At 58.4% G+C, this 251,685-nt stretch overlaps 20 protein-coding genes and 2 non-coding genes across 71 annotated transcripts; 8 read left to right on the top strand and 14 right to left on the bottom strand.

Moving 5' to 3' along the window:
* The first annotated feature begins 20,796 nt into the window (after positions 1-20,796).
* On the top strand, positions 20,797-23,094 carry POLR2H (RNA polymerase II, I and III subunit H). 2 transcript variants are annotated; one of them, XM_065073731.1, is made up of 5 exons: positions 20,798-20,956; positions 21,350-21,433; positions 22,148-22,241; positions 22,353-22,436; positions 22,560-23,094. In XM_065073731.1, exons 1-5 carry the CDS (start codon positions 20,884-20,886, stop codon positions 22,675-22,677), a joined length of 453 nt encoding a protein of 150 aa, XP_064929803.1. In that variant the 5' UTR covers positions 20,798-20,883; the 3' UTR covers positions 22,678-23,094. The 2 variants fall into 2 exon arrangements, with proteins under 2 accessions (XP_064929804.1, XP_064929803.1); XM_065073732.1 differs by lacking the exons at positions 22,148-22,241; positions 22,353-22,436 and having other exon boundaries at positions 20,797-20,956.
* Positions 23,095-23,437: 343 nt separating this feature from the next.
* THPO (thrombopoietin) lies at positions 23,438-32,947 on the bottom strand. 5 transcript variants are annotated; one of them, XM_065073726.1, is made up of 6 exons: positions 29,437-32,947; positions 25,431-28,898; positions 24,502-24,629; positions 24,336-24,422; positions 23,966-24,130; positions 23,438-23,860 (listed from the first exon to the last, which is right to left on the bottom strand). In XM_065073726.1, exons 2-6 carry the CDS (start codon positions 25,468-25,470, stop codon positions 23,663-23,665), a joined length of 618 nt encoding a protein of 205 aa, XP_064929798.1. In that variant the 5' UTR covers positions 25,471-28,898; positions 29,437-32,947; the 3' UTR covers positions 23,438-23,662. The 5 variants fall into 5 exon arrangements, with proteins under 5 accessions (XP_064929798.1, XP_064929800.1, XP_064929797.1 ...); XM_065073728.1 differs by having other exon boundaries at positions 25,431-27,194; XM_065073725.1 differs by lacking the exon at positions 29,437-32,947 and having other exon boundaries at positions 25,431-25,867; positions 27,047-29,369.
* A 106-nt stretch (positions 32,948-33,053) lies between these two features.
* CHRD (chordin) lies at positions 33,054-41,025 on the top strand. Of its 2 annotated transcripts, none has more exons than XM_065073711.1 (23): positions 33,054-33,310; positions 33,690-33,793; positions 34,310-34,436; positions 34,847-34,993; positions 35,075-35,192; positions 35,977-36,073; positions 36,165-36,306; positions 36,381-36,521; positions 37,001-37,083; positions 37,172-37,319; positions 37,417-37,523; positions 37,607-37,723; positions 37,809-37,965; positions 38,052-38,293; positions 38,377-38,490; positions 38,741-38,953; positions 39,044-39,137; positions 39,280-39,336; positions 39,441-39,544; positions 39,724-39,826; positions 39,953-40,107; positions 40,280-40,373; positions 40,536-41,025. In XM_065073711.1, the coding sequence occupies exons 1-23, from the start codon at positions 33,193-33,195 to the stop codon at positions 40,601-40,603; spliced, it is 2,850 nt and encodes a 949-aa protein (XP_064929783.1). In that variant the 5' UTR covers positions 33,054-33,192; the 3' UTR covers positions 40,604-41,025. The 2 variants fall into 2 exon arrangements, with proteins under 2 accessions (XP_064929783.1, XP_064929782.1); XM_065073710.1 differs by having other exon boundaries at positions 36,968-37,083.
* Positions 41,026-43,167: 2,142 nt separating this feature from the next.
* Positions 43,168-55,653, top strand: CLCN2 (chloride voltage-gated channel 2). Of its 4 annotated transcripts, XM_065073712.1 has the most exons (24): positions 43,169-43,326; positions 47,834-47,990; positions 48,472-48,603; positions 48,718-48,846; positions 49,183-49,316; positions 49,404-49,481; positions 49,591-49,669; positions 50,233-50,358; positions 50,429-50,513; positions 50,640-50,741; positions 50,825-50,909; positions 50,988-51,143; positions 51,583-51,652; positions 51,835-51,945; positions 52,178-52,391; positions 52,484-52,617; positions 52,731-52,882; positions 52,973-53,078; positions 53,146-53,207; positions 53,814-53,864; positions 54,389-54,427; positions 54,630-54,734; positions 54,805-54,891; positions 54,977-55,653. In XM_065073712.1, exons 1-24 carry the CDS (start codon positions 43,276-43,278, stop codon positions 55,259-55,261), a joined length of 2,730 nt encoding a protein of 909 aa, XP_064929784.1. In that variant the 5' UTR covers positions 43,169-43,275; the 3' UTR covers positions 55,262-55,653. The 4 variants fall into 4 exon arrangements, with proteins under 4 accessions (XP_064929786.1, XP_064929784.1, XP_064929785.1 ...); XM_065073713.1 differs by lacking the exon at positions 53,814-53,864; XM_065073714.1 differs by lacking the exons at positions 54,805-54,891; positions 54,977-55,653 and having other exon boundaries at positions 43,168-43,326; positions 54,389-54,497.
* On the bottom strand, positions 55,630-57,346 carry LOC102089686 (heat shock protein beta-7). The gene is made up of 3 exons (XM_005506603.3): positions 57,161-57,346; positions 56,385-56,536; positions 55,630-55,964 (listed from the first exon to the last, which is right to left on the bottom strand). Exons 1-3 carry the CDS (start codon positions 57,285-57,287, stop codon positions 55,776-55,778), a joined length of 468 nt encoding a protein of 155 aa, XP_005506660.2. The 5' UTR covers positions 57,288-57,346; the 3' UTR covers positions 55,630-55,775.
* Positions 57,347-57,537: 191 nt separating this feature from the next.
* FAM131A (family with sequence similarity 131 member A) lies at positions 57,538-64,194 on the bottom strand. 2 transcript variants are annotated; one of them, XM_065073720.1, is made up of 6 exons: positions 63,693-64,194; positions 61,843-61,967; positions 60,712-60,805; positions 60,256-60,438; positions 59,953-60,081; positions 57,538-59,534 (listed from the first exon to the last, which is right to left on the bottom strand). In XM_065073720.1, exons 1-6 carry the CDS (start codon positions 63,721-63,723, stop codon positions 59,089-59,091), a joined length of 1,008 nt encoding a protein of 335 aa, XP_064929792.1. In that variant the 5' UTR covers positions 63,724-64,194; the 3' UTR covers positions 57,538-59,088. The 2 variants fall into 2 exon arrangements, with proteins under 2 accessions (XP_064929792.1, XP_064929791.1); XM_065073719.1 differs by having other exon boundaries at positions 57,538-59,408; positions 63,693-63,725.
* A 1,267-nt stretch (positions 64,195-65,461) lies between these two features.
* On the bottom strand, positions 65,462-84,458 carry EIF4G1 (eukaryotic translation initiation factor 4 gamma 1). Of its 13 annotated transcripts, none has more exons than XM_065073686.1 (35): positions 84,342-84,441; positions 83,228-83,288; positions 81,856-81,964; positions 81,672-81,758; positions 81,345-81,377; positions 80,729-80,749; positions 79,910-80,083; positions 79,458-79,557; positions 77,577-77,689; positions 76,438-76,530; positions 76,292-76,358; positions 75,035-75,931; positions 73,742-73,830; positions 73,352-73,538; positions 72,849-72,982; positions 72,452-72,589; positions 72,087-72,260; positions 71,811-72,008; positions 71,173-71,319; positions 70,844-71,080; positions 70,653-70,757; positions 70,116-70,269; positions 69,908-70,008; positions 69,705-69,807; positions 69,502-69,604; positions 68,588-68,841; positions 68,383-68,498; positions 68,049-68,221; positions 67,787-67,912; positions 67,623-67,704; positions 67,328-67,426; positions 67,078-67,212; positions 66,907-66,988; positions 66,690-66,830; positions 65,462-66,577 (listed from the first exon to the last, which is right to left on the bottom strand). In XM_065073686.1, the coding sequence occupies exons 3-35, from the start codon at positions 81,928-81,930 to the stop codon at positions 66,396-66,398; spliced, it is 4,920 nt and encodes a 1,639-aa protein (XP_064929758.1). In that variant the 5' UTR covers positions 81,931-81,964; positions 83,228-83,288; positions 84,342-84,441; the 3' UTR covers positions 65,462-66,395. The 13 variants fall into 13 exon arrangements, with proteins under 13 accessions (XP_064929758.1, XP_064929762.1, XP_064929763.1 ...); XM_065073690.1 differs by having other exon boundaries at positions 69,502-69,592; XM_065073691.1 differs by having other exon boundaries at positions 72,452-72,571.
* LOC135580362 (small nucleolar RNA SNORD66) lies at positions 72,335-72,407 on the bottom strand. The gene has a single exon (XR_010474881.1). It is a non-coding gene; the product is annotated as a small nucleolar RNA SNORD66 (small nucleolar RNA).
* Positions 73,620-73,696, bottom strand: LOC135580361 (small nucleolar RNA SNORD66). The gene has a single exon (XR_010474880.1). It is a non-coding gene; the product is annotated as a small nucleolar RNA SNORD66 (small nucleolar RNA).
* A 784-nt stretch (positions 84,459-85,242) lies between the features above and the next one.
* On the bottom strand, positions 85,243-92,400 carry PSMD2 (proteasome 26S subunit ubiquitin receptor, non-ATPase 2). The gene is made up of 21 exons (XM_065073716.1): positions 92,211-92,400; positions 91,426-91,482; positions 90,962-91,126; positions 90,612-90,733; positions 90,078-90,302; positions 89,810-89,968; positions 89,383-89,527; positions 89,146-89,206; positions 88,713-88,859; positions 88,423-88,529; positions 87,897-88,024; positions 87,729-87,816; positions 87,331-87,493; positions 87,134-87,235; positions 86,903-87,048; positions 86,600-86,683; positions 86,301-86,469; positions 86,106-86,200; positions 85,817-85,943; positions 85,616-85,734; positions 85,243-85,534 (listed from the first exon to the last, which is right to left on the bottom strand). The coding sequence occupies exons 1-21, from the start codon at positions 92,343-92,345 to the stop codon at positions 85,352-85,354; spliced, it is 2,727 nt and encodes a 908-aa protein (XP_064929788.1). The 5' UTR covers positions 92,346-92,400; the 3' UTR covers positions 85,243-85,351.
* Positions 92,401-93,195: 795 nt separating this feature from the next.
* ECE2 (endothelin converting enzyme 2) lies at positions 93,196-102,492 on the top strand. 11 transcript variants are annotated; one of them, XR_010474633.1, is made up of 19 exons: positions 93,215-94,107; positions 95,804-95,890; positions 96,276-96,420; positions 96,610-96,825; positions 96,922-97,046; positions 97,188-97,337; positions 97,415-97,480; positions 97,680-97,868; positions 98,268-98,410; positions 98,550-98,664; positions 98,906-99,016; positions 99,211-99,309; positions 99,402-99,479; positions 99,679-99,782; positions 100,100-100,210; positions 100,528-100,595; positions 100,822-100,840; positions 101,250-101,440; positions 101,522-101,617. XR_010474633.1 is itself a non-coding variant. In XM_065073704.1 (19 exons), exons 1-19 carry the CDS (start codon positions 93,445-93,447, stop codon positions 101,908-101,910), a joined length of 2,856 nt encoding a protein of 951 aa, XP_064929776.1. In that variant the 5' UTR covers positions 93,251-93,444; the 3' UTR covers positions 101,911-102,492. The 11 variants fall into 11 exon arrangements, 9 of the variants coding, with proteins under 9 accessions (XP_064929780.1, XP_064929779.1, XP_064929776.1 ...); XM_065073704.1 differs by lacking the exon at positions 100,822-100,840 and adding an exon at positions 101,734-102,492 and having other exon boundaries at positions 93,251-94,107; positions 96,329-96,420; positions 96,947-97,046; XM_065073705.1 differs by lacking the exon at positions 100,822-100,840 and adding an exon at positions 101,734-102,492 and having other exon boundaries at positions 93,258-94,107; positions 96,329-96,420; positions 96,947-97,046; positions 97,191-97,337.
* A 40-nt stretch (positions 102,493-102,532) lies between these two features.
* Positions 102,533-105,981, top strand: LOC102094308 (mitochondrial ubiquitin ligase activator of nfkb 1-A). 3 transcript variants are annotated; one of them, XM_065073721.1, is made up of 5 exons: positions 102,533-102,653; positions 103,716-103,855; positions 104,106-104,193; positions 104,275-104,395; positions 104,575-105,981. In XM_065073721.1, the coding sequence occupies exons 1-5, from the start codon at positions 102,587-102,589 to the stop codon at positions 105,263-105,265; spliced, it is 1,107 nt and encodes a 368-aa protein (XP_064929793.1). In that variant the 5' UTR covers positions 102,533-102,586; the 3' UTR covers positions 105,266-105,981. The 3 variants fall into 3 exon arrangements, with proteins under 3 accessions (XP_064929793.1, XP_064929795.1, XP_064929794.1); XM_065073723.1 differs by lacking the exon at positions 102,533-102,653 and adding an exon at positions 103,169-103,325; XM_065073722.1 differs by lacking the exon at positions 102,533-102,653 and adding an exon at positions 103,170-103,325 and having other exon boundaries at positions 103,696-103,855.
* A 5,117-nt stretch (positions 105,982-111,098) lies between these two features.
* Positions 111,099-114,926, top strand: CAMK2N2 (calcium/calmodulin dependent protein kinase II inhibitor 2). The gene is made up of 2 exons (XM_065073733.1): positions 111,099-111,363; positions 113,614-114,926. The coding sequence occupies exons 1-2, from the start codon at positions 111,195-111,197 to the stop codon at positions 113,682-113,684; spliced, it is 240 nt and encodes a 79-aa protein (XP_064929805.1). The 5' UTR covers positions 111,099-111,194; the 3' UTR covers positions 113,685-114,926.
* On the bottom strand, positions 114,597-119,980 carry EEF1AKMT4 (EEF1A lysine methyltransferase 4). Its single transcript, XM_065073724.1, has 3 exons — positions 119,758-119,980; positions 118,663-118,946; positions 114,597-116,252 (listed from the first exon to the last, which is right to left on the bottom strand). Exons 1-3 carry the CDS (start codon positions 119,927-119,929, stop codon positions 115,950-115,952), a joined length of 759 nt encoding a protein of 252 aa, XP_064929796.1. The 5' UTR covers positions 119,930-119,980; the 3' UTR covers positions 114,597-115,949.
* A 36-nt stretch (positions 119,981-120,016) lies between these two features.
* On the top strand, positions 120,017-122,910 carry ALG3 (ALG3 alpha-1,3- mannosyltransferase). Its single transcript, XM_065073717.1, has 9 exons — positions 120,017-120,195; positions 120,417-120,516; positions 120,589-120,736; positions 120,896-121,056; positions 121,198-121,318; positions 121,608-121,813; positions 122,007-122,084; positions 122,279-122,422; positions 122,524-122,910. Exons 1-9 carry the CDS (start codon positions 120,045-120,047, stop codon positions 122,711-122,713), a joined length of 1,299 nt encoding a protein of 432 aa, XP_064929789.1. The 5' UTR covers positions 120,017-120,044; the 3' UTR covers positions 122,714-122,910.
* Positions 122,911-123,047: 137 nt separating this feature from the next.
* On the bottom strand, positions 123,048-135,443 carry VWA5B2 (von Willebrand factor A domain containing 5B2). 3 transcript variants are annotated; one of them, XM_065073699.1, is made up of 22 exons: positions 135,143-135,438; positions 131,561-131,716; positions 131,015-131,176; positions 130,426-130,651; positions 130,168-130,322; positions 129,598-129,729; positions 129,351-129,475; positions 129,036-129,212; positions 128,833-128,943; positions 128,508-128,710; positions 128,122-128,236; positions 127,853-128,038; positions 127,591-127,750; positions 127,227-127,516; positions 125,886-126,111; positions 125,454-125,798; positions 125,238-125,375; positions 125,047-125,166; positions 124,730-124,807; positions 124,486-124,555; positions 124,165-124,273; positions 123,048-123,864 (listed from the first exon to the last, which is right to left on the bottom strand). In XM_065073699.1, exons 2-22 carry the CDS (start codon positions 131,697-131,699, stop codon positions 123,256-123,258), a joined length of 3,876 nt encoding a protein of 1,291 aa, XP_064929771.1. In that variant the 5' UTR covers positions 131,700-131,716; positions 135,143-135,438; the 3' UTR covers positions 123,048-123,255. The 3 variants fall into 3 exon arrangements, with proteins under 3 accessions (XP_064929771.1, XP_064929772.1, XP_064929773.1); XM_065073700.1 differs by having other exon boundaries at positions 130,438-130,651; positions 135,143-135,437; XM_065073701.1 differs by lacking the exon at positions 131,015-131,176 and having other exon boundaries at positions 135,143-135,443.
* A 2,500-nt stretch (positions 135,444-137,943) lies between these two features.
* LOC102090400 (nucleolar and coiled-body phosphoprotein 1) lies at positions 137,944-141,368 on the top strand. Its single transcript, XM_005506607.3, has 2 exons — positions 137,944-138,313; positions 139,385-141,368. Exon 2 carries the CDS (start codon positions 139,409-139,411, stop codon positions 140,618-140,620), a length of 1,212 nt encoding a protein of 403 aa, XP_005506664.2. The 5' UTR covers positions 137,944-138,313; positions 139,385-139,408; the 3' UTR covers positions 140,621-141,368.
* A 438-nt stretch (positions 141,369-141,806) lies between these two features.
* On the bottom strand, positions 141,807-146,902 carry LOC102095035 (PHD finger protein 13-like). The gene is given in 6 exon segments (XM_065073677.1): positions 141,807-143,758; positions 143,868-143,906; positions 144,235-144,850; positions 144,983-145,075; positions 146,547-146,695; positions 146,698-146,902. Coding segments are annotated over 6 exon segments (1,314 nt in total). The 5' UTR covers positions 146,888-146,902; the 3' UTR covers positions 141,807-143,531.
* Positions 146,903-147,336: 434 nt separating this feature from the next.
* Positions 147,337-158,702, bottom strand: ABCF3 (ATP binding cassette subfamily F member 3). Of its 2 annotated transcripts, none has more exons than XM_065073668.1 (21): positions 158,470-158,702; positions 158,118-158,265; positions 157,804-157,883; positions 157,424-157,479; positions 155,539-155,636; positions 155,300-155,422; positions 154,761-155,027; positions 154,474-154,554; positions 153,898-153,957; positions 153,529-153,585; positions 153,307-153,329; positions 152,615-152,670; positions 152,266-152,466; positions 152,020-152,096; positions 151,750-151,794; positions 151,285-151,417; positions 150,582-150,670; positions 150,308-150,399; positions 149,573-149,705; positions 149,113-149,200; positions 147,337-148,254 (listed from the first exon to the last, which is right to left on the bottom strand). In XM_065073668.1, exons 1-21 carry the CDS (start codon positions 158,540-158,542, stop codon positions 148,096-148,098), a joined length of 2,139 nt encoding a protein of 712 aa, XP_064929740.1. In that variant the 5' UTR covers positions 158,543-158,702; the 3' UTR covers positions 147,337-148,095. The 2 variants fall into 2 exon arrangements, with proteins under 2 accessions (XP_064929740.1, XP_064929741.1); XM_065073669.1 differs by having other exon boundaries at positions 157,424-157,476; positions 158,470-158,643.
* A 774-nt stretch (positions 158,703-159,476) lies between these two features.
* Positions 159,477-188,390, bottom strand: AP2M1 (adaptor related protein complex 2 subunit mu 1). 8 transcript variants are annotated; one of them, XM_065073683.1, is made up of 12 exons: positions 188,218-188,300; positions 179,626-179,729; positions 177,284-177,396; positions 171,616-171,881; positions 169,442-169,524; positions 165,133-165,268; positions 164,896-165,037; positions 162,678-162,797; positions 162,034-162,169; positions 161,199-161,296; positions 160,941-161,052; positions 159,477-160,602 (listed from the first exon to the last, which is right to left on the bottom strand). In XM_065073683.1, the coding sequence occupies exons 3-12, from the start codon at positions 177,355-177,357 to the stop codon at positions 160,468-160,470; spliced, it is 1,302 nt and encodes a 433-aa protein (XP_064929755.1). In that variant the 5' UTR covers positions 177,358-177,396; positions 179,626-179,729; positions 188,218-188,300; the 3' UTR covers positions 159,477-160,467. The 8 variants fall into 8 exon arrangements, with proteins under 8 accessions (XP_064929755.1, XP_064929752.1, XP_064929754.1 ...); XM_065073680.1 differs by having other exon boundaries at positions 188,223-188,294; XM_065073682.1 differs by lacking the exon at positions 179,626-179,729 and adding an exon at positions 187,406-187,542 and having other exon boundaries at positions 188,223-188,293.
* A 575-nt stretch (positions 188,391-188,965) lies between these two features.
* Positions 188,966-221,364, bottom strand: DVL3 (dishevelled segment polarity protein 3). Of its 6 annotated transcripts, none has more exons than XM_065073674.1 (16): positions 221,003-221,364; positions 201,742-201,811; positions 197,909-198,030; positions 197,398-197,504; positions 196,674-196,809; positions 196,326-196,419; positions 195,861-195,930; positions 195,496-195,635; positions 195,223-195,299; positions 194,766-194,833; positions 194,355-194,405; positions 194,083-194,232; positions 193,162-193,293; positions 192,741-192,908; positions 191,944-192,156; positions 188,966-191,294 (listed from the first exon to the last, which is right to left on the bottom strand). In XM_065073674.1, the coding sequence occupies exons 1-16, from the start codon at positions 221,167-221,169 to the stop codon at positions 190,870-190,872; spliced, it is 2,190 nt and encodes a 729-aa protein (XP_064929746.1). In that variant the 5' UTR covers positions 221,170-221,364; the 3' UTR covers positions 188,966-190,869. The 6 variants fall into 6 exon arrangements, with proteins under 6 accessions (XP_064929746.1, XP_064929743.1, XP_064929744.1 ...); XM_065073671.1 differs by having other exon boundaries at positions 194,155-194,232; positions 221,003-221,302; XM_065073672.1 differs by lacking the exon at positions 221,003-221,364 and adding an exon at positions 202,874-203,047.
* A 3,543-nt stretch (positions 221,365-224,907) lies between these two features.
* Positions 224,908-244,645, bottom strand: EIF2B5 (eukaryotic translation initiation factor 2B subunit epsilon). The gene is made up of 16 exons (XM_065073676.1): positions 244,445-244,645; positions 242,767-242,891; positions 241,900-242,085; positions 241,625-241,802; positions 240,466-240,546; positions 239,647-239,724; positions 239,254-239,566; positions 238,505-238,650; positions 238,093-238,231; positions 237,377-237,478; positions 236,656-236,763; positions 235,655-235,745; positions 234,764-234,887; positions 229,343-229,468; positions 227,748-227,858; positions 224,908-226,680 (listed from the first exon to the last, which is right to left on the bottom strand). The coding sequence occupies exons 1-16, from the start codon at positions 244,595-244,597 to the stop codon at positions 226,615-226,617; spliced, it is 2,127 nt and encodes a 708-aa protein (XP_064929748.1). The 5' UTR covers positions 244,598-244,645; the 3' UTR covers positions 224,908-226,614.
* Positions 244,646-251,685: the final 7,040 nt, after the last annotated feature.

Raw genomic sequence — 251,685 nt, 5'->3', positions numbered from 1 at the left:
GCTTTGCTTTGGGAGGGTTTCTACATGTTTTAAACAGCAAAGCCCCAGCAAACCCCTTCTCCATGCTGTCTCTGCTCCCACATGGCACAATGCAGCACTCCTGCAGCCAGCCACGGTTCTCCCCCCAGCTTTGGTCCCCCACACTTTGCGCCCAGGGGCTCCTCATGTGCTGTACCCACCACCTCCCTTTTTATACAGATCTGTACAGGGGCAAAGCTGTGTTCAATGGTGAAAGAAAAGCAACAGCGAAAAACAGCAGCAAGGGAAATTAATGCGAGCGTGCATTTGTAAAAATATTTTTTAACAGAAAGACTTTTTTTCAATTAAATTATTTAAGGAATTTTATGGAGGTCTGTGGTGCCTGCGTGGTTCTTGGGGGGGGCTCTGGGTGGTGGGGAGCCATGCACTGGGTGGACGTGGGTGTGTTTGGACATGTGTGTGTGCATGTGTGTAAAAGCTGATCCATGGCAGTGAGCAGGAGGCACTTGGCTCTGTGTGGGTGCAAACCCAGCCCAAGCCTCCCCAAAGATGCTCCCCAGCACCTCTGAGGGCAGTGGTGGGCGAGGACCTTTGTGGGGCTGCGAGGAACAGGTGGTGCTCCCTGAGCCAACAGCCCTTGGGTGCTGCTGGGTGGACATACTGGGGCAGTAGGGATGGGGACAGCATGGGGTGGCCCTTGGGGAGCATGGTGGCCATGCTGGGGGTGAAGGCAAGCCCTGCCTGCCTGCTGCCTGCTCTCTGCCTGCACCCTGCTCTTCCCCCCTCCCAGCCTGTGCAAAAGAGCCTTTTGTGCTGCTGGGCTTTTTTCCCCCCTTTTAATTCCTAACCAGGAGATTAAGAGAAGACAAAGGCTACAATTGTTCCCGCTCTGCAGAGAGCTGGAAAGTTCGGGGAGGGGGGACTGTCCCTTTCCAGACAGACCCAGAGGAGGGGGATGCACACCCCAGGTGGAGGGGCCGGATCGGGGCGGGGGGACACCCTGGGAGCAGTCGTGGGGGGTCCCAGGGGCACGGCTGAGGTGAAGGCACAGCGGGTGCTAGAGGGGACCCCACTGGGGTGGGCTGGGGGCTCAGGGCTCCAGCAGCAGGGGGGAGGCTCTCCTCAGCAGAGGAGGAGGAGGATGAAGGCTGGGGATGATGGCTTGGCCGGCTCGGCTCGCCGTCTGCTTGGCGTTTTCCCTGCTAACTCTTGGCTGACACCTCGGCGACTTGGCAGGGAGACGATCCCGCATCCCCGTCAGCCGCCTGGGGCCGGCACAGCTGGAAGGGATCACGGCGCAGCTCTGTGCAGCTCGGCACAGCTCGGCCGCGACCCGGCAGCCCAGCCTGGGGCACAGGGCAGCAGGGACACGGGCAACCCCCACGTCTCCCATTATGCCTTGTCCCCACCGTCACCACCCTGTGCCCAGGGGAATTGCCAGAGCAGCAGTGCCAGGGGACACATGCTGCAGCCGTGCTCAGCCAAGGACGGACAGACGCCGGCCAGGCGGGTCATTGCCTCGTGGCTGGAGCTGGGGACATGCCATGGCCCGGGAAGGGGCTGTCCCTGCAGCACGAGGGACAGGACCCAGCACATTTTCCCATGCTCGCAGGGAGCCATGAGACACCCACGAACACCCCAGTTCTGCTCCTTCTGTTTCCCGTTAAGATTATTTATTGGTAATTTTTAAGACCACTTACAGACTCTGTTCACGTGCCAGGACCCTACGCAGCTTTTTCCCAGGGCTTTTTTTTTAATCATTAAAAAAAAAAATAAATTGTTTTAATCATTTTCTTCCCACTCCTTCCTTCCAGTCTCCTTTGGTAGCTAGCAGGGGGCTTGCATATGGTGTAGCGCCTGTCCTCCCTGCCCACCACAGCCAGGGCTGTGTCTGCCCCCATGAACAGGACGGAGTGTCACCACAGGAGGACCATGAGGGACAGGACCCCCCTGAGCAGTGCCCAGCACCCCTGCAACAGGAGTTGCCAGCCAGCCCGGGATGCTCCTGAAAAGGGGAGCTAGGGGCTGCTGGGGGAGCAGGAGGCAGTTCTCCCCCAGATGCTTGGGAGCTGACATCGTGTTTGGCAGCCTGCACCCAGCAAGTGAACGCGACTGCATTAATCACCCGTCGCCCGCCTGCCTTATTTGAGGAGCAGAATATGACCCGATGATGAAGCGGGAGGCGAAAAGCAACTTAGGGTTATTAAGCAGGACCAGGACAATGCTTCAATCCAAGGCAAGGGAAAGGCTGGATCTGCAGGAGGAAATCAGAAGGAAAGCTAGAACAGCCTTGCTTTGTCGCCCCACTCACCGGGCACCCTGGCTGGAAGCATTTGCTCCTTTGGAAACAGGGCAAGCAAAGGGCAAGGAGTGAGGGTAGAGACACTCCGGTCCCTGCCAGCTTGCCTCGCCTGCGTTTCGCTGGCTGTCACCCTTGCCCATCCCTGGGTCGCTGGTGGGTGCAGACCTTCCTGCAGTGGGTATTGCTGCCCACGGCACCATCACCCACATGTCCCACATCACCATCTGCCCAGCCCCTCCTGCCCGCTGAATCGGGCTTCTCCTGCAGCAGCACTTGGGGGAAATGGGGAGACCCCTTCCCCCACACCTCGCTCCCCTCCACAGCCTCAACCCAACCGGCTGCCGGGCCCTCCCCCGCATTGTCCTCCCATTGTCCCCCCGTTGCCCCCGCTCCCACTTTGATCTCCTGCGAAGCCGGGGCCGGTATCGCCGCCGGGGCCGGGGGCCGCCCCGGGTGTCAGACAGGTTCAGCCACACATTTCTGGCTAATGAGAAATTTCCTCTCCCCGCAGCTCGGCCGGGTTTTTTTTAGCTCTGGTATCGCTACCCCACCTCTGCCTCCGCCGGGCCAGGCTGAGTCACGGGGGCGGGCGGGCGGGTCACCTCCCGGGCCACCTCACGGGCCACCTCCCGCCACGCTCACTCGCCCGCTGGCCCGGTGCTTGCCGGGCCCTGGCAGCAGCCCCTCCCCACCCCTTCCCCGGGGGGTGGCGTGACCGGGAGCCCGGCAAAACCAAAACTCCGATGACCCATCGTGGTGCAAGAGGCAGACGCTCCAGAGCGATGCCCCGAAGCCGGGTGCTGCGGGGTGGATGGGCTGCGCCTAGGGAGGGGGCAGCGCAGCGGTGGGTGGGGGATTATGGATGCTGCAGCCCCCTGCATCCCACCGCCCCAGCTCCCCCGGTCCGTGCTCGGGAGAACCGCAGCTCCAGGCGGCCTAGGGAGGGGGCAGCGCAGCGGTGGGTGGGGGATTATGGATGCTGCAGCCCCCTGCATCCCACCGCCCCAGCTCCCCCGGTCCGTGCTCGGGAGAACCGCAGCTCCAGGCGGCTGAGGAAGTTCAAAGGGAAGCGAAAAAGCAGCAGCCCCCGCCCTGTGTGAGGGTTTGGGCTCGGGTCCCCGCAGCCTGCAGTCATTTCGTGCCGTTAACGGGTTTCCTCGCTCTGAATTCGCTAATGAGCCAGCGTGGGAAGCGGCAGGGGCTGAGGGCCCCCAAACTGGGGAAGCAGAGCGGGGCGAGCAGCTCCTCCTAGCATAACACATGGTGAGGAGAAGAGCCCACCACCCGCCCTGGTCCCTTATGGGGTCCCGCCTGCTCTTGGGGCTCCCCACCCTCAGTACACACCCACCACCCCAGCAGCCCCATGCTGGTGCCCTGAGAGAAGGGTGCCCTGTGCACCTTCTGGGTTGAGTCATCCTCCACCATCCCCCACTGTGCAGGTTTCCCCCATCCTGCTGCCCCCATTGTCACCCAGGCGGGGAGTCTGGGCTGCACCCCGGGAGGACAAAACTGAAACTGTGACCCATCCCTGGTGCCGTGAGTCAGGCTGTGCTGGGTGGCTTGCGATGGAAAGCGCTTTCCAGAACTGTCCCCAGCCCTGTCCCCAAACCCATCCCCATGCCGCAATGTCATGGGACAGAGGGACCCAACAGGAGCCACTGACAGAGAGGAAGCAGGTGAAAATCTCCAGGGAGGGGGAAGGTGTTTCTGTCCACAGCCGAACCTGACAGAACAGGGAGCGAGAGGATGAGCCCAGCCCGTGGCAGGAGATGTTTGAGCTGGCGCCATCGGCCCTGGGCAAACAAACCTGTGGGACTACACGGGGTTGGGGCAGAGCTGGGCAGAGGGATGGGCAGAGCCCGTCACACACCAGCCCCAACTCTGGGGTGACGGACCCACAGGCACAGCATATCTGGGGGCTAGTATGGAGCAGCGGCTGTCCCCAACAGCATGATGGTGGCCATGCTGTGGTCCCAGGCAGCAGGCAGGGGATGGGGTACACCAGCCCCAGGCGGGGACCCTGTTCACACACTCCCATCAAGCAGGCAGTGGATGATGGACAAGGCTTGTCCCAGCCTCGGCACCAAGATAATCCCATTCCCTCCAGCACTGCTGGCCCATGGCCGGCATTTATCTCCCACCAGGGCTGACGTCACCCCCCAAGACCCGTCCAAGGTGGCCTCACTGCTCCTCCTGGCTTTTCCCGAGGATGAGGGGCTTTGGGCCCCCGGCTCCAGGTTGCGCGCAGGTGGATTTATGATCATAGCCGTGCTCTGGCATCCAGGGGACAGGAGAGGCAACGGGGCCTTTATGGCTTTAATACACCTTTTTGACAGTGAAGTTTAAATGGCCTCATAAACCCCCCCGTCACCCACCCCCAGCAGAAGGCAGTGGTTTATTAGGGCTGTAATTCTTCTCCTGGCATTTCATCAGTGTCCTTTTAATCTGCACTTGGTTTGGGTTTTTTTTTTTTTTTTTTTAATTTCTGCTCAATACTGGCAGCTGCAAATGCTGTTCAGGCTGGTCTTGTGCAGGGACCCTCCAGAGGGCTATTGGCCACTGGGGCATGGATGGGATGGGATGGGATGGGATGGGATGGGATGGGATGGGATGGGATGGGATGGGATGGGAAGGGAGGGGATGGGGTGGGATGGGGTGGGATGGGGTGGGAGGGGATGGGGTGGGAGGGGGTGGGATAGAGTGGGATGGAGTGGGGGAAGCTAGCAGCTGGTACAGCCAGGTCCCCACAGAGGGGTCATATTGGTGAAGGAGAGCCAAATTTTTCCACTCCAAGCACATCCCTCCTCTGCCAAGCAGGCCCAGGCAGTATGGGGCTGCAAAGCAAGTAAAGGCTTCCCAGGAAACCTTGGGATTTCGGCAGCAGAGCTGCCAGGGAGCTAATCCTTTGTGCCAGGCTTTCCACTTTCATCTCATTAACTCCCGCTCTCTGTGCCGCTGCCCTCTCGGTTTTTCTGGCGGGGAGATAAGTCTCCGTGCTCGGTGCGGCGAATCCTCTGCGCCTGCTCGCCCGATGCTCCGGGTTGCGCTGATGCTGGCAGGCAGCTTCCATCCAATTACAGCAGGGTGAAGCTCATTTTAATTGCATAGAGCAACTGGGATTACGCAGACTTTATCTCCTAATTCCCTCTTTATCTCTTAACTTCACACTTGCTGCTTGCATTGAAGGCAGGACAGCTTGTGCCGGCGTTTGCAATTTCTGAAGTAGCCTTTCCCCCACACGATGCCCCCTTGTCCAGATGAGGTTGGCTGGGACGAGCTGCTGGTTGCAGCCCCCCGGAGGTCCCCACAGCACCAGGGGTGAAGCTCACCCATCAGGGGATGGCACCCATCGTACCAGATGCTTTGGGAGGAGAGGGCTTGCCGTCACTGTGGTGTCCCCAGCAAAGGCCACGTGTCACCTGGAGGCAAAGGCTCTCCAGGAGTGGCTGGGATGGGCACAGCGCTGGGATGGGGCTTTTCTCCATAACACCCAGGCAGCACAATGGGTGCTCAGCAACGCTGCTGGGGCTGCTGCAGGGCCAGGGAGTTCCTGTGAGGGAGGGACAAGGTGTTTTTGCTCCCCGAAATGCATTCTGGAGACAGCGAATGTCTCAGCCAGCTCCTCGGGGACTCTCAAGAACCCTTTATCTGTCCTGTGCACTTAACTGGGATGAATGCTGCTGCTGGGCTCTGGGAGCTTGTCAGTGAAGTCAAAGGCATTTGTAATCTCTCCAGGTATGAATAGCACCCATGGGTGCCTGTCTCCCCCTATGAGGGGCTGCCCCATCGTCCCCCCCCCACAGTGAGAGCAGCACAGAGCCACGGTGCTCTGTCTTTCCCACCCTTATTTATTCAAACCCTCCAGACATCCCTCATTGCCCAGGGCAGGGTGGTTTGGGCATCCAGCAACACCCACTTCTGTGTGCGGACATGTCCACCCTGACCCAGAACAAGCTCTTGAGATAACGAGATAGCTGGAAGCTGCCCTGGCCAGCCCCGGTAACAAGCCAACAGCCGGTCCCCTCTCCCCATAGTGACATTTCCCTGTTTGATGTCCCCTGGCATGACAGAGAGCCAGGTGCTGGGCTTGCCAGTGCTGCAGGTGGGTAAACTGAGGCAGCAGGGCAGGGGGCAGGCACCCGGCTTAGTAAGCTCTGCATCAGCGCAGCCAAGTGCTAATTAGCTACCATTAGCACATACTAATTAATCTAATTCCGATGACCCACAATTCCGCAGCGTGAGAGTTGCTCCTCGCCCTCTGCCCACGCCATGGCTAGTCGCAGCAGGGAGGGGACAGACCAGGGAGCCACTGATGCCACTGCCGGTGCCACCCAGCAGACGTGTCCTCCCCGGGCTCAGCCCTGCAGGATGGCAGGTCCCGCTCTCCCCTCCCTGGGCACCACTGACACAAGCCAGACCTGGCGGATCAGGCATTTCGGGTGCCTGGAGAGCCGCACTTAACCTGGCAACTTTTACTGCAGGAGTGCCCCAAGAAACCATCCCCTTGGCATCCCACCGGCTGCTCCCCACAAGCATCATGCACAGCGGGCTGGGTGTGCTTGGGGGGGCCGGGTGCTTTGGTGCGGGGGCTATGGCAGCGAAAGGGTGTCTGTTAATCCAGCGGCAGCTGCGGGGCCCGGGCTTGCTTGTTCAAGGGATATGGCAGCTCGGTCAACAATCCCCCGGCCTGTTTCGGGGGGGATTAGCAGCCCCCCGGGGAGGTAAGAGGCCCACATGAATATTGGGCGGGTGGGAACACAGCTCTGCCGAAACAAAGCCAGCTGGAGAGGTGGCAGGGAGCGGGGACCGACTGTCCCAGGGCATCCCTGAAGCAGGGGATGGAGTTTGGGGACCGTCCCTGTCCCCGTGCTGCTCTCACACCCCACAGTGCCGACAGGAGGGAGCTCTGGTTATCATCTGCGCCACCCTGGTGTGATAACCCCTGCCAGGGCGGGTGGCAGCCCCCCACCGCTCCCTTGGCCCCCCTGTCCATCCCCACGTCCCACTGTCCCAAGCCCCAGAGGGAGCTGGCGTGGGAAGCACCCAAACATTAACACCTGGTAGCTCCTAGCAAATAAAGTCAAGTGTGTAATTAATCCTCATTTGCCGTGGGGTGGCCAGCTGGGGTGAAATCCAGGCTGAAGGAGGTTGTGGGGCTACAAGGTCAGCACTGTCAGGAGGGGAACTGGGTTGCATGAGGATGCTCGTCAGGGGCTGTGGGAGCTTCCCCTGCCATTCTATGCAGGTGCCTCCTTGGTCCCCTAAAACACCCCTGGGTTCAAACTGGGAGGCTTCAGCTTCTGTCTAAGCAGCAGGTAGGAGTTGGTGGGAGAGGCAATTTGGGAGAGGATTTGCCTTGGTGTTATTGCATCCCACATTTCCCACATGCTCAGCACCTCTCTATCCCCTCTGCACCCTGCTATGCCCTATGCTGGTACATGGCATGGGACCCCTTCAGCCTCCTTTTGCCCAATATTTGGGGTTACCAGTGTGTAAGGACTTGGTGAGCAGCCCCACAGCTCTTGGTGTTTGCTGAGCAGCATAGAGCTGAGGCCCAGGGCTTTGTCTGCTCCCAGGCTTATCTTCTTGGGGAGCAGAGACCCTCCCTGGGGGGCTGTGAAGGGCCCCTGGGGTGCATGAGCATTCCTTGAGGCCATGAAGGCAGGAGAGACCAGGGTATGTACCCAGGGAGGGGTCCCCAGTGGTGCTGGGGCTCAGGGAATGAGTGCCCACCTGGAGGGCTGTGTGTTGGGTGCATGTGTGGGTACGTATGTGCAGACGTGTAGCTGGGTGCTCCTGCAGGCACCCCGATCCCCGTAGGTGCTGAGTGGGGTCCACTTTTCTGCTCCGTTAGCCACGGCTGTGCCGGCACATAATGACATGGTAATTGGGAGCGGGGGCCCGGCCACACGCACTGCCTGGCTCACCGGTCAGCCCTCAACACACCTGGATTTGCTGCTGCCCAGGGGGATCCCACCATCTGCTCCCCTTGCCCACCCGGCGGAGCCCGGCATCCAGCCCCATCCGAACTCTGCCCTGGTGGCAATGTGGAGGGGAAGCCTCCCGGCACGCTGCGGTCACCTCCTCGCCTGGGAGCTGGGAAACCTGTCCTTCCCCGTGGTGTTTACATGGGTAAGAGGGGTTCCTCTGCCGCTGCACATCGCATTTTCTGCTTGGTCACTTCCATCTGTGTCCCCGCATAATGATTTTTTCTGCTACATTAATTTAACACACTGCAGCGAGCCGAGGCGCTGGGACCCTGGGCTGCTTAATTGTGTCAAAGGAAAGGATCCCCGCTCCCGCTTTCATCGGCGGCTGGGGCTGCTACAGGGTGGGTGTCCCGGTGGGGGGGTGGGAAGGGGTCTTGGGGTGGTCGTGGGATCTGGAGGGAGGTGGTGGTGGAAAGATGTGGGGTGTTGCAGGGCCTGTTGTGAGTCCCGCCCCCAGTCCTGGAGCAGGCAGCGGGTCCTGGCTCGGAGCATGCATCAGGGGCTGTGGGGGGTCCTGGGGACCCTAAAACAGAGCTTCTGGCACCATGGGGAATCCCACCTCATCCCTGTGGGTGCTGCAGCGGGATGGTGGTGGCACGTCTCGGTGCCTGATGCGTTGCCTGGAGCCAGCCAGCCCTGCATCCCAGGACGGTGGGAGCCAGAGGGTTAAGTGCTGTGTTTGTGTTGGCTGAATGAGGTGGGAGCCGAACAAGGCCCCCACAAATGGAGGTGAAGGGCTGCCCAGACGGGATGTGACAGCCTGATTTCAGGGCTGTCAGCCCCAGCATGGTGGGCATTGAGCAGGGACATTCCTTCCCAATGCTCCCCGCTCCCCTGGCTCCCGCACAGGGGCCGCTGACAAAGGTGATGGGCAGCCCCTGCCCCACCATCTGGGGTGCCATGGGGCATCTATGGGGCACTGCCAGGGCTGGGCTCCATGCCCGGCTCTGTCCCCCAGGCACAGCGAGCTGCTCGGGGAGCCCCGGCTGGAGGGGGATGCCGGGAGCCCCCCTCGCTCTCCTTGCCAGCAGCCCCACCATAAGTGGCCTCCGGTATTTGCAAACATTGTGGTGAAGGGCTGGGAAGGTCTTGGCCCACCCCAGCGGGTGCCTTTGTGCTGTGCGGACCCCCAGGGGCTCATTTCCATGCCGCCCGGGCGCTTGCCCCGCTCCTTTCAGTGCCTCCCAGCCTCGCTCCCCGCTCCGCCGGCATGCTGGAGCACGGCAGAAGCGGTGCCAAGCACGCAGCTGTGCCCCATCCCGGCACCGTTCCCGTCCCCAGGGTCACACCTGCATCACCAGGATGCCGTAATATTGTGTGAGGCTGCTGCTCTGTGGGGCGGTTGCTGATCTATTCTGGCTCCTCCAAAGCCCAATGAGGGTCCGTGGGTCTGTGCATGCTTGCACAGGCGTGTGTGCATGCTCGTGCATGGGCTGCCATGCTCACATGTGGGTGCAGCCGAGCACACACACCCTGTATGCGCAGCCGCACGGATGCACCCACTCATGTGCGCCCACCCACCCATGGCTGACTCCAGCCATGTATGCGCACTCTGCCCCTGCAGTACCCCATTTTGCACCCCCATGCACACTGCCTGTCTTCAGGCTCCCCTGGCTCCTCCAGCTCCCCTCACCCCAGCTGAGCAAGGTGCCCTGGGCTGGTACTTGGCTCTGCCCAGCCCGCACAGCCGGTCCCCAGAGCACGGGGGGCTCTGGGCTCCCCACGTTTCCCTTCCTGTGTACCCAGGTGTGGGGTCACCTCATCCCCTCTGATGCATTTTGTGGGGCCACTGCAGCCACATCTCCCACTAAATCACAGGGACCCTTGGTGTGGCACAGCCAGCGCTCGGGCAGCACCTGCCAGCTAGCACTGGTGTTTTATGACCCTGCTCAATGCCTGCTAATCAATGCCAAGCCCAGTTTTATTTGCTTTTGGAGTTATAAAGGTGAATTAACCAAACTGTACCGTTGCAACCGCTCTCTCCTGCTGCCAGGTGCGGGGTGGAGGGGACAACAGGACACAGTGCCTATCCCTCACTGTGCCGGGAAGAGCCTGAGGGAGCTGGGGTTGCTCTTTTCTCGCACTTTTTGTGGCCGGTAAATCTCCTCGGGGGCCCCCGGTGGTGACCTCTTCCTGGGCGCAGCCGCTAAGCCCTTTGTAATAGGATTTTGTGGCAGAACCGGCAAATTAGGGGTGAAGTGAATGTGTTAAGCTGCTGGTTTCTTTCTGGCGGGTCCCCCCTCCCCGACCCACGCCAGCCAGAGCCCAAACAAAGGCAATGAGTTCCACTTTTATCTCTGGCCCTTAGGAGCAGGCACTGTACAGGGCTGTGTGTTGTGTCCCCTTCCAAAACAGGCTGGCTGGGACAGCGATGAGCAGAGAGCCTGGGGCTATGGGAAAGAAGCATGGGAGGAACTGGCTGTGAGCTGTGCTGATATATTGGCTGTAGGGGTAAATCTGAGGAAGTGGGACAAAAGGGCTCATCTCCAGGCTGGAGAGATGTGGCACCAAGGGGTACCCCTGGCATGGGACCCCACTGAGCTGCTTGGTACCCAGCCTGGTATGTGGCACTGGGAGGGCAGCTAGGATGGGGCAATGGCTGGGGCTGGCCATGGGGACAGTCCATGGGTGATGCCAGGGGGACATGGTGGGAGGACGCACCTCTGCTCCAGAGTTAATATTGTTCCAGTATAAGAACCTCATTAACATCAGCAAATATGAGCCACAAATACTCATTAATTCCCTGCATCACCGATGGCCTTGGGAGCCAGTGCACTCCCCTGACCAGCCGGGCACCCTTCACCAGCCTTGTCCCAGTGAGGGTAGTTGGGTGCTGGGTGTCCTTTGGTGGAGAACAGTGGGCAACCCCCAGCCTGGGACGTTTCCTGGGCACAGCTGTTTTCCCCTGGGAGGTCTCCTTTCAGGGGTGCCCCGCGTCAGGGTGACGGCTGATTCCCCGGCATCTCAGTGCCTGGAGGCAGGAGAGGGACACTCTGGGGCTGGAGAGGGTGGGTGCCACTTTAGCACCCCGAAACCCCCCTAAACACAGGCAGGGAGCAGGCAGGGGACAGCGTGCTGCCCCCGGGGCCCCCGTAAAGGCCTGATTTATTGCCGTCTCCTGAAGGATGCCATTAAGGGAGCGGCCGGAGCTGGGAGCGCAGCTGCTGGAGCAGATCAGCCCCTGATTAATGTTGGGCAACTTGTTATATTGTCAGATAATTATCCCCAAACTGTATGACTTTTCTACTAAGTGGCAGAGCTTAATTGCGTTTTTAATTACACTGCCATCGCTGCACCCCTCCATGCAGGAGGCAGGGATGCCAAGACCCCAGCAGGAGATGGGTAGGGGGCCTGGGACATGCAAAGGGCATGGTGAGGGCATCCCACCCTGGCAGAGCCACCCCAGTGTGGGGCACCCAGGTGCAGCATCCCCAAGCTGTGGGTGCTGTGGGCAGTAAAGTTTTGGCGTGACCCTTGTCGGTGCTCCCTGAGTGGGCAGGCACAGCGGGTGCAGGAAAAGGGGGGTGGGGCAGGGTTTTCCCCCTGATCGCTGTGGGTTTTGAGGGCTCATCATTCCCTGTGGCCCCCCCCGGCTCCATTCAGCTGGGGCAGCCCGCGGTCTGGCTTCCCCTTGCAGGCAGGGCTGGGGTCAGGGGTCAATGCATTTAAAATTCCTCCTCACTCTTAAACACCAGAGAGCAGCCGGGGGGGCAGCGGCTGTGTGGGGAGCACCCGCCGGCACCCCGGGCAGGCAGCACACGTGTGCGGGCGGGAGTGGGTGTCTGTGTCCCTGTGTGTGTGTCCATGTGCATTCATGTGTGTACACTCACCAGGTGCGTGTATGTGAACGAGGGACTGCACGTGTGTGTGTGTATGAGTGTGCAGCATTCACATAAGTGTGCATGCCTAGAGATTCATGTGTGTGCACTTGCAGGGGCTGCTTGTGTGCAAGTGCACGAGTGTCTACACGTGCATGCTTACGTGTCTGCTGATGTGTATGTCTGCATGTGTTTGTGCACATGTATGCATATGTGCACGTGTGCAAACATAGAGGAATGTGCACATGTGTGGGCCTCTGTGTGTGCGTCTGAGCACAGGGAGGAGTGCGTGTGTTTGTGCAGGAGGGAATGTCAGTGCTGAGTGGAGGGGTGTGTGTGTGAGTGTCTGCGTGTGCAAAAGTGCGTGCATGGCTTCACACCTCTGTGGGGTGCAGGGATGTCCCTGTGCACCCACCCAGCCAGCCCTGGCACCTGGGGTGGCTGCGGTGGGTCCTGGCTCTGCCCTCCCACCCCCCGTCCATTCTGGACCTCCCAGGGAGCCTCCTCCAGATGACTCCTGCATACGGGGGTGGCAGTGGGGACAGGACCCTCCAGGGCTTCAGGTGCAGAAGGCACCTGTGGGTCACAGCAGCCCCCCTCCCTCATCCTCCCACCCCAGGACAGTGATGCTCCTGGCGCTGTGAGAGAGACACAGCCCAGGACCCCTGGCTCTGCTGGAGCACCAGACCCCCATGGGGCTCAGCTCTCTGCCCCCAGGATCGTGGAGCAGCCCGGGCTGCTCCTGCTGGAGTCGGGGTGCTGCACCAGGCAGCCCCCATGCCCCAGCCCTCCCCACCGACTGGACACTGGGCAGCACCAGGGGAAATCCAGGCGTCATCGGGCGGCCGGCTGCAGCCCCTGCCTCCGCCACGGCCCCTGGCCTGAAATTTCCTGGCGTAGCCAGCACAGCAACCTTACCCTGGGCTTTCTCTTCTTCACCAAGGAGTGGGGCAAGCTGGCAGGAGGTGCAGCTTCCCCCTGACCAGGGGCAGGGAAATAGGCTGGATCAGGGACCCCAGGTCTGCATTGTGCCAGTGAAGAGGAAGAAACAAGGGTTTTGGTGGCAAAGGAGCCAGCCCCATGCCCTGCCTTGGTGCTCATGGGGTGCATGGACCATGGGAAGCATCAGGGTGAGCATCAGGGCTCAGGGGGGAATAAGGCCCCTGAAACACATCCTGAATCCCCCCAACAGCCCCCTCACCAGGCCCTCTTATCTTTGTGGCAGCCGGATGTGTTCTCACCAGACAGAGGCTGAAATTTCAAGGAAAAAATGTAAATAAAGGTCCCTGTCCCGCCTGTCCCCCTTATCTCAGGAATCCGGAGCGCGCCAGCTCCTTCTCTGAGCTGTTTCATCCCAGCCATCACTGCTGGCCGTGGACCAAACCAGTGATGAGGGGGATGGAGGGAGGCTGCACCTCAGACCCCACTGGGGACCCTGAGATTGGGGGAACTATGGCATGTTATGGGGGGCCAGCTCCCTGCCCCAGCGTGATGCATGTCATTAGTATGGACGGGGGAGCTCGGTGACCTCGACTTCACCATATACTACCCAGCCACAGAGACAGCAGAACATGGACCCTTTTGGGTCCCCATCACCCACTTGGTGTCCCTGAGCAGTGGGGTGGGGGCTCAGCCACTTCCCCTCCCTGCTCTGAGATCAGCTGCTAATGATGTCTCTCAACCTGCTTGCAAAGAGCTTAAATTATTCAGCTCCTCATCAAGGCAATTAAATTAACTCGTCATTGTGGGCCATGAATATTTCAGGGGGGCAGGGGCCTGGGGGCTGTGGGGGTGCAGCAGGGCTGGGGCTGAGCCCTGTCCCAGGAGGTGCAGTGAGCATGTCTGTTCTCAGCCTGCAGGGGCTGGAGGGGGCAGAAGGGGTTGGGGGTCTCTGGGCAGGGGGTTTGCAGATGGGTGTCCTGTGCCCAGCGCTGCTGTCACCCTGTCTGTCCAGGTTGTTTCCACCGGCTGCTGACAGAGACCAGGTGCCAGGCAGACCCTGTGCAGCCCCCTCCCGGCCCTGCTCCCTGAGCACCTTCTGCACCCTGCACCACCCTCCTTTTTATTTTGTGGGGGGACCTGGGGGTTGGTGGCACTGCAAGGAGCTGTGTCCACCCCAGGGACCCCACATCCCCCCTGCCCTCCCCTTGCCCCAGGCTGCGCCAGCCCCTGCCTGCCGCCCTCCCCGGGGCCTGCAGGGTGTCTGTCAGGATTTCTCTTTCCTTTCTTCCTCGTGCTGAACAATTAATAATTTATCCCATAATAAAAGAGGAAACGGTTAATGAGATGAAAACAAGCCAGAAACATCTGCTGGGGCTGCTTTCATCGCCTCCCCAGGCTGACTGCGCAGGAAGCGGTGGTGGGAGGGGACCGGGGGTGCCGGGGGGGCCACAGCAGCAGGAGGCTGTCCCTCACACCCAGCTTTCCTCACTACAGCCCGGTCCTTCTCAGGGACCCGCTGGCTACCCCAGCTGGCTACCCCAGCACCCTTTCCCCATTGCACCACCTCTGAGACCTGCCAGGCTCATGAATGGTGGTGATGGTCCTAACATGGGGATGTCACCCTGAAACTAGCAGCAAAGTCTGTTGGCCTGGTGCTGCCCGGTATCCCTAGAGATGTGTTTGGCTGCTGGAAGTGGACAGGGCTGTCCCCTCTGTCCTTTCCATCCCCAGCCCCCATACCCAGCTGTTTCTCATTACTGGCGATCTGATCTTTAGCAAGCGGGGTTGCCCCAGGGGTCCAATGCTACCGAGGTGGCAACATGACCCCAAACCCTCCTGAGGTGCTGAGAGGGGGGACACAGGGACCAGCCACGGCACCCTGACAGCAAAGGGGGCTGCAGGATTGTCCTTCTGGCTTGGTGCTTTGCCGAGATTTATGGGTTTATTTCCGTGGTGGCTTTGCAGCCCCTGTGGCATGCAAGCTGAGGTGTGAGGGGATGCGGGTGGGATGCAGGTGGGGATGCAGGGTGCTGGGAATGGGGAGGGCAGGGAGAGGGGGCACAGGGAGTGGGAAAGGGATGGGCAGTGAAAGGGAAGGGGAAGGCAGCAACACCCGGAGGCTACTGACGTGTGGCCAAGACCCAGGCTGGAGGGAAGAACCTGCCCAGCCCAGCCCCGCCACTGGCTTGGCCACGAGAAGGGACCAGAGGGACCCCAACAAGGCATCCTGGGCTGGCAGGGCGGGGACAGGCTGGGGTGCTGCAGGGGCGGGAGTGAAGAGGGGGTTTGGGCAGAGGGGAGCAGGGTCTGGCAGGATGCTGCCGCCCAGCTCTGCTTCCAATTTAGCTGATCCTTGCCCCAATCCCTGCAGCTCCCTAATCTGTTTGTCTTCCAGAGCCGTTAAATTAATTTGGAGCCCAGCAAAATCTCCCAGCTCTAATCTCAGCCCGCCCTGTGGCTCGGATGGGTTCAGCTCCACGGGTTTGGCTGGGACACGGCAGGCAGCTGCTGGACACTGCCAGTCCCCACATGGAGCCCTCTGCCGCCTCAGAGGAGCGAGGGCCTGCTCCTGCAGGCTTCCAGCCCCATCTCCAGCAGCCCCCAGGATCCCTCACAGGGGCGGGTGCCGCTGAGGGCCATCATGGGGACAGGAGGGTGTGATGACAGACAGGGAGATGGCCTGTTCTTCCACCAGCCCGGCTGGGCACCCAGTCCTGCTCCTGAGAGGTGTCGCAGAAAAACCAACGTCAGCATCAGCCCAGAAGAATTTGGCTGCCCTGGCCCATCCCAGCTAGGGACAGGGACAGGGGCCTCTGCCGTGCACTGCCACAGCCTTGAGCAGGGCAGCTGTGGGGGCTACAAGCCCCATTCCTTGTTGTACCCCTTCCCAGGGCTGGGAGCAGCCCCAGGGCACAGCCGCAGCCTCTGGTCCCTGCAGGCATGTGCCTCTTCATTCCCCAAGTGCAGAGAACAGGCAGCTCACAACACTGGTGTCACCACATGTGCCAGGCAGGAGCAGCCATCAAGATTATTTCCCCAGGAGCTCATTTTTTCCTCCAGGGCACCAGCATTGGGGGAAGAAGCTAGTTCCCTCCCAGGGACCCTGGGTTTCCTGGCATGGCTGTGGGCCCACCATCCCTTGGCCCCCTCTTGTCCCTCACCCCACAGGATGTGTCTGGTTGTCCCTGGGGACACAAGTGGCAGGCAGTGACAGGGAAGCTGTTGAGACATGGTGACACGCTCCCAGTCACCCCCGTGCTGGGGACCCTGGCATCCTGCTCCCCTTCCCCCGCCACACCACCCTCCATCATCTCCTCGTTCCCAGCCCGGGTAATTGGTGGCCTGGTGACAGACGGGCTCATTAACAGCTTAATTTCGTCTTCATCTCTTCCTGTCCAACCCCCAGCCCAGGTGGGGACCAACCCAGCAGGGCTCAGGGATGAACGCCCTGAGGCCACCATGCCCCATTGCTGTACCCCATGGGGGCACCCATGGAACCGTCTGGACAGCACATGTGCACACACAAGCAGGCAGCACCACCCTGGCAACCCCACGTGGCCTCGGCTCCTCAAAACTGGGATGTATGGGGGGACCCTCCATCCTTGGGCGTGGGGATGATGCCACCCTGCCCCTCTCCCCCCTGCCTGCAGTGATGCCACCTTGGCACACTGTGATGCCACCTTGGCACACTGTGCCCACAGTTGCCAGCAGGTGCGCACCCTCCCAGCCTCACCCTGCCCGTGTTTGCTCCCATAACGGTGGCGGTGTTTCGGCTCCTTTGTGCCAGCAGATAACAGGGGCTGCCGCCGCCTCTGAAGCACCGGCAGCCCAGGCACCACTGCCACCTCACAGCCGGAACCAGGCAGCGGGCAGGGGTGCAGGCCGGGTGTGAGCAAGGGGTGCAGGCAGGGAGGCAGGCCCAGGCGTGGGTGCAAGTGAGGGGTATGGGTTGGAAAGCAGGCAGGATGCGTGGTGGTGGTACAGGCAGGGTGGCAAGCACAGGGTGCAGGCAGGGGTGCAGGTAGGATTCCCAGCCCCACTGCTCCTCTGATTTGCAATGGAAGAGCCCATCCCCAGCACGCCCTTGCCCGGGCAGTACCCCAAATCACATCCCCAGACCCCCTCCTCTGCAAAGGCAGCCGGAGGCAGCCCACAAACGGCTGCTGTCGGTCCCCCAAAGGCCGCGCCGCCGGATGGAGGCCTGGCCGCCATTCAAAGGCGCGCTTGTGTTGTATAATTTATCGGCAGGAGATAACAACCAAGTGGCTAACGAGGCAGGAGGGCTGCACCCCCACTCTGGGGAGCCAGGCGCCATGGGAACAGGGGCTGCCAGGATCTGCCACGCTGGGGCCATGGGCACCTCCCCGGCCATGGCACGACTGGGGAATGCCCCAGTTCATCCCATTTTGCACCGGGATGTTTTGGGGGTGCCCCAAGGCAGGGGCAGAGATGGTGCCAACCTGCCCCAGCCATCCCAATGCACAGAGACCCTGAGGGCTGTGACACAACCTGGGTTCAGGTTTTGGGGGGCTCTCACCCCCAGGGACTCATGGCTTGAGTGCCCCCCCAGCCCAGCATGGATGGGAGCAGTGGGCACAGGAGCTCTGGGGTAGGGAAAGGCTGGCGCCGAATCTGGTGAGCGTTTGTTTAATTCCAGATAACGAGGCGACGCCAGGCACCTGGCTGGCAAATGGTTGCTCCCCAGACAACGGAACCCGCCGGCACGCACTGTGGCACCGACTGCTTGCCCTCCAGCAGCACAGGGCTGGCATCAGCTGGGCACATGGGTCCCTCTGGCCACCCACACTCCTGTGGCATGGAACGGCACATCATGGTATGGATGGCAGAGCATGGCACAGGGTCAGCGAGGCAGCAGGCACATGGGCAGAGCCAGGGCAGATGGGGATGCAGTGCATGGAAAAGCAGGGTGCTCCATCCTTTGTCAATACTGGAAGGATTTACACTAGGGCCAGCTCCCCCCAGCCAAATCCACCCACCCAGGCTGCCTTGGAGTGAGGCCAAGGAGGGGGCTTGGCATTGTGGCCGTGCCACGCAGCCAGCCCCCAAGGGACTTGGGGCCATGCCAGGCTCCCGCTGCCACCCCGGCCCTGTGGCATCTGGGGGCACTTGGAAACCTGCCCCCCTGCCCTCCACCAGCTGGCCCCACAGGTGGCTGTGTGCCCATGACCCCCACGTGGGGACATGCCCGCCTGTGCTCAGGGCTGGGGCCCAGATGTGCCCCGGTCCCGCAAGGGCAGGGAGACAGACGGTGGGGACGGCTGTCATGGACCTCGGGCAGCAGCATCTCTGGGGGGTGGCCTTGCCAGCTGGTGAGCATGGCCCTGCCTGCCTGCTGGGCTGCACCAAGCATGCCAGGTCTCAGCAGGGACAGCCAGGTGGGATAAACCCAGGGTGAGCCCTTTGTGTCACCCCACAGTGAACATGAGGGTGCCCAAGCTAGGGGCACAGCTGTGCCAGGGCCCCCAGCCTGAATCACACTGAGCTCCTGGCGGGTACCCCTAATCACAGTCGGGGCTGGCACATGGGCCCCTCTCCAAAATACAGCCCTTGGCTCTGAGCTGCCCTGCCCTGGCAGGGTGGCCCCCACCCTGATGGGTCACATCCCTCCTTGATGGCACCCTGGGCATCCTGAAATGGGCAACTGGTCAGACTGGTGAGCCTGGCGGGGGTTTGGGGATCTTCTCCAGCACACTCCGAGGGTGCTCGGCCATGCTCGGTGTGTTGCTGCCACCCCCTGGCAATGTGCACAGTCTCAGGTGCCTCCCAGAGCCCCCCACGCATGGCTGACCAGGCCTACCACGACCCAGCCTCACACCACCCCACAGCAGGTAGGGGCACCCCTGGGATGCAGAATGCCAGGGAGGGCACAGGAACCTCGTGGGGGGGTCCACACCCCACATCTTGCACCATGTGGGGGGCCTGGGCATGACCCCACAGTCTGGCAGGGAGGTTTGTGTCCCCCTGCTAGCCGGGGTGGGCAGAGCAGGGAGGGACTGCAGGGCTGAGAGGGGGTCACCCACCCAGACAATGGTTAGAAGGAGACAAGGTTATGTCCCAGCGCATTAAGGCTGTCCCTGCTGAGTGCCACCACTGCAGGGTGACCTCACCGTGAACTGCCCGTGCAGCCACCCCCATGGGCCATCAGCATCCCCTGTGACACCAGCGTCCCCTCTGCATGTCAGCATGCTGCTCATCCCACTGCCTGAGCCGTTGGGATGCACTGGCACCGTCTCACGGAGGGGACACACCGCAGAGAGGTCACACACGGTGAGTCTGGGTACCACAGGCATCTTGTGATGGACATCCCAGCACAGATGCTGGGGGCACCTTGGCTCCAGGTCTCATCCCAAGCCACATCCCAGAGATGGCCGGCTCATGGGCTATGTCCCCACACAGCCACCTCACTGCAGGCACCGGGGCCATGCAGGGGGACCTGAATCCCATAGATGACCCCACTCATGGCCTTGGAGTCCTCAGCGAGCTACTGGCATGTGCCGCACCCACGGTGCTGTGCCACCCGCCTTCCCTGGTCCCTGTCACACCAGGGCACCTGCCCGCGCCACCCACTGTTGTGCCAGCCACTTAATGCCACATCTGGGTGGGGATCCCATGCCCAAATGGGGGGCAGGGTCTCCACTGCTGCGTCTCGCCTGAGACAGGGAAAAATCAGTTCAGGGAGGCTGGCGGTGGCATTTGGGGGCTGGGGGGGGACGGGGCTGAACTCCTGACCCCGCACCAGCAGCTCCCTCGCAGATGCCAGGCGTGCAGGCACCCTGCGGCGCCCAACGCGTGAGCCGCCCCTGGCCCTGACGGACCCCCCCGCTCCCCTCACGGTTCATCGGCAGGCCACGGGTGACGGCTGTCATCCGTCCCACGTGGCTGGCGTGGGAGGGGGAAGGAGGCGGCGGGGACTGCAGCCCCTCGACCCCATCGCCGGCTGAGTCTGCACAGCTCATGGCACGGGTGCCCCGTCCCTCTGTCCCATGATTCGAGCTGGGGGACGGGGCTGCGAGGCCTCGGTGGGGCAGCTCAGACCTCCCCACCGGGGGCCGCTGGCAGAGGCGGCTCCGGGCCGGGGCCTGCCCGTGGCCGTGGGTGTCGCCGTGGCGTGAGCGGCTCCGCGCGGTGCCATCCGCGGCCTCGCAGCTCCCCCTGCTGTCATCCGGCCGGGACAAGGCCAGACCGACCCTCGGCACAGGCATCCCCGGAGTGGTCCAAGCACATGAGGTCCCCCCGGTAACCGGCTCTGTGGCACCCCCTGGGGCCAGCCCACCGCAGCGCGGCCACGGCAGGGACGGTGGCAGCCCCCATTGCAGGGCACCCCCCACTGCTATGCATCCCTATTGCATACCACCCCCTACTGCAATGCACCCCCATTGCAATGCACCCCCACCGCAATACTCCCCCGCTGCAATGGGGACACCCCCCATTGCAATACAGCCCCCATTGTAATGCCCCTCTACTGCAATGCGCCCCGACCTCACTGCAATGGCCCCCCATCTCACTGCCTCCCTTTACAATGGCCTCACCGCGATCGCCGCGCCCCCCAGCCGCAGTGCCCCCGCAAATCCCGGCTCCGGGGGTGCCCGCCCATTGACCCCGCCGGGAACCCGCCGCCGCCGGGATCCTCGGCACTGCACAGAGCGGCGCCGCGGTGCAAAACGGGACCGGCGGGCACTAGGGCCGCGCACACACCCGCCGGTCGCAATGCGCAAGCGCCCTGCCCATCCTGAGGCTATTTCCGCCCGCCTGCGGGTAGGGCACTCTGCCCGGAGTCGTGCGGCGGAAGTGAGGGCGTGTTCATCGTCGCGCGGGCCGCGAAGGCGCCGCCATGGCCGGGATCCTGTTCGAGGACATCTTCGACGTGAAGGACATCGACCCCGAGGGGAAGAAGTTCGACCGCGGTGAGTGGGGCCGCCGCCCCGCCCCGAGCCTGCGCCGCCGCCGGCCGGGGCTGCTCGGCGCTGCCGGCCCGCGGGTCCTGTGCCCTCCCACCGCCCGGCGTGAGCCCCCGTCCGCCCGCGTCCTCGCTCCGCCCTTCCCGCTGGCGGGGCCCCTCTGCTCCGTCCCCTCGCCGCCGTCTGGCACCGACTCCCGTGGTGCGCACTGCTCCCCCAGCCCGGGCGTGTGCCCACGGCCCCGGTGCGCCCCGTCTGCCCCCGCCGTGTCCCCTCCCTCCCCACACACAGCCCGGTCTGCTCCCGGGCTCTGGCAGCCGCTCCCGAGCCCTGTGCACCCCTTCCCTGGGACCCTGCTCCCCCCAGCTCTGCTTTTCCTGACTCTGGTGCTCTCCCCAGTGTCCCGCCTGCACTGTGAGAGCGAGTCCTTCAAGATGGACCTCATCCTGGATGTGAACATCCAGATCTACCCCGTGGACCTCGGTAAGACACGGGTCTCCTAGGCCAAAATGGGCCGGGATGGGGCGAGGTTAGAGAGGCACGTGCTGGTGCTCAAAGGAGACCAAATTTGCTGCAAACAAGCAATATGCTTTCTCAGACTTTCTTGAGGCCCCTCTGCTGTCCCCAAGTCACAGGGGGTGTGTGGTGCTGCATGTTCTTGCTGCTCTGGGTCTGAGCTGGGTTCTGTTTTGCCTTACTGTGAGATTTGTTTGGGGTTGTCTCTGGCCCATTCCCCAGAGTTGCTGGCTGATGAAACTGCCTCAGCTGGTGGCAAATGAGCCTTAAGGAGACCTTTTGAACTGAGCTTCTGTGGCCAAATATACTAAATGGGTGGAAAATAGAGTCGTATCACAAACAAAGTGCAGGAGGACTGGAACTAGTGTTACAGTGGCTCATGTACCTGCCCAGGGCCCTCTGGGACTCTCCCCATGAATCTCTTACTATGTTCTATGGTAGTGTGGCGGATCTCATCTCCTCTATGGTGGTGACCAATGCGTGTGGGAAGCAGGGAGACAGAGGATCCAGTGTGATCTTTTCCTTGTTCCCCACAATTCTGTTAGAGGACTGAAGGCAAGGGTGGGGCTTTGTGCTAAACCCACCAGGGTGGCTCCTTGCCACCACCCCAAGATCTGCTGTGGCTCCTGCTGCTCTGTGTGTGCCCCTCACCTTCTCACCCATCCTCTGACCTCTACTCAGGGGACAAATTCCGCCTGGTCATTGCGAGCACCTTGTACGAAGATGGCACCCTGGATGATGGCGAGTATAACCCCACAGACGACCGGCCCTCCAGGTATGGGGCTCCAGCCCGGGGCCCCCGTGGGGGTGGATGAGGGAAAGGGTGAAGTGCTGAGGGGCACACTCTGGTTTGACTCTTCTCTGAGCTCCCACCGTCCCATCGCAGGGCAGACCAGTTCGAGTATGTGATGTACGGGAAGGTGTACAGGATCGAAGGGGATGAGACCTCTACGGAGGCAGCCACGCGCCTGTGAGTGCCTGTTGGCAGGAGGGGGACACAGTGCCCTGGGGTGGTGTGGGGGAGGCACCAGCGTCCCAGCCTGGGTCTCCCATGGAATTCCCCCCTCTTACTGCTTCTCTCCTCCCACCCCAGCTCTGCCTATGTGTCCTATGGGGGGCTGCTCATGCGGCTGCAGGGAGATGCGAACAACCTGCATGGATTTGAAGTGGACTCTCGAGTTTACCTGCTGATGAAGAAGCTGGCCTTCTAGGAGACCTCCTGCCTCTGTGGGCTGCCCCAGAGATGTTCTGCTGGCGAGCAGACAGGAGCCCTCTGACCCCAAATCCTGCCCCAGCACCTGTGCTGCCTGGCCCCTTTGGAGCTGGGGGAGGAAGGGATGCTCCCCATCATCATCCCATCCTGGCCTCTTCTCACTCCTGCTGGGATCCACAGCTCCCTCCTGCATGGAGAGAGGTACCTGATGGCCAAGTGGACACTGCTGAGCGCTTTGTACTCCTGCCTTCTGGGTGTCTCTTCCCACCTCCGCCTTCCTGTGCTTCAAAGTAGGCTCAGCCCTGGCACTGGACTGGGACAGCTGCCTGTCTGCCTCGGGACTGGGGACTGCTTCCTAAGGAGCTGCCTGGGGCAAGCCAGGCTTGTTTTTTATTAAACTAGGATGTATTTTCTAGATCTGGCTCTGCTGGCTGAGAGGTGAGGCTGGCAGGGAGCGGGCACGCCTGTGTGGGAGCGAAAGGGGGGCCCACACCACTTTCCCAAAGGACTGGCAGTCCAAACCTGCCCGAGACTCTTCTCTGCCAACCCACCGAGCACAGTGCAGACGCAAGGGGTGGTAGCTCACATCCCAAGTGGGGTCCAGTGGCAGAACTTGGTGGCCCTGCAGAGCTGGCAGCCACCGCTGGAGGGAGCTGGGTACTGGGGAGAGACACAGAGCCAGTTCCTGAGTGGCTGCCTCTTGCTGAGGCACCTGGGGCCATACAGTCCCAGGGACAGAAAGGAGACCATGAACAACCTTTTAGAAAAATATCTCTTTAATTGTAAAGCATTCACAGTAGAGGTGCCTGCCTGGGTGTGAGCAGGGCCTGTACCCACCGGCACACAGGTGTGCTGCTGTCTGCCTCTGTGGGCCATGTGGTTGATGAAGGTTTGAGGAGCAGGAACCAATCCTTTCCCTGTGGACTCCTTCCTAAATGCCCAGAGTACAGCTCGTTGTCCAGCAGGATTGCTCTGACCTGGGATCAGGGTTGTGAGCCCTGTGTGCAGCCTTGCTGAGGGTCTCTGACACCCTCCTGCCCTTGCTGGCACAAGTCCTTGGCCAGGTCATGGAAGAAGAAGCGTAGTTTGCCCTGCACCAGCTGCCGGTAGGTGAGGAAGATGCTGGTGATATGGGTCTGCTCCATGGAGCGCGGGGAGCAGCTTGACTCCCAGGGTCCTGCCTAGGGGTGAGAGTGGGGCAAGAGAGGTGACAAGTGCTGTCGTAGCCAGTCCATTGGAGCTGGCACCTGTGCCAGGGTGGTCTGGCTCATGTGGGGAGGTCTCACCTCCCAGCTGAAGGTCTGCAGGAGCAGGAGGAAGGAGTTGGCATGTTGGTAAAGCTGTCCCAGCTGCCTGGCCCCACACTCCTGGGTCACCTGGCCCTGGGCCCCTGCCACGGCCCCCACCAGCAGTGCCAGGTCACACAGGATCTCCCGCCGCTTGGTCTCGTTCTGGTGGAACAGGCAGTGAGCAGGGTAGCCCCTGGCTCAACTCATTCCTCTGCCCACCCTGGATGGGGTTCCTCCACCCTCCCTGTGCCACCACGTGTACACACAGGCATCGTTTGGCATTTCTAGTGCCTGTGCCAACCCAGGGGTTCATTCTCCAGCCCAATGGGCGTCCCACTGCTAGCACTGTCCTCCCAGCACCTCTCACCGATTTGGATTTCCACTGCTGGAGGCTGAAGTCCACCAAGGGCAGCACCACGGGGCAGGTGAGTGTGTGCAGCACCTGGCACTGACCCTGCCGGGGGAAGAGATGCTGAGATGAGATACCAGGAGCTGTTCCCAGCCTTGTGTTTTGGGGGGGAGTGCATCCTCACCGCTCTCTTCTCCATGTCCTTGGCCTCCCCGATGTACTTCTGGATGAGCCTGTTGTCGCAGACCAGCCGCGTTGGGCTGGCATGGCCATCTTCCATGTGCAGGAGGAAGGATGTGAGGAGGAGCAGCCCTGGGGAGACAGGGTTACCTTGGGCACCCCTCTCTGGGCAGCTTCAGCCCAGGGCTCTGACAACCCCTCACTCCCGCTCGATGGTGGCCCTGTGGTGGAGGTGCAGGGGGAGGTTTAGGGGGGGCCGAGGAGGGCCTGGCGCTGCCCTCAGGTCAGTCAGTGCAGGGGCCTGGTGCTTCCTGGGGAGACACAGGGCTTCCCTGCTGGTGTGTGCCGAGGGGATGCACATCTGTGTCGGTGCAAGGTTTTTTGGCTCTGCTGCGGGCGGGGAGCAGAGCTGGGGACAACCCTCCCCGTCAGTGCCAGGAACAGCGCTGGGTGTCACGTGCGCTTTGGGGAATCCTGCCTGCAGCATCCCACAGCGGATGTCAGCTCCTCACCGCGGCTCCGGCCAAGGGCTCGCCTGCTGGCACTGCCTTCCCCAGCGCTGCCAGCACACTGCTGACCCGGGCACCTCTTAGCTGCTGTGCCTGATGCCTGCCCCTCCTGGCAGCAGGCATCTCTTCTCTAAAGGCCCTCTGTGCTTCCACCTGCCTCGCTGCCCACCTTGGCACTACACCTGTCCCCAAAAGCCCTTGGTGCAACCTGTTTCCCTATGATAGGCATGGAGGGATGCTCAAGCGCCACTAGTGGCCAGGTCAAACCAAATTAGAACCACCCTTAGTGTTTGCTGCCCACCTGTGGGGCTCATTTTTGGGATGCCCAGGCTGGGGATGCTCTGGCTGTGCAGGCACGCCATTTGCTGCCAACGCAGTGCCTTGTCCTGCTCGCTCCCGTCCCCCCTTTTAGCCACACACTCACTGTTCAGCTCCATGCTCAGCTGGGGGCTTCGGCCCTGCATCTTCCACCCTGGGGCCAGCGGCTGCTCCCCAGCCCCCTTTCCCCTTCCATGGGGGGTGGCGGTGGTGCGGGCTCCCCGCCAGCCGCCCAGCCGGGACGGAGGGCCAGGAGTGCCCCTGGGGCGGCACGGCGCAGCTCACCGGCTCCAGCCCGGCCGCCCAGCGAGGCCGCGCGATTTCCTGTTGTGTCGCTACTGACCTTCGAGCAAAATCGCAGCGGGGGCCCCGTGCCCGGGGGACGGCTTCCTGCCTCCGGCCGCTTCCTCCCTTGGCTCGGGGCGCGGGAAGGGCGTCCCTGGGCGCCTCACCTGCCCCTGGCCTGAGCGCTTGGCTGCGGGGCCTCAGTAGTTAGCACCTCAGCTGTGCCTGTTTGCGGGGTGAAGGTGGCCCTGGTACCTGCTGGAGAGATGGCATCAGTGACCCTGCGCTAGACAGCCCTGGGGCCACCAGCCCTGATGGGATCCTGCTCCTGTTTTCAGCAGCCAGGCATGAAGGCCACCAAAAACCCTCACACAGGGGTGGGTTGCAACCCTAGTGACCTTCACCCAGAGGTGGACCCCAAACCCTGGTGAGCCTCACTCAGAGGTGGGCTTCAACCCTGGTGACCCTCATGCAGAAATGCACCCAATCTTTCATCACCTTCATCCAGAGATGGACCCTATCCCATTGACCTTCACCCAGAGGTGGACCCCAAACCCTGTTGATGCACACACAGAGGTGGGCTTCAGCCCTGGTGACCTTCATCCAGAGGTAGACCACATCCCTGGTCACCTTCACCGAGAAGTGGATCTTATATCCTTGACCTTCACCCAGAAATGGACCCAGAACTCTGGTGACCATCACCCAGAGTGTGACCCTATCCCTGACGAACCTTGCTCAGAGGTAAGCCCCAACCCCAGTGATCCTTGCCCAGAGGTGGGCTCCAACCCCTGTCTCTGCCACCCAGCAGTGACTCGGGGGAGTGGAGATCCCTGACAGGGCTGTGGTGCATGGGGACCTCTCTGAGCTGGTGATGGAGCATGGGGATCTGGCTGGCATGTGGTCCCCTGGGGCCGTTTCACCAGAGGTATTGGTTGGGGGGACAGGTGAAGCACCCATGGACACCCCTCCCTTGGCTGGAGAAGCACCAGGGATCTTCCCAGTGCCAGACTTTGGCACAGCCATGACTCCCCCCCACCCAGGGCACTCTGACCTGTGTATGTGCACATGTGTGTTTGTGTGGCACACGTGTACACCCATCCCATGTGCACCCTCAGACCTACGTGTGTACACATGCACGCTTCCCTCAGCACGTCAGGCTCCCCGCACAGATAGCCCCCGTGGCCAAGCACCCACACACATGCTTCCTTTTGAGGGGGATTCCCCCTTTTGAGGGGGATCCCCCCATCCCACATCCTCTTGCTCCCGCTCTCCCCACAGCCCGCGCTTCCTTCTCACACCCCTGCGCTTGCCTGCTCCCACCCCTGTTCCTGCGGCTGGCAGTTCCCGGCAGCGCCTGGCCGGGTGACAACAGGCAGAGTAAACACCTCAGTCCCGCTCTGCCTGCCCCATGCCTCGCTCAGACCCCCCGTAGCCCACCTTGCAGGTCGCGGGGTTGCCTGGACAGGGGGTCCGGTGGGTGCTGCGGCTCCAGAGACGAGGCTGGGAACTCGGCTTGCAGCAGCTGGAGCCCTGAGTACTGGGGTCAAACACCGCCGGGCTTCCCACACACGGCCATGCCCCTTCTCTGCGGACGTGACAAGCTGCAAACGCGGCCGTCAGCACCCTCAGCCCCTCAGCCAGCGCTGGCCCTGCTCCTACTGGCCGCACATCAGTACCCAATGTCCCTCCACCGTGCTTGGGTCCTTGTCCCTCCCTGGGTGCTAAACCCTTCAAGATGCCAGGCTGGAAAGCTGCAGTCCCCTGTGCTCCCTGCTTGTCTTTGTAACTAGGCAAATGAACTCATCAGGGGAAAGCAGAGGGCAGCTGGAAACTGGAGGTCTGCTGGATCCCAGTGGGTACCAGGGCACCCGAGGTGCCCACAATAGTCCCTTTGCCCCAAAATGCTCCTTTCCATCCATGCCGGAGGCTGGTGGACAGTGGGAGACCCCTGCCCGTAGGCAGGCTAGGATTCTGCTGGGGAGGGCAATGCTGGCATTTGCTGCCCATGCCAGGGGGGCAGAGGGGGATGTGAGGGGCAGCCCCTGCTGCTGGCCCACCGTGTTTCCCCCAGCCCAAATCCAGTGGTGCTGCGTGCTCTGGATGGAGGGGGAGTGGGGCAGTGGGTGGGGCTCAGGGACTCCAGAGGGGCCTGGGGGCTCCGGCTGAGACAGGCAGGGCTCTGGCAGGGGGCAGGAAGCCGGGGGGGGACTGCAGGGCTGCACAGCTGGACGGACCCTGGTGCCAAGATTCCCACCTCTCCTTACAGGGTGCAAAGTGCCGGGAATCCCTCTGCGGGGGGGAAGCCGTTCGCACCCACTTCCCCAAGGTGCTGAGGGCAGCCAGAGGTGCCAGGCAGCAGGGGGGGAATAGGGGGAGACCAGGGACGTGTGGCACAGCTGTTGTCCCCGCAGGCCACCCAGATGTGCTCAATGGGCATCCCCAGGATGTCAGTGCAAGGCAGGGGGGTGTATAGGAAGCAAACCTGGGCTTCCAGGGGCAGGGAGGGGGGTCCCAGCCCTCTTTGAAGCCCCCATAAAAGGATATGGCATAAAGGGAAGAGAAAGTCAAAGGAACAAAGAGAGCAGCTAATCCCGGCATGAGCAAACAGCCCCGTTTGCTCAGGGCCCAGCTGGCCCCGGGGCCAGGGAAAGGAGCCCAGCGGGGCTCTGGGGGTGCCAGGCAGCGGGGGACCCTCCACCTGGGCTGGCCGCCTCCCTGAGTGCAGACAGCCCCTGTGAGCTGGGTGTCCCCTGCCCCCTCTGGGCCTTTTTTTACATTTGCAAATTGTCAGTAAACATCCATGGGCAAATCCTGCTCCCCGGTGCCACCGCACCCTGCACTGCTCCCCGGCAACCCATCCTGGGATGGCACCACAATGCTGCTGGGTGAGGGGCCATGCAAGGGGCACTGCAGCTGGGGTCCAGCAGCTCAGGGGATGAAGGCTGGCAGGGGTTTCCCCACTCTTCCCAATTCTTGGCAGGCCACGCACTGCCCAGCACAAAGCCTTGGGGGATGCCCTGAGGATGCCCAGGGACAAACCTCCAGCCACTGCCTGGCACCAGAGCACTTTCTGTCAGGGGCCCTGCTGGCATCTGGGGCGATCCCACCGTGTTCCCTTTCCCCATCCTGCTCCTCGGTCCAGCTCCACACCCCAACAGAGGGCACCTCATCCATCTGCCTCCATCCCGTGGGGCGGCGAAGGGGTTAATGCCAGGCAGCTGAGCCGCAGGTGGGCGCAAGAATGAAATTCCTTCTCGCAGTCCTGTGAAGTCTGGGCACAAATATTTGCCTGCATGTCCGGTGGGGAGGGGGGGAGACCACCATCACTCTGGGAGCTCACTAATCCCCATGCCAAACACAGCCCCCCCATGCCTCGCATGCCCCCTGCCTTCTTCCCACCAGGGTTGCCCCACAAGGCCTTTGGGGAGGGGACATTTGGGGACAGGAGCACCTGTGGGTGCTCCTATAAGCAGGGAGCTCCATGGAGTTGACAGGGTGCTGGGAGCGGGCATGGTGCCCCGGGGCATGGCCAGGGTCTGTTTGGTGTGGCAGATGAGGATGTTTGGGGTCTCCATCCTGCTCTCCAAGCCCTGTTTGCCGCAGCGGGCCAGGATGAGGGCGAGAGTCCCAGCCATCCCCGCCATGCCAGAAACACACCCTCCATAATAAACTCCATGTGTTCGCAGAAGGAAAACAGCCACTTACCCCCCGCTCTATCAGCCCCCCAAGCTGCATCCCCCTCCCTGTACCTGCCACCCCCAAAACCCCCTCCTCTCCCAGACCCCCCGGCCTTCATCTGGGGCGGCCCAGCCCTGCAAACCGCCTACCAGTTGTGCAAATATTGCCGGAACGGCTGTAATCCCCGTGTCCAACGTGAATTATGAGATATTTCCACCCATTACGACAGGCCCCCCCCACCCTGCCGCGTGTGTGCGAGGCCGGGGGGGATTAGTCACGGGGCAAGCCGCAGTCGGCACAAAGCTTTGGGGAGGCCAACAGCTCTGCGCACCCCGTGCCAGGACGGGTCAGTTGATGGGGGCTCTTTTTGGAGAGAGGAGGTACCCCCCGTGCCACCCAAGCTCTGGGCTCATGCCTGGCACGGGGGTGAGGAGGAGGTGTCAGGGTGCCACGGAGGCAGTGGGAGGCTGTGGGAAGGGGGAGCCGGGGCGTGTGGTTTCGCCTCGACCCCATCCCCGGGGAGCAGAGGCTCCTTCCTGCCGCCCCGAGCCCAGCTCATGTTCAAAGCCGCGAGCAGGCAGCAGCTAATGAGACCAGACAATAGAGAGCTGCGTGGGGCAGGAGCGCTGGCGAGGCCCCGCCACGACACCCCCACGCCAGCCACGGCACGGCCCCAGCACCGCGACCCCCTGTGGACCCTCTGCAGGACCCTCACTGCTGGCAGAGCACATGCCCATGAAGCCCCAGCGGTGATGTGGGCTGTTTTGGAGGGCACCGTAGGGGCATCCCACCCGTGCTGTGTCAGAATGGCACCCCATGGGGCCACCGCCTCCCCACCCCGGGAGTCAGCCGGGCACCCACTCAGGGTAGAGGTGCCGGAGGGCTGTGGGTGCCTGACGGTGTGGCTGGGGCTGCCCATGGCCGGCCAGTTCCATCCCGGTGCGGCTCCAGCTGCCCACAGCCGGTGGCCCCATTGGGGCTGTGCCGGCGCCAGGCCCAGCGCCGGAGCGGCTCAGAGCTGCCTTTGTGCTGGGCGCTGCCAGCACACATGTGCAGGCACTGGGAAGCAGCTGGTGGGACTGGGACCCTTTCCCAGCGCCACCCCTGGCTGGCGCCGCCCCCTCCCCACCAGCACAGGGACCCCGAGGCTCTGGCTAGCCATCTTCTGCCCCTCGCCTGGGGGCACCCCTTGGCATTTCCAGAAGCCACCAGGGCCGTGGTGAGGGATGCCGAGGCACAGCTGGGGCATCCGTGTTCTCACTGCCCATGTGTCCCCACTGCAGCAGAAATGCCCCCTCCCTAGGCAGGGATGCCCAGCACTCACCCACCCTGCCAGGCCCCGTGCCAGTGTACCATCCACATCCCAGCCTGGTTGTGTTGGGCACCCTCGCAGCCACCCCACTTCATGCTGCCATCCCATGCCTCAGTTTCCCCATGGCGAGGGCCACAGCCAGGCGAGTTCCCCATCTCTCTTTCCTTTTGCTGGGAAAGGGGAAGGAACTTCCCTCAGTGCTTCCCCACGTCCCACAGCCGAGCCAGGAGACTGTGATGATCTCCGGGTGCGCGGAGTCAGCGTCGGATTTCTGGCACCGGCGGCCAGGAGCCATCGCCTGCCTCCTCCCTGCTCGGCCCTGCTCACGTCCCGCCGTCCCCCAGGGCCGCCACCGCAGTGGGCACCGCGCGGCAACCCTGGCACTGCCGCACAGACCCCAGCCCTCCCACACTGCTGGAACCCAGATCAGCAGGAGCGCTGGCAAAGAGAGGGGACAGGATGGTGGTGCCACTGGGGATAGTGGGGAGGTCATGGAGCTGGGGGTGCCATGCTGCTGGGCATAGTCCATGCTTGCAAGCAGCAGGGCGTCAGGCACAGCCCACGCCCAGGGGATGCCCAGTACCCTGGCGGTGTCCCAGCCCCGGTGATGCCAGCGAGTCCTCTCACTGGGGGAAGCCCGGCTGCTCCTCACTGCTTCACGCCAGCCTCTGCCACTGGGCAGGTCCTCAGCATGGCCAAGCCCCCCACACCCCGCGGCCCTCCCCAAGAGACGTGCCTACAGCACTGGGACACATGCCAGGGAATGTGATGGGGCAGCTGTGGGAGAGCCAACAGTGGGTAACCCCTACAGGCTGGCACTGGGGGCATGGGGCGGTAGGCTGCAGCCCCCCCAGGTGCTTGCCGGGCAGGGAGGCCCAGGAGGAGCCTTCTGGGGGGGCAGGGGCCTGTTGTGCTCCAGCTGTGCCGTGTTTCCCTAGCTACACCGTGCAGCTGGCCGGGTGTTTGTACCGCCTGGAGTTGATTTTGGCAGCCCTGTGCTTCCCCCTCCTCCCCTCCCCACCCGCCTTCCCTGCCCGCCATGCACCCACCACCCGACACCCCTTCCTTCCGCCCTCGGCGGGGGTGGTAAGGCAGGGACACGGGTGTCACATGCTGGACCCCCTCCCCACCAGTGCCCCTCCCCATGCTGTATGCCTCAGTTTCCCCAGCTGGATGATGCTCTGCCCAGGCTTTTCCATGGTGTCAGCTCACTGGCCACTGCTGCTGCCCTCACCAGTCCAGGCACATGTGGGCAAACAGCAGGACCGGTGCTGGGTGCTGCTCTCTCAGCCTCCTCCATGGCTGCCCCCTCCCCTCCCTGGACAAGGGAATACAGGTGTTCGGGCTCCTGTCCCCCTGCTGCCTCTGCCACCAATGGGCAGGAGTCCAGGGTTCCGTTCTGGAGCCTTCCTCTGCTCAGAGTGGGCATCAGCCAGAGGGATTTGGGGATGTCAAGGGAAAAAGTTGTGGGTTATGTATGACTTTGCAGGGTTCAGGGTGGATTGGGGAGGGGGCTATGCTTTGGGGGCCCATGCTCAGGGTTGCTGAGTGGATGGTAGATCTGTATGTCCTGGGGAGGGACTGGATGAAGGCAGAGAGGTCTGCAGGGAGTCCATGCGTCACTGAAGACTGTGCGGATGGATGATATCCTGCAGTGTCCCATGTCCTGAGGGTGCCAAGTGGCCTGGGAGGGGGCTGAGTGGATGAAGGAGTCCCAAGGATGTCACATTCCTGGGGTGTCCAGTGAGCCCTGGGGGGATCATGCCTGAAAGTGGGCTGTGTGGATGGGGAGCCCCCAGGATGGCCTATGCCCAGAAAACACTTTGTGCCATGGGAGAGTATATTGATGGACAGGGGGAATTTGAATTGGGGTGCTCCACAAATGCCTTATTCCCGAGGGGGCTATGTGGATGGGTGTTCCCAGGGGGCTCAGGTCCTTGTGAGAGCATGTGGACGGAGACATACCCTGGATGACCAGTGCCCAGGAGTGCCCCCAGTTTTGTGGAAGGGGTGTGGATGGTGACAGTGGTGTCTTCACAGTGCCCTGCATCCTGGTGGGTGTTGTGTGGATTGGCTGGGGGAGCTGTCCCCAAGATGTCCAGCCCCTGGGGGTGCCCCAAGGGAGGGTATGTTGATGAAGTCATCCCTCAGGTACCCCATGCCTAAAGGTATCCCATGCCCTGGGATTGGAATACAAGTGAGGATGCTATATATCCGGGGGTACTCCATGCCCAGGGGTGGAGGGCAATGGCTGGGGGGCTCCCCAAGAAAACCAGAGTCCCGGGGTACCCCATGCCCGGCTGGGCACCTGCCTGCCCCAGAGTGCCACAGGACGGCCCGTGCCCTGCGGGGACGACGGGGCCTGGGGGGGCTCAGAGCGCGACGGGGACGCGTCTCCCCCCAGCCGGCCGCTGCCTGCGCCTCATTAGCAGGGCCTTTGTTTGCACAGGGCTCGCAGCTCCCGCTTGCCCATGCCGCCGCCTATAAAGCGGAGCCGGGGCCGGCGGCCGGGCAGAGGCGGCGGCAGCGACAAGCAGCGGCCGGCCCCCCCTCCCCGCCCCCGGCCGCCTGCCTGTCCCGGCCGGCCGGCACCATGCGCGCCGCCCTGCTCCTGCTGCTCGCCCTGCTCCTGCCCGGCCGCGCCGCCCGCCCCAAGCTCGCCCTGCCCATCCGGCCCGACACGGACCCGCTGCCCCCCGGGGGGGCGGCAGGTAGGAGTCCCCCCGCTTCCTTCCCCCGCACTCCCCCGCTCCGGGTACCCCCATCCTATACAAGCGGCTGCCGCGCCCCCACTTCGTGCATCGCGCTTCGCGCACCCCCCCCTCCCTGCCACTCGCACCCCTGTCTTTGCACCGCAAGCCTGCACCCTTCCTTTTCTTGCACTTCGCATCCCGCTCCGGGCCTCCCGGCTGGCCAGGACCGGGACCGGGAGCGGGACCGGGAGCTGGACCGGGAGCGGGAGCGGCCGCCGTGCCCAGCAGGCGACGGGGCGGTGCCGGCTGCTGTCCGGGGCTGCGGCAGGGGGGTGCCCGCGGCCCGGAGGTGACCGGGGGCGGTGGTGGTGATGGGTGTGTGGGGGGGTCTCCGCAGGCTGTGCCTTCGGGGGGCACTTCTACGCCCTGGACGAGACGTGGCACCCGGACCTGGGGGAGCCCTTTGGTGTCATGCGCTGCGTTATCTGCCACTGCGAGCCGGTGAGTGCCCCCTCACCCCTTCTGCCCCTGGAACCCCCTTCCCTAGGAGATCTCTCAGGATCCGGCCCTGGTGGGGAGGGGGCTGGCGGCGGGGAAGTCAACCTCCTCATCCAATACACCATGGAAAAGGGGATCGGGGATCCCGCCACTGAGCCGAACACCTGGATGTCCCCCCGCTCGCAGCCGCGGCAGTGGGCTGGAGAAGGGGGGTTTAAAGGATCAAGCTTCATTCCTCCTCCCCTCCCTTGGGGGTGGCCCCCGGCCCCCTCCTTCCCTTCGAGCAGCCCCCCGAGGCCAGGCCGGGACTGGCGGAGCTGCACACAGCTGGGCAGGGGGCTGGGGGCGGTGGGGGGGCACCCGGACTTGGCTGCCGTACAGGCAGCTGGGGGCTGCACAAGGTGTCTGGGCCGCCCGCGGGTCTCCAGCTGGGCCGGGGTGGGGGGAGCCGGTCTGTGCCGGGGGACACACCTTGGCACGGCTTGGCACAGCTCTCCCTGGCTCTTCCACCCTCCGCAGCAGAGGAACCGCCGGGGGAAGCCAATGGGGAAGGTGAACTGCAAGAACATGAAGCAGGACTGCCCTGTGCCCACCTGCCCTCGAGCCACATTGCTGCCTGGCCACTGCTGCCACACCTGCCCCAAAGGTGAGGCCAGCAGATACCTCCCTGTGGGGATCCTCTGCATCCAAAGGGTTCCCCAGGGACACAGGAAGGGGGGGCACTGCACACATCCCCCCGAAAGGGGCTGCTTGTTTAGTTATGGGGCTTGCCAGTGCCCCCGGGGTGCACATGAGGTGCTAGGCAGGGGGAAGCCCTGATGGGCACACCTGTCCCCAAACAGCCACGGGAGGGGTGCAGAGAGGGTGCACAGGGCCAAGCAACCTGCCTGTCCATCTGCCTGCACTCACCATGTCCCTTGTCACCCCAGCCCAGAATCCCACAGTGATTTGCAGGGCACATCTTCTACCTTGGGAGGGGAGAGTTATTATTGTGTTGAGCTCTTGAACACAAGCAGCCTGATGCAGTGGTCATCCCTTGTGTCTGCCCCATGCCAGCCTTGCCAGGCCCCCCAGAGAAGAGCCCTGCACTCCCCTTCGACACCTTCGAGTACTTCCAGGACAAGGAGGACGACCTGGACAAGCCCTACAATGACCGCTCCTACCTCAGCTCCGAGGGTCTGGCCCGTGATGATGCCCGCACAGGTGAGCCACCCACCCAGGTGGGCAGCAGGGGTGCAAGACACCCTTCTGGGCCCCCTGCCATCATCAGCATCCCTTCCCCAGAGTTTGTGGCCTTGCTGACAAGTGGTCCGGAGCCGTGGCGTCCCACATCCAGTGCGGTGGCCAAGGCTCGCTTCACCCTGCTGCGTTCCTACCTGCTCTTCTCCATCAGCTATGAGCGGTGAGTCCTGTCCTCTGCCCAGGCAGGCACAGTGGGTACCCCCCTGGTAAAGGGGGGGATGCAATGATGCTTGTGCCTCAGTTTCCTTTTTGATACTCTTCCATGGTGCCATAGCCTTGCATTGGCAGGGCAAGAGATTTGAGGAGGGGGGTGATGTGCTGGGGTTCAGGGCCGGGTGGCCAGCCAGGATTTCATCACAGCCATGGCACCGCTCTGGCCTCACCCTTCTCCTCCAGGTCTGGAGTGGGAATGGCCCCAGGGCTCTGCAGAGGGGTGCAGCATGGCAGAGGCTCCTTGCTGCCCCACGGGCCCTGCTGGCAGGCACTGCTGGGACACTGCCACTAGGGTCCCCCATCCTCGCCGTACCTTCCCCAGATGCCCGCTGGCAGCTGAGCCTCTCCTCTCCTCTCCCTCCCTCCCTCCCTCCCTCCCTCCTTCCCGCTCCAGTTTCTTCTGCTCTTCCTCGCTTCCAGGCCCCTTTGCATAGTAAAGTGGTGACTAATTTCCAGCTCCAACCGGGGGAGCCAAGCAGAGCTGAAAATACTCCTAATTTACAGCCAGGCCCGAGCACTCAGCTCCCGGCGGGTCCTGCCCTGGTGCCTTTCCAAGCAGGGACCCCCCTCCTGCTCAGTGCCAGCCTGGCACCACTCCAGGGCAGGGCAGCCCAGAGGACCTCTGCAAGCTGGCACCTGGTGAAACAGCACATTTGGGCCAGCCTGGAGGGTGGTGCCAGGGTAGGGGGTGCTGGGTATGGGGTCCTTGCTCACCCCCTGGGTGCCTGCAGGCTGGGACGGCCGAGCCGGGTGCGTTTCAGTGACCCTGAGGGCAACGTGCTGTTCGAACACCCCGTGCAGAAGAGCGCTGCCCCCGAGGATGGCATGGTGAGAGGGGCTTGGAGGGCGGGGGGCATGGTGCCCCTTCCTCCCCCTGCCCGGCTTTCCGGACCCTGCCCAACCCTGCCCTCGCCCACAGCTCTGCGGCATGTGGAGGACCGTGTCCAAGGCCAACATCCAGCTGCTGCGCGGGGAGCAGCTCCGCGTGTCCCTCATCACCCGGGCACAGCCCTCTGGAGAGGTCCACGGGCACATCCTCAAGCACCGGGCGCTCTTCGCAGGTAAGGCTGGCTCCTGCATGCCCATCCTGTTGGTCCCCATTGGGATGGCCCTGATGCCCCCTCTCCTCACTCAGAGACATTTGGTGCCATCCTGACCTCCGTGGACCCAACACACCTGGGCGCTGGGGGCATGGCCATGCTGACGCTCAGCGACACTGAGAACAACCTGCACTTCATCCTCATGACTCGGGGGCTGCTGGAGCCTGGCGCTGGGGGTGAGGGTGGGCACGGGCACCCTGCGGGGCCTGGCACTGCCCAGGGCGTGCGTAGAGCTGGTGGGGGACACATGGCATGTGTGTGGCTTGGGAGGTCTGGGTCAGGGTGGGTGCAGAGGCTGTGCATGGTGGTAGGGGGGTTGAGGTGTGATTTGGGGTGTGCATGGGTGAGGGGTGTCTACCTATGGGCAGTGTGGGGCTGGGTGGTGCTGGAGGACACCTGGGGTGTGGGAGTTGGTGTACAGAAGGATAGGGCTGGGGAATGGGTTGTATGAGGATGTGGGGAATGCAGGGGGAACAGTGGGGATCACAGTGCAGAGCTTGGGGTGTGCAGGACAGGGCAGGGAGATGGCAGGAAAGTGGGGGTCAGATTCAGCAATTTGGGGGGGCTGCTGTCACAGAGAGTGGCTTTGGGGGCCAGAGGGACAGTGATGGCATGTCCCCAGTCCAGTGCGTCCAACCCCCTCTGCCATGCCCAGAATCCCCATGGGTCCCACTGCGGGTCCGCATCCTGCACCAGGGCCAAACACTGCGACAGGTCCATGCCAACATCACCGTGGAGGTAAAGCCGTCTGTTCCCCCACGTGCCCTGGCAGCCCCAGTGCCCACAACGCCAAGGTTGAGTCATGGCACTGTGTCCCCCCCGGCAGGACCCCAACTTTGCAGAGGTGTTGAGCGAGCTCTCTGCCCATGAGCTGCAGTGGCTGGTGCAAGGGCAGCTCCGCATTGTGGCCGAGACAGAGGGCCAGCATGCATGCCAGCTGGCCGGAACCATCATCACCCGCCGCAGCTGTGACAGTGAGCATGGGTTGGGCACCCTAAGGTTCGGTGGGTGGCCATGCTCCCCCCACACCAGCCTCACCCTCCCTTTCGTGCCTCTCTCCCTGGGCTGAAGCCATCCAAAGTGTGCTGTGCGGAGCGGACGCCTTGCTGCCAACCAAGACGGGGGCCGTGGGCTCAGCCAAGCTGGCGCTGCATGAGAATGGCACCCTGGAGTACCAGGTAAGTGGGGGGCACGCGCCTCATGGGGGGGTCCCAGCGACATGTCTCCACCCTGCTGCTGCCCTTCAGCACTCTGCCTGCAGGTGCAGGTGGTGGGCACAGCCAGTGAAGTAGTGGGCATCACACTGGAGACTAAACCCCGGCGGAAGAGCAAGAGGAACATCCTGTTCGACATGACGCCAAGCTACAAGGATGGGCTGGTGAGCACTGGATAGCACTGGGGGGTATGACAAAGGGACCTTGGGTGAGTCCCCATCCCAACCCACGTGGTCCCACTGGTGGCAGGCCCAGGGCACCTGGCAGAGCCCCAGCGCCCGCGATGCCCACATGCTGCTGCAGAACGAGCTCTTCCTCAACGTGGCCACCAAGGACTGGGTGGAGGGCGAGCTGCGGGGCCAGATCATCTCCCTGCCCTACAGCGGACTGCTCTCTCGCTACACAGGTACCTGGGGGGCACCAAGAGTGGTAACGGGGGGTGGTGGGGCATCTCCCCACCTGCAACCTCCCATGGCCCCTGTCTATGCACAGAGATGCCTGTGGCACTGGCGGGGCAGCTGGTGTCCCCCCCGGTGAGCAGCGGGGCGGGGGGCCACGCCTGGCTCTCACTGGATGAACACTGCCACCTGCACTACGAGATCTCCGTGGCGGGGCTGGGCCGCCCGGCTGATGGCACTGTCAGTGCCCACCTCCATGGGGTGGCCGAGCTGGGCGAGATGGGTGCCCGCCCTCACCAGCACAAGCGCCTGCTCAAGGGTTTCTACAGCACTGAGGTGAGGTGGGCACCTGGTGGGGCTCCCCATGATGGGGGCCAGGCCAGCCCTTATGTGCCCCCCGTGCCCCTCTCCCCTGGCAGGCTCAGGGGGTGGTGAAGGACCTGGACGCCGACCTGCTACAGCACCTGGCGCAGGGCACCGCTTTCCTGCAAGTCAGCACCAAAGCCCACCCTCACGGGGAGATGCGGGGACGGGTAGGTTCCCACCCAGCCAGGGCACCCCTATCCCTCCCCACCATTGCAGGGTCTCCAACCAGGTGACACTGCCCAGAGCAGGGTAAGAAGGGGACAGGCTGGGGTCGCGCCATCCCGGCAGCCTGGCATGGTGTGTGCTGTGGTTGCAGGTGCTTCCTCCACCAACCCTGACCATGGAGGGCAGCCACGTATCGGCATGGGAAAGGGGGTCCCTCAGCAGTGCCAACCTCCTGTCCTTTTCACTGACCAGGTGTACATCCCCAACCGGTGCCACGCAGGAGGGACCCGCCTGGCCCCGGGGGAGCCCCTCGGGGAGGCTGAGATCTCTGAGGGCACCAAGACCAGGGACCTGGAACAGGTGAAGAAGGACCCCAACTCCTGCTTCTTTGAGGGACAGCACCGGGCACATGGCACCCGCTGGGCACCTGAGTATGACAAGAAGTGCTCCATCTGCAGCTGTCAGGTACAGGACAGGGTGGGGGGCATGCTGGAGGGGGGTAAGCACCCATCAGGAGTGCCCTCCTGTAACAAGCTCCATACCTACTGCCCCCAGAAGCGCACGGTGATCTGTGACCCCATTCTGTGTCAGCCCCTCAACTGTACCCGCCAGGTGCACCCCGAGGAGCTGTGCTGCCCCATCTGTGAAGGTACCTGGAGGCTGAGGGGACCCCAGGCAGGGGTCTGGGGGAGCAGGGGTGTTCCCCGTGGGAACAAGGTGGGGGAGTCCCTCTCTGAGCCTCTGCTGCTGGCACTGTGTGCATGCCCTCATAACCTCCCTCTTCCTTGCAGAGAAAAAGACGGGGCAGGAGGAGCTGAGGCTGGAGCGGGCACGGGACAGTAGTGAGGGTGAGTCCCAGCGGGCATGGGCTGAGGAGGCAGCTCTGCCCCTTTGGCCTCCCTAGCACCCCCACAGGGGCTGTGCCCACCTCTTCATCCCCTTCCTCTCCTAGGCTGCTACTTTGATGGGGACAAGACATGGCGAGGCTCTGGCACCCGCTGGCACCCCGTGGTGCCTCCCTTCGGCCTCATCAAATGTGCCATTTGCACCTGCAAGGTGAGTGCAGGTCCCAGTCCCCCCTCAGTCCCCCGATCTAGTCTGGTGGAAGGGCTGCCCCAGCACCCATGGGTGCCCTCAGCTGCTGGGCACTGCAGCAGGGGTTCAAACCAGGCAGAAGTGCATGAGCCTTGTAGCAATTGCCCTGTGTCCCCCATGAGTCCCTGCACTCCCCGCAGGGCACCACGGGTGAAGTGCACTGCGAGAAGGTGCAATGCCCACGGCTCACCTGTGCCAACCCTGTGCGCGTCAGCCCCTCCGACTGCTGCAAGCAGTGCCCAGGTACCTGCACCCCCTCTTGCCTTCTGCTCTCCTGGCAAAACCCACATGCTGCCCCATGCTACCATCAGCAATGCCATGAGGTGCCCCCACTGTGGGCTGGCAGCCTTTCAGTGTCCTTTCCTGCAGCCCCTGAGAAGAGTGTCCCAGAGCTGGCTGACACCATGCAGGCAGATGGGCCACGGGCGTGCCGCTTCGGGCGCCGCTGGTACCTCAACAACGAGAGCTGGCACCCCTCTGTGCCCCCCTTCGGAGAGATGAAGTGTATTCTGTGCTGGTGTGTGGTGAGTGTGCCAGGCCTTGGGCAGCACCGGGGGAAGGAGGTTTGCCCCATGTTCATCCCCAGTGCTTTGGGGACGGACAAGAGAGCAGCCTAGGTTGGCACCTGAGGACCTCCCGCACCCTGAGGAGCCACCAGCCTCACCCCCGTGCTCAGCCCTTCTTTCTGCCCTGCAGTCGGGGGAGACGCACTGCCAGCGCCAGGAGTGCCCACCGGCTGCCTGCACCAGCCCCGCCAGGAGGGACAACCCCTGCTGCGCCAAGTGCCGCAGTGAGTGACAGTGCTTGCATGTGGGAATTGCTCCCCAAACACCCTACGGTGGCCTATGCGCCACCCCCCGTCCCCCTCGGGGTCCAAGCCACAGCAAGGACCAACCCAAGCACCTCCTGGCACGCACTGTGCCCATCTCTCAGCCCCGCTTCTCCGCCACAGCCCCAGACACCCCCCTGGATGCGCGAGAGAAGGTCCACGGTGCCAGGGCAGAGGTGTGGAGCCGCTGAGCAGTGACCACTGCCTGGAGCGGGGCGAACACACAGCGAGGCCGGGTGGCCAAAGGGGATCCCCGCCGCCCATCACCCCCGCACAGGGTGGGGGCACAGAGGAGCATGGTGGGGTGAACATGGCCAGGTGCCCAGCCTGGGCACCCCATCTCGGCGCAGCCATGATGCCAGGGCTGCCCTGCCCGCTTGTGCCAGTGGGCAGCTGCTGAGCTGGCGGGGGCTGGGGCTCCCGCTGCCCCCCCTCTCTATGCCTCCCTGGCCAGTGGGTGCAGCAAGCATCGTGCCCGCCTTGTACATAGTGTAAAATCCCTCCGGCCCCTGTCTTACTGCACTCACCCCGGCTCATCTGGGCTCATCACGTAATTTATGGTGCCTGTGGATGGGGGTCTCCCGATGTATTTATTAAAACCAGAGCTATTGCCTACCCGGTTCACGGCCTCTTCCTAACAGCAGCAGGCACAGGGCTGCACCCCTGCGTCCTGTGCTAGATGCCAGTGGGATTTGCAGGCCCTGGGCTTGCTGGGTTTGGGGATGCATATGCTTGGGGGGGTGTATTTGGGGGACACAGGGCCAGGGAGTCAGTGCCAAGCTGGGGGCACCCCCAGTGGGCTGTGGGATGATGCTCGTATGGTGCCACTGGACAGGACCAGTGATAGCAACCCTGCCTGTGCCTAAGACGTAAGCTGCAGATGCAGTGCTTGGTGATAGTGCCCACTGGCACAGGGACAGCAGAGGTCTGTCCCCCACACCTCTATGGTGGCACAAAGAGACCATCCCGGGGCTCCAGACCAGCTGCCACCCAGGGAGGCTCCTGCCTGTAGCACCCACAGCCAGCTGGGTGCCCAGGGGTGGCTGTGTCGCACAGCCACCCATATTGGTGCCAGGGCAGACCGTGGTGCATGTTCTGGGGCAGCACTCCCTCTGCCACCCCGGTACAACTGCACTGGACTAAAGCTTCATGGAACCTGCCCACTTTGGTCCCCAGTATGGGGGAGTGGGGTACTTCTGGGGACAGCACTGTGTTGTGCTGGGATACACTGGGATGACTGGGACAGCACCAGAGCTATACTGGGCTATACTGGCTCAGTGCCAGAGTTGTAGGGAAAGTAACACTCAGTGCTATTGGGACAGCAGTGAGGTGTACTGGCACACCACCACCACCATAGTGGGACAGTGTCAGCCTGTACTGGGACTGCATCACAGGCAACACTGGACTAGACTGGAGTAGTGGCAGGGCAATAGGAGGATGGTGCTGGGGCATATCGGACTGGCACAGAGCCCTGGGTGCTGAGCGGGGTGTCCTGTCCCATGCATACCCGTGGCCACGCTGATGCCTGTGCCAGCAGGGTGACAGCACCTGTGGTGGCCTTGCAGTGTGCCAGTGGCCCATGGCTGGGCGCACTGGTGACAGTGGGCAGAGCGTGTGTCTTGGCACGGGGCTGCCCCTCCGGATGAGTGTCCCAGTTGCTGTGGGGTAGTGCCAGAAGCTGACAAGCGAGGAGGGAGCTCTGCGCCCAGGGACACAATGAACGGGCAGCCCATTTTCTTGCCTCCCTGCTACAAACCAGTTTGTGTCCAGCAGTGAACCCTCCCAAGCTGCTGAAGGGCACATCCCAGCCCCCAGCCCTGCCGTCATCACCCACCCTTGGGGGTGCCAACGTCAAACCGGAGGGTGGCACCCGGGCGGTGAGAACTAGTCTAGGCAGCAAGAACTAACCTATTCCCAGTCCTGCAGCACCAGCCTGGCAGTGCCACGGCTCCGTCTTTCCCTGCAGCTGGTCCTTGCCACAGAGGTGCCATGCAGTGCCCTGGGGAAGGTTGGCCCTGCCAGCTGCCCTGGCTGCCCCTGAGCCTGTGGCGGTGGTGAGACAGAGGTCCCGGCAGCCAGCTTGCCATGCTGGAGCACCTTGTCCAAGGATTGCTGGTGCCAAGCTCTGCCCGTGTGCCCCTCCGGAGAGGGCCGAGCCGCTGCTGCCTGGTGGGTTCGGCAGCGAAGAGTGGAGCGCACCTTCTTTCCCAAGGGCTGGCAGCCCCAAGGCGCTGAGCAGCACCACGGTAAGGACGAGTTCCCTGCCAGCTTTTGGGGTACATCTGGTGAAGGTGCTGTGGTCCTCTGTCACCCGTGGGAATTTATGGGTCCCCATGTGCCCTCACTGCCAAGACCTCAGGCATGCTGCACCCCAAATCTGACCTCCAGCCAGGCAGGGCCATGAGCTTGGGGAGTGGTTGCCTCCAGTGCACCCAGCATGGCACTCCCTACCCTGCTGTCCGCATCCAGCCGGGGAGGAACCCCGGAGAGGCAGGGACGGGTGGCAGTGCCAGCCCCACACCAGCCTCTTGTGCCGTGGGAAGAGGGAGCAACTTGTCCCACAGGGAGCTGTACCCACCCTCGCCCCACGCCAGCCTTTACTCCGTACCTCCACTCACCTGCTGCCCGCGGGCACCACCCTCAGCTGGGAAACCTGTGGGCAAAGCCCAGGGGTGGAACGGACGCGGCTTCAGGGCAGAGCCCCCCGGCCGGGGTCCCCCTGCTCGGTGCCGGGCGCTGCCGGCGGAGGCGGAGCGCGGCCGGTCCCTCCCCCGGGTAGCGCCCCGGACCCGCCCCGTACGGCCCTGGAGGAGCCGCCGCCGCCGCGGGCACCGGCACCGGCACGGCGAGGAGCGGCGGCACCATGGCTTCCGAGAGCGAGGGGCAGCGGGCGCTGGAGTACGAGCAGACTCTGGTGAGTGCCGCCGGCCCCGGGCACCGCGGGGCTCCCGGGGACAGCGGGTACCGGGGGTGCGCGGCAGCACGCCGGGAGAAGATAGGCGCTTTGGGGCTGCTGCCCCGCTCGGGGTGGCAGTGCCGGTGAGCTCTGCGGTGCCCAGTTTGGGGTACTGTCTCGGGGTTGTGGCTGGGCAAGGCACCGTGGCAGGGGGGCCACCTCACAGCTCCCCTGACGGCAGAGGAGCCCACCTGAGCCCCATACACAGGGCAGGTCTTTCTCACACACATTACCCCCTTTCCCCAAAACGCCTCATTACTCTGGGGGTGATGCCCACCCTGTGGGGACTCCCATAGGCACCTCCCGGGCACCCTTTACCCCCTGCACTGTGCCTGGCCCCAGCCCTCTGCTCTCAAGATAGCGTATCTCCCCCACCTGCAACCTTAGCCCCATGTTTACGACTCCATCCCCTCTGAGGCCTCCCTGCTGGCACCCGAGTGCCTGGCTGTCCTGGGGGCATCCTCCCTCCCTGCCGTGCACACAGCTCCTCTGCTGCCCACAGCCCTCGGACAACCTGGGCAAAGGTGCTTCTCTCTGGCCCCAGCTTGGGAAGGTGCCGGGAGCAGCTCAGCAAACGGGTACTTTGCCCTGGCAAGGGCCTTCAGCCAGGCAGGTGGAGAGGTGGGCAGGGAAGAGGGGGCCTGAGCTGCCACCAGGCACCCCTGCCCATGGCTGCCTGAGTTTGCTGAGAGCCCGAGTGGGTTTCTGCGAGTGGGCCCAGCCACCCTGAGGCTTGCCCACCCAGAACGTGGGCATGGGGCAGTATTGGGGAGCTACTGCACCAGGCACCTTCTGCATCGGCTTTCCAAGCACCCAAAGCCCTTGTGTGGGGATCCCTCTCAGTGCGTACCCCAAGCCACCCCATCCCTGTCAGGTGCGGAGCATTGACTGGCCATGGGAGCCCTGGCTCTGCCCAGCTTCTCTGTGATCTTATCAGCCCCATGGTGCCTCCCCAGCAAGGTTGAGCCAGGGAGCAGCCAAGAACATGAACAGGAGCGCGTGGCGCCGTCCAGTGTGAGATGTGGGGGACCCTCTTTCCCCTCTATCACCAGTTTCTCCCCCTCGGTGCTGTGTTTGCAGTGGGTGGGCAGAGACGCCATCCCAGCCGGGCACTGCAGGGCGGAGAAGCCTGTGGGCGCGCAAGAGTGGAGAGGCGCGCCGGGCTGGCATCGGGGCAGCCTTGCACGGTGCCAGCAGACTTTGCCCTCCCTTCCTCCGGGCGGAGTAGCACCCATGCCCTGGGTGCCCCAGGGTGCCCATCCCCATGGCCTCCCCATGGCCTCTGCACTGCAGTGAGGCTTGGGAAACTGCCTGGCACTCGTGGGTGAGGCTGGGTGCAGTGTCATGCCTGGCTTTTGGGAGCCACCTGGGCACATGCCGGGCAGGAGGGGTGCCCAGCCTTCCCCAGCACATTTGAGCCACCACTAGCTCATGCCAGCACCTGCCAGGAGGGTCAGGATCCAGCCAGAGCCTGGCACAGGCTGGTCTGAGCCTGATGGCCCTGGGGACAACTCTCACTGCCCCTGCCCGCAACCAGGACATCATAGCTGGGCTGCAGGGCTGTGTTCAGTCTTCCCCACCCCACAACCTTACCCCCCCAGATTTCAGCAGGCGTGGGCTGCCACAGCCACGGTGCCACGGGGGGCTGGCACAGCCCCAGCCTTAAAGGTCTCCGCAGGCCATAGTGTCCCTCTCTGGGGACCTCATGCTGGATGGGTGCCTGTGAGAACCCCTGGCTGTACCGAGGATGCTGGTGTGTGTGCCCGCCCCAGTGCCCCCCACATGCCATGCTGGTGTGACGGGGAGCAAAGGGCCCCCAGTGGGGAGATTAGTCTGACAAACTGCCCTTGTTTGCTGCAGAGCTGCTCAGAGCGATTAGAGCCCAGCTAAGACAGGCAGCGTGATCCCCCCCCCCAGCCTCTGCCTGCACACTGGCAGCCTGGGGAACCCCCTACCCCTCCTGTCTTGAAATAAACCCCCAGATCGTGGTTTTGGGGTCTCCAGCTGTGTGGAGGTGGGCACCACTGTCAGGCAACTCAGTGCTATGGGACAGGGTGGCACGGGGACACGGCAGCACCAGATGCCAGTGCCACAGGCACAGCATCGCCCAGGCGCAGCGGGCACCTCGGGCTGACAGTGACCAGGGGGCTGAGGCACAGCCAATGCCCACAGCACAACAGCCTAGGACCAACATAGCAGCCTTGGCCCGTGCCCATGTCCCCGGGTGCCCCCCCCAGCCCCCCCCAGTGCCCGTTCCCTGCCTGCCCGGCACTGTGATTGTTCAGCTGCTTCGCGGCGGAGGCTGGAGTCCCGGGGATGTTTGTGTTTCAAAAGGCCTTTGTGGAAAAATAACCCGAGCGGGAGGAGGAAGAGGAGGAGGAGGAAGGAGAGAGCCCACCGCTGTCTTTCTCCGAGGCCCCACAGCCACACCAGAGCTGGGGGCACAGCGGCTGTGCCTGCCCAGCATGGGATACCCCAGGGGTCCCACGTCCTGCCTGCGGGGCCACGGCGTGGGGCAGAGGAGTGGCATAGGGTGACAGGTGGCAGCCTTTTGCTTGCATCTCTGCTGTTGCAAGTGGGGTTGACTGCAAACCGGGGGCATAGGAGGAGAAAAATTTCCACCCGCTGGACTAGGCTGGACCCCTTGGGGTTGGGTGTCCCACCAGGTGCCCCAGCACCGGGCAGGCAGCATGTTGGTCCCTGTCATGGCCCCAGGAGGTGGGCACCAAGCCGATTCAGGGGTCACTCAGCCTGGGGGTGCAGTGGTCCCAGCCAGCGCTGGCTGTGGGGCGGCAGCAGGGCCAGGGGAGGTGGACACTTGGCAGAGGGACAGTACTCCTTGGGGTGCCGTCCCGTTTTGTCTTCCAGAGGAAACAAGCTTTGTTCGAAGGGAGCCTTTGAAAGCCAGGACCCGTGCGGGGCCAGGGTCCTCCTCTGGCAGCTGCTGCTGGATCTGCCCCCCGTGAGGTGGTGGTGCTGTCATCTCTGCCTGGCTCGTGCCTTCCCCCCCAGCAAATTTCCCCCCAGGAGCCGCTGAGCAGGAGCATTGGGGGGAAATCCATGATAGGAGAGGGTCAGCTACGGAAATGAATGTGTCCCCCCGCCTTCCCCACCTTCCTCCCCACCCTCCGTCCCACTGTTGAGCACAACCTGGGTATTAGGCAGCAGAGAATCCACCCGGCGCCGCTCTGGCTGCTTTCTGCTCCCTGCCAAAGGGACCTGGGCAGGAGCGATGCCCTGTGAGAAATGCACCTTCACGCTGTCCCCACAGGGAGCTGGCACATGCCGGCAGGCCAGAGGTTGTGAACAGGACCCAGGTGTCCGGGACGGTCACTGCTGCCGGCAGCTGAGGCTGGGCTGCCCACGTGCCAAGCGTGATGCCCACCCATGGTGTCACCCCTCTAACGAACACCGGCACGGGCCATACTGGGGAGGGAGGAGGAGGGTGGCTGTGCCCCGGCTGGGCGGCCACGTGCTGGGCTGACACAGCACGGCGGGTGGGCATGCCATCGGCATGGGGCTCACGTCGCCCCGATGTGGGAGCCTGGCAGGGTCCCCATGGGCCTGAAGCCTCCCTTTGTGCCGGCCAACCTCTGGCACTTGGCATTCAGGTCATGCCAGGGGGAGCGAGGCGGAAACCAAGCAACCAAGTCCTTGGCAGTGCCCACAAGCACAGGACAAATGCCCCCGTCTCAGCAGGGAGGATGGGCACAAAGAGCTCTTGGCCAGTATGGGGGTCACTGCCAGGACCAGCCCCGGCCAGGGCCAGGCCACGTGCCACAGCCATGCAGGAGGCACCTGAGGAGAAGGGAGTGCCCCCTACATAAGCACGGAGCCCCTTGCACCCCTTTGCTCCCCAAAGCCCCTCCTCACAGCCTAGGGACCACCCCATGCCCCATGCTGTGCCCCGCTCTCTGTGGGGCTGGGGTCCTGCCCCCCCACTGCCCTCCTGCCTCCATGCTGCCAGCTGAGACCAGTTAACTCGTGTCACATGTGCCATGCCAAGGCTGCCTCCCAGGGGACATCCAGCCCTGCTTTTCGTGATGCCAGCACAACCCCAGTACAAGCCCTCAGAGAGTCTCCTGGCCAGGCTGGCCATGTTCCCATCACCAGAGGCCCTTCCCCACCCTCCACCAGCCCAGCCCAGTGCTCGGGGCACCTGGGCAGGGCCGGGGACTGGCACTGGCGGTGCCGACTGCCTGTGCTGGGTACGTGGGCGAAACAATCGTCATCAGTCCCAAAGCACCTTATCTGCCTGGCCCCTTCCCACACCCCTGTGGGTGTCCAGGCACCACCACCCCTTCCCCTAAGGGTGCCGTGGCCACCTGTCACCTCGCCTGGCACCCCCTGGTGCTGGGAAGCCACATCACTGTGCCTGCTGCTTCTCTGCCTCAGTTTCCCCACTTGAGTGTGGGAGCCAGGCTGCCAGCACCCCGTTATACCCTTGTCCCTTCCTTCTCCCCAGATGTATGGGCGCTACACACAGGACTTGGGCACCTTTGCCAAGGACGAGGCCGCCCGGTTGCGGCTGCAGCAGGGACAGGGGGAGGGGGACACCCTCCGGCCCCGCCGCCCATCTGAGCTGCTGGAGTACACCAAGGGCCGCTGTGCCCCTTGCCGTGGTAAGGGCCACTGGGGAAGGGGACGTGGCGGGGACACTGGTGAGCACAGCCCCACGGCAGCATGTGGTCTGGGCACAGCTGCCCACCCTGCCACGGTGACAGTGGGTAGAGTTTCTCTGGCTGTCACAGGACACCGGCGCCGAGGACAATGCCACCTGCCCGCCGGGCAGTGTGGACACAATGACCCAAAATAGCCAGGCACACTGCAGGGACCGGGATGCCCCTGGCCTCTCTGCCTGGGGCCATGCTGGGGGGACCATGCTGGCAGGAGGTGTGTGCCCAGCGACACCGTGTGCTGCTGTGTACAGCTGGAGCCCGCTGATGGCTGCAGAGTGGCTGTGATGGCTCGGCACAGTGTTGCCGGCAGCGTGGGGTTGGTGCCTCTGGTTTTGAGCACTCGTGTCCCTGCCAGTGTGGCCCTGCCACCCCAGTGTGCCCATCCCCAGGGCACTCAACCCTAAGCCTGCCCTTGTGCCCGCAGTCTGCGCCTTGCAGTGCCAGCGGTTCCTCATCTCCAAGGTTGGCGAAGACTGGATCTTCCTCATCCTCCTGGGGCTGGTCATGGCACTGGTCAGCTGGGCCATGGACTTCGCCATCGCCACCTGCCTCCAAGGTGACTGGGCACGAGGGGGGTCCCGGGGCCATGGTAGGGCATGGGGTAGCAACGTCACAGGGCCATGCCATGCCCCTTGCCACCCATGACCCACCTGGCTGGCTGTGCCCACAGCTCAGAAGTGGATGTATGGGGGTCTGGACACCAACGTGCTGCTGCAGTACCTGGCCTGGGTCACCTACCCAACTGTGCTCATCACCTTCTCGGCTGGCTTCACGCAGATCCTCGCCCCCCAGGCCGTGGGTAGGGCACCGGGGGGGCTGCCTGCACCCTAACAGGGTGTCCCCTCCTTGGGGCTGTGGGTGTCCTCTTGGGCTATGGAGTTGGGGTTCTGAAATTCTTTCAAGGACTATGGGCTGTTCTTTAGAGAGTCTTCTGCAAGCTATGATGTGGATGACCCCTCTGGGCTATAAGGTTGGGGGTCCTGGGGATCTACCTAGGGCTATAGCCTAGTCTTCAGAGGGTCTCCTGGGGTCTATGGAGTGGATGTTGTCTTGGGATATGGGGCTAGGGGTCTCAGAATTCTTCCCAGTGTCCCCCCTACACAGCCATGGGTCAGGGCTGTCCTTGTGGTGCCAGGCTCGGGGATCCCTGAGATGAAGACCATCCTGCGGGGTGTCGTGCTGAAGGAGTACCTCACCTTCAAGACCTTTGTGGCCAAGGTGATTGGGCTGACATGTGCCCTGGGCAGCGGCATGCCCCTGGGCAAGGAGGTGAGGACCATGCCTGAGACAGGACAGGCAAGGGGCTGGCAGGAGAGGGGGATGGCACCATCCTCGGTCCGTCCGCTGTCCCCGCAGGGTCCCTTCGTCCACATCGCCAGCATGTGCGCAGCCCTGCTCAGCCGCTTTCTCTCCCTCTTCGGGGGCATCTACGAGGTGAGCAGGGTGGGCTGGCCCAGGGTGGCTGTGCCTGTGCCCCCCAGCAGGGTTGACAGCAGTTGGGGCAGGGGCGTCCAACGTTCATTCACCCCTGGCTCGCCTGCAGAACGAGGCGAGGAAGATTGAAATGCTGGCGGCTGCCTGCGCTGTCGGTGTCGGCTGCTGCTTTGCCGCCCCCATCGGAGGTAGGGTCACCCCGAGCCCCCGTACCCCCACTCACCAGGGTCTGCCCGGCGAGGGGAGCAGGACCCCAGGATGGCTGAACGGGACTGGGCACAGGGAGGAGGGAGGGGGGGAATGAACAGGCACCATCCTCCCCGAGGTGTAACATCCTCTCTGCTCTGTCCTCTCCCCTGCCGCCCTGCGCTCCAGGGAGCTTCCTGCTCCGGCCCCGCTGACCCTGCCCGTAGGTTGGTGATGTGTCTAACCTTTTCCTTGCCCTCTGCCTGCTGCGCTGCCCCATCTGTCTGCACATCTATCTGTGTATGCCCCCCATCCCAGTGCCACCCGCCACAGCTCTGCTTGTGTCCTTATGCTACCCTCTTGCTCGCGCTGGCTGCTCTTCCAGCCGGGGACCAGCCATACGCTTTGCCAGGGAAGCCCTTGAACCACCCCACAGCGTGTCTGTGGGGCTGGCCAGACGCCCGTGGGCTGTGCACAAGTGTGGGCTCGGGGTGGGAAGCATGCCAGGCACCGCAGGCCTGCCTGGGTTTCGCCGCCTCCCTCGTGCGCTTCCCCTCGGTGCCAGGTGTCCTCTTCAGCATCGAGGTCACCTCCACCTTCTTCGCCGTCCGCAACTACTGGCGCGGCTTCTTCGCTGCCACCTTCAGCGCCTTCATCTTCCGTGTCCTGGCCGTCTGGAACAAGGATGAAGGTACCTCCAATAGGGTGGGGGGCACGGGGGTCCTCCTGCACAGCCCTGCTAACCCCTGCCACCCCCCCAGAGACAATCACAGCACTGTTCAAGACCCGTTTCCGCCTTGACTTCCCCTTCGACCTGCAGGAGCTGCCCGCCTTCGCTGTCATCGGGTGAGTGCAGCCGCCCTGGCGCCCGTCTTGTGGCCCTGGAATGGCAGTGGTAGTGCTGGTGGTGCTGGTGGTGGCGGTGGCGGTGGCAGTGGCAGTGCTGGGTGCTCACTCCTTGCCTCTGCCCAGGATCGCCAGTGGCTTTGGGGGTGCGCTCTTCGTCTACCTCAACCGCAAGATTGTGCAGTTCATGCGCCGCCAGAAAACCATCAACCGCTTCCTCATGAAGAAGTAGGTGCCTGCCGGTCCCTGGCACTGGGGTGGTGTAGCTGGGACTGCACTGACGTCACCTCCTGCCCATGCCACCCTGCTAGGCGTCTGCTCTTCCCTGCCCTGGTGACGGTGCTCATCTCCACACTGACCTTCCCGCCCGGCTTTGGACAGTTTATGGCTGGCCAGGTACCTGCCGTGGGGTGGTACACCAGTTCCCCACCCTGGGGCCTCCACCAGCCCTGGCTGAACCCTGTCCCTCACCAGCTCACCCAGAAGGACACCCTGGTGACACTCTTTGACAACCAGACGTGGGCCAAGCAGGAGCTCAGTGACGAGTTTGAATACTTGGGCATCTTGGAGGCCTGGTGCCACCCCCGCTCCAACGTCTTTGTCACCCTTGTCATCTTCATCATCATGAAGGTGGGTGCCTCCAGCCCTGACATGCCACCAGGACGCTCTGAGGAGTGGCTCTGGGTTGCCACCAGGGTGGTTGCCAGCAAGATGGCACTGAAAGGCACTGGGTGGCTGCTCTCAGAGACCACCAAGGTGTTGGCTGGGCGCTGCTGACATGCTGTGAATGGGATCTTGGTCGGGAGCCACCAAGGTGCCAGCAGGAGGTGCTGGCCAGGTGCCACCAGAGAGGTTCTGGCTGGGTGCTCCCAAGTGCCAGCAGGGTGGTGCTGGGAAGGTGCCACCAGGGAGGTGCTGGCAGAGTGCTCCTGGGTGGATAGGGGCTGCCCCATCGCACAGCACAGTGCCCATGTGCTGTCCCATGGCAGCCAGCTGTCAGGCACAGCTGGGGCAGGAGCAGAGCTGGGCCGGGGGGGGAGACTAGCAGCTGCCTGTGTCCCCTGTGCAGTTCTGGATGTCAGCACTGGCCACCACCATCCCAGTGCCCTGTGGAGCCTTCATGCCTGTCTTTGTCATCGGTAAGAGCCCCCACCCCACATGGTCATGGCAGGAGGAGAGACCTGCCTGCCAACCCAAGCAGGGGCACCCTTCAGTGTCCCCAGGTGTCCCCTTAACTGGCAGGGAAAGGGCAGAGGAGGGGGTGCATGACTGGGTGCCAGAAGAGCCCCCGTGCCCGCTCCCAGCCTCTCTTTGCGGGCAGGCGCAGCCTTTGGACGGCTGGTGGGGGAGAGCATGGCAGCCTGGTTCCCCGATGGCATCCACACCGACAGCAACACCTACCGCATCGTGCCGGGGGGCTATGCCGTGGTGGGTAAGTACCAGGCCGGCACGGGGACACCATGGTGGCATCACTTGCAGATGTTCCAAAGGAGTGGGTGGGTTCCTCAGGGCTGAGGTGTTATCCCCAGGGACTGGGCATGATCTCACCATTGAGGATGTCCCCAGGAGGTCCCAAAGGCTCAGAGTGTGGCGGATGGGTTGAGGACCCAGCCCCACAAGCAGCACCTGACAGCAGCCCCTGTGTCTCCTGGGGACGGGCACAGGGGCAGCCGCGCTGTCAGGCGCTGTCACCCACACCGTGTCCACGGCCGTCATCGTCTTTGAGCTGACGGGGCAGATCTCGCACATCCTGCCTGTCATGATTGCCGTCATTCTGGCCAACACGGTGGCCCAGAGCCTCCAACCCTCCCTCTACGACAGCATCATCCGCATCAAGAAGCTGCCTTATCTCCCTGAGCTGGGCTGGGGTCACCACGAGTGAGTGTGTGTCCCCTGCCCTGTCCCCAAGCCCTTCAGCAGGCACAAGGGGCCAGCATCACCCTGAGCCCACCATTACCCACCCTGGGCAGCAAATACAATGTGCGGGTGGAGGACATCATGGTGCGGGACATTCGCTACATCTCCCTCAACTGCAAGTACCGGGACCTGCAGCACGTCCTGCAAAGCACCAAGATGAAGAACCTGCCGCTGGTGGAGTCAGCTGGTGAGATGCGGGCAGGCGGTTGTGCCGGTGCCTGCCCAGGCGGTGGGAGCGCTGGGATGGGGATGGAGAAGGGGCTGTCGGGAACCAACACGGCCCCTCACTGCTGCTGGCAGAGTCCATGATCCTGCTGGGCTCCATTGAGCGGGCGCAGGTGGGGGCCCTGCTCAGCCAACAGCTCAGCCCCCAGCGCCGGCTCCAGGCCCTGCGGCAGAAGGCGCTGGCCGAGGACGAGCACCGGCTCTCTGATGCCAGCATCCGCTTCCAGGTGAGGGGGCAGCCCCCCTGGGGGAAGGGAAGGGGTGCCCAGCCAGAGTGCCCCCCACCCCCATATCCCTATCACCCCGTCCCCCCACAGATCAGCACGGAGGCCTCCTCGGGTACCCCTACCCGCATCGCCCCTCGCAAGCCCCTAAAGCCAGCACTGAAGCGGGTGCCCAGCAGTCTGGTCGAGCCACCCCCGGGTGAGTCTGTGCCTGGCCCCCCTCCTCCGCCTGCATTCCCGCGCTGACACCCCCTCCCTGCCCACAGCTGACACCGGCATCGCCCTCAGGAGCCTCTTCTGTGCCAACACCGCTGCAGAGCCCACCGAGGTGAGTGCCCACCCCTGCCAATCGCTGGCTGGACCTTTCAACCCCCCTGTCATCCTTTCCCATCACTCCCATCCCTTTTCATCTCTTCCCAAACCTGCCCACCCTTTCTCATTCCTGCCCATCGTTTTCCATCCCTACCTATCCCTTCCTACCTCTTCCTACTCCTGCCCACCTCTGCCCATTCTCACCCCATCCCTTTCCATCTCTGCCCACCCCTACTTCTCCCTTTCCTTCCCTGCCCCTTCCTGCCCACCCCTACTCATCCCTGCCTTTCCCTGTTCATCCCTGCCCACCCCTACTCATCACCACCCATCACTTTCCATCCCTTCTCATCCCTGCCCACCTCTTTCTAGTCCTGCCCATTCCCACCCCATTCCCACCCCATTCCCACCCCATCCCACCCCATCCCACCCCATCCCACCCCATCCCATCCCATCCCACCCCATCCCACCCCATCCCACCCCATCCCATCCCAACCCATCCCATCCCATCCCATCCCATCCCATCCCATCCCAACATGTCCCTTCCCTGCCTGTCCCTGCCCGTCCCCGCCTGTGGCACCACCCACCACGCCCTAACGCCGCTGTCTCTCCCGCCCGGTGCCAGGCGCAGGGCACAGCCTATCGCAAGGCCAAACACGTCCGTATTTCCATCACGGTAAGCTGCAGCCAGTCACAGGCTTGGCACAGCTTCTCTCAACCAATCGGAGCACAGCATGGATTCTCTGAACCAATCAGGGGCCTGGCAAGATTCTGCTTGGCCAATCATGTTTGGTGCGTGTCTGTGCAGCCAATCTCAGACCGTCCAAATTCTGCCAATCACAGTGTGCGTCTTCCCAATCCCAAACCTTTGTGGCCAATCATAGTGTGACCCAGAGCCTCTCAGCCAGTCACAGCCATGAGATTTGCCTCACTTTGCTCAGCCAATCAAGGCACAGTCTGCATTCTCTCCACCAATCACAAGCCTGGCGTGTCCTACCTTGACCAATCATGGTGTGACCTATGTCCTCTTAACCAATCCCCACAACCTACCCACGGTGCTGCCTGCACCCTGCCTGCATGTGCTGCCCACACCCTACCCAGTCTCTGCTGCCTGCACCCTGCCGGCAGCCTGCCTGCAGATGGCATGCAGGTGTGCTGCCTGCTGCCCTGTCGGACCACTCACACTGACCTCTTTTGCAGGAGGACATGTTTCTGGGTGACAAGATGACCCCAGAGGAGGTGAGAGGGTGGGCAGTGGCAGACAGGACCCCCCTGCCCAGGACATCCCAAGGGGGTGCTGAGGCATGAGGTGGGCAGGGAATGGAGGGATGATGCCGATGTCCCCATAACACTGGGTGCAGGGAGGGCAGGGGTGGCCTTGGCGGACACCCTGGGGGCTGTGCCCCCTCACCCTGTCCCATGGTGTGTGTTCACCCTCCAGATCCTGGAGTGGGAGGAGCAGCAGCTGGACCAGCCGGTGGACTTCAGCAGCGCCAAGATTGACCCTGCACCATTCCAGCTGGTGGAGCACACCTCATTGCACAAGGTGCACCCACACCCCTCCAGACCCTCCCCAGATCCCCCAGACCTCCAACTCAGCCCCCCTCTTCCTGCAGACCCACACCGTCTTCTCGCTGCTGGGCCTGGACCACGCGTACGTCACCAGCATCGGGCGCCTGGTGGGCATGGTGTCCCTCAAGGAGGTGAGCAGGGCTGACAGTGGAGTTGGAGGGACACAGGGTGGAGGGCACCCAGAACCACCTGCTCACAGGTTTGGGGTGCCTGCAGCTGCGCAAGGCCATCGAGGGCTCGCTGACAGCCAAGGGGGTGAAGGTCCGCCCACCGCTCGCCAGCTTCCGCGACAGCATCGCCAGCATCAGCGAGCCCGACACCACTGCCCTACGTCAGCTCTGGAACCGCCACCAGCACCACCCCATGCCCCGCGAGGCCGGACCCGGGGGTGACGGTGAGGAAGATGCCCCCAAGGACCAGGAAGACAGGGTACCCCCCGTGTCCCCAGGTGTCACAGGGGCTCCCAGCAGGTGTTGGGGGATGCCTCCAAGCTTGGCATAGGGGTGGGCACCCTCAATCCAGTGCCGCTGCCCCTACCCTTTGCTGGGGGCTGGCAAGGTGCCCCCCCAGCCTGCCCATGCCCCCCGCCTCCCTGCCCGCTCTTGGGGCTTCCCAGTTCGCTACCTCTGCCCCGGAAGCCCTGTTGCCCCCCTGGCCTGGCCACTGCTCTCACCCTCCCCCCAACAGGCACCCAAATGTCCCTGCTTGGGGTCGCACTTGGGGCAGAGGGTCATTGGGTCAGGGCGCCCATGGGGACACAGGTCAGTACTGTTCCCCTCCCAATCGCCTCATGGCTGGGAAGTAGGGTGCTGCTGCCTCTCCACTGTGTGCCCCACCCCTGTGTAAATACAGAGATTTTTATATTAATTTAATAAAATGACTTTATAAACAGAGCCAGGGCGCTGAGGGGCTGCAGGTGGGGAGGGGACACAGCCAGCAGGCAGCGGCTGAGCCTCGCCATGGCAGCAGAGTTGGCATTGCTTGGGGCAAGAAGCCCTTTTTACCCGGAGCCAGCTCACAGCGTGGCTTCACTGCGGTACCGCGGCTGCGGGGGCTCGCCAGGGCGGGTCCCGGTGCGGCGGCGGGCGGTGATGATCAGCGTCCCAGCGTCGGTGAGGGCACAGCTCACCGACAGCGGGTCCGTGTCCTCGGGCAGCTGGCACTTGTGGGTGAAGGTGTCGCAGATGGTGCCATCCTCAGCCACCTGCAGGGGGGCAGCAGCAGTGTGGTGGGGCACAACTACACACAGCACAGTCCCAATTACCCCAGTGCTAGTGATGGGCCAGCTCCCAGTCCCCCTGGCTCCAGCAAGGAGCTCAACAGGGCAATTCCCAGTTACCCAGAACTGCAGGGGAAATTCCCAGTTACTGCATTGCCAGCAGAGAGCAGCTCTTACTTGTCTCTGTCCTGGGCACGCGGAAATTTCCAGTTACCCCAGTGCCAGTGGAAACTATTCCTGATTGCCCCCACCAGCAGAGAATGCAATGGGGCAGGAATTTGCAGTTACCCTATTGCCAGCAGGGACCATTCCCAGTTATTGCCCTGCAGGAGAGGGTTCTGTGGGGCAGGATCCCTATTGCTCCATGGCTGGGGTGGGGGTATGCTGTCCCTAGGCATGCCTCACCTTCTCAGCCTGGATGGCGACATGGCAGTTGGAGGTGGTCACCACGATGTCGGGGGGCTCGAACTGGCTGACATCAGCCACCACCTGGTAGGTGTCACCCTGGGCACGCACCCAGGTGCCCAGGCTGCAGGAGCATATGGCACCCGGGGAACCTGTGGGCATTGGAGGTTTGCTGGGCACAGGGACGGGGGGCACAGTGCCCAGGGGCTGGGGCACTGGGGTGTGTGAGAGAGGCTGGTGACACTGAGGAGGGCAGGGGGTTAGCAGGTGGCATTGAGGGGGGTCTGGAGACAGCAGAGGAATGGTGCAGGAGGCTGGGGCACAGGGAAGGGCCAGGAAAGTCTGTGGGGAGTCGGTTATTGTGGGAGGGCTGGGATTACTGAGGGTATACAAGAAAGTGGCGGGGGGTAACAGGGGACACTGAGGGGTCAGGGGGTACAGGGCAGATGAGGACGTAAAGACTGGCAGGAAGGTCTGGTAGGGGGGCAGGAGGGATATGGAGGGTCCTGGGGGCACCAGGAAGCTCAGAAGGGTCCGAGGGGGGGGCAGCTGGGGGCACAGAGGGCCTGGGGACAGCAGGGAGAGTGAGGTTACGGGGAATGGTGAGGGGCTGGGAGGCGCGGATGCAGGACAGTCCAGAGAGCCATGGGGCAACCAGGGCCCCCCAGCCTCCCCACTCTGTTCTGGGTGGGTACCATGGTGTTCCCAGGCACAGGGCAGCTGGAGAGCCCTTCCTGGGGCAGCAGTGACCCCCCCCCACCCCACATCCCCGGTACCTGGGTACCCGAAGGCATCGTGTGCCCGTGCGCCGAAGGGGCTGTGCCGCCGATCACCCTCGAAGCGGGGCTCCCCGTGCCCCTGGCCGTAGGTGTGGAATGCAGAGGCTGAGCCCAGTGAGGCCATGGCGCCCACCACCTGCACCCCTCACAAAGCCCGGGCCACGGGGAAGGGGCCGGCCGCCTGCCACCACCACCACAGCCAGATGCCCATAATTAGGCACCCTGGCCCCAGGAATGTGAGATAAGGGCTGTCACTGTCACCCTGTGGGGCCGCAGGGAGGGGAGGCATGGTGCTGCCACCACGGGGCCTGACAGCCCCCCGGCCCCTCAGAGACATGGTGCCCCCCCATCTGCAAGAAGAGGTGCCCAGCACAGCGCTCGCACGATGGACTTTATTGGAGACCTGGCGGGATGGAGGGGGGGGTGCCAAGGTGCGGGTACCCCACGGGTACCACTGCAGCGGGGTGGGGGGCTCAGGCAGCTCCCACGAGTGTGCACACACACACACACACACAGGTGTGCACACACAGACGCATGCAGAGCAAAGCCCCCCCACCCCCCCCAGCCCTCTGCAGGCACCCCGTTCCCCCCCCCAATGCTGTGGGGAGCATCCACTGTCCCTGGAAAGCAGTGGGGAGTGGCAGGGGGTGGCAGGGGGACCTTTCGGTTGGTGTCAGGCCTGCTGGCCCCCGCACCCCCTCACAGCTTGGCCATGCAGGAAGCGGGGGGGCAGGCCCAGGCCGGGCACCTCACGGCACGGTGGTGGAAGGGGTGCTGTGCCTGGCAGAGGGTGCTGGGGGTGCTGGGAGGTGCAGGTGTGCAGGGGCACAGCGGGTGCTCGGCGCACCCTGGGGTGCAAGGCTGGAGCAGCATGCAGTGGGCAAGCGGCCCCACAAGAACACATGCCATGCAGGAAAGGGGTGGGGAGGGGGGGGTGCAAGCGTTGGCAAAAACTGGCATTTCTCCCCCAAACAGCGTGCCTGGACCCCCAACATGGCCCTGGGGGATCCCCGAGTTGGGGTGCCACCCCCGGCCAGGACGGGGTGGCAGGTTGCCCTTCATGTAGGCACTTGGTTCCCTGCTAGGAGTGAGTGACTCAGGGACATCGGTCCTGGGACCTGCTGCCTTCCCCCTCTCTCCACCCCGTGTTGCCCCATGACAGACTTGGGGGGCCCTAGCTGGGCTGAGCCCCCTGTTGCAGGGCTGGCTTGGGGGTGCTGTCACTGGTGGCCCAAAGCCCCCAGCCTGGTGGCCCTTGCCCACCTGACCTCCCCCCACAACCTTCCCATACTGGTCCCACACACAGACAAAATTATAGAAAGCCCTGGCAACGCAGCCTATCCGTGACCCGCACCCCCGCCCCCCGGCACCCCACAGCACCCTCCACTGGCCCCATCCCCGAGGCAGCAGTTCACAGTATAAAACTCGGTCCGATAAAAGCCGCCTGGGGAGAGAAAAGAAAAGGCGCCTTGCTCCCAATTCCCTGCCCCCACTGTCCTGAGCCGAGGGTGCTGGGCACGGCCGGATGCTCAAGAGGTTTTAGCCATGCCAAGGGCAAAGCCCGTGCCCAAAAAGGGACTCCGGGATGGTCTGGGGGGGAACATGCGAACAACCAGCCCCACTGATTCAGTCCCGTCAGTTTTGGGGGGCACAGGTGGGCATTGGGGCAGGGTTGTAATCCCCGAAGCCCTTTCCCCCTCTCATGCAAAATATCCAGGAGGGTAACGATATGGCCAAGCGGGGCCGGGGCGTAGCGGGGCACACTGGCCGGGGGGCTGCAGTGGACCCCCAGCCCTCCCCTGTGCCCAGCTGGCAAGGGGGGGCGGCGGCAGGGCCCATCCCTTGCCCAGCACGGGGTCCGGCCAGGGGGCGGTGGCAGGGGGAGCTGGACCCCCGCCGGAGAGGCAGGGCACCCCAGGGGGGCATCAGGGCTCTTCGGCTTCCTCCTCCTCCTCCAGCGATGCCACCCCGGAGGAGGCGACGTCGGAGACTTTCCGGCGGAGCGGGAAGTCCTTGCTCAGCACCACCTCATCCTCAGCGGGCGAGAGGCAGGCTTCGGCGTAGGACACGGCGTAGAGGGAGTCCTGGCACCGGAGCCGTGCCAAGCCCCGCAAGGCACTTTGGCTGGCTGGGGGGGGCAGCTTGGGCAGCAGCAGGTCCTCACCCCCCAGGGAGCCCAGCAGTTTGGCAGTGAGTTCGGAGGGGGACACCATCTCCAGGCTGCAGAGGCTGGAGCAGAGGGTTTCTGGGGAGAGGGTGTGCGAGGAGTCGCTCTCGGGCTCGCAGGAGCTGTGCCGCACACCCAGCTGGCACAGGTGGCCCTGCAGCAGGTCCCGCAGCAGCGCGCTGGTGGGCACCGCGCTGGGCAGATCTGTGGGGAGCCGGGATGCCTGGGGTCAGGCTGGGCCTGATGGCACCAGGGCTGCCAGCCGCCCCCCACCCTGTGCCCCGTAGGGTGAGAGCAGTGGGATGGGAGGAGCCCCTTTGCCCACAAATCGCTGTGTGCGTGGCATTGGTGACCACCAAAGGAAAAGCAAAATAAGCCGTGGCACCAGGGATGGTGCTGCATTGCAGGGCTTCTCCATCCCCCACGTGGGCACTGCTTGCCATGGTGCCAGACAGGGCCACTGGCCTGTAAGGGGGTGGCCAGGCTTGGGGAATGCGGCTGGGCATGGGGCATCCTGCTCTTTCAATGCGTGGCACTGGCAGTGGGACACTGACACGGGCAGCAGGACGCCAACACCAGGACTTTACCTGCCCAGAGGGCGCCCGCTCCCCCTGGCACTTACCAGTGGGCTGGGAGCTCTCTGTGGAGGGCATGAAGTCCTCGTCATAGGACTCGTCATTGGAATCGTCCCCATCCACTGAGGACCAGGCTCGCAGCTTGGCCTCGGCGATGGCAAACTGCTCAGCCACACCTGGTACGGGACAGGCAAGGGTCACACACACACCAGGAGGTTCCCCCACATTCCCCCTGCCCCAGCGCCTCTGTGCCCACAGTGCTGTGGCACCAATGGATGGATGGATGGCTGAATAGATGGATGGCGGATGGGCACAACCTGCCCCACCAGCCCTGCCCATGCGGTGCCCACCGGCAGCGAAGCGTGCCTCCTGCTCGCCCTCGCTCAGGTGGCAGTAGGAGTTGAAGGCGCTCTCCAGGGCGGTGGGCGGCTCCACCGGCTTGCACCAGCCCTTCCACTCAATGAGGTGGGCGACGCGGCCCTGCGCCATGGCCGTTGGCTTCGTCACATGCTCCTTCACCACCTGCGAGATGCCTGCGAGATGTGCCCCTGTGTCAGCAACCCCTGGGCACCCCGAGTCCCCTCCACAAAGCCTGTGACCCTGGGACCCAGCACCTCCTGCCTCCAGCCCTTGGGGACTGGCACCCCCATGCCCTCCTCTCGGGTGCCACCAAGGACACCTTGAGCCCCCCAAACTCCAATGGGTTACCCCAATGCCCTCCCCAAGAATCCCAGCCCCTGCACCCATAGGACACCCCTCCTTCTCCAGATGACCCCCAGGCCCTCCCGCACCCAGCAAGCGGTTACCGTGCAGCGAGGAACGGGCCAGGGCTGTGATCTCCTGGATGGTCAGCGCGCGCCGCGATTTGGGCAGCATCTCGACAGTGTCCTCAACATTGACCTGCCAGAGCGGGCAGGGGTGTCACAGCCTCCGGCTACCCTGCCCATCCCCTGTCTGCTGCCTGCCACTGCTGCCCCCAGGAAGTCCCATGCCCTGGGAGTCCCACTCGGTGCCCACCCCACAGGGCCAGGGTGGGGTCTGTGCACACGTGTCGCAAGCACACGCATGCAGAGGGATGGTCACAGCTGCGACACGCAGGGCAGTGGGTACACGCACACCCATGCATGTGTGTGCACTCCCATGGTGTTATTACACTCATACACTGCTACTGCGTGGACACGCACTGCGCACTCTCATACCTGCACTCACACGCGTCCACACTTGTGCACACAGAAACGTGTGCAGTGCATACGCCCTGCACATGCCCGCTCATGTAACCAAGTGTAAACACAGACATGCACACACTGACCAAAAACACACACACACACTCACTGCAGCTGGGGCCATCCCCACCGTGCACACATGTGCACCCACTGTGTACACGTGTGCTCACTGTGCAAACTCCAAAAGTGCATGTACTGGATACACACATGCACATGTGTGTGCATGCCCTGTGCTTGTTGATGCCACTGAGCATCCTCTCCAGCCTGTGCACTCACACACACGCACACACACACACTTGCATGTGCAAGGTCACCACGGCCAGGCTCCTCAGCACGCACTCCGTCGAAGCACCCGCCCTGCACAACATCCCACTGCACGTCCCCGTTGCCCGTCCCAGCCACACCAGCCCCGGAGCCCGTGGCCACGGGGGAAGCGATGCAGGATTTGGAGGCACGCAACAAATTGCATTGCCATGGCAACGAGGCACCGTGGACTGATTTCTCCCAGGATACAGCCCGGCTCGCGGCTGACGTCAGAGCAGCCCTGGAGCTGGCTGCGAGCTGGCAGGGACAGACGGACAGCAGGGACAGACGGACAGCAGGGACAGAGGGGCAGCGGAGCCCATCGCGCTCCCTGCCGTGGCCAGGGTGGGTGCCCTGCTGCGCGGTACCTGCACAGGCACCCTGGCCGGGCAGGGCCAGGCTCGGCGGTACCTGGAGGAAATCCTGGCTGTCGAAGGAGGCCTGGCGCAGCAGGCGGGGCAGCGGGCGGGCGGCGCTCAGCGGTGACAGCGCTTTCACCTCCTTCCACTCCACGCACAGCGTCGTGTCCACGGCCACTGCGGGAAGAGCCAAGGGGCATCAGCAACTTTGCCCCACCAGCAGCCCCCTGAGCCCCCCACCCCAGGGTAGCAGCTTGTTGCCTGGGCTGAGACCAGACACAACTCATTGCAGGGCCGCTCTGGAGCAGCCATGTGCTGCAGCACGGGTGACTCACACCTGGGCAACTCTTCCGCCTGTGTCAGCGGTAACGTGCGGCCCCAGCCTGGCACTGGGGACCGGGCACCCGTCCTGGCTTGGCGGCTGTTTCGGGAGGGGTGGGGGCAGCTGGACAAGGCTGGGGGGGGAACAGACTGGGCCAGGTGCTGAGTGCATGGAGGGAGGCGGCACTGGGCCATGCTGCAGGGGGCTGGTGCTCCTCCACCGTCTCCAACACCCTCCTCCTCAGTTCCCCATCTCTGGGGCAGGAGAGAAAGGAGAAAAGAAGTGTGGGGGGGATAAAAGCACCTACATGCATACTCCACTCCAACAGTCTGACCTCCTGGTACCAGCACCCCAAATGGAGAGGTCCCTGCCCCCTCGGGCAATGACTCTCAAGCACCAGGGCCAGGGAGGGTCCCCTGCCACTGTGGCCGCCAGGTCAGGCCAGCCCCCAAGGGGCCAGGTCAGGACTTCCCGAGGACCCTCATCCCCCCTGCACCAAGCTGGACCTGGCTGACATAAACCAGTCATGAGATGGAATATGGGGGGGCAAACAGTGCTCCCCCATCTGCGGGTAGCCCCTGGCTCCTGGAGAAGCTGCTGACAGCATTGCCCCCATCTTCAGCTGTGGGCAGAGGAGCCCTGTGGTGAGGCCCTGGCATTGGCACCCCTGGCCTGCTAGCAACAGCACTCCCAGGAACCCCCCCGCATGTCTGCAACACCCCCAGCTCTGTCCCAGCCCCCACCAGCCCCTAGTACACCCTCAGATCATGGTCACAGCTGCCATTGCCCCCCTCCCTCCTGCAGCTCCCCCAGGACATCTGCAGCACCCACACAACACCCTGTGGCACCCCACACCCTGCAGCACCCCATCCCAGCCCCCATAGCCACTCCCATAGCCCTCAGACACCTCTATCCCTCTACCTAGCACCCCCATATCCTCCCAGGCCTCCAGCCAGCACCCTAGGACCACATTCCCTTCCCAGCCCCCTCCACATCGCACACCACCCCCCAGCTCCCCCAAAGCTGCACTCCACCCCCTCCAATCCTCCTGCTCCCTATACATCCTCACCCCCTTATATCTCCTTGCACCCTGTGGGTCACCCAGGTGCCCCAGAGCAGCATCCACAGGCCCCAAAACCCCTGTCCCCCCATAGACCCCATCCCCCTATATGTACCCGCATCCCCCAGAGGCCTCGAGGTCCCTGTATTCCCCTCACCTCTACCCTTAGGCATCCCAACCTTCTGTTCCCCCCTCCCCACTTCCATACTGCCCTGTATCCCCAAGCCCACCTCTTAGCCTCCCAACCCCCACAAAACACCTCATACACAGCCACCCCATCCCCTAAACCCTCAGCTCCCCCATAGCAGCCCCCCACCCTCCCGTATCAGCCAGCCCAGTAGCCAGCACCTCCATCGCATCACCCTCGTCCACCCCTTAGCAGCCTCCCTACAGCCCCCACACCCCCCTAATCTCTGCATCCCCAAGCACATGGGCTATAGGGGGATACCCTCCATACCCTAAGACCCCCGCCATGGGCCCCAAATTCCACCCCCATCCCAGCCCGGAGCCGCTCACCCACCGATGGTGGTTTTGGAGCCGATGCAGCCCATGCTCCCGGGGGGGCCCCGGTGCGGACACTACCGCCGGCTCCGCGCCGCCCGCATCGCCCCCCGGCCGCATGGGCGGCCCCGGGCAGCGCCCGCGCCCCGCCGGTAGGTGCTGCCGGGCCGCACCGGGTCGGGCCCGCGGTACCGGAGCCCTGAGCGGTGCCTGTGCCGGGCCGGGGAGCAGCACGTCCAGAGACGTCACTGCTGGGGGAGGAAGAGGAGGGAAAGGGGGAGGTGGGAGGAGGGAGGGAGATGGGGAGGAAGAGGAGGAGGATGGGGAGACGGAAGGAGGAGGAAGGGCGGGAGGAAGGCTGGGGAAGAGAAGGACGAGGGGGATGAAGGATGAGGGAGAGGAAAGGTGGGGAAAAGGGAGGCTGGGAGGAAGAGGAGATGAGGAGAGAAAGGAGAAGGGGGATGAAGGCAGCCGGGAAGGATGGAGGAAGAGGGGAGTTGAAGGAAGAGGAAGAGAGGGATGGAGGAAGAGGAGGGGGGCGCGGGTGGGAGGAGGAGGATGGACGAAGGAAGAGGAGGGGGTTGACGAAGAGGAGGAGGGGGAGGAAGGCCGGGCACCGCGGAGAGCGCCGTGCCAGCACCGCGGACAGCGCCGCCCCGCCCGGCCCCGGGGCCCCTGGTGCCCCCGACCCCGCTTCCCCCCCAGCAGGAACACGGCCCCTGGGCCCGCGTGAGCCCTGGGGGACAAGAGGCAGGGACAAGGACCCTCCAGCAACACGGTCCCCCCACCCCAGGCATGCCCACAAAAGCCCTGCTGGGCAGGGGTTGGTGGTGCTGGAGGAGCCTGGGGGTCCCACCTTGCTGGTTTGGGGCAGGTGGGCGCAGGCTTTAGGACATCACGTCTGAAAGCACCACATCAACCTGCCCTGCAGGCGATCCAGGCCAAGGCCGATGGATTTAACACGTAGCAAAAAACTTCTGTTCATTCTGAAACCTAATGATGGCAATTAATGCAGCTGCACCTTTTCCGTCCCGGAAGGGTAGTGTCAGGGTGCCACCCTGCCCCTTGGCAAGCAGGGTACTGGAGCAGCCCGAGGGCCTCCCTCTTTACTTACTCACTCCCGGGCAGGGGGAAGCTCCTGGCCCATTCCCCCTGCATAGGCCCTGCTGGCCTTTCCCTGCCAACCGCTTCCCAGCATTGGCACTGCCAGGGATCAGCCTCTAATCTGGGGAACAGCCTCCGGTTAATTATTCTGTACCCTCTGGGCCACGGCCAGGGTGACTCAGCAAGAGAAGCCCAACAGGGCAAAGACCAGCCCAGCCCCAAGGGGGGCCAGCCCCTCCTCACCTCTGTTCTCAGCAGAGACACCCCCCACAAGGGCCCACAGCAGCTCAGCCTCCCCCTTACCTACCAACACAAGGCAGGAGGATGCCAAGAGACAATCCCCCCAAAAGAGAAGGTGTGGGGTGCCTCCCCCCGAGGCAGAGCCCAAGCAGACCACCCAGGCCCCACCACTTGCGTACACACAGGAAAAGGGACACAGCCAGGGTGCCAGCAGGGCTGGCTGCTCCACAATGTGAGGCAGAGCTGGCAAAGGGGGTGCCAAGGCGCCTAGTCCCAGGCACACCCCACCCCCTTGCCACACTTCCAGCCCCAGGTGGGGGTACCTACCGTCTGCCTTGGGGTGCCGGGGGGGCTGCCCCTGCCTGGGCTCCAGGCTGGCACCCCCACACCAGCCCAGGCGCAAGGGACATGGGACGGAGGGCGGCAACAGCGGCACACGGGGCATTATTTAGCAATGTTCTTTTATTTCCAGTTTTAAGGTGAAAAGATGCCTTTAAATCTTCAATTAAATACTCCATAAAGAAAAAAAAAAAAAAAAAAGGCAAAAAAAATATTTACAAATTCACGTGACCAGTAATTGAATCCTTGTTTTAATAATTACACGTGCGGCTCGTCACATCCGGCGCTCTATAAATACAGGGGACGCGGATGGGGGGGCCGCCCCGTTGCTTGCCCAATTGTGGCCTTAAACGTTTGGGAGGAGGATGGGAGGCTTTGAGGGGAAGGGGGGGACTCAGCCTGGCCCAGAGAGAAGGGGTCACCCCCCCACCCCCCTCCCCAGCACCCTTCCCAGGTGGTCAGAGCAGGAGCTGGGGGGGGACATGACAATTTATATTTAAAATAAAAAACCATGGGGGGGCCCAGGCAGTGATGGAGAAATAGAGAGAGGACAGGGGAGAGGGAGAAATCACGCTCCTGTCCCCAAACCAAATTTAATAAGTTTATATATATATAATCTCTCTATATTTCAGCAAGAAGTGGGGAGGAGGAAGGGGAGGGAGGAGAGGAGGAATACATCCTCATCCTGTCCCCCCTCCCCATGACATGAGTCCAGGGGTTCTTACACCCCCTCCTGGAGACCCAGGGTGCCTGCACTGGGAGGGGGTAGAGGAGGAGCCCCAAAGGGATCCACCGCAACAGCCGCATCTGTTTATTATTGTGGTGACAAACTAGTACAGGCCTCACGAACAGAACCGGGATGGAGGGCGGAGGGAGAGGAGAACTGGAAAGAGAGAGGGGGACTGCGGGGGGCAAAGCAAGTCCCTCAGACCCGGCATCACCAAGTCCAGGGGAGCCAGAGGTGGGAGGGGATGGAGTTGCTCCCCAGAGTGCCCCTCTCTCTCTCCCCCCACCTCCTCCTCCTCCTCATCACGGCTGCTCAGTTGTTGTCCGACTCGTCCTCGGCTTCCCGGAGCCAGGTAAAAAAGGCAGTCACCGATTTGAGAGCCACCCCTTTGCCCTGCTGCTCCGCCGGGTCCTTGCTGGACTCCCACTTGTAGAAAGCCTCCTCCTTGATGACATCCTCATCGTAGAGGGCGTCAAAGAACATCCGCAGCAGGTCTGGGGGGTGACAAAGAGGGTCCCCTGCCATTCCCCAGCCACCAGCCACTCTCTGGGGTTGGGGTCATGCCAGCCACCCCACTCCTCAGCCCGCCTGCCCCGCAACACTCACTGGGAGGCTGGTCCAACTTCACCACCAAGGCTTGCAGTGCGTAGAGTGCCTGGAGCTCCTTCTGCTCATCCCGCAGGTACTTCTGCAGCAGCTTGGCTTGGTTGCGGATAACCAGGGCATCCACACGGTATGGGTTCTCAACTGTGGGGAGATGAGGCGTGAGAGGGGGGTCGCCTGCACAGAATGACGCCCCCCCCCACCTCACCCTGGTACTCACAGATGATGGCCGAGTGGCACACAGAGGTCATCAGGGCCCTGATAAACGTGTTGGAGGAGACCTGCTGCTCGCTCAGGTTGGCCTGGAGGAGGGAAGAGAGAGGGGCTGTGAGGTAGGGAGGGAGCCAGGAGGGAGTCCCCAGACCCACGGGTGCTGCGCCCGCTCCCTCACCTCGATCCAGTCGTATATTCTTTGGTTGTTGGGGTTCTCCTTCAGCAGCTCGTCCATCTGCTTGTACAGCTCCTCCGAGGTCAGCTCCTTCCGGCTCGGTGTGTCCGAGCTGTCCCCCAGCGTGTACTCCAATTTCTGGGGGAAGGGCAGAGATAAGCTGTTAAAGGTAGCACAGGGGAACAGCACGCTCCCAGCAGCAGGACCCTCCCCAGGGCGCCTCCCCCACAGCCCATCTCTGCAGGGCTCCCACCTGCTCTGTGACAAATTTGTTGACATCCTGATCCTCAGGCAGGAATTCCTTCCAGCTCAGGCCCCCGTCCCGCCACAGCTTGCCTGCAGTCTTCTGACTCTGCAGGACAGACAGACAGTTGGCATCAGCACTCCACACCCTCCGTATCTCCAGGGAGAGAGGTAGCGCAGCTTGGACATGACACCACTAAAACCCAGACAAGGCAAGGCATGGCCCCTGCCATCCCCTCTGATGGCAGAGGGGTTCAATCCTCACATGCCAACCTGCCAGCAGTTACTCAAGCCCTGTGACTTACCATGCCCTTGCACAACAAGCCCAGCACCTCAACGAGTAGCGTGGTGGCCTTCCCAATGGGCACCAGGGGCTTCGTTATCTCCCTGTGGGGCACAAAAGACTCAGCTGAGCTACTTGTCCTCAGAAGCCCCTCTGGTGGCCCCCTGACAGGCCCACAGCCCTCACCTGAACAGCTCCTCCATGGGGATGCCATCCTCCTGCAGGATGGGGGTGATGAGCTCAGCCAGGTACAGCCAGATGTGTGGGATGTCAATCTCCATGTCTTCTGCCATCTCCAGGATCTCACGCAGCCTGCAGGGCAGAGGGGGGGCCGTTGGGATCCATCAGCCCCTGTGTCCTCAGAGAGGAGGGACCTCAGGAGGTCTCAGTGATGAGCCCTGCTCAAGGCAGAGCCAAAATTCAAAGCCAGGCTGCCCCAGCCCCTCACCCTTTGTAATACTGCTCCTTGGAGAGTGTGCCCGCCTTCACTAGCTGGCACAGGAGGACCCCCATGTGCTCACGGGAGATAGTGCTCCTCTCCAGCGTGGACTCAATGCCGTTCTGCACGAAGATGTAGAGCAAGGAGGGGCTGCCCAGCTCCTGCACACACTGCAGGGCCTCCTGCAGGAAAAAGCGGGGGTCAGTTCTGCCCCACAGCCAGCCCCAGCTCCCCTCTTCCCTATCCAGGCACCACCATCACCTTGCCCAGCAGTGCTACTGCCCAGGGAAGCAGACAGCATGTTATGGGCGCCATATGGTGCTCTGCCAGCCCCTCCTCTCACCTTCATGTCATTGATGTGCAGGTATTCCTCTATGATCGCCTTGGATTTCTTCTCCAGCTCCTCTTCCGACAGCGCAGGCTTGGTGGATGCTGCAGGAGGTGCTGGCTCTTGCTTAACTGTGAGGAGAGAGCAAGAATGATGCACCATCTGGAACAAGCACAGCCCCAGCCTGCGGCCAGATGCCCACCACTCCTCCCCAGCTCACTGTTCTCTCGGCTCCTGTCCCGTTCCTCCGTCATGCTGGCAACCTTGCGCACGGCCTCAGGGCCACCCTGCTTCTCCCGTTCTCGGCTCCTGTCCTCTGTCTCTTTGCTGAAGCTCCTCTTGGTGAGGGCAGACCTGTTCCTGTCTGCCCGCTCCCCCCGGTCGGGACGCTCCAGGCGGTCGCTGCCCTTCTCCGAACGTGACTCTCGGTCTCTGTCCCCAGCCTTCTCTGACCTGTCACGGCTGGAGCTGCTCCTGGGTGGGAGGAGGATGGATGCAGTGTGAAGACCCCGCCTCCACCATCCCTGACCCCAGACTGCAGAGCTCTGCAAAGCAAGACTGTCCCACTCCAATCCCAGCCCCTTCCAGGGCCTCTTCTAGCACTTGACCACCCTCAGGAGACAACACTTTTCCCTGTTTCTCCCCTATTCCAACTCAAGCCCTTTGCCTTTCACACTGTCCCGTGCCATGGCTGAGCAGAGTCTGGCTGCATCCTGCCCACACCTTTCCCATGCTGCAGAAGGGGTGACGTCAGGGCTGTTTTCCATTTCTCCTGAACAAACCCCATTTCAACTCTCCTTGGGGAACCTCATGCTCCAGCCTCTACAGAACTCCCTCCAGCCCACCAATGCCCATCTGGTCCCAGGACCCCCAGAATGGACCCAGCACCCAGGTGTGGTCCGCCAAGTGACAAACAGCAGGGAAGAAGCTAAGGGTGGGGTCAGCCACCTTCGTTGCAAGGACTCACCACCAACTCCAAGCCCCACCAAGGCCCCATCCTTCCACAGGGGATTATCCTGGCCCAGATGCCAGGCTATTTGCAAATAGGTCAACCAACCATTGCCCGATTTCGGGGGTTCCTCCCTGGACTGCAGACCAACACCCCCGCACACCAAGGCAGGGCTGGCCCCTCACCTCTGCACCACGCGGCGGGACTCCAGGCTCTCGGCCGGGGTCGACTGCTGGAGCGCTGAGAAGCGGTTCAAGGTGCTCGTGGCCGGTCGCCCTGAATCAGATGCTGGGCGTGAAAAGAGGGGAATCTCAGAGTTCAGCACCTCCCCAGTAGAGGAACCACCTGTGGAAGGGACCCTGCTTGCACCCAGCCCCATGCTGCCCACCTGAATCTGCAGGCTTCGCGCCAGAGCCTCCACTGCTGCCTTTGCCCCAGCTCAGCCGCCCGCCCGGCGCAAAGAGCTGGTTGTTGGAGTCAATGGATCCAGGCTGCAGGCGGAGAGACAAGAGTCAGCTCTGAACTCCACGGCAAGGCAGGATCCCAGCCAGGCAGCTGGCTCAGCTGCCCACGCTACACCGCCAGCCTTACCTTGGTGATCTTCGTTAGTCGACTGGTGTCGATGGGCCGGTTGCCCTTGCTGATGGGCACAGTGTTCCAGCCATCATCTGCCACCAGGCTCCCGCGCCCACCTGGGCACAAGGGGGACAGACATAAGGCACAGTCCAACCTCGAGCCGTGCCCAGCAGGAACAACCCACCCCTGGGAACCCTGGGTGTCCCCTAGCCTGGGCACTCACTGCTGGAGGATGGCCCGGGGGGTCCTCTCCTCTTGTCCTTGGACATGAGCTGCTGCACTTTGATGTGTTCCCGATGCTCCTCCATCTCCGCTTCCTTGTGGATCTGGTCAATGGTTTTGGGGCCCTGGTCTCCTCGCCGTGGCACCCAGCTATTCTGCAGAGGGCAAGGGAGAAGGGGACACTGAGCTGGCTGGAAGATGGAGGCAGAGGCATTCCCCCTTCCCAGTCGTTGCACCCTCAGAGGTTCAGGCCAGACTCCCACCTCGGCCAGTAGAGCTTCCTGAATGCTGTTGCAGCTTTTGGCACAAAAGGGCTCAGTTTCATGAGCCCCCCTGCATTAAACAGCCGCTGGTTACTGTGTGCCCACTATCACTACCACACTAACCAAGGGCTGAGGGCTAGCATGGTGTCTCTAGGGCTGGTCACAGCTTACAGAGCCACCTCTCCCCTCTCAGGGACACAGGGACCGCTGGCACTCAGAGGACCAAGCAGGGGACAGAGAACAGTCCCCGTGCAACAGCAGGCCACACGCCTTACCCGTCTGAGGTCAATCACATCTTGCAGCATGAAACGGATTCGGGATGATGTCTTCTTCTCTTTGATAATCTTCTCCATTTGATTGAAGTACTGGTCCATCCTGGGCTACAGAGGGACAGAGTCACGGTTACATGCCTCCCAAAGGCAAAGGCAGGGCAAGGCAGGGCAGGGCAAGGCAGGGCAGGGGGTACCTTGGCCTTCTCAAAGTCCAGGTCCTTGCCAATGGTGGTCAGCAGGCGGCAAAGGCACTCGAGAGATTCCTCATCATGGTTTTTGAGCAGCTTCACCACACAGTCATGCATGATGGCTTCTGTCAACATCTTCAGCTTGAAGAGCTCTCCAATGAACTTGATGTTACCCAGGGATCGCCGGCGAGCCTTGTCTCGCGCCTCCTCCAGCTCGTCCTTCATGCGTGCCTTCTCCTCGGGCTGCAGGGAGGGCACAGCAGGGCAGCTCAGAGCCTGATCTGCCCCAAGGACACCCACACCAGCCCTCAGCTGCAGCTCCCACCCCAACTCACAGCACTGGCATCGTCCATCTCCTTCTGCCGCTTCTCAAAGATCTCGTCATCGTCCTTGTCCTTCTCAAACTCCTTCTGGCAGCGGTTGAGCAGCAACTTGCGGAAGTTCACAGTCACCGTGGGCTTGTCTGTTGTGGGCACTTTGAGCTGCAGGGAGAGATACAACCCAGGCGAGAAGCGTGAGTCATGTCTCCCACAAAAGCTGGCCAGCTAAGGCCCAGACACTGCTCAAACCAGGGAAAAGCCACCCTACACCCTCATGACCCTCATTCAGGCTAGACACGAGGAAGAAGTTTTTTACAATGAAGGTGGTAAAACACTGGCACAGGTTGCTCAGGGAGGTGGTAGATGCTCCAACCCTGGAAGCATTCAAGGCCAGGCTGGACAGGGCTCTGAGCAACCTCAACTAGTTGAAGATGTCCTTGCTCATTGCAGGGGGTTGGACTAATGACCTTTGAAGGTCCCTTCCAACCCAAACTTTTCTATGGTAACCTGCTAAGGCTCTGGACTTGGCCTTCCAGCCACATGCCCCAGTTTCCCCACCCCACAGGGAAAGACCAGCACATTGCTGAGCTCAACCAAGGCCCCCAAACAAACCCCTGCAAGATCAACTGGAGCCCAACCGAGTTCCTGCTCACCCCCATAAGGCAACGGCACATGTTGGCATAGGCAACAGAGAAGTTTGGCTCCGAGATGGCCTTCTCGAAGACGAGGTCGATGACACCCTTGAGCCGCTCCTCTGTGTCGATGGACAATTCCATCACCTGCTTCATCAGCTGCTGGAACATCTGAGGTGTCAACTTGTTGAGGATGCTGCGGACGCGGCGGAGCAGTTCCTGTGAAGACAGCGGGGTCAGCGAGAGCTGGGCACGCCACCCCCTTCCCTCCCGGCACCCGTCTGCCCCAGCTCCCACCTGCGTCTTGATGTTCTCAGGATCCTCCTCCTCGGAGGCACGCTTGCTGCTGGGTTTCCAGGCCTTCTCAGCTTTGTTCAGCTTGACGTCCTCGTTGAGGGACACAGTGGCAATGATTTTGCGAGGTTCCTTCCTCTGGCTCTGCTGGGAGCGGCGAGGACCCAACCCTGAGGGCTGACACATGGAGAAGAAACTCAGCTCTTTGCTCTGGGACCAGCCAGGCTGTTTCCTGGGGTGTCCCCATCTGCCTGCTCAGATCCTCAGCTCCATCACGGACATCAGTGGCCCAGACACAGCGGCTCGAAGGCTTGATCATCACAGAGAGGCGGAGGGGGACGGCGTGGGTGAAGTGAAGAGATACTCACCAGGCCCCGGTTGCCCATGACGGGCCGGCCGAGGTTAGCGAAGGAGGGGGTAAAGTCGGGGCTGCAGTTCATGCCGCTGAGGCGGATGGGGTCAAGCGCCCGCAGTGGGGTCTTGTTGGCCTGCGAAGGTACACAGGGCTGAGGATGCCCGGGGGGCAGAGGAGCGGGATGGATCCATCCCCCAGCCTCAGCGCCGGGACAAAGAAATGGAAAAACGGCCCCAGATGTGCCCCCACGCACCATCCCCGCAGCTCAAGGCTCATTGCAGAGGCTGCAACACGACCCCAAGCACAGCAGGAAAAGGCCCAGCTCTGCCTTGACAAGGAGCAGAGCAGCAGAGCCAGACCCCCCACCCATGTACCACCCACCCTACCCCACCTTCCAGGGCCGCACCAACCTTGTCCAGCACCACGTCTGTGATCTGGGGCAGTCCCTCGGGTTTCTGCATGCTGGCAAAGATGAACTGGAAGCCCAGCAGGAACTCCCGGTCATATCGCTTCTTCTCCTCAGGGTTCAGTGGCTTCCATTGCTCTGCAGCAGGGGCAGAGGGAGACCTTGACATGGCCTGTTCCCATATCCTCTACCTCAAGCTATGGCAGGTCCAGGCCCACCCAGGGACTAGCGAGGTGGGATGCAGACAACCACAGAGCTGCCCCAGCCTGGTGCACCATGAACATGAAGCTGCTTGCTTAGATAGAAAGCCTGATGCCACCAGCTCCCTGTCTCCTGCCAGGCTCCTCGCACTGGGTTCTCTGTCCCCAAGCCTGGCACAGGGTGCGGGACAAGATGGGAGGAGAGTGTGAGGTTTAGGACAGCTGGACCATGCCACCCCCACCCTCCCCACTGCTGGGTCCAGAGATGGTGGGTCCCAGCAGAGGTCTGGGCCAAGGCACAGCTCACCTTCCTTGTAGCGGTACTTCTGGTCAGCAGCCTGGCCCTTCTCCGGCGCCAGCTTGTCCTCCTTCTCCTCCCATGTCTCCTCTGACTCCTCCTGTGGACGGGCAGGGGCCACGTCCTCCACTTCACGGACAGGGGCGGATGTGGGGGGCTTGTTCTCTGCCTCTGAGGCACTGTCGCTGATCTGAGACTGTGTCAGGAGGGACAGAGACAGCAGTCACCCCTGAAGCCTGGTACTGCCCCCTCTGCCCCGCAACCCAGGCGTCTGCCCCCCCTCAGATCCTCATTACCATCACAGAACATCAGTGGCCCAGACACGATGGCACAAAGCAGAGTTCATCACAGGAGGAGATGGGACATGGGGTGACCCCTGGACACCCTGGGGATACTCACCTCTTTAAAGGCATCCAACAAATCGCCTACTGCCTCCTTCTTGTTCAGCTCCTTCATCCTCCGCTTTTTCTTTGGCACCGACACGGCGACTAAGAGGAGAGGCGAGGAGGTGAGGGACAGGAACCTTCACAGTCCCCCACTTATCCTCACGCTAGCACTCAGGTCACCAGCAAGGCACTGGTAACACTGGGCCAGCTTCAGGATGGGGACACAAGAATATGATCTTGCCACCCCAGCACAGCCCCTTCCCCAAACATTCCATGTACCCACCTGGGCACCTGTGGACCTCACACACAGCCCACCAAGGCACCCTGCTCCCTGAGCACACACCCCAGAACACACCGCACACAGGCACACCTCACACCTCTCCCTACCTGGCCACTGCACCCCAATTTACCCTGCACCTCTCTAAAGCACACATCCACGCCTCTTTCCCATCCTGCTCAGGGGACCCCCACAGACACCCATGTCCTGGTACAGGGCAACCCTTACAGGGACACCCCCACGCACACCTCTGCCCCCACGTATCCTCCCTCCCTGGTACCCCCAGACACTCCACACAGAGGTGCTCCCCAGAAGCACACCTGCCCCAAGGTCACCCTTCCATAGTCCCCCTGTACCCCTGCACAGAGTGCTCTGTGTGAACACATCCTGTGTACATATCTCCCTCGTCCTCCCCCAGCATCCCTGCAGAACCCCCACGCTCCTATGCAGGGTGCTAAAAAAAGAAACAAAACAACAAACCAACACATAGCTTCAACCCACTTTCCCCAGGCACCCTGATGTACTTGCACACCCCTACACAGGGTGACCCACACAGCTACAGCCCCAGCCAAGGGAATGGAAGGAAGATTTGCCAGGGGAAGTTTAGGTTGGACATGAGGAAAAAGTTCTTCACCCAGAGGGTGCTGGACACTGGAACAGGCTCCCCAGGGAGGTGTCACAGCCCCAAGCCTGACAGTGTTCAACAGGCATTTGGACAACGCCCTCAGACTCATGGTAGGAACTTTGGGGTTGACCTGTGCAGGGACATGAGCTGGATTTGATGATCCTTGTGGGTCCCTTCCAACTCAGGACATTCTGTGATTTTATGATCTCTCCTGCCACCCCTCCACCTCCCCATGTTCCCCAGGACAGCTGGAGACAGCCCTCAGATACAGCCCCAACACACCCACACTGCAACCCTGCATTAGGCACCTGCATATACCCACCGTACCCCACCAAGGTGACCCCTCCACACCACCCAAGGCCCACCCTGGGGCATCCCACACACCCCAGCCCAGCATTCCCAACCTTGTGCGGTCGCCTCCAAGGTCTGTGAAGGGGCAGGGGCCGGGCTGGAGCTCCGCTCCTGGGCCTCGCTGGAGGCTTCGCTCTCCTCCTCCTCCTCCTCCGCCGGGGGGGACGCAGGGGTGCCAGGTTGTGCTGGCTCCTCGGGCTCTGAAATGGGGCTGACGTCCGACTCAGGCTGCTCCTCGCTCAGCTCTGCTTTGCCGGTGCCCTCCACCCCGTTGGGCAGGGGCAGCTCCTCGGGCTGGGCGATGGGGGAGTCCAGAGTGGGCGCCGACACTGGGGTGGGCACCGGCACCAGCGCGGGCGTCAGCTGGCACACGGGCATCTCAGAGACCGGCTCAGGCGCCTCCTCCAAGACCCCGTTGGCCTCAGCAGGGGGCTCGACAGCGGGCTCGGAGCAGGGCTCTTCCTGGGCTGGCGTGGGGCTGGGGGAGGCAGGTTTGGCGGGTGCTTCAGGGGCCTGCGGTACAACGGGCGGCGGCGACGGCACGGCCGGCACCGGGGCCACGGCTGGCATCGAGGGAACAACAGGCACCGACGGCACCTCGGGGGGTGCAGGCGCCTGTGGGGCAGGCTCTGGGAGGGGAATGGTGACCTCCTCCTCCTCCATGGCCACCGTGTCCATGTCGGGCGCAGGCACGAGGGGCAGCTCCACGGCCCCTGGCACTGTAGTGATGGCGCTAAACGTCTTGTGCGGGTCGGGCGGCGCCTCGCCCAGCTCCACTTTAGTGTCCGCGTCCATGGGGGGCTCCATTGGCACCAGCGTCATGGCTGAGAGCACCACGGGCTCCACCTCGGGGATGAGGGGAGGGGGAGGAGACGGAGACGGGGACGCTGACTTGCTGGGCTCCAGGGAGATGGGCTTGCTCACCACCAGCGCGGGCTTCGGGCGGTCATCTGCAAGGGGGGTGGTGTTAATGGAGGACTCTCTCATCCCCAGCTGACCCTGCTTCCCCCCCTAGACCCCTCCAAGAGCAGCAGGGACAGATGTGCCAACCCATATAAAAAATGGGCAGCGGGGACAACAAGTGCAGTGCCCAGGGGACAGCTGGGGTGAGCAGACAGCCCCCACAAACTCTCCTGGACCCAACACAGGGACACTGGCCCTCACATCTGTATGGAACACATTTGACCCCACAGTCCACAGGTGAACTGGGGAAACGGTGGGACTGGCACCTCTGCCCCCACAGTGCCCAGGACAGGAAGCCTGGCAGCAGCCGTGCCGGCTGGCACACCCACCCTGGCACAGGTGCTTACCTGGCCGGACAATAACTGCTACATGGGGGGTTTCTCCGTTGGCGTGGGGCTCCAAACCGCTTCCAGCCTGAGGATGCAAAGAGGGGGTTCAGCAGGGCCCCATGTACCTCTGCTGCCCCAGTGGCAGAGTCAGGGGGTGCCCTTACCTGTGGAGGGGTGGGGGTGGATGAGGTCCTTGCTCCAGACATGATTTCTTCAGTGATGTCTTTGCCACCTTGGTTGGGGTCTCGTATCCGGATCTGTCCGTGGGCCAGGGCAGAGTGGGAGAAGATAGCAGCAGGGTGGGTGGACACAGAACACGGACCAACCCCCTTCCCCGGGCCTGACACCCCTGGGACACCCCCTTCTCCAAGGGGAGAGCTGAGCAGCTCATTTGTCTCTGTCTCTGTCCCAGCCATGCGCAGAATGGGGACGGGTGGGTGCCACCTCCCCTCAGGACACAGTGCACCACTGACACCAGGCTGTCCCGATGCCCAGTGGGCAGGGATGGCACAGGACAGGGCAAGTCTGGCAAGCCATCCTGCCAGGCAGTGACAGCCAGCACCACATCCCCAGGTCAGTGCCCACTTCCAGGAGTTGGAGGACCCCAAGACCACATCACCATGCTGGCACAGGAGATACAGGACTGCCCTGCCTCAGGGACAGCACAAGACCAGCCTCAGCACATAAACATGGAAGCAAGCCCTGTGGCACCCCAGGTACAGCCCAGACACACAGTAGCAGGAGCCATGGGACACACTGCTGGGGGGGGACAAGCAGGTCTGGGACTCTGGTGGGGGGCAAAGCGCAGCCATGGGTCTTGTTCTCCCCATCCCCAACCAACCTCCTCCCAGGGCAGCGAGAACAGAGCCCGAGGGGCACTGAGGCCCCCCCCGATGATAAAATTCCAACATCCCCCTCCCCAGCCCGGCAGCAGTCCATGCCCCCTCAACATGGGGCCATGCCGGCAGCTGCTTGGCCCCCCCCCCCCCCCGCTATAAATAGGCCCCACGCGAGGCCTCTGAGCACCGGCATCTCCGGGAGCAGACAGCAGTTGGCAGCCGCGGCACCCCCACCCCCCGGGAGCTGTGACTCAGCACAACGCTGCCCGTCGGGACAGCCAAGGTCGCCAGCACCCATCCCCACAAACTCCAGTTCCCCCACTGAGCCCCCCAGCCTGGGGGGGAATGGCCTCACACCATCCCCCTTCCCCGGCATGCTGCACCTCACCCCAGCCCAACCTGGGGCTGGCACTGCCCCCCGCCGCGTGCAAACCCCCCCACGCCCGGAGGCAACAGCTCCTTACCGTCTTGCGCTCTCGTTTTGGGGGAATCGGTGGCTGTTGGCTCACTATAACCTGGGCGGTGGGAACCCCCGCCGGGAACTGCTGTACCCCCTGCGCTGGGTAATAAGCACCCGCTGGAGGAGAGGAGAGAGCATCAGAGGGACCGGCCAACCCAGATACCTCCGAGCCCGTCCTGGGGATCCAAAAATCCCCCAAACGCAGGGGTCTGCCGGGAGCCTGGAGAGCCCGTGCCACTCTGCAGCAAACCCCCATTCCATCCAACCTGGATCGTCCCAACCAGCCCGACAGGCCCGACCGAATTCCTTCCCCGTGAAGCAGAGCGTCCCCGCGCCACCCCCACGCCCAGCCGGGCCCCGCCGTGCCCACCGGCTCCACGCCACCGCCAGCCCTGCCACGGCACTCGGCCATGCCGGCTGCTGGCGTCCCAGCTCCACGGGCATTTGGTCGCCTTCCTGCCAGTGCTCTTATCTCCCCGGGGCCGGCACCAGGCTGAGGGCGGCACCAGGCAGCCCTGTCCGCGCCCTCCATTCACACCCAGGCCAAGGGGCTCCCCATGCAACCCCAGCCCCCAGCGAGCCCAGCCCAGAGAAGGGAGCTGTGCCGGGGGCCAGAGGCTAAGCTGGACCCTGTCCAGGGCTGGCACAGCCCCCAAGAGACACTCCGCTTCTCCCAGGGATTTGTGAGCATCACCCCCAGAGCAGTGCCACGAGGATGGGGGTGTCAGGAGGGACAGGCACAGCTGGGCTCCGGCTCCAGATTCTTCCCAGCTGTGCTAAGACTCAACTCATCTAATGTGCTCTGGTGACTGCCATGTCCCTGAGCCAGGGACCCTTCTCTCTGCTCAAGGGGGACACAGGGACACTGGACAGGCATAGGAGAAAGGAAGGAGTGAGACCCCAAGCTGCCCAGCCCTGGGGACCAGGAGGGCTGGCCTGCCTCACCCACCAATGAGTGTGCCATGCTGTGCCAGGCCACCCACCCAGCCCTGTGGGCAAGTAGCACACTGCTGCCAGCTCCCAGGGGAGCAGCCACAGCCCCAAAACAGAGGTAGGGGGCAAACCCACCCCAGGAGCCCACAGAGACATCCAGGGGAAGCCCCAGCACCAGGCATGAAGAAGCAGCCATGCCCTGGCCCAAGTGCAGGAGCCGGCTGCTGCCAGGGCCACCTCCGTCCTCTGAGGGGCTGGCTGGGCCCGAGGACAAGAGGGAGGGAGGACGGGCACATACCTGGCTCAGGAGAAGCCCATCGCTGCCCTGGTTATGCCTTTCTGCCATGCCGGGGCTGGGCCGGAGGCCTCAGCTCACATTTCTGTGTCTGCTGGGCCTCTCAGGACCGACCAAGCCTAAATATAGTCACAGCCCGGGTGGCCACACGCGAGCAGGGGGAGGAAGGGGGGGCTGCTCACACCGCTGCTTCCCAGCGCCGGAAGAGGGCAGGCACAGCACGGCACCGGCACCCCCGGCTCAGCTCCTTGAGGAGCAGGGAGCTGAGGGGAGATGTCACCAAGCACAAAACTGCTCGACCTCTTGACAGCAAGTGAGGGGGAACAGGGGATAAAGTCTGCCCTGACCTTCCACCACGAGGGTTAAACATTAAACAACCCCGATTTGGAAAAGGGTGGGGGTGGATGAACGGGTGGGACATGATGCACAACCCTCAGTGCTGCTGGGAGACAGGAAACACCCCTTGCCCCCCAAAAGAGCCTGTAATGGAGTCACAGAGATAACTTCAGGGAGCTGGCAAAGGCAGAGGGGTCTGTGCTCAGCTCCTGAGTGCAGGGAGCCGCAGGGAGGCCAGTGGCAGGGCAGCAAAAAAAAAAAAAGAGGGAGTGCTGGGTCTGGAAGAGCACCGTGGTGCAAAGCAACCCTCCCAGTATGTACCGTAAGTCCCAAACTCTGGGGGGTTTGTTCCAGGGTAAAAACTAGGGGCGCCAGCCTGGACCGGATACTGCTGGGTCGGGACGACGTACGTGGAGCGACCCTGCAACAGTGAAGAAAGGTCAGTTACTTCCTGCACGGGGTACAGACCTACCCTCAAACAACAGACATACCCCAAAACCTTCTTGCAAGGTGGCTGGATGCCAGGGCAGGGAGCAGGAACCAGGCAAAGTGGGAAACAAGCACCTTGGAGCACTGCCGGGGAGGGGGGCCAGCGCTGCCTCTCTACAGAGCTGGACAACACCCTGCTCAAATTGGTGGGTACTTGGAGAACTGGGGGAATCCCCTCCACCCCCCCAAAACGGGCCTGTGCTCCAAACCCAGGCAATAGCCCCTCCTCACCAGTGCCCACCCCAGCCCCCTCCCACAGAGCCCGGGGCATGGATGGCCCTCACCTGTCCAGGGATGTAATAGGCTCCTTGGGAGGGTGTGTAGGAGATCTGGGAGGGTATCATCATCACCTGGGAAGCGGCTGGATACACATGGGCAGGGGGGCCGGGCCGGGCCGTCGTGTTACTCGGTACGCGGGACGCGCTGGCGGGAGGCTGCGCCCTGTTCTGGTAGAAATGCTTGGGGAGAGATGGAGCATGGCGTCAGGTGGGGTGCCAGCACCCCAACGCTGCACCCACACACCCGAGCTGGGAACCCCCTCCCACCCCACACTATGGGGAGCAGCCTGGCAGTGCACATCGCCCCAGAACATCAGCCTGGGGAGGGGGGAGCAGCTCCAGGGGAGATAGGGAAAGGGGGAACCCCCACCCCGGCCCCACTGGGATGTAACACCCCAACCTCCCTGGAGCTGACCCCCAGCCCAGCACCATCCGTCCTCACACACCTGTGGGGCCATGTGGGTCCACCCGCCCCAGCTCATGCCCGGTGCAGCCCCGTCCCAGCCCCGGCAGGGCCGGCAGCTCCAGCACCCAGAGCCAGCCACAGCCGCACACAGCTCGGCGGCGGCAGGTCCCAGCGTGCTCCGCACCGGTTCCCGGTGCTCGCCTGGAATGCTGGGATCTGTAGTCCCGCTGTGCCCAGCCACGCCGGAGCCGGACAGCCGGGGCACACGGAGCCGGCTGTTCACCCTCCAGCCCGTGCTGTGCAACCCGACTCGGCTTCTTTGCCGGGCAGGAGCATCCCCTGGAGCAGCGGCTCAAGCCTCACAGTGAACGGGCAAGAAAGGGTCCGCGCACGCACCCGGAGCAAGGAGAAAGCATTACCTGAAGAGACCTGAATCCTCCCTTTAAGCAAGCGCACGCATACAGAGGGAAAAGGGGAAAGAGAGACAGGAGTTACCTGCATTAGGACAGGGTTTGGACACAGGTGGCTGGCAGAGGAGAGAACAGGAAGCTGGGGAGCCCTTTTCCCAGTGCCCACATCCCAAATCCACCAGGGTGTCCCTTGTAGGGATCCCCACAAGGGGCAGGGAAGGGTTTGAGGGGCTCCCAGCCAGCACAGCTGATCTGTCCCCAGCAGCTTCCCCCACACAGAGGTCTGATGGAGGTCCAGAGCCTTACAGACACCACAGGGCTTTGGAGACCCCCACAAAGTGGGGAGGAAGAGGAAGAAGGGCACAGGCAAAGAGGCAGCCTGGGCCAGGGTTAGCACAGGCACAGCCACAGGCTTCATGCAAGGACGAAATTCGGGTGACACTGCAAGGAAACCCACCCCACTGCCAAAGTCAAGCAGGTGTCCCCCCACCTTCCCCAGATCAGCCTGTCCACCAGCTTGGGGGTCCCTGTGTTCTCCCCAGCCCCTTCATGCCCAGGGTGGGTGTTTCTGTGCAGTGTCAGGGCCAGGTGCTGGGCATGCAGGGTGGGGGAAGTGGGTTAGTACCTGCTGGTGAATAGCCCGAGGCCCTGCTGGAAACTGAGAGGAGGAGAGGGAGGTTTGGGGCAGGGGAGGAAGGAGAGAAGAGCAGTCACTCAGTGGCCACCCCCAGCCAGAGGCATCTGCCCACCACCCCACAGCCAGGAGGTCCCCAGGCAGCAGTTGTGGTCCAGATCACGGGCACACTCCCTCTTGCAGACACACGCTGGTCCTGGGAGGCACCCAGTGCTCCACACACCCCAAGCACCATGGCAGTGGGAGCTACTCAGCCAGGAGGCAGAAAGCTGCTGGATACCCCCCATCACCCCCTCCAAGTTGGGGCAAAGCCCTTACCTGGCGCGGCTGAGAAGGCGTATTCATTTGTGAGGTCGGTGCCGGGTTAAAAACCACAGGTGCCGTCTGACCGGGTGGGAACGTCGGCTGGAGGGAGGCAGGGAGGGAAGGACATGGCACCTCTGTCCCCAGCACGAGCCAGGGAGGCAAAGCTGGGTCCCCCCACCCTGAAGGGGCTGGTTACCTGCGGCAATCCGGGAGAAGGGGCAGGGTGCGGGGCTGTCGGGGCTCCTCCTGTGGGCTGTGGAGCTTTGTTCATTTCATGGGGTTGTACATAAGGATCCCCTCGCTATCTGTGAGGACAGGGACAGAGGGTACAAGCTGGAGGTGGGCAGCTGCCCAGGCATCTATCTCCTGTCCATGTCAGCCCCAAAAATTGGGCACCTCTACCCCTTGGCACAAAGTCAGGCACCAGCCATGCCCCACAGACACCACATCACTAGGGCACAGACTCCCAGCCACCTCCTCCTCCTCTAATGGGCACAGGGAGAGGGTGGGCACCACCAGGCCCCACCAACCTGTGGAGCAAAGCCCCCTGTTGTGCCCCAAACCCAACTGTGCCCACTGGCAGGATTGACCCCCGCAGAGCCTGGCCGAACACCCCACACAAGCAGGTACCAGTGGCTGTGACCGCTGCCAGCACCCAGGCCACTACCAGCTCCAGGGCCTGGGTGGGCCGGCGGCACCCCGGCGTCAGCCGTGCCCGGCTCCACCCCGGCTGACCTACTAAGCATTTCCCCTGGCTGGCCAAACCTGTTCCTCCTGGAGGTGCCGGGTCCCCAGCACACACCGCAAATGCCTACCGCTGAAGGCAGGGAGCAGCTCCGGCATCCCCCCCGCGCTGCCAGCGCTCCTGCCCGGGGGAGCCCACAGACCCCTGCCACCACCAGCACCCAGGTGCCCAGGCACGGCTGTCCCAGGAGGGACCTGACAGCCGCTGCCGCCCTCCCCGCCCCAGTGCAAAGGCCACTGGGGCAGGAAGAAGAGGCGGCGCCCCCCACCATGCCCGGGAGCACCCCATGGCACCCGGCAAGTCCACTGATGGCTAGGGCACCCGCAGGAGCAGCCGACAGTGCCTTCTGTAACCTGATGCCCGGCTGCGTCAGCACTGCCGGCCCCCCGGCCCCACCGCGGGGCATTGCCAAGCACGTCCCGCCGACACCAGGTCCTGCCGGCACCCCTGGGCCAGGGGGTGCCCTGTCCCCCCAGCACTGTACGCTGATGTGAGGGGGTGTCAGCCCATCACAGGGGTCCACACAGCCACAAGCCAAATGGCAATGGGTCCTGCTGATGCTTTGGAAGGTTGTGGGGTCTGGGGTGCAAACCCCAGTACTCCTCGCAGCCCCCAACTCACCAGGACAGCAATGGCCCGATACGCCTGTGCTGCCCAGCCCTGGGACATGGTGGGCTGGGCCACCTTAACTCGGCCTTGGCGCCGGTCACCCCAAAAAAGAGAGGGAGGGGGTCACACGGGAGAGGACACGCGGGGACAGCCCCAGCGAGGGCAGACCCGGCCTCCCACCACCACAACAACCAGGAGCGAGCGGGATACTCACCCCCCCGCGGGAAAAACCTGGGCCGGCTGAGCGGGCCTGCAGAGACCGTTCATCCGACTGACTTGGAGAGAGGAGGGAGGGGGAGAGAGAGATCAGCTCGGGCCCGCACCGCCGCCTCCCCGGCCGGCCCGGCAGCGCCCGGGGTGAGGCAGGTCCCGTCCCGGGGGAGGGAAGAGGAACCGCCAGGGGCTTTTGTAACAGGAGGAGCCGCCGTGGCCGTTGCCTCCCCCGCGCCGGGAGAGGCCGGGGCCTGCGCTGGGCCCGCAGCCGGGGCGGGGGGTGCCTGCCCGAGCCCGGGCCCTGGGGGGGCCGGGGCAACCAGGCCCCGTGCGATCGGGGCACCGGAGGGGGAAGGCAGCGCTCCGCGGCAGCGGGGGCTGAGGCGCTGGGTGCCCAGGGAGGACGAGGCGGGGATCCCCGGCGGCGAGGCCGCGCTAGGCCGCGGAGCAGCCGGCCCCGCCAGGCCCGAGCCCGGCCCGGCCCCCAGGCCGCGGCTGCGCTGCCGGCTCCGTCCCGGGGCGGCGGGCGGGCCTGGGGCGCCGGCACCATCTTGGCGGCAGAAGGAGGAGGCGGGAGAGGCCGCGGCAGGGCCGGAGCGGCGGGCGCGGCGCGGGGCCCGGTGCGGCATCCGGCGGCCCCGCTCCCCCCCGCGGCGGCGGCGGCCTCTGCCAAGGACACGTGTCACTGCCGGGCTCCGCCATGGCCGGCGGCTCCGCCGGCACCGGCGGCGGCGCGGGCGGGCGCGGCGGAGCGGGGGCGACGGGGCACGCACCACGTGCGGCGGCGGGCCTAGGCAGGCGCGGCGGCGGCTGCACGTGCGCGGCGGCGGGACGCACCGGCCGGCACGTGGGCGCGGAGCGGCGCCGCGCGAGACTACCGGGGCGGCGAGACCGGGCCGGGCCCGGCGGGGAGCGGAGCGGGACGGGGCCGGGCACGGGAGGGGGCCGGCGGCGGCGGGGCGGCGCCCACGTGGTGGCGGCGGCGGTGGCGGCGCGGCGGGGCCCGGCGGCGCGAGGCCCGGCCCGGCGGCGCGCGGCCCGGTACCGGTACCCCCCTCCCCCCCACGTCCGCCCACCCCCCCGCGGCGCGCGCCCGCCCCGCCCCCGCCCGTTACCTTCAGTCTCCTTCAGCGCGCGCGGCCCGACGCAGCCGCAGCGCAGCGCAGCACGACCATTTCCGGAGCCGCGCCGCGCGCAGGGGCGGGGCCGGGCGCCGCCGCGGGGGGAGGGGCGCGGGGGCGGGGCGCGCCGGCCACCGCCTGAAGCCGCTCCGGGCTCCGCCCCGCGGCACGTGACGCCGTGCCGCTGCCGCCGCTGTCACGTGACGGGGCGGGGAGGGGAGCGCCCCCTCCGCACCTCCGGGCTGGACACGCCTACCGCGCCGGCCCGCCCCCGCACAGCCCGTGCGGGAGCACGTGGCGCGACGCCGCACCCGGCACCGGAACCGGCGCCACCCGGCACCCACCCGGGACTCGCACCTTCCAGCGCCCCCCCGGCACCCACGGGGAACGTGGCCCCACGCTGCACCCCACCGGACACGGCACCCTGCCCCTGCCCTGTACCACCCCACACCCCGTGGCGCCCACCCGCGCCCATCCCAGCCTCCATCCAGCACCCGGGCACAGCCCCTGCCCCCCCAGCCGGGCAAGGCGCAGACACTGCCGGGTTGGAAACAGGACAGGGTTTTCTTGTCTTTTCTAAAATTGGTTCCCCCGCGGCCTCCACCTCCCCCGAGACCGATTTTAACCCGGCTCCCGAGCAGCATGAACCCCAGCAGAGCCCGGGGAGTCCCCACCCAGGGAGCAGTCCCAGCTAGGGACGGCACGGGTGCCAGCACGGCGCGGAGGGGCGTCACACAGTGCTGTGCCAGGCGGGGGAGCACCCTTGGCTCCCCACAGCCCTGTTCACCCCCCGCTTCTCAGGGTCTGCCCTGTGCCCGGCCCCCACTGGCAGCAGGGACCCTCGAGGGGTCAGAGCCCAGTCTGCACCGCCGGCACGAGGAGGGCACAGCAGCACTGGACTCTCCGCACCGTTTATTTCCTTGACTCTCAGTAACAAAAACAAACAATTTTTTTCCCCCCTCCACCCAAACCACCTACCCACCCCCCATCCCCCTCCCCTCAGCTCAAACATCGTAGTTGGGGTTCTTGCGTAGAATAACAAATCCCTCCAGGATGGGCGTCACAGGCACGTGCTCCTCCGTGGCCAGCTCTGCCCGCTCCCCGTGCGCCAGCAGCACCGGTGTTGTGTGTGTCTGGAAACCAGTGATGGTTTTGGGCTTGCCCGCCTGGCCCACCACGTCCACAGCCTGCAAGAGAAGAGCGAGGTAAATGCAGAGGGCAGATAGGGACACCAGAGTACCCCAGCCTCAGCTCTGGCTGCCCCTTACCTGTCCCACCCGAACCGACACAGGCAGAGGTCGCAGCTCCTCGTCGAAGGTGACCAGCATGCGGGGCTGCATGGCAGCAACGAGGCCGTAGAGAACATAGTGGGACTTGCCCAGGATAACTGGAGGGGAGACAGAAGGGGCTGAGCAATGTCCACCCCACAAGACAGAGGGGTGCTGGGGCGGCAAGCCCCTAATACTCACTGTTGCGCACATCCAGGAAGGACACGAGGACGGTCAGCAGCCCAGCCACAGCCACCTGGCTCATGAGCTGACGATCGCTGTGGTACGGGCACAGGGTGAGTGTCCCTTTGCCCAGGTGGGTCAGGCCCTGGGGCAGCAGAGAAAACAGATGAGAGTGTGGTGGGGTAACACCTGGGATCCCCAGCCCTGCCCAGCAAGATGGTGACACCCCCAGGCCACCACTGCCCACTCCCACGCAGGGCTAGGACTCCAACCTGCCCCTTCCCCACCACGAGCGCAGGATCAGCACCTGGGCTAACCGCACCATGAAGAGGTTGTTGGGGTCCTTGGCATGGTACTGGGCAAGCTGCCGCAGCATCGCTGCCAGCCGGGCATTGTTGGTACCTGGGGAAGAGGGGGTACAGACAAAGAGTGGGGTACATGGCTCAAGTCTTTCACTTTCACCCCAGCATGAGTCCCAAACCGGGCTGTCCCCCAGGCTCACCGCTGCCCACCATGCCCATGGCAAAGATGGAGTTGTAGGAGACCTCAGGGTCAGCATCGTGGGAGAACTTGCTGAGGGTGTCAAGGATGTTGAGCCGGGGGTTGGAGACAGAGATCAGAGCCAGGGCCAGGGGCACGGCGCGGCGGAGGGTGGGCTCCCCGTACCGCAGCTGCACAGAGGGGAGGTGGGTGTTAGACTCAGCTTAAGGGCAATGAGGTCTACAGAGATGTGAGGCAAGACCCAGCCTCTATTCCTGGGTCTTTTCCCAGCTCTGTGCTGTCCCCCACACTATCACTCACCAGGTGTCCAAATGTGCGCAGGGCCATCTCAGCACCAATCTCCTCACCCATGGCAATGAGTGCAATCCCCAGCACTGCTACGCCCTGCAGGGACACAGGCACTGAGTGTCAGGCAGGGAGCACCCAGCCTAAAACCCAAGTCCGCATGGCCCCTGCACCCACCCTGAGCCCAGGGGGACAGGGGGAGCAAAGGATGCTGCTGGGGGCCATTCTCCTCCAGCTCTGATCCTGCAAGTGGCTTAGGGACCACACCAAAGCCAGGTTATGCACCTGGGACACGGGTCCCAGCCTGAATTTCCCTACCTGGTGAGCCCCCATGTCAGCTGAGCTCTCTTTCTTCTCCTTCTCCTTCTTGTCCTTTTTGTCCTTATCCTCCTCTTTCTCCTTGGAGTCAAAGTGCTCACTGCAGATGTGCAGGAGCTGTTGCACCTTCAGGACATTCCCTGAACCTGGGGGGAGAGCAGAGGGCCAGGCTCAGCAGAAGAAAGGCCCAGGACCTGCTCCTGCCTCTCCTGCCTTATCAGCCCAACTCACCCGCATAGGCGCAGATGTCCACCAGTGTGTTGGCAAAGCTGCGGAACGGCTCTGACACCACCTCCAGCGCTGCCAAGATGGCCTCAATCGCCTCTCCCTTCCCTGCCAGGGAACGTGCCATGGTTAGAGCACAGCAGCAGAGGGATACCCTCACCCCATCTCCCAACCCATGAGGTGCTGGCACTGCCCAGCCTTACCCAGGTGGTTCAAGCCCAGGCCGAGCGGCAGCCACCGGGCGTACGTGTCCTTCAACTCTGTCTCCGATTTCTCCATGATAGTCTGGAGGATGGTTGAAGTGACATCCCCATTGCAGGAGCCCACCGATATCATCCCGCAGGCCAGGGCGGTCACACCAGCCACCTGGTGAAGGAGAGAAGGAGACGCGCTGCATGTGGGGACAGCGCACAACGCACTGTCCCACAGCTGGCCCCCAAACAGGGTTGTGTTCTTCTGGCACAGCACAACGTTCGGCAGGGACATGCAGCCCTGCTCCCACAGACCAAAACAGCTGCAGGACAGCCCCTGCATCCCCAGGAGCTGTTGGGGTATAGGTGGGGAAGCAGGAACCCCAGGCAAACCCTGCCTTGCTCCCTACCTCCATGCTGGACTTGGGTTCTCCCATCACAGGTAGCAGCAAAGTCAGGACATCCTCACGGTTGGAGCCCGCGTATGCCAGCCCCAGCCTGCGGAAAGTCCAGGAGACCGTGATGGGGGAGCTGAACCACACTGCACAGCCCAGGAAAGGCTGGGGTTAGGCCCTTACCCAAAAATGGCTCCAATCCTCATGGTGTTGCTGTTGTGGAGGACATAGTCGGACAAGAGGGCCAGGGCAGGGTCACACTCATTCCTCACCCCTGAGTTGACGATGCCACAGGCCAGGAGGGCTCCCGACTGCAAGGCAGAGGCACTGTCACGCACCAGCCACCAACACACAAGGCTCTCTGCCAGCCAGTGACTAACGTCACCCCACGTATTGCACCTACTCCCCAGAATGGGCAAGGTGGTACCAAGTGAGCAACATCACACTAGATCCAGCCAAGCTGTCCAAAGCTCGTAGCTCTGTGACAAGGGGACCCCAAAGGTGCCTCAGAAGTCCCCAAGAGCTCCCCACCTTGTTCTGAGCTGCTCAAAAACCTGGGACATGGGGCATCCAACCCCTCTCTGGGCAGGAACTGAGCCGCACAGCAGACCAAGGCAAAGACAACTACCCTCGAGCCAGCCACGCACCCATCAGGAGGAGGGCTGCACCAGGCAGCTGCAGAGCCCATGCGGGGATCAGTGCCACCAACCTTGATGTAATCTTCCGAGGAGTACAGGTACTTGTCGATCTGTGTGAGTCCCCCGTCCACGTCCCACAGCAGTATCGTGCCCAGCGAGGCTGCAGCACTCAGCATCCCTGCGGTTTCAGGGATGAAGAGCCCATGTCAGCCCCAAATCAAAGTGCCCTGCCTGGGGCAGGTGGTGGCCAGGGACACAGGGCAGCCCAGCAGCAGGCATGCCCTGCAGCCCCCGAAAAGGGACAGGGAAGTGACCCCAGGCCTAGGAACACCTTCAGCCCCTGCCCAGCCAGCTCCCTCACCATGGTCCTTGTTCTTGTACAACCATTTGTTGCCATCATCTGTCAGCAGCTTGTCCTGTCCAAACGCAGCATTCACAAAGCCATTCACAAAGGAGGAAGCCAAATTCATCCGGGCTGAGTCCACTTGGGAACCACTCCCCCCGAACCCTGGGGAACGATGTTGGGGTGAGCCAGGTAGCCCAAGCAGCCCTGCCAGCCCTCCAGCACACAGCTGTCCCTTGCCACGGGGACATGAGGACCTGTCCCACTACCAGCAGCAAGAAGGCCAAATCCATGTCAGGTATCTGGGTCTGCTCCACACCAGGTCAGAGACCACAGGCAGGTTGTCTGCCCACCCCAGGATACACAGCTGACTGCGCTAGCCCTACGGTGCATTGCAGCCCCAGGAGCTCCCCTCAGAAGGAATGACAGAGACAGCAAGATGAGCCCTTACGGTTATTTTCCAGGTGGGTTTTGTAAATATCATCTGGCACTTTGGGCTCCATGATGTCCAGCTGTAGAGACAAGAGAGTTCTCTCTCAGGCAGCACACCCCAGGGCAGCTGCCCTACCAGGGCAACCTCTCCAGGTAGCACCTGGCCAAGCTCGTAGGGACAAAGTATCCCTTCCCAAATCTTACCAGGCCACAGCCAGAGGCAGCCCAGGGCTCTTTTCCCAGCTGGGACACTCACCTCTCTGGCCAAGGCCAGGAAGTTGCTGTTGAGCTGGACATTGGACATGATCTCAGTCAGGTCCTCATACTCCTCCACATCCTCATTCAGCTCCAGGAAGACCCCATGGCGACCCAGCATAAAGGCCATCTGCTTCTGGACAACTCTGCGCAGAGCAGAGAGGTTTCACAAGTGCCTAGACCCCAGCCAGCCCCAGCACAAACACGTTCACCAAACAGTGAGCCACCTGCCCTACTCTAGAGGCACACAAGAGCAGCCCAGAGATGACCTGCTCTTGCCCATCTCAATTTCAGGTACAAGAGTCTCAGTCCAAACACCCAGACACCTCTGTGGCAGCAGAATCCAACACAACTCTGCCCAGACAGGGAGCCAGGCCCCACCACAATGGGCAAACGCTCCAGAGGGTGAGGAACAAATCTCCACTTACACATCTTTGCAGGATGTGAAGATGTCCTCCACCAGCTCCATGTCATTGAGCATCAGAGCCAGGCGCAAAGCTTCAGGGTAGCGGCTGAACTTGCGGAAGATGCCCAGGGCGCAGCGCAGGAGAGCCGAGTTCTCGGGTTCTGGGACATAGCTTACACAGCTTTGAGGAGGAGACAGACACGAGGGTGACAACCACATCATGCAACCTCAGCCTACCAAGGACCAGACCCCTCACCCTGGAAGTGCCTCACCCTGCCAAGGTCCCTCACCTGGTCAGGTAGAGGCAAACTTTGGAGTAGGCGTTGTCATCAATGTACTTCTCCAGCATGTCCATCTGCTCAATCTCCATGAGCAGGTCACAGGCTTCATGCTCTGCATTGTGGGCCATGTTGTAGGGGACAATCTCCTTGACCAGGGTGAGGAGCGTGTCCCTCTGAGCCTTGTCAGCCTCATCAATCTCCTGCCACTCCTTGGCAACCTCCCCTGCCAGGTGCCTGTGGGGACAAAGGGTCATCACCACTACACAAACCCACTTCACCCAGCCCCAAGGATGGGGAGCAGCTGCTGCCAGGGCCTAGAAGAGGGTTAAGAGCAGAGATTACAGCGGCCATGGCAGCAAGATCTCTGTAGCTAGCAAACCACTGTGGAGAGAGAATGAGGTGATACCTGCAGACATGACAAGGGCAGTTGAGCACAAGCCCAGCAAGTCAGGACACCTCCCAGGTGGGCTAGAGCTGAACCGCTCTGGGGAACTCCCCCCAAGCCCTTGTCCTTGCCCAAGCCCTGCCCTTGCTCAGGCTTACCTGACGTATTCATGCCCCCAAGACGCCAGCTCCTCCTGGGAGCCCACCAGCCGGTACTTCAGGCACTCGCGCTCCCCGCTCATGGTCATGGCCAGAACAGAAATTATGTCTGCCGCAAAGCGCTGGGAAAAGAGTGCGGAGGTCCAGACACACGTCGGGCACGGGGCAGCACGAGCAGCCAGGGACGCAACGCCCTCCCTGTGCCCACAAGCTGTCACAGGCCCTGGCAAGTTACAATCCACCAGAGCAAGTCACAGAGGCGGATGTTGGACCATGGGGTCCAGAGGGTCTGTGATCACCTGCCTACCATCCCCCCAGCCATATGGGATGGTGGGGCCAAGAGCTGTTACCTTGTTCTCTCCTGGAGCCATGTTCTCATAGATCTCCTTCAGCTTTCCGTAATGGGGCCGTAGGAACTTGAGGGGTTTGGGAACAGAGGTCATGGAGGTGGTGGAAGAGCGGATCTGCCTCCGCAGCTCCTCCAAGGCCGGGCGATATAGAGACGTGTCTTTCTCCTGCAATGGGAAGTTGCCTGTCAGGGAGCAGGGGGCTGGTTCCCGTGCCACCACGCCACCAGCCCTCCTCAAACACAGCCATGGCTCTGAGCAGAGCAGCCTGGGCTGCCTCTTTCAGCCCCAGCACTGGGTGCAAAGAAACAGCAGAAAGCCACCCACATGAGAGGGAAGCAGCAGTCAGACAAGCAGCAGGGCTCGAGGACAGACAACAGAGGACAACGAGGGGCCCCGTTCAACATGAGACACACCACCTCCACTGCGCAAGGAACAACCGTAAGCTGGGTACAGCACAGACTTACCCCCAGGCGCTCCACCAGCATCTCCAGCTCATCCTGCAGCTGCTTGTCTTCCTCTGACTGCCAAAACACACAGGAGGAAGCATAGCTGATGGCACCCAGCACAGGCATCCCCAGTGTGACAGGGATGGAGATATCACCCCAAGCTGCGGGGGGGCCAGAACACAATGACCGCCCTTCTCTCTGGGGCACCATCCTGCCCCAGTGCTGCCGGGGGTTAGGGCCCCTAGGACTGGGGGCCAGCCCCTGAACAAACTGCGCCTTCCCACAGGGTAAGAAGTGCCTCCCCCACCACATACAGAAACACCTCCACAGAGAGGGGCATGGCGGGGACAGCAGCCCACTGGCCCAAGGCCAATCCCCACAGCCCATGAGGAGCCACGGCCACCCCTGTGCCAACAGAAGGGACCCCTCCATGGTCCCCGTCACACGCATGCCCTGCTCCCCCCGGCTCCCCCCACGCAGTGACAACACACCCCGGAGCCCCCGCCCCACCGCTCCCCGCCAGGGCAGGGAGCCTCCTGCTGCGTCATGTGGGCAGCCCGTGACGTCACAGCCCACCTCCGCAGGGATACCCTCGTCTGGGTGACGTCACAGCCCCCTCCACAGAGAGCCCCCTCGCGCTGGTGACGTCACGCGCCTCCAACGGAGGGAGCCCCGGCGACGTCACAGGCTCCCCCAGAGGGGTGCCGGCTGCCCCCGTGACGTGGGATGACGTCCCGCCCCACCGGTGACGCGGGCCCGGCCGGGCCGTGACTCAGCTGCTGCCCCGGAGCGGCGGCGCTCACCAGCTCCTGCTCCTTCTCGGGCCCCGCAGGCGGCTCCCGGCGGTCCCGGCCCCATGGCGGCGTGGGCTTCTCCTCGCCGCCCGACCCTGGGCCACCCTGCACCCGGCTCTGCCCGCCGCCGCCGCCCGCGTCCATGGCTGCTCCGCCGCGCACCCGCCGCTCTGCGCCTGCGCACCGCCGCACCCACCGCCAATCACCGCCCGGCGCCGCCGTGACGACACCACTGCGCGCCGGGGGCGTGGCGATGGGCGGGGCCGGAGGCGGGGCGGGGCGGGGCGGTCCCACGTGCGGCCGCGCCATGCAGCACCGAGCGGAGGGAGCGGGAGCGCACGGCCCGGCGCTCCGGCACTGCTGGGGACCGGAGCTCCCGCACTGCCGGGCACCGGTGCTCCGGCGCTGCCGGGGACCTGAGCTCCGGCGCTGCCGGGGACACGGCGCTCCGGCGCTGCTGGGGACCCGGCGCTCCGGCACTGCTGGGGACCCGGAGCTCTGCCACGGGGCACCGGTGAGGAGCGGGCAAGTGACGCGGCTTTGCCTGGGGCAGACGGGCTCGGTGGGGAGCCGACGCACCACGGGCACCCGTGGGCACCCCAGTGCCCCTTCACCCGTGTGCACACACACCACACACACACAAATACCCCCTCGCACATACGTGCCAGGCTGTACCCCGAGCCCCGCGTTTTGGGCAGGTGGTACCCTGGGCCTCGCCCAGCCCGACCGGGCACCCTGGGGGGCACCTCCCCTCTCCTCCCCGGGCAGCACCCCGGGCTGTGCGTGCTGGGGAACCCCCGGGCAGCGGGTGCAGTCCGAGGCATCAACCCACCGACATTTCTTCAAGGTGTGACTGCTGCACACACCCGGGCAGCCACACAGCCACCCTGTGCCTTGCACCCTGGAGGGTAGCGGGGACCCTACCTGAATACCTGCACCCAGACACCCCCACAAGCCACTGTTCTCCCCTGGCACCACCCGGGGCACCGGGCGAGTGAAATGTGGTGACACTACATCCTGGGCAGGCAGTCACAGAGAACTGGGAGGTGTCAGGGCTGGGTGTGAGGCTGTGGATACAGCCAGGGCCTCCACCTCACTCACCACTGCAGTGACCTCGGCTGTGCACACCTGTGTGTGTGTGACTGTGTCACCCGAGTGCAGTGGCACAGGTCTGTGGGTGACCTCGGGATGCCTCGGTGTATCTGGGAGAGGTGTCAGTGAATGTGTGTGCATCTGCTTGGGCATGTGCCTGGTCAGGGGCGGGCTGGGCTGCTGTAGCTGTGCCCCATTACCACTCCGCTGCCAGTGCCGGTACCCGGTGCTATGCTGGTGTGCCTCCCCGGGTGCTGAAGCCCAGTGCCGGTACATGTCAGCGTGCCGGTGCCCGTGGCGAGTGTTCGGCTGTAAGCCCGGTGCTGCTGCCCATACCGGTGTCTGTCCGAGTGCTGGTGCCGGTGCACCTCCCTCACTGGCGACGGTGCAGGTGCCTGTGCTGCTCCCGTGTGTTGCCGGTGCGGGGCTCCTCCCGCGCACACGGCGGTCACCTTGGCGGCGGGGTCGGGTGGAGCGGAGCGGAGCCGTACGACCGGGCTGGGCACTGGTGTCCCCGCTCCAGCCACCCCCCGAGGCGCCGGCCCCAGCCGCGCCCGCCCGGTGCCCGCGGGCCGCGCCCAGCCGGTACCAGCCGCCGCTGCTCCATCCCTCCGGTGAGGCCCCATCCCTGCCCAGTCCCGGTCCCGGTCCCGGCGGCGGCGCGGCGCCCGGTGCGGACCATGGCGGCGGCGGAGGCAGGCGGCGCTGCGGCGGCGGCGGGGGCCCGGCGCGGCCCGGGCAAGGAGCGGAGCTAAGCGGGAGGCGGCCCGGGATGGCCAGGATGAACGTGGCCCTCCAGGAGCTCGGACACGCTGTGAGTGTCCGGGGCAGTGGCTCGAGGCGGGGGGACCAGGCAGGGTCAACGGGTGGGGAGTGGGGCAGGAGGAGGGGGAGACGTGGGTACCGGCTCGGGGGACAGAGAAGAACCTGGGGGCTGGAGGGCTCAAGGAGCTGGAAGGAGCCTGCGGGAGGAAGGGGGCTGGGGCAGTCCGGGGGGCGAGTGCCTGGGGGATGCAGGGGGCTGCGTGGGGCCAGGCCTGGGGGAACTGCGTGGCTGGAGGGTCCCCGTCCCCCACGGAACAGGGAGAAGGTGGAGGAAGAGCCCCCCCCAAACCCCTGCCTGGGGTCGGGCAGAGGGAGGTGGGGCAGCTTGGGGATGACCCCACAGAACCTGCTCTGCTGCAGCATGGAGCCCACCTGGGATACAGTGATGCTGCTCATAGGGTGTCCCCCAAGGCAGCACCCCTGGAGGGAGCAGGGGCCCCAGTCCCTACGGGTCTCACCCCCACAGAGGGTGCAGGAGGAGCCTCGGGACCAGGTCCTGTTTTGGGGAGCCAGGAGGTGCCAGGGAAGGTGTGCTGCTGGCTGGTGCCCAGGAGGACAAGGACCACCCTGGAGAGGACGGGAGTGTGGTGGGGGAGCCGAGACGGTGGGGGGCCTGCCAGGCTGAGCTCCCACAGGATGCTGAGCTGTTCCTCCCAATATCAGTGGTTCCCAGGAACCCGCCCCAGTTGGGGGCTCCAGCCAGCTGTCAATCCCAGCTCCATGCCCTCCTGCCATGGCAGCTCTTGGCAAAGCTCCCCCTGCCCCAGAGGGATGGCAGTGGGCAGAGCCAAGCATGGGGCACTTGCTCTGCTTCACCCCCTGCTCATCCTCCTTCATGCCCCGGCTCCTTCCTGGCCCCCAACACCAGCCCCGCAGGCAGCTCCGGGGCATCCACCTTAGTCAGCAGCATGGACAGGAGGGTGAGCTGCAACCCACCCAGGCATTAACTCTGAAGCCTAATGATGACTTGCAATCAGCAGCATTGCTGATTCTCTTCCACCAAAGCCTCCAGCTTTTTCCTCCAGCTCATCCCCCTCTCCAAAGCTGCTGGCTCAGCTCCACCACTTCCCTCCTGGCTGAGTCCTCAGCAGCTCTCATAGCCGGGTTGATGCAAGTAGCCCTTCCCAGGCTGCCCTGCAAGGCTGGGAGCGAGGGGGTTCTGTCCTGCCAGCCAGCATCTCCCATAGTGCCCTCTCTGCCTGCACGTGGTCTGCCTGCACAGGCTCAGCTCTGCATCCTGGGCACCCCTGGGACCAGGGTGGGGTGGGAGATGCTTCCAGATGTTTCAGACCGGTGCACATCTGCATGGAAAGTTCCAGGCAGGGGAGGAGGGGTGAGGCAGCAGCACTAGGCAATGGTTGCCAGGCAACGAGGACCACGTCTCCGTGGCGATGTGGCACCTGTCAGCAGGGCTGATGCCATGGCTGCCATGGTGACGTAGAGGGATGCTCCGGCGTGAACCCCCAAGGCCCCCACCAGCAGCTCTCCCCGTGCTTCCTGGGGCCACCCAGTGCTGGGGACAGCCCCTGGGGGAGGCCCACGCACAGTGAGGGGAGTCAGGGGCTGCCCCAGCCCCCCGTGCACCCATCAAGTGGGCACCTGCCCTTGCTGTAAGAGCTGGAGGGGGTGGCGGGTCAGGGGGCACTCCCCGCACCCCCATTCCAGCCCGCTTCCTCCCTCGGCAGATGCCTGACTACAAGCGTGCCACGCTGCAGGACGATGAGGGGCTGGAGCCAGCGGTGGATGGAAGTGCCTCTCCTGACAGTGTGGAGGTGAGGTCTGCGCCGGCCCTTCCATCTTCCTCCTTGCATCATCCCTGGCCCCCCTCCTCACCCACAGCCAGAGCCTGCCCGCAGCTGGGTGGGCAGCAGGAGCAGGGCTGGGAGCCAAGCCAGCCCTGGCTGTCCCCAGGGACATGCTGGGAGGCAGCCAAAATGCAGCAGAGATTGTGCCTGGGCCATTCTCCCTCCTTGTGGCTTGGGGGTTGCCAGCACCCACCACAGGCTTGCTGGGGCTGGTGCCCTGGGCACCTCCCGGGGGATGCTCCAGTCCCACCTCATCACACAGCTGAACCGGGCACCAGGGAGCAGTGGGGTAGGGGGAGCAGTGAGGTTCAGTCCCCCGCGCGGTGCGATGGCAGGTCCTGCTCCTGCCCAGGTGGGGTTTCGGAAGGGGCCGGGGCCGCTGCTGAGCCGCCTGGCCTCGCGCAGCCAGCTGGAGCTGGTGCTCTGTGCCATCGCCGTCTCCCTGGCCCTGCTGCTCGGCATCGCCGTCGTCGCCCTGGCCATCCAGTACCACAGAGGTAGGGAGGGGCCACATGGCCCTGCTGGGTGGCTGTGGTGTCCCCAAACCCAGGGGGGAAAGGGCAGGATGGGGAGGGACAGGTCAGCGTGGGGCTCCTGCTGCGGGTGCTCTGCCCTGCCCAGGGCTTGGCCGTGCCTCAGTTTCCCCCAGTACACACACAAAGCCTTGGGTGTGCCTTCCGTACCAGACCCCTCGCACAGCATGTGCCTGACGGACGCCTGCATCCGGGTGGCCAGCAAGATCCTGGAGGCCCTGGATGTGGAGACAGACCCGTGCCAGGACTTCTACCAGTATTCATGTGGGGGCTGGATCAAGAGGAACCCCCTGCCCAACGGGCGCTCCAAGTGGAGCACCTTCAACAGCATCTGGGACCAGAACCAGGCCATCATGAAGCATCTCCTAGGTGTGCACCGGGGGGGTCAGGGCCACTGGGGGTGACCTCCAGGTGCAGGCAGGCAGAGCCCCTGTGTCCCTGGGGCTGACCTGCAGCCTCCTGCAGAGAATGCCACCTTCAACTCCAGCAGCGAGGCGGAGCGGAAGACACAGCGGTACTACCTGTCCTGCCTCAAGGAGCAAAGGATAGAGGAGCTGGGCTCCCAGCCCCTCATGGAGCTCATTGATAAGGTGGGCAGCCATCCACACATGAGCTGAGCTGTCAGGGCTCAGCCCGGTGCGTTTCCCACTCAGCTCTTCATGTTTCTGGGGTGCGGGCAGCCCTTGGGGACAGACCCCATCCCTCCTTGAGGTACCGGGTCCATCTCCCAGCAGATTGGAGGGTGGAATGTCACTGGCTCCTGGAACCAGACCAGCTTCATGGAGGTCCTCAAGATGGTGTCAGGCACATACCGAGCAACCCCTTTCTTCACGGTGTACGTGGGTGCAGACTCCAAGAGTTCCAACAGCAATGTCATCCAGGTTGGCACCTTGGCACTAAGGGGTGGCAGGCACCGGGAGGGCACTGGGCTGCCCATGCTGTTCCTCTCTCCTCCCAGGTGGACCAGTCGGGGCTTTTCCTCCCATCCCGAGATTACTACCTGAACAAAACTGCCAATGACAGGGTGAGGCTGGGCTCTGCTGACAGCAATCAGGGGAAACCCATGGCAATGGGGTGCAAGCAGCGCTGGGGTGCCCCTGGCACCCACACCCTGCCCAGCGGGTGGCATGGTCCCTAGGCTGGGGCGAGCAGTAGCTCTGAGCCCCCCAGGGAGGTGGGATGAGCTGTGACTGGGGCTGAGCCAGGGTCTGGGGTCCTGCCAGGTCCTGGCAGCGTACCTGGACTACATGGTGGAGCTGGGCACCCTGCTGGGGGGGACCCCGGAGCCCACCCGCCTCCAGATGCAGCAGGTGCTGGACTTTGAAACCCAGCTGGCCAACATCACCGTGCCCCAGGCTGAACGACGGGACGACGAGAAAATCTACCACAAGATGAGCATCGCTGAGCTGCAGGTGGGGAGAACATAGCACAGCCTGGGGGAAACCTCGGTGGATGCAAGGGGTGGGTTGTCCAGTCGTGCACCGAGGGGTCTGTGCCCACTGGTGCCCCTCAGGACGCCGCAGGCAGCCCCATCTGTTCTGGGACATGCGCTGGGTTAGGTGATCATCCCCCCAGTCATTAGGATATGGGGGGAGCTGCCACCCCTTATGAAGGTATCCTGGGGTCCCCTCCTTGTCCTGCAGCATTGAGCCACGGGAAGGGTTTGGGGCACAGAAGTGATCTGGGGTGGCGAGTGACCTTCAGACCCTCCCAGGGAGCACAGCCCCTGCCCTGGGGGATCTTCCCATGTCAGGCAGGATGGGGCAGAGCTGTGCCAAGCACCCAGATGCTGCATCCCCGTGTCCCCCCAGGCCTTGGCCCCCGCCATCGACTGGCTGGATTACCTGTCCTATGCTCTGGCTCCGCTGGAGCTGGCAGACACAGAGCCCGTGGTGGTGTATGGGGACACCTACCTCCAGCAAGTCTCTGACTTGATCAACGGCACGGACAGGAGGTGAGACACCCATGTGTCCCCACCATGGCCCATTGAGGGCTGCCCCCACGGCAGAGGCATGTTATGGGCTCACTGGTGGCTGGAGCATCCCCCATGGACCATGCCCATGGCAATCCATGGCACCTCTGTGTTCCTGCAGCATCCTGAACAACTACCTGATCTGGAACCTGGTGCAGAAGACAGCCTCTAGTCTGGACCAGCGCTTCGAGACAGCCCAAGAGAGGCTGCTGGAGACACTCTATGGCACTAGGAAGGTAAAAGGGGGGCCCTGGGACCAGCCCGCTCCACCCCCAGCCTTGAAGCAGACAGGACCACCTCTGCCCTTGGGATGCTGAGCCCTGGATGCTGCAGAGGCAACTCAGGGATCATCTTTTGGGATAGGGGTTTAGCTGCTGAATGTCTCACTGCTGGGGAGGGGGCAGAGCTGGGCTGGGGGAAGGGGGGGAACAGGGGAGGGGGCTGAGGTTCTCACAGACCCCCCTCTTGCTCCCACAGTCCTGCACACCCCGCTGGCAAACCTGCATCTCCAACACAGACGACACGCTGGGCTTTGCCCTGGGCTCCCTCTTTGTCAAAGCCACCTTTGACCGGGACAGCAAATCCATTGTGAGGACACTTCTGCCCCCATCCCCTCCCTATCACCATTCGTGGGAACCCACATTTTCCCCCAAATCCCAGGGCTAGAAGGTGGGAGCAGGGAAACAGGTCCCCCAGCCCCAGGGAAGTCACATCCTGCCCACCCTGTCCCAGCCTGAGTGGTTGTAGGGGGCAGGGAGGGCTCCATTCTGTCCCCTCCCCAGGCTGAGGAGATGATCAGTGAGATCCGAGCGGCCTTTGAGGTGTCCCTGGACCAGCTGGACTGGATGGATGAGAAGACCAGGCAGGCTGCGAAGGAGAAGGTGACCCTGGGGAGGGCAGTGGGTGGGAGACCTCCCCCGATCCCGGTAAACCCCCCTACCCCACCTCACTGCCAGGGCCTCTCCCCATGCAGGCAGACACCATCTACGACATGATCGGCTTCCCCGACTTCATCCTGGACAACAAGGAGCTGGACGATGTCTATGATGGGGTAGGGAGGCACCCAGTTCATGGGGAGTGAGGGGGTCTGGTCCCTGCTCACGCCAGGCCCTGGGGGGCCACATGGTTGGACAGTGTCCCTATTTGGGACAGGGCATTATATGGAGCCACTCTGGCACTGAGCGCATCCTGGCCAGGGTAGGGGAAACCACCATGGTGGACCCCTCCTCATCCCTCCTCTTCCTCACCAGTACGAGGTCTCAGAGGACTCCTTCTTCCAGAACATGCTCAACTTCTACAACTTCTCTGCCAAAGTGATGGCCGACCAGCTCCGGAAACCCCCCAACCGTGACCAGTAAGGGGGAGAGTCCGATCGGGGGGCAGAGGATGTGACACCAGCACGGTGTCACAGCACTATCCCAACGTGATCTGGGTGACACTGGTTCACTGGGAGGAAGGTCCCCACGTTGGGTGGCATGGTGTTTTAGGTCACCTGTGGTGGCTCTGGCTTGTCCCTGGGACAGGGTCCCTTTGTCACAAGGTGAGAGGGCCAGCAGTGCCAGCCCTGAGCAGGGCAGCACAGGGGTCCTGTGGTGGGGGGTGGCACAGGAGGGTGCTGGAGGGGAGAGGGGACAGATCCCTGCCTGTCCCTGTCCCACCTCCCTGCCCCAGGTGGAGCATGACCCCGCAGACTGTCAATGCCTACTACCTGCCCACCAAGAATGGGATCGTCTTTCCCGCCGGCATCCTGCAGGCTCCCTTCTATGCCCGCAACCACCCCAAGTGAGCCTGGCATGGGGATGGGGGCATCTTCTGGGGGTGGGGGAGCATGGGCTGGATCAGGACCAGCACTCTATGGAGCCCCACACAGTCATGAAACAAAGCCCTGGAGAGGCTTCAGGGTCCCTCAAGGCTTTACATCCTGCAGCCGAGGCAGCCTGAAAAGTCCCTGTGGGGCCACCAGCATCCCCAACAACTGGGAGCCAACCAGAGCAGAGCCCTTCTGGGTGCCAAGACTGCAGAGGGGGTGTCCAGGCTGGGGACAGGCTGCAACACATCGTCCCCCTACACTTACCCATCTCTTTCACACGGCCCCACAGAGCCCTGAATTTCGGTGGCATCGGTGTGGTGATGGGGCACGAGCTGACGCACGCGTTCGATGACCAAGGTGAGAGCCTGCAGGCAGCACCGGCCCTGACCCCCATCGCCTTCCTGTCCCCTCCCAGACCCTCACCCACCCCTGCCCTCGGCGTGGGGAGGGGGTGCTGCGGGGGTCCCGCTTACGCCATCCATTGCATCATGCATGCTCCTGCCCCTCTGGCCACCTCCCCCTTCTATCATCCTGTCTCCCCAGGTGACACCCGCTGATACCTCCCCCCGGCTTCTCTGTGCAGCTTTCGCTCCATCCGCTTGGTGAGGACACGGTGTCTGCAGCCCCGGCCCCCTCCTCATCCTCCTCTTCCTCCTCCACGGGGCGCGGGATGGGTCCCTCTCACATCCACTCTGCTTTGCGCCTTCACTGCAGCCCCGGAGCCGAGATGGGGTCAATGGGGGATTTTGGAGTGGCAAATTTGGCTTAGTATGGTGGGATGCACCAGGGGATGGCTGGGGACCCAAGCACACAGCTGAGCCCCAGCCAGAGCCCACCCAGAGTAGGGCCTGGGGGACATTATCTCCCTTGTGCATGGACCCAAGGCGCCAGGTCCCCTGGTGTCCCCGGAGGCTGTCACCAGCACACCCCACCCTGGCTCAGAACCCCTGTAGCGGAGGCTTTGCAGGGGGCTGGTGTCCCCTGGTCCCATCCCACGGCTCGATCCTTCAGGGCGGGAGTATGACAAGGAGGGCAACCTGCGGCCATGGTGGCAGAACTCCTCCCTCGAGGCCTTCAAGAACCGGACAGCATGCATGACAGAGCAGTACGGCCGCTACACCGTCCACCACGAGAAGGTCAATGGCCGGCAGACGCTGGGCGAGAACATCGCTGACAATGGCGGGCTCAAGGCAGCCTACAACGTGAGTGCCACCGTCCCAAGGGGACAGGGACCCCCGTACCCATCTGTACCTCTCTTGGGCTTCAGGGTGCCCCTCCCGCAGGCATACAAGTCCTGGCTGCAGAAGAACGGGGAGGAGAAGCGCCTGCCAGCCCTGGGGCTCACCAACCACCAGCTCTTTTTTGTGGGCTTCGCACAGGTGGGCAAGCTGGTGGGTTCCCCACCCCTCCCTGGCTTCTCAGAGCCTCCCCACAGCCCCCCATCCAGCCCAGGTGGCTCTGCCCCCCATCCCTAAGTCTGCTTCACCTCCAACAGGTCTGGTGCTCTGTCCGGACGCCCGAGAGCTCCCATGAAGGGCTGGTGACCGATCCCCACAGCCCCGACAAGTACCGCGTCATTGGCACCCTCAGCAACTCCCGGGACTTTGTGGAACATTTTGGCTGCCCCCTCGGCTCCCCCATGAACCCTGGCAAGCACTGTGAGGTGTGGTAGGGACAGGGAGGGTGCTGGGGACAGAAAGGATGATGCTCTGCTGTGTCCCCCACCCCAGCCCTCGCCAGCTGCCTGAGCTGGCCCACAGGCAGAGAGCAGGGCCACCCCCCGGGTCACCCTCCATCGCGGTCCCCCCTGCACACCGCTGCCTCGCCCCACCTCTGCCCCACTCCCCAGCACACACCAGGCACCCGCTGCAGCCCCATTTACAGCCTGGGGCCAGGCACGGCTGGCAGAGAAGCCGTAGCACCCCCAAAACACAGCTCTGCCCCCCAAACCCTGACGTGCTAGAGATGGGCACAGCTCAGTTCCCTCAGTGCCGCGTCCCCTCCCAGGCGGGCAGGCCAGAGGGGTCCCAGGGAGAGCATTAGAGCCGAGCCCCCCACTCCTGTCCCCAACCTGCTGGAGATGGAGACTGGGTGTCCCCCAGCTCCGCTCTTCCCTCACCCTTCCCGATCTGGCTTGGCTTCCCCATCCACCTCTGCTGGGACCAGCAGGTGCCAGCGAGCAGGGACTCTGGTGCCTTCAGCTGTGGGTGGCTGTCGCTGAATTTATTTAACTATTAAAAGCAGTTTCCACTGACTCCAGTGGCTCTGAGTCCTTTGTGGTGTCAGGGCAGGGGGAGAGACGGGAGCTGGAGCAGGGAGTGACCCAAAAGCCGGGGGAAGTGTGGGAGATGAGACATCCAGTGGGACGGGAGCAGCAAATGAGAAATCCCACGGAGCCAAGAGGGGGAGCAGGAGGTGAGATGTCTTGGGGAAGAGAGGGAGAGGAGCAGACTGTAGGGAAGGAGGGCGGCAGCCGCAGACTGACCCTCGGCACCCCGGGTGGGGCTGGGGGGACAGGAGACCCCCAGCCACAGGCATGGGGGGGTCGCGCTGCCGGCTGGCACCGAGCAGGGTGGCTGGTGGACACCGAGGGTGGGTCTGGGTGAGGCTGGCGTGACAGGGGCCAGCAGCCGCGGGCTGAGACAGCCCCACGGCCCCGGCCCAGCCCCAGCCAGAGGGTCCCTCCGCAAACGGCCACCCAAGGGGGCGGGGGTGACACCGCGGGTGACCCCATCCAGCCCTGGGGCTGGGCCGTGGCCGAGCCCCCTCCGCAGAGCGCCTGGGGCCTGCCCTGCCCCCGCCGCCGCCCCGGCCCCGCGCCGGGCTCCCCGACACCCCCGCCCCGGGCCGGCGGACACGGGGGACGCGCAAAGGCCGCCGGGAGTTGTAGTCCCGTGGGCGGCTGGCGCAAGGCCCCACGGGAGCTGTAGTCCGGCGCGGGGACGCTGGGGGATGTCGTTTCGGCGCCGCTCGCCCGGCCGCCGCGCCGAGGAGCCCAAACTACACTTCCCAGCAGGCAGCGCGGCGGGGCCAGGGTCCGGGCCTGGGCGCCTCCGGCCGCAGGGGCACGGGGGCAGCGGGGCCGGGGTGAGCGGAGCGGCGGGGCCGGGGCTGGGGCCGAGCCGGGTGCTGGGGCCGGGACAGATCGGGGGTGTCGGGCCTAGGCGGGACCTGGGCGCAGGGCCCGGCTGGGTCACGGGCGCCGGGCCTCGGCCCGGTCCTGGGCGCAGGGCGAGACGGGCGCCTCTGGACGCTGGCTGGGCACGGGGTGCTGGGTCGGGCCGGGGCTGCCAGATACCTGTGGGTGCTGGAGCTGAACTGCTCCAGCCGGGGCCACGAGCGGGCCTGGCCCGAGGGTGGCAGCGCCCTGGGGACAGAGGCAGTGGGGTGTCCCTGCCCTGGGGACGGGGGTGCTGGGTCATCCCTGCCCCTGGTCCGACACAGCCCCATCCATCAGCCCACAGGCTCACCTTGCAGGCGTGCTGCCCGAGCCTGGAACCATGGACGCGCCGCCCATCACTCCTGGGGAGCTGCTGTGTCTGGGTTCCAGCATTGCCTTCTCCGGCCTCTTCTACTATCTGTACAGGAAGAAAGCCAGAGTTGCGGCACAGATACAGGTAGTCCTGTGCTGCAGGTGCTCCCTCCTGCCCACTGTCCCTTCCCTGCTGCCCTACAGTGCCCAGCCCAGAGCCTTTGATTTGGGTGCACGTTGCTGATGACTGCAGCATCCTCTGCCAGTATCACGATGCCTAAGACCAAACAGGTTATATCCTGCCAGAGATCCCCACAAAGCCATGCATGACCCATCCTCTGCCTGCCAGCCCATCTGCCCCTCCCGATGTTCATACTCAGCCCCTGCTCTTCTAGGAGGCCCCAAAGCTCCACGTTAATGATGATTTACCAGCACTGGTGTCTGCAGCTGATGCGAGGTGCCTACCTTACGTTGCCCTGGAAGGTAAGGAGACCCTGTGGCCCCGCACTGGGGACAGGAGCTGGGCTCTCATCCTTTGGCTGTGATGCATTTCTTGGCCCTTAGGCATAGTGCTGCCCGCCAAGGCTGCGCTGACCAGCCATTACCATGAGGGGCTGCAGGGCGTGATCCAGAAACTGCTGCTGAAAGAGCATCGGCTGATCTGGAACAGCTTGGCCCGGAGCTGGTGAGCAATGGGAGGTGACAGCAGGGGTGGGTTTGCAGACAAGGACGAGGGTCCAGACCCTCGTCACCTGGGGCTATTTGAGAGGCAGAAAGTGGCTTGGTTAAAGGCTCTAGTCCCTACCCTTGGCTCAGAGTTCCTCCACATTGTCCACATCCCAGTGCTGTGCTGTCTGCTTGCAGGAGTGAGAGCGAGCGAGTCCTCTCGGAGCAAGTCTACACCGTCCCTTTCTTGCTGGCCTCACCGGACACTGAGGCAGTGACGCAGGTGAGTGTGGAGAGCCCACTCCGAGCCATCTGCCTGCCCCTGGAAACAGTGTACGAGCGGTTCCAGCAGCCGGCCCACGGCTTCCGTGACCTGCTGGGCCAGTACCTGAGCGGGGAGAAGCCCAAGGGCATTCTGGAGACAGAAGAAATGCTGCGAGTCGGGGCCGGGCTGACGGGCATCGGGGAGCTGGCCCTGCACCCCGACGGCTCCCTGCACCTCCAGCCGCCAGCCCGGGGCGGCGAGTATTTCCTGAGCCTGGGGGACTGGCAGACGGTGCTGGCAGAGCTGGAGTCGGTCAGCGGGCTCTGGAAAGGAGCAGCCATGCTGTGTGCTGCGGCAGGCCTGGCCGTCCTCCTGCACGCCCTGTGCCGTGCCTACCGCCGCGGCCGCCTCAAGCAGGAGGACAAGGAGCCGGACAGTGAGGAGATAGGGGACGGGGGGCCCGAGGATTCCTGTGTGATCTGCCTGTCGCGGCCTCGTGAGTGCGTCCTCTTGGGCTGCGGCCACATCTGCTGCTGCTTCCGCTGCTTCCAGGCCTTGCCTGCCCGCCTCTGCCCCATCTGCCGGGGGCCCATCGACCGCGTGGTGCCCCTCTACCAGGCCTGAGAGCACCTGGGGGAGGGGTGGGCTCCAGGTAGGGGCAGCGTCAACAGAGCCAAGCCTAGAGCCTGCAGAAATCTCAGCTGTCCAAGGGGTTCCTATTAAGAGGAACTAAGGTCATTGTGTGCCCCCCATCTGTTTTGGGGAGGGGGAAGCAGAGTTACAGCCTTGTGACCGTCACTTTGTCTACCAGAGGGATCCCCCCCACTGAACATGAAGGCTTGGGGGAAATGTATGCAGTGCCTGAGTTGCAGAGCTGAGTCCCTAGCCCTACACCGGGATGTTCCCTGTGCCCTCTTCCCAGACCTGATCCCCGCAAAGCCAGGCAGGATTTTTCTCGTGTTTGGCTTCTCCAGCGCATGGGGAGGGCAGTGTGGGTAAAACCAGGGTTGGCAGGACACAGCCCCCACAAAGCCACCACGGTGGCACATCTTGATGCCACCATTGTCCTCACTTGCCCAAACCGTGTGCCTGAAGCCACTGCCCAAACTGTGCAGGAGCACTTAGGGGCTGGCAGCGATGAAGGATGTCACTTCACCAGCTGCTCTGCCACCCAGGGAAGGGGACAATGTGCTTCTGCCTGCCTCTGCAGTGTCCCCCTCTCCTCCTGGAGCAGGGGGCGCAGCCCTGGGTTCCCCACTGTGCCCAGCTTTCCTGCCCATCTCCCGGCCAGGAGCAGCTTGTGGTGGTGTGTGAGTGATAAAGCCGAGGAGCAGAGCGCAGCCTCGCCTCTTCCTTCGCGCCGGGAAGCCGGGGGAGATGCGCTGGCAGCGCAGGCTTTCCCCAGGGGGTGGGGGGCACTGCCACCTCCCTCCCCACCCAGGGAGGCCCAAGTGGGTGGTGGGCTGGGGAACCCCAGGCAGGGGGCATCTCCTTAGGATACAACCCCAAATGATGGGGAAACGGGACTGTTGCAAAGACGATTGCACTTCTCCAGTCTCCATGGCAACCGCTCTCCTGGACTGCTCCCCATCACTGCCTGGCTGCTGTTGCCCAGGCAACCCATGGGCTCTCCCGACTCCTGCAGCTTTGGGGCACCCAGAATTGGGGGGGGGGGGGGGGGGGGGGCAATGCTGATGGGTTTCTGGCAGCCAGCCAGCAGCATTGGGGGATGGGGGGGATGATATGCCCCCTCCCTGGTGCAGCAGCCCCTGTCGCTGCCAGTCAGGGGCTGGGAGCTTGCTTGGGGCAGATGTGTTCCTCAGGGCCTGCAGCCAGCTGTGGTGTCCCAGAGCACCCAGCAAAACCTGGGACTCTCATGCATTTTGGGGATGGGGGATTCCCCTCACCCACCCCCAGTGTTTCAGCCTTGCCTCCTCCCCAAGCCAGCACGATGACTGCTGAGCTGCAGAGTGAGCAGTGGGGCCTGTGTGCTCCCCCCGGAGCCAGGCATCCCCCCCGCAGCAGGAGGGATTTCGGGAAGGAGATAAATACCAGATGGGAGAGGGCCGGGCTGCCAGGAACACACTCCCCGCATGCCAAGAGCTGCTGGCGCGAGTGGGCGCGTGGGCTGGGGGTGCCTGTGCTCCCCAAGACTGCTCACCTCGTTCCTTGGGGCCTGGCAGCCAGCTGGGGACAGGGACAGTGGCAGAGGGACCTGCAGCCACCCACTCCCCTCTGTCCCCACATGTGCTGGGGGTGCCTGGGGCAGGGGACACATCCCCTGTGCTGGAGGAACATGGGGAGGGTACCACCATGAGCTGGGGCACAGCCCTACCCTATACCCCCTGCTTTGGGTCTCTGCCACCCCGGGAGGCCACCAGCCCCAGGGTGGCCTGAGCACACAGTCCCCACCAAGCAGCCCTGTCTGGCAGTGCTTGGGGCAGCAGCGTGACTCAACTGCTCAGCTCAGCACCAGCCAGAGCCTCTCTGCGCCAAACCGGCCAGCACAGGGGCTGCCCGGCCATGCCGCAGCGCCTGTGCCCCTAGATGAACCCACTCTGTCCCCTGCCCAGGGAATTTTGGTCCGGAGCAGGATAGCAGGGAGCTCAGAGTGTGCAGGCTGAACCCTGCCCAGCCTCCCTCCCCACCATACAGGGCCCAAGAGGGACCCAGGCGTCCTGCAGCTGCCCCCCCATCCCTGCCAGGTGACAGTCCATGGCCCCCACCTGCACCCCCAGGGCTGCCAACCCACTCCCACCTGCCTCCCTGTCTGTTGTCATGGTAACCAGAGATGTGGTGACAGACGAGGATGGAGCCTCACACCCCAGCAGGGCTGTTTCCACCCCCCTGCCCAGGGTCAGCCTCCCCCTCTTTTCTGCTCCCCTGGGCTCCAGGTTTGCGCAGGGGACCCTCCGTGAAGCCCCTGCCCCGGGCAGCAGAGGGTGCCCCATCTGCTCAGATGCAGCCGTAGCATCGCAGCTGTGCCCTGGGCAGCTCGTGTGAGGGATGGGGACACTGCCATCCCCCTTCCATCTGCTCAGACTTACAATCTGAGCCCCTCGGGAGCACCCTCTTCCCAAAGCCAGGCTGTGTGCCAAGACAAACTCATTTCACCAGTGACAACCTGCTGGCTGGTCCCCTTCCTCCTGCAAAGGCTTCAGCCTTTCCTCCCTGGGAAAGGTGCTTTCCCTCCCGGGAGGGCTTTTTGGCCTCATCTTCCCCCATCACCAGCTGCAGGGACCATGCTGCTGTCCTGTGCTTGCCCTGGGCTCCCCCCCAGCACGGCTGCCGCGTGCGGTGCCAGCAGCAGGTGCTCGGAGAGTCCCCCCTGGGCCGCGGCTGCCACCACCGTGGAGCAGAAGTGCCATTTCACGTTTCTTGGCAGGGCTGGAAGCAGCACAGATGGAGGCACCAGAGCCAGCCTCCAGGCACGCCTCCACAGCCCCCAGCCCTGTGGGGCCAGCCCTGGTGTCCCCAGCCCTGGGTGACAGCACTGATGGGCTCCCAAACCTGCACCAGAGAAAGGCTTGGATCTGGTGTCTGATGCCCCCTGCCTCCTCTGAAGCATGTGGCATCCAGCTGCCAAGGCCACCAACCCTGTCCCTGCCAGGCCTTGGGGACCACCAGGTGCTCCCACCCAGCCCAGCTTTTGCTGCCCGGGGCTCCCAGCACAACCGTAGCAGGACATGTCCCACCACAAGCTGCTTGTGCACACATAGGGTGTTTCTCCACTGTAAAACTACTTGAAGCACCAGGGAAAAGCACTTGAAGCACAGGGAAACCCCTCACGTCCATCAAAGCACCCAGAGCCAGCACCTGAATCCCCACCAAGGGAGCAGGGGTCAGGGGCAGCCTCCACCCGTGGGGCTGGGTGATGGCAGGCATAGGTGGGCTCCCGGATCATCACCTGAGGCCAGGTAATGCAACGTGATGTCCATCACCATCCCCATTGTGGCTGGGAGCCTGGCTGTGTGCCCCCTGGCTGGCCCCATATCCACCCTGGGGGGGTCACAGTCAGCCCCCAGCCCTTACATCACCTGCAAGGTGTCCTGGGTTTAAGGAAGGAGGGCAGGAAGAGCCACCTGCTTTGCACTCCCACAGCTCCTTCTTCCTGCTGGAGCGGGCTTTGTGTCGGACAAAAGGCTGCAAAGGAAGCGATAAAGGAGATTACGTGGCTGTGAAAAGGCGGATAACGAAGGTGGGATGAGAGCCAAGGGAAGGAGGGCCTGCGGTCCAGCTCACCATGAAGATGCAACATGAACTGGCAGGGGATGGGGGGTGCCTCCTGCACCCCCGTGCCCACACCCCCACATTCAGGTCCCTGATACCTCCTCACCCCTCACAGGGGTGCACAACCTAGGGGAGCCCAAGACTAGAGGTGTCCCAAGGAGATGCAGTGCTTAGAGCCACAGCGCTGCTCTGTCCTACCTGCAGCCCAGCTGTGCTGGCACAAATCCAGCCCTCCTGCTGCCTGGGCTGGGTGGAGGGTCCCTCCCACACCCCCAAACCTCAACCAGCCCCACAGAGCTCCCCCACACCCAAGCAGCTCCCCTGGGTGTAAGGCACTGTACAGATGCGGGTTAAGTGGGGCCATTCCCAGGGTGACCCCTCTGCAGCCTCTCCCTGGGCTGAAAACTCTCCTGGAGTGCAGCACCAGCCCTGCTCACATCCCACACAGCCCATCTGCTCCTCTTCTCACTCACCCCCCACCCCGTGTGTGCCACGGCCTGTCTGTCCCTGCCCACGGGCAGTGGCACGTGGGCTCAGCAATGGGAAAAGCAGGGCACATCTCAGCGTGGGCCTCTTGCCTATTTTCCCAGGCACTTTTTGCAGGAGCAAAAGCCATCACATGAAAAAGTTCAAGCTGGTTCCCCAGCAAAGGCAGGAATAACTGCACTGCCTTGCCAGCAGAGAGCAGGCACCGCTGCCCTGTCCCTCCCCATCTCTGCTCTGGAAGAGGACAGCCAGGACCAGTGCTCTGCAGAGCCCAGCACAGAGGGAAAGGCAAAGCTGAGCCTCCCCAAAATAGAAGTACCTGCCCTCTCGCATGGCCCAGTCAGGCTGATAACTCTTCTGTAGCGCCTTTCAACAGGATCTCAGGCCATGGAGATGCTGCCATGGAGAGACAGACCACAGGGCTGACTGTAAAGCCCCACTCGTGCTCTCTCAAGACGTACACAGGGAAATTCTCATGGTGCAGGGCTGGCAAGTGCTGCTGCCATGCAGGGCTCTGGCTTTGCTGAACCCAGAACACCCACATGAGCAGTGGGGCCTGGATGTGAGGTAGCAGCAGGAACAGGGCTTCCCTGTGACAGGGTGGGTCTCACCAGCCATCATTGTCACTGCTGCCATCATCATCAGTCATTCCCAAATCCAGGGCTGGACCCACAGCTCATACAATAAGCAGAAGACCCAGCCTTGGGTTAAATAGCACCCCAGCCCCAGGTGACTAGGAAGGGGGTTCCCAGGTGAAGACACTCAGGGCCATTAATGCCAATAAATACAATCACTGTCCTGACAATGGAAAATGTAGGAAGAAAGGGCCAGGGTGGCTCTGGGGCAGTGCTGTGCAGAAAGGACACAAATGGGGCTCTGGGGAGGCACTGAGGCTGCTCTTGTGGGTTTCTCCTCACTGGCCCATGGCAGATTCCCCTTCTCTGCAGAAAGCCCCCAGAGAAGAACCAAATCACAGGGCGAGGGGCATCCTGGGGCACAGCCCCTATGTAGCCACGCTCACGGGCACCTGCAGAATCACATGTGCCCCTCACAGCCCCACAAATACTCACAAAGGGGCACAGGTGTACATACACATGCACATGTGTGTGCAGGGACCCACACATGGGGGACCAAGGGGACTGGCAGGGGCTGGGCAGGACTGGTGTGGCTCCCAGTGGGGAACCCAACACTGGGCGGGCTGTGAGAGGGGATGCCTGGATGGGTGTTGGGCAAGGGTCACAACGGGGGCTGGGGGCAGCCTGGGTGGGGAGACCTGGGATGGGAGCTGCGTTGGGCTCGGCGGGGCTTGAGCCTGCCAGGCTGCAGGAGGCTGTGAGCTGGGCTGGGGTGCTTGGGGTGGGCTGGGGCACCAGAGCAGGGTGTTGGGGGGTCTGTTCGGCATCAACTCAGTGCGCTGAAGGAGGGCCCGGGTGTGCCTGGTGGTCCTCAGCTGTCTCACACAGGGGTATCCGGCTGTGCCAAGGGCTCCCCACCCCACAGGGGCACCCCGTGTTTAGGGGCACCTCAAATTTGGGGCAACCACCCCGGCAATGTTGCGGGGCGGGGACCAGCCTGCACTGGGGATGGGGCAAGGGCTGGGGTCCCCCCATCCCAACCGGCCGGGCACCGAGCACCGGTGGCGGGGGTCCCCGTCACTGTCCCGGCCGTGCCGTGCCGGGCCGCGGCGCTCCGGAGCCGCCCCCCGCCGGGGGGGTCCCCGCTCCCCCCGGATGCATGACTTCATCCTTCCGCCCGGGTTTCCTCCCCGCCGCCGCCGCCGCCGCCGCAGACCGGCTCCCGGCTCGGCGCGGCGCGGCTCGGCCCGCTCGGCCCCGCCATGTCGCAGGTGCTGCCCTACGGCGAGGACAAGGTGGGTCGCTACGGCGCCGAGCCCGAGGCGGGGGAGCTGCCCTTCAGCTGCCGCCTGCAGGACACCAACGCCTTCTTCGCGGGCAACCAGGGCAAGCGGCCCCCCAAGCTGGGACAGATCGGCCGCGCCAAGAGAGGTACCGCCCGACCCCGTCGCCTCTACCCGCCCCGACCCCCACCTCAGCCCCACGGCATCGCCGGCGCTGCCCCACGGCATCCCTGGGACCCCCACATCTGCCCTGCGGCATCCCCGGCACTGGCTCTTGCATCCCCAGCGCCGCCCCACAGCATCCTCCGGACCCTCGGATCTGTCCTTGCATTCCTGGCTCTGCCCCACGGCATTCCCGGGATCCCCGGATCTGCCTTTCCATCCCCGGCTGTGCCCCGGGACCCCTGGATCTGCCCTACAGCGTCCCCGATGCTGCCCCCCGGCATCCCCTGTACTGGCCCTGGCATCCCCAAGCGCCGACCCACAGCATCCTCAGGACCCTCGATTCTGCCCTTACATCCCCGCTACTGGCTGGTGCATTCCTGGCACTGCCCCCCCAGCACCATCGTCATTGCCCCACAACATCCCTGGGACTCCCGGATCTGCCTTGCATCCCAGCACTGTCCCCTGGCACCCCCGGCACTGTCCCACAGCATCCCCGGCTCTGCCCCCCAATATCCCCAACACTGCTCCTGGCAACCCCAGAATTTCCAGCTCTGCCCCACATCATTTGCAGTACTGCCCCCCAGCATCTCTGGGACACCCAGGTCTGCAACTGGCACCCAGCACTGCCCTAGAACCGCAGGCCCCCCCATCCCCAGACACCAGTGCTGTCCCCCAGCACTGCCCCACATGCCCTGCAGCCTGGGGCTGCCCCCGGGACTATCCTCAGGCATCCCTGGGGCTGCCCCAGCACATCTACAAATGCCCCTGGAACCCCCCAGGAAACACTCCTCAGCACCCCTGGGATTGCCTCCACATCCCCTTGGACTTCCCCCATATCATCCCTATAAACAAGCCCCCCCCCAGCATCACCAGGAACAGCCCCTACTGCCCCATAAACCTCTCTCCCTCCACATTTCTGCCTGCCGCAGAGACCCCCATCAACAGCCACCGGCGATGCTGATCAACAAACATCCTCCCCCGCGGTTTACTGTCCCCCCAGGACTCCGTGAACCTGCATGCCCCCCCCGCTTTACTGCCTGCCGCAGAGACCCCCATCAGCAGCTTCTCTGCTTCAATCAGGACCCAAATAAATGCCCCCACCTCGTCTGCACCCTGATCTGTCACTATCAATCCTCCCCGATGCTTTGGGGACCCCTGAGAATGGCCCCCACCTTCCCTGCAGCCCCCATCCCACATGCTTGGGGGGGCACATAGGCAAACACCCCTTCTTGAGCTGCAGGGGCAAAAGGGGGGGGCAAAGCCCCCTCAAAACAAATGCACCCCAGCCCCGACGGGCGATGAGCTGCTGCCTGCTCCACCTGCCCCCTTTGCAGTGGTGGTGGCTGGGTCTAGCAGACCCACCTGGGGGTGATGTGAGGGCCAGTTCCCCCTTGGTGGTGTTGGGGGGATCTGGCTGTTCCCCCGGTGATGCTGGGAATGGGGGGGCGAGGAGATGTGGCCAATCTGCCCTCAGGGTGGTGATGGGGGGGGATTGCTGAGCACCCTGGTAGTGATGCTGGTGGCAGGACAGATCTGTCCACCACCTCTGACAGTGATGGTGATGGGGGGTGATCTGCTCAGCCGGTGCTGTTGATGTGTGTGTGGGGGGGGTCTCTGTAGTCCCCTGATGGTGATGCTGATGGGGTCTGTCCAGCCTCCCGCTGGTGATGCTGATGGGGGGACTGCTCAGCGGGTGATGCTGATGGGTCGGGGGTCTGTCTGGAGGGTGATGCTGTCCAGCCCCCCATGGTGATGCCGATGGTGGGGGTCTGTGCAGCCTTCCATGCTGATAGCAGAGGTGGGGGGGCTGTCCGGCTCCCCTGACAGTGATGCCGATGTGTGGGGGGGTGTCCTGCGCAGCGGGTGATGCTGACCGGGGTCTGGCTGCCACCCCCGCCGAGCTGGCGGTGCTCCCCCCGCTGGGTCATTACCCATTCCAGTCCTGTTGCTCTCATCAGCGCCTGCCGCAGAGAAGAGGGGAGGGTCCTTCCTAGTCTTTCCTGCCCCCCCTTCCCAAACCACCCATCCAGAGGCGGCCGGCTGGCTGCGGGGGGGTGCGGTGCTGAGCTGGGGGGTGATCCTCTCCCCGTCCCCATTGCACCCACCTGCCCCCATTTGCCCCACCATGCGGGGGGCACATCTGGAGCTTTTCCGGGTGGTGAGTAGGTGTCGGGGGGCAGAGGCTGTGCACGTCCCCTCGCCCACGCTCCCCCCTCCCCGCCTGTCCCCGCAGTGGTGATCGAGGATGACCGGATAGACGAGGTGCTCAAGGGCATGACGGAGAAGTCGCCGCCGGGGGTGTAAAGCCGGGACCCGCCGCCAGGACCCGCAGGCCGAGCCCTGCTCCAGCCCGCCCGGCCCTGCATGCTGGCTGGACACCGACCGGGAGGGGGGAGGCCATGCCCGTGCCCCCCTCCCCGCCCCGGGGGTGGGGGGGGCTCTGCGGCCACCACCACCCCCCCCCGAGCCATGCACTTTACCCCTCCGCCTCCCCCGGGGATGGGACAACCCGCCGAGCCCCCCCACCCTGCGGAAAGACCCCCCTCCTCCCGGGGGGGGGCTCCACGGTGTGTCCCCCCCATCCTCCTTGGCGGGGGGTCCCGCACACGCCGGGGCGGCTCCGGCCCCACGAGTGGGGTGGGGGGGGGAGCGCTGCTGTCCAGAGACATTTTTTGCTCCATCGTTTTTTGCATGAGCTTGGTGGCCCGAGCGCCCGGTCCTGGGGCCGAGGGTCAGCCCCACCACTCCGGCACGCTTCTTTTTAAAACAGAAACTCCTCATATTTGTATTTTTATATCCGAATCTTTGTTAAAAACGATCTGCTGACGTCGAGATGTCGAAGTAACCACATCGGGGAAAAACAAACAAACAAACAAACGGTTCATATTTTTTTCCATAAGAAAAAAAAAGAAAAAAAAAGAAGAAAAAACCGAGGGGGAAGAATAAAGGGGGGGGAACAGAAAGATGGAGGGATCATGAGGAAAGCTAAAGGTGTGGGGAGGGGAACGGGGACCCCCAGCCTGACCCCTCCCCACCAGCAGCAGGACCAGCCAGAGGGTTTGGCAGCACCATCGGCCACCGCAGTCCCCCCCGGCAGCGCCGGGGCTGAGCCCACCAGGGCCGGCTGTGGGTGCCGGGGGGTCCCGGCGCTGCCCCTTGCCCGAGGGCGGCGGGGCCAGGGGAGGGAAAGGGGAGGGCAGGGACTGGCCTGAGTCGTTGTTTTTAATTTTGTACTTTAATTTAATTTTATTTTTTAAGAAGCTTCTCGGGGGGGGTCTGATGTGCATGAGAAACTCATCATCTTTTTCAATAACCTACAAGTGGCATTTATCGAGACAACGCAAAAAAAATATAAATAAATAAACAAAACAACAAACAAAACAGAAAAACCCACCAAACAAAAAACAAAACCAAGAAAAAAAAAAGAAAAAAAAAAAAGATACTTGTGTCATTATGTTCTACGAATGATCCATTGTAAATTTAAATGCCATTTTTCACTGTACTGGTGAACAAAATGCGATGAATAAAATACATTCATGTACTGAGGCGAGGCCGGCAGCTGCTGCTCCTTTCTGTCCCTCCCTGTCGCCATCTGGTTTTCGGGGTGCCTGCGGGACGGGTGGCATGGCTGGGGGGCTGACCCCGGAGTCCTTGGCGAGCTCCCAGCACGGGGGGAGCCACCGCCTGACCCACTTACACCTTTTGCCAGAAACAGCAGCCTGGTGGCTTTGGTACGTTACCGCTGTCCCTCTGAGGAGGGAGCCCCCTCTGCACCCCCCAGCATCACCTACCCCAGGGCGGAGAACTGGTGCCCAAACAGCCCCTGAGTTCACCCTTGGTAGCACCTGCACGTCCGCTGCAGCCACCGCGCCAGCACCCACGCACCGGCCCCGCACGCAGACAGCCGTGGTGGCACGCGGGGGCACGCCTGTCCCCGCGCTGCTGGCCCTGGGCAAAGGCGGGCAGGGGCCAGGTGTGACAGCACACCGGGTTTGTCACTGCAGCCAGGAGTGGGCAGAGAGGGGGACAAGGCACACGCAGCCCATGGCGTCCCCAGCTCCGCGCTGGCACATCCCAGCCTGGAATCCCCACTGCCTGGCTGAGCCTGGGGGAGTGACAAGGACACAGTGTCCTCGTGCATCCCCACAGCCAGGAGGCTGTTCTGGGGGTTCCCTGCCCTGCCCCCTGCACCCAGTGCCAGCAACCCCCATCCTGCCCCCAGCCCAGTCGCCTCCTGCCTGTGCTGGGGGCAGAGAGGGAGCTGCTCCCCACAAGATGGATGGGTGGAATTAAACCCGATTTGGTTTCATTACCGGCTGCAAAGCCCGGAGCCCTGGCTGCTCTCCAGCCGGGCAAGGGAAGGGCCGCAGCAGGGGGGGGGGCACAGCATCTCCCAAGCATCCTGCTGCCCTCCAGGAGGAGGCCAACCCCCCCCTTTTCTCCCATTACTCACATCACTTGGCAGCCTGTGGGGGGATGCACTGGTTTCCAGTCCCCCACCTGCAAGGGTGGAGCAGCTTAAGGCTTTACTGGGTGGCAGGGGGAGGCTGGGGAAGCCCCCTGCCCCGGTCACAGCTGGATGGCAAGGAGATAGTCCTCATCGTCGTCCGGGGGGGCAGGGGCTGGTGGTGGGGCAGGGGGCGGGGGAGGCTGGTGCAGCCGGCGTCCCAGGGCCAGGTCACTGGGGTCCAGGGGCTGCCCCTTGCGCATGATGTAGAGGAAGTAGTGGAAGGTGCCGGTGTCCCCGTCCCCGCAGGTGACATGGCGCAGGGACCAGCTGAAGGCTTCCTGTGCGTAGTGGGGCTTGCGGAAGTGGGGCTGGGCGAAGGTGATGGAGATGAAGCAGCCCCCTGGGCGCAGCACCCGGCTCACCTGTGGCAGGAGAACCCCCGGAATGGAGCCAGGGGGACGACAGAGTGAGGTTCGCCCCCTCTGGCACGGACAGCCTCATCTTCAGGGACCCCCATCACCATCTGCCAAAGATCCCCCCCCATCCTCTCCCATTGCACCCCCAAATCTGTCCTAATCTTACCCTCCCCACTCTGGCTCTGACATGTCCCCAGACCCCCCACAGCCTGGTGGCAATGGGGGTTCCCATGCATCATTTCTCCCTGCACCCCAAAACCCTTCACCCCCATCCACAGCAGACAGCACAGAGACCCAACCCTAGTGCAGGGAAAAGCTTCACCCTCTCAGGCACAGGGCCCCCCAAGAGTAACGTGGGATCCTCATCCCACCCACCCCCTCCCCAGGGCACCCAGCACCACCACCCCCCCTAACACCCAGAATCTGAGCGGGGGGCGGAAATTGGATGGGAAAGGACTCGACCCTTTTAATCACCATTTTCTCCTCGCTGGAACTAAGCCCCCACTAACAGGATGGAAAAGAACATCAATTTTCTTGCTTGGCTTTATCCAATGTCAAAAGGCTTTTACGGCCAGCGCTCGCGTGCTCGGCATGCAAAGGCAGCGCCCAGGGCAGGCGGGCAGCCAGCCCCCCCAGCAGCTCCCTGCCCCAGGTGAGGACAACTCAGAACCCCCCAGCAAGGACAGAGAGCCACTGTGGCAGGGGAGCGGGCTGGGGGCCAAGGCGGGGGTTCCTGAGCTCTGGTTTAATCCTGTTGGAAAGCTCCCCAGCTCAGAGCTGGCTGGGGACAGGGACAGAGAAGGTGGCTCATGTGCCCCCCAGCTGTGGTGGGGGCTTTTGAACCAAACCGTAGTGGTTTTGGCCAGGAAAAGGGGAATGCAGGTCCCTGCATCCCCCTGGGCACGCAGCTCAGCATCCCTCCAGCAAAGCACCAGCTGCAACCATCCTGGAAAGGCCCTGCAGATTCCCAACTGATGGACACGAGGGGGGGTCCCAGGGACAAGGGGGGTCCCCAGGCCTGGGGGCAGGCAGGGATCTCCAGCTGGAGCCAAGTGAGAGGCATCCTGCATCCCATCCATCGTTAATAGAGCTCTAAAGGCCGTTGCTTAGAGACGGGCGCAGGAAACCTTCCCATCACTGGCCGGCGCGGGGGGGCAAGAGCGGCTGTTCCCCGCTCTGGCACTGACCCATCGCCCCAGGATCACCGGGACAGGGCTGTCCCTGGGGGATCCCCACAGGTGGGGTGGATTTTCAGGTCCTTAATTCCCCCCCGCCAGAGGAGAGCAGGAAAGAGGCTGTGAAGACCCCAGCCCCGCCACGACAAGTGGGGTGTCAGCCACAGCCAGACACGCAAAACAGCAAGCGGGTGGCGATGCCCTGCGAATCCCCCTGGGGACAAGGACAACAGGGACCAGCCTTGGATGGAGGCCAGTGGTGCCCAGTGATGCTGGGGGAGGGCAGGGATCGAGCAGGGGATTATAAAGGGAAAAAAAAAGGGAAAAAAAAGAGCTAAATCCTCACTGCTTGGCTGCATGACAAGGACAGGCAGCAGTGCTGGCAGGGCAGGACCTGGGGGGGCGAGGACAGCCCTGCTGCCCACAGCACCTGGAGTCCTGCTCCCTCCTGGGCTCAGAGGGCAAGAAAGGATAAGGGGGCAGTAGCCACGAGCACCCTCCCAGCACCCCGTGTCCACACCCAAGGGTGCCGGGCAGGCAAAGCAATTAATTATCCCTGCAGTTATTCCCCTGGGGCAGGGGAGGCTGCCGGACCCACACCCCCATGCGGGGCAGGTTCAATCCGGTCCCTGTCTCTGCAGCCAATTAATTAGGGCCCGGAGGCATCGCCCGTCCCCGTGGCAACACCAGGGCCCTGTCAATGCTGACGGGGGTTGCCATGGCAACCCTGGACCAGATGATGGGGACTCCAGCTAAGAGATCGAAGCTGAGGCGGGGGGGGGGCGGGCAGTGAGGACTTGTCACAGCCCCACAGTTGTCACCTTGCCCTGGGCAAGCAAGGCTATCTCAGAGTGTCCCCCCAGGCCCCCTCTGGGTACCTTCAGGTGCACCTACAGCCACCCATGCCAGGATGGGACCCATTTTTGCTGCCACCCCTTAGTATTTAGAGTGCAAATAAAGAGGGTGGGGTCACCTAGTCCCCCAGCAGGACCAAGGGTCCCCAGGGACACACTTCTACATCCACCTCCCTGGAGAGAAGGTGATGGGGTGGCAGAGGTGGAGTCTACCACCCCCAAGGGTGCCAGGATCCCCCCTGGGTGCCCCTTTGCAGGGCAGCGAAGAATGTGGCACCAGCCAGGGTGGTGAAGCAGGGTGGCAAAGGGACATTCTGCACCTTCACCCACCCCAAAAAGGAGATGGAGGGGGGAACCACCCTCCACCCAGCTCCCCCCACCGCGTACCTCTGCCAGCACCCGGTGCATTGAGGCGACCGCCTGGGGCGAGACGTCCCACGGGTCGGTCTCCTCCACCATCAGCACGTCGAGGGTGCCCTTCTCCAGCACCACGTCGAAGGCGGCGTCGGGGAAGGCGAGGGCGCGGATGTCCATGACGGCCCAGCGCAGGCCGGGGCAGTGGGCGTAGCGGGTGCGCATGGCGGCGATGCAGGCGGGGGAGAAGTCGATGCTGGTGACGTCGGTGTAGCCCAGCTCGTGCAGGTCGTGGCTCAGGGCGCTGTTGCCGCAGCCTGAGTGGGACACGGCTCAGCTCGGGGTGGCCATGGGGGGGCCGCCTGCACCCCAACCCTGCTCCCTCCCACCCAGGGGTGCAGGCGGGCAGGCTGGGGCAGCTAGACAGGGAGCAGTAGCCTTGTCACTAATTAACGAGTGCTTGGCTAGCTCTTCATTACCCCCAAGGTGGGTGCTTTGGGCTGGACGGTGTGGCGAGGTGGGACTGGTGGCCATGAGTGGGGAAGGAGGAGACAGGGGAGCTAGAGAGGGTCCCCACTCCTCGCCCCCACAACACGATGGGGCAGGAGCCAGCAAATCAGGGCAGCACACAGCATCTGGGGGGGGTTAACCCCAGGATTAAGGGGTGGGGGGTCTGGACAGATGGACAGAGGGACGGCTGGCTCAGGGGGCCAGCACCCGCCCGGCCAGCACCCGCCCGGTTCCAGGAGAACACGGACCCCCCCGGTGCGGCAGGCACGGGGAGCAGCCGCTCCCGGGGGGGCCGGGGGATCCCTGGGGGGGCGGATTTGGGGGCTATTAAGTGCAGCTGGCGGCAGCTGATCCGCTAACAGGATCGGTGATTACACCCGCCTAATCCCGCCTGCCCAGCGCGGGGGGGCGCGGGTGAACCTGCCGGGCCGGTGGCGGATCAGCTCTCAGGTGGGATTAACGGGCCGGTTATAGCGGCCCCCGCCCGCACTCCCGGGAGCGGCGCTGCCCCGGCACCGGCCCGGAGCCGCACCGCCCCCTCGCGGCCGGCGACAGCGCATCCAGCGGGGGGACCCCGAACCCCTCCCGCCCTGCCCTTCCCCAGCACCGGGCACGTACCGAGGACGAGGATACGGTCACCGGGGCGCAGCTCGGCCTCCAGCTGCGGGAGGAAGCGGGACAGCCCCCCCAGCCACTCCCGGGGCTCGGCGCCCTCCCGCCGGTACAGCGCGTCCCAGAAGCGGCGCTGCCGGAAGCGGCGGTTGGCGGCGGGCGCGCGCCGCCGCTCCATGCCGGGGCGGGAAGCACCGGGCGCCACGTGCCGCCCGCGCCCCCACGTGCGGCTTCCGGTCTCCGCCGTTGCGCCGCCCTAAGCGCTCCGACCGGAAACACGGAGCGGAGCGGCCATGGCGGCGGGGCGGGGGGCGGCGGCGCTGCGGCGGGCCTGGCGGGAGCGGCGGGCGGCGCTGCTGGAGCCCCGCTACACGTCGCTGGTGGCCGCCTGCCTCTGCCTGGCCGAGGGCGGCGTCAACCTCTGGGTCATCCGCAGGGTCCCCTGTGAGTGCCGGGGCCCGGCCTGGCCGCGCCCGGGGCGGCGGGGTTGGGCTCGCCGGGCGGCGGCAGCTGGTCCCCGGGCTGGGCGGCGCTGGGGCGGGGAGCAGCGCGGGGGCTCCCGCTGGCAGGGTGACACCGCCCAGCCGCGGAGCCTCGGGTGGCAGCGGGGCTGTCTGGAGCGGGGGAGCCCCCGCGGTGCCCCCTGACCCCCGGCCATCCCGCAGACACCGAGATCGACTGGCAGGCCTACATGGCGGAGGTGGAGGGGTTCGCCAACGGGACTCTGGACTACACGCAGCTGAAGGGGGACACCGGGCCGCTGGTGTGAGTGCTAGGGGGCTGAGCGCCCGGGGGCCCCGGGGGGCAGCCCGGCCCCTCACTCCCGTCTCTGTGCAGTTACCCCGCCGGCTTCGTGTACATCTTCCTGGGCCTGTACTATGCCACGGGCCGCGGCACCGACATCCGCCTGGCGCAGTACATCTTCGCTGGCCTCTACCTCCTCAACCTTCTCCTCGTCTTCCGCATCTACTGCCGAACCAACAAGGTAGCCTGGAGCCCCAGGGGCTGCCTCGGGGCCTCTCCTGCTCTGCTGAGCCCTCACCCAGGCACAATGGCGGGGGGCTGAGGGTTGGAGGAGCTGAGCAGCAGCAGGGGGTCCAGGACAGGCTGCTGACCACCCACGTGTCTCTCTGTCCCCTGCAAGGTCCCCCCCTACGTTTTCTTCTTCATGTGCTGTGCCTCCTACCGCATCCACTCCATCTTTGTCCTGCGGCTCTTTAATGACCCCGTTGCCATGGCCATCCTCTTCCTCGCCATCAACCTCTTCCTGGAGGAGCGCTGGTCCTGGGGCTGCCTCCTCTTCAGGTGAGCAGGGCAGGGGCTGCTCTCCACGGTGTGCTGTGTGTGGGAGTGGGCTCAGCCCCGGGGAAGGAGGCTGTGACCGTTCCAGCAGCTGCCTGGGCTGGTGTGCAGGGAGCCACACCAATAACACAATATTCTGGTCAGCCTGGCTGTGTCCGTGAAGATGAACATCCTGCTCTTTGCACCTGGACTTCTCTTCCTCCTCCTCCAACGGTTCGGTCTCCTGGGCTGTATCCCCAAGCTCTGCATCTGTGCCCTGCTCCAGGTGGGTTCTTGCTCATGTCAGCTGCAGGGGCAGGCTGGCAGCCCCGTTGACAGGGGGTCGGAGACCATCCTGCAGCATCCTGCGTGGCTGTCCTGGGGGCTGGAGACCTCTGGGTGGGTGGATGCTGGCACCAGCGTCTGAGCTGGCCCCACACAGCAAGCTGGAGGTTGATAAATAATCTTAATCATGGGTCCCTGTCAGCCCACGTGGTGCTGGGGTTCTCAGGAGATGGCAGGGGTGACAGACCTGGTTTACAGCTGCTATGAGGGTGCTGGTGTGTCTCTGGCAGGTGATTCTGGGGCTGCCCTTCCTGCTGGTGAACCCCGTAGGGTACCTGACACGCTCCTTCGACCTGGGCCGCCAGTTCCAGTTCAAATGGACGGTGAACTGGCGGTTCCTTCCAGAAGAGGTTTTCCAGAATCGGGCTTTCCACGCCACATTGCTCCTGGCTCACCTGGCTGGCCTGGGGCTCTTTGCACTGCACCGGTGGCACAGGTGAGACCCAAGATACGGGTCAGTGACTGCCCTGCCCCCACAGTGCTGCAATTTTGGGGTTGCAGGCAGGAGGGGGGGGGAGTTACCGATCTGTTTTGGGAAGTTCTCTACCCACGCATCGTGGTTCACAGTGGAAGGTTGGCGTGGGAGAGACTTTCAGCAGCTGAGATTGATGTTTGTGCTCCCCTCTCAGGTCCAAAGAGAGCATCCTGGCTCTGCTGAAGGATCCTGCCGAAAGGAAACACCCGTCCCCTCCCTTGACCGTCAACAATATCCTTTGGCAGGGCGGGCAGCGAGGTGGTGGGGAGAAGGCAGGGCAGACCTTGGGCTTGGTGTTTGCAGGCTGCTGGTCCTGCTGCGCTGTCAGGCTCAGCCTGGCCCGGGGGAGGGGGCTGTGCTGTACAGCTGGGGAGTTGCTGTGGGATCTCCAGCCTCCTGCGCTTGTCCCCTTAACGCCAGCGCACAGATCGTCTTCGTCCTCTTCTCCTCCAACTTCCTGGGCATCTGCTGCAGCCGTTCCCTGCACTACCAGTTCTATGTCTGGTATTTCCACACGCTGCCCTACTTGCTCTGGTGCACCCCGACCGCCAAGCTGGCCCACATGCCCAAGTATGTGCTGCCAGGCAGGGGGCACCCGTCTGCTGGGGGTGGGAGCGAGGGGGGCTGGTGTGTGTCCCCCTCATGCTAATCCCCGTCTTTCTCTGCGTCAGGGTGCTGCTGCTGGGCGTGATTGAGCTCTGCTGGAACACATACCCCTCCACAGTCTGCAGCTCCCTCTCCCTCCACATCTGCCACGGATTTGTCCTGCTCCAGCTCTGGTACGGCACGGCCTCACCTCCGGCACTGCACACCCCCACGCTGACCAGGAGGCCTGCAGCCATCTCCAAGAAGGCACAGTGACAGCGTGGCCAGCTGGATGATGGGAACTGGCCTCTGGAACTGTCCCTTCTGCCTGGCTCTGTCCCCACCCGGCTCCCAGGCTGCCCCTGGCCATCCCAGGAGGGCTGTGAGCCCTGGAACTGTGCGAAGCGCGGGGCCTGGGGACCCCCAACAGGCAGGAGTTCCCCAATAAAGGGGGTTTTGTGTGCCCTTCCCCAGCTGCAGTATCCTTGTGCTGTGGCAGTGTCAGGACAGCCATGCCTTGGCCACTGGGGCTGTGGAAGCTCCTGTCCCAGCCCTGGGGATCAGCCTCTGGGGTGGGGGGTTGAGACACAGGATCTGCAAAACCCCTTTGTCTCAAGGTTTGAATCACCTTGATGCAGCATAGCGATCCCTCCAGCACGGCTTTTCCTAGTTCTCTGTCTGCTCCCCCCAAAAAGAGATGACTGGGATGGGGTGAACCCACCCCCAGGGCTCTGGTACCCCCAGTGTGGCCTGAACCAGCCGCTGGCTCGCTGCCTGTAACAGAGACGCAGGGTGGAGCCAGGCGTCTTTATTGGCCGTCAGACGTTGTTGGGGTTGTAGCACAGCATGTTCAGCTTGATGTTCTCGTCCCAGTGCCGCAGCAGCAGGAACAAGTGCCTGGCCGCCCCTTTGAGACATCCCACGTCCAGCCCCTCGGGCAGCCGCTGCGCCTGCAGCCACGCGTCCGCCTTGGCCGCCACCAGCTCCCACTCCTCAAAGAAGCCGGCACAGCGATGCTCCAGCCACGCCAAGGCCACCGCCGTGGCCCAGCTGGCACTTTCCAGGTCCTCTGGCCCTGCATCCTGCCAGCTCAGCCCCGTTTCGGAGGGGGCGGCTGAGTGGGGGCCGGTGTCGGACTCGGAGCCGTGCCCGCTGTCCGCCTGCGCCCACACTGCCGCGCTCGGCACCTCGGAGCAGGTGCTGCGGGACGGGGGCGAGCCGGGCTGGGGGCCTGCGGGGGGGTCCTCGCCCTCCTCACCGCCGGGCGCTGCCTCGGGGCTGCTCCTAGCCCCCGGGGATGTGGGGCTGAGGCTGGCGCGGTGGGAGGCATAGGGGGAGGCACGGCGCAGGCGGTCCAGGGGTATCTGCACCACTTCGGAGAAGCTCTCGGTGAGCTGGAACGGCCCCCGGGCTTGCTGCAGCTGTACCTGCAATGGGGGGCAGGTGACGGGGGATGCAGGCAGGGGCACAGGCCCAGTGCAGCCCAGCACTCAGCGGCGGGGGCTGCAGGAGTGTCCTTGGGGCACAGCGACTGTCCGGTGCCCGCCTCTCAAGAGCCAGCAAAGGTCCCCAGGACAATTCAAGGATGCAGTAGGGCTGAGTAGGCACCCCCTGGCTTTGCATCCTCTGCTGCTGGGTGTTGCCTGGGCAGTTCAGCTGCATCCCAGCAGGGATGGTGCCTGCTCAGGCACCCCGACGCGGAATGGGGACATGGACAGGGTCCTTACCAGCGGGAGGTAGTCGTGGCTGGCGTGGTTGCTGGAGCACTCACTCTCCGGGCTGAGGCACTGTGGGCGCAGCACCAGGCTGGGCCCCCTGCGCCTGCCCAGGCTGAACCTGGGAGGCAAATAGGTGAATTAAGTGGGGGGCAGTTCCCAAAGAACCCCAGCCTGCTGCAGGGAAGGGACTGGAGCACCAAACATCTCCTTTGACACTGCAGGAGCAGGCAGGGACATTGGACCTGCAGCATCCGAAAAGTGGCACTGTCCTTCCCTGCAACATGCCAATTTTTTGGCGGCCATTCATCTCTCCCCACCCCGCAGCCTCACCTGGAGCCAGCAATGCTCTCTGTGGATTTCTGGGAGCCCATGGAGGTGGTGGAGGGGCTGGTTGGGGGCCCTGCAAAGTGGGGGAGAGCTGAGCATGGTGGGGGCCATGATGCACCCAGAGCTGTGTCCTGCCCCCCAGCATCTGTGAGGGCACAGCAGATGCTCCAGGTCTCAGCTGCCAGCAACAGGGTGCTGTGGGCAGCCCCTGTTCCCCCCCATCCTTCCCTCATCCACCCGAACACACCATTGGAGCAGTTTGGCTTTTCCCAGCCATAGGTGGGGGAGGAGATGCTGGCTGGAGATCCAGGGGTCTCAACTCGATCTGCAAAACAGCAGAGCCCTGAGGGGCCCTGGGCTCCCAGGACCCTCATGGCACAGAGCTGCTGCCAGGTGCTGCTACTCTGACTCCCCACGTCCCCCCCACCCAGTGTGGGGCAGGGACTGATGCCTCTTCCTGGCCACCCACAGCATTCCAGAGCCAGGAGCTGAGGGTGCCCAGGGCCCCAGTGCTCAGGCAGGTCCCCAGGGAGCACAAGGCGATGCAAGGGTCTGGATCAGTACCTGCAGCGATAGGAGCCTCATCCTGCTCCTCCCTGTCGTGCTGCTGTCCCAGACCTGCTGAGGAACTCCTGCGGGGCCAGCTCCCTGACGGGGTGGCTCGTGGCCGGCTGGCCGAGCCAGCTGCAAAGGACAGTGCCACCTCAGTCCCTTCACTGTCCCCTCCCCAGCACACCAAGCCCCCAGAGCCGTACCTGTGCCCCACAGCTCGGGGGCTGCGGGCAGGGCTGCCTGCGTGGCACCGTCCACGGACACCAGGCGGGTGTAGAGGGAAGGCACGTTGCAGGCTTTGCTGGTTTGCACGGCTTTCAAGCGAAACCTGCGGGCAAAACCTGCCCAGAAAGAGGCAGTTAGAGGTGGGGGGATGCCAGGGCCATGCCGGGTTGGGGGGGACACTCACCAGCACCCACCCTGCTGCAGCTCAGCTTCCCGCTGTGCTGCGTTCTCGTTGTCTTGAATGACAGAGCGTGCGGCCAAGCGGTGCAGCGGCTTGTCCCAGCTCTTGCCCCCCTGTCGCAGGGGGTCCCCCCCATCTGGCCCCTCCCGGGGCTGCAGCAGCGGCTCCAGTGATGCTGTCACCTCCCAGGACACGGGTTTGCCAGCTTGCAGTGCGTGGATCACCACCTGGCAGCGCAGGGGCAGGCTGGCATTGCCTGGGCTGGGCTCCCCTGGCTCGGGCACCGGCGAGGCACTGAAGAGGTAGGAGGGCTCCACCAGCATGTCCCAGTCCAGGTGGGTGGGCGAGAGAAGGTTATCTGGACAATGGCAAGACATTGGCTCAGCGAGGCAGGGGCACCCGGTTCCGTCCCCATAACCCTCGCCCACCAGGAGCCAGCACATACTTGACTCCACCGTGCTGGGCTGCAGCCGCCGTGCCTGGGATCCCAGCTGGTCCAGCTGCCCCTCCAGGGACTGGTTCCTCTTCTGCGACACCTTCTCCAGAGCCCGGCATAGCCGGCGGGCATCCAGCTCCCCATGCGGCGACGAAAAGCTGCGGCCGGCCAGGGCGGCGCGTGCCAGCGTCTTCTTCTGCCGTGCCAGCTCCTCCGTGCTCAGGGCCACTGGCACCTGTGGCGGGGAAAGGCTGGTGGTGAGCCCAGCAAATGCACCGGCACTGAGCCCAGGCTGTGCTGAACCGTGATGGGGCACCTGCGGCCCTGGTGGCAGTCGGCCGGAGCCACTGGCTGGCACCCAGCCCCACCGCACCGCAGGCTGGCACCCACAGCCTCCTGAGGTGACTGACGATGCTCTGCCAGGCTCCTCGTATGTGTGGGAAGGACTGACGGCACCCAGACAGGAGTTTGCAAACTTCCCTCAGGGCTGACTCAGGCTGATGCTGAGGCAGGAGGACCTGGCGGGGGTCTCTGTGCGTGCAGGGTTGCTCAGGCTGGATGATGCTATGGTGGGATGAGTTCCCCAGCACAAAGTGGTGTCCCCACATTGAGAAGCTTCACCTAAAAGCTATGGCAGCGCCCGTGCCACCTCTTGCCCCAGCAGCAGGGAGCCTGGGAGGGATCGTTTACGCTGCAGGGAAATCACTTACGCTTGACATTTCGACAGCAAAGGTCACCAGCTGTGCTGTTGTGCAGCGGGAGCGGGTTACCTAAGCCATGCCACTGGGACGGAGTGTGTCCTGGGGCTGGGTGACAGCTGGCCTCGCCTGGCCTCGGGGCCATTGTCACCAAGGGAGCTGCCTCTCCCCATCCCAGCCTCCTGGCTGGGTTTTAAACCCAGCTATGAAGCAGAGGGGACATGTCCCATTGCTAATGAAGTGCCCAGCTGCACTGGCTGCGGGTTGAAGGAGCCAAGCAGGAGCTCAGCCAGCCCACCCCACCCTCTCCAGCTGGGTAGGTTTGTTACCTGATGCCAACCCATCGATTTTCACTTGACTTCTGCAGCATTTGAGTTGGCTAGGGAGTTTGTTAACCACCCAGCTGACTTGCAGTCCCAGGGAGCTGGAGGACCAGCTACTTTGTCCCCAGCTGTGCCATCCCAGTAGGGCAAAACCACCTGAGGAGCCTCCTCGCAGCATGCACAGCCGACCCTTTCTTAAAACCCAGACTACAGCACTCCAGTTTCCAGCCCATTGGCTGGGCTGTGTCCAGGCACAACAGCAACACCCCGTGCTAAACCAGAAGCAACTCCCCCATTTGTGAGCCCTTGCACCCCGTTAGCATCCTTACCTTGGTGCCAGCCGAGGCAGAGGGCAGCGGGGCAGATTTGGTGGAGGACTCACAGAGGGACAGGCTCTTTTGGCCCTGCTGGGAGGTGGCATCCGTGCCAGGGGCTGAGGAGCCGCCCTCAGGGGCCACGTCGTGAGAGCCCGTGGACTCGCTGCTGGTGGAGCTGCGGGAGAGCAGCCCCTGGCTGCGGTTGGTGCTGACGGAGCAGTGCGTCAGGACATACTGCTCCTGGATGTACGAAGGCTGGTAAATCCGCTTCCAGATGTCTCCCCCCGAAACAGGATCCACACCTGCCCAGCAAGTGCACATCTCATCAGCCTGTGGCTCCACACCTGCCCCCCACCCCCACCACAGCCCCACTCACTCCGTTCTGATGCCTCTGTGCCCCCCGTGGAGAGCTCCAGGGAGGCATCCCTGGATCCCAGGGTGCTCCGGGGTGGTGGATGGCTCTCCCCGGGACTGGGCATCTCCTCCCGGGAGGGCAAGGCTGAGCTGCGGGAGCCTCGGCGAGCCCCTTCCCGGCCCTGGGGGAGAGAGGGCACTGCCGTCACACCCCTGGCACAGGGAGACGTTGGCAGCACCAGGAACATGCGTCCTCCCCATGCCGGGGGCGATGCCAGTCGTACCGGCGGGCGCCTGTCGCGGAAGCGGGCAATGCTGTAGAGGACGCAGTAGCTGACGAGGCAGTCGCCAGGGTAGAGGGCTGGGAGCTCAGTGGGCGAGAGCAGGGCCTCCATGCTATCAGGGAGGTACCAGTCGATGGTGATGTCGCTGATGGCTGGCTCAATCGCCTTCTTCAGGGACTTGATCAGCTGGGGCAGGAAGAGGAGCTGGCATCAGACACTGTGGTAGCCCCTGTGCCCCCCACACTCCCCCATCCACACCTGGGCATTACCTTGGGCTGCAGCCTCTCAGCTGGGCTCAGGAACTCGGCACGGCCCCTGCTGACCTTGGCCATGGCCTTCAGCAGCTGCCGGCACACCCGTGGGCCCATGCCGAAGCTGAAGCACCTGCAGGAGAGCTGGGCAATGAAAAGCCACAGCCACGCTGGTGCCAGGGCCTGGGCAGGGGTGTTTGGTGGCCGAAGGTGCCACCCTGGCTGGCTGCTGGCTTGGGGCACCCCAGGGGAAGCCAAGCCAGCGGGGTTGAGGGATGTGATGGGTGAAGAACACCCTTGGGGTTGGTGCAGATGAGATTTGGGGCTGCAGAAGGAAAAAGTGGTGGGAACGGTCCAGGGCACATGGAGAGCATCGTGACCCTCTCATGGCCCCGGTGCCATACCTGACAGTGCTGGCCTGCCTGCGCAGCAGCCGGAGGATCCTGCCCGTGTTGCCCGCTGCCGCGTCAGTGAAGAGGAAGAGCTGGCGGGGATAGCTGTGGTGCAGGGGCTGCGCCAGCGCCCAGCCCAGGGCCACCAACAGGTTGGTGCCACCCGTGTCCACCTGCAGCCCCCCGAGGTGCTCACAGGCTCGGCGCAGCGTCTCCTGCTCACACAGAGAGTGGCCTCGCAGTGGTTCCCAGGGTCACCAGCCCCCCGCCCATGTTGAGGTGCGGCAGGAGGGGGCACAGAGAGGGGTGGGGGTGCACTGTGCCTGGCGGCACTCACATTGCTGCAGAGGCGACTGGATGGGAAGAGCGGCTTGACATCAGTGCCAAAGCCGGCGACGTTGAGCAGCGTCCCCGATGGGAGGCTCTTCAGGGCCACCAGCAAAGCCTCCTGGGGTGACAGCGGGGACCAGAGAGAGCTGCTAAGGACCAGGCACCCAGGCAGCACCCCCAGCCCCATGGTACCCTGTGGTTGTGCCTCACCTTGACCTTGTTGAGGTCAGGGCCGCTCATGGTGCTGCTGCAGTCGATGAGGAAGAGGACCTCGCGGGTGACGTTCTGCAGGTCCCCAGGGACACCCTCCACCACCGGGCAGAAGTTCAACATCAGCACAGGGTTGGGGAAGATGTCTTTGTGGAAACGCTTCTGCACGAAAGCCACCTGCGAACCAGGCAGGCCAGGGGCTTTCTCACACCCGCCCTGGTCTGTGCCAAGGTCTTCCCCACCCCCTTTCCCTCCATGTCCCCTTTCCTCCTCCTCCTCCTCCCCGCCGGGCCAGCAGTGGCCATGCCCTGTCACCTGTCTCTCGCCGCTGCGATCCTTCCTGGCAATCCGTGCGTAATCCCGGCGGCTCCGGACGTGGGCCTCATACTCGGGGTACGTCATGGTGCCATCCTCCATCACCAGGTGGGGGTGGTGAGGCTCTGGGGGGCACAAGGGGGTTCGGAGCTGCCCCATGCCACAGGGGTCTGTGTCGATGCTCCAGATGCTTTTGGGGTGATGCCCCATCCCCTCCAAACCTGCTCAGGGCACCATCCCCACTCACCACAGGGGTAGAGGATGATCTCCAGGTCCCTGTCATAGCAGTGGGGCTCAGCCAGGGTGACGCGGGTGGTGGCAGCAGAGCTGGCCCAGGGGTCGGCATCTGCTCGCAGGGCATGGGTTGGACTCTCCAGCCCTGTGGGGACACGAGGCTCTGGGGCAGTCCCTCACATCCCCCAGCCCCCAGGCTCCGTGACTGTGCCAGCCTGGCGCAGTGTTGGTGGCTGCTCCCTGCCAGCTCTAATGGGATTAACTGGGCTGGCAGCCAGGAGTGTGTCCCCACCGCCCCGCACCCCCTCCTCACCTGTCCTCCCCCCATCCATCACATCTCCCCAGGACTGCTGATCCAGCACTACCCAAAGGCACGTGTGGAGACTTTGGGGGGGTGCGTCTCAGCCCTGCGGATGGGGAAGGGGCTTTTTTTCAGGTAGGGAGTGCAAGAGGCTGCCCAGGAAGGGGGCTTGTGTCCCCCTAGAAGCACAGAGGGACCAGGGGGACACCATCCTGGGGAATGTCACCCATGTTTCAGGAGGTTTTGCCCAATGAACTGACAACAGCTGAGCTGCCCCCCTACCTGCCAGCAAGCACGGGCCCTTCACCAGCAGCTCGAAGGCAAACTCATAAGGAAAGGGGTTGCAAGGTCGTCCCCGAAAGACATCGATGCTCTCTGCAGGCACCGTGGGGGTTGGCGGGCTCCGGGCACCCGGCCCCCTGAAGCAGCTGGTGGGGCTGTGAGGGGAGAGGCAGTGATGGCTCCTACCCCACTCCCTGCTCACCCAGCATCGGCATTCCCCCCCAGGATGGCGGAGAGTGAGGAAGCCATGAAAATCACCATAGGGCCAACCTGTCGTCACACAAGCTTGCCGGCTCACTCTCGGGGACAGCGGGGATGCGGGGCACGAGGACGGGGGGCAGGTGGAGGCGCAGGGCCCCATCCGGCAGCGTGGGCAGCTCCTGCGCCGTGCTCAGGGTGACGTCCAGGGTCTCCAATGGGCACAGCGTGCCCGTGATGATGATGAAGGTGGAGCGCTCTGTGTCTTCGTCCAGGACAAGGTGGCCTGGGCAGGGAAGGGATGGTGGGAGGGTCAGCGGGGTGTGCAGGGTTGGGAAGGGGGAGTTAATTAGAATCACAGAATGTCCTGAGTTGGAAGGGACGGACAAGGATCACAGAGTCCAACTCCTGTCCCTGTTTTGCACTAATTATTCTCAAAGGGGGCAATAGAATGCAGGTGTAATGAAGGCCTTGCAAAGGGATAGGTAAAGCCCTGGGGAAGCTGAGGTCTTCCCAGAGAACCCCCACGGCACCAGGGTGGCCTGGCAGGATCTCTCAGCCCCTCGCATCCCCACACACCTCATCACTGCTCGCTCAGAGCCTCCTGGCCAGGAGGACCCAGCAGCATCACCAGTGCCACAGCACTCACCGCTGGCACAGCGGCGCGGCCGGCTGGGGCTGGGGCCACACTGGAGGCAGCAATCCCGTGCCCGGTGCCGGTTCTGGACCTGGAATGTCACCCGTCGGCTGCCTGCCACCGCCTCAAAGCCGGCCACCACCTCCGACTCCTCCAGCGGGTAGATGAAGATGCCTGTGGGTGGGAGAGAGCCCAGAGGCAGATCCCAGGACGGGCATCGCCGCGGCACCGGCTGGCCATGGCAGCACTGCTAAGGGCAGGGCAATTTAAATCCACGGGTGAGGGGCAACACACAGTAAGGACCCACAGGCTGGTTCACCTGGAGGAAGAAATCCTCCTGTTCCTCAGCACTGAGAATGTTCTTGCCTGGCCTCACTCGATGATGGGTGTCGGTGGTTGCCCCACCACCACTGGCCTCCACCTTCATCCACTAAACTGAGCAATGCTTGGGGGCCAGGACACAGGTGGGCTGGAGATGGGACGCTCTCCAACACAGGTGTTTTTAGGGGGCCATGCAGGCAGCCCAGGTCCCTGCCAGTCCCAGTAGCCCCCCCTTACCTTCCACAGGCTCCTCGTGGGGGTTGGTGTACGCAAGGTGAGCAGTGATGCTTAGGGAGTACCCATTGGCACAAGCCTTCACCCTGGAGCTCTTCAGGGGCAAAGCCTCCCAGGAGGAGAGGGAATACAGGCCCGGCATGGTGCCTCGGTGAGTGGCTGTGGGCAGAAAGGAGGCAGGTGCTGGGTGCTCAGGGATGGGGTCTGCTGAGAGGCAGCTTGTGCACGCAAACTGCTTCCATCTGCCCAGCCTGCAAGGGGGCAGCGGGTCCCATGTGCTCCCCACACCCGGAGATGCTGCTCTGCAGCATCTACAAAACACATGGACCTGGACCCAGGTCTCTGCTCAGACCCCAGCCCACCTGCAAACTGGGTCTGAAGCTACAAAAGCGCACAGAAAGCTCTTCCACCCCACAGGTAAATCAATCTGGCAGTGAAATGACTGCTGGTATACAGCAGCAATTACATACAAGCCCCAAACCCTGGCAGACAGAGGCTCCTAGACAAGTCAGATAACAGCCAGCCACATGCAGCCCATCTCTCAGCCACCTCAAAGCAGCTTGGTGGCTCCAGAGCCTCTCCAGAGACTCCCCAGACCATCTCTTGCACTGGCTGGGAGAGGAGCATCTGCTGCACCCATCTCCATCCACCCACAGAGGTTACCAGGGTAATTTGTTTAAAATAAATTAAAAAAAAAAAAAAAAAAAAAGGAAGGGTGAGAAGCCCACGGTGTAACTAGGACAAAACAGCGAGCAGTGTTTGCTGGATGTTTAATAATTAACAACAAGGTCAGCACTGCACTGAAGAGCAGCACAGAGGGGAAGGCGCTGCAGGGGGGGAGCCCCACTTGGGAGGATGCTCTTTGCCTTGGGGTGAGTGATTCTCTGCCCAGAGATGGATGTGTGCGGCATCCCAGCCTTCTGCAGAAAAAGAGATGGCCGGGGATGCTTTCCAGCCAGGGCACCAGCCCACTCCACACCTCTGTTTCCCTTGGGAAAGCCACCGGGGAGCAGCATCCTAAGTAATTGCCTGGGGCCAAAGCATCTCTCTATTGTCACCCTGTCTCATGCCATCAAATATTCTCCTAAAATATTTGGGTCAGCCTCAGTCTTGCCTTTCCATGAACAGTATGCATGGGTCCCACTCCAGACACAGGTCTGTAGCTCCTAGCTGAATTCCACACCGAACCCAGGCACCCACTAGCCAAAGGCAGCGAGGTCCCCACGTCACACTGTGTCCTGGTGCTCCAGCGTGCAACGCATCCAGGCAAGGACAAGGCCAGGTACAAGCCGGCCATCTGGTCCCCTGACTCCAGCGGCCTTTGTCCCAGGAACGGCTCGTACGAGCAGCAGTAACATGAGGCTTGGGGTGCCCTCAGCGTGAAGTCACAGGGTGTCTCTCCCAGAGCACCCCTGAAAGCGGAGGAGGCTACAGCCTCGGAGGCAGCGCCAGGACTGAGCCTGCAGCTGGTGAGAGACAGGGAGCCCCCAAGAAGCGCAGAAGTGCATTAGCAATGTGGCCGCATCCCAGGAAAATAAGTCCATTATGCTGGAGGGGAGCTGTTTACGTGCTCAATTGGCAATGCAGGGTTATGCCGCCAGGTCCTGACCACCCTCCACTCCACATGCAAGATGCTGGTGAGCCCCCCACATTGGTCTGCCAACACACAGGGTGGCACAGGGGCAACACACAGCCTGGCTTTTCCCCACACTGGCCATCCCACCACTGGGAACATCCTCAGCCAGGTCCTGCCCTGACCACAGCACCTAACCCCTCTGGAGACAGGGACACCCCCAGACCAGCCACATCGAGCCATTAAAGATGGATTTCATCCCAAAGCACTTCCATTTGTTCCCAAGGCACCCAGCTTAATGCTCAGCAACGCTCCTGCTATTTGCTGTGCTGCCTGTTGGCTGGGGCACTGCCAGCTTGTTTACCAGGGACTTACCGGAGAAGCCGTCCCGGCTGCTTTTTATCACTTCTTTTTACATTTACCCTCGCAGAGTAAATAGGGTCCATCTGGCCCTGCCACGCTTCGTGCTGGTGGCTCTAAGCCCCATGGTAATGAATAAAACCAGATCAAACGTCCTCTCCCCATCCTCTTCATCTTCTTACCCTGGGACAGCAAATTGTCCCCAGGTGCCAGCATGGCATCACCAACAGATCCACCCTCCTCCCCATCCCCAGCATGGTCACCAGTGCCTTTGCAGCCCCTTCCTCTTCCTCGCTTCCCACCTGCTGCCCACAGGAGCTGGTTTAACCAACAGCATCCCCAATACAGAGGGGGCTGCAGCAGGAACAGGGCTGGGGGTGGCTTCCGTGCCCAGCAGCAAAGAGCTCTCAGTGAAGGCAAGGAGGAGCTAACTCTTCTCTAGGTCAGAATAACTTAATGTTTCTCTTCTCACCCGTGGGCAGGTTGAGTTTTCTAGCAAGGCTGCTGCAGCAAGCCGGGCGCCTGAGCCCAGCCCACCCTCCTTAGCTGCCTGCAAAGTTGTCAGAGTTTCACCTGCTGCAGCTAGAGCCACCCTCACTGGGGTGCACCGTGGTGCTGGGGAAGGATGAGGCCAACCCTGACACCAGCAAACCCAGTGGAAATTTCCACTGATGACAGATGCACAGGCTGGTAAAAAGATGGAAGGATAGGAGCCCAAGCCTCTACAGTAGCACCTGGAGCCAGGAGGCATGGATGCCCCTCCTTCTCGCCCACCTTACCCCCCCCACCTCCCTCATAGGACATCTCCACATCACTTGGTTGGGATGGGGCACAGGGGAAGTGGAGCAGGATCCATCCCAACTCCCGGAGCAGGGAGGATGCCATAGAGGCAGGAGGTGACGGCACTGCTGCTGGGGACATGCCACTTTGCAGAGAGCCCGAAAAGGAGGAGAGGAGGGGAAAGGGATTTCCCTGGCAGCTTCAGGCAAAGGGGACAGGGCAAAAGGCTGTCCCCAGCCCAAGCATCCTGCCTGCGGTGCTGTGCCCTGGCTGGCACTGCTGCTTCATCTGCTAGAGAGACAAAACAGAGAGCAGAGCCTGCTGCACACACACACACACACGCACACACGCGTGCACACATGCACATGCGACCCAACACACGCACCGCATCCATGATCTGTGCTGCTGCTCTCTCCTCCCCAGAGCTGCTAAAACCCCTGGAAAACCCCAGCCCCATGCCAGGAAACAGGAGTTACTTGCCCTTCATGCACCTTAACACAGGTAACCCCCAAAAAGATGTCCCAGCCCCACAGATTTCCCTTGATGTGGGCACACCCCAGAAGGGCAGCCCTGCAAAAGGGTCCTTCTGCTCCCCTGGACATGGGACGTTTGTGGTGTGGGCAATGGACCGGTTGCTGACACCCCGGAGCACGTTTTCAGCAGTTATCCAAGCCAGCCCTGTCAGATCCACGCCGGATGGTGATTTCAGCACTTTCGTGGCCCTGCTGCCTCATCTCCCATCTCTCATCCCTCCTGCCATCCAGGGCTGTCCCGGCAGCACATGTGCAACTCTGGGGCACCCAGAATTTGCACGATACCCACAGGGTCCCAGGCCACCGTGGCCCCAGCCCTCCCACAACCCTGGCCCTTACCTGGAGGAGGAGGATGACACAGGGGCTGCAGGCTCGGCTCAGCACCCACTGGTCCCTGCCCTGTGCAGAGCCCCCTGCCCTGGGGGTGGGTTTTCCTGCCCCTCTGGCTGGGGGCTGTGGTGCCCAGGGGGGTGAGCGGTCCTTCCCTGCCTCTCCCTGCTGCAGGCTCCCTCTCTGGCACTGGCTCCTTCACCGCCCTCGCTCCATCCCTCACTCCTGTGCCAGCAGCAGAGCTGCTCCAAGCCCAGCCTCATTAAAGAGACACACTCCCTAGTACTGCTGCCCCGGGGAGAGCTGGGGGATGCTCTCACCGATGGCACTGGGCCCGGCCAAGAGCAGAGCCCACCGCTGTGGGCTGCTCTGCACCCACAGAGTGGTGATGTCCAGCCAAACCTGGGTGCTGGTGACACCCCAGCATAATGCTGTGGCATCCACAAGGATGGGGTTTGGCTGCCTGGGACACGCAGCCACCCCTTGTATCCCCCCTGCAAAGAAAGCACAAGGCAAAACACAAGTCCCCATCAGCCAGCTGAACTCTGGTACAAATACTGTGGGCCACAAGTGTCACAACCAGCTTAACTGGGAAAGGACTCAGCTCCTCTGAGACTACTGCAAGAAAACCAAGCGCAGGCAGATGCTGAGCATCCACCACAAACCCAGATGCCCTGGGGTCTCACCAGGGCAGTTCTCATCAGCCTCCATGTGCTGCAGTGAAATCCCAGCCCCAAAGGGCAGGAAAGAGGGAGGATTTGGGGAGACCCCAGCCTTTGGGTGACAAGCGTGACAATAAGCCCCCTTGGGGAGGGTGGAGACAGTCAGGAAATCCCAGTATAGCCGGGACTCATGTGCTGGCAGGGAGATCTCACAGCCTGGGGCTGGGAATCCCTCAGCCACCACTGCAGCCTCAGATTTGGGGCTAATCCCTGCCCAGCCTCTCCCAGGCAGCTCCCTCGCTGTGCTATAGATAGGACCGTGCTGCTGCAGCTCTTTTTATAGAGTACTCAGAGGGGAACCCCCACCCTCCTACGCACCACAAAACCCACCATCACAGCCACACCGAACCTGAAGCCCAGCCACGCAGGCACAAACCAGGGCAGATAGAGCAGGCAGCACTGGGGACTGAGTGGTCCCTGGGCCTCTGCAGGTGACTTCAGAGCGGCACTGGAGCGAGGAGGCCTGGCAGAGCAGCATCTCTCCTCTGGATCTCACCTCCCAGCCCACACACACGCTGCTATGGCTTTGGCTCCTCAATATGGGTTTCAGAGGTGATGGCAGGACCAAAGGGGAAGATCTTGGTGGAAGACGCCCGTTGCTGCATGCAGTAGCATGGGACACACTCCCTCCTCCAGACCCCTCACCCTGCACTTCAGCCAACACAATTATCTGGCAGAGAGGCACTCTGCATGTCCCCAGGGTGCTTGCATGAGCATGCTGAGCCATTTCTTCTCCCCGTGCTGGATGCCCCACGGCACGCCGCTTCCCCTCCTTGTGCCGCACGGGGAGAGAAGAGCTAAAGTGTGCAGCTGCGCTCCTTCCCTTCATTAATGACCGCAGGAGAAGGATGCTAACCTATATATGACCCCCGCACATGACAGACACCAACTCTGCGAGCTACTGGAGGCACAGCACGTACCGCAGCACATCCACCCAGCCTGTACCGTGCACAGGGCTCCCGCTCCCATCATCACAGTGAGTGCCTCGGCTGTTCCAGCCCCAGAAAAAGAAAACAAACAACGAAACAAAAAACCCACAACAACTCGCAAGCTTTGATTTTTCTCTGAGATATTGTTTCTAGGCCAAGCTGGAGCGAATAAAAGCTTCCAAATGCAAGCGCTGGGTCGGTGCCACCAGTCAGGGAGATGGGGCTTGGCCAGCCCCCGGCGTCAGACGCCGTCTGCAGCGCTGGTGCTAACGGCAGGCGAACAACCACAGCATGCAGAGCGCCAGGGATGCAGCTGAGCCTCCCCAGCCCGCCAGCAACGTGTGGCAGCCCCAGGGAGACACAGATGAGCTCCATCCTGCTCCGTACAGCGCTCACACCAGTATCAAACAACAGGCTTGCATGTCCCTGCTCTGCACCATCACAGCTTCCCTAAAGCAGCTCGTCACAGCCATAAATAAACCCCTGGAGAGCTCAGCATCGCTTTTCAGCAGACTGCTGAGCTAATGCGCGTGTTAAACCCTGCAAACACAGTCCCAGCTCAGCCCAACGCAATTAAATGCCCTTGTGCTCCAAAAACCCCATGCAGCCCTCGGCAGAGGCTGCCATAACACCCAAGGGACCAGTCACAATCAGGATATTTATCCTCAAATCATCTGTACCTTGTCCTGGGTTTATTGAGCTGAATTATCACCCAAAGACAGGGTTGGCTGGAGGGAGCGCAGACTGCAAAGCTCTTGCAGATGCTCTCAGGCCCTAAGTCACTGATAAACCCTGCAAATTGAGTGCTGTGGGAGGAAATAGCACAAAACCCAGGGAGACACCAGCCGGTGTCAGGCTGGGAGTGACCGCACTCAATGCAACTGCAGCTCCTCAGAGCCAGCTGAGGCTGCAAAGCCAGGGGCTCTGCCTGCAGGGAGAGGGGCAGGGGCATCCTGTCCAGCTCTCTGCTGCTCGTTAATCAGCACAAATTAAACGAGACCCTGCGGAAAGGCAGCCACGGAGAAAGAAGGGAAAGCTGATATTGTTTCTGGTCAAAATCATGTGCACCTTGGTTTAACCTGTGCAATATTGGTCTGCTCAGCTGCCCGGAGTTACAGACGGGCTGGAAGGAGAAAGCAGCAGGAAATGAAACGTCAGCAGAGACAGACATGGCTCGTGGAGACATCAGAGACCCCTGGGGAAAAGAGCTGGGAAAGCTGCCAGTGCTCCTCCTTGCCCAGAGTTAACCGAAACCCTCCCGGGATGATGCTGGCACAGGCAGATCCCAGCACACGCACTGGAGGCTGCTGGGTTTCCTTCCCGCAGCCGAAAACACCAGCAGCCACCCTGTGGCAGCACCAGGTCGCTGCTGAAAACGAAACTCCCCGGTTTTCAGGAACCCGAAACTCCCACGCCCCTGAGGCAGGCCCAGCTGCGCGGGCGTTGGGGCTGGACCCTGGTGCTTCGGATCAGCCCGGTGACAGCAGCAGCAGCAGCCGGGGCTCAGCAGCACCGGGCGGTCTGGTCAGGTCAGCTCGTCCCTTCGCACGGGAGCCCGGGGACGAAGGCGGGGTGCTGGGTGCCGGGCGGGCTGTGCCTGCGTTCCTGCCAGGCTCGGGCCCCTGCCCGCAGACAGGGATGGGGCACACAGCGCCGAGGCCCCTTCCCAGGGGGCAGCGGATGAGGAGTCAGGCTGGAGAGACGGGGCTGGGAAAAGGGGACGGGGGGACCTGGAAGAGAAACCAGCCCGAAAGGCCCGGGGAAGGGAGGGCAGGGCGCGGTGGGAGCTGCGGGAGCTCGACCCCAGCCCAGAACAAAATCATCTTTGCGTGGGGGGAGCGCGGGGGTGATGCGGGAGGGAACCAGAAGCGAAGGGGGTAGCGGGACGGTGACCGGGCAAGTCCGGGCAGATCCCCAGCGGGCGAGGATGGCCGAGCGGCTGCTTCCCTCTAGCGGGGAGCGGCGGGGGGCTCGGTCGGACCCTTGCAGCCCGGCCCGGCCCCCAGCGCCGCTCCCCCCGCGTCCCGGGGCCGCCGCCGCCCCCGCGGGCACGTGGTGCGGGCGGGACGCGCTTCCGGAGCGGCGGCGGCGGAGCGGTGAGGCCGGGCGGCACCGGGCAGGGTCCTGGGGAGCTCCAGGCCCTATGTCCCGGCCGCAGAGCACGCGTGGGGCGCCCCGGAGCGGTGCTGGGCGCGCCCTCCCACGCCGGCCGGGTGATGGGCCCTCGGGGAGCCCGCCCGGTCCCCGTGTGGGCGCCGCTCTGCGAGTGTGCTCCCTTGTCCCCTGTGGAGGTGGCCCCGAGGGGACCCCGCTGTCCCCCTGCCCTGTTCCCTGGGTTGCTGAGCAGGAGCATAGGCGGTGGGGGGGGCAGCCCTGGCCCCACGCAGGGCTGGGTTTCACAGGAATGGGGAGATGCACAAGCACCCCAGCACTGCTGAACCAGCCAGCAGCCCAGTATGGTGTGTCACCCCAGAGAAGGCATAGGGACAGAGCTGTGCGAGAAGGGGATGCCAGCATCCTGGAGCAGGCAGAGAGAAGTACCAAAGAAAGGCAAATTTGTGTTTTGGGGATGTGCATTCAACTTTATTCCATACCCACAGCACCAGACCCTCTGACATATAACGATGGGGAGACCCAGGAAGGAGACCGCAGGCACATCATCCCCTCAACCTGCCACAGCTGCCTCCAAAACCACCCCCGCTGCGCCACCGCCTTCTGCCTCAGCCAGCAGAGCCAGGGCCACGGCTGCAGGAAGCCGATCCAGGAGTTCTCCGGCTGCCGGCAGTCAATCCAGGAGTTCTCCGGCTGCCGGCAGTCAATCCAGGAGTTCTCCGGCTGCCGGCAGTCAATCCAGGAGTTCTCCAGCTGCCGGCCCCAGCCAGGGCAAGGGGACAAAGCCAGACTCCTCTCAGCCAAGGTCTGCAGCATCTCGTGGAGCCCGAGGAGATGCCAGGGACCAGCACAGAGAATCCACCAGGAGTTGCCCTGGAACCTCGAAGCAGCCACCTGATACAAAAGGAGCTGCCAGTGCTGCCAGACCTAACAGTGCACAGAAACAGCAGCCTGAGGCTGACCCAAGCAGTGCCTGTGGATGGTTCCTGCCCCCCCTGGAGAGCCAGGACATTCCATGGGTGGAGAAGGAGACACGTGGCCAGCGGAGCAACCCCAAGTGGTACGAGTGGCGAGAGAACCGCATCACCGCCTCTGTGGCCCCCAGGATCGCCAACAGCAAGTTTGCCAATGGCAAGACATCCAAGGTGCCCCAGTCCTACCTGAAAGCAGTGGTGAGCTCCAGCCCCAGGGTGCAGACACCAGCCATGTCCTGGGGGCTGCGCAACGAGAAGGTGGCCGTGCAGGCCTACGAGCAGCTGAAGTCGCGGGAAGTGGGCAGCCCGGTGCGGGTGGAGGACTGCGGCCTCTTCATTGACCGGGAGAAGAACTGGATCGCTGCCAGCCCCGATGGCATCATCAAGGAGGTGGCCACGGGGAAGACCCTGGGGCTGCTGGAGGTGAAGTGTCCCTATAAGCACAGGAACAGGACAGTGCGCGAGGCCTGCAAGGACAAGGACTTCTGCCTGGAGGTGAACGGGGATTCCTATGCCCTGAAGAGGGATCATGCCTACTTCACCCAGGTCCAGTGCCAGCTGGCAGCTGCCGGCTTCCAGCGGGCCGACTTTGTGGTGCACACCACCAAGGAGACGGCCGTGGTCCCCGTGGAGTTTGATGCCGAGTTCTGGGAGCAGACGGTGCCCAAGTTGGAGAAATTTTACACTGAGGCAGTGATTCCCCACCTGGAGGAGAAAGCAGGTGGCTCTGTCTGGGCCAAGGAGGAGTAGACAGCCCCCACCCGTCTCCTTCCCCTTATGCTCGCTTGGCCACAGGAACCCAGCTTTGGCCCCTAGCATAGAATTTAAGCCCAGTTTTGCTGCTGTTCTTGGACCGTTTGCTGCCTCTGCCCCAATGCAAGTGCCTCAGGACTGAAATGTATCAGCAGGACCCTGCTTTGGTAAGTGTGCCCACAGTGGGCAGCGCTTGGCCCCTGATGTCCTGTTCCCCTCACTTCACCTCCCATCTGATGGAAGCTGGCATACCTCTGGATCTGCAGGAGAAGCCAGTGATACCTCTGTGCTAGAACCATAGACTGACTTTGTGGATAAAACTGGATCCTTTGGCACCTAAACTGCTGTCAGGACTAAATCATAACTTCACTCCAGAGCAGAGAGCGAGCAAGGGAAGGTTTCTTAGAGCCCAAGAGCAAAACACAGGTTTTGGGCTAAATAGTGCTGTGCCTTAAGAGCCACGGTGAGGACACGTGGCCGCCCTTCCTTCCTGAGCTGGCAGACCTGCTGCTTCTTTGGAGTAACCTGTGATGCTCACGGTGAGTTGGCTGCAGCCTTGGGAAGATGGTCCCCATCCAAGAGGTTGTCCCCCAGCCTGTGCAGCTCCAGAGGACCTCCCCGTGGAACATCCCCATGTGCTGCAGCAGGGTGGGGAGGTGGTCACAGAATCATTCAGGTTGGGAAAACCCTCCAGTTCATTGATTCCAACTGTTATTGCTCTATTAAATAGAAGATACATACTGGCCTCGCTTGTTCTTTGTTGTTCGTACAGTGTGGTGTTTATCATAGGATAGAATCATTTCAGTTGGAAGACACCCTCAGGATCACTGAGTCCAACCATAACCTAACCTAATTCTAGCACTAAGCCATGTCCCTACGAACCTCATCTAAACGCCTTTTAAACACCTCCAGGGATCGTGAATCCACCACTTCCCTGGGTAGTGTGTTCCAATGCCTGACAACCGTTTATGTGAAGAATTTTTTCCCAATATCCAGTCTAAATCTCCCCTGGCACAACTTGAGGCCATTTCCTCTTGTCCTATCACTATGTCCTACCACTTACAATGGGGAGGAGGACAGCAGGGCTAAGCGGGATCCCCCACCAGGTCCCCTCCCAGCCACAGCAGGAGGGAACAGGGGAGCACTGGGTTCCAGAGGGACACGAGACCCAAGGCCACCACCATTATGGCAAAAGTACTTTATTATATACATAAGACTCCAGCCACACTCCACAGGGCAAGGACCAAAAATTGCTAATTTACATATCAATACAAAGTAACTATAAAAACATAAAGCACTTTCGGGGCCCAGGCTTTCCACAAGAGGAGAGAGGCACAGGGACGAGCCTGGGGACTGCTGAGTGGCAGGGGGCTGCCCTACACCTGCCCCCAGCTGTGGTCCCACAGTAACCAGATGTGCAAGTAGGAAAGAACCCAGTTAAGAACCATAGTCATGGGGACTGGCAAGTGGGGCCTGTCCCACTCCCTGCTGCAGGCAGTGGTGCCCCAGGGGCTGAGCCAAGTGTCACCAGGACAGGAGCGGGGTCTGTGTCCCCCAGGGAAAGTGCAGAAGGCACATGGGCCAGGGTCTTTGGAGGGGCTGTGAGGAGGAGCTGGGATCCAACAGTTAGTGCACGTGGGGCCCCAGGAGATCACACACACACACACCACGCACAGGGGACACGGAGAGGGAAATGCCTTCCACTGCCAAACTTAACGGGAGACCTGAAGAGGGCACGTTCCGTGTCTCTGGAGCAGCAGTTGCATAGCAGAAGGGGCTCAGGGCCCACTCTTGACAAATCATCAGATTCCACTCTTCATGTCCACAAAAAACAAAACCCAAAGCCAACAGACTCCTGTGATGGAGGGAGTGCTGGGAAGCAAGGCCCTCCCAGCTCCATTCCGGCATCTGTCTGGTGTTTAAGTGGATGCTCTACCAGACAGGCCTACGGGCAGGAGACGGCCACAATCTTCAGTTGTTTCAAACTGAAAAACATGGAAAGCTAACCAGAGCACCCTCCTGCCAAAGGGCTCCTAGCCCTGCCATGACCAGTCCTGAGGAGAACTTCAGTCTCCTACCAGGAATCCCACCCCCCTTCACATAGAAGACCTCAGTGCAACTGGAGAACGTGAACCAAGGAGGGCTGCTCTGCAAGAACAGCCTTTGTAATCACCTGCTGGATGATGCCTTGCTGCTCCTGACCCAACAGGAGTATCGTGGGGCTACAGGCACAGCAAATGAAACCAGAAGCACCATGGGCCAGGGGAAGGACCTCCCCTGTGCAGCCTACAAGGCCAATGATCCAGAGATGGACGGCTCCACCAACACCCCCAAGATGAGGAGCCCCAGTCTGCTTCAGGTGTCAGCAGAACCCATGTCCCTTCCCCTCCTGCCCTGGCAAGCAGCACACCATGTGGAAGGAGCTCACCCTGGGCTGCACCTACTTGCTGGATGAGAACTTGGGTCACCGGGGCTTTGCCATCGCAGCCCACCTGAAGATCCGAGGCAAGGAAAGGAAAATGGTGAGGAAAAAGGAGGAAGGGGAGTCACACCTTGGGATAACTGTAAGCTTCCACCACACCACAGAAAAACTACTTGGACTAGGTTCTCCTCGGCTGCCGGGGGGGAAAGGCACTGAGCCAGCTTCGTGCGAGGACAGAGACGTTTCCAAGTGACCTAGTGCGCAGCTGGACCACCCTCCTCTCCCCCCACACCTCTGGGGCAACTGAGCTCTGTGGTCAACGCGATCCCCAGGGAGGACACGCATGGCAGCTTCCAGGAGTCAGAAGTGCAAGGGGGACAGCCCAGCCTCTCCCCTGCCATTACTGTGCATTGATTGTCTAGCCAAACCGGGCGACAGTCTTCAGTTTAAAAAGTGGACCCCCGGCCACCCTGCTCTGGGGGAGCTTCAGTCACAGAAGCGCTTGCGGGGCACCGTCCGAGCTCGGTTCGAGCGGCGAATCTCCTGCTTGGCATCGCGGCATCGCTGGCAGATGAAAACCTCAGGCACATTGGATTTGCGGATCTTGGCACAAGAGAGGTGGATCCAGGTAGCGCATTCGTTACATTCGATCATGGGCCTCCCTGCAAAGGGCTTCAGGCAGAAGCAGGTGATCAGATCCCAGGCATCATCATCTGGTCAGGGAGAGAGACACCGGTCAGAAACCACCTTATCAGTGGCAGGTCTGGCTGTAGCCAAACTAGCCAGTTCCAGTGGCGTCAAATGGAACAGCCCCCCACTCACCTTCTGCTTTGGTGTTGGGAGCTGCCGCAAATTCGACTGCTGAAGTTGCAAAAGGAAAAGAAAAAAAAAATAAAAAAGAAGAGAAAAATAAAAACCAGATGAGCAAGACAGCCCTACACCTCACTTCAGACTAATTTCAGGTCTGTTCCGCTCGCTCTGTAGAACAGAGCCGCCAAAGAGCAGGCCAGCTCCCTGCCCCTGCTCTCCAGCCCTCCCAGGTCCAGAGGGTAGTCCCCTTGCTGGGAGAGGCTTGGGCCACCGACAGGCTCTCCCTGCAACCAGCATGGGTGGCTCCAGCTGAGGTAGAGACAATATCTGGCACTGGCTGCAGCACAACAGGGCCCTCTGCACTCCCTCGGACACTCACCACTAAGCTGGGAGCTCCCTCTGCTTGCATCTTCCCCTTCGCTTTGGTCCAAGGTACTAGAAGAACTGGGGCTTTTCCTCCCTCCAGAGCAGAGGTCGTGCTCCTTTAGCTGAGGATCATCTCCTGCTGGCTTCTCGGTCCCCTGTGCTCCGTGCATGCAGTCCTTCTCCTCCTTCATCAGCTGCTCCAGGAGGGAGTTGGGCTGGGAGTCCCCAGCTGGGTCGAGGGAAGGCTCCAAGAGCTGCTCCTTCACAGGAGGCACCTGTCCCTCCAGCACAGCCAGCTCCTTCACCCCGTCCTGCTCTGCCCCAAAGCCCTTCCCAATGCTTAGCGGCACCTTCTTCTCCACCTCCTGATCCAAAATGAGTTTCTTTGCTGGTGGTTTCTTCCGTTTGGTTTGCTGGGGCCGGACATCATAGAAGCCGGTGGGGAAGGCAGGGCAGCTCACGAGCAGGCTGTTGTCCACAGCCCCCCTGGCCATGGCGCTCCTGCTCCTCCTGTCATCCACCAGCACGTGGCAGTCGGAGGAGTGGGACGAGGCCCAGCTATCGCTGTCCTGAGTGCTCCCTGTGCTGTTCTGGGGACTCATGCTGCCTCCGTGGGTCCAGGGCTCATTCTGCAAGAGAGGACGATGCAGGACTAGCATGGAAGATCCCAGCACAGACATTCAGGGTAAGGAGGAAGGGGCTGGGGATGGAGCACGACCCTCCAGGAGGAGAATTATGAAGCCCAGAGGAATCAGTCTTACCTCTTCAGGGTAGGGAATGTAGCCTGCATAGGCCAAAACAAAGGTGCAGAACTGGTTGAAATCCTCGACGGTTCTCTGTCGTTTCTGCAACGGCTGTAACAAATGCCACGTGTCGATTAAACTCCCTGGACATCCCTACCTGAGCTGAGCATCGCAACTGGCCCTGGCAGGCAGCCCTGGACCACCAGGCAATTATACAAGCACATAATATTTAGGTCACTCGAACATCCATCCTTCCCCTAACCCATCTGCATCATCTGGCTCAACAGATGCAGCCTTTCCCTTTAAAACCCTGATCATGGAGGGGGATGGGGGGGGACACAATGACGACAGGATGGGACACCCAGAAAGCGGAGCGGCCGCCTAGCAGAACGTGAGTCAGAGGCTCGGGAGCCCCGGGATGGGGATGTCCGCGCCCCCCCGCCCACAGCCGGCTGACTCAAGGCCCGAGGGAGAAGGCGCCGGCTAGGAGGGCACCGGCGATTTGGGGTTCCCCGGGTGCTCCCGGGTCAGCCGGAAGAGCCCGGCGCCGCTGGGGACCGGTCCCGCACAGCCAGCCCCGCGCCCGGGATGCGGGAGCAGACACCTCCCACCCGGGACCGAGGGGAGACGCCGGGGCCGGGCCGCACGGCTCCCCCCGCGGCGAGGCGGCGGCGGCCCGGCGGGGAGGGGAGGGCAGGGGGCGGCCCCCCCGGCCGCCGCCCGTCCCCGCGCCGGGCACCTGATGGCTCCCAAGATGGCGCCGCGCTCCCGGTCCTGCCCCGACCGGCCGCCGGGGGGGCGACCCCACCCCCGCACGCGGACACCCCCTGCACGAGCAACACCGCACCGGCACGGGACCCCCCCCGCTCGCGGAACCAGCACGTAACAGCCCCCCCTCCCCGTTCACACGCACCCCGGCACCCCCGCAGCCCCCGGCCCCGGGCCCGCCCCGGCACGCACACGCTGCGGAGCAAGCCGGCCACGCAGGTTCCCGGCCGCGCCGCCGCACCCCCACGGACCCCGCGCCCCGGCGCCGCACTCCCCCCCCCTCTCCGGGCACCATCCCCCGCCCGCGCCCACAGCCGCCCCCCGAGGGCTCCTCGCACACGCACAACCCCCCCGCGGGCACACACACAGAAACACCCCCACAGCCCCCGCACACACACAGAGCCCCGCCGCACACACACAGCGCCCCCCCGTCCCCCCCCAAGCCTCCCGCAGGCACAAGCACCCCCACGCACAGAGCGGCCCCCCACGCAAAGTCCTTCTCGACACTCGACCCCCCCCAATGCCCAAACACAACTTCCCCGGCGTAAAAACACACGACCCGCACCCCCCGCACACACACACGGGCGCACACACGCACGACCCCCCCCGCCGCGCGCGCGCGCACACACACACGAGTCCCCCCCGCGCACACACGGACGAACCAGTCCCCCCCCCCGCACACAGGCACTCACAAACGACACCCCACCCCTCCCCCGCGGGCACCCCCACATCCCGCGGCAGCCCCGCACCCCCCAGCACACGCGCGGCGCCCCCCGAGGACCCCCAGCTCTCCCGTCCCCGCCGCCCCACTCACCTCCTCGGGCACCGGGGACCCGGGGCTGGGTACGGGGCTGCTCCCCGCCGAGCGCAGCCCCCCCCGGGGGAACGGTCCTCCCGGGGCGGCGACCCCGCGCCCCTCACCTGCCCCCTCCCCACCGGCGCTCATGCCGCCGGCCCGCCCTGCCCTGCCCGGTGCGCTGGGTGCCGCCGCCGGTCGGAGCGAGGTTCGAGCGCCGCCCCGGCCGCAGGGGCGGGACCACCTGGTGGCGGGGAAGGCGAGGGCGGGGCCTCGCGCCGGCCGCCCCGGTGGGAGGCGGGGGTTGCGGGGGGGTGGTCCGTCTCCACCGGCGCCGGGGGAGCGGGGACCGCGGACATGGCCGGCCCGCCGGCTGCTACCGGCACCGGGACGCCGCCGTGCGCCGGGGCTGGACACACCGGCACCCCTCCCGGGTCCCAACCCCCCTTCCCCGGGCTGCCGGGGGCCCCCCAGCTCTGCCCCCTCCTCCCATCCACCCTCAGCCCCGGTTTCCTGCAGCCCCCAAACCACAACCGGATCCAGCGCCCGCCTGAGCTGGCACCGAGCCCCCGCCTCACCCGATTCCCTGTCCCCCGAGGTGGCCGCGGCCCCCGGTGGGACACGGGCGCAGCTCCGCACAACCCACCCCAAGCACCAGCTTCCCCCGCACCACGCAGGAGCCATTTAAATTGGCAAAACCCATCAAGGAAACACCTTCCCCCGAGCAGCCTTGTGCTCTGGGCAGCAGAAGGACCCCCCCCACCCCTAATTCGAGCCCCCCAGCCCTTAAGAAAAGAAGAGCGCTGCACCCACTGCATCCTGGGTTTATTTACACTGCAACCCCTGTGGAGGCAGCAGGGAGGGGGGCTGAGCAGAGCCCCCAGGGCAGCCCACCCCAGGGAAGGGAAGGCAGCGAGGGGAGGTGGTACTGGCAGTGCGGGGACAGGAGCAGGGAGCGGGCTCTGGCTCCCCCGGCACTACAAACACAAGCCCCTGGGGAGGCCAGGCCAAGCCAGCCCTGGCTCCCAGGGGCTGGGGGAGGAGGCAGGGGTCACTTTTAGCAGCAAAGGCCTCGTTTACCCCCAGGTCGGCAGAGGGGAGAGTGGCATGGGGTGCAGCCTGGACTAGTGTTTGGCCAGTTAAACGCAAAGAAAAAAATAAAAGAAAGAAAAAGGCAGAGGGTAAAGCGAAGAAACACGGAGAACAGCTCCTCTCCTGCCCTCCAGAGCATGGAGTTACACCAGGGGAGGTTGGTGTGCGACACCTCGTTCCCTCCTCTGGGCAGAGCAGCAGCTCCAGGCACAGCCTTTCCAGCGTGCCCAGTGCCAGGCACAGCCCCGGCCGATGGCAAAACCCCGGCCACGCACAGCACTGGGCTCCTGCTCCCTCGCTGTCCTTCCGCCCGGCCCCGGGAGGGGAGAGCAGCTCAGGTGGCAGTTTGATGGCACGGCTGACGGTCCATGCGGGCAGCAGCGTCCTCAGCGCTCTGCCAGGCACAGTTGGGATGGATGCCGAGGCGGGTGAGCTTTGTGCTCCAGCCCCCAGCGCAGTCCAGCTCCCGCCTCCCTTATAGGAAACCCTCCTTGCGGAACTGCTCCTTCAGGATGTCTCTGTACTGGTCGAAGCCACCCTCGATGCGGGTCACGGTGGCATTCTCGCACACCCACAGCTCCTGGCACACCAGGCGGATGAAGCGCTCATTGTGGGACACCAGAATTACACCCCCCTGCCAACACACAAGGAGGGGAAAAAACGGAACTTAGCGGAGCATAACCCAGGGCCCAGCACTGGTGGCATGGGGACACTGGGATCCTGCACCACTGCCTGTGCACAGAACTTGATGTTTCCATGTGCTCCTGGGAAAACTGAACAATATTTCACCAGCAGGGACCTAATCCCAGCCTTTCTTTCCTTCAGGGGACAAACAGATGATGTACGGAGGAAGCATGTGCAGCAATAATATTTCGCCTCTCCTCTCAGAAGGCGAGTGCAGGGCTTGTTACTGGCTCTCCAGGTCTGCGACAACTGCAAGGATGGAGATTCCAGGTGGAGTCAATGACAGTCAAAAGGTGGCTGGGTAAAGCCCCAAGAAACCTCAGCTAAACTTTTCTTTCACAGGAAAACTGCCTGAGCAACTATAAAACAGTGAGAAGCAGGCTGATCACAGCGGTATCTGGAGGCTGAGTCTTTGGAGATCGGCCATAAATTGTGCCTCAGGAACAAGCGAAAGGCCCCACAGCAGGGCTGAGTGCTGCATGCAGCACGTGAGAAGTTACAGGGGGTAGGTGACTGGTCAACGTGGGGGACAAGGTGCTCTCTGGTCTGCTGCTGCCTCTCTCAGCCACCCTTAGCCAAAGCCAGCAAGTTAAACAAGCCATCAGGATGAATGGCTAAGGCAGAAACCAACTGACTTCCCAACATCTGTCCTGAGGTACCATGTAACTTGAGCTGTAGGCTGCAGGAAGTGTTACGGTTTAGTGCTAGATTTATGTTATGGTTGGACGTGATGATCTTAAGGGTCTCTTCCAACCAAAATGATTCTATGGTTCTATGAAAATGGAACATTTTGCCAAGGGAACCTTACCCGGAACTTATTCAGTGCCTTTGCCAGTGCCTCTATGGTCTCCATGTCCAGGTGATTTGTCGGCTCATCCAGGATGTAGAAGTTTGGACTGGAAAATAAGACAGCTCTGAGTATGCACTGGAGCAGCTCTGGGCTGAATCCGCACCCTGTCACACTGCAGTGACCTCCACCAGGCTGCTGCTTTAGTCACTTACAGCCACAGCCAGTGGCGTTTGCTGCGATCCAAGGCTGGTGTTGCCCAGCTCCAGGGACACCACTTCCCTCTATGAGCCCAAATCAGCAGGGGAAAGTCACCTGCCTCCTTCCACACAGTGCCCCCATGGTGACAACCTCCCTCCCCACCAAAGTCCCAAGGATGAGGTTTTCTCAGGGCAGCAGAAGGTCCCTGGACACTCACCTTCCTCCCAGTGAAGCAGGCTCCAGGGATGAAGCCATGCAAAAATTAACAGAAGAAAATTACCAGGACATAGTCATCTGGGCAAAGGCCACGCGGCTCTTCTGTCCTCCAGACAAGCTGGCCACAGGACGCACAGCCAGCTCCCCCGAGATGCCGTAGCTCCCCAGCTGGTGTCGGTACTCCTCCTCCGTCTTCCCTGCAGGAGCGTGTCACAACACAGCTGTGGCACACCTGGTGTGACACAGGGCTCTCGGTGCTGCAGGCTCAGTGGGCACCGCGGCCAGGCAGCCTGTGCCAGGCCAGCACAGCGGGGGAGGAATCCAGCAGCTGCTGCCAGGTGATTCCCTACCAAGCTGGGGGTTTGCCGGGAAAACCTGACCGACACAATCGGGACAGGGGCTGCAGGGCCGGTGACTGACTCCATGTGACCCTGCCCCCAGTTCCCTGTCACCATGTTATGAAACGTTAAGCGGAGAAGGGAGCCGGAGGTTTTGGCAGCTGGGAAAGGGGTGCTGGTGCTCATTCTGTGGCCAGCAGGAAAGCAAGTCATCTGCCCCCAAAACCAGGCCACGGTGGAGCACCAGCTGGAGGTCTGCAGATACCTGGCTATCCCTGCTTCTCGTGGCTGGTTTCCTGAACTCATGCTGGACATGGGGAGTTAACCCAGAGCAGGCGGTGTCCCTTAGGCACCAATGTGACAGAACCTTCTGCCCAGGGCCACAAAATAAATTAATGCTGCTCCGTGTGTGGCAAAGGAGACCTCAATGGTCCAGATCCCCTGGGAGCTCCAAAACTCACCTGGGAACTTTCTTGCCAGCAACTCTACAGCGCTGATGTTCAGGTCCAGTTGATCCACGTGGTGCTGGCTGAAATAACCAATCTTCAGGTTTCTGCAGAATGAGGAGAGATCGAGAGCTGGTACCAGGCCCTGAGAACCCAGCACGCACAGCTGCAGCTACAGGGAACAGGGAACTTGTGTGGATGTGCAGGACCCATCCCTGTCTCTCAGGCAGCCCAGAAGTCCTCCAGCTGCACCACTCCTCCAAACCCCCCAGCCCTCCCTACCAGGTACCTGTGAGCATGTCTGATCCCTCTGACTGGTGCCAGCTCTCCCATTAAGATCTTTAGCATGGTCGACTTGCCAGCTCCGTTTTCCCCAACCTAAAGAAGCAGCAGCAGCAGCATTGGAGAATGTGAAACCCATGAAGGCACTTCAGAGAGGGGGGCAGTGGTGAGGGAATTTCAGCGCTCTTGGATGACTGCGCAGCAGAAAGGGCAGGATGAGAGTCTAACCAGTAACTCCAGCCACCTGGAAGCTGTGTTTGTACCACTGAGGAGCAGCACAGGCAGCAGTGCTGGAAGATGTTCCCTCCCAACCCTCAAGCTGCAGGATTACCTGGTCCCAGCATCATTTGCAAGCACAGAGCAGCTCTTTGCTGCCCGATCCCATGCAGCAGGAGCCCCCACTACACGCTGCTGTTGTCATCTAACAGGGCGTTACAGAGATGGACTCAGTCTCTTCTCAGGCACCGAGTGGCAGCACGAAGGGCAACAGGCCCAAATCACAAATTCTAACTGGTATTAGGAAATATGTTCTGATGTTCCTCAAAATGAGGATGATCAAGTACTGCAAAGGGACCCAGAGGAATGGGAGAAATACTCCTTCCTGGAGATAACCAGAATTCAACGCCTGACCTAACATCAAAGCTGGCCCTGCTTTGGGCAGGGACCTCCAAGGTCCGCCGTAGCCACCGCTATTCTGCAATGCCACATACCACACAGATGCGAGACTCCAGGTCAGCAGAGACGGAGAGGGAACGAAAGATGTAGTGACTTGGGTCGTAACAGAAGTCTACTTCATCTAGCTGTAGGATTGGGGGGGAGAACTTCTCAAAGCCATCGGGGAACCTGGGAAAGCAGGAAGAGGTGAGATGACCAGGAACTTCAGAGACTCTGCTCCCAGCCCCCTGGGACAACCTCTGCAACCACCCAGGTGGCAAGTGGGGCTCCCTACCATGCAGGGCCTCTGGGAAGGATGGTCACAAGAAGGGGACATGGATCTGCAGCCTTGGCCCCAAGCGGGAACCCAGGCTGAACACAGTGGCCTGTGTGGGCTCTCTGTCAGAGCAAGGCTGGCCCGCAGGAAGGGTTGGTTGTCCCAGATGGGACAGGACTCGGGAGGAGCTCACATCAGAAATGGAGCCAGACGCCCTCCAAGCAAGGGCTCAGGGGACACTTACTTCATGATCACCTCAGACTCCTTGTCCACAGGTTTCAGCTCCGGCCTGCAAGAAGAGCAGACACATAACCAAGGTGCCTTGCACTGGGGGTCTGTTCCCACACCAGAAGCCCAGAGAGAGCCTTCAGCCCTGTGACACCTCACCCTAGCCAAAGCCTCTGGATCAGAAACCATCACCTAAAGCCCAAACCAGCCCCACCAGGCACCTTGGGAACCTTTGTTTCTCCCAACAAGCACTGCCCCTTCCCCACCTCCAGAGAGAAGCACTCACAGCTTCTCCAACAGCTTGAGCTTGCTCTGCACTTGGGATGCCCGGTTGGCGTTGTAGCGAAAGCGGTCGATGAAAACCTGCAAGAGAAGAAAACATCAGAGCGCCACAGGTCCCCTTCGGCCCCAGCCACCCCACTCTGCTGCCAAACCTCTGCAACAACACAGCCGCATCCATGGGTCTGGAAGCATGGAGAAAGGGACAAGGCTGGGAGAAGAGTGTCCCAGCACTATCGGCTTCTCCCAGTACCTGGATGTGCTCCCGGTACTGCTGCTGGGCTTCGTACTCTCGCTGCTGGTTCTTCAGCCGCTCCTCCTTGATCTTCATGAAGTTCTCGAAGTCCCCGCGGTACGTATCCAGCCGCTGCGAGTGCAGGTGGATGATGTCCGTGGCCACCGCGTTCAGGAAGTTCCTGTCGTGGGACACCACGAGGATGGTCGACTGCCAGGTCTGGAGGGGACAGTGAGAGGGAGGCCTGAGCACCATCCAGCCGGAGCGCAGGGCTTGGTCCCACCACCCAGCGAGGTCAAATACCAGCCTGGAGGAGATCTCCATCCCTCACCCTCGCTCTGGCTTGGGGCCTCCCACCACCCCCTACCTGCAGGTACGTTTCCAGCCACAGAATGGCCCTCACATCCAGCATGTTGGTTGGCTCTGAGGGAAGGGAAAGAGGCACTGAGATCAGGAGGGATGAGCATGGCTGGGTTGTGCTTTTTTACACAGTAACAGCTAATGATCAGTGGAGGAAGAGACCCTGCAGGGGGACCTTCCCCCCCCAGCTCAGGAGACTCACGTGTTTTGGCTGTGACAGGGTGTGGACAAAAGGGCTGAGGCTCAGCCAGAGACACTCCCCCCACTCCATACCAGTACACAGACCCTGATGCCCAGCAGCAGCATCTCACCTAGACCCCGACCCAAGGTGGGCACCTCCCCAGGGAGCCAGCCCAGCCCCAGGGTCACCCCTGTGGTGAAGTGACCCCCCAGCACGGCCTGGCAGCCAGGGCCAATCACAGGGACAGGTGAAGGAAAGGGACGTGCTTGGGGCACGGTGACATGTGGATCCCCCAGCTGGGGCACAGGGCAGAGCTCTGCCGTGCCCAAGCAGACTTCCCCGCAGCACCGCCAGCTCTGCCTGCCGTGCCAGGGAGCACCGGCAGCCCAGCCAGCCCAGCCCCGTCACGCTGGGCTATTTTGAGCAGGCAGCTAAAGGCCACGGCGCGTTCCCAACCCCAGCAAGGGCACGGGCGGGCCCAGGAGTGGAGCCGGAGGGAACTCACAGTATCGACTTACCGTCCAGTAGAAGGAGATCTGGCCTAGGAAAAAAGAGACATGGGTATCAGAAGCAAAAAGAGTACAGGATCAGTGTAGAGCATGTTCACCACACACATGGAGCTGCGATGCCTCCTTGCCCTGAGAGCCCGAGTCAAGGGGACTGCCAGGCAGCACCCCTGCGCCTCGCAGCAGGGACAACAAGGAGGGTTAGCCCCGCAGCGCCAAGGCCTGGACACCAACCTGGCAAACAGGGCTCTGGCTAAGGCCAGTCTCATTCTCCAGCCTCCGGAAAACTCTCTGAGGAGAGAAGAGGTTGCAGAGAGGGGTTAGAGAACAACTCTGGGCTTGCCTCCCCTGCAGCCTTTTCGGCTCTCCTGTCACCCAGAGACAGCTTGTCTCTGCAGGGACCTTGGGCACAGCACACGATCCATGGTCCAGCAGGTAGGTGGCTTGGCACCAGGGCAGGAGAGCACATTGGAAGGGCAGGACCAGACTCTCACCCTCCCACAGGGGTCCCCTTCCTCCTGGCCACAGCCATGCCTGGGCGCTCGCTCCACAGCCTCTCCCCAGACCCATTTCTGTCTCACTGCCCAGAACCCAGTGACTTACTTGGTTGTCTGTTGCTGCATCTTTGCATTAAAGCCCAGGCCAGCGAGAATGACGGATGCCCTGGGGAAAAGGGGAGAGAGCTAGAGCCCAGCTAGAGAGCCCAGCCGCAGAGCACAGCCTGAGGTCCTGGACCCATGGTGCAAGGTTTAGGGCTACTCTGGCGCAGAAAAATTTCCCTGCATGCTCAAGAGCTTGGCTGGGAAATGCAGCCCAACAGGGCACAGCACCCACATGAAGTCCCAGCAGATCTGCAAGAAGCTTTCAGCTCTTTGGGCAAAAAAAGAGTCAGTACCACCAACATCCCAGAAAAGTTCCTCAGACCACCAGGAACCTGAGGAGGTCTGAGAGGAGCAGCAGTAACAATACAAGCCATTCAGGACAAAAATAATCCCTCCAGCTTTGAGGAAAAGCAAGAAGTGAAACAGAAGAAGAGACAAGAAAAGCAGTAGGGAGAGCCCCCTGTCCCCACATGCTGGATCCCAGGGCCACAGCATCACCCTTACATGTCCCATGCCCCAAACCACTGCCCAGCTCTGGCCATGCCAACAGACAGTGGCGCCCGTGGGACTGTCTCACCTTGCTGGAGCCTTGTCTGCCTCAATCTCCTCCAGCTTCGCGTAGATCTCTGTTAGCCTGGCACCTTCTGTCCCTTCTCCCCTGGGGCAGGATAGAGAGGAGTGTGTGGGACTGACCAGGGTCAGGGTTTGAGTGCTGGGAGGGACCGATCTCCCCAAGCAGGACTAAGGTGGGCAAGATGCAGCCCAGCCCTGCCAAAGTCCTTCATTTGAAGCGGGAGACCTCAGAATGAGCCCTTGTGGTCAAGAGGCCATAGAAGGGCTGGAAACCCAGTGGCAACTTCTCACCTGCCAGCATTAATCTTGGCCGTCAGGTCCCTCTCCTCCCGCAGCAGGCTCTCACGCGTGGTGTCGCACTCCAGCACACTCTGCAGCGCCGGCGTCTCATCCCCCGCCACCTCCTGCTCCACGTGGAGGATGCTGATGTGCGAGGGGATGCGCAGGCTCCGGCTGGCAATCATCTTTAGCAGCGTGGTCTTGCCCAGCCCGTTCCTGCCCACCAGCCCGTAGCGCCGTCCGAACGCCAGGTTCAGGTCTGCTCCCGCCAGCAGGACGCTGAAGCCAAACAGGCAGGTACCGGGTCAGGCTGCCCCATGGAGCAGGAGATAACCGGCGGCCGCCTGTCCCCAGCGTATTTCAGGCTGTGCTGGAGCCAAGCAACCATCACAGACTTCACCTGCCCAAAGCCAACGGGGTCAGGTGCCCACCTTGCTTTCTGACCTTTCCCACACCCTTTATAATTTCTCAACCACCCTCCGATCTGGTCTTAATCTCCCATGGTCCAAAACCCCAGCCAGGATCTGTCCCACCTCCCCACCTGCACTCACCGCTCACCGAAGGACACGTCGAAGTTCTCAATGCGCACATCATACGACTTGTTCTTGCCTGATGACTCCATGCGAGTCTCCTTCTTGCTGGCAGCTTGGCTGGCAGACGCCTCCTCAAGGACGCTGCGGGCAGACAGATGGCAGAGAAGAGGGCTCAGCGGGAAAGCTCTGGGACAGCCAGATCCCAGCCACGTTCAGCAGAATGGGCTGGGGATGTTCGAGGTGCCCTCCACACTCACAGAGGGCCAGACGTCTTCAGGGAATCCCGCTCCATCCTCTTGTCCTGCTTGGCTTTCAGCCTGGCTTCCGCCTTCTCCAGTTTCTTGGCATTCACCATCTGGGGAACAAACCAGAGTGTAAAGATGAGAGAGGATCTTCAGCAAAAGCCTCAAAAGCCCAGCTCCAGGAGAAAAGAGATCACGCAACCCCTCATGCCTGGAAAGAGGGGAGGGAGGGCAGGAGGAAGGTAGCACAGGGAACTGGGACAGACTCAAACACATTTTGAGGGAGCTGATCAGGCCAGAAAGTCACTCCAGGAACCAAGTCCTAAATCAGCTGCTCATACACAACAGTCCTGCCTCAGCAAGGCAAAGGGTTTGGATGACCCAAACATACGGCCAGTTTCTGCAGTTCCTGGGACCTGGGGCAGCCAAGTCACTCCACTGGCAGCAACGTGCTGCCCCAGTGTCCCCTTCACGCCACCCTCACCCTGCCCCAGCGCTCCCCTCCCCGACACCTTGAACTTTAGCCAGTTTGGAACAAACTCAGCTTACACGAGAGACAAAAAGTATTTAATTAAACCTGAAGACAAGAAGGAGACAAGTATTTTAACCTGGCCTCTAGTCTTGGCCAGGCTCTCAGCCTACTCCAGCTTATTCCTGCATCAAGTTAAATATTTGTGGCTGACCAAGAACACTCCTAGATATTTCCAAGCAACTCTGCAGCCACTGGAGCACGTTATAGACCTGCATGCTAGACCGAGGAGTGTCTTGTTACTGGAGCTGTGACCCCGTATCTACAGACAGATTGAGTCACCCTGTTAACTACACCGAGCTCCCTGAATCTTCCATTAAGACATTTCCTCCAGAACCTGGGAGGCCTCCCGAGGCCTCCCCTGAACCTTCTCCAATTTTTCTGATGGTCCGTTTTTGAGTTCCGGACACGAGAGCCAGAGAGTGAACCCAACAGCAACAACTCCAGTGCCAAAACCAGCAACAGCTGCCAGTTCTCACTAAGACTCCCATTCAGACAGCCAGGGATCACATTAGGTCTCAGCCTTCAAGCGAGGGGTTCTCGTCTTCAACACATTATCCCAGTGAGGGAGAGCTCTATAGGAGACCAGCCTGGCAGAGACACCACCCACCCTGTACAGATACCGCTGTCCTTGCTTTGCAGATGCACAACCACACCTCACCCCCACCAAAACTCTGGCACATCCAAGACAGAGGGCAAGCCGGGTCACTCCTGAGCAGCCTTGCATTTCATCAGTAGAGACGTTCCAGTTTCCTCCGGGTCACAGAGCGTAACTGCTTCCAAACCTCCCTGCTCCTGCTCTTATTCATCAAAGCACGACAACCCACAGCCCTTTCTATCGCTGGGCTTACAGCCTCCCCGCAGCAGCTCTCTGGAACACGGCTGCTCCCTGCGAACTCCCCACCGGTAACATCCCAACATCCGACTGTCTGTCAGGATTTTCTCTCTCACTGGATACGGCAAGATGTCATCCCGGTACAGCCTGTTTTCTCAGTCAAAGGCCTTGCCGTGGAAGCCAAAGGTCCTGGTTAAAGCCAGAGAAGCTGCGCTCTGAGCACTACCACTGCACCAGCCACACGCTGAAGCTCATTAAGAAATACAGCAAAATAGATCTTGTCAAATTAACAAGCCATTAACTCCTCTTGAGCCTCTTTACCAGATCAAGGTTCGCAGCTCCCCAAATCGCAGCGACCCCGACAGGGAGGAGCAGTACCCCTGCGGCTCTGTCCCTGACCGGGACAGCTGCCCGTCCCGGGTGCTCCCTGGGGACGAGGCGACCGGAGCAGGACAGGGCACCTGCAGCCCCCCCCACCTGTCAGTTGCTGCCACCAGCTCTGCCGGCTCACGGAGGAGGGCACGGCGCACACTTACCGAGGTCTGGCCTCTCTTCAGCAGCAGCCCCGGCAGCAGGTCCACGCTGGCGTCTGCTGCAACAAGAGGGTTGGCTTGGTGAGCACGTGCTCCAGGGAGGCTCCACAAACCGCTGCCTTGACAGCTGCCCACGGCCAGGCACAACTGTCCCCTGCCCAACAGGACCCGGGCACCAAAGGTGGGTCCTCTCCTTCCCCACCAGCTCGCTGGGCGCTGCTGGGTGCAGGGAAAGCAGGGTGCGCCGGGGAGGGACGGCCCAAGGGCACAGGGATGGGCTGAACCGCTCCCCAAGGTCAGGTGAGCGCTCAGCGCCCTGCCCCGTGGCCAGCACCAAGATGGTGGTGACACGAGTGGCAGGGGGTCCCCTGGGCACCACTCACCGTATCCATCGGTGATCTGGGAGAGCTGGATGGGGGCATCCAGCAGCACCTGGCTGCAGCGCTGGGCCCGGGCCTCGTCCCTGGGGAGAGGAGGAGGAGGGTGAGGAGGGGGAAGGTGGTGAGGAGGGGGAAGGTGAGGAGGGGGAAGGTGGTGAGGAGGGGGCAGGTGAGGAGGGGGCAGGTGAGGAGGGGGCAGGTGAGGAGGGGGCAGGTGGTGAGGAGGGGGAAGGTGGTGAGGAGGGGGAAGGTGGTGAGGAGGGGGCAGGTGGTGAGGAGGGGGCAGGTGAGGAGGGGGCGCGGGGCCGGGGTCTCACAGCTGCAGGGTGCTGAAGAGGCGCTGGCAGATGTCCCGGATGGCGCCATCGTCCTTGGTGTCCTGCGACACCTCCCGCAGCAGCTCCCCCACCGCCTCCACCAGCTCGTCCACCGACTCGAAGTCGGCGCCGCTGCCGTGCAGGATCCCTGCGGGCACACGCCGCTGCACACCCCGCTGTCGCGACGGGCGGGCCGCCTGTCGCGACACGGCCGGCAGGTGGTACCCGCACCCCGCTCCCCCCCCCGCCCCTCCGCGGCCGCCTGTCGCGGCTCCTGTCGCGACAGCGGGGAGGGTGTCGCGACACGCGGCGGGGCGGGAGGCCGAGCCGCGGGCAGGCGGGCGCCGCTCACCCGTCAAGTAAGCGAACACCTCGCCGTCCAGGTCGGGGAACTCGCTGCGGAGGATGTCGGCGCAGGACGCCATGGCGCGCGCAGAGCGGGACCGGGCGCGGCCCCGGTGCCGGTGCCGCCGCCGCACGGACCCGGCTCGGCGGCGGAGGCGGAAGGGACGGCGCGGCCGCGGGGGCTGCCGGGAACGAGGCGGGCGGCCGCCATGCGCGCGGGGGCCGCTGGGGAGCGGAGTCCGGGGCGGGGCGGGAGAGGGGGCGCTGCCACGTGCAGCCGGTACCGGAACCGGAACCGGGGCTGCAGCCCCCGAGCCCCGCGGCCTCCGCCGGCAGCCCCTGCTGTGCCTGTCCGCGAAGAGCGAGGTTCCGTGTCTGGTTGTTGTTATTTGTTTTGTCTCTGTTACAAGAGTGAAACGAGTGTCAGCTCTCCCGCCGCAGGCACCGGACTGCGGTTCGCTCTGTTTGAGTGCATGCGGAACAAGCCACCAGGGGCTCAGCGCCCCAGCCCAGCCCGGTCACAGCTGCTTGTACCGTCAGGCACAGGCCGGGGACCCTCCCGTCCCCAGCCCCATAAAGCCAAGTGAAAAACTTCCTTTCTTTCAGCTGCTCACAAGGAAAAGACAGAAAAGTTCACATAGGCAGAGAAGCCAGGATCACAGGGAGCTGGAGGTCAGTTGAGCCCAGCTGCAGGCTTTGGTAAGCCAGCCCTGGGGGGAAAGCTCTGAGCACCCACCTTTCCCCAGGGAGCTGCAGCAATGGAAGCAGCAGCTGGAATCCAGGAGCAAAAGCACCACTTGTTCTTTCCACTTAGAACAGTTTGGGTTGGAAGGGACCTTCCAAGGTCATCCAGCCCAACCCTCACAATGAGCAGGGACATCTTCAACCAGATCAGGTTGCTCAGAGCCCTGACCTACCAACCCCCAGGCAGCCCAGGGCTGGAGAAGCAAGGAAAGCCCCAGGACGGTGTGGCACTCACACCGCACATCCCCAAGAGCAGCACAAGCAGCCTTCTCCGTTCTACATACTTTATTAGATTCAGAGCTGGACAAATCACAAAGTGTACAAAATGGAGACCACACTACCAGAAGCAGGACTGTGGGTAGCAGCAGCATTCCTATGGCCCAGAAGCGTTTGGGAGAAGTGTGGAGAGGGCAGGCTGGGGCAGGGGGCTCCTGCTGCCAACCGCATTTGAGATTCCCCGAGGACAAACCCTGTTTGCATCCTGACAGAGCTCAGCTGACCCGCACTCCCTGGGACAGAGGGGCCACATTTCCAATTTGTTTGGAAAGGACAGACTGGCTCAAGCCAGCAGTGGGTGGGGGTAAGCGCTCCGAGGACCTGCAATGCTGTGCCACCCACACACACACCAGCAAGAGTCTAAACCCTCATCTTTTTTGGTCACAAACCCTCCCACGGCAGGACTCTATACTGACGACTTTGCAAGAAATATAAGGTGGTGGTGGTGGTGAGATGCGGTGAGCCCCACCATCTCTTCTGGTGGAGGCCCAAACTCACCACCCCAGGCATCTCAGACTGGCCAGCAACATCTACCACAACAGCAATAGCTAGTACAGAAGCCAGGGTAACTTCAACTCAGATTTGTCCAGTCTATGTTTAAGTCTATTCTACGAGTACATATGCACAAGAACTTCAAAAATACTAGGATATGATGCAAGTAGTGAGACACCAACAGAAGAGGAGTTTAATGGTGAATGTTTCCTAGAAAGATCATGAGAGGATGGGAGTTAGACTGGCCCTTCCCCACCCTGGGACAGGGAGCAGGACGCTGACTGCGCCCCTGCGCACACCCGGGTGGTTCTGAACTGCAGCTGCAGCGGGGGTGCTAACCGAGCGCAGGCAGGGAAGTCTGCTCCCGAGGTGAGCCACAGGGCCTCCTGATCCGCGTACAGGGGCCAGGCAGATGCTTTCTCTGAATGTACTTGAAGACTGAGGAGAGGCGGAGGATGGCTTGGAGAAGAGGGAGCCCGCCAGCCTGCTGGGGCTAGCATCTGGTCTCGTAGATCCCGCTCCTGCCGATGTACCTCACCCATTTGATCACATCGTGGTCACTGTAGTTCAGCTTTGGCTCAAAGACTTTCAGGTAGCGCACCTTCAGCCCAGAGGGGGCAAATGGGACCTATTGAGAAAGAGAAGGGCAATGGAGAGCATTGGAACAGGGGCTAAGGTGCTCTCCACACACAAGAGTCACAGGACCCCTTGTCTACACATCTAGAAAAGTACATCAGGGGCCACTGCTCTCTTCCCAACTCCCTGCATGCATGGTGACAAGAGTAGTGGCCTTAAGGACAACTTTTCTTCCATTAGTTCTGCTACCTGGCAGGCCTCATGTTCAGTAGTCACACGGAAGCTTGGGACAAGGAGCACTCAAACCTGTGCAGTTCCCCAAGGGCAGAAGGGACTGAAAAAGCTTCTCTAAGAAGTTGGCTGCACCCTGGAAGGCAGACAGGGACTCACCTCAAAATTCATGGAGATCGGGGGCCGAGCCCACTTCTTCTTGTCATTAGTGGGCAGCAGCTCAATCTCCGCACTGATTTGGGATTCCTTCATTCCAGCCATACGTTTTATCCTGTCAGAGAAAGCCCAGACGTGAGGAGGTGCCCGAGTTTACTCTCCCCTCCACTACATGTGCCCAGGGCAGACAGGAGCACTGAGCAGACTCTCCCTCCCCAAGCCCCGTCCTTGCAGCACCCCAAACCTGACATGCTCACTTACTTCCAGACAATGGCGTTCTCACTGGCCTTGTACTTCGCCTTCCCTTTCATACAGATGACTTGCACTCCACTGGTATTGAGGGGCGTTGGGATCCGGACCTGGACAGCAGAGTCTGGTGATCAGGGGCAAGGAGGCTGCAGCCCGGGCACTCCGTGCAGTCTCAGGGAAGACCAGCTCCTCCCCGGAGAGCACAGCTGCCATCCCGGGCCCCTCGGACTTTCCCATCACAGGGCCCAGAGAACACCAGCTACAACAAGGCATCCTTGGCTAGCTCTCTGGTTTCTTACTTTGCAGCAAAGGCTCAAACACATTTTTCAGAATACACAGCAACCAGTGAGGAACAGGGCAGAGATCCCCAGTTCAGACAGCAGATGTTGAGCAGGAAACCTGGCCAGTGTCAGCCAGGCTGGCCAGGGAGGTCTGGCTGAGCCAGGCTCTGGGCAGCATGGCTTTGCAGCAACAAGCCTTTCCCAGAAGGGGACTAGGCTGCAAAGCCACCCTTATCCCATCTTGCACAGCTCGCAGCCTGCTGCCTGTCTGACATACCATCAGATCATGCAGACAGAAGAACAGGAACTTTTCACAGTGGCCAAGACACGAAGTGAACAGTTGCCACACCTCTGCCAAGGGGGTTGTGCAAGTGAAAACAGCTTCTACCTCCCTACTCTGAAGCGGTTTCCTTCCACAGCACAGCAACACCACGTATCTGTGGGGCATGCAGTTCTCTTGTAGTTCTGTACAAGCTTGAGAACTCATCTGTGAGGACTCTGCAGCAGGGTACAAAGTAGAGACACAGTTCCCAGGCATGGGAAATGGTAAGATTTTATTCCCTTACCTCTATCTTCTGGGCCAGCAAGGAGGGCTTGAAATTTGATTTGATCACCACCTTCACTTCTAGCTTGGTCCGACCCACCTCCCGCACCAGCGGGATCACACGGAAGGGAAGGATGATGTCCTTAGTGGTTCGGTATCTGCAGGGATGGAAGCAACAGTGAACTCTGAGAAGGAGTTAACCTCCCTCACAGCCTCAAATTGTACCACTTTCCTAAACAGGCAGCCCCTGCATACAGGGAACAGCTTAGAAACATCAGCCAGAAAGGGAGCCAACCCAGAAGAAGGTGGCAGTAAGTTCTGTGCTGCTCTAGGGCAGTGATGGTTTCTTGACTCCCACGTTTTATATCTAGTTCCTGCCAATGGCCCTGTTCAAGGACACCAGTTTTAAGCACTTAAAACAAACACCAGATACAGCAAGGTAAAGGCTATGGAAACCCACATCCAGCAGTATGGTTGTGGCAAAGAAAACCATGCAGCTTGGCTTCTACCACATTTGTATCAGAAGGATTTGTGGGGCACTCTACTGATCCCACTCTGAAAAGAAAGAAGGCGAGCGCATATCTGTTGGGTGCTCAAGTCTGCCCAAGAGCAGCAACACCACCAGAGCAGCAAGCAGATTCCAACACCAGTCTGTTCACACCATACCTCATGAGCTCAAACTCTCCATCTGGTGGAATGAAGCTGATGCTCCTCTCAGAATCAAACTTGCTGAGCCTCACGCACTGGTGGAAAGTGCAGTCGTCGATGGCGATTGACTGTTTGCCACTAAAAAAATAACCAGGATAGTTAAGTGCAAAGCTGCAGCTCTGCTGTCTTGGTGCAGTCAAAGTCTGCCCAGGCAGAAACTACTCTACAGAGCACGTTGCCATCGCAAGTATCCAGGAAAGGGGGAGGCAGGGAGAGATTTAGGGGTCAGCAGCCTCTTAGCTCAGACTTCCCTTGTTTCGCCACCACAAAAACCTTATTTCAGGAAGCTTATTTGAAACAATTCTCTCTCTCCTCTCCCCAAAGAGGAGAAAGATCAGAGGAGCACCCTTCTGTCACAGCCAACAACACGATGCTTGGGTTTGCCTGCCAGCAGCACCTCAGTACCACAAGGGCAACTCTGCCAGCCCAAGTCTTCTTGCAGCACAGTTCAGAGGAGAGAAAACACTTTCCTGCCCACAAAGCTATCCCACTGCCACACAGCCAGGAGATGCCAGGTCAGGGTCTTCCTGTTCAGAAATCTCTTCACAGCTGTTGGTTTCCACACTGCTAGCAGGTGGTGCGATTCCAAACAGATTTGCCAAAGATCACAATATTATGTTGTTAAAGTTTATATCTCTCGCTTCTTAAGAAAAAACAAAAGTACACAGCTGCCATCTGTCCATCCAAGCGCAGCAGCCTAACCTGTCAGTGCACAACTTCTGGTCTCTGAGAACACCTTCCTTGATACAGGTCCCAAAGTCAGCCAAGAATTCTTCTCAGCTACTGACAGGGACTAGAAAATGAGAAGATGGTAGCAACAGAAGAGGCAGCAGCACAGAGAAGGTGCAGCAGTGTGATATCTAGGCTGCCTCAGCTGCTGGGAGCACCAGGAAAACCATGCACATGTGCTAAGACAGTACAAGCACTACAGGCACACTTGGCTGTCCTAGGAAGCCCCATCACCTGCACAAATGGGTTTGGCATTGCCATACACTAGATGCCAAGAAACAACTGGCAACAGCTGTCCCTCTTGGTCACCTCAACTAAATGCTTCTGAAGAGTGACAACTCCAAGCTCTTGACCACTGGAGAACCACCTAGCAAGAGTCCCTGTCCATCTTGCTTCTGTAACTCAAAAAATAGCACATTTACAGGCAAAGGCACTGATGGCACAGGAGCTTTGGGACAGCATTACTGACTCTTCACAGGCCTACACAGATGATGTTTTCACTGGGGTATACCAACTACTGGGCAGCCACTTGAGGCTCATCCATTTTACCAGCTAGATTCAGGTACAGGAAAAATGGCTTAAAGGTGACAGTGAAGTGATAGCTCTTGGCTTGGTTCTGACAGAAAAGGCAAATAGCAGCTCAGCTCCACTTACAGGAACCATCATGGAAAGTGTCTGAGGTCCAAGTTACATGCACAAGTCACATGAAGCAAGAGACAGGGAGGACAGCAGAGTGCACACACAGCTGAAGCAGATTATCTACCTTCCCAATTCACTGAGGGTCAGCAAAAAAACCAAAAGACAACCAAGAGAAACACAGTTGAGTTGCAAATGGTTAGCGACAGAAAAGTGGCAGTCCCTTTCCTTTTAACTCCTCACCCCAAGCAGGAAGAGACATAAGACCTGTCTTCAGCATCAATGTGGGTGCAGCTGGGAAGGGAGGTGGCTGGGCTCCCAGAAGGGATGAGCCTCCCATCCACACAGCCACAGATCACCTGTGTGTCAGCAGAAGAGGCTCACCCAGCATTTGTCAGCTGTTCTAGTTCTGAGAACAGTTCAGGTAGAGCAGGCTGTGGTTAGAAGGGTTGCTTCGGTGTTCCTTTGGAGCACTACTAATGCCTCCTATGAATAAAAGAGTCTCTGTACCAACTAGAACTGCTAGAGACACAAGTTCTGGGAAAATCCACCTTGAGTGTTTCCAGCTGCAAGAACTCCACACTTCACAATATATTTGAATCTTAACACTTGAAGAGTTGTAGAGAAGCCCTTTGTAGAACCCCTCAGGCTGGTAGCTTACGTAACAGCTGACCTACCCAGAGAAAAGTTAGCAGTAACATCTGAAGGCAAGAAGAGATTAGCTTCATCTGTCAGATCAGAAAAGCTGCTAAGTGCTGCCCTTTTATAAGAGTCGCTGGTGGCAAGTGGCTTTTACCCCAATGCCTCTTACCTTTTCCCCGTTTCATCCGCAGTCCCTTTGCCCTGTTTTTCAATGACAATCTTGTCATTCATGCCAAACTTGCACTCTGGCATTCCACTCAGGTAACTCTTCATCACCACTCTACCAGACACATGGGCACTCAAAACTTGACCTGGTGTAGAGAAGAGCACAGTTAGAATACTTACACAAGCCCCACTCACAAACCTTGAAGGGGAGGAGGATGCCAGCTGCACAGCTTCTGCTTACCCTGGGGGGACATCAAGAGATTCACGCTCTCCAGCACATCAAGAAACAGTTCATTGCGACGATATTTGATCCCTTCACGTCTCCATCCAATCTGTCCAGTCACCTGGCTGGTGATCTGGGACTGCTCTTCCTTAGTCTGAAGTAAAGAAATGATATCTTAGACCTCTAGATAAACTTATATCAACTCAAGGACTAGGAAAGCTTGGTCTAAATCTAAGAGCCAGCGTTTGCCATTTATTACACACAACTGCTTTTGACACTTTGATACAGGTGCTGTCACACCCCACCCTGCCATGATTTGGTCATTCGCTCCCCAACACAGCAAATCCTATGCCTAACTAAAAACTGGTCATAACGCCAGCAGGAAAGGTTCTTCCATTTTGTTAACCAGTCCACTAGGCCCCGTGTAGGTGCAGGGAGGCATGGGCTCCACCAATGACATTTAAATCATGTCTCAGACTGTCGCATCAATCCATGTTAAGCAGAGAAGCAGCTGACAGTCCAGTTCACACACTTATCAGACATGAAACCCCAGTGCCACAAGACAGCTGGTCCTCAAGGACTGTTTCTTAATGACTTCAGTCATTAGAGTTACACAGCAACGCTAACCTAATACTCATCTAACAGTGTCTGGGCTCTACGCCTCCTGAGAGCACCAAGGACTGTGTTGAGAGGCACTGGGAGGTTTCCTACCTGATGCTACAGGCGGGGTCCAGTCACACGCAGAAAGAAGTAGATGTATAGCAGCAAGTGCGGCGCACACAGGGTTAACAGGCAAGCAGGTCAATAGCAAGAAAAAGGAGGAAGGGAGAAAGAGGCAGGTTAGGCTTAAGGCTACCTCAGGACAGGAAACAAAGCAGGTCAGCTCATCATTAATTAGGCAGCTAATTAGCACAAACAAGATGAGGGCTTTGACCTTCAGTTTCCTTCAGGAAACTCAGCACCCCTAGCAATGAAATGGCTTTTCAGACTTGGGCCATTATGCACCACCCAAATACAAGGCAGAGCAGAGGCAGTGACAGACAGGACAAAGAGCGCTCCCAGTAATGTTCCTATATAGAGCGGACTCCTCATGTCACCGTTCCTAAAGCAAGCCCAGGATGTTTACCATGGCACAGATACCCAGACGAGGAGAAGTACAAGACAGCCAGGACTGCAGGCACCTTAAGGCTGGATCCTGTATAAAGTTTTATCCTTTTTAATTCTGCCACTTCCACTAAAACGACTGCAGAAAGTGGGTCCCGCCCCAGCAGCCTTGCCCTGGGCCCACAGGGTGGCAGTAATATCTCAGCTTTGAACCAGCAGTGCCTTGTTTTCACAGACACAGTCACTCTCTGAGCAACCAGAGCCATTATGGTAACATATGAGAGGCAGAGAGTTTTATACCCCCTGTGAGCTGCCTGGGTAGGTGCTCAGTGCAGCACAAAGTACCTCCCTTGTCTGTGCCACAAAAAAGCCTCCTTATCTGCCTTGTTCAGTGCTTGGTGCAGGCTTAAAAGGAACAAGAGGCACACAGAGATATAACACCCAGTTCTCTGGCTTCCAAAGGAACAGTGATCATGTGCTGATGTTCCCATCTCCTGCAACAGTGTCAGTGCCATGAACTTCTACTGGTCACCACAGAAAGTGATAAGATGGATCTGAAAGCAGATGCCCCAGGAGAGCTGAAGCTGAGATCACCCAGCAGCACAAGCACTCCCTAAGGCTGGGATGGAAGGCACCTGGGTCTGAAATTTCTCAGGACTGGGAGCTTCCCTGAGCTGGACAAGTCAGCTAAAACAGGACTAGAATACCCAGCTTGTTGTACCCGGTTGCCAGCATGCTACCTAGGCTAAAGGCAGGCAGCTACCCGCAGGCCTCCTGGGCTCTGGCAGCTGGTGGCCCTCTCCCCACCTTCAAAGAGTAACACTAGTGCATTAGCACCAAGTTATGTCTAAGGTTTGGAGAAACACGGTAACTAAGAGTTGTCCAACTCACACTCTCGGAAAGCACTTTGGGAGGAAGGAATTGTGGACAGATGCAGCCAGGATTGGGAGAGCTGAGAACTGAGCACACAGAGCACAGCCCCACCTCGAGGTTAAGAGCAGGTTTAACGTCTGCTGGAGCAAGGTTCCTGAGACAAATCCTGCATTAGTTCTGATACAGGGCCTGCAGCCCTGAGATTTGAGTACAGGGCTACTTTGTGGGCAAGAACTAGGAGTGAAATCATGTTGCACACCAGCCCCTTTTAAAACCTGTACATCACACTACCCCATGCCCAGAGCACAGGAGTACTTCCCCTGGCAAGCAGCATAGCAGTATCAGATCCACTTTTGAAAAAAAACTAAAGCACATCTTTTATTTAGCAACCACCAGCCCTGGAAAGACCACTGAAGCCAAACAGGGTGGGCATTCAGAGGGCAGCAGCTCAGTACACCTCAATTCTTTTATTGAGAGCAAAGCCAATTGAGTTGAGTTTGGAAAGCCCCCTGTAACTGCAGATTTTGCTCCTTAAATTCAGCAGAACACAAGCCCAAGGAAAGCACTATCACAAACTAAGCAGGGGTAAGGGAAGAGAGATGACAGACCACCCAGTCCCAGATTTTGGCCCTAGGTACGTGCCAGAAGCTGGATCTAAGTGAAGGAGCTGTTGGAGGCTAGACGTGCCAGAGGGCAGACAAGGAAACATGGCAAGTGCTGTTCCAAATGTTGCCCTGCCATACTGTGCTTGGAAAGGATTATTTCTGGTTTTGAACTGGACTGCACTAATTTCCAACATAGAGCAGAATAACTGCTTACTTATGAAAAGCTCTAGTCCGAAACTCTTTGTAGAGGAAGAACTAAACCTGCTGTTGAACGTAGCAAGATGCTGTGACAGTGGTTTGCACACAAACAGTACAGAAGTTTTTAAAACAGAAAAAAAAAAGAATAAAAAAAAAAAGAGCAAGGGAAGGAAGTGAGGGTGGTGGTTAGTTCTGAGTTTTTCTAGGAACAGGAGCTGACTCAGCTATCTGGAGTGCTGACTGCCCAAAACATCAGATTGCAGAAGGCCAAAGGGATTTACATTGAGCCGGGGGGACTGAGACCAGATGCACTCACATCTGGCTACTGATACGTGCATGTTCTCTTGCAAAACAGTTTGCTCTTCTAGCAGGAAATATATTGCTCAGGGGCAGCTTCTCTCTCACCTTCTTCTAGAGAGACACAGCTAGTCTTGCTACTAGTAGTTTAAAAAGGGGTTCTTGAGAAGTCAGTGCTGATGAATGGAGTTGAACCAGAGCCTCCAGAGACTTTGACCTCTGCTTATCCTTAACAAGGACAGCCACCCTCTAGGCTCTTGTTTAGCACTTTGCTTCTGTTTGTACTTTGGGGCTGAAGTCTCACCCAGATCTCTGCTGCACAGAGCTTTGCTACAAACTGACTCCTAGCTTTTCTCCTGACTCACCTGCTACTCAGGGAAAGGTCAGAGTTTTAGGCTAAGTCCTCATTATGAGTTGCACAGCTGTGTCAGATGGACAAGGTGAGCAATAGCCCTTGGGGACACAAGAAACAGTGACTGTAACAGTCCTTTGCTTTCAGATGTTGAGCAGAGTCGTCCAAGATGGGAAGCCTAGTTTTGAGGACTGTAGCAAAATTAGAGCTAGTTTAAAAACACTCCCAAGAACAGTCCAATTTAAGTGTCTCTTTCCCCATGTGTCCTTTACCTCCTACCTCCACATAAACTCTGCTGCAGGGGTTAATACTGTGCCAAATGCACAGCAGATATTCTCATCTCCAACATGATGAAGCTCAGACTGCACTGATGCTGCCTGTAACATCTTTGCACATCAGCAACAGAATAACATCAGCTTCCTGACTGACAGCAAGATTCACAAGGCTGAAGAACACTGTGTTAGACGGCAGGCACCAAATCCTGACAGCTCAAAGCACTAAAGGCTGGTGGAGAGCTGACCTGCTCAGTGAGATTTAAACAGAAGAACTGCTTCTGGTTCAGCAGGTATATTTGTTTATCCTCTGTCAGAAGCTGACACAGAGCAGAGCCTGAAGCCAGCAACCATTTATGTGCAAGGGACCAGCATTATCCTAGCTCAGGGCCCTTCCTCCCACATCTTACCATGCACCAGGGAACACGAGGTCACACAAGCACAGAGACACCTAGAACGAGATGCCACTGAGCTACATCCCTGCCGGGGTGTGCTCAGTCTACTCAGGCACCTCCACTCAGCACAGGTCAAATGCTTAGTTGGTAATTAAAACTGTACTTTCTTGAACAGGCTTACAGAAAACTAACCAGCAGAGCAGTGCTATACACCAAAACTCCTCGGGTTACCTGACTCTTGATGCCTTGCTGAGTGATGAACGTCTTCAGGGCCCCTGTTTCAGAGTTCTGAGGATAGCCAAAGTCCAGGATTTCTACAGAAGTGTAAAAGAAGTTTAGTTCAGAGCTGCAAGGTATAAACATACCAACCACACTAACCTTTCCAATTGGTGCACAGAAGGTGCTTACACACTAAATTTCTGGATATGCTGCTGGAGCATTCCTTACCAAGAGGATAATAAACCAGCCTTGCTAAATTGACTTCTCTGTGCAATATTTTGGAGAGAAGGGGTGATGGAAAGCTGCCCAACTGACAAATTTGGTGCTTTTTTAAATAGAGTTGCACTTCAGGACTAAAGATCAACTAGACTAGCCAAGTGCTCAGGGCACACTGAGGAGTCTTTCCAAAACAAATAAACAAACACACATGCACACACACACACACACACACTATTCAATGGACAATACAGAGGGTTTATCCAAGAGCAGAACAATCTATCTTTGCAGCATTTTCTTTACGTTTTGATTTTTGTACAAAGATGTAATAAAAATCAAAACCTAAAAAAACTCAACCCAAACCAACCAAACAAGAAAACCAGCAGAGTAGTGGCACCGCAGGATGATCAGTGTGGGAGAGGAAGAGAGGTTAACCACAGACAGCTAGTGCACTTAACACCCACTCCCTTCAAAAAAGGAAGGGAACGACCACAGGAGATCTAGAGAGGGAAGGGAAGGCCACTAACATGAATACTGAGGAACACCACACTGGTAGGTTTTGATCTCACTGTGCCTACTGGAAGACAGCAGGGACCGACCAAAGCAGCCCAACAGCAGCCTCTTGTTGTGCCCAGAGGGAACAGAGAACTCATCAGTCACTGTGACCCTTGACTAAGAATCCCACGTGTGGTACCTTGTCTGAAATACAAACTGAAGCATAACTCATTGTCCTGGTTTTGCTAAAAACAAGTTTCTCTTTTAGTGAATTTGCCTGTCAGCTAAAGCCTTCATATTAACTGCATTTTCCTGGAGAACCAGACACATGTTTTGGTAAACCTAGCAAATGGAATGCAAACTTATTGATAAGCACAGATGGACATCTCGCGAGAGGGGCGACGAGAAGCAAGTGAGCAAGAAACTGACCAGCTGTGTATAACATTCCATTCACGTGAATACTTCATATAAAAGCGTCCCTTTTTGCCCTTTTCCATTCTGCTTATGGCCGACATTAGAAGAGGACCTTGCTAGTCGTCCCTGCAAACTGAGGCCTAGTGAGAGACTGAATCCAGCTCCGATTGGCTGCAGAGTCTAATCCAGGACTTCAGGTGCCGGCTCTGCAGTTGCTGAGACTTTCAAGATTGGTTTTGTATATTTTGTATTATTTTCTCTATTCTTATTAGTAGCATTAGTAAAACATCTTTAATTTTTTCCAACTCTCTTCACTCTGTGCTTCTTTTCCTCCCAATCGCCTCTCCTTAGTGGAAAGGGGGGAGAGGGAGGGGGAAGTGTGGGGGGGAGAGGGGGTTAACAATACATCTGCCAGGGTTTTATTGTCACCCACAATCTTAACCCTCAACACACATAAAAAAAAAAAAAGCCTATGTTGTGCAAAAGAGGGAGAGCTCAAGGCCAATCTCCGCAGGCAAGCTGACAGCACGAGCAGCTGAAGGGACACACTCTTATTCTGTGGTGAAATTTGGAGCTGTATCACTGGGGGACGTGAGGGTGGAGCAGAGCAGGTTGGGTTTTATTAGTTTCCTTCTGCCTCGGAACTGCCCCCAAGAAGCAACCCAAGAGTGGCAACCAACCCCAGCCAGCCTGAGGCGACTGTTACAATACAGAGCTACAGCCATCAGCTGGGATGGCTGCCCTCTTTAATGACCTTTGTGTGGTGACAGCCCTACATCCGCACAGGATCCGCTCAGAAGCTGGGGTCCAGGACCAGCTGCCTCATTCGCATGAGTGCACAGCTCCCAGCACTTCAGCAAAGCAAGCCACAACCCACACAGGGCTACAGGCTTGAGATGTTATCTGCACTTACAATGCAGGTGGTATTAGAAAGCAGAATAATTTTGAACTCAGTCACACACGCTAAAAATACTTCAAGGATTATTACTATATCAAACTAAGCTAAGGGTTTTAGAATGGCCAAGCACAATATCATGTAACAGACAAGGGAAACATCTCACCATCCAGTAGCTCGTAGATCAGCACAAAGTTGTTCTTTATGTTCTCCTCACTGATCTTCCCGAAGTAGGCAGTCATCACATCGCACATCTTGTAAAGAAACTCGAATACCATGGCAGCGTTGACATTCTGCTTGGTGACAGCAGCCAGCCAGATGTTGGAACGCTTGACATGGAAGAAACTTGTGCGGGCAATGTTGGTGACAGGCGAGCGCACCTGCTGCCGTGCGTGGATGACATTGACACGGAAGGCGTCAACAGCATTCCGCCTACGAGATCACCAAAGATAAGTTAGTGCAGTGTGCATGAAAACACGCTGGCTGCACAGTTCTGCTTATGTGATTAATCAGACACTGAATTACAAACACCAAGCTCACTTAGGAAGGGTGCCTGGGGATGTCTCTAAGAGGGAGAAGCGAAGGCTCTGAGCAGAGTTAGACATTAAATTCTGCACAAACTAAAGAAGGGAGTGTGCTACTGATCTCTAAGGAGCTATGGACTACAGTGCAACTGTAGTCAGAAGAAGCAGCTAACCCCCATCTGGAGTCAGATGGCAAAGGAACCTTCCTTTTAATTAGTTTTGCTAGTGCTCCCAATTGATTGCTATAGCCAGGAACAAACACTGTAGCAGGTTATAGCTTAAAGAAGAACCCGGTTTTGACCAAACACCTAGTTACTGTCTAGTCTGCATGCCCAGGCCTTCATACTCTTGCCTCAAATCAAGCTGTAGTCTCCCAAGATATTTGTTGATTGTAGTTCCTCCCAGACATACCAAGGAAAAACCAGCAAAACCTACGTGGCTCAACCTGACAGAGTCAGTGGCCAGGTACACCCTGAAAGGGAGCACTGGTTCCCAGATCCACCTCACCTCCATACCCCAGGCACCACGATGGACAGGCTCAAAGCAGCAAGCAGGACTAGGAACATCTAGGGCTTTCCACTCACACGTCCTCTCAAGCCTGCTAGGCTTTAGAACAGGTCTCTTGCAGATGGACTTAGGGTCTCCACAGTGCAATGTGCTCATAGCACAGCATGACATGCACTGGACGGTCCAGTACTGTTCACAGTGAAGAGTTTCTGCACAATCCCAAAAGGGTGCTGTGCAAGCTTCCCTGAGTTGCTGCCATCTTTAATCCAAACTGTCTGTACAGTAGTGACAGGGACAAAATCCCTGCAGGGATGACACAGCGGCATTCTGGATGCCAGCTCTTCTGCACTAGAGCTTCCTTATCTCATAGCTACCAGTCAGGATAAACTCCCCAAATTAAGTTAAAGTTCACCAATCTTAAGAAGACAGGAAGGAAGCCTGAGTGTTTTATATGACAAGACTGAGACTTAAATCAATAATCAACACATCAATCTAAGACTCATCTACTTGTGCTTTATTAATTCATACTCTTAGAGACCATAGAACAGCGGGTCTTCTGACTCCAGCATCAAGGCCATGGTACTGATAACACAGAACCACGTTTGAGCGCAGACAGTAATAATGTCCTTGCAAGCAAGAATACAGGCATAAAAAAATGCTCATAAGCATTGAGGGTTGCCAACAATCCAGCAGACAGTTCCATGTCTGAAAACAAAAGATATGCAAAGGAACATATGCCACCACAGCAGGTGTTTGCTCCTTGAAGGTCTGGGTACATATGTAGAAGCTTCATCAGTTAACACATTTCCCCATAAGCAAAATTCTGGCCTTCAAATACTTCTCAGGTTTTATTGCTCCAGAAGGTTTCCAGGTTTGAGTTAATATTACTTTGTTATGGAAAAATGTAGAAATTAAATTTAATTTCTACTAAAAAATAATATCTAAAAGCCCCACTCCTCCCCTCCAGAAAGCCCTGCAAGGAAAGTTCAGCTTGTTCTGGAGTGTTAGCCCTCCCAGCCTCAAGTTCTAACCCGCTAGAACTAGTACCAGAACCAGACTGGTGGACACTAAAGGAGAAGCCTCAGGTCAGTGAAGCTTTTCTAGTGCACCAGCTGCCCCCTGTGCCAGTCGTGGCCTACCACGCGTCTCTTACCTATTGCTACAGCAGCCAATGAGATGGGATGGACAGAAATGGCGCCAGCGGAGAAAGGAGTGACAGCAACAAGAGAAAGGGTTAGAAACACACATACAAGGCACAATGAATCCAAAGAGATAAGGAGAGACAAAACAGCACCCCCACCCCCTGCTCCTGGGCACAAAAGGCCAAGGTGTATTGGATGGACAGTAACAAGCGGTGGCAGCAATGAAGCTGTCGCGAGGCACAACGCTGACATGCCATGGTCAGGCCACAGTGTTGACAGACTTGTGTTTGGTTAAAATTTAGGGCTAACTGGGTGTTTAGTCCAGATGAGCTGCATCTGTATCACATCAGTGATACCCAGTCTGTTCTGCTAACGCACGTGGCAGGTCTTGGAGGGGAAAGAACCCCAAAGCCTCAGGCTGACGTGTCCCCTGGGGACTGCAGAATATCAGGTATCTTCTTCCCAATCTGCCTCAGAAAAGGGCTGCAAGCCTGAGAGGGCATTTCTATGACAGTATTCTTATTTGAAGCTGTTTGGGTTAATGCTTTCTGGCTTAGTCCAGCCAACAGGAAATACAGCAAGTCTGATAGAGCTGGAGCACATCTAGAGAGATACAGCACATCCCGCTGATCCAGACACTGCTCTATCCAGCTTGCACTTTTTCCTTAAGGATCAAGAGCCATGAAGCCAAACCGACGTATTAGAAGCTCAGAAACCAAATGCCCGTTATGTTTAAAGTGCATACAGTTTGTCATGTAAGCTGCTCAGTTTCAAAAAGCTGATTTTTATTTAATAGCTGCATTCTTAAATACAAGTAGGTTCTCCCAATGACCACATCGTTGAAGAAAAAGGCACTTGAAGATCGCAGTATAGCCCTTCATGGTATCCTAAATTAAATGCATAGTGCTTTGCCTTTTTTTTAATAATTAAGAGGCTGCTTATGCATGCAGCTAGCTGCTGTATGGACAGATGCGCTACATGCACTAAAGCCATTCTAGGCTGCAAGCAAAGAAAGTCTAAGTTTTGTGGTACTTCTGCTTTTAACTAAGTCAGGGGAAGGGTTTCTTCATTGACCATCACTTTGCTCATTAACATTTGAGCTAGCATGTGCTTATATAGACCCTTAAACTGCGGAAGGTGAGGGATTCTCATAACCACAGACAGCCTTTAATCTCTCCCAGCACAAGCTGAGGCTTCAGAATGTCAAAGGCAAGTGCTAAGACCAAGAAGTCTTATGGTCAATCACTCAGAGCCCACAAGAAGACAGGCAGCAGCTGTTCTCATTTCCCATTCATTCTACCTCCCAAACCAGACGGGCTCAGCCCTCAGCACTTCAGATCTGTCGTTTAGGAATTAAAAACTGTAGAGTACTCCAGAAGTCTAGTCACCTGGTTATTTGGTCAGAGACAGAACTGCTATAGAATGGAGTATGAGACATAGTATCACAGCTATTCCTTTCCCTTCCTCCCTCTGAAGATTAGGATACTAAAAACGACTTAAGTAGACCTGGTACTGATGTTAGTTCGAACTAGGAAATGGCAGCTACCCAACTCCACTTGCTTGCTACGGAGCTGAAATTCTCAGTTACTTGACTACACCACAAGATGAGACATGGCCATTTTAAGACAACAGTTTTAATAAGATTACACATCTAAAAAGTTGTAAACCAGGTGTCAAGGCCTGTTTCAGAAGGACTCCAACACCTCGGGGAGTGAGCTCGGTTAACAGCCAGCACAGCTCCACCAAAGTCACAAGACTGACACTTTCACAGGAACAGAATGAAGGATTTAACTCAAAGGAACATTGACTCCTGAAGTCCTAGAGAAAACAATTACATTTTTTTTGGCATCTTTTGCCAAATGAAGAAGTTAAGATAGGATCAGGCAGGAAATCCCATTTTCTAGTTTTGCATGGTCAGCTGGCACAAAGTACCACATCACATACTGAACAAGTCACTCACTTTGCAAGAAGAATGAGCCATGATAAAAAGCAATAGACGATCACTACATTAAAAATAACTGCTTCACTCTCCAGTTTAAAGGGCATTCTGGCTGTGGAGATACAAATTAAAAGGCCTTTGTTGAGTAAACACGACTTCAAGCACAATCCTATTTAACTGGTTTTAGTTTGCAAGCCACAGGAAAAAAAAATCTTGTTGCCAGAAACCACAGTAACAGAATCCCTAGCCTTGCACACAAGGTCTTCTCAAAGTCTGTCAATAATCCAGCCTGGCTTCTTTCAGTCACTGTCATACCTATTAATGAAGGGATTTTTACAAAGTCAGATTTGGCTCTGAAGAGCTCCAGCTAACAAATATTAAAGAGTTAGTACAACTGATGAGCAGTAAAACTTTGTAGGCAGCAGTGTCCTGCTTTAGAAACACAAGGCTTCCTTGCCTCAGCTCCGTGTGGAAGATCTGGAGTAATTTAGCCAACCTCAGAACAGCTACTTTACTCTGACTTGGTTTGACCTGGAGCAAATCAGGAGCTATTTAAAGCACATTAGGGGAAGCCTTAGGACAGACACTGTGTTGACTGCTACTCCATCAATGAAACAGCGCAAGCCTTGACTAGTGACTACTTCTGCCTCAATTTTTAACCTCCACTAGACAATCCATAACCAGAAGAGACACACACATCAGACCAGCGCAGTCTGAAACAGATTGGCTTCACAGTCGTTGTTCTTTTTAATTCACAGCAACCAGTTATTTCACAGCAGATCCCACTACTATTCATTGTGGAGACCTGATACCAACTATTTTTTCCCAAACTGGTCAGAAGGATCTCTCTTGTTGGACTTGGAATTAACACCTACCACAGTCCTGCTTCCATTAGCTATGTTTTGACTCTGTTAAGCTCAACTACTAGCTTCTGCCTAACACTAATGAAAACCCACAAGGAAGAGTAATGTTGTGCAAGAATGCCACTTAAGGTTTTCAGTCCAAGCAGCACTTGATATCAGGTTCTTTACAGCACTATCCACTGCCTATGACACCAAAGTTTAATAAGGTTCCTCCTGGGAACTAGCAGCCTAATGTTTGTACAGATCCAATCAAAGGGAGCAACGTAACATTTCTGTGAGTGCAACGAGACACCCACAATCTACTGAAGGCTTTCAGCACTTCCCACAACTTTAATTACCCAATGAATGTAAGCTTTTTACAAACAAGGCTGCCATACAAAGCTGGGGGACAGAATGCCAGCTTTAACAAGACTGCTTGCAGACACAGCTTTCCAAATGCCAAAGACTATAGACGGTTTTCTGCATGCCTGTACTTGATGCTAGACATCTGCACTGGAGACCAATTCAGGGCCCTGGTTATAGCACATGGCAGACAGTTACCACATTAACACTCCTGTAAAGCTTTAACAATTATAGACCCCGCAGTGGCAGTCCATGTTGCCGAAGCATTTGGAATAACAGCCAGATCTCTACTATCCAAAAGAAAGTCCCAGGTTTACCTGCAGGCCATCCTTTACTATCACCTGTAGGTGACCAGGGCTTAATTTTTTTTCTTTTCCTGAACTAAGCCAAGAGCAGCAAGTAGAGTTGCGGTCTTACATGCATGCACAGCTAATGCAGAACAAAGCGGCTCTGGGTTGTTATCTGCAACAAAATGAGACAGAAATGCAAAAACCAGGGATGCAACAGAAGCACTTACCCAATGTCATCTCGGTAGACTCGAGAGATTAAAACCTCTCCTTTGTGATTATAGATGAATAAGCCTCCGATCATGGTGGAACTTTAGTCTCCTCTTCCCATGTTGCTGAAGACCTGAAGCAGGAGAGGACATACACATTAGTAGGCTGCATGGCAACAAGCAGTATAGCAGGCACAGACTTTGGCACCTTCTGACTACTAGCCAGGGCACAGACACCTTTTGCCACACACATCCGAAACCAGAAGACAATTCTTACAATACCTGTGGCAGTGAGGACCTGAGAGCGCACATCTTAATGTCACAGGACTAATGAGCTCCAGCAGATTGCAGGGAGGGATAAGTGGAGGGCACGCTCAGATATATTCCTTGAAGTCTGATGGGCTACTTGACCTAATTTATCTGGCCAGGTTAGCACATGGCTGAGGCCCAGTAGCACAGCTAGAGAGTCAGGAGCAGCTCAGATGCTGGAAGTGACTGCCTGGCTCATGCTTACAACCTAGAGAGTATAGAGCTCCTTACTTAAAAAGAACTATTAGAAACAGTGTTTTACTTTGAAGCCGAGGGAAGCTGCAGTTACAGATTATACCTTTTGATCTGCTGGGATTTTATATGGAAAAGTGTGCTCCCAATGCACAGTACAGACTGTGTGTACCACAACAGACCCAAGCCCTAACCACATGCCAGTCTCTCCAGACCGGCGTTCCTTCATATTTGCTGCAGAACTGCCCCTCAGGGACACATGATAACAAGGACTCAACGCAGAGGCCCACCAAGAACAAACTGCCTTGTTCCAGATCTAAGGAGCCACCACCAGAATTGTGACAGAGGCCCAGCTGAGTGACCTCCTGAGCTTGTCTGAAGCAACCGAAGAGGCCAGGTCTAGGTGAGGACATACAGCTACTGCACATCCTGTAACATGTTGGGCTCTGAATGTGACTGCAATTTGTAGCTAGGACTGGGGCTTTAAATTATCACTGAAATGGATGCAGGCTTACTTCTCATCCCATTCATTAGCATGGATGGATCGAGCCTCAAGTACCTGCCATAGCCCTTGAATGTGAGGAAAAAACAGGCCTGGAACTACAATCAAATCATAGACCCTTTATTTCTACTATAAAGCGTCTATCTCCCCAGTGACCAAGATGAAAATGAGATGTAATTCATTTTGCATGCAGTCCATACAAGTGTTTGAGATGTCACCAAGCCTGTCGCTATATGGCAGGGCGTTCTTAGCAAGTACACCTTGGTTTATTACCAATTTTAGAGAGCTTTCATATAGCAACGCTGCAGCCTTTGCTGATCCTGAGCAGCAGTACTAACACTTCAGAGTCCAAACTGAGAGCATCTAGGCCACAAGGTGCCATCGGAACTGGAGATCTCAACAGTGACCGACATTAAACGGGAACTAGCACCTCAGAAGTTACCCTCTTCAACAGCTCATCTCTTTCTTCAAGGGAAAGTTGCTTTGAGGAGAGCCACAAAGCTGGTAGACATTATTGACACAGAAGACTTTTTTTTTTTAAATACACAACTAATTCACCAGATCCCATTCCTGTAGTTGCATGCATTCCTATTCACTTAGGTCCAAGTCCTAATACTCACTCTAGCAACTGTTTGGTTGGCTTAGTCCAGAGAAGAGCACTACAAATGTGACAGGGCGAGCCTTGTGACAACCACGCAGGTATTTCTTAGCTTCAGCCCTGCAGAGCACTAGATAACCAACCATCTCAACACTGCTGTTAGGGTGGGTTAGTCTACACCCTCTTGTCTGGGGTGGGTGGAAAGGATAGGGAGAGGCGGGCCCAGAGACACGCTGACAGGGACGCGATAACGCTTACCCAGGCATACTGCAAAAATGAAGTTAGAATGACCTGGCCTCAGATCGTCTCAAAGGTCAGGGAAAAAAAGAAATACAAAAAGCAAGACGTGTCAGAAGGACAAAAGGACTCCCAGGGTAGAAGCCTGGAGTATTAAGAGTAACATATCCTCTAAAAGTCATGTTCAAGAAACTAAAGTAGCTGCCTATTTGAATGAGCTACTGCAGACATGAGCCCTGTGCTAAAACAAGGCTTATGGTGCAGCCGCTACTTTTAATTTCAGAAAGACAAAAAAGAAATTTTAAATTCCATAAGGTTTTGCACCAACATTTTTAGCTACACCTAATGAGTCCTCAAAGAGTACTATTACACATACTTCTCTGCTATGGGTCTTGAGCTACCAGATGGCTGCTTCTGCTCATTAAAAGGAAAAAGAATCAAAAAGTCAGTTAAGTCAAAATAGTGAGAAACAGACCAGCAGTTTTCCCAAAGCTCAGTATTAAGCCTCCTGGCTTTTACTCCCACCTTCTGCCGGCTGAGTGTCTCTGGCTATTAAGACGCTGCCTCCTGCCACTTGTCAGTGGCTTCGCTTGGCACTGTCATCAACACTTTGATGTCTGAGGCTCCATCTAGGACAGAAACAGTTTTCAAATATGTTTTACTTCCACTGTCATCAGTGACACTCTAACTTCCGGACACAACTATTTCATTTGCTTCCAGGGTAAATCTCTGTAACCAAACCTATAAAGACAAAGGCAACAGAGAGTCTACCATGTAGCAACAGTGTGGGAAAAGCCTTTTGTGGCTGCTGTCACAGGTAGGGGACCGAGGCTGCACAGCGTGGCTGGCAGCAAGGCCAGCATCACCTCACCAGAAGACAGAGACAATCTGATGGTCAACAGACCAAAACCAGGACACTGCCCTGACAGGCGTGCAAGGCTGCTAAAGGTAATGTGCAAGGACAAAACCCAAAGCATGGAGAACATCTGTTTGAATAGAGTTGCCCAACAAGTCTGGCAGATGCTGAGGCTGTAACCCAGTAAATGTCTGAAATGTCATTCACACAGGACAAATGATAAAAAAAAAAGATAAAACCATTATGACAACAAAAGCAACTTGTTGCCTGCTCTAGGAAATTCTTTCCTAATCAGTATTTTTTCATTCCAGACAAAAGACAAGGATGACTTTTCAGACCACTCCAGTGCTTGCTGGCTTCCACATTCAGGCATGGACCACTGCTGCCAAAGGTGAAGAAGAGTCACTGTATCCTCTTTAAGACTTACATTGCATAGAAGAATTTCCTGGAAGCTTATGCAACTGGTCAAAGCTGGATCATATGAATCCCACAAACCCTTTCCAGAAGGTTCCTAGAAAGCACATCCTAGTCTTAAAAAAAAAAAAAAAAAATAAAATCTCCCTCTTGGGTTTTAATGCTGCTTAAGTTATTTGTTCCACTATTTTTAGCATAAAGGAAACACCTGCTTCGATGAGCAGCAGGATCAGACACCCAGCACATACCAGACAAAGCACCTTGCTAGCACAAGTTAACTGCTTTCTGAAAAACCCTTGAACTGAATATATACTACAATTCTATAACACATGTAGAAGACCACTGATCAAGCTTCAAGTTGGAAATTAAAAGCATTCTCTTAGGAAGATCTACAAACTTGAACTGTTCATTGAGATAATGAGGCTAAGCTACATCAGAACATATTCTGTAATGGCTTCACTTAAGTTACAGGCAAAAATATCAGTACTTTAATTGCATCACAGCACTAGGTAGCAGTCAGCTGCTTGCTTATATGTTAGTAAAAACATGTTAGATGGAGAGTAGATACAGCACGATCCAAGCACTTTTAGTCTTTAAAAAGAATTCTTTGTCAATGCAAAGAAATGCCAAACTTATTCTTTATACATACTGGGGGCTGAGTCCAGGTTTCACTTTCCACACCCAGTCAGCTCCTAACCAAAGTGGCTTCATTTGTGCAGCCAAGAGACAGACTGGGTCATGCTGCAGATCTGTTAGTCCAGTGACTTGTCTATGACATTGGCAATGAAGGGACAGTCAGATAACAGCAAGGACAGGTCAAGAAAACACTCCCCAGGAGAACCCCCTGCAATGGCTTGTTTGTTTAAGAACTCTCAATGGATCTCTAAAGCACTTGCCCAGTTTCCTCTCAAATCTCTGCATCAGCAGCACCATATGGAAAAAAAAAGAAACTCTACAGTTTTATAACCACAATATAAAAAAGCCCTACTTTTTTTAAGCCTGCTTTTTCTTTCTTCCCCTAGTTTTGTTTAATGGCCTCAAGTTCACGTATGGAAAGCAGCACTGAAGAACAAGCCCCCATTCTCTACCTCCTCTTATCACCCTCACTACCCCTTTCCCAGATGTGGTGTTCCAACCTTACCCGGTTGCTCTTCACAAGGAAAGCGCTTTATGCTTTCGTCTTTCAGTGTCTTCCTCTCAACATTTTCCTTCTGGAAGCGAGTGCAAAACTGCACAAGCTACTCAAGATATAAGCAAACCATGATACAGATGATAATATAATCGTGCGTATTCTCCTTGGATCTTTTCCTAGTGGTTCTCAATATTTGAGATCATCAGGCCTCTGCAGCAGTTGAAGGACACACACAGTATAAACCTCTTGCTGCACTCCCACCTAATGACATCGGGAACCAAAGAGGTCTCAAGCACACAAGGTTTTTAACACAATCATAAGCAGATCTTCCTTGCTCTGCTCAACATCTGCAGCACAGCATCTTTAAGAGCTCCAAGCACGACAAGCATAGATGGCACAAGGGCACCAACACAGCTCACAGCATGTTCGGCTGGGTGCAGTGCTGCTGTCTCAGCCAGCTTCAGCAAGCGTGCCCACCATGGAAGTTCAGGAACACTGACAATGTTCCAGTCTTCAGCTCAAGCCTTGCGTTACACGCTCCCCGCTACAGAGGAACTTCTATCAGCTAATGGGAGTATGTCCACACAGCTGGAAACTCGAGAGGTAGAATGACTGGCCCAAAGATATATGAACAGATGAGAGGAAAGCTATACAAAGGGCAGCATGCAAGAGAAAGTTGCTTAAGGCTTAGCAAGAAGAATGGCTCTTTAAGATGACAATGGCTCTCCTTGAAGTGGCTGCAGGGAAAATAAGCCAGCTTTGTTTTGATCCTCATTTGTGCTTCAGCACAAGTTTCACAGATATCAGTTTCAACTATTTGAAGACCACACTGCAAGTAGAACGATGTTTTTAGTGGTACAGTTTAGAGTTGGTATGATCTTCCACACATTTTAAAATAATGAATAGTTTTCTTTTCAGATCGGCTGGAAATGAAAGATCCTAGTGCTTGCAACAGTTAAGAACTGCAGGGAACAGAGCTCAAATTAATCTGAGGCTGACATTCAGTGACTCACGACTGCTGCAATCAGAAGGACTCAATAAGAAATTCACCACAGGAGACGGGTTCATCTGCTCGCTGTGCACAAGCAACATGACTCAGAAATCTTCCCAGTACCAGCATTGCTCAATCAGGCCTCAGTGACTCATCCTGCTCCTCTCCACAGCCGGCCTTTTCTAGGGAGCTCACCCTACACTGGTTTTGAGTCTCCTCGGGCTACTAACTCATTGCAAGACGCAGCCTAAGAGCCAAGCCCAGTGCTTCTTCAACTGTTTATCACTAAGTGCCTGCAAACTAAGATGACTCTAGCTGAAGCCCTTGGATTAATGGTCCACCAAGTGCATTTTCAGAGCGTTTCAGCTCTGCTCCTTCTGTTTCACTACCTTGAACATATGGTGACCTGCTCCACACTGCTGGCTACAGCCCCCTCTTCTAGATATAGTATGGATTCTAGTTAAAGTACAGAGAAGATGGACATGTATGTTGAATTCCCAGTGCTTGGTGAGTAACCACCTTAAATTAAGAACAACAGTCCTCTCCCAACACACTCTGAATCCTTCAAGCAGCCAGCTACTGGGGCAGGAGCGAGATTTAACACCCAAGTGCTGCTCCTAGCAACACCTACAGCCAGTACGCTTCCTACACTGCAGCAAAGGACTCACATTCCCATATACTTCTATTTCAACCCATAAGTAGAACACAAAAGGACCGTGAAGAGCACCATACACAGATCACATTCTCATATACACTTATAAACCCAGTAGGAGTTAAGGCTACATGGAAATGCATTTTCACTCAAGTGAAAAATGAGAGCACCAAGATAAAGCTTTATAGTGACTGTGGCAAAGTTATAACATTAAGACAGCCAACTACAAAAAAAAAATAAAACAACAACAAAACAACACAATGCTACATACATAAAAACAAAATGCTGGGATTTGGATTTGAACGCATTTTCAGTAGTTACATAACCGAAAAGCAGCAGGATTAGCTGGACCCACAGTGACTGACATGGTAACATGCACCTCGTAAAAAAAAAAAATCAAGCACGCTCCTCTCAAATCACGTCACTGCTCGTGCTGCGCAGAGGACATGCTTTAAGGAGCGTCCCTCTCTCAAACCATCATAACACATCAGACCAAGCCCCAGAAGCCAGTCTGCAGCAGTTCAGCTGCAGACCGTAACCAAGGGAGTCCAGAAAGAGGTAACACACAATAAAGAACAGTATCTGAAAACCTGCCTTTGTCTATCAATTCTATTATAGATGGAAAATATGCATTTTAGTAGGTCTGACCTAAGGACAGGTGGTTCTTCAAAGGCCATCAGACTGTTCTTTCAGACCTACATTGTGCCACATGCCAGGAACGTGTGGGTGCAGCCAGTAGCACAGGCTCGGGCAGCAGGATCCTGCTGCTGGGCTGTCAGTAGCTTCACATATTCTGGGATGCAACAGGTGGCTGAACTGGGAGCTACCTAGTGAGATGATGCAGTAAATCTGCACTTAGTGAGCGTGGTTTCAGCAGTTCCCTCCTGCTGCATGTAAGAGCCCAGCCTTCCACTTCTATTGCCTCTTCATGGATTCCAGCCTAGAACAGCTGTAGAAAAAAGGACAACATGCAGTGTGGAGCTTTCTTAGACTAAACACACCAGATATAAGGAGGGGACTAACAAGGATAGTTTGTTCTCTCTGTAGCCATTTGTTTATATCTGCAACAACTCTTCCAGAAACACCACAGCAAACAATACCAATTCTCCAGCCGTAGTCCAGTGCATTAGCCTCTCACGCTCTCTCAGCATCACATCAGTAACAGAACACCAGTTTAGCACAGCAGTCATCTGTTCATTAGGGTACGAAAGACAAAGCTGAATGCCAGCCTCAATCCCAGATATACACAGATATTTAAACAAGTCATTTTCTACAATACATTTGTCCTAGGTTATGTGATGTAGACCATTAATTCTTCCCTGCAGGAGCAATGCTAGCTGCAACCTACACCACAAACTTCAGAACACAGTTGTCTGCCTTTTGTAACTGAATTTGCACAAATGAGAACAAAAAAAAGAAAAAAAAAATAATTATCTGCTCAAATTCACCACTCGGGAAAAACAGTGAATTGCTAGTTTTTTGCAGTGGCAGGAGGCAATGTGGCTGCAGTAACCACAGCTTCACATTCAGGCAAGAGATGCTTGTTCTAGCCCTAAAAGAATGAGGTACTGTCTGAAGGAAACACATCATTAGCAACATGCCTACAGCCTAACAGTACCAGAGCCACCATAAACTTTGATCATACATTGGTATTTTTGCCTCAGAAAAGAGCAAATGCAGTTTTCCTGATAATGCTGAGCACCTTTGTTCATTAATTTTAAAAACGCACCTTCAGGATCAGCTGTAGCTTACCAAGCCTGCTCTGCAGGTGCTATTCTCACTACAGAGATACCTCTCCATAAAAGAGCTTTAGCATCACAGGTGGTGAAAACAAGCATGTGACATGGTCTGCAATCTACCTTCAGCTCAGCCTCCGAGGCTTGATCAGCAGAGCTGAGGGGACTCTTGCTCATCTCTAATGCCATTGTGGTCACAGCGTCACAGTGAGACAAGCTGCTGGCATTATTAACTTTCCTGTGCCATCAAGTACAAGATACGAATAAACACGAGATGATCAGTGGTGAGCCCAAAACCCAGCTGCTCTGGGCTTTGTCACTCCCATTTTAAGCACCTAAAAGCTTCTCACAGCACAGCCACCTTTTCGTTTGAAAGAAGACAGGAACGTTCATTAATCTACACAGCACATCTAGGAAACAGCAACCACAAGTCAGTTCATAAGCTGGTGCAAGGCAACCAACCCATTTAGTAGTCTATTAAAAGAAAGTTTGGGTTCTGACTTAACAGTAAGTAAGACTTCTGTGCATTAATGAGCTTATCTAACTAAGCAGTTCAAGGTACATTGGCTGCCGGAGTTCTCATCCACGAGGAAACCAGGAGAGGTCCCGAAGTTCCCACCCAGAGGACTGAGGGTAAATCACCAACTGTAATGATTTCTGCATTCCAGAAATCAATATGATCTTGGACAAGTAACAACAGTTGAAGCAGGAGGGGGATTAGTCAGGCTGCTCTGGCAAACAGGACTTATTCAGAAAACCAGCCCTTTCAGGCCAGCGCTAGCCATTGTCAAACCAAAAGGCTTAAGGCTTACAACAATGTCATGACTCCACCAGCTAATCCGAGCATCTAAGCTTTGCTTAGAGGGCTGCATTAGCCACTGTCCAGGAGGCCATGGCTGCACTTGATTTTAAACAAGAGTAGCTGCGATCACTTCATCCTGGGGAAGACAGGCTGCGTAATTTAATTAAGAGGCAATACCGTGAGCTAAAGAGCTACTGAGATAAACCCATCAGTTTCAGAGAAACTGTTCCTATTTTAAACCCAATCCCATAAATCCCCATAACCAGTGGGCAGGAAGAAGAGCACATCCAGCTCTTAGCAGGCTCTCCTCCTACGGGCTACTTCTGCGTGTAAGACTGCACACAGCCAGTCTAAAGAACAGCAAGAGATAAACCCTGACACAGGGAAGCACAAAAAGCTTCCTTACTTAACACGCCTCTCCACCTCATTCCGTGTCCAACCTTATCGGAGCAGCCTCAATGCCTTCTTCCATTTCTACCAGCTCTTCCAAGGCAGTTTCGAAGTCTGTCTGAAGCAACTTCCACTTGCTTTTCACTCTTGAGCTAGAAACCTGAACAGCAACTTGCATTCTATTGATCTTCTAACAGCAGAGGTTAGAGACAAGGACTGCAGCCTGAGTAAGAGCTTGTATTCTGCAGGCCAGCGATGTTCTGGGTGCCCTGACTGGCCAGTGTTTCTCTCTGCTGTCACTATGGAGCAGATCACTGCCATTTCACATTCTGTGCCTCAGCCTACAAGCTTTTAGCTGAGCTGCCCACCTCCCATTGAGATCAAAATAATATACAGCCTGCTGGTAACTTTTAACTCTGTAGGTCGTTCACCAAAAGAGAGAGGCTGACTCTGCCATACGTGCCCGTTACATTTGAGCACCCCAGGCTGCACTTCTGTCCATCCTCCAATTAACCCCAAGAACAGCCTTTAAATACTCTAATGGTCTTTAGTAGTATCAGCTTAGAAAACCAGTACAAGACATTGTGCCACAAAAGACAGTTTTAGCTTTATGATTTCTTGATGCAGGGATGAGACAAGGCAAGTTTAATGCGGTTCACAGGAAGTTTCTTTACAAAGCCTGTTTTGTTTAGTGATAGTTCCCATTCCATGAAAAAAAAAGAGATGCTATCAAACCAGAGTGCATTTCCAGTTATCTGTGCTTCAAAGAACTCAAGATGTAACCCTTCACAGCCTCCAGACTCAGCTCTTCAAAGGCCAGAATTGTGCTCTCTCAGGAAAAGGAAGACAGCCATAACAACATTCAAGGATATCTCAAATGCTCTCCCTGGGAGCAAACACGGCCAGTTTGCAGCACAAAGAACACCAGGTACCTTTGTCACTAGATGTCAGTAACATGGCACTTCCTATAGAAGAAAAATGATGTCTCCCTTCTGACAGGGAAAATAAGGAAGCAGGCAGTTTGGCAGCATCTCCTCACATTAGATTGTCCCTGAAGCAAAACTCACAGGGACAAGCACAGCTTTTACTACAGCAAAAAAACAGCAGCTGCGGCTGTGACAGCATCGAAGCAAGTATTGCCCAAGACACCACATGAGCCCGTACGGTTAGAAACCTGCAATACCTGGACTTCTGAGCCGCAGAAGCCATCCAGACTCACCTATCTGGGAAAGTTCCAGGCTTGGATTTCGGCAGCCTAAGGCTAAAGCTTGACAGCAGCTTTGTCATATACTAAAGCAAGTAGAAAACAGAACGTGGAATCACATATCTTACGTGGAGGAGACTGGGATCAAAAGTGAGTCATTTCCTAGTGAGGAGAGAAGTCAACTGCAGTGGATGATAAACACGGGCCGCATTTCCTGAGCTTTACTGAATCCAAAAACACAACCCAGGGAAGAACGGAAGCGCATCTGGAAGAGCCATTGGACGAGAGCCCATTTTAAGCCTCAGAACCAGCACAGCTCAGCATCAGTTCTGCCTCGGCAGGTTTGCCGGGGGGGAAGCTGGAGGCTGCCAGCCATGACCTCGCTAATTCTCGTTCATGACAGTAGCCGAGGCAAACGATTTTAGGGGAAGCCCCTGCCCGATCCGAGCAGGAGACCTTTGCTCAGGCTGACCCGGCACAGCGGAGCGGGCCCTTCCCGGCGGGCTGTGCCACCCGGGTACGCCAGCGGACAGCCCAGTAACAGGAACCATTAATGAACCCCCTCAACGCCAAGCAACGTGCAGGCGGGTTCCCGAGCTGCGGCGGGGCTGGGGCCGCCCGACACCCCCTGACGGGGCTGATGGAACCCCTGGCAGCCCCAATTCACTCCCGCACGGCTCCGCAGGCAGCCCCGCGCCCCCCTGCAGGGGCGGCCAGCGGGGACCCCGCCCTGCAGGAGAGTCCCCCGAGCCTGTCAGGCCGCGCCCCGCGGGGCAGGCCCGCGGACCCCCACCCTGCGGACACCCAGGGAGCCGCCACCAGCGGCAGTTCGGCCACCGCCCGGGCGCGGCCGCACAGCGAGCCCCGCCGCAGGAAGCCTCCCGGAGAAGGGAAAACGGCCGTGCGCCGCACCGGGGAGCGGGAGGACGGCCCCACACACCTCACCTGCCGCTGCCCGCCGCCGCTCGCTGCCCAGCGCCCAAGATGGCGGCTGCCGCCCCCCCTTCCTCCGCGCCCCCCCTATCACTGCAGAGCCGCCGCGCGCATGCCCCGCCCGCGCCCCGCCGCCCTGGCGCATGCGCAGACGCGGGGAGGCGGAGCTCGGCGTCCGGCGGGGGCGGGAAGGGCAGTCCCGCGCGGAGCCTGCCGGGAGTTGTAGTCCTGCGGCGCGGGGCGCGCTGGGAGTTGTAGTCCGGGGAGGTGGCGTGGCCGCCACGCCCATGCGTGGGACAGCGCCGTGGCGGGGCCCGCCGGTAGGGCACAGGGCTGCGCCCGGGCAGGGGGGCTGCGCCACCCCCGTAGAGGCCCGATGCCACCGCCCCCCTCCACGGGGCTGCTGGCTCCCCCCGCCCCAGCACCGCGCAGGGCACCGGCAGGCCCGGGGCGCGCCCGCTCCCCCTCCCGGCACCGCTGCGAGCGGCTGCGCCCAGCGCCGGGCAGCGCCCGCCGGCAGACCGGCACCGATCCGGCCCCTCTGGGGACGGCGGGCCCGGGGAGAAGCGAGCGGCCGCGGACCGGCCCCGCACCGGCGAGCCCCCGGGGGAAGGTCAGCTGGAAAACGGGCCCAGGCACAGGGTGCCCCGGTCCTGCTGGGATCTCCTGCGCAGTGAAAGGCGGGAGGACAGAACAGGAGACTGGGGAAAAACAAACAAAAGAAAACACCAACAAAAAATACCAGAAGGCAGGAGTCCAATAAAACTATGTTTATAAATAAAAACAAGGAGAATGGTTTTGTTTTTATAAAACCCAGCGGGCAGGGCAGGGCAAGGGCATGAGCAGTGGCTGGGGAAGCTGCTGGGTGGCATCAGGAGGTGGGGGGGACAGGCAGGAGCCTGCGGTGCCGAGATGGGGACAGGAGGGCGGCAGAGAGCGGGCAAGGTGACTCCAGCAGGCAGAGGGACAGGAAAGGCTTCAGGGAGTCACAGGGAGATGAACTGACAGCACACGATGCTGGCAGAGGGGTTGCAGGGGCAACGCAGACCCCAGAGGAGCAAAATACATTTAATCTCCAAAGTATAAAAACTGCAAACACGAGAACGACAAAAAGAGGTATCGCTGGCAGGGAAAGCCACGGCGCGGCAGGAGGAGCAGGCGTCGGGGCACCGCGGGGAACAGGGCTGATTGTGTTCATATTGTACCGTGCTTGACCCTGGACATGGGGAAGGGGCGACCCCAGCCCAAGGCACCTCTCTGAGCACCCAGAAGAGGAAGGAAAAAGGACAGGGAGCACCAGAGCACATGGATTCAACTGTTCTGACACATCTGCAGCCACCAAGGCCATGGTTCAGGCTGCAGCCTCGCTCCCCAGGCAGCTCAGGTCACTACCCAGCGACATCAGGGCTGTCCCAGCTCTGTCCCAGAGCCCCGTCCCTCCTGGCAGCTGGGCCAGCAGCACACCTGGTGCCGGGCGGGGGGAGGCAGACTGGGACCCTTCATCAGGCAAATACAAGGGACCTCCATCTCTCCCCAAAGCATGAAAGCGAACTAGCTGTGCCCTTCCCTCACCCTCTAACTCCACCCAGGCCCTTGAAGATGTCACACCGCTGAGCAGCAGCGCGACAGCTGGAGGGGGAAGCCACAGCTGGCACGGCCAGCCCCGGCGTGGGACAGCCCCTACAAAGGGGACAGGCAGCAGCATCTGGCAGGCAGGAGTGCAAAGAGCAGGACGGAGGGAACAGAACCCTGCCCTTGCATCCCATCATGAGTACCCAAGAGCAGGTGCAGGGCCTTGAGTCGCACAAGACTGTGCAGGAACATAACGCTGCTCTGGGCTGAACACAGAGGCACAGCCCCAAACTGCCCAGCCTGGGCAGGGCGAAGAACTCAAGACGTGGGAGGAAAGAGGGAAATGGGAGCATCTCGCCGCTCCCTGGAGGCACTGAAGCCCTGGAACATTCACGCGTTAGCCAAAAGGCAACTACAACGGGGTTTAAAATGCATATATAAAGGCTGGCCCCTGCTCCCCTCTCAGGGCTGTGGGAAGGGCAGGGCGTCTTCCGTGAGGGGGAGGAAAGCAGCCATCTTCAGCGCCAGGCGTGCCCAGCGCCCTTGGAGCTCCGTGTCCTCCTGTCGGGCCACGCCACGCTCCAGCTCTCCCCCCCACAGACGGCAGGCTCAGAGAAAGTCAAACACCCCGTAATTCTTTGCTGCTTGATAGAAGAAACACAAAAGGGTGAAAAGAAAGAAGAGATGTTTAGGGCAGAAGGACTGAAGCAGCAGTGACACACGGGCAAGCAGCACAGGGCGCCGGGACGGATGCAGATTAATGGGGTTAGAGAGGACGGCAGGGGGGAATTACCATCGGCAATACACAAGTCTGGTGGCGGGATGGGCTGGCAGCACCCAGCAGGCCTGCCAGGCCCGTCCACCCTGCTCCAGGAGGGATTAGAATCAAGGTTTAGTTCCATTTATTATTTTTTTTCCCTTTTTTTTTTTTTTTTTTTTTTGTTATCAAGACCAAAAAAAAAAACCCAACAAAAAAACAAAAACAAAACCCAAAAAACAAGGGGCGAAGCCAGGGCTGGTCCTAGGAGACAAACGACGGGGATGGAGGAGGGAAGGAGGGGCAGCAGACAGACAGGGGACGGGTGCTTCACATTACATCCACAAAGAACTCACTGGGGTTGCCCATGGCCATTCGGAAGGACTGTCTACTGGCCGTCAGTTCGGGGGGCACAGAGGCCAGGTCACGGCCCGGCGGCGCCCCGGGAGGCCCCATGGCTGAAGGCGGCGGAGGCATCAGCAACATGGGGGGGCTGAAGAGAGGGGGGAGGCCGGGCGGCCCGTAGGACTGCTGGCTGTGGTGGCTGCGGATGCTGTGAGCCAGCGAGTGCTGGCTCCGCTGGCTGTGCTGGCTGGCCGGCACCGAGCGCTCGCTGGCCGCGCGCTCGCGCCGCATGCTGCTCCGCGTGGTGTGGTCCGACTCGCTCCCGCTCCCGCCTGATTTGGACTCCCCGGTCTTCTCTCTCTCCTTCCTCCTCTCGCTGCCGCTGCGATTGGAACCGCTGCTCCGGCTCCCTGCGAAGCGCATGGGGCAAGTTCAGGTGACAGCTCAGGTGAACCGGGATCCTCCTCCAGGTGAGGGAGGACTACAGCACAACCATCCACCTGCAGCCCAAGCTCTCAGTCTTCTTTCAACTCCAAGTCTCACAACCCTTCTGGGACACACCTGACTAAAGGCTTTTGCCCTGGCTCCCCACACACAGGGCCTTGCTCAAGCAGCTTTTTCCTGCTTCTTCCCTGTACTGAACAGGGCATTTGCCCACCTGCAGGCACACTTTCAGAGAACTGTTTTGATCATTTCCATTGGAAGAGACCCTCAAAACCATCCAGTCCAACCATTAACCTAACACTGGCACTAAACCATGTCCCTAAGAACTTCACCTATACATCTTCTGAACACCACCAGGGATGGTGGCTCCACCGCTTTCCTGGGGAGCCTGTTCCAATGCCTGACAACCGTTTACATGAAGAAATTTTTCCTAATATCCAATCTAAACCTTCACTGACACAACTTGAAGCCGTGTCCTCTCATCCTATCCCTTGCTCCTTGGGAGAAGAGACCAACACCCTCCATACTACAACCTCCTGTCAGGTAGTTGTAGAGAGCAATAAGATCACCCCTCAGCCTCCTTTTCTCTGGGAGGCTGGAGTCCTTTTCACTCACCTTCGCTGTGCTGACTGCCGGCACTGCCCCCGCCGTAGCTGTAGCCTGGGTCAGGGAAGCCGGGGTGGGGGTTGTACGGATGAGGCGGTGGATACTGATATGGGAAAGCCATAGGCCAGGGTGCAGCTCCTGGGTGGGGAAGCGGAGCCAAAGTGTCCTGATCAGAGGCACCGCTGGAGCCGTCGTGATCGTGAAGAGACAGATTAGCCATGTCTGCAAGAAAGAAGAGAAGAGGGGTTAATCCAAGCAGAAAGACAACCACATGCGATGAAGAAACTCCGTGTCCACATTTGCTGATGGACAAGGATGGGGGGTACACAAGGAGATGCAAGAAACTGGCAGTGCCCCTGCTTGTCAGTACAACCATTTGTGCTTCCAGGCTGTGCAAGACAGAGCTGTCACTCTAACACAGAGACCAGTGTGGTGGGAAAAGTGCACACCAGAGCTACAAGCTCACCCTGTCAGTTACTTGCACCATCCCTCTTATGTGAGCAGAGCCCAGTTGTGTGAGCAACAGCCCCTTGCCAGCAATGGAAGTTCACAGCCTGGAGACAAAGTCAGTAAAGACTCTGCTTTGGCTGCGCAGGAAAAAAGATCACATAGCAGGTGACACTGTTAATGCTGCTTCCAACTTCACCACTGCAGCAGCATGACAAGGGAGCTGGGACATTCTTCAACACTCTCTAACAGGGTCTGTACAACAGTCTGATGGCAACAGTTCTGTGCCCACAGTGTCAGCAGGGCTCTGCAGACCTCTACCCCCCCATCCTCTCCCCCACCCATGTCAAGTGCCGTACTTCCACAGAGGTCCCCGAAGATGTAATAGCACTGCTCTGAGAAGGTGATCTTGTTCACGGTGTGTCGGATATAGCCAGCCTTCAGCAGATTGCTGGCATATTTGCGGGATTCACGACGATCTGTAAAGCCCTCCACATGGTGATAGAGCCAATCCACCACATCCGAACCTGCCACCAAACATCAGAGTTAAATACAGCAAGAGAGGAAGGCAGTGGTACTTGAGGCAGTGGGCCACACTGGGGCCAAGTCAAAGTGGGCCAAAAGGTGAAAAGGGATGCACAGCCAAAGGTTCCATTTGGGACTCTGGCCTGGTCAACAGTTAATTTATGGTGACAGAGATGCTCCCTTGAGCATTTCCTTGGAAAACAGGCCTCCCACTCCCCACTCTGTGCCTCTGCCTCAGGCCGCACAGTCTCTTACCAATGAAGGCATTGGGGATGGTGATCTTCAGCCACATGCGGTCACGCACCTCCAGGCCTGACTCTGGTGAGGCCATGGCTTTGACAATGGTGGCCATGTCACTGTGGATGGACAGGTGAAAGTCATCGAGGCCTGTGGTGTGGACGAAGGAAGGAAGGCAGAGATGAGAGGGGACAGAAAAGACAACAGAGCTACATGGAGGCATCACACACAGGAGGAATGGGCCAGGGAACAATACATTGCAGATAGCCTTGGGGTGCATGCTGTGTAACCCCCCCTCTTCTGATGTTCTCCTTCCCACATCAGCCATTTCCTCTTGTGCAAAACCCAGGCTAGAGATCCAAAAGCTCACAAGCGAACCCACACAGCTCAGCAAGGAAATTCTCCACTTCTCACAAACTTACAACAAACTCCTCTCTTTTTGCCCCAGAGGAGCTTTCTAGACCCTTGCTTCATGGCTCTGGTACTAGAATCACCCAAATCCTTCAGAAAGTGAGCAAAAGAGCCCTGTGCTCAGCAGGTCCCTGCTCCACTGCCAGGCTCTTTGCTCCCAGCTGCCTCCATCTGCTGTCTGGGAGGGCAGTTGCTCCAGGGACAAGGTGACTCCCTCCGGCCCCACACCCTCATCTGGTAACCCCCAACTGCCCTGTTTGCTCTGCACTCGCCACAGACCCTGGACTGCAGCCAGACTCTTCTATTCTCCTTATGTGGAAGAGTTGAAAAAGGTGGTATTAATTCAGCCAGCCAGAACTCCCACTGATCTGAGCACCTGCCTGGTAAGAGCTGCCTCCCACTTAGTCCGCAGGCAGGGCAGAGCTTGCCCACCCCAGCTGTCCCCACGCAGATGTATTGCTCCCTTTACAGCACAGTGAAGGCGAGGAAGCCGTGCAGCGGGTGGAGCACGGAGGGACAAGGACTTACGTTCGGTCTCTGGGATGGAGCTGGTGATGGAGGAGCTGGTGGAAGTGATTGTGCTCATGGATGGACTCATACCGTACGCTGGGTAGGTGCCAGTCATCGCTGCTGTGTGAGACACCCAGGCTGCCGGGTCGATGGGCCGGATGGGCTCACCTGTAGTGAAGAAAGAGTCAGTTAGGAGCTGTAAAAAATTCTCCTCTAATCAAATCAACCTCTGGGAAGGGACAGTGACTCAAGCGCAGCCCATTCCATCCCCAGCATCTGCCGGGACTCACCCGGATCGGAGCATGGAGAGTCTGGCCCAGCCCAGATCCGCTGGGGAGCAACTGGGAGAGAAAGAAGAGAGGGAGGGTCAGCAGGAGAGGTGCAGAGGGAGAGATCCCCCTATGGCTCAAGGAGGGGGTTTCTCTTTCCTCTGGCGCCCCGAGCAAGTGACCCCCCTGCCCCAGTGAAACGCGTCCCCAGCGTGATGTGGGAAGGAGGGCTGGGCTTGTGGGCATTTTGGTCTGGGAATAGGACACAGCAGCCTCCTCAAAGGAGAGCTGAAACCCCATCAAACCCCAATTCAGTGCCACATGGAGTCACACACACAGGGAGGAACAAGACAACAACCTAGTAAGTGCCTAAGGCAGGGCTCTCACATGAGCTGGGCACCAGCGTTAAGGGTGGGTCAGCTATCCACTTACTCCTGGGTAAAGAGAAGCAGCCCCGCGGGCTGGGGTCCCAGCACTTGGCCACCGTCAGGGTGATGGGCCTGCAACAATAAGGCAAGAGTTAGAACAAGAGCTCAGTGGTACAAACCCCTGCATGCTGGCTCTCTCCTGCAAGACGGGGAAAAGCTGCCAGTAAGTTGCCCTTCAGCTATAGATTTCCTCAGTGGCATGGACAAAATGATGTGACCCTGCTGAGAAGCTGATGATGACACGGCATCCCCACTAAAAGGAGGCACAGACCCAAATTCACCACCATTCTGTTGGCTGCAATTCTTGCATTGGGCATGAAAACCCAGGAATCAAAGCAACACCAAAAATTTAAGTTCTGAGCTTCTGCAGAGCCACTGGCAGAGGTGGCTGGAAGACACGACTCACACACCCCAAGCACACACAGCTGCTTATGGAGATAAGGAACAACCTGAGCACTTACCCTGGCTTGTGCACAATCTCCCTCAGCACCCGCACAGCATCATCGTTGCTCATGTTCTCAAAGTTGATGTCGTTTACCTGCAGACAACATAAAGAAGTGAGTTCCAGAGCTGTGACCAGAGGCTGAGCTCCCCACTCAGCTCAGCAGTGACTCAGCTCCCTCTTCTAAGCTCAGCTTCCTGGGTTAAGGTTGGCAAAGCGTGCAGGGAGGCTTCTGGGTCTTTTCTTACTGCTCTCCCAGGCCCAAAGATGGAGTTATGTGGGTGTGAAGTACCTGCAAGAGCATGTCTCCTGGCTCAATCCTGCCATCGGCTGCCACAGCACCACCCTTCATGATAGAGCCAATATAAATGCCTCCATCCCCACGCTCATTGCTCTGTCCCACAATGGAAATACCCAGGAAGTTGTATTTCTCTGCAGGGGTGTAGAAAGAAAGAAGACAGACATCACAAAGCAGCAGACATAAGCAGCCCTAACCTCAGACGAACCACGTGTTAGTGATGGTCATTTGCACCCCAATCCCAGAGTGATATCCTGGGATGCAGAGGAACACCCTCCCGTTCTGTGTTTTCTTTGCCCCCTCCACCACCCAGTCTCTCTCTGGAAGGACTGCAGGTTCCATGCACACCTCCCACTCACCCATGTTCAGTGTGACCGTGATGATGTTCAGGGACATGGTGGAGTCTGTGATGCTGCTGAAGGACGATGACTGCAACATAAGTGAAACATGAGAGGTCCTCCTGTGCCTCGGGAGCATTCCCAGCCCCAGCTTCCTCCATCTGTGCTCCCTGCCACTCCCTGTACATCACAGCCACCACCCCCAACTCCAGCCTTATGCTGAGAGCTTTGCAGAGCCAGAGGGCATCAGCCAGAGTCCTTATGACCTCCTCTTCACAGCTGGAGAAGGTCTGTGGTCCCAGCTCTTGAGGCTACATTGGCTTGGGAAGGGTTGACAGCGCTCTACGCAGTATCACCACTTGGATACTACCCGTTCCCCGCTGCGCCCACAGCACACACAGCCGAATTCCTGATCAGCCCTGGAGCACTAAGTGCAGCCCACTCTGTTCTGTGTTGCCCTCCCCAGGACACCCAGCCCCCGCATACCCGCTCAATGCGTGGAGCCTTCTGTTTCCGCCGGCGTCGCTTGTGCCTTCTCATCAGACGGGAAGCACTGCTTTGCTCTGTCGAACTGCTAAACCTAGAGGCAAAAGCGAGAGTCAGCTCTTCTGCTGCCAGGGTGGTGGCTCCGTCAGCAAGAGACGCACAAAAACGGCACAGGGAATATAGGATTGCATGGGCAGAACGTGTGCGTGGGGGACAAAAACTAGCAGAGGGGCTGCTGGACGAGGCTTGAGACAGCAGCAAATCTGAGCAAGGCACCTGGAGCCCAGAATTACTGTGCCCTGCAGGCTGAGGGAAGCTAGTGTTCCTTCAGGACCTAAGCTCTCCTACCTGCTGGTGGAGTCATCTTCGTCTGAATCGAAGAAGCTGGTGGTCTCCAGCTCACTGCTCATGAGCGTGGAGGAGCTCTCGTACCCGCCCAGGTCTCGGCGCCGCTCTCCTTTCACTGTCCCATTCACCCTGGGTGCTATGAAAAGACAAGATTCAGTGTGCTTGAAACAGGCCACAGGGAAATCACCCCCATCCTTCCTGCAGGGCTCACAATGACCTTCCCAGAGTGAAACTGGCCATCAAAAAATCCCATTTAGTGCCAGCCAGCTCTGAGTCCACCCTGGGATCAGATCTGTCTTCTGTAGGACACCTCTTCTGTCACTACAGGATGGGGAAGAGGCCAATGGGCCACTAGGAACAATGCTGCTAAAGTCGTGGAAGACTGGCAGCTGGTTCCTTGGCGAAGCATGAAGCAGCACGGAGCAACAAGGCTACAGCATGCTCTGCTTTTCAACTGAGAAGGACTGAGGCACTGCTGTCTCCCGCTCTTGAGGCTTCTCGAGGAAGCATCTCCTTTCCCTCCAGAGGTTTCAACACCAAGCTCTGATGCAATGCAGGTGTTAGCTCCTGCCTCCCATGTGAGGCTATGGCCCCAGATCACTGAAGAACCCTTCTAAGCTCGGAAGGTTCTGCAGAGCAGAGAGCTGCCCCATGTCTGGAGCTGGTGCCCCCACCGTGCCGCAGCCATGCCCTGCAGAGCTCTTGCCATGTCACCAACACTCACCATGCTCAGGCCCGTCTTTCCGACGAGGTCGTTCCCTCTGCGACGAAACCACCGAGTCTGTCTCTGTCTCATTGTCCAAGTTTTCTCGACTCCCCCCAGTGTTAGGGCTGCAATGAGATAAAAGGAACAAGTATGTCCAACAGGCAACAACTTAAGCAGGCACTCTCTACCTCTGTGCTGGCCAGCAGGAGCCTCCAGCCATCAGCTGTCTCCTTGAGGGACAGGAGCAGAGGGGGCAGGAAACAGGCACAGCACATGTATGAGTGCAGGGCAAGGGACTCAAGGAGGCTGTGCCAGCTCTTTGCCAGCTATCCTGCACTATTTTCTGCATGCCCCTGCTTGTTAAATAATGCAGCTCCACTTCAAATCTGCTCCCAGCCCCATCCTCCTCCCTTCTATCTGGCTGTAATCCCTGCCAATTTAGGTAGGAGTGTGTCAACCCCTGGTCTGGATTTACAGCAAAATCATTGTGGGTCCCTCAGAAACCAGGACAATTGTCCAGGTAACTTACTGGAAAGAGGGGGGCCTGGAGTCTCCGATTCCTCCCGTGCGCTCCATGGAGGGTGGCAGCTCTGTTTGGTTATCGGCACAGACTGAGCCAGCATCTGAATGGGAACCCTCTGCAGACACCAGCTGGATAGAGACAGAGGGAAACGGCTGAGGAACTGGCAAAACGTTTACAAGAGTGGCCAAACGAGCTGGCCAAGAGCCTGCCTGGCCCAGGATCTCATCTCTGACCGTGGACAACAGAAAATGCCCAGAAGCAGGTATGGAACAGGCCAAGCATGTAGCAATATTCACCTCAATGCCCTCCCAGACACCGGCTGTTTGTGGCTCAGGAATTCCTGAGCCAGTGGTGAAGTCCAGGCAGCTGACAGCCCTGCCTGGAGACTCTGACATCATCTGCACACCCATGCTGAGCAATTTTTACACACACGTCCTGTGGCAAGGAATGGATTCGCCTAGTTGTTCTTATATCACAGGAGGCAGCAACCAGTCATTCCTCTTCTCCATTTTACCAGCCTCTACACCTCTGCCTTCGAGCTGTGGGACCCATCAGGACTTCCACCTTCCCAGCCCATGATATGGGAGCTGGGGATAACAGAGCCCAGGGTTCAGGCCGGCTTTGAAACAGACCCCCAAACTGTTTTTTTTTCTTTTCCTGGTTTCCCCAAGTTCTTTGCAAACGCTCAGCTTGTGTCCAGCTAAGTGGCCTGGACACAGCCTCCAGCCAGCCTCTGGGAAGCTCAGCAGTTTCCCCAGTGCATAAATTCAACAAAGGGTCAAACCACAAGAACTATTCATACTAGCCATGCTTTGGGGCAGCCCAGGCACACTTGTATCTGTGTCTCTGGCTCTAAGATAAACCACCAATTTTGGGACTCAGGGAATGAGGTGGAGCCTCTCACAGGGAGAACGGGCTCACCAGTGGGATGAAACAGAGGACTGTTCAAATGAGCTCAATGGAAAGTGGTTTCCCCAACATCACTCCCTATCCAGGTTTGTGCTCTCCTCACTTTCAAGCTACACTGAGCCAGGTTAATTCCAAAAGGGACAGTCAGGAAAGCAACAGAAAGCCTCTTCCTTGCAAGAGACATTCAGGCACCCCCAAAGCAAAGGCAACGGGGCCCAGAAAGGAGCCCTCCCCTGGCCAGGGAGCAAGTCCCCAAGGAAAGCCTAGAGCTCTTGAGCCAGGGAAGATCAATGTCCATCTCTAAGGACTTTCAAACATGCTTTTCACTTCTGCACCAGGTCCGTCCCCTGCACAGCATGGGCAAGCAGGGGGGTTGGCTCTCCCAGTGTCAGAGAGGGACCACAGGCCCAGCACCTTGATCCCTCCCAGCCAAAACAGGCTGTGGGTCAGGCTGGAGCCAGCACAGAGAGGTGAGGAGAGCAGGATGGGGCTCGGGCCTCAGCCTGTGTACTTCACCCCACTGCCAAGCCACCAGCCATCACAGGAGAGCTCTGATCTAACAGGGGTGAGTCTCACTGGGGGTCTGGGCAGAAGGATCATGAAACACGGGCTGGAAAGGAGCCGAGAGCTGGTGCCCAAACTGTAATGCCCAGCGTAAACGCAGAGACAACTCAGCTGCTGAGGGGACCGCATGTGCTATGTGGAGGGAGGAGCAGATGCCGATCCAGGTCCTGAGCGCTTCCCAGCATCACTGATGAAACACAAATCTGTGCCTGCCCAGCTGGGAGAACTGGGGAAACTGCAATAAAGGGGGGTAATGGACCCCATAGGTCAGCATTATATCAGGGCAGGGGGAGAGAGGTCTGCTGCCAGGGAGGCACTGGGAACAGAGAAAGGGATGCAGCCATGGCAAAGAAGACAGAGGAACCCCAAGAAAGCCACAGCCAAGGCAGCAGACAGGGCAGAGAGCACCCTCGGGTGCCAAAAGCTGCAGAGCCTGTCCCACAAGCCCCAGGACAAGCCCAACCGCTCCTGCTCTCCTAACTGTCTAACCAGCTCTTGTCTCACACTCATTCAGCTTCCCTCCCTCCAGCAAGCTCCAGGCTCTGCTCCTGGCACCTTCCTGGTGACTTGTCTTCCCAGGACACATCCCACTCCCTGAGGGCCACATCCTTGCTCTGGCAGTCACTGCCCAGGAACACGGGGAGAAGAGATGCTGGAAGCAGCCAGCATTGCCTAGCAAACATCATATAATGCTCTGTGCTTGAAGACCTCACGGCAAGACCAGGCAAATAGATCCGGACGGACAGAACAAGCCACAGGCAGCTGTCAAACAGCAGTGAGGAGGAGGGGGATGTTCCCAGGCAGAGGGACTGATGCTGCCTTCCTCCAACACTCCCGGGGCTGGGATTTCCTCCAGGGAAGGTTTTGATAACCATCCTGCACTTTTCCTGTCTCTTGTACTGTCAGGAAGTATTCACTTGGATCCAAGCCTCCATATTTCCCTCTAGCTAAAATTAGTATGAAGTTCCTAAAATAGCCTCATCCTAGTCTGTCTGGCAGAAGCAGCAAAGCAAGTGTTCCCCCCAAAACACCCATGGACAAGGAGAATCTCAGCAGAGATAGAAAAAGCAATTGCCAGCTGCGCATAAAACTCTCCAAGGCTGCCGTCACCCTTAGTGCACAAGAGCTGTAGCGGCGTTAACTCCAGGCACACGTTCTGTGCGAGGAGCCAGCATGGCAGAGCAGCAGGACGGCGCCCTGGTCAGATGAGACAGAGCTGCACCAGATCTATGCCATGCACACCAAGCAACCAGAGAGCCCTTGCAAGGAAAGCCAGCGGCTGCATGGATGTGTGGATCACAAGGAAAAGCACGCCAGGTAAAAAGAGAGCAACAGAAATGGCTCAGAGCCTCTAGGACTCCCCACAGAGCTGGTGAAAACAACAGGCAGCTGGGAAGGGAAGGGTGGGGAGATGTCTCAGGGCAGATGCAGCAGTGGCAGGGGACCGAAGGGGCTGTTTTTCAAAGGGCCAGCTCATCACTGGAGAGAGGGCAACCACGGCCCTTTGCGTGAGAGCCCAGTGCACTCCCTTAGCCTGCTCCCCTGGCCACTGCCCTAGAGGGAGCCTGTGGGGCAGCAGGGGACCTGCCTGTTCTGTCACCCCTGCCCTTCCTCCACTCTGTGGCACCCCAGCCAAGGCCCAGCTCTTTGGTGCAGGGAGAGAAGCAGCATTAGGCCTGACCCAGCCTGATTTTCTGAGGATTTTCACTGTTTAGTGGCTCTCTGGTGGCTTCTGGAAAAAGGCACTTGGGTCTTGATTCTGCTCCTGGTGTAGATCCACACACCCTCATCAGCCCAAACTGCAGCTCAGCAAAGGGAAAAACGGATGATTGGCTATGGAGATTGAATACCCTCTTCCCCCCACAAAACAAAAGAGGGAGGCATGCGGGCAGGGGACAGAGCATGTGCATGGCATGGCACAGAGGGAGAAGCTTGTCCTGCAGCTGCCCAGGCAGTACCTTTAGTCTTCAGGGCAGTCAAATCCAGTCCGCTTCACCAGCACTAAAGTCACTTAAGCCCTTTGCGCCAGTCACCGGAGCAGGACTTTCCTTGGAAAGCCGACCCTGCCGTAGGGGCACACGGGTTACACTGCGGATGGGCTGTGCCCGTCACCTCTGCCTGGCATCAGTGATGGTGAGCTCTCCACAGAGACGTCTCGCATCTTCCCCAGTGTGGGGGACCCAGCACCACGCAGCCCTCTCTCCAGCTGAGGGACTGGAGCGGGGTAACCCAGCTCATCAGCTTTGTCAGCGATCAGCGCTTCAACAGAGGGAGCAGCTCCAGTGCCTGACTTGGCACTACGCACCCAGTGGTTCTCAGAGAGAGCAGAAACCAGCAGCGAGATACCGAAGAAGGTGCTTGCTTACCCAGGACACCACCCGGCCATTGAAGCAGGGAAGCTTGGCATTGTCATCGGAAATTTCTTCTTTCACCACCCTGCAGAGGGGAGAGGAGGCAGTCAGAGCTGGGTCCAGGGCTTCAGAGGAAAAGGAGGCGTTCCCAGGCGGGTGTTTGTACCCAACACCAGGCAGCCCAGGCCCAGGTTTGGGGATGCGGCAGGGAGAGGAGCAGCAGCCCCCTCCTGCTGCCAGGCTACGGCTTCCTACGCCCACGGCCGGCCAGCTGGAGGGGAGAAGACAAGGGCAGAACAGGCTCTCCTGTGTGCATCCAGCTGCATTATCACCCCATTCACATTTTAATTAAAGAAAAAAAAAATATGAGATGCATATTTCCACCAGTTTGCTCATTTCTAAAGAAATAAATAATTTAAACCTCTTCATAACGATCTGAAAGAATCACAACCTATGCCAGAGATTTCTAATAGATGAAAGTGAAATACATTAAACATGCTGCCTCCCAAATGTTACTGTTGCTTTTTAATTACGTACATAATATTTCAACATCACTTCAAGCTTTATAGTTGTGCCACAATGTCATGTTCCCTCATTACACAAACAGTGGAGGGAGCACTGATAATTTTTTTCCCCCAACAGTAAAAACATCAGTTTTCTTTGAAGAGAAAATGTCTTCTTTCTGTTTTAAATATCACCAGGCACCTAAATGCATTTTCCACAGTGAGTCTGCAATCAAAACAACTTGTCAGTTCACCAGGTTCAAATAATACCATCTTTGATAAATCAAATTTAACAGCAACATAGGCTTTCACAAGCTCATTTTCTTTTCTACTCAATGACAACATTTTAAGCACTCTTATTTAATACAAAGACGTCTTACAAGTAGTTTGCGGTACTGACTTCCCCTTCCGAACTATATTTAAGGTAGCTTGACAAATACTGTGCTTAAAAAAATAATATAGTAACTAAACAGTGAATAATGTTTAGGGGGAAAAGAATCCAACAGGAAAAGAAAAGAATTAATATGAACCCAAGAGAAAGTAGGTATTAAAAAGAAGTAGCTTATCAGTAACTAGAACAGAGAAAATAGAGCTGGGATCCCATCAACAGCTCTGAAGGGTCCCCAGGCCAGTCTCCAACTCACGCAGAACCGAAGAGGAAGCAGGGGAGAGACGGGGAGCTGTGACCCATGGCCCCGGACCGTCACACCGCCCCAGCACTGCCATGGACAGGCAGGACACCGGGGGAACAGGCACACCGGGCTCCCTGCTGAAAACAGGACGGCGAGGCTCCTGACGCTCACACGGCATCAGCAAAAGGCAAATGAATGGAGCTGGAAGAGCAAAACCCGGGGAGCAGGCTCGCTCCACCCTGCTGGCCATGCTGGTTGTGCCGGTGTCACGCAGGGCTGTCCCACGGGGTGAACGGCAGCGCGCTGCCACATCTTGCTGGCAGCTGGCACTCGAGATCGCTGCCCAAACTGGAGGGCCAGCAAAGGGACTGGACAAACGCTACCCATCCCCAGAAGGCACAGACAAGGTGGTCACGGTTTGAGCAGTCTAATCCACTCCCAGGATGTGCGTTAATTCCTCTTGCACAGATGGAGAAGCAGGAAAAGGCAGGAAAGGAGCAGTGAGGACTGGATTAGAACCCTGCTGGCTTAATGCTTCTTCAGCATGGCCCACGCCAACCTCTGCCCAAAGGCCCTGCAGCCCAGGAAGTCTGTCAGACACAGGCAGTGTCCCCAGGATCTGTCCTCTTCAGTGCCCACATCAACCCTTTCCAATGCAGGCAAGTTGTCGCCTCCTTACCCTCACACACACACACACGCACCCTGGCCTGGCTGCACCAGCATCCATTCATACTGTCGCCAACAGCCTGGACCTCATCCAATTCCTAGAGAGAACGTCAGGCAGAGCCAATTTTCAGTGCTGCTCAGGGACACAGAGCCCTGCCTGTGGGTGATATATTTGCAGGGTCAAGGTGACCAACTGCTAAGCACCAATGAACTATTCCACTTTCAGTGGGGACAGAGAAGAAACACCCTCAGGACTCCCAAAACCCTCAACCACAATGTCCAACGGAGAACAAGCTCCTTCTGTCCTGAGAGCTGGTCCCTTGTTGCTCCTGTTATCCCACTGCTGCCTCAGACATCCCAGGGGTCAGCTCCACCCTGGAACAGTTTTCTGCCTCAATCCTCAGCCACTACATTATTTATCACTATTTATCACCCAGATGTCAGTGCACAATGGATTATATATTTAGACTCTACAGAGCAAAAACTGATAGTGCTGGAGTTGGGCACACTGCTGAGCAGGAGTATCTCCGCAGCCTTGCTCACATCTGTCACCCCTCGCACCGTCCCAGCTATTCGTGCCCTGCATTCCTCTCCAGCCTCAGCCCTGGGCTGCAGCCTTTCTCCCCCCACCTCTCACCGCTCTCTTCAACTCACACTTCTCATACAAACAAGACTGCAGGTTCACATCAGAAGTCACCAACCAAGCAGCCTCTGGGGGAGCTGTGAGCGGTGCCACGTTTCTCCTCTGCCGTTGGAATGGGGAGGCGGCCATGAGATGAAACAACTGTCCTGTGGATGTGCTGGGAAGGAAAACTGTCCCATGGATGAGCTGGGAAAAGCCCCCAGCTAATAGGGTCTGAGCCCAGGAATCTCAAAAGAGCAGACCCAGAAGGAGCACACACTCTCTCGGTTCTCTAAAAGCCTTTCCTTTTGGCAGGAGCCACCACAGCCCAGAGAAAACATCTCCCCAGGCTGATTTCAGAGGGACTGCTTTTAGTTTACCATCTATCAGGGCAGCCTGGTTTCAGACTTTTCTGTGTTCCAAGCTCTGCTGGGGCTGGGCACAACAGAGCTGAGAACAGTGGCCAGGAAAAACCTGGGGAGAGGCAGCCTGAGCCTTGCCCCGGTGAGCATGGGGGTCCAGCCCCCCCGGCGCTGCTGCTCTGTGCCGAGAATCACCCAGCAGACCAGGCGCTTGCCGTCCCCAGGGCCGACCGCCATGCTGCGGCCAAGCTGCGGGCTCATCGCCTGGCCCGCAGGCCCAGCACTCCACAGCACTCATCTGCCTTGAATTTTCCAACAAAGAGACCTGCAGGAGGGAGGAAGGAGGGAAGAAGGAGGGAGGGAGGGTTAGAGGGGAGGCAGGCCGAGTGGGCGGATGATTCAGCCGCCATCCCCAGCGACACGGGGCCAAGCTGGGGGGAGGAGACGCCGAGGCTCTGGCTGCCAGCAGCCCGGCTGGGGTGTGCAGAGGGGGCTGCCAGGGCTGACACAAGCAGCACATCTGCTCCCATGCAGCTGGGGGAGGGGAAGGGGCAGCCCGAGCAGCAGGGAGGGAAGCGGAGGAAATTTGTCTCCAGCCCCTGCTCCATCCCTACCCTCCCGCCGGTTTCTCCGACAGAACCGGCAGACCCTTTCTCCACGGCTTTGGAAGATGCCACGCTCCCAGCTTCTCTCCCGCTCCCTGCCAGTGGGAGCAGCCTGGAGGAAGGATGCAGAGGTGGGCGAGGGACAGGCAGACAGACACTGCCTTCTCCAGGGAGCCCCAGCCCTGCTCAGGAAATTAGAGGGTATTTTATATCACGGAGTCATGTCCTAGGAATGAAGGGAAGGTGGGGAAAAAAAGAGAGTGTGCGCACAGGAGAGAGAGGAGGCCATAGAACCCAAGTCTTGGAGACGGCTGCGGCGTGTCAGAGACCCCGGGCTGCGCAGCCGTCACCAGCGCAGCTGCTGCGCTCGCCGCTTCCCCTCGATGGCCTCCAGCCCGGGCCAGGCTGCGGATACAATGGAGTTTCTGGCTTCAGCCAGCTCTGGTCCCTCCTGAGCGGGACCCACTAACCACAGTGAGGTCCTAGAGAAGAACTTGGATGGAGTAACAGGAGCCCAAGGAAAGAAGAAACCCAGGACAAAGGATGTGAAGCTCAGATGTGGCTGCAGGCGGGAGCTCACGATCGCTGCTTGTCTCTGCCGGTCCATCCCCCAGCTTGTCCATCTAAGGGCTCACAATGGGAGGATACTCGAGCAGCAATCCATGGGAAGCAGCGGTGATCAGAAAAACTGCATCTGGAGGTGGGGGGCGGGGGGATCACTAGCAAAAAGGGAGGTGACAGAAGGGGACCCCTCGAGCAGGTGAGACAGCTTGACAGCCAGGATGAGAAGGAGTCTATTACTAGGGGAGGTGTGGAGACTGAGAAGAGAACCAAGCAGCGACAATTTCACATTAAAAGATGTAAAGCTAATACAGCAGATTAAAAAAAAACCCAACTTTTCCTTCATTTAGTTGAACTACTGAGAGGAAAGACCTTCACAGAACAGCAACATTTCTTCCAACATTGCAAAGCCCAGAAATTAAATGTTAAACTTAATCTTCTACTACAACCCCCCAAAAGTGCAGAGATGAAGTTGATCACTCCTCTGCCCTTAACAGAACCCACCTCCTACAGTCTGCAGAACCATGAAAAACAGGAAAAAAACAAAACCAAACCCAAACAAAAACAAACAAACAAACCAAACAAAAACTATCACGAGACATTTCTACCCAACAGCACAAGCTTCAGGGATTTACACACCAGAAATGTGATCTCATTTTCAAGACCTGTAGTACACACCTCTTAGGGCAGGGATGTCTTGTCTCCAAATGATTGTATAGATTAATAATGCTGCATGGCAAAATGAAGCACCTTCATGTGTTACTATCCAAATGTGAGCACCCTCCTAGTTCTAGAGCAAAATCCTCCTCTCTTCTGCAAGATCAGATACTGGAGCCGCAGGGACGAGCTCTGCAGCCATTTCACCAGAGGAGAAAATTGGACAGGGCAATTCTCTGACACAGTTGGGATTTTGGATAGGAACTACTCACCTGTTAGACTAAGCCCAGACACAACACATGTGCTTCCCGTGGGGATACAATCCCCCAAAGGGCTACAGGCCCAATCAAAGAGTACACTCACCAGCAAACACGTGTGTATCGGTGAGACTTTGGGTTTCACGGGCAAAGAGCGCACACCAAACAGGATCAGAGCATTTGAGTTGAACATCTCTGTAAGCCAGAGGTTTCTTCAGGTCTTCCTCACTGTATTTTTACTTCCTATGTGAGGAGGAGGAGTACACGGTACAAACTGCAGAGTGCATTGGATTGAGTATGGGTCTTAGAGTGCAGAGACTGTCACTCCCCGTTTTAATTTCCCTCCCAAGGCCCCAGACAAGGGTATTCTCCACTGCTCCCCTGTGCTGTGCTCAGTCCCACAGGCATCATCGAGTGGGAGGTGACAGGACAGATCTCCCATCCATCTAGCCCAAAGACTGGAAAAGGAACAGCATTTAGGAACGAGCCACCCGACCTCAAAGGCCTGTCCAGGAGCCGCATTTATCAAAGCAAAGCTACAGACTTTGATTTGAAAGCAAGCCCAAGAGCCCCGACTGTCCCTCCCGCCTTGATCTGCAGAGTGACCATCTGGCTGCAGCGCCGCTCTGCAAACCAGCCCGACTGGCCCCTTGGAGGAAGCGCCTCCACAATGATTAATCTCGCCCTGCCCAAGCCATGCTTCCAACCCCTAGAAGGACATTTAGAGACATCAAAGGAAGCATTCTCCAGGCCCCCAAAGGTTCAGTGACACTTTCAGTCTCTTTGAATTGGAAATCAGGACAAACGGGAACTCCCAGCAGAAGCCCAGCCAGGCTCTTTGCCCTGGTAGCTCAGTTTCAGCTCCTCAACAACTCTAGGAGCTTGTATGGCCCAACACAAGGGTACAAGTGTAAGGACTCACTGTGACAAAGAAAGATTTGAGGCTAAACATCTGCAGAAATGACCTTCAGGGAACTGAGACATCCACAGACATAGCAGTGATCAAAAGCTGGCTTTGTGTTCAAGGTGGGATAGGAAACAGGCCCAAAGAGGCCTCAGCCAAAAGCAGACACATGTATGAGACAGGGTAAAATCCTGATGCAGCTGCTACAGTTCATATATCTCTGGAGAGACGGCAAGTAAACTGTGGCAGGCTTGGTCTGCTGTGACACTTGGCTCTGTCTGGGTACTGATGGTGGGAAGAGCCCACAATGCAGACCTGAAACACAGCAGCTGCAGCCAACCAAGAGAAAGGGACTGTGCCAGGAAGTCAAAAAAGGGCTCCCCCAGCTACTGCAGGCAGCAAAAACAAAGGGAAAAACACCACCTTGTCAAGGACCTCATGGAAGAGGTTTCTGACCCCCACAGGGAACTCCATGCGGTTCTTCGCAGAAGTCACCCACCCCGCTCCAGGCTGGCTAGAAAAGCAACGGGCTCCCTTGCAACGCCCAGGGACTTCACGTTGGTCAAGACAACAGTGAGGAGCTGTAAAGGGCTCCAAGGGCTGCTGGGGGACGTTGTGATGTTGGCACACAGACAACAGGCAAGGGAGAGGACCACGATGTCTGTGAAGTGTCTGTGTGCACACTGAGGAAGGTAGGACCAGGCCTTCCTTTTCTGGCCCTCAGCTGAGAGACGCCAAGTCAGTCCTGCTTTTTCTTAACAGCAGGCGAGGCTCCTGCCAAAAAAGCGCTGCTGCTGTGGAATGTGCTGGGCCAGCAGTACAGCTCATTCCTGGAAAAGCATCAACTCAGCGGGAGAGCGAGAGAGGAGAAGAGGGGAGGGAAACGGGAAGAGGGGGAGGGTGGGAAACAAAGTCTGAAAGCTTGGACTTCCACACCTGGGCGAGCAGGGAGCTGCCAACAACTACTCCGCTCGCCAGCACCCCCTTGTCCCGGGCTGCCAGCACAGCAGCCCTGTCCTCTGCTCCGGGGGCACCTTTCTGCTGGCCAGCCACCCCCAGAGCAGCTCTGGGAAGGCACTGACCAAGGCAGATGTCTGTGGGGAGGAGGAGCGAGGTTTGCTTCCTACAGCCTGTTAACAATTAATTTGTATTTAATGACATATCACCAGGAGATGACAAAACAGCCTCCACACGTGTCTTGCCCTTAAGACACTGACCAGCTCACGTTACTCTCTCCTGGTACAAACAACTTTGAAAGAGTCTCCCAAGGAAACCAGCCCAATGTCCTACCCGGCGGGAATGGGCCTTGAGGGATAACAGGTTCTAGACGAGTGCACCTACTCTTCCATCCAGCTGCGCTACCATCAGCAACATCTCTGCTCACTGGGTCTATAAGACATCCAGAGAACCCCTATAAAACCAACAGGGAGTTAATAAAGCTCAAAACTAAGTTCCACCACAAAACACTTGCCAAAGACAATGAGAAGGACTCACGCAAAAAGCCCTTCAGAGTCACAACAGCTGCATGGCAGCAAAGAAAGAACTTTGTCCCTGATCCCAGGCTATTGCAGCACTCTGAAAAAAAGGCAAACAGTGATACTACATCCCTCTGGTCCCAAAATGCAGGAGGCAGCAGACACAGGAGAGGTTTGAATGCTCATACAAACCACTTCTGACCATCTCGAGGACAGGGACATGCGTTCTTTTTCCTTTCTCACCTTTGGGCCCTGGACAATTTTTGGTTCAACCTGTAATATTCACTCTCAGGAAACTGTCAGCAAGGCAGGAATAATGTGGAGAAAAACAGTGGTTTAAACAATCAGCTCCTACATAGGTCTGCCAGTAGACAGAAACCATCGAAGGCAGAGGAAGGCTAGCTGTTTCACCTGGTCTCTTGCTTCTGATGGTGTCAGTGAGGGGACAGTACAAGAAATTCCCTGTACAGAGAGACAGCAAATAGAGCACATTTTAGTAGCCTTTTATATACTTCATTTATTTCAGCTAACACCAGTCATCTTTACCAAATTCTCTTAAAGACGCAGGGCTGAGCCCTTGAACAACACGAGCAATTTCCTACCTCCACAGGCATCCCCTATCAGGCCAGCCGAGCTCGCCCTCCAGCCAGCACCCAGCAAACAAGCAAATACTGTTCAACCGCTGGAGGAAAGAGACAAGAAAGATGCTCCAGTCCTAACCAAGCTGAGCGTGTGCTGGCACACAACTCACTCAATTAGAGGTCCAGAAAGCGGATGAGAGCCATAAAGCAGGAGCCAATCGATTGCTATAAATTGAAAGGAATCTGATTAGCCAAGAAGCAGGAAAAATGTGAGCTGTCTCCACCCTGCTGCTGGTTTACTCCCAGCAATGAAAATACTCCTTTTTCCTCCCTTCATGGAAGCTCTGGTCCACAGGACTCCTTCCAACACCTGATTGATGTTCCACTGGGCAAAGCAATCTCCAGGCAGTCAGGAGACCATCACCTGCCCAGGACACCTCCAAAAGAGTGACAGAGATCTACTGAAATGGGGCGCAGGCCACGGTCTCAATCTGGAAGGCTCTTCTGCTTCAGCAGCCCAGCTATAAGCAATGACCAGCATTAGTCCGCAGTCTGCATGAGGTGATGTACAGAACTTAGTCCAGATCCTGCTCTATACCAGGGATCAGCTGCCTTTTCAACAAGAGGGTAAGTTTCCCCACAATTTAGAAGATGACAGTGCTTTGAATCACTGTGGGAACATACCCCACCTCCGCAGGACCAAGTCCAACTCAGAGCTGCCGCTTTTCTTTGACACTGTGAACTCCCAGGCCTGACCCTGTCACGTACCATTCAAAACCTTCCCACCTGCCATCTCTGACAGCTGCACCAAAGGCCGGAGAACAGTCAGTGACCTCCAGAAGTCACCGTCACACATGATGTGAAATGTTCCTCTCGTGGAGGGTCTTAAAGCCACGATGTCCTTCAGGGATGGAAAAGTGCAGTGGAAGGCAGCACAACCTGTCTGCAGTCCGTACGCATCCCATGAGCTCGGTAACTGTGTTGAACTGGTCACTCTACACATTAACTATTCCCAACGCCAGCCCAGAAAGACTCATCACACATTATTACAGCAATAGGGCCATTTCCCATGTCTGTGGATCTGCTGGTAAGTCAAGGTACAACTAGAGTCTAATTTTGAGCTTCCCAATTATCTGTGATGCTGGTATCAAAACCCCATGAAATCTTCTTTAGTCACACATAAAGTCATCATGAACACTTAGTGCAAGCACCACGTGTTGACCAACCAGGACCTCACCTGGTCCCTACAGACAACATGGCCAGACACAGTCCCCACCTCAAGTCCACACACCTTGCTACGCAGGAGACCACGTGTGCCACGCAACTTCCCACCAGAGCACAGATACCAACCTCACCAAAAGTAACGCTGTATGAAGGCACTCAAAGATTGTTAAAGTGTCCCACATAGGCAATATTGGCAGAAGACTGCTGCAGTAGGCTCTCATGTTTCTGCATGGGGGATCCAGAAGAACAGACACGTGCTGTGCAACTCTGACCCAGCTCAGACACACCAGACTCAATGTACACACCCTGTACAGACGTCACATACCTCTGCATTAAGTCGGAGCTGCCCAAGACAGAGCGTACCCTAAGCTGAAGCAGATGTTGCCACCCTGGAACTCCTCTGCCTCTTCCAAGATGCCTGGGCAGGGAATAATCTTAAGACTTTTCCCAAACTAACTCACTTTTTGGCGGCACCTGAAACAAAACATTTTCACTGTGGAAGAAAAATCCACCTCATAGGAGTCCCTTCAGGGCCTAAAGGTGCATTTACCAGCTGCAGGTCTAAGACAACGGAGAGGTCTGCAATGCAGGACCCGGCTGTGCAACTAGAGCCATGAAAATCCACCTTCCTCAGAGCTACAAAAGCAAGTAAGAAAAAATTCAAATTAACAGAGTGCAATGGCAAAACTTCCTGCATTAAGCCCCTAAATGGGCTTCCAGTATAGCAGAGCCTCAGCTGGGCCCACAGGCAAGTCTCTGTGAATGGCACTAAAATACTGGTTTAGCCAGGCAGGGCTGAACGAACTGGGACGGGTCGTTAGCCGTATGCAAACACAAGTATGGAGTTTGCATATCCACCACAGCTTCTGAAAAAAGTTTCAATTTGAGAAGCGGCTGCTCCCGGGGGCCAACCCAGCCCTCAGCACAGCAGCAGCCTCGTCCCTGCCCTGCTGAGCCGTGTTTGTCACCGCACTTGTGACACTGCCCCGGCTGTCAACAGCGGCAGCGTGGCACAGCACAGCGTGCAGGGGACAACCTGTTTGCTCACAGGTGGTGAGACACAAAAGGATCGTGAGTCCAAAGCAGGTCAGAGCAATGCTGAAGGAAAATGTCAAAGCCCAGCAAGTGGGCAGGCTAATGTGCTAGCTCCAGCTTTCCCGCTATGATAACCCATGCAGAGCCAGAGCTCCCGAAACACAGACCCTTCTGGTAGACCCTCAGTGTCCTCAGAACCAGCCTGTACACGGCAGGAGCTGCCAGCCATCAGGAAACAAGGAAAAGCTCACAGCCTCTGTTATGCAGATCTTGAATGCTTCGGGTATCACAGAGACAGCTGCCAGCTATCAGAGAGGCCACGTAGCAAATAAATTCCTCTCCGAACCCTAGGGGCAGGTCAAAAACCAGTAGAGGAAAGACCTTCCCACACAGGAGCTGGTGCCAGCTCTCCCAGAAACAGATCTCTGCTCCAAGCCAAGCGAAGCAGCCTCTCCCCCGTTCAGCTCTCGTCTTCAGCCAGGGCCAGAAGGACGGACTCCCACGGCAGGGATTCAGCCACCACTCACTGCATCTTCTTTTCCTCCAGTTCTCACAAGGCAGCAAATTTTAGCCAAGACACACTGAAAGATACTCCAGTGAGGGGATCACTAACACAGAGGACCTAGTGGAGCAGGGTACCCAAATGTTGCTTCTGCTGCCTTTGGTAGCTGTCTGTGACTGGAAAAATGACACCTCTGGCACATCTTCTTTACTAAATAACTGATACAACAACCACAACAGCCCCAACCCTCCACCACGATGTAGGATTACACAGCGCAGGAAGGTCAGCACCGGGCATCTCTGCCTGCCAAAGCCTCCAAGGAATCCAGCCCACTCCTGGACGGGCTCAACATTAGTGCTACAGCAATAACAACAAGCAGATGGAAAGAGAAACACAACAGAGCTTCAGAGAAGGAGCCCAGGGAGATACTAATACTTTGGCACTTCAAGCTGCCTAATGCAATACTTGGAGACAGTGATATTCACAGCCCAAGAGCTCACGTGTTCTCCTAAGGCCACCACGGCATTACAGAGATAAGCACACACACAAAGCAAAGTCACAGAGATTAGACTAATTCCCAGATTTGTACCTTATTTCAACGCCTTCCAAAAAACCTTCACAAAAGGATTTGGTCAAAAACTTTCCAATGGCAGCCACTGGCAGGATTAAGCTTTACTTAACTTGCCAGCTGCTGCCTAACAAGCCAGCATCCCCGGGACAAACAGCAACACGGACACGTGGTGTCACATCCCCCTTCTGGAAAACCACCGTCCATCCAGAACAGGTCAGAAGGGCAGGCTCTGAATAACAAACAAGGGATGGAGAGAGGAGGAAATCAATAGGAAACACTAAAAACACACAGCCCTGGCTGCTGCCTCATCAGATGTGCAGCATGATGCAAAGCTGGTGTGACAACATGAAGGCAATTTCCTGCAGGCGCAGTCTCTGCCGTGTTCTGCAAGCCCAGCTCTCCTCCATGGGCTTTTACACAGATCAAATATCCTAAACCACAACATTGTTATATCTATTTGGATGCAGTCAAGGGTGGAGGAGTAGCACTTCATTACAGCAGATACCCTGAGCTCAGAACAGCTCAGCAACTGCTGTGCAGGCATGCAAGAGCCTTCCCACCACTTGAAGAACCACGAGCTCAAAAAGGACTTGAGGAATTTTAGCTATGCTCCCTACACCTCTACATGTACAGCCTTCCAGTCTAAATGGAGGGCCGGATGCTCATCCCAAGAGAGGACTGAGGCCAAACACATCTGTGCAGCAGAAAAGTTGTGGGAGAAACCAGATTTTCTTTGCTTATACTCACAGTGCCCTTCTTCCCTGAGCATCCCCAAATGCACGGTGCTGGGTAACCACCCCACCTTCTAGCGTTCAGGCCATAAGGCTGCAGACCCAGACGCCTCTGCCTGCTGGGAGACCAGGTGGGGAAATCACAGGTGACAGAGGCCAGGATCACGCTAAGAGAAGAGAGACTTACTCGAAGGCTCAGAGCACAAGGGCCTTGGGCTCATGGGCCATCTGCCTCCATGCATACAAGCCAGCACCTTCCTCCTCAGAGTCCAACACCAACCGCTGCCGCCCCAGCTGCGTAGGAAAGATCGTCACTTCTGACACTGCCACCCAGGAGATCCAGCACCCGCTCTGTGGGCCCAGGACCTGGGAACAGCCAAGTTCTAGGTGAAACACTCAAAAGTCAGAAGACTGAGCAGTGGGTCCAACACCGTCATCCCATAACGATGAACTATGCTCAGGTCACAACCCAGATTATGGCGGTTTATGAGCCATTTTTAACGGTGTTTGGCCTTGACCTCAGGGACGGAACCACGTTGGGATGCAGCTGCCCCACAGTCAGGGTGCACAGATTTACTTCATGGCAATTCCTGAGATGTCAAGGTAGGCTTTTGGTCTGTGCAGGAATTGATTTCAAAACACAGAACTGCTTCAAAACAACCACTTTCTCATGGATGGGCAAAGGTTTCTCGACTTTTTCTTTTTTTTTTCCAGAGATGACAAGAGAGGCTTAAAATTAAGAAACATTCCCATCAAAAACATAATTGAAAACAATACCTCTCCAAGAAAAATGCTGGCTTCAACATAACACCATATTTCGGGAGAAAATACATTCAGTCAAAAGAAAAAATTCTGACCAGCTCTAGCTGCAAACAAGTTCAATAGCTGTTGTAAAGCTTCATTGTTTGCGTAGTACAGACAGGGCCTTAGGGAAATTGGTCTGCAGCCTGACTTGGCTAACTTGGCTCTCCAAATGCCACCCCTGGGCACAGAAACCAGGCTGTGACTGCCATCCCATGTGGCCTTCAGAACACAGCTTCAACCACAACAGACAAAGCCGGACACCTACGGAGTCAGTAATAGCTGGGTCTGCACAGCAGGACACACGCTGCCAGGCACAGACAATACAACCCAGGGAAGGAGCGAACGCCGCCAGCTCACCGTCACATCTGCACCCCAGCCCTGGCACTGCTGCGGCCCCCCCGCCACCCCCACGACCTTGGAAACAGCCTCCAGCAGCAGCTCCAGCGTCGATGGGCCACCCCCCGGCACGGGCAGCATCACAGGAACTTCCCACCACAAGCGCAGACGGCAGTTAGCAGCTCTCTGCCAAATCCTCAGCGGCACAGGCTGCAGCAAACGACACACAAAATATCCCAAAAATAACCTCTGGTGGACCCTACCCAACCACGGCAGCACATCTCGTGTGAGCAAGCAGGGAACCGTGCGTCCTGCGGAGCGGGGAGCACAGGAGCCGGGATGCTGCAGCCTCGCACGTGGCAAAGTGCTGCCCTCCGCACAGGACAGGGTCTGGCCGCAAGATGAAGAAGAGTGACGGCCACCTCACAGCCAGGACAATGCTGTCACTTGGGCAGAAGCAACACAAAGGACTCGAGCATGCAACGGAGTCGCAGGCAGGTTTGGAGGCCCCTTTGCTCATAGACCTCTTGCCAGCCTCTCCCAGCATGAATTCCACGCTGACATGGAAGCACTCTCCACCAGGGGCAGGAGATACGCAAAGGACTTCTGCAGACAGTTTCCAATTCAAAATTATATTAAAAAAAAAGTTCCAAAAATCAAAATAAAACAACACCCCAACTCACGCTACAAAGAGCTGGCAGGAAAGGCAGGGGCGCCACGCCAGCGGCTCACCACTGCTGAGGGACTGACACTGCTTATTAAATTTAGGATCCCTTCCCTGGCTCCAAACACTTCCAGCCAGAAGGACAGTCACTGCTGGCATCAATTTCAAAAAGACCCTGCAATAAAAATAAATCACTCAGCCTTTCAGTGAGCGTCAACGCATTTCCCCATGCACATGTGCAGGAGATGAGGTCGCCAAATACCAACAGCATCTGACCCCTGCACTGGGAATTCCAGCAGCGCCCGCTTTGTTCTGCCTCCAGAATGTTGCCCTAATCACTGCCTCGTACCCGGCTTTGGAGAGCAGGTGATAATTAAGCAGGTCTGGATTAGATATCGGGCCAGTGATTAGTTGGATACCAATTTCCACTTGACAGCTGAGACCTAGGAATCACTCAGCACAGCTCTGAAGTTAACACTGGAATCTGCGAGAGGGAGAAACTGGCAGTGGTGGGAGGAGCAGCACCATCCCACCGCTGTACCTTGAACCGCTGGTGTCCTCCCGGCAATGCAGAACAAGGAGGCGAGACGGGGAGGGAGGGACGGTCCCCTTTTGAGATAAGCGGCGCTTTCTGCTCTCCAGACAAGAGGAAAGGTGACAGAGTAAAGTGGAGACAAGCAAAATGTGTTTTCTCCACACACAGAAGGAATTCAAACTTCAGGCACTCCAGAACTGATGGAAAGACAAGATGGATCTTCAGGCCAGGTGCTAAAGACTTACCTAGATGCACAAATTGCACTCATTTAACTGAAACTTCTTTGAAAGGTTTAATTTAAACTTTAGCATGCCCCTGTGGGAACACCTTTTGACTGATATAAAATGAGCAGCATCCACTACAAGCAAAAAATGAGTCAAAATAAACAATATTTCAATTGATATAAGAATATCCTCATAGTTGTACAAGCCACCTGGCCAGAGAAGAAGGTCAAACCTGAGGTTCAGCTGGAGCAAACATGCACCCAACGTGGCTGGCAAGAAGATCCATGCTGCCCACAGACAGGTACATTTCTCATGACGGACTTGGACAGGAGGCAACACTTTACACATCACTGAAGCCCACGTCCCAGCAAACTACAAACTACCACAAACCATCCGCACAGTTGTTCCCTTCCCACTTGCACAGGTCCCCAGGGGAATTTCCAGTACAGTTCTTGCAGCACCTCTGTGGAACTGGGAGCTCTGCCATGCTAAGATTCACACGAATGCTTGGCCAAGAAGCTCACAGTGTCAAGTGGACAAGACAAGGCACAGGAGCACTGTTAGTATTTTCATTTTGCAGATGAACAAAAAAAGACAGAAAATTAAAAGCCTGTTCAAAACCCCATGAAAAATCTACAGATGGCTTGATGGAGAACATGGATTTCACCAGCGGTCATAGCACTGCACTGATCAAAGGCTCTTTCCTGCTGACCAGCACACAGATCTTACCTGTGAAATGTTGAATAAAAAGACTCAAGCTGTAGGAAAAAACCTCTCCATTTTCTAATGAGGGCAAGGTTAGCAGGCTAAGGGGAGTTCCACGCTTCCCAGCGAGGCACGTCCACGCAATGTATCCCAGGTCCTAGAGGAGTGTACCACATCTATACACGGCCACAGTTCCACCATTAGTTTGCTTAGCTCCTCCATGTCTCCAGTTCTGGGATTAGCAAGACACAAAGCAAACAAGGGCACAAATATCCGCACCCTGTGTCGCTGCACCACGCCACTGGGCTCCCGTTGGATTTTGTGGCTGTAGCCCACTGCACGGGCAGAGCAGGCAACGAAACCTCGCAGCCTTCCTGCGGCTCACAGCTCCTCTCCCCAGGACTGGGTGCGTGAAATGTTTTCATTTCTCTTCCTTCCTCGAGGTGACATCATTCTGGGGTCTTCTTAACTTGAGGCCAAGCGCTTTGACTAGGATTAGCTCCTGGCATAGCCCAACAACTCCGCAGCCACCAAGGGGAGCCTCAGTTCGCATTTCCAAGGAGATGTAAACACTGAAGCTGCTCCATCACTGCCCTGATTCTCAGAGCAAACAAATATTAACAGGATAAACAAATGGATGAAAAATCCCACACACCAAGAACGCGGCTGTAATACTGCCTTGGGGATGGGGTGAGCTGAAGGAAATGCCAGGCTGGAGATCCGCAGCCTGGAAAGGGGAGGAAGAGGGAAAAACAGAGTCTGGGCAGCAGAGGTGAGAGGAAATATTGGACCACATCTTGCTCCAGGTGACCCTGGAAGGTGAGATGCCTCCATTCCCAACAAGATGAGAGAAGAACTTAGTCTTACACCACAGGGATCCTGCAAAAGGTCCAATCGCTGACAAAAAGCATGAGCCATCGGATCTGCAGGTCTCCTCCTTGTTGATCAGCTGCCATGAGGCCATTCACTGCTAGCAGCTCATTTCTTTCACAAAGGGGCTTTACCCCGGTATGACTGCTGCCCAACCGACGGAAACCAGCTCAGCACAGTCAGGACACCCCCCACGCTGGGCAGAGGGCACCTGGAGGGAAAGGGCTGAGATGGTACATGTGTGAGAGCACAACGCCCTTCCTTCGCACACAGCTTCTGAATACAGCCGTCGTCAACCTCCTCCTGCTTTCCACTAATTGACCATGCAGCTGAGGTGCTTCCTGCCCTTCCATCCCTGTCTCTCCCTGCAGACCAATGGCTTGCTCTCTCCTGGACACTGATTACCAGGGATCATGAGATATTTCGTTTGGACTTGACCTTGATGGTCTTTTCCAACCTAAATGATTCTATTATTCTTCCTAGTGGTGCCTGGGGCTCCATGGCTCCTCAGAGACAAGGCTGCAGCTGGACTGCCCTGGCTGTTCCCCCCGTGCTCCAGCCACCCACCAGCACGTTCTTCAGCTCTCTGGAGAGGAGCAAAGACAGCTTTCCTGACGGGGTATCCATGGTGGCATCATGAGAGGCCTTCTCTCCTCTGTTCCACACAAGGCCTTGACTCATGCTGCTCCAGCGACACAACTCATCGTGCCAGGCTTTGCCAAGGAACAGGCTGCCAGCACACAGCCTCCAGCCTCCCCCAGCCGCACCTTCCCTTCCAGAGAGGTCCACTCTTCCCAGAAGAACTAGCTGAATTGGTCCCAACAAAAATCTCATCCCGTGCATTTCTGATGCAACTAAACTCACTGCGTCTTCTTGAGTGATTTTCCCCTCTCCCTGCGAGCATCCACAACAACTCCCTATGCTGCTTTATCATTGAGCTTCATTAATCTACCATCTGCCTCCTCTTGTGGAGCCTTAAAGAAACAGAGGAGGGTGAAAAGGCACAGCACAGAACTTTGCTGCCACCAGACCCCTCCTCCCAATACGAGACACTGCTATTTATTACTAAACTTTGTTTATAGTTACGCAGACGCTCTCCCACCCACATGGCAATGTTTCATTCAAGACAAGTTTGAATTCACTTCAAGAACAACATTTCAAAGGATCCCAAGGCATTTGTTTACAAACAGCATGCGCAGAGAATTCGCTTCTCCCACCAATGAACACGGTCCCCTCTGAGACAGGGAGAGGCAGCTGTTTTGTAGCACCCAACAGCTGAGGGACAGGAAACGATCCACAGACAACTGATGTTGCTGAGGAAATGTATGGAAAATGAGGGCTGGAGACTTGTATTTGCCTGGAGAGAACAGGGACGCTTCTGAGCACTCAAGCTCTCCACTGGGTCAGGAGGAATTTAGGGAGGCAAAGCGTCCCAGACTGTGGTCAAAGGAGCGACTCCAAATTTCAAGCCTCATCTGAACGCTGGCATCTCCCAAGCTAACGGGAACCTGGGCACTAGTATAATTTGGCTGCAGATGGGAGAGCACCCTCTGCCGAGGCAGCCACACCAAGCTCCATCCAAGCCCTAAACAGGCTCAGCCCTGTTCAACGTAGGGTATGAGCCAAGATCGCAGCCTAGGGACATATTTGGCGCAATAAGAGGGCACTGGGAAGACTATAAAACTGAAATTTTTGGAGTCCCAGGCTCCATACACAAGACCTACTGTAAACACTAAACCTTCAGAGGGGGGCGGGGAAAAATCCAGAAGGAGGATCACACAACTCTTTCAAATACCAAAGTGCGAAGAACAGTAACGGGTCACATGTTGTGGAAGCCAAGAGAAGCTACGTTCACAGGATGGAAACGGAGGTCCTCAAAAAGGCCAGAGGAGAGTCAGACGTACAAAGAGCCTGGACTAAACAGAGTGGGGACTAGGAGTCTAAAAGAGAGTTGGCTTCACGTGGTACATGTTCCTCAGAACAGTCACCAACTTTATGAAGGTAGGAGACAGCAGGGACTCCCCAGGTTATTCAGTACAACCATCTAAACAAGGGACAGAAATACCTCCTTACCGCCAAACAAACAGCCACACATGATGGAAGGAACCAAAAGGTAGCACAAAAGAAGCGACAAAAATACGAGCGTTGGAAGAAAGCTACCCCACAGGAGATGGGATGTGAGGCAGGGCTGCATCCCTCCTCCATACAGACCCGTCCCAGAGATCGAGCACGGGACATCGCACACTGAGGACTGGACACGTGCATGGTACAGCAGGTCTTTTTTGGACACAGCCCTTGCTCAGAGATGGGCAGCACATGGAGAGCACTCACTCCTCCTCCACAGAGACAGGGGAGGAGAAAGCTAGTTCCCTTTAACCGTTCTTCCCAAAGATAAAATGCGGAGAACAAAGATGCCAAAATGGATGGCCCTCCTCTCCTAAATGGGTGGTAGGAGAACAAAACTGTTGCCAGACCCACTCCCTGGGACGGGGTGATGGAGGGAGCACCACCTACAAACTCTCTTGGCGGAGGGAAGCCAGGGCACCCTCCCTGGCAGGCACAGCGGGAGACGCGCAGGCCCTTCAGGTGGGGAATGACCATCCTGAGTAGGATACGTGGGGTGACGCCCCCCCTATACAACCCCCAAGGCGGGCTGCACTGCAGATACCCTCTCAGGCAAGGTGCTGCCCAGGCACCGTGGGCATGGGCAGGGGGCGATCCTCAGACCGGACAATGGCCTCCTCCGAGGCACCACCCTAGAGGAGGTGCACAGGGGACCCCACCAGCTCCCCCACGGCTTCCCCCGGAGCTGGAGGGCAAACGGGAGGATGGGGGAAGGGAGGATGTGGGTTGTCCCCAGAGGCAGCACACAGGGACCAACCCCCACGAGGAGGCACATAGGGGGTATCACCATCAGCCCCCCCGAGAGGTAACACGGTGGGTGCACACCAGGGTCGTCGTCCCCCAGTCAGAGAACAAGGGGGCACCATCCCAGCCCCCTCTCAGGCAACGGGGGTGGAGGATGGATGCGGTTCCCCGTGCCCAGAGAGGGGCCGCCAGCCCCGAGAGGCAGCACCGCACCGCAGCTCCCGGCCCCCTGCACGGGGACCTTCCCCGCGGGAGGGGGGACCCAGCCCCAGCCCAGGCAGCGTGTCCCCCGCCAGGAGCCTCGCCCCCGGGAGCCCCCCGGGACCCGCAAACCCACGCGGGGACACGGGGACTCCCCCCGCCCCGCCGGGCCCGTGCTCACCCGAAGTCATCGTCCATGGACTTAAAGTAGAACTTATAGTTGGGGCGGTTGAGGAGGCCCTTGAAGTCGCCGAGGGTGACGCGCTCGGCCGGGATCGGCAGCTTCACCAGGTACGGCGTCTCCTGCTCGTCCAGGTGGTAAATGATCTTGGTCTCGGCCGCCGCCATGGCGCCCCTGCCCGGCCGCCAGGCCTCCGCCGCCTCTCCTCGCCCGTCCCCGGCCCGGCGCGGCCCGCGACCCCCGGCCGCCGCCTCCGGCTCGGCCTCGGCCCACGCCCGGCCCCCGCCCGCGCCCCGGCCCGGCTGCGGCCTCCGCGCACCCGGTCCCCCCGCGCCCCTTGTTCTCCGGGTCCCAGCGCCGCCCGGCTGCACAGCGCAAGCTCGGGCTCCGGCGGCTCCTCCCCCGCCAGCCCGCCCGCCCCGGCTCCGCCGGAACCGGAACCGGCGCCCCGCGGGGGCCTCGCCGCGCACCGAGCCCCCAGCTGGCAGCCCGGGGCGGGATTGCACCCGGAGCCGGTACCCCGGGGTGGGCCGAGGCTCGACGGGCGCCCCGCGAGGGGCACGGCCTCGGCCCCTGTCCCTGCCCAGGCTGGGCCCCCCGCGCCCACCCGCCCGCCCGCCGGGCCGTGCAGCCCCCGCTGCTCCCGCAGCTCCCGTGGGGAGGCATAGCCCCCGCTGCTCCCGTGGGGAGGCACAGCCCCCGCTGCTCCCGTGGGGAGGCACAGCCCCCGTCACCCCCGCTGTCCGCGCCTGGATCTGGATTTGCGCTTTGCATCCACGTTCCCCATGGTCAGCCTAGTGCTGCCCGTGCGCCCGCAGTCCCTGGCTGAGCTGGCGTGTGGCCACGTACCCCCACGGGCACCCCACCCCCATGCAGCTTTCGTCCGCCCCCACACCCGCTGATGCTGCTTGATACGCGTGGTCATTCCTGTGCCACACGTGCTCCGACATCCCACAGCCTCACGGCTTCCCCTGTGCACGCCCCAGGGCTCCCCTTCCATCGCGGCAGCCCGGGTCCTTTTTCGCACACCCCCCAGCCTTCCTCATGCTACTCACACAACTCGGTGCCCCTCGAGCAAAGCTGACAGGACAGGGCATATCCCCCTCTACCCGGTCTCCTCCCATCCAAACCCCTCTGAATGCCCCATTCTCCATCTCTGGTGGCCCTCACACACAGGGACTCGGCTGCACAAGAGGAGCACAGCACCTCCCACGCCAGGTCCTCTCCAGCGGTGACTTCTGTCCAAACCGTGTCACCATCCAACAACCTCCCCTGATCCTCAGGCACTGGACACCAGTGTCCCCTCAAGTTCCCCAGCCTCTTTTCCTCACCAGGCAGACTCCCTGCTCTGCTCTTCCTAAGCATCATCCTTTCCACACACCACGGCCTCTTCAACTGCACATGTGCCAGCTCCAACAGCTCCTTGGCTCTGTGGTTTTCTCCCCGGACACTATCGCTGTCTTACCTACAGTCATCAGCACTGTGACCACAGCCCCTGGAACCTGCCTCCCTGCCACAGCACGCCCAGGCTGGCTGGATTCCCCTCTGGGTCCCTCACCGGCACACAAGTCACTGAGGAACCGTCTCCATCAGTTTCCTGGACTTATGGCTGGAGCGCATGGAGCTTGGGGAACACACACCCCCAGGAAGATCCTGGATCAGAAGGAACAAATGCAGAGGAAGAACTACACCATGGGCCTGCATGGGACATGAAAAGGATCACCAGCCCTCGGCACCAGGCTCACCAGAGAGAAGAACCAGAGCGATCTCGAAGGGAACAGAGCCAGCTCCTCAGGCTGGCAGGCAGGTGTGAGCTAAATAGCCTCCTCACATATGAAAGAGTCCTGTAGGCGTTACTGGCAATTATCTGGGCAGCACTGCTAGACTGGATGAAGAATCTGACCTTAAATTTTAAAAAATTTCAATGGAAGACCTCGGGTAAGAACAAGTGGAAAGAGGTGTGAGGCTCTCCCATGTTTCCACATCAGCTCTTGGAAGATCGACTTCCTCATGCTTGGAGCTGTGAGATAAAAGCAAGCTGCTGTACCTGGACAAGAAGAATCCAGGTCAGGAATGGAAATGTTTAGTTTAAGCTGCTTCTTACTGTGTCAACCCAACAGAGCTAATCTTAAAGTCTTTTTGCAACACCTCCCTGCCCCAAAAGCTGGGCCCACATGGAAGAATTATAGTAAAGAATTACCGTCTTCCTCCACCCGTGGCCAGGCCACTCTCTTGCCCACCACCCAGCACAGATGTGGCTGCACCCCAGAGCCTGCACCGTATGCATTCAACACCTTTGTTATCAAAAGGGTGATTTCCTGAAGCATTCCCAAGTGGGTGCCACACACCCACGGGTGGTAGTAGCCAGAATCTCATTGCTACAGCTGCCTTTTCTTTTAAAACAGGCCAAGGGGTTGAATGGACTTAACTGAGATATTGATTTAACTGCTCGCAGAGGTGTTGTGCAGTATGACTCACTCTTAACGAACAGAGGTTAAGAACACAGAGCCAATGAAATGAGCAGTAGGGGATTGTGCTGAGCACTCCAGGTCCACAAGGAAGAATTTCTGAACAGCCTGCTGGCTTACATCTACCTTTAAACACTGCGGCATTGATAGCATTGCTTCCCCTTGCAGAGTAACAGGCAGTTTTAGTGCTTCTCGGAACAGCCCAAAGCAGAGGTGGATGTATTGAGTTCCGTAACTTACACCTTTAAGCAACACAAAGTCATTATCTTTTTCTAAAAGGTGCACTATGGTTAACTGAAGTTATGGGATTGATACAGGGACACCGGGTGACATTCATCCATGTCAGATGGGAAGTCAGACAAGTTGACTACTATGGCCTTAGAAAAAAATAAAAGTACTTACTGCTCACATTGCTCAAAAAGATGGATAGCAAGGACTATGCAAAATTGCTCTCAAATGCACTTCGTCTTCCAATCAAACAAATCTTGATTGAAAGCAATAGAAAGCATCACACCTACCCTATACTGAAGCAACGCAGTTAATGCTCCTTTTAAAAAAAAAGGCATTTACCTGCCCATAAGGATTCTGCACCATGCCAGAACTCCACCTTGGAGAATATCAAGGGTCCTACTTTGTCTCCTTTTTGCTACTCTGTTCTTGGAGCCCTAAAACAACCCCCACCGCACACACCACCGAGGCCTGAACAACAAGAATATTTGGCCACAGAGCAAAATTACCCCCTTGGACCCTAACCCCTGGGTAAGAAAGCAGCTGACACCATGAAGAGGTTGGCTGCTATCAAGCAAAGGAGGAAGGAATTGGGGAAAAAACAAAAGTGGAATTGTTACTTGGCACAAAGAATCAAGAGCCTCTGACAAAAACAAGCCTTTTATGGAACGACATATTAAACCTATTTTTTAAGCCATCTTTACATTGTAAAATGAGAAACAATACTTAACTTGTCCAAGGAGATTTTTTTAAGATCACCGAGTCTTGCGTCTGGTTTGTAAACGCTTTCATTAAGAGCTCTGTAGCTGTCCTTCCGCTCTCCACCAGCTCTCACTCCCCAGCATCGGGAGGGCACGGTTCAGTACAACATTCCCACTAATTCTCATCACAGCACAGGATACCAGGTTTCATAGAATTTAAGGTTCGTCTTTGCAACATAATCCTGTACAAAACCGAACCTCACCTATTTCAGGACTCTAAGTTCAGAAGTTCTAATAAACTCTACTTGTAAACAGTGAGGTCGTGAGTTACCACTGAACATTTATACCAACTCAATGATGTGCTGATTTCCTACCTGCCTACTATGTGCTTCAAATCTCTCGAGGAAAAAATACTGATGAATTATTTAGCTTTCCTGTTAAGCCCTGCTCAGGTATGTATCACAACTAGAGACATACAATTCAACGTAAAACAAAGCAAACAAGCCAGTAACACCAGGATAGTTTTTATTTGTTCCCTGAATTAAATATTGGCAGACACGGAAAATCCAGATACCAACCATTTCCCCAACATTTACGAGACTGAGTTTGCAATGTCAGAAAACAAGCACATTTATGCACAATCCTGGCAACTGGTAGTGTGAGTGCACAACATCGCCCTGTCTGAAGGTCAGTTTTTAAGAGGCAGTATCCCTGGTCTCCAGCATCCAACACAGTCTCCTCACTGACAATTGTGGCACCACGGAACAGCCAAATAAATATCCTGAGTGGGCAGCTCCAGTGCATTTTCCCCCCGCAAAGGATTTATTCCATGCTCCTCCTGAAGGGGCAGAGGCAAGGTCAGCACATCCAACAAATAACCCACCTATGAACACAAGTGGATTCTCGCTGTGCCTTTTTTGCTCTGATATTTTGAGAGCAGGGGAGAGCACGGGACCGTGACACTTCCAGGAAAGCTGTTCTTAAAGGTCCTACTGCTGCCACACACTGTCCATGCTGGCAGCAAAGTGCCAGAGGCACACTCGTTCCCTGCTGCACGCTGAGCTGCTCTGTGGCTGCTCCACTTTACAGTGGGTTTGCGGCACTTTCCCTGCTGTCTGAGGGAAGTTTTCAAATAAATAAAAAGACATGAAGTAATCAAGCTTGTGTAACTGAAATAATGTGGAAACACAAAGCATGTGCTGTTGAAGGAAATACCATTTGCTCCTTTTCACACTGTAGAACTTAGGAACTTGCAGCCTTCTTAAAGCAGCTGGTGTGGTCAGTGCTCCCAGAGGAAAAGTGTAGCTGGTGCAGCAGGAGGAGCCAAGCACCTCTGCTCCCTTTTTATAACAACAAAAAATAAAGAAACAGACACTTTTCTAAAACATGTCTGCTAAACTGGGGACACAAAGATAGATCACATCTAAGATGTAGTGACCCACACAGCATTTCACTGGCCAGTGCACATCCACTGTGAGCCAAGCCCCGCAGGAAGAACTGAGCACCTGTGATCCCCCGTTCTGCAGAAGGGCAAACACATGGTTTCACCAGCTCCACTGTGCAGCCTTGTGTTAGATCCTAGCACGGCAGATGGCAAGAGGTTTTCCCTTTTGGAAAGATCACAGAAGCGCCTTCTAGGCTGCAAAATGCCTTGGGCATCCTCAGACAACTGCATCTTCTCCAGACACAGGAGCTCCTCAATCCCAGTCCTGCACTCCAGCTCCTCACCCACATGTTCCTACTCACCAACCTTGCCAGTGTCTCTTCAGCAGGAGCTCTCTCAGCTCCAGAAGCAACAATGACTCCAAGTAACATAGCTGTATGACCACTCTTCCACAACCCCAATAGTTAGATTTATAACGGTGTTGCATGCATTTGCATCTATATGCTCCCTTTGTATTAGTAACAAGGACCTCCCCAAAAATAGCTTATATCATATCCAGGCTCCAGAGGGATTCTAGGTATCACCACCTCCTGCCTTTCCCTTATGGTTTTTACACTGGGCTGCAACCATCCAACGCACAGTGCCACTGGGCAAGTGAGGGAGGGAGGGAAGTGGTAAAGTTGGGAACACACAACTTAATTAATGATGGGATTGTCAGTCACTTCGATGTCAAGCCCCACGTCTACACACCATGCACTGGCGTTGATCTTGCCCTGCCCACTCGGCCCAGAAAGGCCGCGCGAGTGCCTCTTCCCATGCCCAGCCACTGTGTCAGTCTTGGTCGCCATCAGACGACTCCTCCTCCGCCTCCTCCAGCCACTGGATAAACTTCTGGAGCTGCAGAGAGAAGGAAACATAATTCGGTAACAACTGACACCAAACAGGTGCAGGGAATGATCAACAACCACCCCGTGCCAGTGAGCGCCTCTATCATGAATGAGAAAAAGTGTTTCTAGGAGGCAGGGAAACAGAGGCAGGTTGAAGGAAAGAGAGACAAAAGTTTACATGAAAAACAATAGGGATGCCATGGACAAACCCAGACTCATTAGAATCCTGAGGGAGATTCCTCTAGTCAGACAATTCCCACAACACTCAGCAAAAATAGAGAAGTTTGAGAGTTTTCCACAGCTTGAGGGAGAAGAAATGACAGCTGCACCTTAGCTAAGACATGTTAGGAAATTCTGCTGGGAAAAACCTACTCCCTGAGAAATTCCTATAAAGAAGGCAGCTCATTTTACCTTTTAACTGAGCTCAAATAAGCAGCTGAAAGCACTAAGAGCTGACTTTGCAAAGGCTTTAAACAAAGCTGGAGTTCTTCAGAGATGGCTTTTTCCCCTGCTCCTCTCCCAGGTCCAGGGAGGAGGACTGGAACAGGGCTGAGCCAAACTGCAGCACAAAGTTCCGCCTGACGGAGGGGGGAAGTTTATATGCTCCTTGCAACACAAGCCAAATGAAACCACTCAGCGCAGAAAACGCTTAGGAATACATGCGAAGGGACTGGTGAGCCAGGAATGAAATCTTCAAAGGAACTGCATGGGGCCAACACACAGGGCATTGGCCTAAAGCCCGTTTCAAATGGGTGTTGGCTTAGAGAAGCCGTGCTGCTACTCCAGAAAGTGCTGGCCTCGTGCTACAGAGAGCCCACTGAAAACAATCTCCATCTCCTGCTACCTCCAGTCCTCATCCAAACGGGATGATTATGGCAGAACACAGAGAAATGTCTGTTCTGGAGAACAATTTTGCGTTGCTTAAGTGTTCAATGCACTGGTGCGTTACTGGCCTACCACGTAATGGCAGCTGCTCCACGGAAGGCAGCAGCGGCACTGAATCCACTCAAAGTTTCTTTAGGAGCTGTTGTCTCTCTCTCTCACCCCACACTCTCTTTAAACACCTTTGGGACTTACCCGCTGGTTTTTACGAAGCTGCTTTCCCTTGTCAGACGTGTCCCGCAAAGAGAACCAATTGAGAATTACATCTTCTTCCAGAATTTCCAGCTGGTAAAATGTCATCAACACCTGCATCAATTAGAAAAGAGCAACAGGGCTCTCTATAAACTCTTCTGGGCTTAGCTCATGTCCGAGCACAAACTTTGCACATAATCTGTGTCTCCCAGCTCCATTTTAAATAGAAGGTGCTCAGTCTGCTTCATTTTGCTTTTATTGTTAGCAATAACCGTGCTTCTCCTACCAAGCCGTAGGTTCCCGACGGTTAGATGCTCTGACACACCATGAGTCAAAGTTCAAGCCCCATAAGCCTCAGCTCTGTGGATGCAGAGCGTGACTGAGAGCTGTGGGTGACAAAGGGCCACAGAGGATGTCAGTTCGAGATGTTACTTAAGTTCTCTCTTAAAAGCATCCCAAAGCAGATCTAGCAAGCAACAAGCCCACATACACAAAACTGCGCAGAGAAGAGCATGAAAGTCCCCAGCCCTGCCCCGGGCTCCCTCCTCCTGCCAGTTTTCTCTTCACAGCGCCTTATGGCAGGTGTCAAAGCAATTGGTCATTCATCGGCTCAAACCCCCGCCCCGCGCAGCGAGGGTGAGACGCGATCGCGCTTTCTCAGGGCGCCTTTGTGCTCAGGCGGCGCAGGCACTTTGCAGTCGGTCTCCTTGCGGCAGAGCGCTGACAAAGCTGGCTGCCAGCTCCAAACATAAAGTGTCACTTCAATTCCCAGCCTCCAGGGAAACCCAGGCCCCTAGAACAATGGACACATGCCAAACAATTGCTGTAATTCAAGGACATTTTGGCTCACCAAACTGAAGGCTTTTGGCTCCAGTCCATACTAAATACTTTGCCATTAGCCAGGAGCACTGGTAGCAGAAGTTAGGATTACTCTTTCTTGAGGAACCAAGAGTTAAGCAGGCTCTAGGAGAGTGTCCCAAGACACTGCTAAAGGAGAGACTTGAGATCCAAGTCAAATGCTCTCAGTGTGATAGGGCAGAAGGAATTCAGGGACAAAGTAATTATGAAGGAGGACAAGGAGGAATATTTTGAAAGCTCTCAGAAGCAGGAAGATAGGTAATCAGCCACACGCCACCTTCCCGTTATTCCCCGTTTCATAACTAGCTCAGCCTGAATAAGAAGTCTCACCCTTATTCCCGCTTTGCTTGTTTTGCACTATAAAGTAGGATAAGACACTTGGCAGTTAGATCCCAGGGACCATGGAGAGACAAACAAAATAAAGCTCTTCCTAAAGCAAGCCTTTGGCCTTGCCTCTTCCAGCGCCACACAACAGGGCATCTAGGTTAGAAGCTGCAAAATAATAGCGCCCTGTGAGCTGCGTGCTGGAAATTAACACTCACCCTCAGCTGTGCTCCCTCAGAGGCACAGGCAGACAGACCTTTTTGTAAAGCAATTTTTATAGACGGATTTTCTATACACCTTCTCCACTGAGACCTCAGTTTTGTACTCTAAAGCAGACAAGCTGATGATGCAAACAGGATGCATTTCACTATGAATCCAGCAAAAACAGGTCCTCAGAGCTGGGAATGGACACTCACTTTAGCTATCGACGTGCAGAGACTGTCGTGTTCCAGGAAGAATTCCTCAATGGCAAATAAGGCATTCAAGTGATCTGACGCTCGTTTTATGTAGTTCTTAAACAACGGGGTCCAGTTCTTCAACAGCTGCAGGGGAAAAACAGAAGAAGAGTTCCTGAGCTATGAGATGGACGTGTGCACTCAGCCCTGTTTCCCAGCTGCGTTGCACTAAGACTGTGAACCAGGGAAACATTTTAAGAGACCGTTCAGTTGACCACTTCATATATTTGTCCCATTCAGTTCATGAAACAGGTGGTATTAAGTCTCACATGTGCACACAGGACCTGGTTTTACTAAGCAGCTTTGAGAACATGTGTTAGTTTTCTTGGTTTTGACTTTCTACATTGAATACTAGATTATCACAATAAATGTGTTTCGAGTCTGGTACTCAAAGAAAATCACTTCAAACCAATAAAGAGAGGTATGTACGCGCTACTCAAACCTTCCCCACAGAGCAGCTGACATTTCAGTGCAATTTTCCTTCAAAGCAGAAGAGCAAATACAAAGCAGAAGAGCAAATAAGAAAAAAGTGAAAACGATAGTGCCAGGATAATTACCAGCTGAGTAGAAGTGGACAGTGCAAAACAGCCACCCCGAGAACAGGAACGCAGCGGAGCAGCCCCAAAGTGCAAGTCACACATCTGCTGTGTGCCCACAGGCTTGTTTGGATTCTGGAGTCTGCTGCAGGGAGCAGGAGGGAAGGATGAAGGGCAAGAAGGTGTTACACTACCAGCTGATCTCAGGTCTCTCCTCCAAGGCTTATTTTTTTATGAAGCCTTTAGTTTGGTTGCTGCCTCTTCAAACAGTATTTCTGCCCAAGTTCCCCCCAGCTCTTTCACTTGTTGTATGCATCTGGAAGGCAGGCAGCAGGGAAAGCTCTGCAGGGCAGCACAGACTGACTTGAATCTGGGACAGGAGGTGATAAAGATACTTACAGCCCTGTCCAGAACAATTTTTAAAAGTATCAGAACTAGGATAAGATGGAAAAATTCTTCATTGGCCACAGAGTGACCAGACCATTCTACAAAAATATTGTAAGAAATTAGATTGAGTTCCCCATCTTTTTTATTAGATTAATTGAACAGCAGGCACTCCTGTAACTCCACCCCTGGCATGCCCGTACAGATACACTATTTTACTGTGCTTTCAACAGTGTGTCCTTGCAGAACACATCTGGTCTGTTTTGAAGGGAATCGGGTAACTCTCAGGGGCTCAGGCTGTGATGAAGAAGCTGAGTCACCTGCATTCAGGGTTAATCAGCATTATTCTGTCCAGGACAACACATAACAGGCAGTGGCCCTGCCAGAGAGACTGCTCCAGGACACAGCGCAGCTAGAACCCAGGCTGGCTGGGCTGCCAAAGGTACCCTGTGCTGGGAAGAGTGCTCAGCCACTCCACAGCACTGCGCTTCATCACCTCTTCAGAGCCATTTGCTATGCAACCCGGCTGGAATTTGCATGCCTCACGCAGAAACAAAGAAGGGGATTAGTACAAACAACCTGGTCTGTATAGTAGTACACGGACTGGCTCAAGGAACAACAGTAACGGCACAGAATGATCCTCATCATCGTGGTATCACCACAAGGGTTGCATGGCATATTTCCAGAAAGTATTTTAGCCTTGATCAAAAGGTTTAATTCTGAATACTCTTCCATCCTCTACAACCATCTTCTGCATTTTTATTATCCTTTGGAATTCTTCAGCTCAAATGTAGTAAAGCTATCCGCAAGTTCCTTCCAGGCTAAGAAATAATTTGTAATACCTTTCTGTTAATGCCTTCAAATCATAAGCAGGCACAATTCTAACCAGAAATTATTGAGTTTCTGAAAGCAAGTAATCTACGAAGAAAGCAGAGCTCTAAACACAGCCCCAGGACTCAATCCAATATGCCTATTGCTGGGAGAGAAGAAAAAATACGCAATCTCAGGTTGAGAGCATGCACTGTGCAGTACCTGGTGCTAAGGGCGAAACAGAGCTCGGCTCCACAGAGCCCCAGCACACACAGGCCTATGAGCCCCTGCGACCAGAGAGCCTGTTTGGGGACTTTAATTCCCCAGTTCAGATTTTCATGAGAGGTTTGCAATTATTTTAGATTGAAAAAAAACAAGAGGCTGAAAATTGTGAAGAGACACCTGACAAAGAGACCTGTGGACAATATTGTAACTTTACAGGTTTTGACTCTACCTGGTTAATTCCTCAGAACAATCTACAGTCTGGAGAAAGCAATCAGATCCTTCTGACACACCAATTCATTTTTCATCAGATCTGGCCATTGATGCTGAGCAGCTTCAACTTCAGAGAGCTTTGTGATCCACTTTTCTTTGGCCAGAAGGATGGTCTCAACACCAGGCCTAATTTTACCCCTAACCCCAGCACAGGACACCACCGTGAAGTACATGCAAAACACAAGTGACAAAGCTATAACTCCCACCTGTTACACCATAACAGCATCTGCGCTGATCACCATAAATTGCTTCAGTGAAAGCAGAGACCCATTTGGTCCCTGAATAAGCGATCCCATATTGCATCCACTTGCATGATGTTATCATAGACTATGGCTCCCAAACTGAGCTATATTGCCTCCCACAGGGTCCCTTCGGACATCCTCACCTGCATAACCTTGTTTGATGCTGCTCCAGTGACAACAGGACAGCCTTCAGTGTATTGGCAGCTTCAGCCAATATTGCTCAAATCGTGCCTACGGTTCTAGGAAAGGTCTGGTTTTCTGCACCATCTCTGCTTTACAGCTTGTACAAGAGCCAAACGAGATGCCTGACATACATCAAACTACATAACTCCATTTCTCAAGCCTCAATGTTTCATCTGAAAAATACCCACGGGCATATCCTTTACTGGATGCTTGTTTCCTAAAACTGCTGCAACACTTCAGAGCTTCGTGCTCAGGGGCCAGCACCTCAGAGCATATATTGTGGTTTCAAGTCAACCCATACATAACTATGGCATTTCCACAATTTCCCCTCCTGAGTTCTCTCGGATTGCTCTACCATCGCTCTTACACAGACAACCCATCTTCCTTCAGCATCCCTTAGTCAGGCTTGAGCTAGAAAAAGAGTGAGAAACATAAAACAGCTCAGCCAAGTTCAGTGGGCTTCTGATACTCACCAGTCTCAGAAAACAGTATCTCCATCTCATAGAGAGCAGCATTTTGCCGTGTGTAAACCATCACCAGCAGATCTCAGCTTAATACTGCTTAATACTGCTACTGACTGAGGCAGTTTCAGCTGCACAGCTACACCCTTCAGTGACATCGTTATGTACTAACCTACAGCAAGCTAGTGCATAGGGTTCTCAGGATCTAAGGAACAGTAAATTAACGGAGTGTACTTTCACTGACTAGGGAACCACAAGTTGCTGAAAAGCCACAGTTTCAGATCCTGTACAAACATGCATATTCTGGCTGAAGAACCGGTCTCTTCAGAGCACTGCCGGTAAATAAAACACAAGCTGCTGCACGGGAAGACCATCAATGTCTGTTCAACGAGCCTTCGAAGGCTGGTTCATCACCTCCATCTCAACTCCAGCATCTTGGGTTATTGTAACAGTGCCTGACATCACACGTGCAATGGCACATGAACAGGATGCTACCTTCCTGCCGGTTCCAGCACAGAGCACCAGCACAATTCTGCACACAGTAAAGACACCGAGGCACAAAACCGTCCCAGAGAAGGATCCTCTAAGACACCTCCTCCAGGTTGTTCTTTACAAAGGAGCATCTGGATAAACTGGCTGCTGCGTTGGTCGATTGGTTTGACACTTGGCTTTCTTTGATAAAACTAGGGATAATTTGTGTTTCATAAACGCATATGCTACACAATTCCCTGCCTAGAGAAATTCCACTTGTCCGCAACATGGGGCATGGTCACCCTGAATATCACATTTAGATTATTATCGCTTCTCACTAAAGGCGAGTTGATCTGCTGTCTCTGCTGCTAAACATGAGCACCAGCTTTCCTCTGCTGAAATATATATGGACAAAGCTACCCAGAGGTAAGCTCTTCATGTTCCTCCATTGTCTTTAGCTTCTAAGGGGTTTTGGGCTATTATGCAAAACTTTACGCGTTTATATGGTAACCTTTATTGCAGACCAGAACCTCTTCTGACTGGGTGCTGCAGTGAAGTTCTGCATTAAGAGCCCAGTCTGGGAGACAAGAAGAGATGCCATATACTAGCTGGAAAGAAAGAAAAAGGGAAAAAAACAGAAAAAAAGGAAATTATCCAACAACACCCTAGACAGCTATCAACTCCACACAACCTCTTGTCTAGATGTACTGCTTCCCACTTAGAGTCTAACACCTGCTCTAACATTTTCTTCAGTCCTCTTTCTTCAATTCTCTTTTTCCAGGACATCCTATGCAAGAAAAGAGTCTTCAAAATGAATTTAAACAGAGTGAACAATGAAATCTCACTAACCCATCTGATGAACAGATCAGTTCACATGGATGTTTCCCACAGAAGGCATCTCCACACATCCAGGAGATGAACCATCTGCCATGCTTACACCTACATAATGAACAATTAGTTTTCCACTCTTCTGCATCAACTGAAAGCACATACTTCCCCAGACAAAGGATGATGAGGATGTCTAGTTTTCCTCTTTAGTTCCATCTCCTAAAAAAATAAATTAGTCCTTCCCAAACAGGTGTCAGACCCACTCCTTCTGAAAAAGCACCTTCATAACCTGTAGAGTTTGCAAACTTAAATACACAAATGGGCCACAGGAAAGAGAAAAAAACACTACAAAGGCTTCAACTTGGATCAATAAAACCATTAAGATAAGCCTGACTGCTTTTAAAGCAGATCTTATCCTGTTTTGTCTCATCAGGAAATTTAAATCGCTCTCACCCAATCATACAACACCAGCCTCTTTGGAGACACAACAGAACTCTGTATCTTCACTCAAAGACAACAATATCGTGCCTTCGCATTTGGCTGGAAAACAATTAACAGCATTTACAGCCTGTAGACAAGTAAGGTCTTGGAAAGGATCCCATGGGGAGAGGAGCGCTCCCTGCTGCCCCAGGGACAGGGCTTTGGATGGACTAGAACTGGCTTCCTGGAATGCAGAGACCCTCTCCTTTCTGCTTCACTAGTGATGCGCTTGGATCATCGCACACAGCGAACGGAAACTGCAGGTGCTGAAGTAGAGCTCCTACAGTCTCAGTGAAGTTCTGCCAAGCAGGTACAATAGTTTCAGATCACTTTTACTTCTATAGAGGACAAAGATGCTTATGAACTCAAGGAGCTGTAGTCGCTTCAGGCTGAAGCGAAAAGACTTCTCAGCCTGAAAGTACCTGGGGCATCCAGACAGACTCCCACACGCAACAGGAGAAAGCGCAAAGAGCCAAACGGAGCAGCACTCACGGGAAGTAACGCTGAGAAATAGTTCTGGGAGTCCAGGTTCGCATCCAGCTGCTGCAGCGGGAACTCCAGGATCACTTTACTGAGCACCTGCATCATCTCCTTCAGGCCAATGTTATACGCATACCTGCAAGCAAAAAGGCCAAAACCCCCAACATTTCATGTTATCTCATCTCTGCAGACTGTGGTTCTTCACAGAGATACAACAGAAATTTGATTTTCATTTTCCAGATTTCTGTTTGTTGTGGGGTTTTTTTTTGTTTGTTTTCCCAAATATTCAGGCAGTAAAATCACCTTGCATTGCACCAGGCCCTGCATAAGGCCACAAGTCCTGAAAATCTGCTATCACGGTGGATCGAGCTGCTGCAGGGACAGCATCCTCACATTTACCAGAGGGCTGTAGGAATACTGTTGCACAAAAGATGGAAAACAGGTTTGTATTTGAGAAACATATGAGGTAAAAGGCACTCTGATTATGTGTTTTAGGCTTGTTGCTGTAAAAACAAAGCGGACAATCCACAGCACAGCCCCAGCTGCAGGCAGCTGGTCACACATCGCAATGCACAGAGCAGCAGCCCTTGCATGAACTCCCATGCAGTCTGCGCCAAGAATTGGTTTGCTCTCTGTAGCCCACAGTTACTTAATAGCAATTCAATCTCTTTATCACAGAACCGGGGCAGGAAAAGCCCGACCACTGAGAACGCTATAGATGCAGCTGGCGCCCTCCCTCAACTCCTGCCATCATTCAGTCATGATCTCTAATGTGCATTTCTCAGGCTCTATACTGGCAAAACTAATGTTTAAACATCAAACACCGGTATTCACGTGGTTTCTCCTCATCTTTCTAGATCCGCTGTTCAGCGTGAGGGACAGCATCCCTGTGAGAACACTCACTTGAGAGAGTTGATTTCCAGGACGAGGTTGTCACAAGAAATGTTTTCTTCTTCGCCCCTCTGTAATGTACCCAGAACCTCATTCTGGAAAACTAATGAAAGGAAGGACAGGCAGTTAGACAGGAGAGAGAAAAACACAGATTCTTCAACTCTGTTCATTACTGAAGAAACGACACCCTTAACAGCAGAAGCATCCTGACACAGATGTCTACTTGTTCTCCACAAGCTGGCACAAACCCACATCAACTGTACTTACAAATAGTGGAGTATAATTCAAATAAATGAGATGACCTACTAGACTTAATTGATATATCTGTACAAACCAGTTCAAAGCTATTTACCTCTGTGACCCTTTAGTGCAGAGTTTCTGTTATACTTTCACAATCTAGCCTTTCTTATTCAGGCAAACCTCATCTTCCCAGAACTAGAGATGTGAATTCAAACCTAAAATGTATTGGTTTAATTTTCTTTGGGGACATATTTTAACATGAAAAATGCTTTTTTTTCCAATTTCACTTGAACCCTTTTCACATCCAGGTAAGCTGGAAAACCAAAACATATCTGCCTAAAGAGGCAGCTCCTACAGGGATATTTAATTCTCCTGTATAATTACAGCAGTAAGCTATTCAGAGAGGGAAATTCCACTGGGCTTTCATGTAGTCTCTGAGTTTAGGCAATAATACTGCCATTCAAACAGACAGCTCAGGAAGGTCACTTTCATGAAGGCCCAGTAATCAGGAGTGAGAAAGATGAAGGATCTTTGTTGAGCTTCTCAGCCTTGGCTGCCTTGGGTTAACACAACAGCTATACAGGGAATATTAAAGAACTCTGTAGAAAATACATGAAGTGAGGTCAGGAAGCAAACACATTACAGACATCCACAAATTTTCCAATACACCTAGAAAAAGCAGCATGAATCTCACTGAAGAAGCAAAAAAAAAATCTCACTCTCACTGCACTATCTGCAGACTCACCATCCTCCTTAATAGCCCCATTTCTCACCTTTGATGTCATCCAGCTGAGGGGATGCTGCCCGACTGTCTGGCTCCTCAGAGCCCATGCTCAGGTCGCTGTCTGACTCACTCTCTTCCTCTGAATGCACAGCTGGGCCTGATGAAGAAGAGAAGACACAGCATTCAACACTCAAGAGCTGCAGTTGTCATATGCATGAGCAACCAGGTGTCCAGGGACTTCCCAGCCAAGTCAGCAACTATCTGTCCTTGCAAGGAAGCTTCTGTTTACAGGTCGAGATGGTTGGATTTGCTGCAGAGGGAACGCTACAGCTGGCACTAGACTAATGGGACTTCTTAAGAGTCTGCAGGCAGACAACAAATGACAGGGACAGAAGCAAATGCATTTTGTGCAGACTGCTGACTCACAATGGAGCAATGTCAACAGAGACTGTCACCATCAGGAAGAAAGCCAGCAGTACCCGGAATGGCCAAAGCATAATCCCTCTAAGGGATGGCCTGGTATCCCACAGTGCGCCACTCGCAGCTGTGTTAGCGCAAGCCAAAGATTATGACAATAAATGTCTTTTACAGAGCACAGGAAGAGGGTCTGGTTCACCATCTGCTTTCACCTCTCACCTTCCCTCCACACACACGTTATTTGGAGCCAGACTGCTTCACAAAGCCCAGGTCTTACTCTAGACACTCAGCAAGTTTACCCAATACAGGTCTGTCTGTCCATCCCCAGGTGACCACACTGAAGTTTTCCTCACCCCATAGGCTTTGTCTCTGCTCTTCTTCATCATCTTCATTCTTGTCATCTGCTTTCCAGAGATAGCCTCTGCCCTCTGAGCCTACATCCTTTTTATTGTATCCTGAAAAAGAAACAGCGATTAGGAGGTGGAGGTACTGGATCTGCTTACAGGCAAACCTGACACAAGCTGGTATAACCTCCTTAGCACTGTCCCTAAATATCCTTCATCAAAAGGGAGCTGGGATTCCTGCAGATGTGAATGGATTTCAGCTTTTACCTTCCCAATTGACTTGACAAGTGACCAACTTACTCCTCCCTACAACAGGAACATTCAGCTGACCATGTTTAGATCAGACTGGTAGAAACAGTATTTCACAAGGACAAAGTCCTTGGACACAGTCCAGGTACAAGGACGTAGATCTTGCAACATGACTTGAACTGAACATCTCTTCTAACTTCAGCTTATTGCTGATAGCTCCTACTCTAAGGAAAATGGAAAATACCTGAGTCTCCAAAGATTTTAATACCGGGGTACTGAGGTATATCTCACTGTCAAACTGGAGCTGAATATCCTTGCTTGCCCTACTGAAAACACACATGTTCCAAGCTGAATGCAGCACTACGCTCCAGCCTGGCACTGCAGAGTCTAGAACAGAGGAGGGAAAAATCCCAAAAGGTCATGGAAGGCAAAGCCCTCTGCACAGCCTGAGCACACGCAGCCATAAACTCTCATACCTTTCAGTTTCACCTTGCTCTCCTCCTTGTTCATGCCAGAATCATCACTGAACTGGTCATCATCCTCTTCCTCCTCATCTGGTGGGTGTAGAGAGATCACTGTGCCCTCAGAAAGCGTGATGCCAGGACCTACTACTACCTGCAAACATGTGCAACACATCTTAATGAAGAAATACCCTGACTGCTGCCTTGCACCTCCACCGGCAGGGACAAGAGCTGCTCTGGACGAGCTGTACATGAACAAGTAAAACTGAAGACATCAGCACTGCTAGAAGACAAAGGTGGGAGCAGAAGCATGTCCACCACCTTTGCAAAAAGGCCTGGAGCAGCCCTGTATTCTGTTATGGTCAGGCGTAAGTCTAGTAACCTGCCGAGAAAGGTGGCAAGCAGAACAGACATAAATACAGCTCACCTGAGAGGAGAGGACACAGCGGGGCTTTAGCTTTACTTTCTCCTTCACTTCAGCTTCATCGCAGATAACAGAATGGCAGATCTCCACGTTATCTGCTATGTGTACTCTGTCCCAGAGAAAAGCTCCATCCAAACGGACTTCATCACCTGTTATACATCACCAAGCACAAATACATTCAGCAAGGCAGTCTCCTGCTCTCCCATACTGCTCTGTTCACTAGAAAACATCTTACTGAATCCCAGTGCCCTTGATGTTAGAAGAAATGTAGAAATATGCCTTAGAGGCCTACAGCCACTTCTTGCCCAAAGCTAAAAGACACATTTGTTCTCTACAGAAGTTGACAGTAACAATTGATATCTTGGTTTTGCAAAAATACAGCCAAATCACAAAAATAAATCCAGCCAAGATGAGAAGTATGAGGCAGCTCACAAAAACAGGGAGAGGTGTTCCTCCTTTGCAGGATGTTGGTGGGTGGCAATACTAGATCAGTAAAGGTCATGCAATCTCTGCTGCTGAAACAAGTTATTTGTATGAAGCACCTTCCACCCTTCAGCATCATTACGGTACCGTGAAAACTTTAATCTATTTCCTCTGCTGGAAAGCCAAGCTTTCTTCCTTTCTTCCTATTAGAAGTCAATCAGAACCCACCTATCACCCTCTCTCAGAGCCAAACACACTTCGAAAACTAAACCCCAACACCTTGTGCCCTTGCCCGGAAAGGCCTACACACCCCCCATTCCTGCACTCACCTATCCTGCAGTTCTGCCCAATAACGCTGTTTTTTATGGAGCAGTTGCTGCCGATGACCGTTCCCTGCCCAATGAGGACGTTCTCCTCCAGCACGCTGCCGTGGCCCAGGCAGACATCCACCCCTCGGTAAACGTTGTGTTTAGAATGGGTGTAACTCTGATTCTTGTCATCGGTGAAGTTCATCTCTGGAGTCAAAGGATAAACCCAGCGTCGGATGATGTCAGAGCACACAGCTTCGTACATTTGCAGGTTGCATATATGGGCACCGTACTCTTCTGTCGTTACGTGCATATGGATCTGGTTCCCGAGGACCTAGGAGACAGGCAGGAGTACGTCAGAAGATTCTCTAATGCAAGGTAAGAGGATCTCCCTTGTAACAATCGCCTCCTTACCTCCTCATTCACCAACAGGCCACGCACAAAGTCATCTCGTGTCTGGTAGTCGAAATTGTCTGTGAAGAGCTCAGCCACCTGCCAGGAATAAAATACAAGGAAATAACTGTTAGCAGAAAATGTTGCCAGGGAAACCAGATAATTAATGGCTCTTCAGTGGTTCTCAGAGAGTTGAGTTATACAGTGTAGGAAAGTGATGCTCTTGCATCGAATAAAGCTTTGATTCCTTCTGCTATGAGTGTTCACCTTCCCAACTCCTCCTCCTAACAGAGACTATGAACAGATTCTGGTTTTCAGAACGCGCAAAACATTGCTTCAGCATTTCCAAGCAATCTGCCCAGCTTCACTTTGTAGTTTCACTCCCAAAGGAAGGCTGTAGATCAGCTCCTCCAGACGTGGAAGAGATGTTAGTGAGCATAGGATGGAATCATCCTGAATGTTACCCTAACAGAAGTACCAGCTTGCAAGTACTGATACTTCTCCATAGCAGATGTCACCTCTGCTCTACCGATGTTACTGTACTCAAAGTGACACCACTTGTGTTCCATTATAGTTTCATCCTGTGCCAAATCAGCCAGTCTATGGATATATCCACTGCCTAGTTCTGCCTGGGCTCGAGCAGCGGATGCCAGATGCACACTGAGCGCTCTCACAGTCCGCAGAGCAGTGCCACATCATCACTTGGGCTCTCAGCTCCACCACTGAGCACAACTGGGAGTTCTGATTTCCAGACCTGCTCCACGCAGGCCACATGCACACCAGCAGCACCAACAGAGCGATGCAGGTTGAATTTTGGACCCTCAGAAGGGCAGAGCTCACCTGCGGAGAGCAGATGCTGATATGACAGTCCAGCAAGTCATGGCGCACCTCGACATTCTCAATGGAATTCTGGAACAGACTCTGAAAGAGGAAAAAATTCAGATGATCTGAGTGCCTCACACTGTACCGAACCCCAAAAGCCTTCTATAAGCCAGAGGCAGCATTGACTGAATCATTAAACTTGCTGAAGTGCTGAAGATCAGAGAAATCTACAACCTAGACTGAAACACAAACTCAGTAGGCAGAGCCTGGTCACACAGAGAGCAACACGCCCGTCAGCAGTGACTGCCCTCGTTCTTACACAGTGCAGCTCTCCAAGAAACAGCTTGTGCTTCCAACAACCACTTCTCCTGCAGGAGGCTCCTTACCTTAGTTGCTGTGAGCTACAAATGTTCAAAGAACATTAATACATGAAAATGCAATATTCATAGCTCCCATACCCTCTGCGGATTTCTACAGCTCTGGGGTTTTTGTTGTTTGTTTTGTTTGTTCCTGTTTGGTTCCATACGGTGATTTGTGCTATCATTTGAAGGTAAAAAATAATCTACTGATTACTAATTTGGGAATGAAAATGCCATATAATCACAGTGTTAATACTGAGATGAAAAAAGGAAAAGGTCCATTTATCTCACTGGAGAAAAGTGCCTCCACAGACATTTACAGAGCATTTATTAGATTACCAGTAGAGCCTATAACCTTTTCAGGTGAACAGTACAGGCAGAGGTAATAGGAGGTACCATTCCTTGGACCTACTGTTATTCCCTGTGCCAGCTCAGCACCACTTCAAACTGGTTTGTATATGACAGTGGTACACGCGTTCCAATTTGGGAAACCCTATGACAGCACAAATCACCCACCTCCCTCATTTCACATGGAGAAAAGGAACCAAATAAATACAAAAATTGAATCATGGGAAATATGTCTGCCCCGTCTTCCAGCTCTAAAATTAATCCCAAACATCTGTCCAAGCACAGTTTCACCAATCCTCAAATAAAGGTTAAAGGGGGAAACAAGCCAGTTTACCAAGCGTTACTTCCTAGCATCTGCTCCTCCAAAAGCAGCAGCAAGCACAGTGCCCCAGCCCACCCTCAGGAAGGGTCTCCTGGGGCCGCTACTTTACTACCGCAGCCCTTTTCCACCCGTCAGGTTCCAGACGCACCATGGGAAAGCGGAAGCGTTTCAGCCCCTGGGTTCTCTGGTAGTGAAGGATGCGGTTTGTGGCACTGTCCATAGCAATAACAATGTCATCCTCTTTGCACCTGGCATGGTGACCGGGTGAGGACTCCTTGAATATCATCGTCATCACAGAAACGTTCTTTTCCATCTTACGACGCAACCTGAGAAAGAAAGGCAGAACTTTAAAACCACTCTTCATAGAATTAAAGCCCAGAGCCTCAACACACCAGGTAAATATCTGCCCCTTTCAACACCTACTTGTGCTCTTCCAGGGCTTTGGATATATTAAAATTGGACACCACATCGCCGGTGACGAGAATGAAGTCGGAACGAACAAGGGACTTGGCATCAACATCTCGTAGCACATCACCGAGGGAGCGGTACAGCTCAGAAGTCACAAAGCGCACTGTGTTGGGAGAGCTGTGACGGCACCACTTGGATTTTCTGGAAGGAGAAAAATGCATCAGGACAGCATAAAGAGCATATTCCTATAGAGAATGTACTAGGACACAGTGCCCCAGTGCACACCACATCCATAAGCAAATAAAAGGAGAATTCAACAATGAACACACTACCTATAGCTCAGGTGTACGCTCATGTGCACAGGGCTGGACTTTGACACCACAGCTTATGGAAACTTAGGAAACCCGATTCCATCATGAGCAAAGTTTTGACAAAGGAGAAGGAAGAGTTACTCGCAACCCAAACTCTTCTTCTCAGGAAGCAGCACCTGAGGCAGGGAAAAGGCTGCGTGCTTCTCTTTAGCTTGCAAACCTGCAGCATGCAGAGGCACATGAGCTGTTTGCATTTGCTGCCTGGCACACCAAGACAGAGCATAAGGCAAAAGGCAGTACCCTAATTTACATGGCTACCCACAGGAAACCCAGCTTTGAGACAAGAGAAGCTGATATAAATGCAATCCCAAAACACTCTGCCCTCTTAATACACTGTGCAACCACACTCCACAGGAGGAAAGGTCTTTGCTGAGATGTGCCAGGAGACAACCGCTGAAAGGGAATCTCTTGCAAACAGTTTTCACCAGAAGGATCAGTGAGACATTTGAGGCTTGCTGAAGGACAGAAGAATCTTTTGCATTAAAAGCTAAAAAGAAGAAAAGATTCTTACTGTAAGTGCTCTTTTATCTCAGCTGACTTCCAACAGCAGAAAACAAAGGTTTCTTCAACTCCAGTTGCTGTGAGGAACTCCAAAGTGTAGTCAATCATGGCCACATTTGCCATAGGTAACAGCGCCTAAAAATATAAGACGACACACAGATAGCTGAACAAACACTCTGCACCTCAATATCAGCAACGGTCCCTCCAACTTGAGCACATATCATCAGTGGCACCAGAAAAATAGCTGCTCTATCTCTTTTTAACAAAAAGTTTCAAAGTTGATCTAAGAAGTAAGAGCTAGTTTCTGATCTTCTGTGGGGGCAGGTTCTCACTTCAGAGAAGAAAGCATAAAAGTGAAGTTATCACACATAAAATTCTTCACAGTGACCTCAATAAGTGAGAGAGACTAAAAAACCACCAGATCCCAGAGTGCTGATTCCCTGACTCAGGCTTTAACTGCTACAAGAAAAACCTGTTGGACATGAACGATGAAGCCACAGGAATATGTGTGTCCAGAATTAAACATGGGGAAAAAAACCTAACAGAAGCCAAAGTGAGTATTCTCTCTTGACTTGAATTTCAAGTCCCACTTTTAAACAGTTACTGATTCACAACTGAGTGACCTCATACTATTTCAACTCATTTTTTGGTGACGTTTTGTGTCAAGCATGAGCTCGCGTGTATAATTATAACCACCACGAACACTCAATCAGCAAACAAGGCAAGATAATTGTTCAGACCTTATTTCTCCAGAAGTGCTCCTTCCTCTAATATATAGACTTCTCATCCAGATAATTAAAGCGCTTTCCTCATCCATTTTTCTGGCCATATTCTTTTACCCACTGCTGCTGGCAAGGACAAAGATTTCTCTTTTGTGGAGCATCTCCTTTATGAGGAAAGGCTGAGGAGCTGGGGCTCTTTAGCTTGGAGAAGAGAAGACTGAGGGGTGACCTCATTAATGTTTATAAATATGTAAAGGGTGAGTGCCATGAGGATGGAACCAGGCTCTTCTCAGTGACAACCAATGGGAGGACAAGGGGTAATGGGATCAAACTGGAACACAAGAGGTTCCACTTAAATGTGAGAAGAAACTACTTCTCAGTGAGAGTGACAGACACTGGAACAGGCTGCCCAGGGAGGTTGTGGAGTCTCCTTCTGTGCAGACATTCCAACCCGCCTGGACATGTTCCTGTGTAACCTCATCTGGGTGTTCCTGCTCCATGGGGGGATTGCACTGGATGAGCTTTCCAGGTCCCTTCCAACCCCTGACATTCTGGGATTCTGTGCCTGCCAGAAGCAATCCTGCTCACTCCCGCTCCCGCACCAGATGAAAAGCGAACAGCTTGTTGTGCCACATGGAGAGAAAAGAGCAGCAGCGCAGCAATGAGATCCTCGCTGTCCCCCAGCGGGGGATACGAACTCCTACAGCCGAGGAGAATCGCTCAGAGGCTCCCGCAGCGGGGGAGGCGCCCGAGCCCCGGGCGGACACGGGGACCCGCAGCCCCCGGGACCCGCCGGGCGCGGCTGAGGCGGCTTCGCCTCCCCCCGGCCCAGCCCGGAGCTCTCTCGGCGGGACGCGCCGCGACCCAGGGCCCCGCCGCGCTGAGCGCTGCGCCCTGCACCAGAGCCGGGCGGCCCCGGAGGAACCGGCCCGAGGCAGGCGGGGGCAGGCAGGGGGGATCGCTCACCCGCGGCCGGTCTTTGGAGATAGGGAAGAAGCGGCGGTTGAAGCTGTCGGCGACCAGCACGGCCTGCAGCGGCGGCGGCGGCTCCTCCTGCGGGCCAGAGCCCCGGGCCGGCCCCGCGCCCGCCGCCCGCCGCGCCGCGCCCCGCGCCGCCATCTCCTCACGCTGCCTCCGCTCCCCCCTTCCGCTTCCGGCTCCGCGCCGGAAGCAGCGACGGCAGCGCGGCGAGGACAGAACAGCGCGGGGCGGCGCGTTCGCGGGCTCGGCGCGGTCTCAGGGCTCGGCGGGTCCGGGCCCGAAGAAGCGGGCGGGGCTAGCGGGGTCCCACGCGTGAGCCAGCCCCGCGGAACGCAGGGTGGGCGTGGGCGGACGGGGAGGGGTTCGGGAGCTCCTGGTGGCCTCCCCAGCGCTTTGCCCAGTCCCTCGGCACCCGCCCGCAGGGCACCCGCCTTTGCCCGGTGGGAGCCGCTGGCCCCTGTGCCCCCGGGGCTTGGGGGGCGTTTGCAGCAGCACCCCCCGGGCAGGGCGGGGGGCAGAGCTGCTGCGGGCACCGCCGGGACCACCGAGGAGCGGGAACAGCCTGAACGTCCCCACAGTGTTGCCCAGCCGCCCCCGGGCTGTGTAGCGCGTTGGTGCTACCCGGCAGCGTCCGCTTCTGGAAACAGTTACGTTTTCTGGATGCGCTTAGAATGGTAGAATCATTTCGGTTGGAAGAGACCCTCAGGATCATCGAGTCCAACCGTAGTTTAACTCTAGCACTAAACCACGTCCCTAAGAACCTCGTCTAGAAGCCTTTTAAACCCCTCCAGGGACAGGGACTCCACCGCTGCCCTGGGCAGCCTGTTCCAATGCCTCACAACACTTTCCATTAAGATTTTTTTCCCCGGTTTCCAATCTAAACCTCCCCTGGCACAACTTGAGGCCGTTTCCCCTTGTCCTGTCACTTATTACTTGGGAGAAGAGACCAACCCCCTCCATGCTACAACCTCCTGTCAGGTCGCTGCAGACAGTGATAAGTTCTCCCTTCAGCCTCCTGTTCTCCAGGCTCAACAGCCCAGCTCCCTCAGCCGCTCCTCATCACACTTGTGCTCCAGACCCCTCACCAGCTTTGTCGCCTCCTCCGCACTCTCTCCAGCTTCCTCTCTGATGTGCTTGTGCTGCATTTCCCGGTGTCTGGCAGCTGTTCCTGCCCCTTCAGCATTCGCACCTTCCACTCAAGAGTGACCCCAAAACACACGGTCCTGAGGCACCTCTGAGCCCACCCAGGCACTTCCAGAGAGGAGGGGAGGAAAGAAGACATGGTTTCCATGGGTGGTATTTGCCCTCCTGCCAGCTTGGCGAGGCAGCCCCTGTTTGGGTGCTGCGGGCAATGGTGTCTGGCTGTGCCCCCTGCTCAGACAGTTTCACAGAATCGTAGAATCACTCAGGTTGGAAGAGACCCTCAAGACCACTGAGTCCAACCATCACCTAACTCTAGCACCGAAGCATGTCCCAAAGAACCTCATCTAAATGCCTTTTAAGCACCTCCAGGGATGGTGATTCCACCGCTTCCCTGGGCACCTTGTTCCAACGCCTGACAACCCTTTATGTGAAGAATTTTTTCCTAATATCCAGTCTGAACCTCCCCTAGTGCAATTTGAGGCCATTCGTGAATCCTGATCCCCCTCCAGCCACTCCCAGCCCAGGCCCTGTCCTCATACAGGTCTAGTTGTATCTCCCAAAGTGCTTCAATATTGGCTGAGAGGGGACCAGCCATGTACAGAAAGTGCGTCCTCGGCTGAATCCCTGCTCTGCCGCCTCCCTCTGCCACCAGGCACAGCCCTGCGGTCCCTCTTGCCTGGCACAGCTCACACAGCGCTGCTGCCTGCTCTTTTTTTAGCCAGAGAGAACTGTGTGACAACTCCTGCATTCAAAACTAGGAAAACAGGCCGGGAGGCTTCCCCGGGGAGCTCCCAGCAGGCTGGCGGCTGGAGGGCTGCAGAGAGCTCCAGTCCTGGCGGCAGGAGGGACTTCATCAGCACTACAGGACATGGTGCTCCCTGCCCCCTTGTCATGCTTCTGCCCCTATCCATGCGGGACAAGCATTCACGGCCCCTGATCTGTCTCCTCACCAGCCCCTCTTGGATCCTTGTTGTCCCTCGCGCCCCATAAACTGCCCCACTGTGACACGTGCTCTGGTCCTCGCTGCTCCCATCTGCCAGCAGCTCTGCACCTGCCGCTGACCGACCAGCCAGAGGCTCACGGAGCCGACACACAGTTCAGCTGTGATCCAAGAAATAAACAGACAGCATTTGTGCCCCCGCTGCGAGGCAGGGCCCTTCCCCAGGGCGGAACGTGACGCGCGCTCATCAGCCCAAGGCAAACAGTGCGGCCTTTCCATCCTGTGATGGGGGAAGCTAAGGGTGGCACAACGCAATGACAGACCTGCAGTACTGTCCCAGCATCGCGGGCGGCCTGTGCAGCTCCCACAGCAGTGCTGGGCGGTCTTTGGTGGGTTGTGAAGAGTGGAAGAGTGTAATATGCAACATGCAGCACTCCTTCCCGTCGGTTGAATTGCAGGTTCAGGGCTGACATAGTAGAAAACAAGTCTCCCCTGTCTCCTGAATGACTCTGCAGCATTGGGTATTCCCTGAAATTTCCCTTACCTGTTAAAATGTTCAGGCATCGCTTACGTGGTGCCATCTGCGCCCAGTAACTTGTGACTGAGCCCTTGCTGTGCCACACCTTGTGGCTGAGTTGCTTGACCTTAGATAGTGGTTTGGAAAACAGCAACAAGGATGGACACAGTGAGAAAATAGAAATGAGCTGCCCTAGGGAAATAAATCATCCCTGTCCTTTTCAAAAATAGGTATCCGCATACCCTTGGGAGTCCTGTTGCCTCAGCAAAGAAGCTAACCCGGGAACAAATGCTCCCAGATGGTTTCAGCCCAGGGGTTACAGCTTGAGGAATGATCCAAGAGGTGGATTTGTCATTGCCTGAGGGCAGGACAGCATCTTCCTTCCTGCCTATGCAGCACTAAGTGCATAAACAGCACCAGAAATCAGGTCCGATCCAGCCTGCACAGCCACTGCCCATGTCAAGACCGGGCACACAGAGCTTGACAGGAGAGTCAGCAGATTATCTGGTTAATTACATCCTGTTCTCTCCAAATGAGGCGAGTTTCCAAGACGTTGCCCTGGTAAATTGGCAGGAGCAGGGGAAGACAAATCAAGGTAATTGCTAATGAACTGAACTCAAAATCAGCCCGATATAAATATTCCTCGGGCTTTGCACACGTATTTCCCTTTTGTTTCACTGGGGACTTGCAAGCCAGTAGCACCCAGGCCAAACATTTTCAGAAAGTGATTTAATTCCAGGGATGCTTTTAAAATTGAAATTAGCTCACAAAAATTGAAACGGGGCTGGAGGAGGTTATACTGGAGGTCCGTCAAGCCCAACATCCCACTGTGGCTGGCCAGAAGGTGGAGCTTTTTCTTACTCCCCCATCCTTGGACAGCCCTGGGCAGAGAATCATGGGGCAGCCTCCACCAGCTCTGGGTATGATGAGTGTGATGGGGATGCTCTGCTTTCTGAGGCATCCTCCCAGTCTCTGCTCCTACACTTTCAACCTTTCTCTCTTTTCAGTAGGTCTGATGCCCTTGGAGCATCCTTGGATGCTTCAGCAGAGCTATGGAACATGTGCCATCTCAACTCCAGGTCAGGGATGCAATTAGTGCCTAAATCCATACAGTGTCAGAGGTGACAGGGGCAGGTCTGAGCTTACCCAGGTTGGCTGATGCTCACTTGCCAGATGTAGAGAAGGGTCTGCCTGCCCCGAGCACCCTTGGAGGAGCTCCTGCCCCTGGGAGAAGATGTAGGCAACAGCCAGGACATGCTCACGTTGTTCGGCCCTGAACGGCTCTGTGCCCCCGACACAAGATTTGCCTGAGCACCAAACCAAGTCCTGCAGCTAAAAAGAAAACTGCAGACCACAAGCATGGCAGCAAACATTGAAGTTCAGACAGACTCTGCATCCCGGCCCTTCTGCCTCATGCTCTCTCTCCCACACCCTGGGATCTGGCCAAGCTGACAGCAGGGACACTGACTCACAGGCTATTCCTCTGCTCTTGGCTTGTTTGGGCCTCTCCAGTGCTTCCCAGCAGAGGGTTTCTGCCAAACGAACTGCTGGGCTTCCTGCTCTCTGCAGCCTACTGCCCCTTGGTCGGAGGCCTTGAGAAGGGGAGCCAAAGGCACGAGGCCACTCTGCATCCCCCTGGGTCTCCACCTGCCCTGGGTGGCTTCTCGCAAAACCCCCTGGCAGACTTTTCCACCAGAGTGGTGCTGGGCACAGCACCGTTCTCGTTAGCAGGCAGGGTGCATTGCTGCTGCCGAGCTCTGGGATGCCACAGCTCCCCGGAGCTCAGCTGCATCATGTTTCATGTTGCCCCCGTGCCGGATGGGATGTGGAACGAGACAGGCGGCTGCAGCACCAGCACCTTCCCAGCTGCCAGAACACAGAGACGGGGCTGGGGATCCTGTTGCAAGCAGCAGAGCACTTGAGGGGAGCAGAGCACGGCACTGTGGTGCTGCTGGGAGACGCTCATCCCATGCCGCTGGGTACCACACAGGTGTGCCAGGCTGAGCGAGCTCCCCACGGGTGGCACAAGTGTCCCTGGAGGGGCAGGGGGCAGCAGAAGTGCCCCAGTGCCTGGAGAAGGGACACCCGCGCGACTGTCCGTCTGCCACTGACCAGCCCTGCCTGAAGCTCAGGAACCTGAAATGGGAGGGGAGGTGGGGAAAGCCCTGCTAAGTCCCAGAGTAGATTTCTCCCTAATTTACCTCTTCCCTGGGGCTTTTCCTGGTCAGAGGCACTCACCTCGCAGGCACGGACTGGCTTGTAAGTGATATTGCCCTGGATATTTTAGCTGAGTTTCCAGCCCTTTATGAGCCTTGTTCCAGTTTCTCCCCCTTGCAACGGTTTTGCTTTCTCCTCATGGCCTCAGCAGGCAACAGTTACTTCCAGACTCCTTATGTAGCCCTTGGATGAGGGCTGTGTGATGGGATACCCTGCCTCATCTTCCAGGACCCTGCTTCCTCCATCCTTCACCAGCCGCTGTCCCGAGGAGAAGCCCCATCCCCAGAGCAATGGTTCTCACACACAGCTCACAGACACGGTCTCGCTCAGGTAACCACGCTGTGGGTGCGGGGCCGTGGCTGTGCTGCTCTGCTTGGGCTCCAGCTCCCTCCTTTGCTGATTTACTTCTCTGGTCACTCTCAGAGACCGATGAGGCTTTAGGCACAGCCAGCGCAGGCTCCTCACGCAGCTCAGCGAGGACACCCTGCCCAGGGCTGGGAAATGAGTCAGTGGCCACCTGGGCTTGGCTCCAGCCCTGGGGACAGCAGTCCCTGGGGCAGCCAGCCTGCGTGACCCCAGGAGCCGCTCTGGTCTGAAAAGCAAAACACATTTCCCATGGCGGACAGTGCTGGAGCAGTCACGGGGAACAGCACTCCCTGTCACGTGGGGAATGCCCAAGCATAAACACCCAGGAGATCACTTTCTCCATGAGAAAGGCTTGTGAGTCTGCAGACTAATACTTTCCATGCCCTCTCTATGTTCCTCATTCACATACAACTTTTCGCACCAGTGCTAAACTGGTAAGACTTCCTTCCCTGGGCTCCTTGGTCTTCAGAGCCTAGCTTAGTCCAGAGTCTACCTCAGCTTTGTGCTTCTGTTTGGTTCTGCACTGAGCCATAAAAAATGATGTGGCAGCCCACAAGCAGGTCCTTTTTCTCCGTTCAGGGGTGCACAAGGGGGTAGTAGCAGAGCTGCCTTCCATTTCCTCAGCTAACCCTTTTCTAGCTCTGATCCATGTGGATTCCTGTAGCAGAAGCTGGAAACAGCCTTTCCCAAGCAGGTATGTAAGGGTAAACCAGAGACACTTGCATTTCAGTAATAGACAGTGTCTGGTAGGAAGAGATCCATGGACTGAGCTGGAAAAATAAAGCCATCTCTTTTGGAAATACAAAAAGCCAAGCAAGATATGGGGCTGAAGAACCACAGCCTTGGGACTGTGGAGATGGGCAGGGAAATGCTGTGCTGCAGAGGGTCACAGGGACAGGACCTGGTGTCACCTGCATAATGAGAAGTGAACCCACAATATCCAGCCAAGGCTGCTGGGAGCAGGGAGGGAATTTTCTGGCTTTAAACAGCTGGGGAAAATACCCAGGAGAAGGATGGCTGGCCACTCTTTGACCCAGGGACTCATTTCAAGAGCTCCCTAGCAGACTCCAGCCCATCCTTCCACCCCCTCCCACCCAGGGCCCTTATGCCACCAACACAGAGCAGACACCGGTGGGAATTGTTGCTCTGTTCCTGCTCCCTTGCTCCAAGCCTTGGCTGCTCCCCTCTCCTGGACAGGGTAACTCCTCATCTCTCATCTTGTCCAAGGGAGGAAAAGGGCTCTTGCAGCATCCCCTGCTGGAGCAGCCCCTGCCCTGCCTGGAGGAGATGCTACAGGGGGAGTTCTCCATTCATCCATCCATCCATCCATCCATCCATCCATCCATCCATCCATCCATCCATCCATCTATCCATCCATCCATCCCTCTGCCTTTGTGCTGCTACTGACACCAGATGCACCATCTCAGGAAGGAGGCAGCTGTGCTTCCCACCCCCTGATCTGCCAGAACAGAAGCACGGGGAGCTTTGATCAAGGCCCAGCTATCTATGCTCTGATCGCTGCCTTTCCTGCAAGGGCTCTGCTCAGTGCTGAGGGCACATTTCCTTTAACCCTTCCTTTCCTGCGAGCCTGGAGCTCCACAGGAAAAGCATATTTATCAGAGGTCTCAGCCCAAGGGGCTTCACATTTCCAGGGATGGCTGGGAACCGAGAGATATTCAGTAGCTGTGCCTTTTCAAGGATCTATTCACTTACTTGTGCCCCCAGAGTTTTGTTTTAGAAAAGCTTTGTGTTGGGGCTGCCTTAAGATCTAATTAATAAAGGGAGAAAAGGGGAACTTTCTCAGGGGAACTCTGTCAGTCCCCTTCCATCACATCAAAGCTGGTGAGAGATCATGTTATCTTGACAGATGTTGTACACTACAGATCTGGTTACTGAACTTATGTTTCCTATGGACTCATTCCAACAATTCTTTTAATTTGCTAGGGATGTATTTCAAGCTGTAATATGCACACGGTTGCAGAAAAGTAGAAGGAAGTAGCTGATTAATGACCTTTTTCCTGGTAGTGTAGATGTGCTGGTTCC

The sequence above is a fragment of the Columba livia genome, chromosome 9 (assembly GCF_036013475.1).
Source record: "Columba livia isolate bColLiv1 breed racing homer chromosome 9, bColLiv1.pat.W.v2, whole genome shotgun sequence".
Lineage (NCBI taxonomy): Eukaryota > Metazoa > Chordata > Aves > Columbiformes > Columbidae > Columba > Columba livia.
This window is presented reverse-complemented; position numbering and strand designations above follow the sequence as displayed.

Excerpts from the sequence above, each read along its gene's own strand:
- CHRD (XM_065073710.1), top strand. The coding sequence starts at position 33,193 with ATGCGCGCCGCCCTGCTCCTGCTGCTCGCCCTGCTCCTGCCCGGCCGC. Across the intron at positions 37,966-38,051 it reads ACTGCTCTCTCGCTACACAG|AGATGCCTGTGGCACTGGCG; the intron begins GTACCTGGGGGG and ends GTCTATGCACAG. Across the intron at positions 39,138-39,279 it reads GTGCTGCCCCATCTGTGAAG|AGAAAAAGACGGGGCAGGAG; the intron begins GTACCTGGAGGC and ends TCTTCCTTGCAG.
- THPO (XM_065073726.1), bottom strand. The coding sequence starts at position 25,470 with ATGCAGGGCCGAAGCCCCCAGCTGAGCATGGAGCTGAACA. Across the intron at positions 24,131-24,335 it reads AGCAGTGGAAATCCAAATCG|AACGAGACCAAGCGGCGGGA; the intron begins GTGAGAGGTGCT and ends CTGTTCCACCAG. Across the intron at positions 23,861-23,965 it reads TGCAGACCTTCAGCTGGGAG|GCAGGACCCTGGGAGTCAAG; the intron begins GTGAGACCTCCC and ends TCTCACCCCTAG.
- LOC102090400 (XM_005506607.3), top strand. The coding sequence starts at position 139,409 with ATGGGGAGACCCAGGAAGGAGACCGCAGGCACATCATCCCCTCAACCT.
- EIF4G1 (XM_065073689.1), bottom strand. The coding sequence starts at position 81,930 with ATGAACAAAGCTCCACAGCCCACAGGAGGAGCCCCGACAGCCCCGCAC. Across the intron at positions 69,605-69,704 it reads CGCGAAGCCTGCAGATTCAG|CATCTGATTCAGGGCGACCG; the intron begins GTGGGCAGCATG and ends TTTCACGCCCAG. Across the intron at positions 68,499-68,587 it reads GGACAGGAGCCGAGAGAACA|TTAAGCAAGAGCCAGCACCT; the intron begins GTGAGCTGGGGA and ends CTCTCCTCACAG.
- ECE2 (XM_065073702.1), top strand. The coding sequence starts at position 93,445 with ATGTGCCTGGTCAGGGGCGGGCTGGGCTGCTGTAGCTGTGCCCCATTA. Across the intron at positions 99,480-99,678 it reads TGGACGATGTCTATGATGGG|TACGAGGTCTCAGAGGACTC; the intron begins GTAGGGAGGCAC and ends CTTCCTCACCAG. Across the intron at positions 101,441-101,521 it reads GGCTCAAGGCAGCCTACAAC|GCATACAAGTCCTGGCTGCA; the intron begins GTGAGTGCCACC and ends CCCCTCCCGCAG.
- VWA5B2 (XM_065073699.1), bottom strand. The coding sequence starts at position 131,699 with ATGCCGGGCCTGTATTCCCTCTCCTCCTGGGAGGCTTTGCCCCTGAAG. Across the intron at positions 127,517-127,590 it reads CACAGAGGCATCAGAACGGA|GTGTGGATCCTGTTTCGGGG; the intron begins GTGAGTGGGGCT and ends CTTGCTGGGCAG. Across the intron at positions 126,112-127,226 it reads CTGCCTCGGCTGGCACCAAG|GTGCCAGTGGCCCTGAGCAC; the intron begins GTAAGGATGCTA and ends TCCCCGCCACAG.
- LOC102094308 (XM_065073721.1), top strand. The coding sequence starts at position 102,587 with ATGAGACATCCAGTGGGACGGGAGCAGCAAATGAGAAATCCCACGGAG. Across the intron at positions 102,654-103,715 it reads GCCAAGAGGGGGAGCAGGAG|GCGTGCTGCCCGAGCCTGGA; the intron begins GTGAGATGTCTT and ends CTCACCTTGCAG. Across the intron at positions 104,396-104,574 it reads AACAGCTTGGCCCGGAGCTG|GAGTGAGAGCGAGCGAGTCC; the intron begins GTGAGCAATGGG and ends GTCTGCTTGCAG.
- EIF2B5 (XM_065073676.1), bottom strand. The coding sequence starts at position 244,597 with ATGGCGGCGCGGGGCGCGGCGCGGCGGGCGGCGGGCGCGGGGCCGGCC. Across the intron at positions 234,888-235,654 it reads CTGGAAATCAACTCTCTCAA|GTATGCGTATAACATTGGCC; the intron begins GTGAGTGTTCTC and ends TTTTGCTTGCAG. Across the intron at positions 229,469-234,763 it reads ATTTCTCAGCGTTACTTCCC|CTGTTGAAGAACTGGACCCC; the intron begins GTGAGTGCTGCT and ends TTTCCCCTGCAG.
- CLCN2 (XM_065073712.1), top strand. The coding sequence starts at position 43,276 with ATGGCTTCCGAGAGCGAGGGGCAGCGGGCGCTGGAGTACGAGCAGACT. Across the intron at positions 48,604-48,717 it reads CATCGCCACCTGCCTCCAAG|CTCAGAAGTGGATGTATGGG; the intron begins GTGACTGGGCAC and ends CTGTGCCCACAG. Across the intron at positions 49,317-49,403 it reads GCATGCCCCTGGGCAAGGAG|GGTCCCTTCGTCCACATCGC; the intron begins GTGAGGACCATG and ends CTGTCCCCGCAG.
- ABCF3 (XM_065073668.1), bottom strand. The coding sequence starts at position 158,542 with ATGGCGTCCTGCGCCGACATCCTCCGCAGCGAGTTCCCCGACCTGGAC. Across the intron at positions 157,884-158,117 it reads CTCTTCAGCACCCTGCAGCT|GGACGAGGCCCGGGCCCAGC; the intron begins GTGAGACCCCGG and ends TCCTCTCCCCAG. Across the intron at positions 152,097-152,265 it reads AGTACCGGGAGCACATCCAG|GTTTTCATCGACCGCTTTCG; the intron begins GTACTGGGAGAA and ends CTTCTCTTGCAG.
- CAMK2N2 (XM_065073733.1), top strand. The coding sequence starts at position 111,195 with ATGTCGCAGGTGCTGCCCTACGGCGAGGACAAGGTGGGTCGCTACGGC. Across the intron at positions 111,364-113,613 it reads GATCGGCCGCGCCAAGAGAG|TGGTGATCGAGGATGACCGG; the intron begins GTACCGCCCGAC and ends CTGTCCCCGCAG.
- DVL3 (XM_065073674.1), bottom strand. The coding sequence starts at position 221,169 with ATGGCGGCGGCCGAGACCAAGATCATTTACCACCTGGACGAGCAGGAG. Across the intron at positions 196,810-197,397 it reads GAAAGACGGGCCTGAGCATG|CACCCAGGGTGAATGGGACA; the intron begins GTGAGTGTTGGT and ends GTCTTTTCATAG. Across the intron at positions 195,636-195,860 it reads CACGGTCACACTGAACATGG|AGAAATACAACTTCCTGGGT; the intron begins GTGAGTGGGAGG and ends ACACCCCTGCAG.
- ALG3 (XM_065073717.1), top strand. The coding sequence starts at position 120,045 with ATGGCGGCGGGGCGGGGGGCGGCGGCGCTGCGGCGGGCCTGGCGGGAG. Across the intron at positions 121,814-122,006 it reads GCACTGCACCGGTGGCACAG|GTCCAAAGAGAGCATCCTGG; the intron begins GTGAGACCCAAG and ends CTCCCCTCTCAG. Across the intron at positions 122,085-122,278 it reads CCTCCCTTGACCGTCAACAA|GATCGTCTTCGTCCTCTTCT; the intron begins TATCCTTTGGCA and ends CGCCAGCGCACA.
- AP2M1 (XM_065073678.1), bottom strand. The coding sequence starts at position 177,357 with ATGATCGGAGGCTTATTCATCTATAATCACAAAGGAGAGGTTTTAATC. Across the intron at positions 165,038-165,132 it reads TCTCTTGATGTCCCCCCAGG|GTCAAGTTTTGAGTGCCCAT; the intron begins GTAAGCAGAAGC and ends TCTCTACACCAG. Across the intron at positions 162,798-164,895 it reads GCGGATGAAACGGGGAAAAG|TGGCAAACAGTCAATCGCCA; the intron begins GTAAGAGGCATT and ends TTATTTTTTTAG.
- POLR2H (XM_065073731.1), top strand. The coding sequence starts at position 20,884 with ATGGCCGGGATCCTGTTCGAGGACATCTTCGACGTGAAGGACATCGAC. Across the intron at positions 22,242-22,352 it reads ACAGACGACCGGCCCTCCAG|GGCAGACCAGTTCGAGTATG; the intron begins GTATGGGGCTCC and ends GTCCCATCGCAG. Across the intron at positions 22,437-22,559 it reads ACGGAGGCAGCCACGCGCCT|CTCTGCCTATGTGTCCTATG; the intron begins GTGAGTGCCTGT and ends CTCCCACCCCAG.
- PSMD2 (XM_065073716.1), bottom strand. The coding sequence starts at position 92,345 with ATGGACGCGGGCGGCGGCGGCGGGCAGAGCCGGGTGCAGGGTGGCCCA. Across the intron at positions 88,530-88,712 it reads GTACAAGAACAAGGACCATG|GGATGCTGAGTGCTGCAGCC; the intron begins GTGAGGGAGCTG and ends CTGAAACCGCAG. Across the intron at positions 88,025-88,422 it reads CCTCGGAAGATTACATCAAG|TCGGGAGCCCTCCTGGCCTG; the intron begins GTTGGTGGCACT and ends TCTGCCTTGCAG.
- EEF1AKMT4 (XM_065073724.1), bottom strand. The coding sequence starts at position 119,929 with ATGGAGCGGCGGCGCGCGCCCGCCGCCAACCGCCGCTTCCGGCAGCGC. Across the intron at positions 118,947-119,757 it reads TGACCGTATCCTCGTCCTCG|GCTGCGGCAACAGCGCCCTG; the intron begins GTACGTGCCCGG and ends TGTCCCACTCAG. Across the intron at positions 116,253-118,662 it reads TGCACCGGGTGCTGGCAGAG|GTGAGCCGGGTGCTGCGCCC; the intron begins GTACGCGGTGGG and ends CTCCTGCCACAG.
- LOC102089686 (XM_005506603.3), bottom strand. The coding sequence starts at position 57,287 with ATGGCCTCACTGGGCTCAGCCTCTGCATTCCACACCTACGGCCAGGGG. Across the intron at positions 56,537-57,160 it reads CGATGCCTTCGGGTACCCAG|GTTCCCCGGGTGCCATATGC; the intron begins GTACCGGGGATG and ends CAATGCCCACAG. Across the intron at positions 55,965-56,384 it reads TCGCCATCCAGGCTGAGAAG|GTGGCTGAGGATGGCACCAT; the intron begins GTGAGGCATGCC and ends GCCCCCCTGCAG.
- FAM131A (XM_065073720.1), bottom strand. The coding sequence starts at position 63,723 with ATGGGCTGCATCGGCTCCAAAACCACCATCG. Across the intron at positions 60,439-60,711 it reads GGCCCGTTCCTCGCTGCACG|GCATCTCGCAGGTGGTGAAG; the intron begins GTAACCGCTTGC and ends CACATCTCGCAG. Across the intron at positions 60,082-60,255 it reads GGAGGCACGCTTCGCTGCCG|GTGTGGCTGAGCAGTTTGCC; the intron begins GTGGGCACCGCA and ends GTCCCGTACCAG.